This window comes from Felis catus, chromosome X, assembly GCF_018350175.1.
Source record: "Felis catus isolate Fca126 chromosome X, F.catus_Fca126_mat1.0, whole genome shotgun sequence".
NCBI lineage: Eukaryota > Metazoa > Chordata > Mammalia > Carnivora > Felidae > Felis > Felis catus.
This window is the reverse complement of record NC_058386.1, coordinates 106834222-107056484: the sequence shown is the minus strand read 5'-3', so window position 1 is coordinate 107056484 and position 222263 is coordinate 106834222. Positions and strand designations below refer to the sequence as shown.

At 43.0% G+C, this 222263-nt stretch overlaps 4 protein-coding genes and 1 pseudogene across 16 annotated transcripts; 3 read left to right on the top strand and 2 right to left on the bottom strand.

Annotated features, from left to right (window-relative positions):
* Positions 1–36029: 36029 nt before the first annotated feature.
* Positions 36030–120996, top strand: ZNF280C (zinc finger protein 280C). Of its 7 annotated transcripts, XR_006592905.1 has the most exons (25): positions 36030–36185; positions 43817–43862; positions 43982–44028; positions 50052–50198; positions 53096–53161; positions 53263–53399; positions 57933–58047; positions 60945–61115; positions 61261–61370; positions 67335–67555; positions 71232–71389; positions 72047–72147; positions 72911–73057; positions 79896–80027; positions 83439–83752; positions 84224–84364; positions 92137–92199; positions 94969–95087; positions 95236–95272; positions 99148–99293; positions 107318–107388; positions 109542–111019; positions 116564–116757; positions 117648–117725; positions 119223–120996. XR_006592905.1 is itself a non-coding variant. In XM_006943999.5 (20 exons), the coding sequence occupies exons 3-20, from the start codon at positions 43998–44000 to the stop codon at positions 95404–95406; spliced, it is 2220 nt and encodes a 739-aa protein (XP_006944061.1). In that variant the 5' UTR covers positions 36030–36185; positions 43817–43862; positions 43982–43997; the 3' UTR covers positions 95407–97061. The 7 variants fall into 7 exon arrangements, 1 of the variants encoding a protein (XP_006944061.1); XR_006592903.1 differs by having other exon boundaries at positions 117648–120996; XR_006592904.1 differs by having other exon boundaries at positions 116564–117725.
* Positions 112947–124516, bottom strand: RAB33A (RAB33A, member RAS oncogene family). Of its 2 annotated transcripts, none has more exons than XM_006943998.4 (2): positions 123504–124516; positions 112947–113536 (listed from the first exon to the last, which is right to left on the bottom strand). In XM_006943998.4, exons 1-2 carry the CDS (start codon positions 123771–123773, stop codon positions 113081–113083), a joined length of 726 nt encoding a protein of 241 aa, XP_006944060.1. In that variant the 5' UTR covers positions 123774–124516; the 3' UTR covers positions 112947–113080. The 2 variants fall into 2 exon arrangements, with proteins under 2 accessions (XP_006944060.1, XP_004000940.1); XM_004000891.5 differs by having other exon boundaries at positions 123516–124413.
* Positions 124517–128736: 4220 nt separating this feature from the next.
* On the top strand, positions 128737–161824 carry AIFM1 (apoptosis inducing factor mitochondria associated 1). 2 transcript variants are annotated; one of them, XM_004000889.5, is made up of 16 exons: positions 128737–129013; positions 137762–137892; positions 142279–142378; positions 143810–143934; positions 144060–144190; positions 145645–145735; positions 150456–150540; positions 151187–151263; positions 153011–153119; positions 153998–154105; positions 154443–154531; positions 155477–155617; positions 157319–157461; positions 159126–159250; positions 161033–161229; positions 161569–161824. In XM_004000889.5, the coding sequence occupies exons 1-16, from the start codon at positions 128908–128910 to the stop codon at positions 161638–161640; spliced, it is 1830 nt and encodes a 609-aa protein (XP_004000938.1). In that variant the 5' UTR covers positions 128737–128907; the 3' UTR covers positions 161641–161824. The 2 variants fall into 2 exon arrangements, with proteins under 2 accessions (XP_004000938.1, XP_004000937.1); XM_004000888.5 differs by lacking the exon at positions 137762–137892 and adding an exon at positions 136419–136561 and having other exon boundaries at positions 128739–129013.
* An 8021-nt stretch (positions 161825–169845) lies between these two features.
* ELF4 (E74 like ETS transcription factor 4) lies at positions 169846–219917 on the top strand. Of its 5 annotated transcripts, none has more exons than XM_045050604.1 (9): positions 169846–169979; positions 205004–205284; positions 209666–209837; positions 210271–210363; positions 211715–211921; positions 213219–213302; positions 213379–213571; positions 214174–214551; positions 215429–219917. In XM_045050604.1, the coding sequence occupies exons 2-9, from the start codon at positions 205213–205215 to the stop codon at positions 216219–216221; spliced, it is 1992 nt and encodes a 663-aa protein (XP_044906539.1). In that variant the 5' UTR covers positions 169846–169979; positions 205004–205212; the 3' UTR covers positions 216222–219917. The 5 variants fall into 5 exon arrangements, with proteins under 5 accessions (XP_044906539.1, XP_044906540.1, XP_044906537.1 ...); XM_045050602.1 differs by lacking the exon at positions 169846–169979 and adding an exon at positions 177811–178119; XM_004000887.5 differs by lacking the exon at positions 169846–169979 and adding an exon at positions 177814–178119 and having other exon boundaries at positions 211715–211906.
* LOC101081874 lies at positions 193333–193795 on the bottom strand (annotated as a pseudogene).
* Positions 219918–222263: the final 2346 nt, after the last annotated feature.

Genomic DNA, 222263 nt, shown 5'->3' with positions numbered 1-222263 from the left:
TTCATTTGTATTTGAAACTTAAGAAGTCTGGTCTGCCTTCTATTAAACACTTCCAGTAGCAAGGAACCCCCAATTCCATCCCCAACGAAGCCTGCCCCTTCTTTAAATGGTTGTAATTAGTAGAAAAACATTTCTTCTTTATTGAAGATTCCCCGTAAGCCTGGCATTGTGCTAAGAACTTCACATCAATTATCCATCTCATTTAAGCCCAACACTCTATGAGATAGTTGCCAATTTTGACTCCTTTTGTTGTGGTCCCTGTTTATTGTGATAAAATATACATAATCATAAAAATTTACCATTTAACCACTTTTAAGTGTACAATTCAGTGGCGTTAGCTACATTCGCAATATTGTGCAACCTTCACCTCTCCATTTCCAGAACTTTCATCATCTCAAACTGAAACCTATTAAACAATCACTTCCAAAAAAAAAAGAGGTTAGAGTGGGAGAGAGCCAAAGCATAAGAGACTCTTAAAAACTGAGAACAAACTGAGGGCCGATGGGGGGTGGGTGATGGGTATTGAGAGGGCACCTGTTGGGATGAGCACTGAGTGTTGTATGGAAACCAATTTGACGATAAATTTCATATATTTTTTTAAAATAAATAAATAAACAATCACTTCCACATCTCCTCTCCCCCCAACCCCTGATAACCATCATTCTTTCAGTCTCTAGGAGTTTGACTATTCTAGGTACCTCTTATCAATGAAATCATACAATATTTGTCTTTTTGTGTGATTTATTTTACTTAGCATGTTTTCAACATTCATCCATGTTATACACTGTATCAGAATTTCCTTCCTTCTTACAATAATTATTACATTGTATGTATGTACCACATTTTGTTTATCCATTCATCTACTGATGGACATTTCGGTTGTTTTCACCTTTAGGCTATTGTGAATAATGCTGCTATGAACAGTGGTGTACAAGAATCTGAGTCCTCGCTTTGAACTCTTTGGGGTAAATACCTAGGAATGGAATTGATGAATCATATGGTAATTCTATATATTTAACTTTTTAAGGAACCACCAAATTGTTTTCCACAGCAGCTGCACCATTTTATCATAGCCTTTAAAAAAACAGGAGTTATTGTGGCTATTTTTCAGATCAGAAAAAAATTTTTAACCCTTTTATGAAAACTGGAATACAGAGAGAAAAAAGATTTTTAAAAAAATTATAATAATCCCATTATCCAATGAAACTCTTCACATGTTCATACAGATTCTCCCAGGATTTATCTTTATGACAATTGTTCCTTAAAATAAAGGTTTTGAGGGTGACTGGGTGGCTCAGTCGGTTAAGTGTCTGACTCAATTTCGGCTCAGGTCATGATCCTGCAGTTCATGGGATCAAGCCCCACATCGGACTCTGCCCTGTCTTGGTGGAGCCGGCTTGGGATTCTGCCTCTCTCTCTGCCTCCCCCCGCACCCCCAACCTCTTTCTCAAAAGAAATATATAAACTTTTTAAAAGAGAAAGGTTTTGTTACCATGGAATTCTAAACATGCTTTCGAAGGAACATTTCAGAAGTGTACTTCCCTTAAAAATATACCATTTTTCAAATAATATGCAGCCATCAGAAATTATGCTTATGATGGGGCACCTGGGTGGCGCAGTCGGCTAAGCGTCCGACTTCAGCCAGGTCACGATCTCGCAGTCCGGGAGTTCGAGCCCCGCATCAGGCTCTGGGCTGATGGCTCGGAGCCTGGAGCCTGTTTCCGATTCTGTGTCTCCCTCTCTCTCTGCCCATTTCCCGTTCATGCTCTGTCTCTCTCTGTCCCAAAAATAAATAAACGTTGAAAAAAAAATTAAAAAAAAAAAGAAATTATGCTTCTGAGAAGTATGCAATCATAATGAACTTTATCTTCTATTGAATGCCTCCTTTTTTCCAGAAAGTCACCCACGCTGACTCTAATCCTCACTACAACCTTGTGTAGGCTTTACCACTGGATGGACCAGGTTTTGCCAGCTGTGTGGTCTTGAATAAGTACCCAACCTTCCCGTCCTTAAGTTTCCTCAGCTGTGAAAACAAAGAACCTACTAGCACCAACCTCTGGGGTTACTGAGCATTCAAATGAGACGATCCACATAAGGCATGTGGAACGGAGCCTGGCTCGTCACAAGCACTCAGGAGATGTCTATGTTCATCAAGTAAATTCTGGTTGCCCTGGCAATTTAAACATGAAAAATGAGGTGCAACCATGACAGTACTCGAAGAACGTGTAGCTGAACACTTTGATCATCCTGGGGGTGGAGGAGACCTTCTAAGCATGCTATCAGAGGCAGAGACATCAAACAAAGAATTATTGGAACCAGGGGCACCTGGGTGGCTCAGTCAGTTACGCATCCGACTTGGGCTCTGGTCATGATCTCGCAGTTTGTGAGTTCAAGCCCCGCATCAGGCTCTGTGCTGACCCACAGAAACCTGCTTCGGATTCTATGTCTCCCTCTCTCTCTACCCCTCTCCTGCTCACGCTCTCTTTCTCTCTCTCTCAAATATAAAGAAGCATTAAAAAAGAAGAATTATTGGGGGCACCTGGGTGGCTCAGTCGGTTGAGCCTCCGACTTCAGTTCAGGTCACGATCTCACAGTTTGTGGGTTTGAGCCCTGCATCAGGCTCTGTGCTGACAGCTTGGGGCCTGGAGCCTGCCTTGGATTCTGTGTCTCCCTCTCTCTCTGTCCCTCCCCCGCTCGTGCTCTGTCTCTCAAAAATAAATTAAAATGTTTTAAAAAAATTAAAAAGAATTATTGGGACCAACCACACAATAAAAATCATGGCTGAAAACACCAAGAAGTTAGAAGATAAGCAATAATTTGGGGGGGGGCGGAATGTAACTAATTTGACAGACAAAAAGGTCTTTAATATACAACAAGCTTTACAAATTAAATAAATACAAACACTTAAAGGTATTTTCGTAGAAAAACAGGCAAAGGATAGAAACAGTCAAGCAAGGGAGTCCAATGTGGCCAGTTTCTGCATGGGGACATTTTGATGAGCCCCACCGGCACAGCTGCTGTGACGCAGCCGCCCCGTTCCAGCTGTCTCCATCACAGTGCACTCCCCCACCCGCCCTCTCTCCCCAGCCTGCAGTCCAGAGGACTCTCACTTTGTATTTTAGTGCTTTCTGCACTATTTACATTTTCTTCTACAAAAGTGTTACTTCCAATCATAAAAAATAAAAATAAAAAATCTTTTGTACAGCGTAAACCTCCAAGGAGAAACTAAAATCATCTTTATAAAAGAAGTTTTATGGTATTAAATATAATGTTTGCATACTCTAATCCTGAGAGAAAAGTTGGGAATTCCATTGAGCATTTCCTCTACAGTCTGGAACTGAGACTAAGGAATCTTTTGTGCTTTAAATACTTTCCTTCCCCTCCATTCAGTGTCAGATAGATAGGTAGGTAGGTAGACAGACAGACAAACAGTTGCAATTTATTCACCCAGTCACTGGATAGGTACTTATGGAACACCTGTCGGGTGCCACGCATCGTGTTAGGCACGGGGACCTAGCAGTGAACTAGAAACAGTCCCTGCCCCCTTGAAATAGACAGTCTGGTTGGGGGAGGGGTGAACAGAAAGGAAGTCGATATTCAGGTGGATGACATATTGTCAGGTGTGATGAAAAATGAAGCAGGGAAAGGACACAGAGAATGGCAGGGGCTGCTGTTTTGGATTAGTCAGGAAGGCCACATTATCTAATGTGATATTTGTGGAGAGGTGTGAAGGAGGTGAGCGAGTGAGCTATGAGGATTTCATTCCAGGCAAAGAGAACAGTAACAGCAAAGGCCCCAAAGCAGGACTGAGCCTGTTTGATGAACCCTGAGGTCACCAGGGTGGCTGGAGCAGAGGGATGAAGGGGGACAGCAGTAGGAGATGAGGTCAGAGAGGTCATGAGTGGAAGGAGATCAGGTAGGGCTGTGTATATCATGGTAAAAACTTTGGATCTTCTTTTTAAGAGTCTGGGAAGGTTGACATAATCAGGAGAAAGCAAACCTACAAAACATAGAGGTGTCTATCCCTTATATTTTCAAATGAAAAAGAGAGTAATTCCCATTAAAACAAATGACTCCTAGTTATATGTGATTATAGACCAAATGGTGCCCAATCCCTAACCATCCTTTACTCCCCCATCTCTGAGGCCTTAACCTCAGATTGGCAGGGTTTATCAATAGGGATTTGGGTGTTATGAGGAAAGAGTTAACAGAGCAGGTCTGGTGGCTTACTCCTTGTCTGTCTCCAGGAGAACCATGAGAGACCCTTAGGCAACCCATGAGGATCTAAGTGTTGTTTTTTAACAACAACGGATTGATGATTTTGTTGTGTACACCTACAGTAATAGGCCATGGCCATGCTATCTTGTTATGATTACTTTGCACAAACATGAAGATTGATGATGTGAACCTGGTTTCATTGTTGGGGTCCTGAATCTCCTGGTCATGGCCACTCGTCAATAAGATGTACATATGTGACCAGTCTTCCCATCTGTGATCCAAAACCTGAGACTCAAAATGGTCTTTACCGGACACAGATATTACATGTGTATCCCTGAAATTCACTGCTACAAGACACTGAAAGAGAAATTAGAAAGTATTTTGAACTAAATGAAAATGAAAACACAACCTAACAAAAGCTGTGGGCTACAGCTCAAGCAGTATTTAGAAGGAAATTTATTGCACTGAATTCCTATATAAGAAAAGAAGAAACGGCCTCAAATCAATGACTCCAGCTTTGATCTTCAGGAACTAGAAAAATAAGAAGAAATGAAACTCAAAGTAAGCAGAAGAAAGGAATTATTAAAGCAGAGGCAGAAATCAATGAAATAGAAAACAGGAAAAAATAGAGAAAATCAATGAAACCAAAAGCTGGTTATTTCAAAAGATCAACAAAATTTATAAACCTGTATCCAGACTAATGAGGAAAAAAAAAGGGAAGTCACAAATTACCATTATCAGAAATAAGAGCAGGGATATCACCATAGATCTTCCAGGCAACAAAATAAGGAAATATTATAAACAACAAACAATATAGGAAATTTAGATAAATTAGACTTCTTCAAAATTTTTTAATTTTTGTGCCTCAAAAAAAATTAAGGAGTGTCAGGGTGGCTCAGTTGGTTAAGCACCTCTTGATTTCAGTTCAGGTCATGATTTCACAGTTCATGAGTTTAAGTCCCTCATCGGGTGCCACGCTAACAGCACAGAGCCTGCTTAGGATTCTCTCTCCCTCCCTGTCTCTCTCTGCCCCTCCCCTGTGCTCACTCTCTCGCTCTCTCTGTCTAATTAAATAAACTTAAAAAAGAAAAAAAACTAAAATAAATTAAAAAATAGAAATTTTTGAGCCTTAGAAGACACTACCAAGAAAGTAGAAAAACAATCCACAGAAAGGGAGAAAATATTTGCAAATCATATATCTGATAATAGTTTTAGTATCTAGAATAAAGAACTCTCATAATTCAACAGAAAGAGAAGCAATCCAATTAAAAATGAGTAGAGAGATGGGGTGCCTGGGTGGCTCAGTTGGTTAAGTGTCCAACTTTAGCTCAGGTCATGATCTCACAGCTTTTGAGTTCTAGGCCCACGACAGGCTCTGTGCTGATAGTTCAGAGCTTGGAGCCTGCTTCAGATTGTGTGTCTCCCTCTCTCTCTGTCTCTCCCCCGATCACGCTCTGTCTCTTTCTCTTTCTCTCAAAAATAAATAAACATTAAAAAAATAGAAAAACATGAGTAGAGAGAGGGAAGGACATTATATGATTATAAAGGGGGCGGGGGGAGTGCTTGGGTGGCTCAGTTGGTTAAGTGTCCAAGTCTTGATTTTGGCTCAGGTCATGATCTCACAGTTCATGAGATAGAGCCCCATGTTGGGCTCTGTGCTGACACCATGGAGCTGCTTGGGATTCTCTTTCCTTCTCTCTCTCTATCCTTCCCCCACTCACTCTCTCTCTCAAAATAATGAAATATTTTATTTTTTAAACATTTTTAAAAATTAAAAAATAAAAGGGTGGGTAAATCTTGCAAGAGGACACACAATTCTAAATATTTATACATCTAATAACAGCTTCAAAATATATGAAACAGAAACTGATAGAATAGAAATGAAAGGTGGCATCTGGGTGGCTCAGTCAGTTAAGTGTCCGACTTTGGCTCAGGTCATGAACTCGCGGTTGGTGAGTTGTGGGGCTCTGTGTTGACAGCTCAGAGCCTGGAGCCTGCTTCAGATTCTTTGCCTCCCTCTCTCTTTGTTCCTTCTCTGCTCTCTCCCTCTCTCTCTCTCTCTCTCTCTCTCTCAAAAATAAAGATTTAAAAAATTTTTAAAAAAGAAATGAAAAATAAACAAATACACTCTTAGAGATTTCAACATATCTTTCAATAATTGATAGTAAAAGTAGACAGAAAATCAGTAAGGGTATAGAAAACTTAACACTGTCTACCAACTTGACCTAATTGAAATTTATAAAACACTCCAATGAACAACAGAATATACATTCTTTTCACATGGCTAGAGAACGTTTACCAAAATAGACCATATTCTGGGCCACAAAACAATTCACAACACATTTAAAAGTATTAGAATTATAAAACTGTGTGTTCTCTGAACCCAATGAAATTAAATTAGATTTTACTAGATTAGATTAAATTATATCAATAAAACAAAGATTTCTAGAAAATGCCTAAATATTTGGAACCTGAGAAACAAACTTTTAAATAACACAGGGGTCAAGGAAGAAATCAAAAGAGAAATTATAAAGCATCTGAAACTGAATGAATATGAAAACAGCAAAAATTGTGGGATGGAGATAAAGCCATGGTTAGAAGAAATTTTATGGCAGTAAATACTTATATTAGAAAACATTAAGGATCTTGAAACAGTGACCTCAAATTTCACCTTGAGAAACTAGAAGACAAAGGACAAATTAAACCTAAAGTAAGCAAACTTAAACCTAAAGTAAAGACAGAAATCAAACACTGAAAATTAAAAACAACAACAACAACAAAGAAAAGCCGGTTCTTTGAGAATGTCAGTAAAATAGATAAACCTCTAGAAAGATTGACCAGGACCCAACTAACCAATATTAGGATTGAGAGAAAGAACAGAAGTTATAGATCCTATAGATACCACAATTAAAGACGTTATAAGAAAACAAAGACCAATACCGCTCATAAACTTAGATGCAAAAATTCTTGGGGTGCTGGGATGGCTCAGTTGGTTAAGCGTCCAACTCTTGATTTTGGCTCAGGTCATGATCCCATAGTTCATTAGTTCAAGCCCCAAGTTGGGCTCTGCACTGACAGTACAGAACCTACTTGGGGTTCTCTCTCTCCCTCTCTCTGCCCCTCCCCTGCTCGCTTTCTCTCTCTGTCTCAGAAAACAAACTTAAAAAATTCAAAAATTCTGAGCAAAATTTTAGCTAATTGAATCTATATGTATAAGAGCTACTTCATCATGACCAAATGAGGTTTATCTGAGGAATGCAAAGTAGGTTGAACAATCAAAATCACTGTAATTCACCATATTAACAAAAGAATAAAGAACATATCATCATCTCATTAGACATAGAGAAAGCAGTTGAAAAAATGCAACATCTTAGCATAAAATCTCTTAGCAAAGTAGGAATAAAAGGAATCTTCCTTAATCAGAAGAAAGGTAACTATAAAAGACCTACAGCTAAATCACATTTAATGATGACAGAGTGAATTGAATGCTTTCCCCCTAATATCGGGAACAAGGCAAGGCTATCCACTTTTACCATTTCCATTCAATATTATACTGGAGATTCTAGCCAAGCCAGTAAGTCAAGAAAAAAAAATGCATCTAAACTGGAAAACCTTAAGGAAAGGAAAACATTAACTTCTCATTAGTCATGGATGATAAGTTGTCAAAACATAAAATCTTCCAGAATGCATAAACAAACAACGACTAATTGAGTTCCACAAGGTTGCAGGAAGTCAATACACAGGAATCAACTGTATTTTTACACATTAGCCACGAACAACTGGAAATTAAATTTTTTAAAGCATCAAAAACATGAAATACTTCAGGATAATTGGGTTAAAAATGTCCAAGTCTTATACATTGAGAACTACAAAAACATTACTAAGAGAAATTAAATAAGAATTAAATAGAAAGATATACTCTACTCATGGATTGAAAGACTCAATATTAGTAAGTTGTCATTCCTCCACAAATTGATAAATAGATTCAACAAATACCAACCAAAATCCTAGGAGACTTTCTTGTAAAAATTGACAAGCTGATTCTAAAATTCATAATTGGTATGGAAAGAACCTAGAATAATAAGCAAAACATCTTTGAAAAATAATGACAAAGTTAAAAGACATACTACCTGGTTTTAAGATTTATTATAAAGGTACAGTAATCAAGACAGTAGTATTGCCAGGATAGAGACACAGACCAATAGAACGGAATAGAGGGTCCAGAATAGAAGGTACAGGTTGCATATATGGCCACCTGATTTTTGACCAAAGTGACAAGGATATTTTCAACAAATGATCCTGTCAAAATTGGATAACCTTATGCAAAAAAATAAAGTTTGACTCATTTTATGTCATATATAAAAATAAACTAACAATCAACTATAGACCTAAAGGTGTTAAAATATTTCTTGAAACTCTTATGTAGCAGTTAAACTTAATCTGATATAGAGGGATACAGAGGGATTCCATCATGTAAAAAAGATGTGAAGAATTATATTCCTTTCCTAAAGATTTGGAATTTAAAATAACCAATTAAAAACTGATAAATTCAACAATAAACAAATCTCTTTAATTTTGTTTAATCCAGTAACACACAAATGTATTTGATCATGGAACTCTTTATTTGCACATTAGTAATATTCTATGAAACACACTTTGGAAATCATGATTTTGTTCAACACTTTTGCTTTACTTGTGAGGAATCTGCTACCCAGAGACAGTAACTCACTTGACCAAGACCACTTGTCTCCAGGCATAAATTATCTGCTCTTTGCATTATGCAACAGATTATCATTTTCACTAGGTATGGGCTATGTCTTGAAGGTTTCATAAACAAGTACTGCTTCTGTTTCTGTGCTTCCACTACTCCAAGGGCTGTTCCTATTATATAGCACTTGTCATCATATAGTACAGTAATCTGTCTTCCCCATTAGACTGAGCACTCCCTCTGCCCAGAGAATGTGGACTGATCATTTTTGGTTTGCCCAGGTGGTTCCAGTGAGTAGAATATAGTGGAATCTCAGTAAATGTTCCATGAATGAAAGGACTTGGGATGGTTAAAGGACTTCCATGTGAATAGCCCCAAAACAAGAGTACAGACATCCAAGAGAAGAGTAGAGGACTCCAAGTTGGACAAAAAGATACTGAGGAAAAGTGAAGTATGGGAGAGAGGCAGGACTGGAGAAGTATTAGGAACAGTATTCGAACAACAAGGAATCAAGAAAGTGGACCCAATGAGAGGTAGTGGTATCACCAATGGAGAGAAGATATTTGGCTCAGGACAATTAGTACATTATTGCATCATCTCTAAATACTTATCTATACTAGATGCCAAGAAAATGCTCTGCTCCATGCAAAAAAAAAAAAAAATAGAAAGAAAAAGAAAGAAAGAGAAAAGAAAAGAAAAGAAAAGAAAAGAAAAGAAAAGAAAAAAGAAAAATAGCACATTATGACATAACCACATTAAAATACTTATTTCAGGGACACTTGCCTGACTCAGTAGAGCATGCAACTCTTAATCTCAGGGTTGTGAATTCAAGCCCCACTTTGGGGTGGAGCCTACTTTAAAAAAATAGTTATTTCAGGGCGCCTGGGTGGCTCAGTCAGTTAAGTGTCCACCTTCGGCTCAGGTCACGATCTCACAGTTTATGAGTATGAGCCCCGTGTCAGGCTCTGTGCTGACAGCTCAGAGCCTGGAGCCTGCTTCAGAGTCTGTGTCTCCCTCTCTATCTGCTCCTCCCCTGTTCCCACTCTGTTTCTCTATCTCTGTCAAAAATAAACATTAAAAAATTATTTCAGTTGGATAGCACTGAACATCTATCATAAGTATCAGTTCAATGTGTAGAGGGAAATCATTTCAAGCTGGTTATTCTCAAAATATAAATAGTAGAATACATGAAAACAAAATTACATCGCAAAAAGAACTAACATTGATCATGACAAGCTCTTGGTATACATAAGCTCATTTAGGTCTCACAACTACGTTGTGAGGTAAACATCTCCCCACTGGTTTCAAAAAGATTTGAGGAACTAAAGCATCTTCTAAGAACCTGCATTCTGTCATCAAAATCTGGGTTGCCCCAATTTTTCCAATAATTTCCAAAACCAAAGTTGTTTTAATGCGGCGAACTTCTCCAATGCCCCAATTTTTTTTAATGTTTCTTTATTTTTGAGAGATAAAGTGCAAGCAGGGGAGGGGCAGAGAGAGAGGGAGGCAGAGGATCTGAAGCGGGCTCTGTGCTGACAGCAGAGAGCTTGATGCAGGGCTTGAACTCATGAACCTTGAGATCATGACCTGAGCTGAAATCGGACGCTTAACTGAGCCACCTAGACGCCCCTCCAGTGACCCCAATTTTATAAAAAGAGTTTGATTTCCCTGACTTACATAATTTCTTGTTGAGCAGCTAAAAACGATAACACGTGCATCATCTTATTCAGGGCAAACTGTAGGATTTCAAAACAGCTGCCTCTCTAAGGAGCATCCAAGACTTCTTAAGAGTTACTAATATGGGTTTTGTATCAAAATCAATTTGTAACTTTTCATTGGAAGAGAAGAAAAAGAGGAATGAATGTTTATAGAGTGCTTAAGAAATTCCAGATATTGTGCTAAACACTTTAAAAAGTTTCCTGTATATAATTCTCATACCCTCCTTATGAGATCAAATGGACCTTGCTTCCGGAATGCTTATAAAAAACTATGAGTTTTAAAAGTTAGAAAAACAAAGGACAGGGGCATATGGGTGGCTCAGCCCGTTAAGCCTCCAACTCTTGGTTTCAGCTCAAGTCGCAATCATATATGGCTTTGATGGTTCGAGCCCCACATTGGGAGATGCTCTAGCAGTGCGAAGCCTGCTTGAGATTCTCTCTCTCTCCCTCTCTCTCTGCCCTCCCCCCACTCGCAATGTCTCTGTCTCTCTCAAAATAAATAAACTTTAAAACAATAAAAACAAAGTACACAAATAGGATAAAAATTTAATAATGGAAATTAGTCATAAATATGCAGAAAGTAAACTTAAAGACAGCACTACTGCAAAAATAAAATCTAACTTTACTTTTTATTTATTTTTATTTTTTTAATGTTTATTTTACTCTTGAGTGAGAGAGAGACAGAACACGAACAGGGGAGGGGCAGAGAGAGAGGGAGACACAGAATCTGAAGCAGGCTCCAGGCTCTGAGATGTCAGCACAAACTCATAAACCGTGAGATTGTGACCTGAGGCGAAGTCAGACGCTTAACCAACTGAGCCACCAGGCACCCCATAAAATCTAATTTTAAATCTAAATTTCTACTTATTTGTCTCACTTATTTCCTTAACATTTTAAATAACAGTCCACAAATATAAGGCAAATATATTAAGTGATACTATTACCAAACACCACTTGGAAATATTAGTTATGTTCTATTCTAGAAAACCACTTATATGAGAGATTCTAAGATTAAGTTTGAATTGTAAAGTTTTGCTTATGATCTCCACTTTGGAAAAAAGTAAATCTCATTACATTTACATTTACATGGATGCAGTCAAAATCGTGTCCAATAACTCTGCCGCAGGAAAGATTCATTATAACACAGTTCTATAGAGCAGGTATTGGTCCTGCCTCTTACCCAGCAGTCAACAACAAAATCCAACCCATTAAAAGTAAGGGCAGGCCCTCTGGTTTCAGCTGATATATTTTTTGTCATTAGTTATTACCCCCCTCCCCCATAAAATTCCAAAGCAGTCTTAAAATAAAAGTGCCCCGCTCAAATGGCTGGAAATTCTAGCTCTGTACTGGCTTTCCTATAACTGACACCTTTCAGGTTATCATCAACTATATTAATATGATCTTGGGAGGGGAATGGAAAGGGATGTTGAAAAAAATATTTTTTTCATATAAGACCCCTTCCCTAAATTCCTAACAAATATCAGGATCAGAGGCTGACATATGATTACACTGTTATCTTTTTAAGTGGTTAAATCGAATGACCCCTCTGGCATTCACATTTTAAATCTGCAAGGCTAGACATTACATCATTTAGATGTCAAACTTGGGGAAGCTGGACTCCAGGTCCCCGAACTACTACCCAAAGTAGATGGGAGTTCACGCTACCTAGTCTCCACATCGCCTTTTTTGTTTCTTTGTTTTGCTCCTTTTGTAAACTCCAAGATGCCGCGGAAAATTCTCCTGCGGCACTGAAGTCGAGCCGATCCCTATTAGCGGCCGTGCGCTGCTGCTGGGATTCATCTTTGGCCACTTCTGGGAGGTCCTAAAGCTGAGAAGAGGGGCTCCGTGGGAGACAGACCAAAGCCCAAAGTGGAGAGTGGGGAGATGGGGCAGGGCATCAGGAAGAGTTTGAAAGTTTGGGGCGCTGGGCTGGTTTCCAATGTCCCCCATTTGTTACCAAAACAGTGTGAGCAGGAGGGGGGAGAGCCCGGGACTGGGCGGCGAGGAAGGACGAGAAGGGACCGGCTTGCCAGGCAAGGACAGAATTGACAAGTTGCAGGGAACACGCCTTCAGCAGCGCTGAATTCGAGCTGTGGCCGTTAAGTCCCCAACCCAGTCTGGGGTCGGAAAGCTCCCCACTGCAGGTCCAAGGCGCGTTGTTAAAAAGGAAACAGAGACACTGACCCCTAATGTCACTCTCGCCGGGCTTCCTCCCGGTTTTGATGCCCGGTCCGCGAGTGACCAGCCCTGGACCTGCTGAGCCCACGAAGCTCGCTACGCGCCAAAGCCACGTGCTCTCCCACTTGCCCCAGAACCCCGGCACCCGCCCCAGCCGAGCGCGCCGCCCGCGGGCTCGTGACCGTGAGTCGCCGCCCCACTCAGCTGGTCCTCGTGGAGCCGACAGCGAGTTTGGCACCCTGCAGAGGAGCGCGGGCCAGGGGCGCCCCTCTCCCAGCCTGAAACTGCCTGCAGCCTTGTGGCCGCATCCAATCATCGGGACTAAAATTCGCTTTGGCCAGGAGAGCGCCCAGGCTTACTTTGCCCCAGGGGGCTCTGGGTCCCAGCGAGGATGGGGACCCCCTCCCGGGACGAAATGGCCGCCCCCCGCCCGGGAATTGAACTGGTGGGCCTCCTCGGGCGGGCAATTGTTCCCTGGGGTGGTCTGAGCCCTAGGGCTTGGCCTCAGCTCCCGCTCTGGCGCCCGCTGCGCCTGGAAAAGCCGCTAGTTAACCCCTTAGTCACCTGCGGAGGAAGCAGGGTGGGTGAGGGAAAGCGGAAGAGCCGGCGGGAATCGGGAGCGACCGCGGACCAGCTGGAGGACAAAGCCCTCAGTGGGGGGAGGCGGGGTGGGCGGGAGAGGCGCGCAGGCCCCCCCGGGGAGCGCAGCGCGGCGGGCGCCCGCACATCCTGCCTCCCGCTCTTCTCACTCCTTCCTCCGCCCTGAAGCGGAGCCACAAGGAGAAGCAGCTGCGGACGCATCTGGATCCATTGCCGGTTCCACGGCTGGCTGCCGTCCCCCAGCGAGCCGTGCTGCATGTTGGCGACTGAGGCCGGGCGAGGCTGCGCTGCTCTCAGCGCTGAAGATGCGCGCGTGGGGGAAGGGAGGCCAGGCCCCGTCGGCCCTCTCTTCGGAGTATCGTTTTGGTTGTTCAGATTCGGTGCGGAGCCCAATGCAGAATAAAGGGCAAAACCTCCCTCGAATTCTGCAAAGCAGTGTGGGCTTCAACACCTCCCCCTTCATGTTCACAATCATTTCCTCCCACCCGAATCCTGTTCGGGGCCACGGAATTGGGCAGTGGAGCCAGTCCTTGGAAATGGATCAGGACAATGCTTTTCGTTTTACAGAGGAGAACCAGACAGGTTTTGTCACATAGCCACTATCTGGCACAAGTTTTGAGCTTGGCTTGAGGAAGAAGCCTCAAAGGTGTAGAAAGAAAATATTACTAAACCTCTATTACGTTCAATTCAGGGATGGAAGTAAGGACTTCTCTTCTGACATCTTTTTGGATCAGTGAATGCAATAAAACCGGTAAGGCCCAAGCAGAAGAGACAGTGCAGAGAAAGAAGATATATTCAGAGTAATAAATTCAAGGAAATAGTCATAGCTGAGGGCAACAACATGGCAAGAAGGAGCCATAGGTACTCTGAGTTGGATGAAAACAGGGAGGTAGATTCAATGGAAAATATATGGATATAATTCCTTACGAAGGCAGGGAAGGCAATTTTGGGGGTGGGGATTTCCAAGGTATCAGTGGCCAAACCAAGACCCTGTGCCAGACAGACCCTGTGGTAACTTCGCCAATATCCACTCCTCCTTATTTTGGTGGCCACCTCCTGTTCCTTAATGTTACATCCCTGCCCTGACTGCCTTCTGATTCCAATTTTAGCAAATTAACATAATGCAAATCTAAATCAACATAATCCCATTCCCTGGCATTGACTGTCTAAAAACATGACCCAATTGGGGCTAGTGAGTGTAGCAATTTCCTGGGGGCTTTGAGAAAAGTTTTTCTTTCATGTTCTGGAAGAGTTTCAGAGGCAACCCCCTCTTCTGCATGTGCTCAAAGAAACAAGGAGCCCCTGATATTCTGAGCAGCCATATATCAACCATAACAAAGAGCCAAGTTTATTTTTTTTTCCAACGCTTATTTATTTTTGGGACAGAGAGAGACAGAGCATAAACGGGGGAGGGGCAGAGAGAGAGGGAGACACAGAATCAGAAACAGGCTCCAGGCTCTGAGCCATCAGCCCAGAGTCTGACGCGGGGCTCGAACTCACAGACGGCAAGATCGTGACCTGGCTGAAGTCGGACGCTTAACCGACTGCGCCACCCAGGCGCCCCTTAAAGAGCCAAGTTTAAATAATGCAGAAATCAAGAAAGTATAGGCGGAAAGAAATCTGACTTTGGTTCCATTTTTGATCTCCGAATAGTACAATTTTTCATATCTATTATGGCCCGTGATATTTTATTTTATACTTTCTTTTCCCCATTAGATTGCATATTCCATCAGGGTTGGAGCTGTCAGGCCTCTTTCCACAACATATACCTAATGCAATAGACACTTCAAAAATTGGGGCTGGAATCATATCTATCACTCACTTGACATTATAACAGAAATAATTTTTATGTTGCAATACAGTCTTTTCATGTGTCATTTTTAATGATTTTTAATGACACATTTTTTATTCCCACCAGTGGATTTCCTATAATAGCTCTGTCCACTTGGGAAAAAGGGAACAATGTGATATAAAAATTAATAACAAAATGGGGCACCTGGGTGGCTCAGTTGGTTAAGCATCTGCCTCTTGATTTCAGCTCAGGTCGTGATCTCGTGGTTCATGAGTTCGAGCCCTGCATCAGGCTCTGTGCTGACAGCCCAGAGTCTGGAGCCTGCTTTAGATTCTGGGTCTCCCTCGCCCTCTGCCCCTCCCCTACTGCACTGTGTTTCTCTCTCTCTCTCTCTCTCTCAAAAATAATTAAACATTAAAATAAATTTTAATCATATAGTATGTGAGTTTTTGTGTCTGGCCTCTCTCAATTAGCATTATGTTTTAGTTTTTTTTTTTAAGTTTATTTATGTAAGTAATCTCTACAGCCAATGTGGGGCTCGATCTCATGACTGAGAGAGCAAGAGTCACATGCTCCTCAGACTGGGCCTGCTAGGTGCCCCAGTTAGCATTATGTTTAAAAGGCCCATCAGTGGGGGCACCCGGGTGGCTCAGTCGGTTGAACATCCCGCCCTTGATTTTGGCTCAGGTCACGATCTCACTGTTCATGAGATAGAGCCCTGCACTGGGCCTACAGTGTGGAGCCGGCTTGAGATCCACTCTCTCCCTTTCTCTCTCTGTCCCTACCCCACCCCACCTTTATCTCAAAATAAATAAATAATCATTTAAAAATTTTTTAAAAAATAAAGGTCCATCAATGTTGTAGCATGCATCATTCCTTTTTAGGGCTGAATAATGTTCCATTTATGATTACACCATATTTTGTTTATCCTTTTACCCGCTGACGGACATTTGGTTTGTTTCCACCTTTTGGCTAATATGAAATTGCTGCTGTAAACATTCCTGTACAAATTTTTGTGTGAACATGTTTTGATTTCTCTTGGGAATATACCTAGAACTACTAGATCACATAGTAATTCTATGTTTAACTATTTGAGGAACTGCCAAACTGTTTTCCACAGCAGCTGCGACATTTTACGTTCCCACCAGGAATGTATGAGAATTCCTACCTCCGTATATCCTCACCAAGATGTTTATTATCCACTTTTTTTTTTTTACCCACCCTAGTGTGTACTAAGTGGTATCACAGTGTGGTTTTGAATTACATTTCCTTACGGACATCTCTTCATGTGTTTGTTGGCCTTTTGTAACATATCTTTGGAGAAAATTTTATTCAAGTCCTTTGCCAATTTTTCATTGGGTTGCTTGTCTTTCTGTTGTTGAATTGTGAAAGTCACTTACGTATTATGGATGTTAAAACCTTATCAGAAATATGATTCGCAAATATTTTCTACAATTTTCCAAGTCACCTTTTCACATTCTTTTTTTAATGTTTATTTATTTATTTTGAGAAAGAGAGACAGAGTATGTGCATGCACGTGCAAACAGGGGATGAGCAAAAAGAGAGGGAGAGAGAGAATCCCAAGCAGGCTCTGTGCTGATAGGGCTCAATCCCACCAACCTGGAGATCATGACTTGAGCCAAAATCCAGAGTCAGACGTTTAACCAACTGAGCCACCCAGGCCCCTGTCTTTTCACATTCTTGATAATGTACTTAGAAGCACAACAGTTTTTGATTTTCATGAAATCCAACTTATTTATTCTTTGGTTGCTTGTGCTTTTGGTGTCAATCGAAGAAACCATTACCAAACCCTTATATAATGCTGGTAAGAATGTAAAATGGTGCAGCCACTGTGGAAGACATTTTGGCCATACCTTACAAAGTTAAACATAGACTTAATGTATGATCTAGCAATTCCATTCCTAGGTATATACCCAAGAGAATTAAAAATATGTGTTCATAAAAAAACTTATACACCAAAGGTCCTAACAGTATTGTATATAATAGTAAAAAATGGAAACACCGAAATATTCATCAATTGATAGATACATAAACAAAATACTTTATATCCATACTGTGGCATATTATACAGCCATAAGAGAGAATAAAGTACTGATATGTGCTGAACCATGGATGAACCTTAAAACATATGTTAAGTGAAGAAGCCAGGCACAAAAGCCACATTTTGTATGGTTAAATTTTATGAAATGCCAAACATAAGCAAATATAGAGAGATAGCAAGTAGATTAAGGGTTTATTAGTGTTAAGGGGTATTAGTGTTAATATGGCAATACTCCCCCAGGGTGCCTGTGTGGCTCAGTCGGTTGAGCATCAGATTCTTGATTTTGGCTCAGGTCATGATCCTAGGGTTGTGGAATCGAGCCCTGTGTCAGGGTCCAAGCTAAGTGTGGAGCCTGCTTAAGATTTTCTCTCTCTCTCTCTCTCTCTCTCTCTCTCTCTTGCTCACTCACTCTCTCTCTCCCTCCCTCTATCTTCCCCTCTCCCCCACTCATGCTGTCTCTCTAAAAAAATTGGCAATGCTCCCCGAAATTGTACCTCCAGATTGAATGTAAGACTAGTCAAGACATCACCTCCTTTCTTTTTTATTTTTGCAGAAATGGATGAGCTGGTCATAAAATTCATATGAAATTGAAAAGGATCCCAAATAGCCAAAACAAATTTGAAAAAGAAGAACAATGTAGGATTAGTCCCATTTCTCCATTTCATAACATACTACAAAGCTACAGTAATCAAAAGAGTGTGGTTCTAATGTAAGGATAGAAATATAGAGGGGCGCCTGGGTGGCTCAGTTGGTTAAGCATCTGACTTCGGCTCAGGTCATGATCTCGCGGTTTGAGTTTGAGTCCCGCATCAGGCTCTGTGCTGACAGCTCTGAGCCTGGAGCTTGCTTTGGATTCTGTGTCTCCCTTTCTCTTTGCCCTTCCCCCACTTGTGCTCTGTCTCTCAGAAATAAATAAACATTTTTTTAATTAAAAAAAAGAAATGTAGACAAGTGGAAGAGAATGAGAGTCCTGAAGTAAGCCCATACAACTATGGCCAATTGATTTTGACAAGGGTGCCACAACCATTTAATGAGGAAAATTAGTCTTTTCAATGAATGCTTCTGGGACAAGTGATATCCACATACAAAAGAATGATTTTGTACCATGTTTCATACCATATTACAAAAATTAAAATGGGTCAAAAACCTAAAACTATGATATTCTTAGAGTGAACTATATGTATAAATCTTGACTTTGGATTATCCAACTTTCTTAAATATGACACCGAAAACACAATTAGCAAAAGGAAAAAAATAGATAAAGTGCACTTCATCAGAATTAAAAATGTTTGTGCCTCAAAGGAAACTAAGTGAGAAGGCAACCCACAGAATTGGAGAAAATATTTGCAAATCATATATCTCATACAGCTCTAGTTCAGAGTACAGAAATAACTTTCCAAACTCAACAACAAAAAGATAAACAATCAAGTTAAAAATTGGGCAAAGGATTTGAACAGACATTTCTCCCAAATGGCTAACAAACACATGAAAAGATGTTCAACATCATTCCAACGCAAATAAAAATTACAATGAGGGACGCTTGGGTGGCTCAGTCAGTTAAGCATCTGACTTCAGCTCAGTTCATGATCTCATGGTTCATGGATTTGAGCCCTACATTGGGCTCTTGGAGCCTGGAGCCTGCTTTGAAGTCTATGTCTCCCTCTCTCTCTGCCCCTCCCCCACTCGCTCACACACACTCTCTCTCTCAAAAAAAGAAAAACTACAGTGAGATACCATTTCAGACCCACCATTATAAGTATTCAAAAAAAGAGAAAGTAACAAATGTTGGTGAGAATATAGAGGAATTGGAACCCTTGTGTATTGCTGGTGGGAAAGTAAAGTGGTGCACCCCATAGAAAACAATTTGGCAGTTCCTCAAAAGTTAGACATATAATTATTGTCTCAGTCTGCGTGGGTGGCTTAAACAACAGATAATTATTTTTCATAGTTCTTGAGTCTGGGAAGCCCAAGATCAAGGTGCTGGCCAATTCTATTCCTAGTAAGAGCCCTCTTCCTGGCTTACACATGGCTGCCTTCCTGCTATATCTTCACATAGCTCTATTTCTCTCCTGTCTCTTCTTCTTCTTTTTTTTTTATAATAATACCCACTATTTTTTAAGTTTATTTATCTTGAAGGAGGAGGAGCAGAGAATGAGAGAGAGAGAGAGAGAGAGAGAGAGAGAGAGAGAGAGAGAGAGAATCCCAAGCAGGCTCCACACTCTTAGCATAGAAATTGACAGAGGGGCTCGATCTCACAAACCATGAGATCATGACATGAGCTGAAATCAATAGTAGGACGCTTAACCAACTGAGACACACAGGCGCTTCTCTCTCCTGTCTCTTCTTATAAGGACACCAATCCCATCGTGAGGATATACACTTATCACCTCATCTAAACATAATTACCTCTCAAAGGCCCCAACTTCTAATACCATCACATTGGGGGTTAGGACTTCCAAATATGAATTTAAGGGGGACACGCAAACATTTAGTCCATAACAATACCATATGACCTATCAATTCCACTTCTGGATATACACACAAAAGAATTGATAGCAGGGACTCAAATAGGTATTTGTACACCCATGTTCATAACAGCATTATTCACAATAGCTAAAAGGTGGAAGTAACCCTAGTGTCCATTGACAGATAAATAGATAAACAAAATGTGGTATATGTGTATAATGAAATATTATTTAGCTTTAAAAAGGAATGATTTGTGACACATGCCACAACATGGATGAAACTTGATAACATTATGCCAAGTGAAAGAAGCCAGACACAAAGGAGACATTATATTATTCCAATTATATTAAATGTTCAGAATAGGCAAATCTAAAGAGAGAGCAAGTAGATTACTTGTTTATTATGGTAAAGGTTTTGCAGGCTAGGGAAACGATTGCTAAAGACTATGAGATTTTTATTGAGGTGACAAAAATATGTTAATAATAATTGGCTGTGGTGATGTTGCACATATCTATGACTATACTATACTAAAAATCATTGAATTGTACAGTTTAAATGGGTGAATTGTATATTCACAAATTATATGTCAATAAAGCTGTTTTTTAAGATTTTATTTTTTATCCTAAATATTCTCCCTTTCTTTTTTCTTTTTTATTTTTATGAATATAATTTATTGTCGAATTGGCTTACATACAACACCCAGTGCTCATCCCAACAAGTGCCCTCCTCAATGCCCATCACCCATTTTTCCCTCTCCCCCACCCCCCCATCCACCCTCAGTTTGTTCTTTGTATTTAAGAGTCTCTTATGGTTTGCCTCCCTCCCTCTCTGTTTGTAACTACTTTTTCCCCTTCCCTTCCCCCATGGCCTTCTGTTAAATTTCTCGAGGTCCACATATGAGTGAAAACATATGATATCTGTCCTTCTCTGACTTATTTCACTCAGCATAATACCTTCCAGTTCTATACACGTTGCTGCAAATGGCAGGATTTCATTCTTTCTCATTTCCAAGTAGATGTGGTTTATATATACAATGGAGTAAAGATTTTATTTTGAAATAATCTCTACACCCAATGTGGAGTTCGAACTCACAACCCTGATGTCAAACGTCACACACTCCACCAACTGAGCGATCCAGATGCCCCTGGGTTTTTTAAAATTGTATTACTATATACTTGCATGGAACAATTGAAAGCAAATAAGAAAATAATTGCATTTAAAATAGAGTCAATACTGATTTAAAAAATACTTAGGAATATTATTAACTAAAGAAGTAAAAGACTTCTTATAAACTGAAAACTACAAAATATTGTCAAAATAAACTAAAGAAGACATAGATAATGGGAAAGTCATTCCAGTTTCATGGACTAAAGTACATAATATCGTTAAGATAGCAAATTCCCCAAATTGATTTAAAGATTGAATGAAAAGCCTACCAAAACCTGCCTTTTTGGGGCCCCTGGGTGGTTCAGTCAGTTAAGCATCTGACCTTGGCTCACGTCATGATCTCACAGTATGTGAGTTTAAGCCCCGCATCAGGCTCTGCGCTGACAGCTCGGAGCCTGGAGCCTGCTTCAGATTCTGTGTGTGTCTCTCTCTCTCTACCCTGCCCCCGCTCGCACTCTGCCCGTGTCTCTCAAAAAACGAATAAAATGTTTAAAAAAATTTTTTTTTAAAAACCTGCCTCTTTTTTGCAGTTATGGACAAATAAATCCTAGAATTCATATGGAATTGAAAAGTACCCTGAAGAACAAACATCATATTGAAAACATAGAGGAGTGAAATAAAATGAAAGTACAGAAGTAACCTCACACATCTATAATCAATTGATTTTCAATGAGGATGCCACAACCTTTCAATGAGAAAACAATAATCTTTTCAACCAATTGAAAAGATTAGATTGGAGAATTGGATATCCACATGCAAAAGGATTTTGTCACCTACCTCATACCATAATCCAAAATTATCTCAAAAGAGATCAAGACCTAAATGTAGGAGTTGAAAATCTAAAAGTCTTGCAAGGAAACATAGGTGCAGATCCTTGTGTTCCGGATTAGGTCATTTGCTCCCACTCCTAATTCTATACCTAATGAACTGAAAACATATGTTCATACAATAACTTGTCCATGAATGTTCATAGCAGCCTTACATTTTTAAACTTTTAATTTATACTCTGCTTTTTAGGGTGATGAAAATGTTCTGACATTAGATTGGTGATAATTGCACAATATTTTGAATATACTAAAAACACTGAATCGCACACTTTAAAATGTACATTTTAATTTTAATTTTTATACTTCAATTTTAATTTTATGGTATGTGAACTACTCAATTAAAACTATGCTTTCTATAAATGAACAACATAGAAACAAATTAAAAAATTATATTTCACTTCTAATCCTGCCAAACAGCTAATAAGAACTTTTTGGTATGTTTCTTTCTCTTCTAGTCTGTGTGTGTGTGTGTGTGTGTGTGTGTGTGTGTGTATGGGTGTGTACATATATAACATATATTTCAAAATTAAAAGTGAGATCATATTCAAATATAATTTTACAATCTAACTATATTTTATAAAAAATTCATACCCTTGGGGCGCCTGACTGGCTCAGTCGGGGGAGCACGGGACTCTTGATCTCAGGGTCGTGAGTTGGAGCCCCACATGGGGTGTAGAGATTACTTACATAAATAAAACTTAAACTTTTAAAAAAATTACTTTTTGGGGCGCCTGGATGGCTCAGTCGGTTGAGCATCCGACTTCGGCTCAGGTCATGATCTCGCGGTCCCGTCCGTGAGTTCAAGCCCCGCGTCAGGCTCTGTGCTGACCGCTCAGAGCCTGGAGCCTGTTTCGGATTCTGTGTCTCCCTCTCTCTCTGACCCTCCCCCGTTCATGCTCTGTCTCTCTCTGTCTCAAAAATAAATAAATGTTTAAAAAAATTACTTTTTATTTATTTATTTTTACTTAAAACCTTTAAATTAAAAAAAAACTAAGTTTATTTATTTATTTTGAGAGAGAGAGAGATCGCACGCATAAGCAGGGGAGGTCCAGAGAGAAGGAGAGACAGAATCCCAACAGGCTCCGCACCATCAGCACAGAGCCCAATGCGGGCTCGAACTCACGAATCGTGAGATCATGACCGACTGCACCACCCAGGCACCCCAATAAATAAAACTTTAAAAAAAATCATTTCCTTACAATATGAATAGAACAGTATAATTAACCCCCATGAATCTACTACCTGGATCAACAAATATTAAACTCATGGCCAATTTTCCTTCATCCTCACTTCCTGAGTAATTCAAAGCAAATCCCAGACATCAATTCATATTATCCATAAATATTTCAGCATACATATATAAAAGGTAAGGATACTTCTTTTTTTAAAATTCTTTTAAAGCTTATTCATTTTTGAGAGAGAGAGAGAGAGAGAGAGAGAGAGAATGTGAGCAGGGGAGGGGAAGAGAGAGAGAGGGAGACACAGAATCTGAAGGAAGCTCCAGACTCTGAGCTGTCAGCCCAGAGCCTGACGTGGGGCTTGAATTCACAAACCCGTGAGATCATGACCTGAGCTGAAGTCGGACACTTAACCTACTGAGCTACCCAGGCACCCCAAAGGTAAGGATACTTCTTAAAACCGTAACAAGAATGTCAATATTATAATTTTATAATTATTTTATTTTATTTATTTGAGAGAGAGAGAGAGAGAGAATGAGGCGGGGGGGGGGGGAGCGGCAGAGAGAGAGGAAGACAGAGGATCTGAAGCAGGTTTCATGACCTGAGATGAAATCAAGAGTCAGACACTTAGCTACCCAAGGACCCCTGGATTGTCTGTTCTGTACAGTTTTCCATAGTCTGGGTTTTTGCACTGTGTCATTTGGTGTGGTTTTTATCCTCCATATTTTCTGTGAACTATTATTTAGATTTAGAGGCTTAATAGACTTTAGTGTGATTTTTCTTTTTAAAAAAAATTTTTAACATTTATTCATTTTTGAGAGACAGAGTGCAAACAGAGGAGGAGCAGAGAGAGAGGGAGACACGGAATCTGAAGCAGGCTCCAGGCTCTGAGCTGTCAGCACAGAGCCCGACATGGGGCTTGAATTCAGAAAGGCAACATCATGACCTGAGCCAAAGTTGGACACTTAACAGACTGAGCCACCAAGGTGCCTAGTGTGATTTTTCACAAAAATACTTCATATGTGGTGCTGTATACATGCCATCAGGAGGCAAATAATGTCTGCTTGTCTGTTCTGGGGGAAGTTAACAGCCACTCAAGATCCTGTCCTAGCTGTAATTTTTCATTAAAGATAATAAAATTATGACATTCTATCATTTCTTCTCCATTTATTAACTGGAATACTTCTGTTAAAAAATATCCCCTTATTAACTCCATGGATACCCTTAGGTACCATATGGAAATGAAAGGCAAGATAAAATACTTCATTCTTTTTTATTTTCCAGTTTTTAAAATTATGAGTTGGTTCCCTAGCATTGTTTTTAGAGTATCAGTCAGATCTAATGCATTGAAATAGATTTGATATGTTTCAATCCATTAGAGTTATTCTTCTCATTGCTACTCTAATTGTCCCCTCTTTGAGCAGCAGGAGGATCTTCAAGGTGGCTCCTGAGTCCTTTTTAGCATGAGCCAGCATGAGCCAGCCATACTTCTTTTTTTTTAAATTTTTTTTTCAATGTTTTTTATTTATTTTTGGGACAGAGAGAGACAGAGCATGAATGGGGGAGGGGCAGAGAGAGAGGGAGACACAGAATCGGAAACAGGCTCCAGGCTCCGAGCCATCAGCCCAGAGCCTGACGCGGGGCTCGAACTCACGGACTGCGAGATCGTGACCTGGCTGAAGTCGGACGCTTAACCGACTGCGCCACCCAGGCACCCCTGAGCCAGCCATACTTCTGATATGACAACATGTTCCAGGATCATCTTGTAATTTTCTGCTCCAATCCTAAAGTCAGCTATATCTCCAAGGATGCCTGGACAAGATTGCTTTTAATGCCTGCAAGTTATGGATGTGCTATTATTTATTTAACCAGTCCACTATTTGCAGGGAAAGAGCTTTAGATAGTTTCTAACTGTTCTGCATTATGAATTAAACACTGAGCTATTTTATAGAAATAGTATATATAAGATGACTGATGGCGTGCTTATATTTTTCTTTATTATTTAATATTTAATGAAAGCCTAGTCAGTTGACTCATTTATGGCCTGACTCATAAACTAGTGTGCATCATTAACCTATTAAAAACACCTGCCCTCTAGAGCAGGGCTTGCAAACAATGAATTAAAATGTGGCAGCAAAAAAAAATTAATTAAAAAAATAAAAAGTGGCACTAAACATGAAATAAAATCTCCGGAGGGAAAAGTATATATATTTAGTCCCTAATACTCATTAGCCCTTAACGATACTCTGCTTCCTGGAACTATAATCCCTCTGACAGTTCCTAGACATTTCATCACCAGCCAGGAAGATAAGACTTGGTGGGAATAAGTTAACTGAAAGGTTTTTATTGTTAAGCTTCATTGGAGGTGGCTCACTTCTTGTGCACCTCTCCAAGAAGTTCCTAGAAAACTACTCACTTACTCCTAAGAATTATAAATGGAAAGTCACTGACTCCCAACCACCCAAAATTCCCTATTTGTTTGCTTGGCAATTTTTGTATTGGCTGAAATGTTAGAGTGAATTAAGCCATCTCATACTTTACACACACACACACACACACACACACACACACACACCAAGGCAATTGGTATATATTTTGGAGTACTAAAAGTTTTCTTCAATTTTTGAACATGATGCCTCTAATTCCTATTGATACATTATAGAATTTCTCTTTTTCTCAGACAGAATGTTTGAAAACTATTTTTCTAAGACTCCCAGACATGGGCAACAACCTTTAGGAAGAAAACAAAAGCATTCTCCAGAGATGCCAGTACATACTTTCACATTTTTTAATTTATTGCATATTTTCTTTTCTTTAAATTTTTAAAAAATGTTTATTTATTTTTGAGAGTGAGAGAGAGTGCAAGCAGAGGAGGGGGCAGAGAGAGAGGGAGACACAGAATCCGAAGCAGGCTGCAGGTTTGAGCTGTCAGCATAGAGCCCGCCACAGGGCTTGAACCCACGAAACATGAGGATTAACTGACTGAGCCACTCAGCTTCCCCTACTGTGTATTTTCTTTACTTTAAGACTCGTTTCATCTGTATTTTGAAAGAAATGTAAGTCAGGTTCTATGAGATAAAGGTGCTTTCGGTCAAATTTCATTAAGTAAAAGCAGTTGCAACTCATAGTGTACTTTGGTGTGGGGAAGACTTCATTCTATGGGATAGTTAATAGGAGAAGCCACTCTTCCTTCAAATTATAGAGACCCCAGATATGGAATGCTTACAACAGAACCCACTGCTCTTGAGACTGGGTGGAGTGTACATGTCCTGCTGTCATGCCGTCTATAATCTTGCCAAAACAACAACAACAACAAAACTGGTTTGCATGCATTCGCGTAGGCTATGTCAATTTTTACGTTTGTTCATTTTGTTAATTGTGGGGAAAGGGGTATATGGTTAAGCAGAGTCGTCAGATAAAATACAGGCCATACTTACACTAACAATTATTTCTTGTTTATCTTGAAATTCAAATTTAACTGGGAATCTTGTATTTTTATTAGCTAAATCTGACAAGCCTACTTATGAGTAGACAGTAATAGTGATTGATCTTTGGAAATTAAAAAGGACTACATATTGTATAATGCAGAGGGGCACTTCTAAAGTTTAATGTACATACAAAATTATCTGGTGTGCTTGTTAAAAACCAGATTCTGATTCTGCAGATCTGGAGGCGGGCCAGAGGTTCTGCATTTCTTTTGTTTCTTAATGTTCATTTATTTATCTTTGAGAGAGACACAGAGCAAGCAGGGGAGGGGCAGAGGGACAGAGATCATTACAGATCCTGCAGACACCAAAATTATAAAAAAAGGAATATTACAAATAATTCTACACACATGTATTTTAGAATTTAGATGAAGTAGACCAATTGCTTGAAAATCACAAACTAATAAAGCTCACTAAAGACAAAAGAGATACTTTGAATGCTCCTTCTTCTAACTATTAAATAATATTAATTCATAATTTAAAACCTTCTTAAAAATAAATCTCCAGGCTCATATAGTTTTACTGAATAATTATACCAAATATTTAAATAGAAATAACACAATTCTACCCAACTTCTTACAAAAATAGAATAAGAGGTAACACAGTGCAAAAAAAAAAAAAAAAAAAAAAAAAAAAAAAAAAAACAACAACTTCAGATCAATATCTGCCATGAACTTACACACAAAAGTCCTCAGCAAAATACCAGTTAACAGGATCTAGCAGTTTATTAAAAGGAATTATACACCATGACCATGCGGGATTGATTGCAGGTACGAAAAGCTGGTTCAACATTTAAAAATCACTCAAAGCGGAGCAGATTCTAGCTGAGTGGCGGCGGGCGCGCAGCTCACTACAGCCCCCCCCACCCCCATCCCGGCCTCGGCCAGGCCCCAAAGGCAAGGAAAAAGAGGCTGTCACAGAGGCTCCGCCCCGAGCCAGGCTTACCTGCGTTTTCGGGAACCGCCGGCTCCAAGATGGTGTGAGGGGGGCTTCTCGTGTTCCAAGAACTGCCTGTGCGGCGCTCAAGCTGCTGTACACAGGTCAGCTTTTAGAAAAGTTGGTCGGAACAATACAGCAAGTGCTCGAAATGAAATCCAGAGAAATTTAGATTGCTGTGGGTTTCGAACCTTTAACCCAAATGACACCTGTCTGGCTAGCTGTGTCAAAAGCAGCCACCCATGCTCACCATATGCTCCAATAATAGGAAAATATGAAAAAAAAAAAAAAAAAGGAAATTTGCCGGGGGGAGGTTTTGAGATTTGTCGGTGGCATTGGCCTCTTCTTCAGCTTTACAGAGATTCTGGGTGTTTGGCTGACCTACAGATACAGGAACCAGAAAGATCCTCGTGCTAATCCTAGTTCATTCCTTTGATGCAAAAACAAGGAACATCTTTCATATTCTGATCTTTTTCACTTTCTCTAACTTAAATTTCTGCTAATATCCTGTTTAAGAAAGCAGTGTCTGAAAAGTCACATTATTGACAGTGGAATTATATATTTTTACTCTTATGTTTCTCTAAATGTTTTCTTTTTTCCATTGCTAAAAAAAAAAATTAGAAACTTGTGGTCTCCTCTGAATCTCAGTGGTACCTGTAATCTACTGTATTCTCGGTGTCTGACACTGTCCACTGTGGCCTTTCTTAGCATTTTTACCTGCAGAAAAACTTTTTAATGGCACTATTGTGCTGATCATATTGTAAATCTAAATATACGTCTCACTGGAATAGTTGTTTGTAGTACTGTCCTGTGTAGATAGTTCCTACTGGAAAAAAGTTGAAGTTTATTAAAGCCAGAAAGTATCAGATTCTATTATGTTAAATTCAGTAAGGGAAATCCAAATTCTCAATTTTTTTGTCTTTTTAGGAAAGCTGTATTGTGAAAGTTGTTAACGTAAAAGTGATAATTTAGTTCCAGTAGTCTTTTCTGATTAAACTAATATAGCCTAGAAATAGCTATGTCTTTAGGAAAGTGTGGTTTCGTTTTTGATTTTTATAGTTAAGTACAAAAGAGAAATGAATGGTCTCATGAAGGTTCTGATACGTAACATTTGCCTTCAGCCTTTGAGATGGAATGAACTTGAGAAATTTAGAAAGTATCACTATATAATATCCATATTCTTTTATAATAATTTGAAGTCCAAAAAACTGCATTTTTAAAAAAGTTACTATTGGGGCGCCTGGGTGGCGCAGTCGGTTAAGCGTCCGACTTCAGCCAGGTCACGATCTCGCGGTCCGTGAGTTCGAGCCCCGCGTCAGGCTCTGGGCTGATGGCTCAGAGCCTGGAGCCTGTTTCTGATTCTGTGTCTCCCTCTCTCTGGCCCTCCCCCGTTCATGCTCTGTCTCTCTCTGTCTCAAAAATAAATAAATGTTGAAAAAAAAAAGTTACTATTAATGCATTCGCCCACATAGCAAAGAGATACTTGATTATCTTACAAACTGTTAAATACCTTTTTCATGAATTTTCCCAGTATTGTAATCCAAGCATATCTGAATGTGAGCTCCCATAATTTGAAATTGAAATAGTATTGTGGTTCTGTATATTATGTTAAAAAATTAAAGAATGGAAACCTTAAAAAAAGAAAAAAAAAGAAAAATCATTCAACACAACAAACCATATCAACAGCTTAAAGAAGAAAAATCCTCTGATTGTATCAATTGACACTGAAAAGTATTTGTCAAAATCCAAACTCCATTCAGAATAAAATCTCCCAGTAAACTAGAAATAGAGGGGAACATCCTTAACTTGATAATGTACATATATAAAACCCTACAGCTAACATTACACTCAACAATGATTGAGCATCAGACTTAACTATAGAAACTGAATGCTTTGCCCAGGGAAGTACAATCCATCCATGTGGCCCCAGGAGTGGAGCTGCAGTCCAGTCCACTCACCTCCCTCTGGCCCAGCCTCTGGGCAGTGGAGCAGCCAGAGAGAGAAATTTGTCCTTCTGCAGCAGGGGTCCAAGGATCTGAGGCCCCAGTGCCCTTGTCTGCTCGTCTGGCCAGTTGAGTGGCAGGAGATTAGCCTGAGGCTAATGAAGAATCTCTTCACTCTGGATAGAGCAGCCTCCACCCACAGCCTTGCTCCCCTTCGTCCTGGGCATTCTTTCTTCCACACCCACACCATTTCTCCTTTGAGCCTTCTCCAGGTCGGGACCCTGTCTTCTAAACACCTTGATATTTCTCTCTACAGTGAAAATGAATGATGAGTGAGCAAAGAGAGTGTTTGTTAGAATAGTAATTAGCATTTCTGTCAATGTTTATACCAAACGTTCCACTGCCATCCAGGCTTTCTTAACAGACTACATGTAAAGTTATGCAATGGAGACTTCTCAGTGAGGAGGAGTAAAGAATGCATCCCTTCTGATTCTTTAGTGACTCAGTGATGAACCCTTTCAACATTCTTGAGTGTTCTCTATTAAGAGAATCTTGAACTGGTGAATTTCTCACTTGGTTTTCAGCTGTGGTCCAATCAGAGCATTTGATATATCTTTTACTCATTACACCTGAGGGGGGAAAACAGCACCACTCCCTCCCGCACACATTTTCAGACTTATGGGCCACAATCGATACGTTTGAAAGAGGAAAATACTAATATTGTACCTTGTTTTCTCTCTTGCATTACATCCTCCTGAGACTGTGGCTTGACCTGTAGCCTATGGTGTTCCTGAATATGATTGGCATGGGTAATTAGCAAGCGACTAAGAAAGAACAAAGAAAGTGATATCAAACAAGTATATGCAGGGACATCGGAACAATGGCTTCAGAGCCTGAGGGCTTAGTGGATCACTCTAGCTCTGCACACAACTCCATGTACCTTCACTTCTTCTTGGTAAATTAAATTAAATTAAATTAAACTGTTCTTACCTTCCCTATATCATAAGTATGTTACAAAAATAAACTTAGCTAATTGAGGTGAAAATACTGAAGGTTTTGTTTGAGGAGGGAAGTAGTGGGTGAAAGGAGCTCTCTAAATGGAACATTCAGTAGAAGAAAGCCATTTGACCTTCAGTTTAGAAACCATTCATTTAATTAAATTCAATGCACATCTTTTGAGCACTAACTCTGTATATGTGGCATTCTGGGTTGTGTGCTATGTGGTCTTCATAGAAGTTATGACCCAGGGGAGCAATGCTAACTCCTATGTACTCTGACCTTCTCTTATACCTGTGCCATTTCCCAGCCCTGAGTCTGGTCCATTTTCATCTCTTTCTGTTTGTGCTCAAAGGCAGCACAGCATTCTAGATACAGGCCAAAACAATGGTGTTGAAGTTGGGGCCCCCCACTTGAGCCTAAGTTGTGGGTTGAGATTTAGACATGTCTGATTACCCCAGTGACTGAGGAGCCTCCTGGGAGAGAATGTGTCCTCAAGGAAGAAGAAACCAGACACAATAAGCTTGAACCAAAAACAAAGACTAGGTCATCAGAAGGGAGAGATTCTCTGAGCCCAGTTCTGTGTCTCCTGGCCCTTGTCCAAGTCAAAAGGGCGGTGGGGTGGGATGGAGTGAAGGGAAGAAGAGGGAGTGGGGCTATAGATAAAAGCTGAAATATCTGTTTCAAACCTTTCAAATCCCAAATTTTGTATGTATCACACATGCTCTTATTTCTTACTTTACTCCGAAAGGATGAAGGCATCAATACAAGTGCAAGCAATAGAATACCTGATTGGAGGTGACTTTTTAAAAATAAGAAATGTGTTGCCTCATAAAATAAGTTTGGAGGAAGATGATTCCAAGGTTAGTTAATTGAATAGCTCAAGTACGTCATCAAAGGCCCAAGTGGATTTCTTTCTGCTCTGCCATCTCCAGCATGATGGTAATATTTCCTGTCATCTGTCAGGGCTATACCATGGCTTCAGCATTCTTTGGCATCAGATGCAAATAGAGGCATCCAGCAAAGAGGGATGATGCCTCCCAGACCTGTGATTCATTCCCTACCCCCTCCCTCTAAACAAAGGAAGGAAAAATCTTTCAGGAGGCCTCTACCCGAATTTCCCTTGGGTCTCATTAGGCAAAACTGTGTCATGTACCCATCTTAAACTAACTCCTTATAAAGACAATGAGACTCATCATAATCCACTCCTCATACTGAGAAGAGAAATCACCTTTCCAGAACATTCAACAGAGTAGGCTCCAACAACAATCATATTTTTCCAGAAATAAGGATAGGTGGCTATGGCTTGGGCCTCAATGAGTTCCTTCACCTTCCCTCTCCACCACTTCAAAGGTTTGTACATACTCCTATCTACTGTAAAATGTTTCTATATCTATCCCTCTTCATCACCTCTAAATTGTCCTGTCTTTACCTAGATTCTGTACTATCTCAATCTGAGAAGTAATACCCCTCCACTTCAAGACCTGGCCCTCTATCTGTGTACTTGGTGTATCCTCGACATTGCTCTTGTCCTAGAACCTCACTCTATTCCTGAACCACACCTATAGGCTGCTCCAACTGGCACTCCATAACTGAGAATCAGAAGAGATCTGAAGCCCTTTTCTTTGTCCCAGGAGAATACAGATTTAAAGATTCGAGAACACTTTCAAACCCTATGAGATGGGGCAGGAGTGGTGGTGGAGAGGCAAAGACCAAGAACGTGCTTTATTGTGTCCTACCAGAATTCTATACCCAAAGATTATCTGTCCCACTCTGGTATGTAGGACTGCCATGTGGCATCCACAGCCACTTGACTGGGGTCTTTTGGGGGCCACTTCCATTCCCCACCAGCCACAATCCCTTGGAAATTGAGTTTCACTCTAATTTTCTAATTTATCCTGGAGGAAATCCGAGAATGACTGAGAATGACTTGGTTTGAACTCAAAACTTGTTCCCTTTTCTTACATGCCATTGAGGCATTTATTCATTCAACAAATATTAAACTCTGTTCCAAGAACAATATGCTAGGGAGACATTGGTGAATGAATCAGGGTTCCCAACCTTCATGGATCTTACATTCTGGTGAGAAAAACTATTTTTCCCACAAGACTTGGCTTGAAATTCATGTCTCTCTGGCAGGGACCAGAATGGAAACAAAAGCTGGCAGCAATGTAGAGTTATTAACTCTATACAGTACAACCCATGTTTTAATCCTTCACACACAACTACTATTATTAGTATAAAGTATTTTGATCTTTATACAACTCATCACATTTTCCACTGAGGGCATTGTTTCAGTCACTGTTTCCAATGAGATAAACACTGTAGGATATACTTGTGGTACAATATACCTTATTAACAGTATGTTTGTCATCTGAGTGGAATAGGCCAAGGATACAGATTACAGCAAACATGGAGCCAGTATCTGATCCAAATTTATGTACCATCAGCGTTGTTACCCTTTCTCTGCTCATAGTCAGGAATTGATCTGACTATTCAACAGAATAGCTTATAGATGTATTTTCAGGAGATAAAATATTTACTGTTACCTGCCCTCCTTTGGTTCTACTTACTAGGGAATATATGGTAAAATAGAATTTTATTTTCTATTTTAATGTTTCAAAATTCACCCAAGTTAATCATTCCTATATTTTCTCAGAAAAAAACAATTTTTCACAAAAAGTGCTACATTGTATGGAAATACAATACTGCTTTTTTTATATGCCTTATAAATGCCCTCTATTCATTTGAGGAAGTCCTTAATTGTTTCTAATTTTCTAAAAATTTTTACCAGGAATAGATATTGGATTTTGTCATATGTGCTCTGAATATATTGGAATGATTGTATGGGTATTCTCCTTTATCCTGCTATTATAGTGAGTTACATTGATTGATTTTTGGATGTTAAATTAACATTGAATTATCCCAGAGGGTAAACCCTCCTTAGTCTGGAAGCATAATTCTTTTTATATGCTGTTTATTTTATTTGGCAATGTTTTGATAAGGAAATTTGCCTCTATATTCATGAAGGATATTGATCTGCAATTTTTTAAATGTTTTTTTTTTATTTTTGAGGGAGAGACAGAGCGTGCAAGTGGGGGAGGTCCCCTACTATTATTATATCGCTACTATTATTGTATTATTATCAATGAGATTCTTTATGTTCATTATTAATTGATTTATATATTTGTGTGTCTCAAGTTGGGAGCATAAATATTTACAATTGTTAGATATTCTTGATGGATAAATCCCTCTACCAAACATTTAAAGAAAAATTGATACCAATGTTTCACAAATGCTTCCAGAAAATAGGATGAGATGCTTCTCAACGCATTCTATGAAGTCAGTGTTACCCTAATACCATGACTAGAGAGAGACATTACAAAAAAAGAAGAAAAAGAAATGAAAATTGTAGACCATTATCCCTATGGATATAGACTCAAAAAAATCCCCCAAATTTCCCACTTTCCAAAAGTGGAAACAACCCAAATATCCGTCACCTGAATAATGGATAAACAAAAATATGGTATAATCTATATAATGGAATATTATACAGCCATAAAAAGGAATGAACTACTGATACATGCTACCACATAGATGAACCTACCTCAAAAACATCATGATAGGTGAAAGAAGACAGACAAAAAAGCTTTATATTGTATGATTCCATTTATATGCAATGTCCAGAATAGGCAAATCTGTACAGACACAAAGGTGATTAAAGGTTTCCAGCGTATGTGGGTAGAAGGGAATTGGGAGTGGCTATTAACAAGTATGAGGTTTCTTTTTTGGGAAGAAGTAAATGTTCTGAAATAAGATAGTGATGGTTACACAGTATTGTGAATATATTAGAAGCTACTTTAAAACGGTGAGTTTTTTTATGCAAGTACCTCAATTTTAAAAATTGCCCCCCCAAAGGCTATATAGGAGTAAATCCTCATTTAATGGCAGTCCTGGGGGGAAAAAAAAACACCAGTGGCCAGTTCATCAAAAGTACTAACAGAATGGTTTTATAGAAGCTCAGGGAGGGGTTTTAAGCAGAGTCAATCATTCACATAATTTCCCATGTGTTAAGTACATTCTCACTTTGTATTATAGTTGGGCTTCTTGAGTACATTTCCTTTTGAGAGAAAATTTGCCAACCAGGTTTCTGGTCTTCTTGGTTGTTATATTTTCCACGAAAACAGAATAACTTGCATTGGAATTTTGATTTGGTTTATAAATGTTTTCTGATCATCCCATTGAGGAGAAATTGACCCTCCCCTCTACTAATTTTAGTTTGGATGTGGAGCCTCATGACACTTTATACACTAGGAGAATTAGAAAGAAATTTTATTACTCAAGGAAACTCCCTGGAGAGCAGGAGGGCCAAACAGGACTGGCATGGCTTGAGAGAGACAGAGAGAGTGCACTGGACCTTTATAGTGTCTAAGGTATGGAACTGGGGAAAAGCTTCCCCTCATGGGCTGTAGACTTACAAGTTTTAAATTTCACACCTGTGCCAAAGGATATGGCAGGCAAGCTGCAGTTAGTTGCCAGGTTTTTTTTTTTTTACGTTTATTTATTTATTTTGAGAGAGAAAGGGAGGAAGGGAGAAGGGAAGAGAGAGAGAGAGGGAGGGAGAGATTCCCAAGCAAGTTCCACACTGTCAGAGCCTGATGCGGGGCTCAATCCCACTAACCATGAGATCATGACCCGAGCTGAAACCAAGAGTCAGACACTTAACTGACTGAACCACCCAGGCGCCCCTAGTTGCCAGTTTTAAATGTTCCATCAGCACCAAAGGAAGAGGCTGGCTGGAGAGTTGCAAGTTTTAAATTCCCCACCAGCACCAAGGGCAGGGGTGCCAGGGCTGTAAATTTGCTAGTTTAAATTTCCCACTAACAACAAATGAGAAGGCACTGGGCTTTTCTATCAGCCTCTCTAGAAGTGGGGAGCAATCTCTGAATGCCTCAAGATTTTGGAACTTTTAACTTTCCATATTTGTTACTTTATTCTGTCCTTTTCTGTAAAGCTTATTTTCAGTACCAATAGCAAAGGACAGTATAGATGAGAAAGAAGAAACTAATTTAAATAGAAGAATTGGTAGGATTCAGTGACTGACTGAACTTATGTGTGTGTTAAGGAACTAGTGAAACAAGATTCTAAGTCTGGGTAACTCTTGAGAACAGTACCACTAGTGCCACAGACTTTCTTAAGTTCTATTGGTAGAGGAAACTTTCTTAACTGTTCAGAACACACATATTTAGAAAATGTTCAAGCAGTATCTTGGCAAATGTTTTTCTTGTAAATGTATATTTTTCTTAACATTTTAATAACTATTATAGATATCTATATGACAGGAATAACAAAGAGTTGAAAGCAAAGTTATATGGTTTAAAACAAATTTACTGGCAAAATTAACCAATAATTTAAATAATCTAACTTTTATTCCTTTTATACATCTGGTTTATGTCTTTGCCTCTAAGGCACAGTATTTTTTTTTTAATTGGTGTTCCTAACTCTTATACACAAGGAGCACATTTTCAGGGTGTGCAGTCCAAATTTCAAGAATGCAACTCAGGATGAAGAGTAGATTCCCTGAGGACGTTGGCATCAGCCTAGGACCCTCACCCTGTCCCTCTGCCTTCGAGAATGTGTAAGTCCGGGCACATGTCCGTGCCGCCCTCCCCGATCGGTTAGAAAAGAAACCCGGATGTGCATGGGCGGGGAGGAGCTGGCGTCTACCCATGAGGCAGTGCGCGTAGTTATACATTTCTGCCTTGGTCTGAGGCGCTCATTCCGCGCTGGGAGTCGTCGCGGCTGCCGCTGTTTCGGCGGCGGCCGCCTAGTGTTTTCGCGCTCCTCCCTTTCCTCCTCCTCTTTCTCCTCCTCCTTCCAGTCCCAGTCAGGGCGACCTGCACTGCTCGCGGTAAGTGTCCCCCGCCCCCGCCTGCTTAGGCAGCGGCTCTGCCACACGGCTGTGGCCGCATTTCTCCGAGGGTGGCCGCATTGCTCTGAGGGTGGCGGCAGCGGCCCGGCTCTGAGGAGAACAGGTTGAGGGTCCGGTTGCCGGCGTGTGTTGCTGGGATCGCCCAGGGAGCGGGGGAGGGGACGAATTTGGCGGCGCGGTGGCGGGTGGGCCACCATCTTGCCGCCAGCCCTGGCGGGGGAGGGATCGCGGAAAGGTAGCTGCTCGGCGGCCGGCCGGGTTCGGAGGCCCGCTCACGCCATGGCCGGCCGGCCGGCCGGCCGGCCGGGCCGCCGCCGCTGCCTCCTCACCGCCCAGGGCCTGTGCGTCTGTCAGCGCTCAGCCTGGTTTTCGCTTTTCTTTCTGGTGGCAACTCCCTTTGGTCTTTTGTATATTTGATACAAATGTTTGGCGAAACCACAGAAGGTTCCGAACTTTCTGGCTTCAGGGCCCCTCGGGCTCCTCCTTTCACCCCTTATTCCCCCCATCCAGGTTACCGTTCATTCAGTGCTGATACCCTTGTTCTTGCCAAAGGAACTGTGCTCCTCGTCATAGAAATCGTGCTCCATTCAGTTATTGTCTAGAAGAGCCCTAAGGAGAAACGTGGAGTTAGGTACCTAGTTTTTAACAGTACAGTTTGTACCTTTTGCTGAGAAGAAAACAAATGTTTCATTTTGCGGTCTTATCCTTCTCTAGACACAGAGGGAATACCTCTTAACTTCTCTCAAGTTTTAATGCTTTTTAAAAGGAGAAATCAGAGAAGAAAATGTCAAGTGAACCAGCTTCTGCAAGAACGGGGGATGTTCATCCAGGGGATTCTCTTTGTTTGCAAAGATTTTTTAGTTTTTTAAAAAAAATCTGTGAACTTAAAATTTGCTTTTATTGTCTTCAGATTTGAACTGTGAATTTAAATATCTTTTAGTGTCATTAGACATAAAATGTAAACCAAGAAATAGAATTTCAAACTACAAAAGTCTTCTAGCATTTGTGAGATGCCCTGTTTGGGGGGTTACTGTAAAAACTCAAGCTGCCTCCTTAAGCAGAAACTTTACTGAGCTTATGAGGGAACTGGTTTGCTTATAAAATTAAGTTAGGGCTGTGTGCCCTTGGTGCTTTAACATCTGTACAAGTTCTGTCATTGCATCTTGCATTTGTATATTTCATTGACAGTCCTTTTAAGATGAGCTGTGGAGTGTTGGTAGAACTGTTTAGAAAGTGAGAAAATAGCCTCAAGGAGAGGACTTTCCCTGAGGTCACTTTGGATAGGAAGTGATAGAACCTAGGTCTTCTGACTCCTCCAATGCTCAATTCACTATAACATGCCCCACTTTTCATGGGAATGAGGTGGTCAAGGAGAATAAGCAAGGACAGTCACTTAAAAAAATATAGGAGACATTTTTCAATTCCCCTTTCCTTTATATTTTCATTTTAAGACTTCGTATCATTTCAACTTTGTAGTATTTAAATAATAAATAATATCATTGTTTCCAAGCATGTTGAAAAGTTGAAAAACAGCTCATTCTTCCAATAACCCATTTTTCCATCAGAAAAAGTTCTGATGTTGAAGGGCTCCAAATTTCAGCTTCTCTGTTCAACCCATTTTCCTCACTTGTTTTCTAGTCCAATGTGATTTCTTCAGCCCAGTGTTTTACTACCCAGCACCAGCTTTTTAAATAGAAAAGCAGAGTAAGCAGAAAGAGTATATAATTCTGTACCCCTGCTTCTCTCCAATTTGTTTTCTTTATTCAAGAGGACATTTAGAACCATACCAAAGAATTTTTTGTTATATTAATTGGACAGGAAAATTACTTAAATGAAAAGCAATTGTTATAAATAGAAAGTAATCCATAGTTTTAGTGACCGGATATAGGAACTTATATTGAGAAAACATGTTTTGTTATTCCAAAAGTAAATTTTCAAAGAACAGAAATATTTATGATACATTCAGTAATTAATATAGCCCTGAATATTTTTTTCTGTACTCCTGCTTCAGAGAAGGACTTAAAAATGTTTGGTTTTCAGTCAGGTTTTAAATAATGACTCAGGGAGATGTGGTTTACTCATTTGTATCAAAAATGTGTTTTTGATTCATTCTCTGCAAAGCAGTTTTCTTTTAAGGAGTGGTTTTATTAACCCTCAGTATGTCAAGAAAAATAGTTATCACTGTGTATCATCTGGATAAAATGGACCATTTTTATTTTATTTTTTATGTTTTCTTTTTAGTGCTTATATGCATCAACATGTAGTATGACTTTCAGTACAGAAGGAAAAGTTTAGTAAAATAATGTGAAGTACTGTACAATAATTTTTCACATGCTTTATTTAGTCTTCCCAATAGTGCTGCAAGGAAGGTATTACTGTTTTTTATTTTACAGGTAGAATAACTAAGCTCAGAGAGGTTGATTAAAAATCCTATAGGTTTGGGGTGCCTGGGTGGCTCAGTTGGTTAAGTGTCCAACTTCAGCTCAGGTCATGATCTCGTGGTTTGTGAGTTCGAGCCCTGCGTTGGGCTCTGTGCTGACAGCTCAGAGCCTGGGGCCTGCTTTGGATTCTGTGTCTCCCTCTCTCTCTGTCCCTCCCATGCTCATGATCTGTCTCTGTCTGTCTCTCAATAATAAATAAACATTAAAAAACTCCTATAGGTTTGGTGATCATAAAGTGGTAGATTCAAAAATCCCAGTTATTCAACCCCTATTTCAAGTTTTTTCATCATTGTACTCTACTTTTTTTCTTGATATTTTCCCTAGTGGATAAGTTTTACTCCTATAAAATGTGCATTAATTAATAAGCATACTTCCTGAGGTTACTTTAGTAATTAGTGATTATAGAATATTTTATGAAGCTTATATAAAATATTTATCATATACTTTGGCTTTGAAAAGCCAATTAGTCTTTTTCTAGGTTATGCCTTTTACATATGCACTACAATAAAAACACATTCTTATAGGTAAAATATTTACCCTGAGTATGATATACAAATTACTTTGCAGAAAGTAAATTTTATTCTTGTGTCCCATCCCAAAAACTAACATAAAAGAAAATGTTTTAAAATATAAGCAATCTTTGCAAAGTATTATGTTAATGAACTTTAATCTTAGTGTCAACTAGGTGTTTTCTACAAATAGCTGAAATATGAAAATCAACAGACAGAAAAATTTAAAACCTAAATAAAATTAGGGAGAAAATAGTAAAGTTATTAAAGAAATGTCTTCTCAAAATGTGCCTGGACTAAATGGGTTCAGACTTTCAAAAAATAATTCCCATAATATGAAAATTTCTTAAATAAGAAAAAAGGTGAGCCTATGTTTTTCTTCTAAATAATATGTTATTTGTTCCCCAAACCTGGTTTGAGAGTTTGAATTGTTTAGATGCCAATGAAATTGTCTAAGGAACTAAGGTATAATCCATTGTTTCTTGCATGTGAGTACTTTACCAATTAATTTCTATTATAAGAAAACATTTTCACAGACCTCTTCCTACTAAAAATGTTTAAAATATCTCTAGAGCTCTTACAGGATCATAAAATAGTCCTATAAAACTACAAAATCAATACTATTTGAGTCAACTTTAATACATTGAATGGATAATACATTTTGATGAAACAGAGTCACTGCCTGCTTATTATTGAGTTTTTCATACCTATCTTAAACAATAGCAAGATTTTTCTATTTGAATCTTTTCAATACCATCATTTCTGTAGCTAACTATACTGTCATTTGCCCTTCATTTGGTGCAAATTCGTCACTTAGATATTTTCTTCCTATGTTCTTGAGTTTGTTACTAGCCAGCAGCATTAAAAGTGGTAGTACTTGATGAACATGCTGTAGTAAAGACAGACAAAAACATGAGTATTAATATGCTCCAACAATTCCACTTCTGGGTGTTTATCCGAAGGAAATGAAAACAATAACTCAAAATGATATTTGCATCCCCATGTTCACTGCGGCTTTATTTACAATAGCCAAGACATAGAAACAACCTAAGTGTTAATCCATTGGGTGAATGGATAAAGAAAATATGGTGTATAAATATAAAATGGACTATTAAAAAGGAAAGAAATCCTACCATTTGTGACGTGGATGGACCTTGAGGGTTTTAATCTAAGTGAAAAATCAGAGAAAGACAAATACTGTATGATCTCACTTATATGTGGAATTTTAAAACAAAGGAACTTATAGAGAGCAGATTGGTGGTTGGGGGTGTGGGATGGGCAAATTGGATGAAGATGGCCAAAAAACCTTGGGGGTGTAACGTATAGTATTGTGACTACAGTAATAAGACTATGTTGTATATTTGAAAGTTTTTAGATAGAACAAAAATTTATTTTATTTTATTTTTTTAATGTTCATTTATTTTTGAGAGAGAGAGAAACAAGCACTAGCGGGGGATGGGCAGAGAGAGAGGGAGACACAGAATCCGAAGCAGGCTCCAGGCTCTGAGCTGTCAGCACAGAGCTGGACATGGGGCTTGAACTCATGAACCACAAGATCATGACCTGAGCTGAAGTCGGATGCCTAACCAACGGAACGACCCAGGTGCCCCAGAACAATATATTGTTTTAGAGCTCTCTTGCACCATCTTCTATATATCTATTTTCCCCAGAGGTCTATTAGTTTGAAAAATATTGGGGTATAAGCCATTGGTAAGTGTATTATTACTCTTGAATGCAAGTACCAGAAACCTAGCTCAAAGTAGATTAAACCATAAGTGAACAATTATTCCCTTTTTTAACTGAAAAGGCTTAATAATTTACTTCAAGCATGGCTAGCTTCAGGTGTTTAAATGGTGTCATCAGAACTTGAATATCTCCCTACCCTACCCTCTTTCTCTACCGCCAGAATCTTAAGGCTTTGCTATTTTTTTTCTTGGTTTCTTTCTTAGACATTCTCTCTCCACACAGTGACTCCATTACTCCCAGGCTTATATCCTTCCAGCTTATTTTCTTAACAGCTTTATTGAGATAAAATTAATATAACATACACTTCACCCATTTGAAGTGTATAATTCAATGGTTTTAGTATATTTACAGTGTCACGTAACCATCACCACAATCAATTTAGAACATTTTCATCACCCCTGAAAGAAAACCCATATCCATTGGGAGTCACTCCCCATTTCCCTCCAATCCTTCCAGCCCTAAGCTGTACTTTCTCTCCTTATGACTTTGCCATTTCTGGACATTTCATATAATGAAGTCATACAATACATGGTCTTTTTGCTGTCTTCTTTCACTTAATATGTTCCCAAGGTTCATCCATATCATAGTATGTGTCAGTGTTTAATTTCTTTTATGACTGAATATTATTCCATTGTATAGGTATATCACATTTTATTTATTGGTTGGGCATATGGGTTGTTTCTACTTTTGGGCTATTATAAATAATGCCGCTACACACATTCCCATGTATAAGTTTTTGCATGGGCATATGCTTTCAATTCTCTCTCACTTGGAGTGGAATTGCTGTGTCATATGGTAACTATTTTTAACTTTGTGAGTGACTGCCAAGTATTTTCCATAGTGTCTGCACCATTTCATATTCCCACCAGCAGTGTATGAGGGTTCCAATTTCTCCATATCCTTGCCAACACTTGTTATTATCTGTCTTTTTGATTACAGCCATCCTACTAGGCGTGAAATGCACATAACATACAGTTTACCATTTTAACTAATCTATTAATGTTTTTTTTTGAAAATATCATAGACTTGAACTCTTAAAAGTGAATCTTAAATATGTAGAAGCTGAAACCATAAAATATCTAAATAGTAAGTATTTATACAGGCAGTCTCCAAAAACGATCGTATTCCAAGAGGTCTTTCATTAGTTACTTGGAATTCACTTTTGCCCCATAGGAACAGTGTATTATGGGCATCGTAACTCTGAGTTAATAGCTGAAGTGGAGACTTCTGTTCTGCCTGTTTTGGTGCCAGTTCTGAGTTGCAGAACGTAGAGACCCTCTGGAGTTGCTATTATGGGAGCTCTAAGATCCTCATTGCATGTTTTGCTGGGTATTTCATTTCTCTAACAGATTAATCTCCCACAGAATTCCCCGCCAAAACTCTGATGAGAATTTTTTGTGGTGATAGTTTTGGAGGGCTTGATTACCTTACTGTATAGCACAACTTTAGATGAAGTTATGATTCTAATGGCATCTGGGGATTTTTGACTTGTTTTGAGTGTTTATGAATGTACCAATTGAAGCTCCTTGGTGATGGTTATGGGCCTCAAAATTCATCTCTGTAGATATAGGCAGTGTATATGACTTGTTTATATAAACTACTTGTACATTTAGTACTAATTTTAGGCTATTTGTGCCAATAGACATTTTATTTGAGCATTTAATAAAAGTGTTATACATGAGTCTCCATAGGCTATGTGGTTATGACTCTTAAAAAAAATCCGTATTCCTGGTAGCCATAGGTCTGTAATGCTGAGCAAGAATTGACATGGATTTATCTACGTGACATATGCATTACCTTAATTCTAGTTTAGGGAGAAATGGTAACTATTCAAGTAATTGAGTTAAAGAGATTTCGGTAGTCAAACTTCAACAAGGGAAATTTACTTAAGTTCAGAATTCACTTGAGATCTTTGTGATAGTAATTCAAACATTTATACCAATAACAACTTCTGGAGTGAAAGTAGGGTTTTTTTCCCTTTGGTCTAATTCAGTGTAAATAATTTGGAATTGGAAAAAAGCAGGAAAGTTTGCTTTTGCCAGTCTGAAAATAAAGACGCATGTGAAGACTCAGCTCTGTTCATCCTAATACTTTAGGTATCTGATGACTATTTTTTAACTTTTTTTGTTTTATAACTGAAATTTTTTACAACATTTATTTTGTCTGCAAAAAAAAAAGTGTGTGTGTGTGAATTCAGAACACAAATACCTGCTTTAAAGAAAACAATTCAAAAATTTTTGATAATGTTTACTATAACAGCTTTTTTTTAAAATCTCAAAGAACTGTAGATATATTAAATTGTAATCTTCTGAAGGTAAGGACTATGCCTTATTCATCTTAACTTTTTCCCGAGAATTGAGCACATCATTTTGAACACAGAAGGCAATGAATAATTAATTATTTTTAATGAGTTTATCTATGATGAAGTATATACAACTAATTTTTTGTTTCTTGTAGTTAGTGTGAATAAGAAATAAAAATATATAAACTAAACATTTTTTAATGTGTTTTGTAATAATTACATTTATTTCTGAAATATGAAGAATAAGTAATGGTTAAAGATTGTCACTTAGCATTTCAAAATTCGGATTTACTAAAGCATATATATTACATGTATTAACTAAAATATGTATTTACTAAAACATGTGTTAGTCATATTTACAAAAAGGTATCTTTCACAATTTATTTGCAACTTAACAATTGTCAGATTTCTTCAAGTAATAAATGCTTAATACATTCAGCATTTTATTTATTAAATTTTCATTCATTCAGGAATGAGCCAATCATGGAAAGTGAGTAGCATATGTATATCAAACATAATAAATTCAAAAGGTAAACTTTTTGTAGAACAAGATTAAATGTGTGTACATTTAACAAATCCACCCTAATAGTAGTTATCCTTATTTTTTTATAGGGCAGAAAACTAAGACCTAACTTGCTATCTTGTCTGGAGTCATATGGTGAGTTTGCTGGAGATCAAGATTAGACCCAAAAATTTCTGAATCCCAAGTCTCATGTTTCAATATTTGGTGTTAAAGTAACTCATAAAATTGATTGATGTCATGTGTTGGTGTCTTAGGTGACTCTGCAACTTGATGGATGACGACAACCCTTTTCCATCAAAAAGTAAGTATTGCTGTTGCAAGTGATACCAATGTGCACGGCTTTTATACTGATAACTTTGCTTTATAATAAAAGGTGAGAGAAGCAGTGATAGGCACGTTTTTTAAAAAAATACCAAAACACTTAAATTGATTGAAGTAATACATGTGCATAGTGAAAAAGAACAATATACAATAAGAATGTCAGTAAAGTAGAAATGAAGTGTGTCTTCTTCATCTCCAGAAATAATTACTATTACTGGTTTGGTATACATTATCACAAACTTTTTTCTATGCATAGACAAAAAATAAATTATTTCTAAATAAGATCATACTATTTATGCTATTATGTGGCTTTACATTTTTTTTACTTGGGGCGCCTGGGTGGCTCTGTTGGTTGAGTGTCTGACTCTTGATTTCAGCTCAGGTCATGATCCCAGGGTCGTGGGATCAAGCCCCATGTCAGCGTCTGTGCTGAGCATTGATCCTGCTTAAGATTCTCTCTCCTTCTGCCCCTCTTCCCCACTCACACTCACACTCTCTCTCTCTCTCTCTTTCTCTAAAATTAAAAATAATAATTTTTTTTTTACTTTTTTACTCTACAATCTATCTTGAATATATTGACAACGGTAGTACCCAGTTAAAAAGAATGAGGAAGATCTATGTGTTAGACATGGTATCAAGACCATGGTATCAACATAGATATAAATGATTTTTTAATTATCTGCATACATGAGTGTCCCTCATTTTTTTTTTAATTTGGCATTGCCTGATTGCCTAGTTTCTTAGCTTGTTGATTATCATGTTAAGTGTCAGTGCTTATTCAGTAGACTTCTGTGTATAGGAGGAGATACAAAGGAAGAAGAAAATATGTTTTTCATTCTCACTTTGGATCTTTGGAGTTAGATGCATACAGTTAAGAAATCCACATTAAGGGGCACCTGGGTGGCTCAGTTGGTTAAGTGTCCAACTCTTGGTTTTGGCTCAGGTCATGATCTCACAGTTTGTGGGTTTGAGCCCCACATCAGGCTCTGTGCTGACAGTGCAGAGCCTACTTGGGATTCTCTCTCTCCTTATCTCTGCCCCTCCCCTGCTCACTCTTTCCCTTTCTCTCAAAATAAATACACATTTTTTTTTATTTTTTTAGATAAAGAAATATTAAGAAATAGTGAGCAGTTTGAGATCATATATAGTAAGTCTGGAACTGCATGGCATAGAATGTCAATGTAGTAAAAGATGGAAGAAAAACAGGTCTACTGGTTTACTAAGGAGGTTGTAACTGAACCAAGAGTTGGGAATTAAGGTACTGTTGAGTATCTGCTTGAGGTTAGGTTAGGTACTTTATATGGCATTTTCCTCAGTCTACATTACCACTTCCATTAGGTAGATATTGTACACATATTAGAGGTAAGAAAACAGATTCAAGTAATTTCTCCAGAGTCACATCATTAGAAATGGTACAATGAAGATTTGAACTATTCAATTTTATGTGAAGTCCATGCTCCTACTATACTCAACGTGGACAGTATAAGGTAAGGAGGGAAGATATTTTAGGTAGAAGAAACAATACAAATGAGAGGTCCAGGAGACACAATGAAGATGGTGTTTTCAAGTATTCAGGATATGTAAATGATAAACTATGAATTATTCTTTATTTGACTTAGAGCATTCTGTACATATGTTTTTCAAGTAAAGTTAGAAAAGACAGTTTGTAAAATTGGTTACATTTGGAAGGGTGGGACGGTTTTTGTTTTGTTTTGTTTTATAGTAAGTAAATCACCAAACATTAAACATTATGCAAGAAATGATTTTGGCATACCTATATAGAAGAGCAAATTAAGTTTAAATAATTTTAAAAGAATAGTGCCAATTGATTTGTTAAGGTGTGTCTTTTGTATGCCATCCCCACATCATTGTTTTCACACACTAATTCTGAGTCAAAATTAGAAATGACATTTAATCTAGCAAAATTATGTTTAGAAATTATTGCATTTAAAAGGTAAAGATATCATTGTCTTAAAAAAAACAGATGATCATTGTCTAAGCCAGATCCTGGAGTTATTGTTTTGTTACTTTTTAGTTGTCCCCCCATCGGCAGGCATCTCACTCCACATATCTAGTACCACTTATATCCATCCTCCTTGCTATTATATTAAATTAGGTGCTTCCTCAATACCTTTTTAAAACCATAACAATACATGCATAGTTTTAAGAAACAAATAATCTGAAAGTTATAAATTGCATAACCACAGTTTTTGAAGGGTAAGAATGAGAGGTGTGTGTGTGATCTGGATGTATGTATTCCCTATTTTTTCAGGCATTCCCTTTCAATAGGTTAGCTTTTTTCTCATAATTATTTCCATATTTCCAAATTTTTAACACATATGTGTACTGCTGTCTCTTCAATCGATTTTTTTGCCATTATCTAATATTTTTTTTTTATCTAACATGAGGATTTTAGTTTTCTTACACTTAGCCCTCCCTCCAAGCATCTTTCACTGCAGTTATAGCTCAAAGTTTGGTTAAATCATTAAATGTTTTTATTACGATGACCGTAATATTGTTCACTGATGAGCATAGTACTATGGTATTAATATGCTATGCATACATTGCCTTTTTCTCTTTTTTATATACTCAGAAATTCAAATATTTCATTTTTTAAAATTTGCTAAAAGTTATATTGTTTATTATAGTTGACTAAATTTGCGAAATTTCATGAAAGTCTATAGCCAAGTCTTCTCACACCCTTCTGTAGCTTCTTAATTCAATTTTCTATATGGTAAAACTCATCAGGTAATCTAACACTTTGTGTGTGTGTGTGTGTGTGTGTGTGTGTGTGTGTGTGTGTGTGGTCTCCTGGAGACATTCCTCCTGGGAGTAATGTTCTCTTGTTCTACTCTGGCTGGTTGTTATCTAGACCCATTGAACAGTATTATCCTGGGACTTTCCTTTGTCTTGGTATTGTGCTGAATGCTACGATTTCTGCATTCTGTATCTTCCTCCTTCCTAAGTCCCATATTTTGGTGGATTCTTCCTAAGAAAGGAAGAGTGAATAGGGGGTAATTTTCTGTGATCTTGGTGATCTTTATTTTTGATGAAAGAATATGTACCTCATGCTTGATGAAAATCTTGGCAGGGCACAGAATTCTAAATTGAAAATTATTTTTACTAATACTCCTGAAAACATTATTCTAACTTTCTTTCTGATTATAGGATAGTTTCTATGTCTAGCATTCACAAATCTCGTGATATATTCCTATAGTATAGATTTTTTTCTTTTCAATCTGGACATTTATGTCCTTTAGAACTAAGAATTTCTTTTGTATTTTTCCTTTGATTACATCCCCTCCCCTTTTTTTCTATTAATTTTTTTGAAACTTCTTTTAGGTGACATTGATTAGTATATATATATATTTTATCTTTTAAGTTCACTTATGGGACATTTATTCAACTTTGGCATTTGGGTTTTGGGGCTTTTCTTTTACTGAATTTTGGCTGTCTTTTTAATCTTTTTGTTTTCTGCATGTTATTTTTTATAATCTTATTTCTCTGAAAATGCTAATTACATTCTAATAACTTTTTTTGGAATTCTGTACTATCTCTTTTTTTTTTTTTTTAAGATCTTTTAACCTGCGGGGCACCTGGGTGGCTCAGGAGATTAAGTGTCCGATTTCAGCTAAGATCAAGATCTCACGGTTCATTAGTTCAAGGCCCACATCAGGCTCTCTGCTGTCAGCGTGAAGCCTGTTTCAGACCCTCTGTCCCGCTCTCTCTCTCTCTCTCAAAAAGATTTTAAAACATCTTTTAATCTGTTTTATTGTTTTGGTTTTTCACGTTGGAGGTTTAGTCCTATTTCTGGTGCTCATTGGCGTGTCCATATTTAACAATGAGGCACTAAAATGTTTCCTCGGAACTCTGAGTGCTTGGTCAGCACTTGTAGGCTGGTGGTACTAACAGTATGTTCTTTGGTTAGTTTCTCCAGGTGAGAAATGTCTAATCTTTCCTGGGATGGAATAAACCTCACCTTAAGTCCCCTGTTTTCATTCTAGCACCTCATTGCTGCTTTGCTGTGTGCCTAGTGTTTCTGAAGCTGGTTCGGTTTTTCTGGTAAAAATCTAACCTATTGCCTCTTGTTTTTAGTTTATCTCCGTTTTGTTAATGTAAAAGTTTATGAGTTTTTTTTTTTCAGATATAGTTAGGTAGCTAATAGGTATAATCATATTTTGTTAATAAAACTGAAACTTATTTTGATTGGTTTTGACTATTCTTTAAGTTTTTATTTAAATTCTAGTTAGTTAACATACAGTGTAATATTAGTTTCTGGTATACAACTTAGTGATTCAATACTTGAATACAACACCTAGTGCTCATCACAAGTGCCTTCCTTAATTCCCATTTCTTATTTCACCCATGTCCCCACCCACTTTCCCTCTGGTAGCTGTTTGTTTTCTATAGTTGAGAATCTGTTTCTTGGTTTGCGTCTCTCTCATTTTTTCCCTATGTTCATTGCTTTTGTTTCTGAAATTCCACATCTAATTGAATCATATGGCATTTGTCTTTCTCTGACTTATTTTGTTTAGCATAATACTCTCTAGCTCCATCCATGCCATTGAAAATGGCAAGATTTCATTCATTTCATAGCTGAGTAATATTCCATTGTATCTATATATACCACCTCTTTTTTATCCATTCATCAGTCGATGGACATTTGGGCTGTTTCCCATAATTTTGTTATTGTAGAAAATGCTGCTATAAGCATAGGGGTGTATGTATCCCTTTGAATTAGTATTTTTGTATTCTTTAAATAAATACCTAGTAATGCAATTGCTGGCTCATTGGGTAGTTCTGTTTCCAACTTTCTGAGGAACCTCCATACTGTTTTCCAGAGTGGCTGCACCAGTTTGCATTCCCACCAGCAGTGCAAGAAGGTTCCCGTTTCTCCACATCCTCATCAACACCTATTGTTTCTTATTGTTGATTTTAGCCATTCTGACAAGTGTGATATCCCTTTGTAGTTTTCATTTGTATTTCCCTGATGATGAGGGATGTTGAGCATTTTTTCATGTGTCTGTTAGCCATCTGTAGATCTTCTTTGGAAAAATGTCTATTCATGTCTTCTGCCCATTTTTTAATTGGATTGTTTTTTGGGTGTCGAGTTTGATAAGTTCTTTATAGATTTCTGATACTAACCCTTTATCAGTTATGTCGTTTGCAAATATCTTCTCTCATTCCATAGGTTGCCTCTTAGTTTTGTTGTTTCCTTCACACTACAGAAGCTTTTATTTTGGTGAAGTCCCATTGTTTATTTTTGCTTTTGTGTCCCTTGCCTCAGGAGACATACCTAGTAAGAAGTCGCAACAGCTGATGTCAGAGAGGTTAATGCCTGTGTTCTCCTCTAGGATATTGATGGTTTCCTGTCTTACATTTAGGTCTTTAATCCATTTTGAACTTGTTTCTGTGTATGGTGTAAGAAAGTGGTCCAATTTCATTCCTTTGCATATTGCTGTCCAGTTTTCTCAACACCACTTGTTGAAGAGACTCTTTCATTGGATATTCTTCCCTGGATTTGATTACTGAAACTTTGATGTTTCAAGTTTTTCTTGGATTTGATTATTCTTTTTAAAAATATTTATTTATTTTTGAGAGAGAGAGAGAGAGATCAGGAGAGGGGCAGAGAGAGAGAGACAGAGGATCCAAACTAGGCTCTGTGCTGTCAGCACAGTGCCTGATGCGGGGCTTGAACTCACAAACCTGAGCCAAAGTCTGACACTTAACCCACTGAGCCATCCAGGCAACCCTTGTATTTGATTATTCTTAACATTTATTGGCCACTACTGATGACTAATGTTACCTGTTACTTAGCCAGCTAGCTTAATTTTACTACTATAGATCTTAGAGATTGAACTGAGTTTCTTTTGCTATCATGTACTGACTGCAAATATCAATTCAGTAACTGATATTAGGATTACTAAAGTAGATCTTAAATATCATGCTATGCGTTGCAAAAAAAGTTACTCAAAAATATGTTTCTCTCCTTTTGACATTTAGATAATTCAAAAATGGCAGAACTCTTTATGGAATGTGAAGAAGAAGAGCTAGAACCATGGCAGAAGAAAGTAGAAGAAATTCTGGATGAAGACGATGATGAGCTGATCTTTGTTGGAGAGATATCAAGTTCAAAACCAGCCATTTCAAGTAAGCATTTATTTCAGTGAAGTAAAGTTTTATAGAAGATGCAATTTCTATTAGAAAAACCTGTGGGCTGTCTTATCTGTCCTTGTTATTCTGTAAGGAGTTGGAGCACACAGGTCAGTAAGAATTGGTAAGAATCAGAGGGAAGATGTGGTTGAGGACTTGAGTAAGGAGGAGAGAGGTTAAAATATCATTTGAAAAAAATGAAATGTTAACTAAGTTAACTAAAGGTTAAGATTACCTAACAGCATTGTAAGCCTTCTAAAGTTGGAAATCATAAGTTTTAGTGGAGCTGAGTAGCCTATTCACCGGTTTTCTTTTTCTCCCTTAAGCCCAAATACACCTAGAAAAGAAAGCATTGGAATGTTTTGCTTGAAATATCAGAATACTGGGTGGCTGGGTGGCTCAGTTGGTTAAGCATCCAACTTCAGCTCAGGTCATGACCTCATGGTTCATGAGTTTGAGCCTTGCATCGAGCTCTCTGCCGTCAGCACAGAGCCCTCTTTGGCCTCTGTCCCCTCTCTGCCCCTTCTCTCCTCGTGCACTTTGTCTCTCAAAAATAAGTAAAACATTAAAAAATAAGGGTGCATGAGTGGCTCAGCTGGTTAAGCATCTGACTTTGGCTCAGGTCATGATCTCGTAGCTTGTGAGTTCAAGCTCTGCGATGGACTCTGTGCTGACAGCTCAGAGCCTGGAGCCTGCTATGGATTCTGTGTTTTTTGTCTCTCTCTGCCCCTCCCTGGCTCATGCTGTCTGTCTGTCTCTGTCTGTCTGTCTGTCTGTCTCTCTCTCTCTCTTTCAAAATAAATAAATAAATAAATAACATTTAATAAAATATCAGAATGTTAAATACGTTTGTGTTAGTCTCTGGGATGCTCACATACAGGCAACTGCCTTAACACAGTGTCATCTTGATTCACAGCTACAAAATGAACAGGCACTGCATGATTCTCCAGTCTCTTGTTTGTGTACCAACATGGGCTATAGTTTTTGGCCACACCCATCTTCCAGCAACTCTTGATTATATTCATGAAGGAAGGAGGGTCTGGTCTTTAGCCACTGTGCTTGGACAATGCAGGCAGTTAGCTTACTTAATTATCATGGCTTTTTAGTAGAACGTGTCCAGTAATTTTGTGGATTGTTAGGTTTCAGTTAGAGTAATTTGTCTTGACGCTGTGATAATGTTATAGTGAAGTTGTTGATCACACTTGTTAAAATGTCCAGTCAACAATGTGTAAAGTGCAGAGGAGCAACATAGAGAATTTCAAGGGAGAAAGAGGAAATAGATTCTTTTCCTTTATATTTACTTTTTTTAAGCCAGGAGAATTTTGCAAAGAATATAGCCAGCATACCAGTGTTCTCTTATTTACCATGGCAGTACATTATATTGTGGTTAAGACATGAGTTTTTAATTTTTTTTAAAGCCCAGTTCTTGCTTTTCTTGACTCCAAACTTGGTATAGCACTTCTATTCAGTTTTATCAGAGATAGAATAATTTAATTTAATTCTCAATATAATTTCCTGTAGCAAATTGAGAAGTGCCAAGTGGAATGCCACTTCAGTTATAAACTGAAGTAAGTATGTTGGCATGTTGGTTGCTGACAGTGGAACAGAATATTATAATTATTTCCTAGTTGTTGTGATTATTTTTATCCTGAACTATTACGATATTTCAAAATTATTATTCAAATAATTCTATTGAAATCATGGTAGTTCAAGTCGGATTTATATCAATTGTAGATAACTTAACAGTACTCAACTAAAATAGTATGTATTAGTTTTAAGTAATTCTATCTAGAATAATGTGTATTAGTTTTAAGTAATTCTATCAAAAAGAAAGTTGACCTCAGTGAAATTTCTCTTCTAAATGAACTCGGAATTTAAATGAATTTATTGATGGTTGATTTTTGAGCCAAAAAATATTTTTGGCATATGGACCATGAGCTAAATATTGATATAGAACCGTCATAAAGTTAGGGGTAGCGGTAGAAAGTTGTGTTTGATAGATTACAGTCACCAAAAAGTACTGTAGGATTGACTCTTTAATGGTTTGAGTAAATACCTACCTTAATTTATGAATGAAAACAGTATCAAGTTGTTTGAGCAGATTTTTCTCCCAGAAGACTTCTGTGGTGCCTAGTCTTAGAGAACTGAATTTCCGTTTTCTTAAAACAACCCTACTTTTGTGTGACCCTTTACTTTACAGAATTATTCTATGAAATCTAGCTCTTTTCCCCTAGGAGGGGAAAAAGGAAATATTTTGAGGTTTTATGTGATTTTTAAAATTTTTTGTATCTTTTCCTGATTAGCAATTTTAAGCAAATGTCTGCTCTTCCAAAATTGTATTTGATTCAATCACCTAGAAGTTATGAGTTTGCACGGGTATAGGAGTGAACGATCTTTAAAAAAAAATTTTTTTTACCTTTTATTTATTTTTGAGAGAGAGAGAGAGAGCAAGTAGGGAAGAGGCAGAGAGAGAGGGAGACACAGAATCCGAAGCAGGCTCCAGGCTCTGAGCTGTCAGCACAGAGCCCAATGCGGGGCTTGAACCCACAAACTGTGAGATCATGACCTGAGCCAAAGTCAGACACTTAACCCACTGAGCCACCCAGGCGCCCCAGGAGTGAACAGTCTTAAACTGATTCAGAGCGTCATGTCAGGCTCAGATTGACTTTTGGTATAATAGTAGGTTTAAGACACTCTGGTAAATTCTAGGTTTAGTCTGTGGTCTTCAGTAGTGTCCCCTTCAGAACTCAAGAGCAGTGGCACAGATAATCTAATCAGCTTGCCCATAATGAAACTTTCAGGCTTTGGGGTATATACTTAAATTATTAGTTGTATATGGATATATTGGGAAATTTTTTTCTATTATCTTAATATATATTTAATTCTACTTGTAGATATTTTGAACAGAGGTAACCCCGGCTCATCTTCAAAGGGAATAAAGAATGAGACACTCACTCAAGGTATGGTATTATTGTACTGATTTTAACTCTAAAGTGAAATATTTTGATAAAATTGGTTGTGTGGAACAATATTCAATATACTGTGTAATTTTAAAATGCAGGTGTTACTGATACATTCAAGCCTACAAGTCAACACTACAAAGATCCAACATCAAATCCAGTGGCTGCCTTGCCTAGATTTCATCCTGAATCTAAATCTTCACAAAGCTCTGTTATTGCTCAGAACGTGTCTAAACCTGTAAGTGTTTCTGAAACTACACAATTAGCTCAGGGACACATTGGATAGTATAATATCCAGTTAGAATTGTGGACTATCATAGCTAGTCACCATTCCATTAGAAGCATAATCGCAATCAGAGAATGTCAATATCTTTATGATAGCTCAATCAGTACCCAAAGTAATAACTGTAGGAACTAGCCAACTTGTCAGTATCAGGTAATATGCTTAAATAGGTAGAATATTGAAAACTATGCTATCTAAAGGTGAGTAAAAAAGATCAGTAATGATTGTTGCATACTGGCAAAATTCTTAAGACTAATTGAACCAAGTATTCTTATTTGGGAAATTGTTCTGAGGTCATTGTTCCTGTTTATTCTGAAAACATACTTTCATGGCTTAGCTTTTATTTTTTTAAAGTTTATTTATTTTGAGAGAGAGCGCATGTGTAAGCAGGGAAGGGAGAGGGAGAGGGAGAATCCCAAGCAGGCTCCACACTCAGCGGAGAGCCTGACATGGGGCTCAATCTCAAGACCACGAGCTGATATCAAGAGTTGGATGCTTAACAGACTGAACCACCCAGGTGCCCCTTTGTGGCTTAGCTTTTAAAACTTTTAACAGATATAATAGTTAATGGTAATATTTAAGGTTTGTTATTATGGGTCCTTATTCTAAATGCTGTATGTAAATTAATTTCATTTAATTCTTATGATTTCTCTATGAAGTAGGCATGATTATTATCCCCATGTTATACTTGAGGAAACTGAGACTCAGGCTAAATAATTCACTCAAAGCCATATAGCTGGTAAATAGATTATGGATATGGGATTTCAATCCAGGTTAACCCAGAGGTGTTTTGGTTTTGTTTCTTGTTTTTTGGGGTTTTTTCTTTTTAAAGCTTAAAAAAAATTTTTTTTCATGTTTATTTATTTTGAGAGAGAGAGAGAGAGAGAGAGAGAGAGAGAGAGAGAGAGAGAGAGAGAGAATCCCAAGCAGGTTCTGTGCCATCAGCACAGGACCTAATGCGGTGCTCGATCCCACAAACCATGAGATCATGACCTGAGCTGACATCAAGAGTCGGATGCTTAGCCTACTCAGCCACCCGGGATCCCCTAGCCCAGAGGTTTTAAAATATGCACGTACACACATCCATCCATACATTTAGCATTGCTATACATAGAAACATTGCTTTAGAGCAGTGTTATAGTCCGCATACCATTGGCATTCCCCGAGACCCTTTCAGGGGTTTGTGAAGTTAAAACTGTTGTGATAATTACACTGAGACGTTTCCTCTTTTCACTGTCAGCGTTTGTACTGATGATGCAAAAGCAATGGAGGATAAAACTGTTGGTGCCTTACTATGAGTCAAGGCAGTGGCACCAATTGGGTGCTAGTAGTTTTTGTATTAGTGACCACCAAACACTCACAGAAAAATTTCACTTTCACTTAAGAATAACCTTGAAGATGTAATAAATTACTAATTTTATTTTTTTAATTAAAAAAAAGTTTTTAACGCTTATTTATTTTTTTGAGACAGAGAGAGACAGACCATGAATGGGGGAGGGTCAGAGAGAGAGGGAGACACAGAATCCAAAACAGGCTCCAGGCTCCGAGCTGTTGGCACAGAGCCTGATGCGGGGCTCAAACTCACAGACTGTGAGATCACAACCTGAGCCGGAGTTGGACGCTCAACTGACTGAACCACCCAGGTGCCCCTTAAATTACTAATTTTATTAACTCTCAGTCCTTGAATACACTTCTTTTGAAATACTGTGTGTGATGAAATAGGTAGTATGCATAAATGATTTCTGTATCTACAGTATAAAGGTTTTCTTGAGGAAAACCACTTGAATTGTAAGTTGAACTAGCTGCTTTTTTTTTTTTAATCCAAAGACGTTTTTGTTTGAAAGGATGATCGGCAAAGCACCATGTATTAATTATTGCTGCATAACAATAGGATCACAAACTTAGCAGTTTAAAGCAATATGCAGTTATTATCTCATGGTTTCTGTTAGGAGTCAAGGCATGGCTTTGCTGGGTCCTCTGCTTCAAGGTCTCACAAGGCTGCAGTCAAGGTGTCAGCCAGAGCTACCATACCATTTAATATTGCTTCCAAACTCACATGGTCATTGGCAGTATCCAGTTCTTTGTGGGTCATCAGACTGAAGGCATCTGTTTCTTGCTGCTGTTGGCCAGAGACTGCCCTCAGTTCCTTGCTATGTAAGCCTTCCTAACATGATTGGTTGCTACCTCAAAGACAGCAAGGGAAAGTGAGTCCTTAGCAAGACGAGCTATATACCATAATCATGTACATTCTATCACATTTGCCATACTCTGTTGGTTAGAAACAATCACAGGCCCAATCCACACTCAAGGGGAGATAACACAGGGTGTAAATATTAGGAGGGAGTCATGGGGGCCACCTTTAGAATCGCCGACACAGTTTTTCAGTCCTCAAAAATGTACAAAGTGTGCCTGTCACAGGAAAAAAAAAAAAAAAACCTGATAGTATTCTTGCCAATGATAAGATTTGAGCTTTCAAGCAAAAATTAGATTTTTGTGGGGGCATCTGGCTAACTCAGTCAGAGGAGCATCTGACTCTTGATTTCAGAGTTGTGAGTTCAAGACCCATGTTGGGGGCTTTAAATAAAACTTCTTTAAAAAATAGATTTTGGGGGCATCTGAGTGGCTCGGTTGGTTAAGGGTCCGACTCTTGATTTCGGCTCAGGTCATGATCTCACAGTTAGTGAGATTGAGCCCCGTGTTGGGCTTCGTGCTGACAGCGCAGGGTCTGCTTGGGATTTTCTCTCTCCCTCTTTCTCTCTCTCCTTCTTTCTCTGCCCCTCCCCTGCTTGTGTGCACACATACACACTCTCTCTCTTAAAAAATTAAATTTTAAAAGATAGATTTTTGGAAAACTTGTCTCTGCATTCTGAAACAATTATCAATAATAATATGAGTTCTGGAGTAGTAGTTCAAAAAACCTGAATTGAAAATGAGAGAGACTTGGGGCGCCTGGCTGGCTTAGTCAGGGTAGTGAATTTTAGCCCCACTTGGGGTATAGAGCTTACTTAAATCAAACTGTATAAGAAAAACAAAGAAAAGAAAATGAGGGGCTTGAGTGCTAATTCTAGCTAGAGCATTGTCACAACCTCAGTGGCCCTCATTTTCTTCATTTCTAAAATAAGAATATTTACCCAAACTACTGGCTCTCAAACTTGGATCCTCTAAGCATCCACAGGATGTTTTTCTTTTTAATTAAAAAATTTTTTTTTAAATTTACATCCAAATTAGGTAGCATATAGTGCAACAATGATTTCAGGAGTAGATTTCTTTTTTTTTTTTTAATTTTTTTTTCAATGTTTATTTATTTTTGGGACAGAGAGAGACAGAGCATGAACGGGGGAGGGGCAGAGAGAGAGGGAGACACAGAATCGGAAACAGGCTCCAGGCTCTGAGCCATCAGCCCAGAGCCTGACGCGGGGCTCGAACTCACGGACCGTGAGATCGTGACCTGGCTAAAGTCGGACGCTTAACCGACTGCACCACCCAGGCGCCCCCAGGAGTAGATTTCTTAATGCCCCTTACCCATTTAGCCCATACCCCCTCCCACCAACCCCTCCAGTAACCCTCTGTTTGTTCTCCATATTTAAGAGTCTCTTATGTTTTGTCCCCCTCCCTGTTTTAATATTATTTTGCTTCCCTTCCCTTATGTTCATCTGTTCTGTGTCTTAAAGTCCTCATATGAGTGAAGTCATGATATTTGTCTTTCTCTGACTAATTTCGCTTAGCATAACACCGTCTAGTTCCATCCACATAGTTGCAAATGGCAAGATTTCATTCATTTTGATTGCCGAGTAACACTCCATTGTATATATATACCACATCTTTTTTATCACAGGCTGTTTTTAATAAAAAGTTAATAGGTGTTCTTGATAATGGTAGGCTGCCAAAAATGTAAAAATTATTTTAGCTGGAATCAGGCTAATTCAGTGGTTTCTCATGCTATCATAAGCTGTTTGGCATTTAGGGGAAAAAAAAGCAAAAAGGAATATAATCATTTACATGGAGATAGATGAAAATCATTCCTACCTTTGACCTAGGGAAAAAGAATAATGGAGTGGGTGGTATCTTTCATATTAAAAAAATTAGAAACTAGAGCTTATTCAGACTCAGAATTTTTTTGTTTCTGTGGGTATGGTTGTTTAATCAAAGTTCCTCAGTTTCCCAATCCTAGGGAGCTTTTAGAAAACAGTTTTTTTTTTTTTTTTTTTTTTTTGTCATTTGATCTGGGGTGAGGCCTGGGCATGATAGATTTTTTTTTTTTTTAACTCTCCAGGTGATTCTAATGTGAGCAAGGATCGAGAATGACAGATATATATTTTCAAATCAATTGAGAATCCTATGTAAGGGAATTTTCTCTGAAAATGTTAAGCTTCATTCTTCTCTTACCACAACAGCTCTTTAGGGCAGTCTAGAAGATAATTTTATGTGTGTGTGTGTGTGTGTGTTTCATAAAAGTTTATGAAACAAAATAATTATAACTTTTTACAGGATTTTACAAAGAATTTATCACAAGTTGAATCGGATGATTCTTCAGATTTACTGTTTGACTTGACCCAGGATACAATTCCACTGTCCCAGGAGGGATCAACAATTTATATAGAAGGTTTGGCTTAGCACATTTTATGAATATAATAAAAAGAAACTTCGTGAATATACATGTGGATTGAATTTCTATTTTGAAACCCATACCTTCGTGTTAAGTTTTTCATATACCATAAGATAGAAGCTAATAATCCCTGACTGCCTTTCTTGTGTGATTTCTTGTGTATAAATTTGAATTTAATAGTAGAATATTGTATTTCTTTCTATTAAGTTAGCTAACATGTATTTTTTTTAGCTCATTCTCACTTGGAACCAGCCATGGCCTGAAAAATCTTAATATAATTTCTGTGAGTCAAGAAAGTCCCCTGATGTCCTAATACTATCATTTAAAAAAAAAAAGTATTAATCATTTGGAAGGCCATTAGTATGAGAAAAAGCACATGGTTATAGTTGATTTTTTAAATAGGCTAGTGTCTTTCTTTCCAAATAAATCATGTTGATGTGATAGTTAAATATGATTATAGAGTATTATTATAAAAAGGCAGTCTTTAAAAAAATGGTTATTTGCACATAGTAAGTACCTAGTAAATATCCATTGAAGGAATAATGAAAATTTTCAACTGAAGTGTTACAATTCTTTGATTGTGTACCATAACAAAGTTCTTCATTAACTTGAAATAAATTAGTATGCCATGAATTTTATTTAGTTAAAAATTCCCTTATAATCATAGCAATTGCTATTTGTATATTAGTAAATTTGTTATATTTCACTAAATGGAGGTATGTAAAGATTTTTTTAATATTTAAATTGTTTCCTAACAAATTCATGCACATTTATCAAACCAAAATAGAAAAAAACTTCTATAGTAATATGTGTGCAAAAATATTTTTCCCATTTTGATAATACTTGGTTTATTTACCAATCTAGGGTCACTTATCTAAGTTAGTAAAATAACCAAGAACCAAAATAAATGAGAAGGTAAAATAGTTGTCTGAAGTCTGATTTTATAAAGCACATGGTCTTTATTCATAGAAAATGTCTGAAATCTTGAAGCTTCTAGGGGGTAACAACAGTGACACCTAATCCTCTTGTAAATTGTTATACTATAGGGAGTGGAACTTTGCCTTGATGGTAAATGGGGTTATAGTTGATTAGCAAAGTATAGGTTTGAGCCTGTATTCTAAAGGTTTTTGTGGCCTTTATCATGTCACATCTTTATGTTTCAGATTTCTCATTTCATTGAAATACATACTTTTATTTTTGTCAGATAATACATTCATTCTCCAGACCTGAAGTCAGCCATTTGGAGATATAATTTTAATTCTTGCTCTACTTATCTCAGAGCTTTTTTGAGGCTCAAATGAGATAAGTGAGAAATGATAAATGCATTAAAGCTTTAAAGGACTTGACAGTAAACAGTTGTTAGAATGATAATTGCGAATGATAATATGTATTATGTGTTCAGAAGCCTGATTAATGGACTCCTGTCTAGAATAATCATAGAAAGTCCTTGGAGAAGGTTGGATTTAACTTGATTTTGGAAGAATAAGAATAGGATTTTTATTGGCACTGTTGAAGATAGTGAATGGCACAAGCCAAAGACAGTAGAAATAAACAGGTTAAGGGGTTAGAATTTAAAACTATTGAGCTCAGAGTGATTTTATTTAACTTGGGAATTTACTCATGCTTTAAAAAATTATATATGAAACAGTCTATATTTATTGTACAGCCTGCTAGATAATCAGTTGCCAAAATAACAGCCATCGTTGGTTGTTCAAGTAACCTAAGTATCTGAGAAGAATGTTAGTGATTACACAGAAATTGATCCCAAGTGCCTGCAGTATAGCTGTCAGTAAGCATGTGCTTGAAGATGGGAAAAATCATTTCTATGTTATCTTAAAGAATGAAGCACGTATTTGACAGTGGAGCCCACTAATACAATACTCTCATTTTCCTGTTATTTGTCTGTTCTACTGCTTCTCCTATTACTGTACAGTTGGGAGCATTAAAATAGGATGTGCAGTTTTAGAATCTTTATCACAAAGTACAATTGTGTGTTATTTTCTAGAGGACTTCTGCTGGGTCTGGTTATAGCCTAAATAGCCCCACTTCTCTTGAAAATACCCTGAATTACATGATTCTTTGGCCTTTAAGGTGATGGTTTTCAAACTCAAAACTGTCTTTAGTAATGAAATCTCTCAAACAAAATTTTATGTAAAAGTCTAATTTCTTTAAAAAGGTAAAAGGAGAGTTTTTCTAAATGATTTGCCTACTATATTCCCTAAGACAAAACCATTAGCCTCAGGGGAATACAGTTTGAAAGCCATCATACTTTTTTAAGTTTTTCCATATGAATGTGTGAGGTATTATCATTCAGGATTAGTTGTTCGCACTTTGTTCATGGGTTTAAATTACTTGCTTATTCCCTATCAGGTTGTTAATAAGTAGAAAAAGAACTTTTTATGAGTATCTTAAAGGTTTTCTCTAAATTTTTAAAATAAAAGTTGTTTTTGTTTACAAGCCCAAAGGTATTTAAGCATCTGAAGGTAAATCTGTTTATGGGAACTGAGCTTAGAACGTTCCCTGTGCTTCAACTTTTTTTTTTTTTTTTTGCTGGGGATTTTTTTTTGGTCTGCCTTCTTTTATGTTACCTATTTATATATATTTCTTTATGTGGAAGTATTTTTAGGATTTTCTTGCATACAAAGTTTATTTCATGAATTGTTCAAATGTATGTAGTTCATAATAACTATTTGTACAATTTCTATCTTGATCATATAAGTTTTGATCATTCTGTATTGTCATTTGTATGCTATAATTCATTTATATTATCTTTAATTTAGCTTCAAAGTATTTTTACTTAAATTTAAATGTAAAGCCATTTTAGTAACATTTGTAAGCAATGGTCTATATTAAAGTATTTACACATATTTTCCCCACTATTTAAATCATTGTAGGTATAGATGAAACTCTGCCTATAATAAAACGTTCTTCTACTTCTAAAGTAAACAGTGTTAATCCAAAAAAGCCAAAGACCAGTGAAAGTGGTTCTGACATAAGTCCTTGTGCTTCGTTGTCCTTAACTAACTCTCCTTCGGTGGCATCTTCCCATGTTATGATATCAAAAGGTAAATATGAATCTAGCATGTGAAATAGAAATTATATTACTTATACATAAATTTTAGACATTCTAATGAATTTTTAAACTTTTATTACTGGTTGTTTCACGTTTAAAAAAGAATTTGAGTCACGAAAGTCCTTAATCTATTTTAGGTACAAATACCTCATCACCTCACTATAAAACTGGAGCGCCTTTTCTAAGATCTTGTCCGAGGTGCAATGTAAAGTTTAATCTTTTGGATCCCTTGAAATATCACATGAAGGTAAAATTTTTTCAAAATTTGAATTTTAAAAATACTGGCAAGTCTCTAAAAACATTAAGGATCAGTCCATTGTAAATGCTCATTTGTCCGGGTATTTAGATAAGGAATCTTCTCATTGATATTTTCATATAACTTAAGTAAAAATTGATATTCATGATGATTGTCTTTGTACAAGATTTAAGAATCTTTCGCAATCATGAAATTTTAAATTTAGCTTATGTGTACTATAATATATGCATATTGTATTTTACAGGGGGCATTAGAGGATACCAAGTAATCCTTCATTAATTTTTTTAAATGTGATAATAGCTTTATCAGCCATAAAATTATCAATAAAAATATCCATTTTCTGGAGCTGGATGATGAAGTAAGGTGAAATTGACAGTGTTTGGGAATTGCTTTAAAACTAAGGATGCTAGACCAAAGCTTTAGATGTTGCTTTTTCTAAGAGATGTGATTGTCATTGATCTCTCTCGGAGGCTTTAGAATATATGAATACATTAAACACAGTGTGTAGTACTTTAAGAAATAGAATAGTCCCAAGTGAGGAGGAGATCTTCCCTACCTCTGACCCCTTTATTATTTTTTTAATGTTTATTTTTGAGAGAGAGAGAGAGAGCTGGGGAGGGGCAGAGAGTGAGATAGAGGATCTGAAGCAGGCTCTGCAGTGTCAACGCAGAGCTGGATGTGGGTGGGACTTGAAATCATGAACCGTGAGATCATGACCTGAGCTGAAGTCGGATGCTTAACCAACTGAGCCATCCAGGCACCCCCCTCCAATCTTTTTAAAGTATTATATCTAGAAGACTGTAAAAAGTCCAGTGTTTCTTTTAGCGACAGCCCTTAGAATGTTTGCAGGTATTGGAGCTTTCCCAGGTGAATCATTTATTTCTCAGATCTTAACATTTCTTTCTCTTCATTTCTGGCATTTTTTTTAATTTAAAAGTTTTTTAAGATTTATTTGTTTTTGAGGGAGTGCAAGCGGGACAGAGACAGGGGGACAGACGATCTGAAGTGGGCTCTGAGCTGACAGCAGCAAGCTCAACGCAGGGCTCGAACTCACGAGCTGTGAGATCATGACCTAAGCCAAAGTTGGATGCACAACTGACTGAGCAACCCAGGTGCCCCTCGTTTCTAGCATTTTACCACTTGCAGGACAAATGTCTATGGCAAATCTCATTTGCAAAACCATTTGCCCCTACCTATGAAATGGTTCATGGGTGGAGGAATCCTCTCCTGCTCCTGGATGGCCTCCAATCGAATTGCTTTATTCAATCCCATTGCTTTATTCAATCCCAAATGGTTCCCAGATAAGTTAGTCCCATGCGCCACAGCTACCAAGTCACGCAGGGGCTGCAGCCTTTGTCTGATAGGGCCCGCCGGGCCCTGGGCCGAGGCACCCTTAGCCAGCACTCACACACAGTGCTTGAATCTCTGTATATACTGTATTTTAACTTCTAATGAAAATAATGTATTGATCAGAATATTTTATTGACTAGATCATGCCATTCTTCAAACCTCTTGTAAAGCAGACATTTTGTTAGGTGCTTAATCTTTCATGGTACTTGAAAATTCTTTTCTTTAACGTTATTTTCTTTGTCTGGTGATATATGTGTGTCACGTTACTCAATGAAAATCTTAGTCTTGCATTTTAGTGTTTATTCATCAGGCAGAAACTAATGGTAGAACATTTCATAAGTAATGCATGTTACTAATTATTACAGGTTAATTCTAGCTTTATGTTGGTGTAGGAAGCTCTTGAAATTAGGTTTTAGGTAATTTTCTTTTTAAAAAAATGTTCATGTATTTTGAGAGGGAGAAAGAGAGAGTGGAGGAGGGGCAGAGAGATGGGGTGGGGGTGGGGAGAAAGAATCCCAAGTAGGCTCTATGCCCAATGTGAAGCCCGTCCCAGGGCTTAATCTCATGACCATGAGACCATGACCTGAGCTGAAATCAAGAGTCAGATGCTTAACCGACTGAGCCACCTATATTGCAGTGTTCTGTGTTGTCTGTGGAAAGAGAGTCTGTAGTCTTGTATGCCCAATATAAATGGCAGGCAGGGGGAAAGGAGGCAAGAAAAAAGGCCATGTAGATTATATTTAGGAAAGACGGGATGAGAAGAGTGCAAGGCAAAGAAGCAACTTAGGAAAAGTTATTGCTTGCTGTTTCAAAGATTGGCAAATTTTTCACTGAAATTCAACATTTTATAAAAAATGTAGGAAGAAGTGTCCTAAAATTCCAAGTACAATCTTTTTTTTAATTTTTTAACGTTTATTTATTTTTGAGAGACAGAGAGTAGGGGAGGGGCAGAGAGAGAGGGAGACACAGAATCTGAAACAGGTTCTAGGCTCTGAGCTGTCAGCAGAGCCCAGTGCAGGGCTTGAACTCATGAACCATGAGTCATGACCTGAGCCGAAGTCAGATGCTCAACCTACTGAGCCACCCAGGTGCCACTCCAAGTGCAATCTTTATTCTTGGGCAAAACTGTATTTGAATATTGAATATTTGAATATTGAAAATATGATTATTTCCACCTCCCTGAGTGTGATTCCCGTTAACTGAACTTTGGGTTTTGGTTTTATATAAGAATTAGCTTTTACCAGCATTTTCAATTTTCCTGTCTATGTAATATAGAGATACACTTTTTTAGTTATCCTTGGTTTATTTAATTGGGGATGGGTGGGTAATATAGTCACGTGATTCAAAAAGTGTAAGAAGGTAGATAGTCATCATCCCTTACCATCAAGGAAATGCAAATTAGAACTAGAGTGAGATATAACCTCACACCTGCCAGAATGGCTAAAGTCAGCAACAGGTGTTGGCAAGGATGTGGAGAAAAGGGAACTCTCTTGCACTGTTGGTAGGAATGAAAACTGATGCAGCCTCTGTGGTAAATAGTATGGAGGTTCCTCAGAAAGTTAAAAATAGAAGTACCCTATGATCCAGCAATCACACTGCTGGGTATTTACCCAAAGAATACAAAAATACTAATTCAGAGAGGCACATGCACCTCTATGTTTATAACAGTATTATTTACAGTAGCCAAGGTATGGAAGCAGCCCAAGTGTCTATCAATAGATGAATGGGTAAAGAAGATGTGGTATATATACACAATGGAATATTATTCAGTCATAAAAAATGAAATCTTGCCATTTGCAGTGACATGGATGGAGCTAGAGAGTATAATGCTAAGCAAAATAAGTCAGAGAAAGACAAATTCCATACAGTTTCACTTATATGTGGTATTTAAAAAACAAAACAAATGAGCAAAGGGAAAAAAAGAGAGAGGCAAACCAAGAAACAGACTCTTAATTATAGAGAACAAACTGATACCTACCAGAGGTGAGGATGGGTGAAATAGGTGATGGAGATTAAGGAATGCACTTGTTCTGAGGAGTACCAGGTGTTGTATGTAAGTGTTGAATCACTGTATTTTACCCTGAAACTAATATAACACTATATGTTAACTAACTTGGATTAAAATAAAAACTTAAATAAAAAAGAATCCCATCCTGTCTCCTATTTGCCTGGTTCCCAGTATGAGTTGCAAACGAAATAATTTTTGTAATGTTTTGTTTACTTTTGAGGGGTGGGAGGGGCAGAGAGAGAGAGAGAGAGAGAGAGAGAGAGAGAGAGAGAGGGAGGGAGGGAGGGAGGGAGGGAGACCAACAATCCGAAGCAGATCTGAGCTGAGAGCTCGGAGTCCCATGAGGAGCTCAAACTCAGAACCTTGAGATTATGACCTGAGCCCAAGTCGGACGCTTAACCAACTGAGCCACCCAGGAGCCCCAAAATATTTTTTTATTAATTTTTTTACATCTTTGACATTCTTTCTGAATGTATAGGCACACGTGAATGTTCTTATTTTTCATATTTTTTATATATTTTATACACAAATCATAGCATATTACATATATTTCTTCACTTGAAGAAAGTGGCACACACGTTCTCTAAAATGTAGCTTTTATTCATTGTAGTATTGTTTGTGATTAAAACTATGTGAGGGTTTTACATTTTAGCTTTATATTTTTATATATCAGTTAAATTTTTATAATATTACAACAAGGATTTCCATTTTGAAAAAATGTGAATTTTAGATTATTTGTGGATAATCTTTTGCTGTTATTATACATATGTAGATTGGAATACCACAAAGATAATATTTTCTTCCAAAGGAAGTATTTTAGAGTGTAAATGAAACATCCTATTTATCTAAGGCACATTACTAAGCTTTAAAGTATTATTTCATTTCATCCATAGAAAATTCTTCAGGCTAGATCTTTTTCTCCTTGTTTTATAGCCAATTAATTGGTATAGCTGGGATTCAAACCTCAGTCTCTTTGATGGCAAAGTCCAGGTTCCCACACTTTTCTCTCCGTTTTGAAAATTGTATGGGCTCTTTTCTTGGATGTTACATGGAAACTTGAAAATAAGGGTTATTATTTGTTTTTAAGAGTATGGAATTTGATAGTTATCAGTCAGTTCTAACATACAAATATGTTATTTAGATTCCTGTATCTTCATTTATATTCATCTACCTGCTCTGTCATTTTTTTAAGTTTCAAATTAACACTATTTTCTTTGATGTCTTCCAATTCTGTTTTATGGCTGCTGCTATTTAGGATATAGATGGATCTATCTCTTTTAACTTCATTGTGAATGTATCCTATATCATTTTTATAAAGTGTTCCCATTTTGGCCTGGATTCTATTTTGTTTGACATTTATATTCTTTATCTTTTTATTTTCACCCCTTCCAAATCACTTTGTTTTTGGTACGTTTCTTGCTTCCACAGAGTTGTTTTTTCTTTTGTGATCCTGTGTGAAATTTCTTTTTTCAGTAGTTGAATTAAACCCACCCATTTGTATTAACTGACAGGATAGATTTAATTGATCTGGTAGGTTTAATTGGTCTTGATTCTGTCACAGTTTTTTTGTTGTGTTTTATTTTTCTAAGCTTTTCATTTTGTGGTTGCATTGTGAGTATGTAGTTTGAGTTTTTAGAAAAGTTTATATTTTTGATCTCTAGTTATTCTTAAAGAATTCTTCTAGAGAAACTCCACAACTGCAAATTGTGTATAATAAATGAATTAGTTTTATCTAATTGAAAATTAAAAGTTTATGTATGTAAGTATTCCACATTAGGGTCAGTTTATATGAGGTCTTGGGTTGTTTTTTTTTTAAGTTTATTTATTTATTTTGAGGGACGCCTGGGTGGCTCAGTTGGTTGAGCGTCCAACTTCTGCTCAGGTCATGATCTTACAGTTTGTAAGTTCCAGCCCCACATCAGGCTCTGTGCTGACAGCTCAGAGCCTGGAGCTTGCTTCAGATTCTGTGTCTCCCTCTCTCTCTGCCCCTCCCCCGCTCACACTCTTTCTCTCAAAAATAAAATAAACATTAAAAAATTTTTTTAACTTTATTTACTTATTTTTGAGAGAGAGAGAGACAGAGAGAGAAAGAGCATGCACACTAGTAGGGGAGGGGCAGAGAGAATCCCAAGCAGGCAGTGCAGAGCCCGTTGTGGAGCTCAAACCCACAAACTGTGAGATCATGACCTGACTCGAAATCAAGGGTCAGACACTTAACCCACTGAGCCACCCAGGCACTTCTAAGCTATATCATGACAAATATGAAATGAATGACTTTAGGCCAAGGATCAAATTATTATTAAATATCTATATCTGAAAATTTTACTTACAAGGAAAATGGTATTAGATATAAAGCTATCCCTGGTCTTAAGGTTTTTAATTTGTTTTTGAAATTATTAAGATATGAGTGTTTATTGTTTGAATTTTTTAGATTATATAAAGAAAGAAGCAAACATTTTGGTGACTCTCTCTCCAGATATATTGCCAAGCATATTTTTACCTAAGCTGGCCCTAGTTATAAACACAGAATCATTTTATGGCACCTAACTTTTTAGAGAGATGTAAATAAAACATACATATATTTTTTTCTCTTTCAGCGTTGTTGTCCAGACATGGTAAATAAATTCTTGGAAATGATTAAAGCAGAACTTATAAATACTGAAAATAAAAATAAGACTGGTGCAGAAAAAGGAAAATTAATTATGTTAGTTAGTGACTTTTACTATGGAAGACACGAGGGAGCTGTTGATGATGAACAGAAGACTTACACAACTTTTAAATGCTTCAGTTGCTTGAAAGTTCTTAAAAATAATATTAGGTATGTAAATATTTGTTGCTGTTTCTGTTTGAAAATTGGTATGCTACTGATGTAAATATCATATCTTTATTTTCCTGTGCTATCCTAGGTAAGCAATTTTAACACTTTCTACTAAGAATAAAGGCAGATAATTGTGTCAAAAATCTTTTGTTTCTTATTGTATTTTAGGTGTTTGACACTTAGATCCACTTTGTTGTATTTTTTTAATAAAGCTTAAGAAAGGAAAAAAATTTGTTTTAACTTAGAGAAAAATCACATTTGTCTGTTTTTATCATTGAACTAGGAATTTTCAAGAAGATATTTTTATCATTTAGCTACTTTTGAATCTACTTTTCCTATCACAAGAACTTCATCCAGTTTGACCTCCTCAATATTAGTCTTATTTAATGCTCTAGTTTTCAATTCATATGTATCATTTTTACCACATTTACCTTGCAGAGAAAGTGATATTTTAAAAATACTTTTTAATTTTTTTTTTTTATTTTTGAGAGAGAGAGTGCACAAGAGGGGAAGGTGCAGAGAGAGGGGGGGACAGAGGTTCCAAAATGGGCTCCACACTGACAGCAGAGAGCCCGATGCGAGCCCAAACTCACGATCTGTGAGACCATGACCTGAGCTGAAGTCAGACACTCAACCGCCCCTAGAAAGTGATATTTTTTGATGATCTTTTTTTTTTTATTTAAAAAAACTTTTTTTAACGTTTATTTATTTTTGAGACAGAGAGAGACAGAGCATGAACAGGGGAGGGTCAGAGAGAGGGAGACACAGAATCTGAAACAGGCTCCAGGCTCTGAGCTGTAGCACAGAGCCCAACGCGGGGTTCGAACTCACGGACCGCGAGATCATGACCTGAGCCGAAGTCGGCCGCTTAACCAACTGAGCCACCCAGGTGCTCCTGATGATCTTCTTTAGAGAAGTTCCAGTTTATGAAACTTGTCTGCTTTTATTTTATAATTTAACATATTTTAAAAGTAGAGATATAATTCTTGATTTTGAAGATTTATACGTGTATGGTTTAAATTTTAGGAACTTATACTTTGCAGTCTTTGAGTAATATGGCATATTACTGTCATCCTAAGTAAGATAGTAATGAACAAAGTAACAGGCAAGACACACTGACTGGTATTTTTCATTGGGTATATAGTCTGACATTGTTTTTTTCAACATTTTATTATAAAACTTTTCAAATACTCAGCAAAGTTGAAAGTATTTTACAGTGGACATCTGTATATTTACCTCCTCGATTCTACCATTAGCATTTTACCTCACTTGTGTTGCCACGTACCTATTCATCCATAGGCTCCATTTGATGTTTTGGTTTTTTTTGTTTTTTTGTTTTTTTGCTTTTCAGAGTAAATTGCAGGTATCAGTGCACTTCCTTTAGATGTGATACTGATATATATATATGTGTATATTGTCACACACACGTATTTGTAAACTTTTAAAAATATTTACCCTTGATAGCTATGCTTTGTAATTAGCATTCTTAGTATCCTGCAGGTCATTTCTAAGCCTAGTATTTATTTTATTTTCTGATGCATTCTTGGGTCCAAAATGAAGTACCTGGAAAACCCCTGAAATGCACTGTAATTTAAACCTAAAACAATTATGAATGCTACATTTGTGGCAGTGCTTTCTATTCAAAGACCTTTCACATATATGATTCATATGAGTTTTTACATTTCTTTACCTCCTTTTATTAAGCCCTAACAGCCATCAATAGCTAATGGCCAGTAGCTTAACAGAAGAGAATTGTGCTTTGAGATGTAACACTGAAACAATGTTATGATGAGAATTCTGTGACTTCCTTCCATATCTTTACCATTTTTACAATAAAATACATCAGAAAATAATAGTAAGTTTGGTCAAATGCATAGGAAAGCGGTTCACTGTTTAAGTATTTAACTTATTATAGTTAAATGTTAGGCATGTGATACTGGAAGTTCTTTCAGCTATAGCCTTTTGGTTTTTCCTTTAAGATTGGCCTGTTTAATATTAAACATGAAATTTCCTTTTTTGTTTCATTTCAAAAGACTGGTTATAGATTTCTAGATTATCAGAATATCTAGAAATTTTAAGCTAACCATATTTTATAACACTTAGAAATCTTGTAGGATTTTTGTCATATTGTTTAGTAAATAAAACCTGAACAGTTAACCAAAGATGTTGTAGATGTTAAATAACATTTTACCTTAACGGTAAATCTAGGATGGCAAATTGATGGTTTTAGAGGGTGATAGAAGTGAATAGGTCAAGATTTCTACTCTCTGCCCTGTCAAGATATTGTAGGATTTTTTTTCTACATTAAGTGTTACCAAAACCAGTTAGGGCTATTTTATTCTGAGAATGGCTTTGTGAGGTGGTTATTTTTTTCCACATCTCCATCTCCTGCCTTGAGAAATGTGCACTGCAGATGGGGGCAGTATAATAATTGAGAGATAGCTAGTTAACAGATCACTTTATACAGGTAGATTGTATTACTTAAAAGTTATGAGCTGAAAGTTTAATGGCTCATGACCTTTATATGTAAATATTTAGGCAAAACTTGGATTTTTAAAAATAGATTTTAATAAAGATGATGTTAAAATTAAAGAAGGGGGGAGAGGGGCTGCTGGCTGGCTCAGTTGGCAGAGTATGTGATTCTTGATCTCAGGGTCGTGAGTTCAAGCCTCACATTGGGCATAGAGCCTACTTAAAAAAAGGAGGAAAAAATATGTCAAGGTGTACTGTAAGCAGGACGTGTCAGAAGATAAATGTTAAAACCTCCATATTATGGTTGCTATCTAGGCTGATGACATCATCACTTCAAGATTGTATCCTTTGGGGACTCATAATGTGTAACTGTTAATATTTGACTTTGTATTAAAATTGTTAATGTGATTGAATAGCTTTACTTTGAAATTCAGTAAAAAGTTTCAGTGAGCCTTCTGAAATAGATCTGCCTTTTTATATTGTACTCTCTGCCATCGAAGGTCATAGTTTCCTTCTCATAAGAAACCTATTAGGGAACCTGACATAGCAGAATGTAAAAAATGAACTGCGCTACAGGGGGTATGGCCTGCGGGTCAAAATGAAGTGTTTGTGCTAATAGTAAACCACTATCATGAAATAAAACAAGATGTTCTTGTAATTAAGAAAAGCTCTTGTAATTATAGGTATTAAAATTGCTACTACATGCATTTACAAACCAAAACACAAATAAAAATACTAATTTGTCTTTTAAGCAGCTGAAACCTATTGTATGTCTTTAAGACCTTTAAAAGACTTCTCTCTGGCTCCGTAGCTGCTTTTGGTGATAGGGTTTTCTCTCTTTATGTATTTAATGTATTTAAAGTGGAAATAGTATTTCATGTGTGGAAAAGAAGCCTGTTGTTTTTCTTTACAAACTTTTTAAAATCTGAATGAACGATGAAGGCTTGTAGCAAATTAGTGGTATTTCATATGAACTACATTAATGGATGATTCTCAAACAAAGATGCAGAGAGAAATGTTTACTGGGCCACCTAATGAAAGTGATTATTTAAAGTGCACACTTTTCTAGAAGACTTTAAGGCTTTGGAGATACTATTTTGAGTAACATAACTATATTTTTAACATTTAAGTTCAAATACTTATCTGTGAATTTTTTCCTTGGTTATAAATCTGAATATTTGCATCTATTGACAATCATTTATAGGTTTATGAACCACATGAAACACCATCTGGAACTTGAGAAGCAGAACAGCGAAAGCTGGGAAAACCATACTACCTGCCAGCACTGCTACCGTCAGTATCCCACACCGTTCCAGTTGCAGTGTCACATCGAGAGCACACACACTCCGCATGAGTTTTCTAGTAAGTCACCATTTTGCCGAAGTCGTGAACATCCATGACTTTGGTTATCTAAGCTCTGAGGACTCCTTACGATTTCTGATGAGAAACGTAAGAAAAAGAAATAGACTTTGGATTGTGGGCACAGTTGAAAATCAAGTTTTAACATGTATAAACTCTTCGCTAGAATTGCTTTCTAAAACTGAAGTCTTGTAAATAGAAACTTCCTTTGCATAATTCGTGCATCGTACATAGGGGGCTAATGTTAGAAAACTCGGATGCCCCAGTTTGCAATTATGGAATCAATGGCCTTGATTTACACCCTAATAAGAAAAGTAACTGCGATGATAGTTAAAAATCATGGAGTCTGGAGTTAGCTAGGATTTAAATTCCAGTTCTGCATCTTAGTATAGCTATTAAGACCTCCAGCAAGTTATTTAATCTTTCTGTGCCTCAGGTTCCTCATCTGGAAAATGGGGATAAAAATAGCAGTACCTCTCTCAGTGATGGCATATAAGTCAAGTCCATAGAACAGTGTTACAGAGTTAACAACTCTAGAACCGTTGGAACCACCATCACTATTACTATTACTGTTATTATTGCCATTGTTATGGGTATACAAAATGCATCTTTTATTTCTATACATCCTTAAAATGGTGTAATTGTTTTTTCCACTTTCAGCTATTTGCAAAATCTGTGAATTATCATTTGAAACCGAACATGCTCTTTTGCAACATATGAAGGACACTCATAAACCCGGTGAAATGCCATATATTTGCCAGGTACACATTTTATCATGTACTTAGGTTTTTGTTTTACTTTCACATGCCACAAAATCATATTCTGTTGCTCTTTTTAACTGTTTGAATAAAACGAGTTACTAAAATTGAAGACACTCTTCAATAATGGAAACTCCATTGATGTAACTCATATACATGGGCAATGGTGGCTTGGACTTTATAGGCCATAGTTTATTGATCCCTGGACTAGACAAACAAAATGCCCTGCTGCAGAAAGACACATGTATGGATTTTCTTACCATGTAGAGAAGAATATAGATATGACAGAGAAATAAGAAATGCTATTAGTTATGGGGAACTCAACTAAATGCTTTGAGACCAGTATTTTTCCAGAATTTGAAATGGTTCCCAATCAGATAGCAAGGTAAATTGCCTCTGTCATAGCCTGGGTGCCATTTAAAATCCAAAGAAGAGAATACTCTATTTTATGTAGCAGGAAAAACTTTCTAGGACAAGAGGTGTCAAAATTTGGAAATTCAAACAAGATGGGGGGCAGTAGGTCTGAAAAAAAAGAAGAAAATCTGGTTATATTTAGGAATATATCCCTAAACTTTGAAAGATAATTTTTGTTTCAAAGATTATACTTATTATTTTCAGTAATAGAATTCTTGGTTGTATACGCAGCAGAGCTGAATTAGCGTTACATAATATTCCTCTAAATAAATGACTCATCATTACTACTTTGATGTAATTGCATGTCTGTTATAAACTTTCAAGTTAAATTAAACCTTCTTTATATTTCTAGGTTTGCCAGTTTAGATCTTCAACATTTTCTGATGTAGAGAATCATTTTAGAGCATCCCATGAAAACACTAAGAACTTGCTGTGTCCATTTTGCCTCAAAGTTAGTAAAATGGCAACTCCCTACATGAATCATTACATGAAGCATCAGGTGAGATTTAGCAGTTATTTGTTCATTTTGTCTTAGTACAAAGGCGTGTGTGTGTATATATGTATGTATGTGCACATATACGTATGCATATGTGTATATACGTATATATGTACACACACACACACACACACACACACACACCTTAGAGCATTGGTTAGATTTGTTCTAAAAGGAAAGTTAAGTGGTTACAAATGACATGATTAATTTACAATTTATGCTGAATTACTTGTGAAATTTCCACTCCTTATCTTTGTCCACTTCCTATTGGTGGTGCGGCTCTTGAATAGAGAGAGTTCTGAGGTAGAAATGGGAGGCCTAGAGCAGAGGGGAAGAGGGAAGATGAGGGAAATATTGAAGTTGAATATTTCAGGGGTCTACAAGTGGTGAAAACAGGAATGATTTTAAAGGTAGTGAATCAAGAGCAGGGAAAAGGGTATTTTTGAACTGAGAAAGATAAGCTTGAGGACTCCATCTTTTTTTCTCCTTCTCCAAACTTCATTTCTACTTTCTAGCTCAGTTTTTATTATGAAAAGACATGTGGTTGTCTTAGCAACCTAGAATGGTCTTTTGTAGCAGCCAGTGACAAAGGAAATAGCAATGACACTTGTTTCTAGATATGTGAACTCTTCCAGAGGACTATATTTAGGTTAGAACTTGTTTCCTAGATGACTTTTGCCAGTTTAGCTATGTCACTTCTGGGATACCAGTGTTAGTGCTGGCACCTTTCCCTTGAATTCTCAGTTTATTCTTGCTGGGTCTTTTCCTGACACAATTAGACCATCCTTTATTTAGGCTGAAAACTTTGATGAGACAGTAAACCTATTCTTTTTTTTTTAATGTTTATTGATTTATTTTTGAGAGTGGGGGGAGGGGCAGAGAGAGGGAATGAGAATCCCAAGCACGCTTTGTCAGCTGTCAGCCCAGAGCCCAGTGCGGGTCCTGAACTCATGAACTACGAGATCATGACCTGAGCCGAAATTAAGAGTCAGACACTTAACTCGACTGAGCCACCCAGTCACCTTTAAACAGTAAGTCTATTCTTGAGTGTTTGAAAGAGCAGTGGTACCTTTGCCAAAATTAGAAGTCAACGAGTTTACCAAATGCAATTATGTAATCGAGTTTTGTCTCCTCACTCATAAGCTCATTACATTGTCTTATTATTGATTGCGTTGTCATGGCCAATTTGCTCAGCACTGGTTTTCTCAGCATTGTTTACTCAATATTGTTTTCAGTTCCACTCATTAAATGACCATGAAATCAACTTGTACTTGTTAATTGAAAAAAATTATAAAAAGTAGAATACCCAAATACCTTCAGGATCACCTGTGTCATGACTGGGATGGTTCCAACATGCTGGGTATGCCATCTCACCCTTAAGAACCTCTGGCAAAATCTTTCTTTTTTAAAAAAAAATTTACATTTTTTAAACTTATTTTTGACAGAGACAGAGACAGAGCACAAGTAGAGGAGGGGCAGAGAGAGAGGGAGACACAGAATCCAAAGCAGGCTCCAGGCTCTGAGCCCGATGTGGGGCTCAAACTCACAAACTGTGAGATCATGACCTGAGCTGAAGTCAGACGCTTAACCGACTAAGCCACCCAGGTGCCCCCCTGGCAAAATCTTTCTATTCTAGAGTTTCCCAGGAGTGTTCCATCAGATGTTAATAGATGTTCCACTCTAAAATTGCTCCTGGAAAAAGAAGTTCCATAATTGGCTGGATTTACAAAATTAACAATTTTTTGTTTATGTTTAAAAATAGAGCTTTTAATATGCTAGAAAACCTTATAAATCTCCAAGGAAGGGATATTGTCTATATTGTTCCCAAAGTTTATTTAATCCTTTGTTTGCACAATGCCTACTAACATTTCTTGAGGAATAGTTTGGAAAACACTGGTCTTGGTGCTTTATTTCATGTTTTGACCTTTGATTTTGAAAGGAAGAATGAGATGTAAAACAGTAGCTTTAACTATTTCATTATGAAGCTTTTAACATAATTCTTCCTACCATGCTTTACTAATCTCCAGAGTGAGGTACAGATGCAGAGGGAGTAACAATGTCCTTAGAAAGGTAAAGAGATGGATGGGCCTGCCATGTGGACCGTGTCTCTTAAGTGGTTTACCTGGTCTACAGTCACTCTTCATACCCTAAATTGTATGCCTTATCTTGCCATGTATATAGGAAAGAGTTGACCCAGCAGGTCTGCGTTGTTCAAATCATGTACATTTTCAGAAGGGTCTGTTTGCATATTGGCATAATTAGCCCTTGGCTAACTCCTGGAAATTGAGCCTTTGTTATTAATTGATGAGTGTTTTACATGCCTAGGACCTTGAGCCACATTGTGCCAGCTTTTCTAGATCATTTGTACAAAGATATGATTATGGTAAACACCTGCTTTTCTTCTGGGAGCCTGAAGATTTGGTGACTGAACCCTTTAAAAAAAAATAAACCTGGCTTCTGGTGACTGAACCCTGTGAAAAGAACAAACCTAGCTTCTTAGACTCAAGAGAACTTTCCTCGTAAAAAGCACTTCATACGTATTGCTGCAGTTAGTTGCCGGGGGATTGATTAAACGTGTCCTATGCAGCTTGTTGGTAGAGTGCACTTGGAAACTGGTGCCAATATCCTCCAAACTCCACCCAATGCATTTTTCTTCCTTTATTAATCCTGTTCTGTGTCCTTTCACTGTAATAATTGTGTCTATGAGTATAACAATTTCTAAATCCTGTAAGTTCTTCTGCATCATCAAGCCTGGGAGTAGTCTTAAGGACTTGGTGCCCAATATTTGTGAGTTTGGAGTACCTAAGAGGTAGCCAGTGAGCAGTCAACAGAGGAAAGAGTCTAATAATAGGATCATCAAGAGTTTTTCAAAGTACTTTCAGTTTATGCAATTGTCCACAAAAGACTCAAAAACCATAGCTGAGCAGGATTATAAACTTGTAATTGAGCTAACAGTGTGATTTTAGGTAATAGGAATTATTGAATCTGTGGCTCATTTTATTCTTTTTGAAGACTTTGGTTGTAACCTTTTCCTAAAGAGAATATATTAGTATGTCTTAAGTGATTTTAAGAGCTATCGATATGGTTTGTACAACTTTTAAGAAAGGATGAAGGATTTTATATGTTAGATATTCTTATTAAATCTTTATAGAAATAACAAGTAGCTAATATATACTAATCACTTGTTGTATGACAGTCACAGTGTTTTTACTTGCATTATTTTGTTTAATCCTCACAAACATCCTACAAAGCAGGTATGATCATTTTCATTTCATAAATGAGGAAATAAAGCTTTATAGACAGTAAGTTACTTTGCCCAGTGCCACATTCCCTAATAAATGGCAGAGCCAAAAATTGACTTAGAGCCCAAGGTTTTACCATAGAGTCATATCCTTTACCAACATTAGGTCTAAAAGCAGATATTACAGGTAGTCAGAATTAGCCTTGAAAATTCCTCAAATCACCCAAACAATATAGTATGTTTGTCAGAAAGTTCAACGCAGACGGGTAATTCTCTATCCTTGGAATAGATCACCAATTTTTTGGTTGAACATCATATTATTTAAAACTGTACTGTATTATCCTTTTTTTTTTTTTTTAAGTAGGCTTCATGCCCAGCGCGGAGCCCAATGTGGGGCTTGAACTCACGACCCTGAGATCAAGACCTGAGCTGAGATCAAGAGTCAGACGGTTAACCGACTGAGCCACCCAGGCGTCCCTCTGTATTATTCTCCTTACCACATCTCAAGCATATATGCATAAGAGAGATATGCAAGACTCGAGTCCAACTAAGGGAATAGTAGATTAATGTCTCCCATCCCAGGGCTCTGGGCAAATGCTCATTGAATGGCATGGCAGACATTTTGAACTAGTTAAATTGTGCCTGCTTCTCATATGCATGCTCCTTCAGTCTCTTGCTGTCTTCCTCGTTATTTATTTAACAAATACTTATTGAGTGCTTAATATATGCCAGGGACTGTTTAACAGAAGTGAACAAAACAGTTTGTGCTCTCTGGAATTTGCATGGTAGTGGAGAAAGTGTATGTGTATTATGTCTGAATGTAAATGTATGCCAGCTGGTGATAAGTACCATGGGAAGAAAACGTGAGGTTAGGGAGTGCCAGGGCTTAGGAGGTGAAAGAAGCCATTTCTGTTTTTATATGGGATGGTCAAAGAGGGCCTCTCCAAAGGAAATAAGAGAGTTAGCTATGTGGATATCTGAGAGAGGATATTTCAAGGAGAGAGAATAGTAAGTAGGCAGTGAGGTGAGCACCTATCTAGATGTCCAAGGAACAGCAAGGGGCCCGTGTGGCTGGAGCATGGCAAACAAGTGGGAGGGAGAGTAGGTTGAAATGAGACTGTAGCAACAGAATGCAGAGTAAATGGCGTAGGGTCTTGTGAGCCAGAGTTAGGATTTTGATGTGGTGTGGAAAACCATTGGAAGCTTTAAGCATGTGAGAGATCAGTCTGGCAGCTATAGAGAGAATAGACTGTTAGGAGGAAAGGGTGGGAACAAGGAGAAGGTAGGAGGCTATTGGAAAAGTCCAGGTGAGTGGCTTGGACTGACATGGTGGCTGAACAGGTGATAAAAAGTGGAAAGATTGTTTTTGAAGGTAGAGCTGACAGGTTTTATTAATGGGTTGGTGGATGTGGGGTGTGAAAGAAAGGCATGAATTAAGTGTAACTGAGTTCTTTTGTCCTGAGCCACTGCAAGAATGGTGTTCCCATACACTGAGATATTGGGAAGACTAGGGAAGGAACAGATTTTTTTTTTTTCTTGCAGGGTGGATGGGGGAAAATCTAGAGTTCAGTTTTGTTTATGTTGATTTGAAATGACTGTTAAATATCAAGTAGTGATGTCAAGTAGGCAGTTGGATGGATGCTATTTAAAATCATGAAACTGGATGAGGTATATGCACAGGTAGAGAAAAGATTTCTAGGAATTGTACTCTGGGGAATTTTCTACCTGCCCTGTAACCTTGCTATCTGCTTCTTGACTGGGATCTTTTTCCCTCTTTCCTTCTTTCTCTTGAACACATGTTAGGTGAATCTGTTTACATTGCCTATACCTAGGATATGATCCAATGCACCATACTTCTAAAATTGTCTTAAAAATGAAACTCAAATAGTAATACAAACATTATATTTGTATATTGCTTTGAAGTTTTTTCAGAACTTTTATTTATCAAATGCCTGCTGTACACCAGTAACCACTAGCTACTTACACATGTTAACTCATTTGCTTTTCCTAAATAATTATGCTTTACATGAAAATAGTGATGGGCCTGTGGAGATACAGCTTTGGAGAAAACATTCTTTTGCATTTGTATGTTGTTCTAAATTTACCTATAAATATAGAATATATTTTTTAATTAATGAAAGCATATACATAAAGATTGCAGTTGATAATGTGTAATAGAAAGAACATCACCTAGCTATGAGCAAATGACTTAGATCTCTCTTGGGTCCTATTTCCCATTGATAAAAAAATAATAGGCTTAACTTTGAGAAGGGATGTAGTCAAGGGGTTCTCTGACAATAGATTGGGATCAGTTGTTCTCATTTGTACTTCTGTAGCCATACTGGCCAGTATCACAGCCACTAGCCATCTGTGCCTGCTTAAATTAATTAAAATCAAGTAAAATTGAAAAATCAGTTCCTGTGTTGAACTTTTTACAGTTCAGGTGGTCAATAACAACATGTGGCTGGTGAATACCATATTGGACAGTGCAACTATGTAATGTTATCAGACACTGTAGAAAGTTCTGCTGGACAACACTGCTTTATACAATCATTTCTGTAACAGAACTTTTGGAGGGGATGTCTGGTTAAATTTGTTTTGGTTTTAGGAAGTTCAAATCTTTTAAAATGTTTACTTATTTTGAGAGAGAGAGAGAGAGAAAAAACATGAGTGGGGGAGGGGCACAGAGAGAGGGAGACAGAATCCCAAACAGGCTCCTCCACACTGTCAGCACAGAACCCGATGCAGGGCTTGATCTCACAAACCACGAGATCGTGACCTGAGCTGAAATCAAGAGTCGGACCCTTAACTGACTGAGTCACCCAGGTGCTCATAGAAAGCTCAATTGTTTTTGTGAAACAAATAGAAATTTAAAAAATTGGGACGCCTGAGGGGTTCAACTGGTTAAGTGTCTGACTCTTGATTTCGGCTCAGGTCTTGATCTCGAGGTTCGTGAGATCAAACCCCACATTGGGCTCTGCACTGACAGCATGGAGCCTGCTTGGGATTCCCTGACCACCCCACCCCCCATCCCCACCTTCTGTCTCTCAAAAAAATAAATGACATTAAAAAAAGAAATTTTAAAAATTAAAAATAACTTCACCTTTTCTAGGATAAAAATATAGTATAACTCATTTTCACTGTAACGTGTGCTTGAATGGTTTATACTTAAATTTATAATTAAAAAAGCTTTCACACTACAAAGGTATAGGACTTGTCACATTTGAACCTAACTGATATAACTTTTGTTTTGATTGCCTATATGGCAATAAATACTTACTTTAAAGATTTCATTTTTAAGTAATCTCTACACACAGTGTGGGGCTCAAACTTTTAAACCCTGAAATCAAGAGTTGCCATGTGTTACCAACTGAGCAGCCAGGTGCCCCACAAATATTTTTGAAATACAAATACTAATGCAAGCAGTGTTCTTGAAAAAAAATGAAAGAATATTCTGGCATTGTTTATGATGGGATATAGTAAAATACTGGTTTTTTAAAATTATTTAGCTATTACAATTAAGAGCAATTTCAGATTCCAGGATTTGTGGTGATAGAAGTTGTTATTTCTCATAGTATTTTTAATGTTTCTTATAAACAGAAAAAAGGAGTTCATCGTTGTACCAAGTGCAGACTACAATTTTTGACCTGCAAAGAGAAACTGGATCACAAGACCCAGCATCGGACATTTATAAAGCCTAAAGAGCTAGAAGGATTGCCTCCTGGTACAAAAGTGAGTTTTAAATATGTTTTATTTTAACATTTTGTGTGATAGTAGAAGTAAATTCCTGCCTGGTTTTGTTTTAAATGTCTATTTATTTTGAGAGAGAGAGCACAAGCAGGGGAGAGGGGCAGAGAGAGGGGGAGAGAAAGAGAATCCCAAGCAGGCTCCACGCAGCATGGAGCCCAACGCGGGGCTTGATCTCACAACCACGAGATCACGACGTGAGCCGATATTGAGTCAGTGACTGAGCCACCTGGGCACCCCAGATTTTATTTTCAAGTAATCTCTATACCCAATGTGGGGCTCAAACTTACAACCCTGAGATCAAGAGTCACATGCTCTACTGACTGAGCCAACCAGGTGCCCCCTGCCTGGGTTTATCTATTGACTATAATATTAAAAATTAACTTCTGCTTGTCATTAAGATTTAAGTTTAGGTTTTACCATTGTTTTGCTTAGAAAGAAACCTATCCTTTTTTTTTTTTTTTTTTTTTTTTTTTTTTTTTTTTTTTTTTTTACTTAATTGACATGTGCTATGTTGGAGCATATTCCTATGGAGTGAGTGCAACTAGATTAACCATAGGCTGTGTCAGTGAGTTGTTTCAATATTTTATAGGCTGTTTCTGAGTTCTTCCAGTTGGCAGCGTATGTCTGCTTCAGCTGCTAGACTGTAAGCAGTACAGTCCTTTCCCATATCTTCTCTTATTAATAATAATAATAATAAGTGTATCATCATCATCATCATCATAGTAATAGGTGTCTTGTAACACTTTAGAATTAAGCTTTCTGTGTGATTTTTCATACATTCTATTATTTAATAACAATTTAGTGAGGTAGACAAGACAGGTATTATTTCCATTTTATAAATGAGGAGGCTTAAAGAGGATAAATTATTTACTCAAGGTCAAATGGCTAGCAAGAGGTAGTATTGAGATTTAACCTGGGTCTTTTGACCCCTAATTCAGTGCTTTTTGTATGATACCAGGTCACATGTATTTCAAAGGACTTCCTCATTGGCTGGTCCTCAAGTACATGGGAGTAGTATAGTCAAGTGATTAAAGAGAATGTTAATAGGCAACTGTGTTTTCCATTATTAATCAGTGGGTATAACCGAACATCACCTTTTTTGAATACTAAATGATAAATGTTATGTTAGTTCCCTTTAGGGAAATTCTGAATATTTTCAAACTCTTCATTCTGTATAATTAATTGATGTAACCTCCACAATAACCTTTGGAATTATAAATCCTGACCAATGAGCCTCCAGATAGAGCAGGTCACATTTACTGGAGATCTGTTTTATAGTTACCAAAGAGTAATGCAGGACTTTCCAAGGTTACTATTTCTGGTTTTGAGATTTAAATTTTGACTTCTGTGTTTGTGAAAGCTACTTAGTTATATCAGAGAATAAAATAGACATGGAATGTGCTTTTTTTGATATTCATATAATTTGCACTAACTCCTAATTATCCATTAATATCTGTTAACATAGAAACGCTATCAATACAAAACTGCAATTTACAACAGTAAATAAATAATGAGGTAAATGTCATTTAATTGGTATGACCATTTAGAATAAATGGGATACTTAACTGATTGTAGTTTATATTTACCATTTTCAAAATAATGATATTTAAATTTTGAACTGCAGTGATTTTTTGGTAAAACAGCTTTATTGAGATATAATTCAGTGGTTTTTAGCATATTCACAAAGTTGTGCAAACATCACTACAACCCATTTTTGAACATTTTTGTCACCCCCAAAAGAAACCCTATACCTGTTAGGAGTCACTCCCTATTTCCCCTCCACCAGCCCTAGGCAAACTTTACTTTCTGTTCCTATGGATTTTCCTATTCTGGACATTTCATAAAAATGGAATCATATAGGGGCCTCTGGGTGGCTCAGTCAGTTTAAGCATCCGACCTTGGCTTAGGTCATGATCTCATGATTTGTGGGTTCAAGCCTTGCCTCGGGCTCTGTGCTGACAGCTCAGACCCTTGAGCCTGCTTCGGATTCTGTGTCTCCCTCTCTCTCTGCCCCTCCCCTACTCGTGCTCTGTCTCTCTCTCAAAAATAAACATGGAAACAAAAATTTTTAATGGAATCCTACAATATGTGGTCTTTTATGATTGGCTTCCTTCACTTAGCGTAACATTTGTGAGATCCATCAATATTAAAGCTTGTATCAGTAATTCATTCTTTTTTATTTGATTTATCCATTCATTATTTGATGAGCATTTGGGTTGTTTGCACTTTTTAGCTGTTGTAAATAATGCTCTTATGAAAGCTCACGTACAAGTTTTTGTGTGGACTTACTTTTTCATGTCTCTTAGGTGGAATTGCTTAGGAGTGGAACACTAAGGAGTGGAATTGCTGGGTTATATGAGAACTCTCTTTTTTTAAGTTTTTATTTTTATATTTTTGAGGGAGAGAGAATCCCCAGGCAGGCTCCATGCTGTCAGTGTGGGGCCAAATGTGGGGCTTGAACCCACAAACCATGAAATGATGACCTGAGCTGAAATCGAGTCAGACACTTAACCAGCTGAGCCACCCAGGCGCCTCATATGATAACTCTTAAGTTTAACATTTTGAAGAACTACCAACTGTTTTCCAAAGCCACTGCACCCTTGTACATTCCTACCAGAAATATATGAGCTGAGCATTGCAGTTTCTCTACATCTTGTTAATACTTGTTATTAATCTGTTTTTTACTGTAGCCATTTTAGTTGGTCTAAAGTGATACCTCACTGGAGTTTTGATTTGCATTTTCTTGATGACTAATGATTGTTGAGTATGTTTTCAAGTGTTTATTGGCCGTTTGTATATCTTTAAAGAAATGCTTGTTCATTCAGATAATTTGCCCATATTTAAATTCAGTTATTTGTCTTTTTGCTGAGTTGTAAGCGTTCTTTATATATTGTGTACACAAGTCCCTTATTAGAAATATGATTTGCAAATATTTTCTCTGATTCTGTGGGGTGTCTTGTCACTTTCTTAACAGTGTCCTTTGAAGCACAAAAGTTTAAAATTTTTATGAAGTCCAGTTAATGTTTTTCTTTGGTTGCTTGTGCTTTTGTTGTCATATTTAAAAAGTCATCATCTAACCCCAAATCATGGAGATTTACTCCTATGCTTTTTTCTAAGAGTTTTCCAGTTTTAGCTCTTACAATTTGATTCTTGATACATTTTGAGTTAATTTTTGCATCTAGTATGAGATAAGGATCCAGGTTCGTTCTTTGCATCTATTTATCCTGTGTTCCAACACCATTTGTTTGATGACTATTGTTTCCTCCACTGAGTTGTTTTGGTACCCTTTTCAAAAACCAATTGACCATAATGTCAAGGTATGAAGTAATCTTTTTAATATTAATGTGATGATTAATTTTCTAAAATATGTATATATTGTCTTCATTATTATAGGTTACTATTCGAGCCTCAGTTGGACCTCTTCATTCAAAACCAGTAACTACATCTCCCAGTAGCAGTGTTCCAAGCACTTCTTCTTTTCAAATCTCACCTCCAAGGTCTAAAAGTACAACTGGTAAAAATATAAAATCTACTACAAGTAAATCTAAGACAAGTAAGCCTCATGCAGCTGTATCCAGTGCAAGTAAACCTCATGCCAAAAGGCAAGGTAGAGTTGCATCTAAATATAAGACCAAAAAAACCTCTTGTAAACAAAAGAAACAACGCAACAGAAAGAATAAAATCAGCATAGCTTTGAAGAACTTAAGGTAATATCTTTTATTCCTGATACGTAATATGTATTGAATATTAAATATTAAAGGTTTATTTTAATATAATTTACCATATCACAGAGCTCCCTTGTACATTGACATGATGATCATTTGTCTGGCCTAAAGGCCTAGAAGATAATAAAAAGGTACTTTTTACAACTGCGGAGCAGAACTAGAATTAGCGTTCATTGTACAGTTGTCATCATTTACACTAGTCTTCTATTTTGTGCTTATATCTTGTAATAATTGAATTGATTAATGCAGTCGTTTTATTCCAGGGAACATTAACTGGTGTTTGATTTTTGACACTTATTCTAGCTTATTGTTTCCAATCAAATTTTCAAATTATGTCTCTATTTAAAGATGCCAATTTAAACATCTTAGCTTTGATTAATAAAATGTTAAGGCTTTACCTTATTATTTTTGTTTTATGAGAAATGTTCATTATTTTTTTTCTGTCTCCATAAGGTGCCGTCGGGGAATTCACAAGTGCATTGAGTGTCATTCCAAAATAAAAGATTTTGCAAGCCACTTTTCAATATATATCCACTGTAATTTTTGCAAATACAACACTAACTGTAACAAAGCCTTTATAAATCATATGGTGAGGTAAGTTAAACATGTACACCACCAATCAAAATTGCTATTTAACAATTTTGTTTTTTAAAAATTTTTTTTTAACGTTTATTTATTTTTGAGACAGAGAGAGACAGAGCATGAATGGGGGAGGGTCAGAGAGAGAGGGAGACACAGAATCTGAAACAGGCTCCAGGCTCTGAGCAGTCAGCACAGAGCCCGACGCGGGGCTCGAACTCACATACCGTGAGATCGTGACCTGAGCCGAAGTCGGACGCTCAACCAACTGAGCCACCCAGGCGCCCCACAATTTTGTTTTTTAAAAATAAAGTTGTTTTTTTAGAAGCCAGTTTGTCACATAAGGGGCTAAAAGGATCTAGCAATAGGGAACATCTAGGATATTACTTAATATTATTTTCCAATGTAATACCTAATGAAATTAAGGGGACAAAAGTTTTAAGAGCAGTTAGACCAATGAAATTAGAATAGGTTTGTTAGGAAATTTGTTTTTCTAAGTCTTTTAAGAAGTGGTATTTTCAAACATAAAATTTTTAATGTTTTTAAAATAATTGTCAAATAAATACATGTAACCACAAGAGTGTTAGCCTCTTCAAAGGAGTCACTTTGAGAGACTCCAGGTTTGTCAAAGATGCTAAGAACAATATTGGCACTCTCATGAATGGACTCTCTTCCTCCCTTCTCCCTCCCTTCTGCCCCTTCCCTTTCATCCATCTTTCTGTCCATTAGCCTTTCAAGCCATTTATCTTTGTATTCATTCAATGAAATGTGAAGTGAGAGACTATAGGTATATTTTAGTCATGATGCTGCTGTTAGAATTCCTTTTCAGACAAAAGTTCAGTTTGAGCACCTACCATGTACTCTGTGCTAGAGAAAAACTTCAGAGACCACACTACTTCACTACTTTCATTTGAACCTCATTAGTAGTAGCTTACTTTATTCTTTCAGGAAGGATTTTTTAAAAATATGTAAGAATTGTTCAGATATAAATACGCTAAGTTGATTTTTCAAACTGAGGTCGTTCCATGTATTTTCAGTCAGAAATAAAGTGGTTTTCTTGCAGATCATAACAAGACCTCTGTTACCTGTTATCCCCCTTCCTTACCACTGTCCCAATGTACTTCATCATATACAATATTTATTCATTTTGAGTTCTCATTACCTGATGATTTTGAGTCTTGACCCTTCTTTCCAGTGCAGCAGCACCAAACTTGATATCAACCTCACCCTTAAGGTCATCTGTTTTGAATGTTGCTTGCTTTTTGTCCTAGAATCTTTTATATCTTCAGTCATGTTTAACCTTACTATCCTTGAATCTCTTACCCTTTTTGATCTTTCTCTCTGCTGCTTTCCAAACTACCAAACTGTGTTTGATTTAATTATCTCTGAATCCATGATTTTTAAAAAAAAAATGTTTATTTTTGAGAGAGAGTGAGAGAGTGCAAGCAGGGGAGGGAGGGGGCGTGGGGGACGTTTCAGGGTATCCGAAGCAGGCCCTGAGCTGACAGCAGAGAGCCCAATGCAGGGCTCGAGCCCGGGAACCACAAGATCATGACCTGAGCTGAAGTCTAACACTTAACCAACTGAACCACTCAGGCAACCCTCTGAATTCATGATTTTTAACTTTAATTTGGTTGTGCGTTTTTAAAAAGACCTCTTTATTTTTTTCTGTAGCACCTGTTTAAATCCTTTTCAATACCCTCAAGGTTTTATTTTAGTCTCTTAGTTGTTAGTCTCTTTCCTAGTAACTACCCAGAGGTCATCCTTCTCATTTTTCCCAAGATTAACTTTTTTCTATCGCAAGTTTTTCCCCCTTTATCCAGGTATCTCAGAAAAAGACATTTCTCACTTTTCGAAAGCTAATCCTGCTTTCATTTGCATTCATCTCTTCCATTTGCTCCACAACCTTACTCCTTTATTTTGTGCCTTCATTTCATCTCTTTCTACCACATTCCTTCTGCCTGCTAATATTTTCAGGTATTTTTCTAGAATGAAGGAGATTTGCGTTTTCTTTGTGTATTTTCTTGTCTTCCTTTTATTGTCAACATTTTCAAGAGTTTCTTTACTATCTTATTTGCTATTTCTTTACCCTTTGTAATTTGAGTATCGCCCCCACCTATCAGTTAAAGCTTCCCCTTTAAAGGTTATCAGTCATATCCTAATCATTAAACGTATTCATTATTTTTTATTCTTACTTTTCCGTGACTTCTTTAGAATATTTGATACTTTTCATCACTCACTTTTGAAAATCTTCTTGTCAACTTAAACTGTTACCATCACTTTTTTTCTTCCCTTTTGGCTACTTCTCTATTTCATTACCTTTTCTTTTTTTTGCCTCAGACTATTTTTTAGTTTTTAAGTTTTTAATTTTAGTTCCAGTATAGTTAACATACAGTGTTATATTAGTTTCAGGTGTACAAGATGATGATTCAGCAATTCCATATATTACTGGGTCCTCATCATGACAAGTGCACTTCTTAATCCACATCACCTATTTCACCTATCCCTTCCACCTCCCCTCTGGTAACCATCAATTTGTTCTCTGCAGCTAAGCATCTGTTTCTTGGTTTCTCTCTCTCTCTCTCTCTCTCTCTCTCTCTCTCTCTGCTGATTTGTTTTGTTTCTTAAATTACACATACGAGTGAGATTATCTGGTATCTATCTTTTCTGATTGACTTATTTCGCTTAGCATAATACTCTCTAGCTCTACCACATTGTTGTGAATGGCAAGATTTCATACTTTTTTGTGGCTGAATAATATTCCATTTGTGTGTGTGTGTGTGTGTGTGTGTGTGTGTGTGTGTACGTACATATATATACCACATCTTCTCTATCTGTTCATCTGTTAATGGATACTTGGGCTGCTTCCATAGTTTGGCTATTTTAAATAATGCTACAATAAACATAGGGATGCATGTATGTATCCCTTTGAGTTTTTGCATTTGCGGGGGGGGGGGGGGGTAGAAAACCAGTAGTGTGGTTACTGGATCCTAGGGTAATTCTATTTTTAACTTTTTGAGGGATCTCCATACTGTTTTCCACAGTGGCTGCATCAGTTTGCATTCCCACTAACAGTGCATGAGGGTTCCTTTTCCTGCACATCCTTGCCAACACCTGTTGTTTCTTGTGTTTTTGATCTTAGCCATTTTGACAGGTGTAAGGTGACACCTCATTGTGGTTTTGATTTGTATTTCCCTGATGATGAGTGATGTTGAGCATCTTTTCATGTGTCTGTTGGCCATCTGGATATCTTCTTTGGAGAAATGTCTGTTTATGTCTTCTGCCCATTTTTAATTAGATTGTTTGGTTTTTTTGGTGTGACTTGTATCAGTTCCTTATATATTTTAGATGCTAACCCTTTATTGGATATGTCATTTACAAATATCTTCTTCCATCCAGTAGGTTACCTTTATTTCATTACCTTTTCTTTTTTTCAATCCTTCTTGCCTCTTTACTTTCCCTTTCTTGGTACCTTAATCACTCTCAGAATGTTATTTTACTTTTCTACTGTAAATCCTCCAATTTCAGTGCTGAGTTTTCCTCAGATCCATCTCTTCATCAGCTTGACAGATACTTTTATCTTTGACCCACTGGCATCTATGAAGAACAAAAATAAGTCAAACATTATTGTCTGTCTAGGATCCAAACTACTATCACCCCCAATACTCTTTAAGCTCAGTTTGTCTCAAGGTATCATTTGCAGAAGTGTGGAGCATCAGCAAAATATAATACCCTTTAAGTTTCTGAAGCCTGTGGTGCTCTCTTGATCTGCCACCATTCATAATGACTTCCTGAATGTCTACCTGCTGCAGTTTACCACTCTGCCTCCCATCTACTGCAGGGGTTTCCGTTCCGTGGTTGCCCTAAACCAGGCCCCAGCCAGTCTCTCTCAGTATACTGCTGGGAGGAATGCTGGTGTTTTCATTAATTGAAGTATAATTAACATAGATTAGTTTCAGGCATACAATATAATGATTCTACAGTTCTGTATATTGCTCAGTGCTCGTCAAGATAAGTGTGCTCTTAATCCACTTTATTTTGCCCATCCCCCTCCCTCCTCCTCTCTATCAACCACCAGTTTATTCTCTGTATTTAAGAGTTTAGGGGTTTTTTTGCCTCTTTTTTTGTTTCTTTATTTGTTTTGTTTCTTAATTTGCACATATCAGTGAAATCATAATGGTATATTTCTTTCTCTGGCTGACTTATTCTGCTTAGGATTATACCCTCTAGGTCTGTCCATGTTGTTGCGAATGGCAAGATTTCATTCTCTTTTATGGCTGAGTAATATTCCATTTTATATAGATAGATAGACACACCACATCTTTATCCATTCATCTGTCAGTGGACATAAGTTGAGTTGCTTCCGTATCTTGGCTATTATAAATATAATGGTGCAGTAAACATAGGGGTCGTTATCTTGGCGTAAATACTCAGTAATGGAATTACTGGATTATATGGTAATTCTATTTTTGTTTTTTTGAGGAACCTTCATACTTTTTTCCACAGTGGCTGCACCAGTTTGCATTCCCACCAATAGTACATGAGGGTTCCTTTTTCTCCACATCCTTGCCAACACTTATTTCTCATGGTTTTTATTTTAGCCATTCTGACAGATGTTAATGTGATATCTCACTGAGGTTTTAATTTGCATTTCCCCAGGCGTGCCTGGTTGGCTTAGATTGATTCCAGGGTCTTGAGTTCAAGCCCCATATTGGGCATAGAGCTTTTTAAAAAAATTAATTTGCATTTCCTTGATGATTAGTGATATTAAGCATCTTTTCATGTTATCGGTCATCTGCATGTCTTCTTTGGAAAAATGTCTCTGGACTATTTTGTTGTAGTCCCAGTAGTTTAATTTTGCTTTGGTTTCCCTTACCTGAGGAGACATACCTAGAAAAATGTTTCTACAGCTGGTGTCAAAGAAATTACTGCCTATGTTGTCTTCTAGGATTTTTATTGTTTCAGGTGTCACATTTAGGTCTTTAATCCATTTGGAGTTTATTTTTGTGTGTGGTGTAGAAAAGTGGTCCGGTTTCATTTCTTTGCATGTGGCTGTGCAGCTTTCCCAGCACCATTCATCAAAGATACTGTCTTTGTCAGTATCTTGCATCCTTTGTCATAGATTAATTGACCATGTAAGTGTGGGTTGATTTCTGGGTTCTCTGTTCTGTTCCATTGATCTATGTGTCTGTTTTTGTGCCAGTACTATACTGTTCTGAACACTACAGCTTTGTAGTATATCTTGAAATCTGGAATTGTGATGCCTCCAGTTTTTTTCTTCTAATTCAAGATTGCTTTCGCTATTCGGGGCCTTTTGTGGTTCCATGCATATTTTAGGATTATTTTTTCTAGTTCTGTGAAAAATGTTGTTGGTATTTTGAAAGCGATTAAGAATGCTGGTCTTTTATTCTGTGCCAAACACACGACTGCCCCAGTGGAGCTTTAATTCTACCATAATTTATAGGAGATTAAATTGGAAAATATTTTTAGTGTTTCTTAAACCCATGGTCATTCCGTCCTCCTGTCTCCCATTTTCCATAGGTTCCTTGGCTGTCTTGTAGGACCTCCCATATCAGTTCTGTCCCCACATATTTCCAGTTGGCCTCAGGCTTCCTTTGTAACCTTCTCCTATTTTCCAGTGAGCCCCAACCCTACATTGCATTGTCATCACACACACAGAGCACTTATTATTAGCCTCATATAGAACCAAAAGCTTCCACTTCTACTTTTCTAAGGGCCTTTGCATTTCCCCTAATTCAGCGATGCCTTGCTTCCTTTGTTGCCTCAGGTACCCTCCCCCTGAATGGTACACCCTGACCCAGTATGGACTTTTGTCATAGATTTGAGCTCTGCATCCACAGAAGCCTCATTTTCTTAGAGGTTGAGTACCTTTATTCCCAGCCCATACTAACTCTATAACCACAAATCAGGCCCCCCAAATTAATTAATCTTCCCCAACATATAGTTTGTTTCATATTCAGTATCTAAAGTGTCTTTCCTTATTTGTTATTCCTTGGAATCCCCCTCTCCTTCCCTTTCAGTTTACCTTCTTTTGTGAGGAATCTGATCGCCACAGCCACTTAATAGGAATCATTCCTTCCTTTGAGTTCTGTACCATTCAGCTGTTCTGCCTCGTATTAAATATGTGCCTGTCTTATCTACTTGAGAAACAGTTCTTTGCATTCATCATGGTACCTATTCTGCAGCTGTTTTCACAGGATTATAACTAGCCAGAATCTTCCTTTTCCCATGCATAGGTGGTATGCTGGTGATAGTTACCTTGTGTCTCAGGATAATCATTGATCTGGTGTGTTGGCTGGTTTGGGTCTGTCAGTGCAAGCTAGGGCCAGTGTTTCTCAAACTGTAGCTTGCATAAGAATCACCTGAAAAACTTGAACTGATTTCTGGGCCTCACTGCCAGCGATGAATTCAGTAGGTCTAGAATGGGACCTGAGACTTTGTATTTCTGATGATTTCCCAGGGGGTATGGATGCTGCTGGTCCATGAACCACACTTTTGGATACTGTTGTATGCTAGTCCTTGTTAATCCTGCCTGGTTTTCTAATACAGGAAAGCTTTCCTTCTCAGTTTAGAAGGGGATATAAAAGCTATTACCATTTGTTGCAAAATTTGGTTAGTGTTTTTTTTTGTTCTGTGCATAGAGCTCTGTTTTCTTTAATTCGCTTTCCCTAGAGGCTCTCCTAATAATTGCAAAAGATTCTTTAAATGTTTCATTTTACTGATGGCAAGTAATGTAATTTATCCCAAGTAGCATTTACCTCGAGGATCATTCAGATTCTCTCCCCTTGCTAACAAGTATAAGAAAGTGATAATTATTATTCATAACAATTTATATTATAGCAAAATACGTTATTAGCAAATACCTTTTAAATTGTTTTCAACTCTTAGGGCACCTGGGTGGCTCAGTCGGTTGAGCGTCTGACTCTTGGTTTTGGCTTCGCTCATGATTTCATGGTTTGTGGGTTTGAGCCCCACATTAGGCTCCATGCTGACAGTGCAGAGTCTGCTTGGAATTCTCTCTCTAAAAATGAATAAATAAATAGTTTTCAACTCTTAATAGTTGAAAAAATTTAATTTTATGCTCTTTGAATTTTTAACTTTGAGGGTTTTTTAAATAATGGTGAGGGTACTGATCATTTAAGAATATTCTCAGGAAGGGGCACCTGGGTGGCTCAGTCAGTTTAGCATCCAACTGTTGATTTCAGCTCTGGTCGTGATCCCAAGGTTGTAGGATCGAGCCTCGCATTGGGTTCTGTGCTAAGCATTGAGCCTCCTTGAGAATATCTCTCTTCTTCTGCCCCTCTCTCCTGCTCATGCATGCACACACTCTCTCTCAATATAATTAATTAATTAATTAATTAACATTAAAAAAGAAAATACAAAATAAAAGTCTTGAATTAGGGACACTTATGTAGCTCGGTCAGTTAAGCATCTGACTCTTGGTTTCGGCTTGGGCCATGATCTCATGGTTCGTAGGTTCAAGCCCCGCATCAGACTCTGCACTGCCAGCGCTGAGCCTGCTTAGGATTCTCTCTCCCTCTCTCTCTGCCCTTCCCTCGCTTGTACACTGTCTCTCTCTCTCTCTCAAAATAAATAAATAAACATTTTTTTAATCTTGAATTAAACAGATGAATAATAGAATTTTAATAATTTAGCTCATGATCTTTTATTCAAAGCTAAGAAACTAAACATGTACTTGAAATATGTTCATAAAATTAATATGAATTACTGTATAATAACATCTCATCTGTCTGTTCTTTTTCCAGCTCTCATAGCAACCATCCAAGTAAACGGTTTTATATTTTTAAGAAGCATTCCGGAATTCTCAGGTAACTAGTTGATCTTTTTCCATTTTCTCTATTGAAAAATTCTAGTAACTTTTTTAACCTGATTCTTGAGTACCTTGTTTGGAAAATGAAGTGATTACTACCAGACATAATACAGTTCTCTTCATTATAGCATAGAACAAAGCAGAAATAGCCTATATTCTCTGGCTAAACTTTGTTTCAGTGGTGTTAGGCAATAAGGCGAAACTTTCATGGATTTACATTATAAAATAAAAAATATTTGAAGACTAAAAAGAGGTTTAAAATAATCTAGTAAATTGACTAACACATTTTGATTTTGAGCAATACTTCATAATTCTTGGGATTTTTTTTTTCATTTTTAAATAAAGTACACAACCTGTTTACTCTACAAAAGGAATTGCTGATGAACATTTCGAAAGGCACTGATAATTAACCCTAATTATACCACACACGCTTAGCTCAGAATCCACTATGCATCATTTTTCCACATTCTTCTGCTTTCTTTTTACTTCATCTTCTTTTGTTTATTTTGTTCATGTTGTCATTGCTATTTGAAATATCAGTGCCAAGATTTTGGTAGCATCAAGATGTCTTATGGCTAAGACGTAGACTTAAGTTTAGCCAGTACTTGTTTTGATGCTTTGGATTAATGAAAAGCGGAATGGGAGATGATACATCTCAGGACCTTTGTATTCATTATTCCTTCTGCCTTGTTCACTCTTCCCCAGATATCTGCATGGCCAGTTCCTTCCTTTAAATCTCTAGTCTAGTGAGTGAGACCTTCTTTGACCACTCCATTTAAAATAGCATCCTTTCCCCTAGGCCCCATCCCCACCACTACCTATCTCCATTTATTTTATTTTTCTTCACTTTTTGCTTTCCACCATATTGTATACTTCACTCTTTTGTTTATTGTCTGTGTCTTCTCACTAGAATGTGTGTGGTTTGGATATTTGTCTATGCCATATGTTTACTGAGCATTGAATAGTGCCTGACACATGGTAGGCATTCTGTAAATATTTGAGTAAATTAATGTACATGTTGAAAATTACATATGTGGATGATGTTGGACCAACAGTTCATAGGCAGAGGAAAGTTTGATTCTATTTTAAAAATATATTCATGCTATTATAAAAGTATTACTAAATTTAAGGAAATAGAATTTTTAAGAATGAAAAAGGACTTTTTAATTCTAAAGATGAGCGTTTATTTTATTTTTACATCATTGTTATCAAGCTCAGTTGTGTGGTTGATTCTTAAATTGATTCTATGACTTTAAAGATCTGAGACTTTTTTTCTCAATTTGGATGGGCCTCAGATTTAAATATAAAATTGATTAGTTTCTGTGTATGAGACTTAGCATATTTATAATTCTATAGAAAAATAAATTTTGTAATTATTATTTTGTTAAAATGCAATGTTCATTTTTTTAATTTATTGTGTACCTATTATGTATAACACATCGTAGCAGTTCCCATAAAGATGACAGTGATGAAGAAGGCTTGTCCAACCTTCAAGGAATGTACAATATATGTTAAGGTGTGAATATAAGTAACTACAGTAACATAAGAAGGTTTGCAGGGGCGCGTGGGTGGCTCAGTTGAGCATCTGACTTCAGCTCAGGTCATGATCTCGCAGTTCGCAATTGCAGGAGGCACATGGACTGTTTAAGATTATTATGGTAGTTAACATTGACTTAATAAGAATCTGGGTTAAGGTGGTGAAGTGATATTACACTGTTTAAGAACATGGGCTCTGAAATCAAAGGGCTCACTTTCAAATCTAATTTTGGCCTTGATAGGTTTTTAAACCTGACCCTGTCCTCTATAAAAAAGTAATAATTATAACACCTACGTCTTTGGTTTGTTATAGGATTCAGATAAGATAATATATCTAAAACCCTCAGCATGGCACAGAGTTAAGTGTTCAATAAATTGTTAATAATATAAAATATTTGAAATATTGACTATTTTAAGAAAAAAGAGAGTCAGAGATAATTTTGAGCCATTGTGTTGGGAGCATGACATCATAAGAGAGATTGGTTAGGGGGAATGGTTTTTGGCACTGGGGAGGAAAGCACAATTTCAGTGTATGAAGATCATTTTTGATGTTCCGGTGTGACACCCAGGTATAAATATATAGCGGGCTGTTAAGACTAGAACCACAGGGGAGCGGTCAGTCTAAGGTATGCTACTGGTTTTTATTCCTTGACACATCGAAGTACTTAAATTTAAAGCATCCAGTGAACTATAAAACTATGTTTACGCTCGTTAATTGGTAATAACAATAATTAAATTATATGATTTACTTTTAAAGCCTTCCCATTTCTTTTCTAATTTTATCACCTCTAAAATAAGATACTAGATTATAGGCTCCACAGAGTTTGCCCTCTTTTGTTCACTCTTGTATCCATCACATCTAGCAGTAGAGTGTGTGGAAAGAAGGTCCTCAGAAATGGGCCAAAGCACGGAAAGAATGTGACTTGCACAAGCTACACAAATTGTTAGTGGAGCCACGATTAGGCTTTAGGTCTCTTGACTCTTGTCCTTTAGCAACCAGTATGAGAGGAAGTGGTTTATAAAGCAGTAAATGTTAGCATAACTTAAATGTGGCTATGTCATTTTCTAGGTACCATTTCAGATAAATCAGGCTTATAGAACAAAATTGGCAATTGATGGTCATAACACATAAAAAGCAAATCAAGAGTTATTACATGGAAAAATAATTATTGAACGTGCCTATGGACTTGGATAAAAGATGAAAACCTTTGCTTTCCTTTCTTCTTCATAGGGGCATTACTCTAGTGTGCCTTAAATGTGACTTCCTAACTGATTCTTCTGGCTTAGATCGTATGGCTAAACACCTAAGTCAGCGTAAAACTCATACTTGCCAAGTTGTAATAGAGAATGGTATGTATTTATAATTGTGTTACTTTGAATTTCTGATACTTATTCCAGTACTTTTGATCAGCCACAATATGGGCTCTTACGTACTAAACTGATGGTGTCACTCATCACCTATACTACTGTAAATGTAAACCTCTTCTTCTAATTTCAGTTCCTGAAAGTACCTCAACTTCTGAACCCTCGTCTGAGTAAGTTTAATTTCCATTTCGTGCATTTTTCTTTGATGGATTTTAGCACTGTTGCATTTTTAAATGTACCATTAATAGAAATGAAAAATATTAAAGTATTTTGTTTTTGTTTTTGTTTTTAAAGCGCTTGTTGAAATAGATTCCTGCTCTATGGAGCTCGTGCAACCTGGTGCAAGACAAGTTGGAATTTCCTAAGTTCAAAGTTCTGAAGTGTTTTCTTACACAAAGGCAGTTTCCTAAGTTCAAACTTCTGAAGTGTTTTCTCACACGAAGGCGGTTAAGCAGTTCATGACACTAGTTCTGATTCAGCTCTTTTCAGCTTTCAGATGGCACTAGATTCTTATTCCACCTTATCTTTGTGTCAGGTTAACATATCTTAACATAAGCTTTTTTCTCCAGTTGGCTCTCTCCAAAAATAGCTTTTGTTGCCATGGTCGTTTTTGCTTTGCTTAAAATAGTTTGTGTTTTTCTCTGCTGTACTTGCCTTCAGAATATTGCATTCCAAATGATATGGCTATTCATTTTCTTTGTCTGTTTTGTCTGGTTTCTTAGTTAATTTCTTATAAGTCTTACATTTTTAGGTCAGATAGCTGTCTTTTTCCTCTTTCCTTGTCTGTCATTGTTCTATTTTTCATATTTTTCAGATGCAGAAGCAACACAGAAATTTCAAAAAATGTCCAGGATACTCCTGGTCAGTGTCCCCCTTCGATGGACACAACTGATGCCTGTTCTCTCTTTCCAAGGAATGTGAATTATTTGACTGTGAGACCTCCTCTAGATTGTGGCCTTAAGAAATCAGATCTTGGGGAGAGTCCCTTCCTTCATGACTGGCCTCCCATAAGGCTGATGCTAATTTGGCCAGAGATGACCTCAAGGCCCACCAAATTGAGCACAACTTCCCACTGGGGGCTTTGGTTCTTGATCTTACGCTTATGGGTTCATTCTGACCAAGAAAGGCCCATCAAATCAATGCTTCAACGTCCAAGTTGGAGTTTAATCATTTTGGCTGCTGCCCTTTAATCTTCGTCTAGTATGCATGCAGTCCAAGGAATATAAAAACTGGTTGTGTAGGGAACCAAGGTTACTTTCATGTTCTTGGAAAATAAGTTTCTAAAATTACAGTTCCAAAGTTATAGTTATTTGTACTGTCATTTAAAGTTTTATCCAGTATTAATCCTAGGAGTTTTCAGCAATACTAATATTCAATTTTTTTAAGTTTAATTTTGTCTTGATTTTATGTTGTTCTTCACCAAATTTATTGATGTGTGTTTGTTATGTCCACTTTTATCTCTTTTCTTTAAAACTTTTGTTTTGTGTTTGTTTTGTTTTGTTAAGAACTCCAAGAAATTCTTTAGAATTCTCTACAAATTTCACGTAGCTACCTATTGATAGCTTCTAGATTTGGTAGTTGTTCAGACCACTAGACAGGATTACATCTTCTGTCTGTCTTGGGACTATCATTAACATTATCTTAGTGATTAGGAGCTCAAAGACATAAAGAATTGGCAAAAAACACTTCCTACAGCCCTTAAAACAAATTTTAAAGTTATGTTTCTGTACATCTAATACATAATATCTTCTTAGCCATTAATGTAATTCCTTTGGATAAAGATAATATATTCAGAAAATATTGGGACCAAAAAATGCACTTGTTTCTTGCCCATATATATATAGATGTATATTTTTTTTAATTTGGTGTTTGTTTATTTTGGTTACATTGAATATAGATTTGCTGAACAGTTTTGATGTTATTACTTATTTTTTTAATAAAATTTGTATTGGTAAAGTGCCTCAGGAATTATTTTCTCATAAATAACGTCATATAAAAGCTGTAGATTTTACCGTGTAACTAGGAGCATTGCTTTGCTTCTTACATGGAAGCCTGATTCCTTGGCCTACAGACTGAGAGCTTCACCAAATGCATCTTGCAGTTTTTCCTCCAGCACAGTTAAAAGTTCACTATTTATACTTTACTAATTTCTTGGACTTTGGAGGCTGACAAAGCCCCTTTGTGATCTTAATAACTATTAAGGTGGTCAGGCTTTGAAGTTGTTTGACTCCATCATGAGTGGTTTTTTCATCTTAACATCAGAACTTCTTGTACTTTTTACTTGCACTTTGAAACTGTCTTAGTCCCTTTGGGCTGCCATAACAGTATCATTGACTAGGTAACTTATGAGCAACAGAGATGTATTTCTCATAGTTCTGGAGGCTGGAAAGTCCATGATCAAGGCACGGGCAGATTGAGTATCTGGCGAGGACCCACTTCCTGGTGCATAGAAGGTCATGTTATTGCTGCATCCTCCTGGCAGAAGTGGGGAGAAAGTTCTGTTGTGTCTAATTTATAGGGACATTGGGGCGCCTGGGTGGCTCAGTCGGTGAGGCGTCCAACTCTTGAGTTTGGCTCAGGTCATGATATCGTGGTTCGTGAGGTCAAGTCCCGTGTCAGGCTCCGTGCTGTCAGAGCTTGGGATTCTCTCTTTGCCTCTGTCTCTGCCCCTCCCCTCTGCGCAGCTGGCTTGCAGGTGCCCTCTCTCTCTTTCAAAGTAAATTAACATTTTAATTTATAAGGTTACTAATCCCATTCATGAGGGCTCCACCCTCATGATGCAGTCATCTCCCAAAGGCACACCTCCTAATGCCATCACATTCAAACATTCAGCTTATAGCAGAGACATATTGAAAGCCAATTTCAATGACCACCTGTTAGGTAATCTATTTGTAATTCAGTCAAAAATGTGGAATCTATTAGTTTTAATTTTCCAGACATTTTTTTTTATTTTAATGTTTATTTATTTATTTATTTTGAGAGAGGGAACGTGAGCAGGAGAGGGGCAGAGAGAGGGGGAGAGAGAGAATCCCAAGCAGGCTCAGCATTGCCAGTGCAGAGCCCAGCGGGAGGCTCAAACTCATGAACCATGAGATCATGACCTGAGCCAAAATCAAGAGTCAGACGTTTAACCGACTGAGCCACCCAGGCACCCCCAGACTGATTTCTGCTGTAAATGATTTTCCAAAATCTCTAAAAGTGTGGTTTGTTAGTAGTGTTTCTACTACTACTTGTTTCTTAGTAGTAGACGTGACAATATTCGAGTCTTTATTTCCATATCTGTCCCTCTAGAATGTTTTTTCATTCACCATCTTTTTTTTTACTTTTCAAAAATTGTAATGAAAACATATTTTCATAATTTTTGCCATGTTAACCATCTTCAAGTGAAAAATTAAGCACCAATTACACCAAGTTTTAAGCTTTTACCCAGAAATAACTTCTTTGTGGTTTCAACATAGATTCTCTTTTTATATACAGATATTTTCTCTGGATCTGTTATAGTTCAAGAATATGATAAACCAAAACACATTGTTGCTATAGCAATATTTTAGATAGAGTACAGCTTTTTGTTCTTCCAATAAGATTCTGTTTCTTACAGTTTGTATTAGGTTCATTTTCTCAAAGTATAATACTCTTAAAGTTCTGTATCCTGTAGCACCATTTTTTTTTTGCTTTGTTTCAATAAAACATTTCAGTCACTACTAAGCTTCTTATTACAGGCAGTTAGTTGAGTGTTAATTGGTGCAAATGAGTATTAGCTCTACATTTTGATCCCATTACCCTCAGGGTATTCTAAATAGTTCTTTCACTTGATTTAGAAATAGCCATCTCTCACATGTGTGCTTTTTAAAAGGTTACAGCTGAATAAAGGTGTGATTGGCTCAGTTTCAGTCCATCACCATTATTAGAAAAATAACCTCTGAACTACAGAAACTTAGCTTCTTGTCCTTTTTTGTCACACTTTGCCAAAACATCTCTTTGGGCTTCACTTCCTTGTTCAGCAAGTACTTATTGAGCACTTACTATGTGCCTAACACTATTCCAGGTTCTGGAAAAGCAGACTGAAATCTCTTCCCTGGTGGAGCTTATATTTCAGTGGCGGAAGACAAGACAATAAAAAATAAGAAATTTATATAGTATGTTAGATGATGATCAATGCAACGGAGCAAAATAAAGTGGGCAAGGAGGATGGTAAGTATGGGCTGGGGTTGGGAGGTTGCCATTTTAAATCTGGTGGTCAGGATAGGACTCTGTGGGAAGAGGACCTTGAGTAAGGACCTGAAGGAAGTGAGGAAGTAGGCCACTTGATTATCTATTGGAAGAGCATTCCACAGAGAGAATAGCAAATGCAAAAGCCCTGAAGAGAAAATTGGAACCCCTACACATTGCTGGTGGGAATGTAAAATGGTTCAGCAACTGTGGAAAACAGTTCAGCAGTGCCTCAAGAAATTAAAACGTGGAATTACCATATAACCCAGCAGTTCTGCTCCTAGGTATATATCCAAAAGAATCAAAAAGCAGGGACTCAGATACTTGTACATGCATGTTCATAGCAGCATTCCTCCCAATGGCTAAAAGATGGAAACAGCTCAAGTGCCATCAATAGATGAAGGAATTAATTAATTGTGGTATATTCATACAATGGGATAATATTTAGCCATAAAAAAAGGAATGAAGTACTGATTCATGCTACAATGTGGATGGACCTCAAAAACATGCTATGTGAGAGAAGCCCGTCACAAGAGATCACATATTGTATAATTTCATTTATGTGCAATATCCAGAATAGATACATCCATAGAGATAGCAGATTGATGGTTGCCAGGGCCTGAGAGGGGAAGTGGGAATGGGCAGTGACTACTTAATGGGTACACGGTTTACTTTGGGGTATGATGGAAATGTTTAGGAAAGAAATATAGGTGGTTGTACAACATTGTAAATGAACTAAATGCCACTGAATTGTTCAAGATGGTTGAGTTCTTAAATTTTGATTTTAAATTATGTGAATCTCACCTCTACAAAAACAAACTTAAGTTTAGCAAATTAGGAATTTGAAGAAAACCTTTTTAACCTAACCTAATAAAAATCAGCTAACATAATGTGATCCAAGGTAGAAATAATGAGTCCTGAAGTAAGGTCATGCTTGGCTCATGGAACAGCAACAAGACCGATGGGGCTGCAGTGGAGGGGGTGTTGGACAGGGGAGCTTGTAGTAGGAGATGGGGCCTATGAGATGATGTGGGCCATGTAGTATAGGGACTTCTAGGCAATTGTAAGGATTTGGCTTTCACTCAGGGATAGGAAGCCATTAGTGGATTTTGAATGGAGAAGTCTTTTATACCTCAATGAAAAACAAAAATTCTGAGGTGCCTAGGTGGCTCTGTCGGTTAAGCAGCAGACTCTTGGTTTCAGTTCAGGTCATGATCTCAAGTTTCGTGAGTTTGAGCCCCGCATCGGGCTCTGCGCTGACAGTGCAGAGCCTGCTTGGAATTCTCTCTCTCTCTCTCTCTCTCTCTCTCTCTCTCTCTCTCTTTCTCTCTCTCTTTCTCTCTACCCCTCCTCCACACACACGCACAGGCACTCTCTCAAAATAAATAAATATACTTAAAGGGAGAGGTCCCTCAAAAAAATTGAAAAAAGAAAAACAAACATTCTTAATTACAGTCTTAACAGGATCACTAGTTGCTGTCTTGAAAATAAGCTGTAGGGGACCAAGGGCAGAATCAGGGAGGTCAGCTAGGAAGCTGTTTTAACAATCCAGATGGAAGATAGTAGAGGTTTAACTAGGATAGGTGAAAGTGTAGGTGATAAGTGGCTCAACTGGGGGACTATCTTGAAGGTTGAGCCAACAGAATTTGTTGGTGGTTTGGGTATGAGGTATGAGAGGAAAAGTGTTGTGGAGGACAGCACAGCCATTAGTCTAAGCAACTGGAAAGGTGATGTTCTTAACTGAGATGGAGAAGACTAAAGGAGGAGTAGATTTGGAAGGGAAGATGAGGACTTTGATTTGGGACATGTTTGAATTTGAGATGCCTATTAGATATGCTGGTGTGGATGTCATGGACATCCTGATGTGTGAGTTTGGGGTTTAGAGGAGAAGTCCAGGCTGTCAGTAACATTTAAATTTATTAAAGAGTTACAAGGCTATGAAATCACCAGGGGATAGACTAGGGATAGAGTAAGGACAGGGTTCACAGATTGAGCTCCAGGGCATTCCAACAACAAGAAGTTAGAGAGATGAGAGGGAATCAGCAGAGGAGAGAGTAAGGAGTTGCAGGTAATGTGAGAGGAACTCCAGGGTAGTGACCGTGTCCTTGATCTCAGAGGTCCCATTTGTACACCATGGGTACTAAATTGTCCTAGAGTTCTTGGATTCTATGATGCTATTTTGGTTATACCTAAACATCAGTTATAAATTGTTCTTAGAAGAAAGTGAATTCAGAATGCCACATACCACTATCCCCAAATAGCAGAAACAGGCACTCTTTCAAAATTAATAGAATGAAATGCCCCAGTTAGTTAGTCCTAGGCATGGTTAACTCCCCACCATGGACTTTCGTAAAAATAACACTCTTCCACTTCTGCAAAAGAAAGTATCTATATTGGGGCGCCTGGGTGGCTCAGATGGTTAAGCATCCGACTTCGGTTCAGGTCATGATCTCACAGTTCATGAGTTCAAGCCCCGTGTCAGGGGGCTCTGTGCTGACACTTAGAGCCTGGAGTCTGCTTCGGATTCTGTGTCTCCCTCTCTCTCTGCCTCTCCGCTGCTCACACTCTGTCTCTCTCTCTCTCAAAAATAAATAAACATTAAAAAATTTTTAAAAAAGAAATCATCTAGATCTAGAGTGAATGTCCATAATTTATAAATGGTCTGCAACATAAAGGTGCCATGGTCAAATAAACTTAAGAAATACTGGGTTATACTTGTATAGATTATTATTGGATTGTTCATGCTACATGCGTTTGGTTCTCTAAGAGAACTCAGCACTTATTTTGACCCTGGAATTTCTGCACCTCCCCATACTTAATAACTTCTAAACATTAATCTCCACAAGATACAGTGGAGAATGCTGACCTAGATTAGTTATTAGTCAGATTTTCTGAACTGGAAAATAAAAAATAGTTGAATGAGGTTGTTGACTAAGATGAACTTCTAGACATTTCATTCATGTTCATGAATCATTTGTCAGGTGGAGTATGTAACAGGTTAGCAGTATCCATTTTCATAGTCTTAGAAATTATATCAGGAAAAAAAATTGTATGTTCATTATGATGTATGTAAAATCTAAGAAATGAATAACTGGAACAGACCAGTAATTTGTGTTGGAGGGTATGGTCATCTTAAATTATTTCAAACTCAAGAAGCTTCAGGCTCTTATCGTAATAATGTCTAGCTTCTCTCTATAACTTGTTATGCTTAGCTTATCAGTCTACCCACTTGCCTACTTTTCTTGCAACTGTTACTATTTTTAGCCTGTTATTATCTATTAAGGGGTTTCTTTGTGAAGTTTACTTCCTGCTTACACAGCTTCAAGAGATCTTCCTTGATATGAGCTTTGATACCTGACCCGAGAGTAAACCCTCCCTGTACCATAAAGGGGCAGTGTGGGTGAGTGGCTAAGAGCCCAGGCTCTGCAGCAGACTGCCGAGGTTGGATGGAGTTCGTGGCCCTACCAATGTCCAAATGTGTGTGACTTTGAGCTCCGTGCCTCAGTTTCCTCATTTTTAAAATGCAGACACCAGTACCTATTCATAAGGCTGAAGGAATTAAATGACTTCACACTTATGTATACACACTTAGAACAGTGGTTGGCACACAGGAATGTAAGTCCCCATTGTTACTATTATTGTTAGTTTATTACCACCCTTCCTGATTTTATTTTTGTTTTCATTTTATTCAGATAGATCTTCAGCCTATTTTTCATTATGACCTTTCTACAATCATTTCTGATAAGCTTCTTTTCCTAACCCATTGTGTCTTTCTTGAGAGTCATTGTTGAAGCACATAGTACTGGGTGGGCATGCCATTAGATTTGTGGTGTCGCAAGCACACCAGACTTTTATTTTTATGGAAGTTATATGAGTGCTCCTAGGTTCATCTGAGTCATAACTGCCTTTTTAAATAATATTAAGGTATTTTCCCTAAATTATACTGCCTTACTCTTGACCACACCATGGTTTGTCTCACACTCAAACTCACACACCTCACTTCTCTGATTCTGAGATCCTTCTGCAGCCTCACCCCTGTCACTTTGTTATTCGACCACCTGAAAAGCTTGCTGTCATTAACAAACTCAGGCTAGTGTGTATCTCTTCTGTTTTTAATCTCTCATGCTGAAACATGCGTGTTTATCCATACCACTGTAACGTATGGTACATACACTGTAATGTGTAAACAGAGCTAAGCCTTGAAATAAGACAGTCCTAGGTGTAAATCCTGGTTTTGTGTCTAACCAGTTGTGGAGCCTCAAAGAAACTACCTCAAGACTCAGTTTCTCATCAGTGAAAGGTATGTAATGATAATTTCCTCACAAATTTGCTATAAGGATTGTGTGTGTGTAAGATTTGGCACTGTCTTTTAAAGATTTTTTTAATGTTTATTTATATTTGAGAGAAAGGGACAGTGTGCAAGGGGGGGCGGTGCAGAGAGAGAGGGAGACACAGAATCTGAAGCAGGCTCCAGGCTCCAAGCTGTCAGCACAGAGCCCGATGTGGGACTCGAACCCACGAGCCGTGCGATCATGACTTGAGCTGAAGTTGGATGCTTAACCGACTGAGCCACCCAAGCGCCCCTGATTTGGCACTGTCTTGACAAAAAGTAGGCATTCAATAACTGCTGCTGCTTACACTACTACCCCTAATGTTAGTGCTATTCCTGCTGCTGCTGCTGCTGTTATTGCTTTCATTGCTGTTGCTACTATTACCACTGCTGAGAGAAGACCCTGGAAGCTGCTCGTGTGGAATCTTCTCATTGACAGTTTTAATGGCAATCCATCAGGACTGTGGTTATCTGTAACTTTGTCTTATAGTGCCCAGGTCTTGTAATACATTCCTCCAAACTGCTGGGTGGGTGATGTGTTCTCACAGTGCTTCAATTACGTGTGGTATAATTCTCTAACATTGAAAATGAATGTAGTTCTGTCTAAAGGCTATGAAATGACACTGTCTTGTTGAAAACTAGTATAGAATCCAGTCTACTGTGGAGGAAAACATTTCTCTTGTGCTTAGAGAGTCCTTTCCTTACAGGAAACTTTTAAGTAATTGTTACCAGGAATTCATTTCCAGGAATTTCAGCTACTTATCCAATACTATTAATTTTGTGGAAAAGTGTAATTGTAAATACCAGCAGTAAAGTGGCACATTGGACTCGCTGCTGTCGACACAGAGCCCACTTTGGGTCCTCTGTCCCCCTCTCTGCCCCTTCCCCACTTGTGCTCTGTCAAATATAAACATTAAAAAAAAGAAGTACCCTTGTTTTCAGAGGTAAAGGATATTGTCACTCAATCTTGGAATTGCTGTTTGCCCCTTATCATCTTCTCCCTTCTCCAATTCTCCAACATATCTACCTGACTACATTCATTATAGAAGGAACATTTTAAGTTGTACAAGTTTCTTTTCTTGATAAAATGTTGACAATAAAATGAGGTAATTCTGTTTCGCAAACCTTTGGAGCCTCAGAGCATAAGAATTCTTGAGTGAATCAGTAAATATCTTAAGCTTAGAAAATTAGGCTATTTAATCAGTTGTCTGATATTGATTGGATCAAATGTCCTAAAGACCACAGTGTGAAGTGATTTTCAAAGTTTATTTAGTTCTTTTGGTGACTTTCAAGTGGCTTTGTGGTCAAATTATCTCAGTTCTGAATAATTTAAAACCAGAATATATTCAATGCAGATTCATTTTCAAAACTGAAGGATCAGGAAAAACCTGAATGTCTTCCATTTTCATTTCTTCCCTGTGCCCTTTGTATCAGAGAAATTGAATAAGTATAATATATGAATTTTTTCTATAAACTACATTTCACATATGTTATCTTAGTTAAACTTTCAAAAAAGTCTTGTAAAGATGATTTTCAATCCCATTTTACAGATAAACAAACTGAGTTCACTTGTCATTCTGAAAATAAAATGGTATCAGAAAGTACTGACTTGTTCATGTTACGGAAACATCATCCTCCCTGCCCTGGTTTTAGTCAAATCTGAGCATTTTAATTAATGAAAACAAGCACAATTTCAAAGCTGACTCCTTTTTATTTTTTAATTTTTTAATGTTTATTTTTGAGAGAGAGAGAGTGCGCACAAACAGGGAAGGGGTAGAGAAAGGGAGACAGAATCTGAAGCAGGCTCTGGGCTGTCAGTGCAAAGCCCAACGTGGGGCTCAAAGCCACGAACTATGCCATCATTACCTGAGCTGAAGTCGAATGCTCAACCGACTGAGCCACTCAAGCACCCCAGCACTGACTTACAATCTGTAGACAAATAAGCAATCCTTATTCAGAGGCCTAAAACTGCATTGTCTTCATAGGGGGCTTAAAATACATGTGGACCTTGAAAAAAACCTAATGCATGATCACACTGTACATTGGAATGGAAAACTGGAAAGAATCTTAGAGGTCATTTCTTCCCATCTCAAATGGTGCAAAGAAGCTCTTCTAAAATACCCCTTTTGAAAATAGTTCCAGGGGCGCCTGGGTGGCTCAGTCGGTTAAGCGTCCGACTTCGTCTCAGGTCATGATCTCACAGTTTGTGAGTTCAAGCCCCACGTCAGGCTCTGTACTGACAGCTCAGAGCCTGGACCCTGCTTCGGATTCTGTGTCTCCCTCTCCCTTTGCGTCTCCCTCACTTGTGCTCTGTCTTTCTCTCTCAAAAATAAATAAAATTAAAAAAAAATTTTTTTAATGAAAAAAAAAAAAGAAAACAGTTCCAATTGTTAAAGCCAGCCCATTCCTAGACTTTCCATCTCCTTATCCTGCCCTCACTCCTAGGAGGACAGTTTGATCCCTGGCTGCCTACTCAGTCCCTGCCCCCAGGTTCTGGGCCTATACCTGAGCTAATAGTGACTTCACTAGCTCAAGACCCAGTGCCTAGCATCCACTCCCATTTCATCTATTACTTGGTGTAAGTGCAGCAGGGGTGGAGTCCTTAGTCTCAGGCCCAGGAGTGCATCTTTCTCTCAGGCTTACGAGAAATAGAGACGAATAAGAGAAGTTAGCATTGTGGCTCTAGCTGTGCAGTTAGACGGACCTGGGCTATACCCTGCTCTAACACCGGGCAGCATTGTGACCCTGAACAAGCTACTGTGATCATTCTGTGCCTCAGAGGTGGTTGTGAGGATTACACACGATAGTTCCTGTTAGGCACATAACAGAGTACTTAGCAGTGCATCGTAAACAATGTTAGCTGCCACTAATAATTGTCGTTATTTCAGTTGGAGGTATAGAGGTTGGAAACTAGGCTAGGTCTGATATTCTTCCCATCTAATGATCTCCCTGGAAGGATAGGCGAGACCACAATAGCTGGGGTCCATCCTCTTTATCTGAAGCATTGAGATTTCCACCTGGGATTGGTGGGTAAGGATCAGGTAGGCCAGATTTCTTACCTATGCTTTTACCTGGCACTTCCTCCAGTACTTTAAGATTAAATGCAAAGGGTCACATACTTAGTCACTAGGGAAGGGATTAAGTACCAACTGGAGAGCTCAGGTCATGAGGTCTGTTTCCCAGTCTATTTCAAGACTGTCATGGTGTAGAGGAGCATCCTTGTGCCCTCAATGGTGTCTCTTAAGGCTCTCAGGCCTCCTTACCTACCCAGCTTCAAAACTTCTCTCCCTGAGCAGATGAGCTGCTTCTCAATGTCTCCTCTCCCTCCCTGCTGCCACGCTAGTAGTTCCTACCAGGGTTCACAGATTTCCCTTAGGAGAGTTGAACCCCAGTGATTTGATAGAGGTAGCTTACTTAGAAGAGTAAGCTTAACATGAGCTCTCCCCTCTTAACAAATTTTAAGTGTTCTTAAACAAAAAAAAAAGTACACACAAAAAAAGCACAAAGAAACTTTTGGAGGTGATGGATATGTTTATTACCTTGATTATGGTAATGATTTTATGGGCATATGCCTATGTCCAAACTCATTAAGTTGTATAAATTAAATAAGCTCAGTTTTATATATATGAATTATACCTTCATAAAGCTTTTTTTTTTTAATTAGTAACCCTTCTAGTTTCAGGTGTCTAAGTGCCGAGACTGGGACCAGGATTAGCTCCTTCAGATGGGCTTCCAACCCAGGAAATGGTCAGTACCAGTCAGAAAAACTCCTACTGGTAAACACTTTCCAACCTTCATTCATTTTAACCAGCAGAGGGCACACAACAGACATGCAATTTCTCTACTGAATTAATCTGTGCCTTGCATCCAGCATGGTCCTCACAGCATAGAGGTGTTTATACTCCGGATTAGTTCTTCAGTTGTCTCTAAGGGTTAAAAGGCACTTGCCTAGTAATTTCAGACAAACAGTGCAAGGACATTTGATATGACTGAAACACTTTCATTTATCTTAAGAAAAGACACTGAAAGGATCCACCTTACCAGGCTGGGTTCCATGAAGCTCTGGCTTGGGAAAAGTAGTTTCTGATTTTAGAGTTCATCAGGAAGCCTGAGGATACCCACTTAGCCACAGAGAAGGAGAGAGAGCCAGAGAGAGGAGGCCTGGAGGCACATGAGAATCAACTATAGACATTTTAAAAATACAAATTCCAGGGTGCCTGGGTGGCTCAGTCAGTTTAGCGTCCAACTCTTGATTTAGGCTCAGATCATGATCTCACAATTCATGGGTTCAAGCCCCGTGTAGCAAGGAGCCTACTTGGGATTCTCTCTCTCCCTCTCGGTCCCTGCCCCATGCTCTCTCTCTAAATAAATTAATTAAATAAAACTTTAAAGAAACAACAAATTCCTGAGCCCTGCTCCCAGATGTAGTAAATCAGAGTGGCGTTAGTGTCCCAGGAAATCTGTATTTTAACAGGTTGCCAACAGTTTTCATGCAGTTGTCTACGAGCCAGCATTTGGAAGCCTGTAATCTAGGGAAATTTCTGGGATCCTGGCTCAGTACTACTGCCCCACTGCCAGTTGTTAGGGTCGTGGACAAAACAAGATTTGAAGGCCCCCTGGGTGGCTCAGTCGGTTAAGCATCCAACTCCTGATTTTGGTTCAGGTCATGATCTTGCAGTTAATGAGCTCGAGCCCCATACCAGGTTCTGCACTGACAGTGTGGAGCCTGCTTGGGATTCTCTCTCTCTGCCCCCCCTCCCCCCCCCCCCCCCCCCCGGTCATGTTCACTTGCTCTCTCGCTCTCTCTCTCAAAATAAATAAATAAAACTTTAAAAATAAAAAATAAAAAAGATTTGAAACCAGTGGAGCCTGGGCCAGCCCTCCAGAGAGCAAGGCCTCTCCTAGTGGGGAGGATGAGGGATGGTGAGTGGAGAAGAGCCTCTAGAAGTTAAGGCAGCAACCCTGTCCCCTCAGGGGTTACAAGAGAATGATCGTTGACCTCTTTCTGCATCTGCCATTGTTGCTAGAGAAGCTGAGCCGTGCTATCCAGGGAGCTCTCGGCACACCTCCACGCCCTCCATCCCACCCCGTACTCAGGGTGGTCTGAAGTCAGCTTCACGTGGCGGGTGGGCTTCTCCAGCTCTTCTGGGCTAGGTGTCCCTCCCGGGCACTGCTCTCGGTGGTGTGCTCAGAGCAGCATCTGGTCCTGGGCTGATTGACCGAAGGATCCTGCTGAGAGAGTCCTCTGCCTCATGAACTTGGCCAGAGCCAGTCGTCAGGCTGAATGTGGGGGCCTGAGCAAATGCACAGATGCTGGGGGACGGGTAGTTCTGGGGGGCCCAGTGACAAATCCTGTAAGCCCTAAAGGCTGAGCAGCAGAGTCCACCTGGCTGTGTGGTTCCCAGCTTATTGTCTAGGGCAAGGACATCTTAGGGGGTCCTTTGTCCCAGAGCTGACACTTCTGTCAGCCACTTGGGCTTCTTGGAAGAATCTGGCCAGGGACATCCCATTCAAGGAGGAATGTCCCAGGCTGGCCACCTGGTTATTGAACGGCCTGCTTGCCAAACCCCTGTGGATCAGGGGGACCGGCTAGAGTGAACCTGAAATCCCTGCAAAGGTTCTGGAGCTTGGAACTACCTGGAATGACAGTATAATATCATAGAAAGAGCCCAGACTTGAAGTGAGACAGATCTTGCCTCACCACTTACTATATTGGACAAGTCACTAAATCAGTACATGTATATTCATATATGTAAAATGGAAATTGTTATCCGCACCTCACGGGGAAGGAGCACTAGATGAGCTAATGAAGGAATGTGGTGTGTTAGCACAGAGCCTGGCATATAATAGGCATTCAACTGTTGGTAGTTATTTCTCTTGGTCCTGTCTCTGTTACACAGGGGAAGACTCAAGGGTGTAGCTCTGAAAAGTGAAGACGATCTGTAGAGGAGACATACTGGCTATCATGGATCATTCCAGAGACATAGTGAGACTGCATGAGAGGCCTGGAAGCACCTCACTTCACTTGATTCTCCCTGCTCCTCACCACCCTCAACAGCAACAAGGATGTCATGATTCTCTGGCCTCCTTAGTCCCCTTCCTCTGGTGGCATTCTGGGATCAGCCCATTCCCAAATCCTTTTGCTCCTTCTGATGGAGGCTTGAGTGCCATTGAGTGCCCTGCTGATGCCAGCAGCAAGCTCTAGGGCTAGGAGACTGGGTGGAGCCTGGAGGTTCTCAGGATTCCCAGGGTCACAGTGGGAAGTCCCAGGACTTCTTGGCTGTTCCCAGGCACCTGAGGGAGAACAGTGTCATTACTGCAGGAAAGGACAGGATCACGCAGGTGAGGCTCAGAGGACAGAGGCAGGTAGGATTGGTGAGCACCTTCTATTCAGAGCAAAATTACCAGAGCCTTGGCAGGACCAAAAGATGATAGTCTTGTGGAAGTTCAGAGTCTGATTTTTAAGGTGGGGGGCAGTCAGTATGGAAATGACAGTCCTAAGGCCCACATTCAGGAGTCATCCAGGAAAGGTGTCTATTCTTCTCAGAAGAGCTAAGGAAAGTAGAGGCTTTTTGCTCTTGCTGGTCACCAAGCCTGCTGAATCTTACCAAAGGCTATTGAGTCTAGGTAATGATAAAACCTTCCACTCACTTCCCACTGCACTTAAATAAAACTCCAACCCAACAGACCGGGCCTCACCTACTTCTCAACCTCATCGCCCACATGCTCTCCCTTGCTCCCACTAGCCTCCTTTCTGTTTCTCAAGCACACCAACCTCACTTCTGCCTCAGGGCCTTGGCATTTGCTGTTTCTTCAGCCTGGGGTTCTTGTTCTGACCTCATACCTGGTTGCTCCTCTCCATTCAGGTCTCAGCTCAAATGTTACCTCTTCAAAGATACCTGTTGTGATCACTGTATCTAATATGTTGCCCTTCCCCCACCTCCCTCACTTTCCATCCATTTACCCTGTTTTATGACCCTGAGAGTCCTTATTGCTCTCAAATTCTCTCATTATGTATCTCACTTCTTGTATAGTGTCTATCTCCTTTGTGAAAGCAGGATTTAAATTGTTCGCCTGCATTACCCCCAGGGCTTAGCACAGTGGCTCATAGTAGATGGTCAGTAAATATTTGTTGAATGACTGAAAGGTGTCAGAGGCAATTCCGGTCTAGAAGAGGCAATCCTGATTAGAGGACTCAGAATGTTGTTATCTTGACCCTGTTACGGCACAGAAGGACCCTGAACAAGACAAGCCAAGACCCAGACTGAAATGTAACCATCAGAATGGATAAGTGTACCTGCAGCGACTGAGAGATGGCCCAGCCCTGCAGCCAAGTCAAGAGCCAAAAGACACCACACAACAGCAGGTCGTGTCCTGGGTAAGGACTCAGCATCTGAAGTCTGAGACAAGGCCCAAGGCCCAAGTCAGTTGGGGAGAAGTATAGCAACAGGGGGTTCAGCAAGCAGTTCACCAACAGACAACAGGCTCCTAGCCCCTTGGGTGAGATTCAGGGGCAGGGTGTTGGGTGGGGACAACTAGTAAAAAAAAAAACCAAAACCTAGCCCTAACTGGGGTACTAGGCAGGCTTCAAAGACGGGTCAAGGCAGAAGCCAAGTAATGAAAACCAAACCGGTGACTGGGACTCAGCCTGAGGCCAGGTGGGGGTGGGATGGGGATAGGGTGGGGAGTTAGCCAGTTCTGGAGGAAGAGGGCTCTAAGGACAACTAGGCAGGACCAGACAGGCTATTTGTTTGGGTGGGAGGTGCTTCTGGAATATATGATCTTTTGCTGGGGTGGGGGTGGGGAGGAGGATAGGGGACAGACCTGGGTTCACCTACCAGAGGAAAGTGCTCAGGGGTTGTCTGCCTGGGACCCTCTCTCCATGGGCTTCTGACAAGAGAGCAGCCTTAAAGAGTACCCCTGAAACACCTGCTTCTGATTCTGTGTCTCCCTCTCTCTCTGCCCCTCCCCCACTCATGCTCTGTCTCTCTCTGTCCCAGAAATAAATAAACATTAAAAAAAATTGGGGCTCCTGGGTGGCTCAGTCGGTTGAGTGACCGACTTTGGCTCAGGTCATGATCTCACAGTCCATAAGTTCAAGCCCCGCGTCGGGCTCTGTGCTGACAGCTCAGAGCCTGGAGCCTCCTTCTGATTCTGTGTCTCCCTCTCTCTCTGCGCCCCCCCCCCCACTCATGGTCTGTCTCTCTCTGTCTCAGAAATAAACATTTTAAAAAAAAGAGTACCCCTGAAATAAATCTTTCTGAGGCTGTTATAGCTATGCCTTTATAGCCACTCTTAATTACTTTAACAATTGGACAAGGGACTTTCACATCCATAGGACCAGACATTTAACAAATACCTACAGGATTCCTGCTAGAAAACCACAAAAACTCCCACTGCCTCAAAGAGCAACAAACTGTCCTGCCTCTTTTTGTACGCCTCCCTATCCTCAGCTCCCCCACTAGGGCTGCTCAGCTTTTGTCTTTTCATTCAACCCCCAAGGTCATTCCTGCCTCCCTACTTTGGCCACTCCCCCCCGCCACCAAACCAGATCGAACACTTTATTCAACATACAAAATAAGTTATTTTTCAGTGGCTCCTCCCTATCATTGAGTACATAATGCTCTCAATTCCCATAGCACAGCCTCAAACTTGGTGATATTGTTTAATTTTTGTTCTCAAGTAGTTTCAGTATGGGCATTGTTTCCACAACCAGATCAGAGCGTCTTTGGAAACAGGGGACAAATCCTCCCCTTGTTATGTTTCCTCCATAGCACCTAGCAAGGATCTGGGGGCATAACAGATATTTGTTAGCTTGAGCCCTGCCCTCTTCAAGAAAGGGTAGGGGGAAAATACCACTCTGGCTGTCACAGACTGCTTGGTAAAAAAAAAAAAAAAAAAAAAATGGGAGGCAGGATTTAACTACTCTGGAAGCAACTGGGCCCCTTGGGCAACCTATACTTTTTATTTTTAAACTTTGGGAAATGAGGAGAGAGCAGCCTACTCTCAACATCCAGGGAACCTAGGAAATATTTATAAGTTAGCATCTCCTTTCAAGACTTCTCTATCCTTCCACATATCTGGTCTATATCCCACCCTCTCTGGGTGTTTCTGCCCACTGATGACACTGAGTGACAGAATGAATTAGTCCTGAAGAAGTGACTCAAATGATTCAGGTGGCATAGAAGTCTAGTAGGGTGTGTGCCTTGGCAAAGCATTATTGTTCTAGTAGGGCGAGCTGCCTCTTCTACTCCTCACAATCAGAAATGTCTTCTTGGCGGAAAGCAAGACATCAAGGCATGTGATAATCTATACAAATTTTATTTTAATATCAATTTGTATGGAAACAAGCAGATGTCAGCATTTTTGCAGGCACAGGAAAAAAAAGGGAAAGAAAAAACTCCAGTAATAATTGATCTTGTATTTACACCATTTGGTTTCAACAAGGACAGGAAGCTTTGCTGTTAGCTTCCTGTGGGGACTCCAGTTTCTGCACCTTCCCCTGCTGCCTCTCAGCATCACGATAGAGCAGGGATTTCTGAGCCTTTAATCGGCAAGCCAGGCACATGAAAATTGACTCCACATTCTGGCTCTCTTTGGGGTCCTTGGCCGAAGTCTCAAACAAGAGCATGTTGTGGGCATCGGCAAATTTCAGGGCTAAGTTGGAGGGCACCTGGATCTGTTCCCTCAAGTCACACTTGTTGCCCACAAGCACTTTGGGGACTAGTGGGGGCACAGCATGCCCGTTGCATTCTTGGATCCACATTTTGAGGTTGGTGAAGGATGTCATCTTGGTGACGTCATAGACGAAGACCACTGCATGCACATTGCGGTAGTAATGCTCGACCATGCTTTTGCGGAAGCGTTCCTGACCTGCTGTGTCCCATACTTGAACCTGGAAGATACAAAAACCCATATCTGGAGTCAGAAAAGGAAACATGAATGGATAGGAGAAAATATGGTTCTGTGATCTTATAAAAATGAGGTGAAAAGCCCTGACACAGGAAGGGGTTCTTTGAAAGACTGGAAGAATGGACTTTTCGAAGTATACAGAGAAGTTTCTCTCCAGGTTTTAACATTTTTCTCAAAAATTTGAGTTGAAAATCTTGAGTTGAAAAATATTAAGGCTTTTAGTTGAAAAACTGGGATGTAAATTGGTCAGCTTTTCTGGAGGAGTATTTGGCAATATTATCAAGAACCTTGAAAATGTTCAAAACTCTTCAAGCCTATAATATCACTTCCAGAAATCCATACAAAGTAGCAGAGATGCGGTCAAATTTCTGTACAAAGATTTTTTTTTTAATTTTTTAAAAGCTTTTTTATTTTGAGAGAGAGAGAGCGTGCACACCCACGAATGGAGTTGGGGCAGAGAGAGAGAGAGAAAGGGAGAATCTCAAGCAGGCTCTGCACTGTCAATGTGGAGACTGATATGGGGCTCAAACCCACAAATTGCAAGATCATGACCTGAGCTGAAATCAAGAGTTGGATGTTTAACTGACTGAGCCACCCAGGCTCCCCCTGTACAAGGATCTTAATAGCAGTGTTTATACTTTTTTAAAAACAGCAAACAACCTAAATGATCACTAAGAATAGCAGAGGTGTATGTACATATCTATACAGTGGGCTATTATGCAGCCATTAAAAATAATGTTTTCAAAGAATAAATGGTGGAGGAAATTCTCATAAAATATCAGGAAGTGAAAAAAGCAGTATACAAAATTTTTTATATGCTATGGCCTTAATATTTTTAATATTAAAAATAGACATATGCCAGGGTGCCTGGATGGCTCAGTCGGTCAAGGGTCCGACTCTTGATCTCGGTTCAGGTCATGATCTCATGGTTCATGAGTTCGAGCCCTGTGTCGGGCTCTGTGCTGACAGTGTGGAGCCTGTTTGGGATTCCCTCTCTCTCCCTTGCTGTCTGCCCCTCCCCCACTCATGTGCACACACGCGTCCTCCCTCCCTCTCTCTGTCTCTCAAAATAAATAAACTTAAAAAAATAGACATATGCCTAGGATAAACTGGAAGTGTACACACCAGGACATTAATGGTATTTATCTGCAGTGGGACTATAGGTGTTATTTATTTCCTTTTTTTTTTTTTTTTTTTTTTTTTTTTTGGTATATTCCAAATTTTCTAAACACTTTGTCTTGTATTTTTACCTGACTTTTTTTTTTAATTTTTTTAGACAAATCATTTTTTAAATGTTTGTTTATTATTTTTAAAAGAGAGGGGGACAGGGGATCTGAAGCAGGCTCCGCACTGACAGTAGCGAGCCCAATGCCTGGGTCGAACTCACGAACTGTGAGATCATAACCTGAGCCAAAGTCAGACGCTCAACTGACTAAGCCATCCAGGTGCCCTTTGCATGACTTTTTATTTTATTTATTTATTTATTTATTTATTTATTTATTTATTTATTTATTTATTTAAGTTTATTTTTGAGACAGAGAGAAACAGAGCATGAACGGGGGAGGGTCAGAGAGAGAGGGAGACACAGAATGGGAAGCAGGCTCCAGGCTCTGAGCCATCAGCCCAGAGCCCGACGCGGGGCTCGAACCCACGGACCGCGAGATCGTGACCTGAGCCGAAGTCGGACGCTTAACCGACTGAGCCACCCAGGCGCCCCTGCATGACTTTTTAAATAAAACAAAGTGTTAAAATCTCACCTTTTAGGGGCACCTGGGTGGCTCAGTCGGTTGAGCGTCCAACTTCAGCTCGGGTCATGATCTCATAGATCTTGAGTTCGAGCCCCACATCCAGCTTGCTGCTGTCAGCAGGGGCCCACTTCAGATCCTCTGTCCCCCTCTCTCTCTGCTCCCCCCCCCCTGCTCTCTAGCTCCCTCTCTCTCTCAAAAAAAAAAAAATCTCACCTTTTAGCTCCATTTATTCTAAGTTCACTTTTTTGATGTGAAAAAGGCAATTTAGCTCACTGGATTTTTCTTCTGCATCTCAGCTTTGGGGATAAAGGCCAAATTATGAAGGAAAAAATGCTGATTATCAGTAACACATACAAAGACACAATTCCCAAGGGATACTCTGGAGTAGAAGACACACAATCACCCCATCTATTTCCCTTTATACATCCAAAGTCTTGGACAAGAGAAATTTATTCTCAGAACGATGGCCCAAGGCCCTATGCAATTCTCAGTTATCAAAGAAAATTTGATTATGGTCACTAATTGACTACTATGGCTCTTAAAACCAAGTATAGCCTTTATTTGCAGTTAGCAGTCAGTAAGTGTAATCTGGTAAATATAATTGAATCTCTTTGCTGAGTGAAGATCTTACAGGGCCCCAGAGTCATCATCATTCTGAACATCAATTTTCATTGTCTAGGCTCTCCTTCATCTCCTCTATTGACATGACTGCCACGTTCCTTTGGCACAACTGTCAGATTCACTCCTTCTGTTTTGATTTTCATGTCCCTAGGCCAGACCCTCCTTTCCTCACTCCTGGACTACAGCAAAGTCTTTTGTATTCTTGATGTCTCCACTCCAGTGCTTCCTGCATGCTGCTTTCAAACTAGGCTTCCTAAATCCCTGCTTGTATCAGCGTGACACCCTCCTCTTTAGGAAATTATGACAGCCCTCTTCTGCATGTAGCCTCAAATGGAAAAGTGTCTGACATCATTCGGCCCAGCCCAGCCTGGTTTCAAACTACTCAGCTATACCCGGTTCATTCCCTCCTCTGTACCTTTGGTCCTGCTAGTCCATCCTTCCCCAGCAGAACAGGTCGCCCCCTTGTTGCCCTCTCCAAATCTCACCCATCCTTCAAGGTTCGGCTCATGCCCACATTCTTCCTAAAACTCCATTCTTCTCCCCCTTCTCTTCAATTCTCTGTTCTTCTAACTTTCTATTGTACTTTGAGTCTGTACCACACCATTTAGAATATATTATTTGTTGTCTACTTGTTTCATCAGTGCTCTTGACATTTCTCCAGCCAAACTTGTAAGCAGCCTTTTTCTGCATCAGATCACTTGTCACCATGGTCGTTGTCGTCATCATCATCATCATCAAAAGGCAGTATTGAGCCACCAAAACTACAGTCTGGCATCCTACGTATCTCCCAAGGCGATTTCAGAAAGAACATTCGACTTTGGTTACACAGAAAAATGTAAGTCCTTGAACACTGATTTGCTTCTGAAAGCAGAGAGAGAAAAGATTTTCACTTCTTCCACCTCTCCAGTGCTCTGAGCAGAAAGAAAGAGCAGGCCAGGAAAGGTATGGAGGTCAATGGGAAGAGAGCAGGTATAGCACAAGAATATCATTACCACTTGGCTCCTGATCCCCACCTCCACCCTCCAGTAGTCCTAACTCTTGCCTCTGAGTAAGGCTGAATCCCTACCAGCCCTCAGGCATGTGGCAGATGCTTTAACACCATGAGCTCAGAACTCTAAAAATACCTGCCACAAGCAGGAACACGGGTGGGAGTGTGTGAGGTGTTTGGGGCTGAGTGGGTTGGCTGTTTGGCTTTTCTTTGCCTTCAGAATTGTATACACCATCCAAACTGCCAGAGCTGCAGGGAGGATCCTTCCTGCTGTAGACCTCCTTGCCTTTCCAGTGCCACGGGGAGCCTTGAAGCTTTTATTTGGAGGCTCAGAATTTAAAGTGTAGCACTGCTCCCATTGCAGCTTTTTATAAACCCCACTCTAAGTTCTTTGCACCCCCGTCAATGGCAAGCGGTGAGTCCGGAAGCAGGCTGCTCATAGCACAAAGTCAGAATGGATGGTGTGGCCTCAGAGCCATCACAAAGGGAGAGCGCAGCAGTCAGTTCACTGCACACAAATGACCTCATTCTGTTTGGGAGTTTGGTGTCCTTGTTCTTAGCATCCTCACAAACCCCTGATCCCTGCCAGACAGCGAAAGCATCTCCTCCCGCTTTCCAGCTGGCACTCCTCTCATCCATTCTTCCCTTCCTGTGGGCACCACATCCACATGGTAGCCAGGTGTGCTGGCTGCTCCCTAGCCACATACATGCTCCCCAGATCCTCTTTTCTCTCCCAGGGCTAGTGAGGGCATCACGGAGTCAACCAGCCTGGGTGCAAACCTCAACAGGATCATGTACTAATCAGGTGTTCTTAGGTGAGTTACTTACTCTGTCTTCAGTGTCCTCCCCTGGAAGCTAAAGATAACCTCAGCCATCTCCGTGGGGATGCTGTGAGGATTAGCATTCCTCATGAGTACATGACACAGTGCCTAATACATACTCTCCCTTCCTCCCTGGCCCCAAACTTCCACCATCAAGTCTGGTCCAACAGCTAATTGAGCGGGTGCTATCAGAGATGCAGCAGCAGTAGGCATGGCATTGAGAGACCTGGGTTCCAGCTCCTCTACTTAGTAGCAGAGTAAATGACGAGGCAGATTAACACACGAGAAAGAGCTTTTGCAAAATAGAAGTACTCTGTAAGTGCTGGCTGTTGCCATTATTTCAGAGGGCCCATCGGCTGTCCTGGTAGCACTGTTCCCTGGATGCACTGGTTCTCCTCCTGGAAAGCACAGAAAGCCTGGCTTCTTGATGATGGCATGGAGCCAAGGCCAAGGCAGTCAGTGGGGAGGGGGAAAGAAAGCAATGCCAGCAACGTGCCACAGGCGGCTGGGGGCAGGCCCAGAGTGACAGGGGTGTTGGAGGAGGCTCCAGGGGCACAGTGTGGAGAGCTGCCGAAGAGAAATCTAGGCTTTTAAACCATTATCCTGGGGCTGCCGCTGCCTGAGCAAGCTTCAGCAAGTCCCCCACCCCTGCACGTGCTTCTAGCTCACACGGGTATTTCTTTTCCCTCTGGAACATATCTGGCATCTTTCTATAGATGAGGAGTGAATGTCCTTTTGTTGGAGGCCGGCGGGGGAGGGTAGAAGTAGAAAAAGGGAGACAGATACATCTGTAACCTTTGGAGGATGCCCAAGTGGATGATGGGAAAAGTCGAAAACAAATCTTTTTTCATTTAGCTGGACTGTCCCATCTGCACCTAAGATACACACACAGTCACACACAAGGCTGACACAGAGAATGGCAAAGGAGGACAGAGACAAAGAGAAACTCACACACAGAAAGAGAGGCAGCAAGGCAGGCAGAGAAACACACACTGATGGATAATTAGCCATTAAGTGAACTGGCATAAGATGGAAGTTCAGAAGCCCTAAGGAAGACATGATGTCATTCTGACTGCAGGCAGCTTCTGAGGGAACACTGAGCTCAGCCTCTGTCCCCTCAGTAATATAACACAGGAAGGTGTCTGTCCAAGTGCTCAGCAGAGGAAGAGAGTCCACAGTCCTGGGTGGCACCTGCCCACAGCCGCAGCTGACCTGCAGTTTGCCTAGTCGGGAGGGCTGGGGCAGAGGGGTACCAGCTGTTGGGGGAGCTAAACGAGACAGGAGCAGGGGTGCTTCCATGAGAATTTACAAAGAATGGCTCAAAAATTAGTTCTGAGCCTCTCCTCTCTTACCTCCCCCATCTCACCCCTCACACACTCCTATTTGGCACTTTCCAGTGCTTTTAGACTGAGGCAGGCTTAATATGATTTAGCTAAACCTGTAGGAGATGGACATATCGTGTCATTAAGGAAAGCTCCACCCTTCGTTTAGGATCAAGAAGGCCTCCACACTTCCTAGGCTGATGTCATGAAGGGCCGTCAGCTTTCCCATATGATGCCCCTCTGTATCCCTGTCACAGGTAACTGCGTGGGTTGGGCGCACCATGGGACCAGCCCAAATTGCTAGGGAAGAGCACCCACAAGGGAATTGGGAAACCTGAGTGGAAGGCCTGTCCCTGTGTGATCTTGTCACTTTCCCTCTCCAAGCCTCGGTTTCCTATCTGTTAAATGAGCACATTGGTTTAGAGATTCTTTAAGGTCTCTTCCATCTCTGAACATTCTCGGGTTCTCACATCCAAAGGGAGACAGTCAAGATGCAAAAAGTAAAACCTAGGTTCTCAGCTCAGTGTCTGGGGTGCAGTTGAAGGAGACATCTTGCAGGCTCCTAAGTTCCAGGGCTCTAACCCTGGACCCTTGGCCTAGAAGAGACCACAAGGCCAGCTGTCCAGCCTGCCATCTCCCGCTGAGCACACTCCCCACCTCCCCACACCCCAGGCTAGAAATTGCCCCCTAGAGCAGAGAGTGGTGTTAAACAGCTTGGGCTTTGAATCCACATTGAAGTTCTGACCCTGTCACAGAGAACGCAGGATAGTGAGAGAGACAAGTGCTTGGGCTCAAGGCTCAAAGACTGAAACTCAGATCCATGTGCCTCTGGGCAAGTTATTTAATCTCTCTAACTTTGGTCTCCTTATCTGTTGAATAGGAATGATAATAATAGTCCAAATTGCATAGAGCTGCTGTGAAGATCAGATAAGATAGTGCCTGTAAAGCACCTAACCCAGGCTCTTGGTCAATATGTAGAAGCTGATGTTGTTGTTGTTGTTGTTGTTGTTGTTGTTGTTGTTATTGCCTACTCATTGGAAGCTTTTCTTGATGTTCATGTGAACCAGGAAACACTGGATTATAAATGTTGTGATGGAGAGGGGGTGGGACACATTGATTGGAAACACCAAATGGGGCTTCGAAGCCCTAGAGATGGCCCTTGTAATTAAGAGAGTAGCCCTAAATTTGAGAACTCAGTCACCCCCCTGCAGGGGTTGATGTATGTACCACCCTGGGACACAGGGAGGCTGCCCAGGAGAGGCCACACCCTACCCCTGGACTGAGAGAAGGGCTTGCAGAGACCTCTCTGCCATCCTCCTGTGAGGGCTGGCATTTGTAGCCTGATGGCCTTCTATTGCTGGCTGTGGCCTAGGGCCACTTCAGCCTGTCACATTGGACTTCTCTCCCTCCCCCAAAGGGCGAAGCCTTTGGCAGTCACCTCCTAGCATGGATTTGGCATTTGCTCCTTGAAAAACTCCAGGCCAGCCGGAGTGTGGGGCAAAATCTCCTCCCATCTAGATCATGTGCTAGCTGCCTTGCTCTGCCATCTTCCCACAGACATGCTGGTCTCGCCTGCTGCCTTTGGCCCTGAAGTTGCAGCAGCTCTACAAGAGGCAGGGTCACTATCTCCCCACTCCCACACCCCACCCTGGGCTCCTTCGGAATCTGCACGCAGAGGGCTCCTCTATGAACAGTGTCACAAGGCTTTGCCCTCTCAAAAATATCATCTTCCCAAAAAAGCCTGTATTAAGCACTTATCGGCACATGGTGTTGTGCTGAGCTCTGTTTCTAGTGAGTCACACTGTCACAGGCTCTGCCCTCTGGGAAAAAGTCTGGAATCTTTGGCAAAGACTGTAAACTCCAGTTTAGCTAAGTACTTGGTTGTTAGGAAGGAAGGAGTCTTTTAAAAATGTCCCCAAGGCCATTGGGCAGTGACCCTCTTCTACTTGTTTTCACCTCCCTTTTCCCACTTCTGGCTTTCTCCTCTCCTCTCCTCTCCTCCTGTTCTCTCTTCTTCCTCTTGCCCCAAACTCCCAAACACTTTCTTTCTCCTCCATCTGAATTTCAGGTGGACTTATTCTCCCTCTTTTAAATCCAGAGAATTCTTTGGCTCAATGTGACACTTGATTTTAAGCAAGCAATAACATTAAATTTTAAGGTCTTTGAGGGTTTAAGAACACATCCATAAGTATATTTCTACTTTGGATATAAAAAGGCATGTTTCAGGGTGCGCCTGGGTGGCTCAGTCGGTTAAGCGCCTGACTTCAGCTCAGGTCATGATCTCATGGGTTCATGAGTTTGAGCCCCACATTGGTATCTGCTGACGGTATGGAGCCTGCTTGGGATTTTCTCTCTCTGCCTCTCTCTCTCTCTCTCTCTCTCTCTCTCTCTCTCCCTCTCTCTCTCTCTCTCTCTCTCTCCCTCTCTCTCTCTGTATCTCAAAATAAATAAACTTAAAAAAAAATAGGGGTGCCTGTGTGGCTCAGTTGGTTGAGCATCCAACTTCGGCTCAAGTCATGATCTTGCGGTTTGTGGGTGGGTTCGAGCCCCACATCAGGCTCACTGTTGTCACCACATAGCCCACTTCGGATCCTCTGTCCCGCTCTCTCTCTGTCCCTCCCTCTCCCTCTCTCTCAAAAATAAATACACAGTTTTTTAAAAAAATGAAAATAATAAATTAAAAAGCCATGTTTCAGAAATTCCAGAATCTTTTTTTTTAGTTTTTTTTAATGTTTATTTATTTTTGAGAGAGAACTCAAGCAGGAGAGGGGCAAAGAGAGAGAGGGACACAGAATCTGAAGCAGGCTCCAGGCTCTGAGCTGTCAGCACAGAGCCTGACATGGGGCTCGAACCCACGAACTGCAAGATCATGACCTGAACCAAAGTCAGACACCCAACTGATTGAGCCACCCTGGCACCCAGAAATTCCAGAATCTTACAACCTTACATTAAAGAAGTTAGACACACTAGAGAAAGTCCTAACCAAGCAAACGTCAATATACGAGCCCTAGAAAAAGATACAGACAGCTACTTTGACTTTAAAAAAGAAATGTAGCAATTCCCCCCAAAATGCAAGGGACAAACAAGGTCTCTATTTCAAAACAGTGCCCCATCTTCCTGACCCTGGGGCTCAGTTGCTCTCCAGAGCTCTCCCTTACCAGTACCTAGCTGCCCATCTTCCTGGCATCCAGTGCCTTGGCCCAGTTTCCGAAGCCATTTTAAAACACATTCATTTTAATAATCAAGGAATCTGGAGTTGTGCACAGTTTAGTGTTTCATCATTCTCCCCCGTTACTCAGCCCTTCTCTCCACATCACTCAGAAGAGGCACCTTGGGGTCATTTGGGCTCCTGACCAGCAAGAGGGAAATTGACCTCCACCCAACAGCCAGCGTCAGACCATAGGCTCAAGGAAAACCCAGCTGTGGATCCAGTAGAGTTGGTATTTAGTGCACAGGGCCTTTTGAGGTGCATTCCTTCCCATAATCCTGCCCCCTCTGACCCCTGACACATGAAGCTGCCCTTGCCATGTCCTCCCTCTGCACCTAGAAATGTATCTGTCCTGTCGAGTTTCTACCTTTTCTGAACCAGCGTGAACACAAATGGTCAGATGAGAATATCTGTACTTAGCCAATTTGATAAATAAGCTAATGGGGGTGGGGGTGGGGGTGGGAAGGAGCAAGACACTTTCCTTGGCCCTCAGATAAGTTGCTCTGCATTTTTACAAGGGCCTGCTGAAGACAATACCAACAGAATGAGTAATGAGGTAGTTCATTCATTAGGTATCCCAGACAAATAAACAAGATACCATTTGAGAGGAGACTGTTCCAAAAGAACAAGTTTGTTATGAAGGGCTGGCGGGTGACCCTGCCTCAGTTGCTTTAAAAGGGCTCATGGCTTTGTGCCGGAACCACCCCACTTCACCCCTGTTCCACCTCAGTCCTGATCCTAACCATAAACTGTAGTTTAAAATAAAACGGTTTTCATTCACTGTGGATTTTCATGTTTTCCCCTTCTCTAATGCCTCAGGGCTTAGCCAAAGTGGGTTTTTGCAGCCCACCAGCACCCAAGAAGTAGAAGAGACCTCAGGATGTGCAAAGTGCTTTGGGATCCATCCCACAGACTGGGAGCAAGAGATGCCTTAGCCTTATACCTCCCTCTGCCCACAGGTGCCACTGCTCACGGCTCAGGGTCAAGGATGGGATCAAACATGCTTTTCCTATGGCAGGTGGCAGGCATGGGCAAAGGGCAGGAGTGTAACCACTCCCGCCAGCCCTAACAAAACGGGTGAGGTGGGGACCATGCCACTGAGAGAAACGAAAGGGAATGAGGAGATGCCGAGGGTCTTCGGCTCGGCACGCGGCGACACGGCCACGCGCTGGACGTTTACAACCACTAGAGCGATGCCTCAAGCGAGGCCCCCTTCCAGATCCCTCCCTTCCCGGACCTGACCGTCTGGATCACCTTGATCTTCTCGCCCTCGATTTCCACGGTCTTCTCCCTGAAGTCCACGCCAATGGTGGCCTCAGTCTTGTCCGGGAAGGTCCCCCCGCAGAAGCGGAAGGTCAGGCAGGTCTTGCCCACGTTGGAGTCCCCAATCACGATGATTTTGAAGATGCGAATCTGCACGTACTGGTCCAGCGAAGAGTCGAGCTCCAGGGACGCCAGGCCCGCGGCCGAGGCGGGCTGCAGGCTCCCATGGCCCAGGATGGGCTGCGCCATCTCCCCCGGACCGGACCGGGGCCCCAACCCCGCTCGAGGGCTCCACACAAAGAGAGCGGGCACGTTAGTGCGCTCGAGGCGAGCGAGCTTTGTGCGTGTGTGTGCGTGTCTGTAAGTGTATGTCCGCGCGTGTGTGCGTGCGCCGGCGGCGTGTGCGCGCGCGCGTGAAGGGGGTGCCTCTCACCCCAGGCCCCCCTCCTCCGCCAGCGCACCCTCCTTGCAGCTCCGAGGCACCGGCACAAAAGCCGGCGAGTGCGCGAGAGACGGAAGGGGCCGGCCGCGAGCCTCCTCCTCCTGCCCGTGCCCCGGACCGGACGCTCGCGCGGGCGGCCCCACGGCGCTCTCCAGGCGGCAGCCGCCTAGGCCCTCCCCTGCCTGGACCCCTGGGACACACCGGAGGGCGGAAGCCTGAGGAAAGGGAGGGGATGTGGAGAGCGGCGCACGCCGACCGGGGAAGGTCTTCCGTTCTCCTCGCCCCCATTGATTTTATAGGTTGCGGGCTCCCCACCCCCGCGTTCTCAGAGCGCGCGGGGTCGGTGGGCAGGGGGCACAGCTGGGGAGGACAAAGACAGCTGCACCCTAAGGCTTCTCGGGAGCACTTCGGCCTCGGAGCAACAGTACCCGGAGGGGGGGCGGGGAGGGGCAGAGACACCTCTTTCACCTCCTGAGCACGCCTCCTCGGCTCCCTCCCAAGCCTGGGGATAAAGAGATGCTCTGTCTTTTTGAGTAAGCAGGTGCACTCGCGCGCCCAGAGGAGCCGGGGAGGGTGCTGCCAAGACACGCCTTGGGTTGTGGGGGCCGGCGCAGCTGACAGGAGGGAGCCGGGGGCGCGGGGTGTGCGTGTGTAGGGGGAGTTACTGTTTCTGTCACCGACTTGCCAGATGTAGGGGGGGGGGGGTGGCGCGTGCCAGGCGCCAACCTCCCTTCATCACACCATGAGCACCCATCCTCTGAATGTTCAGGAGAGCGGCTTCCATTGGCTGTCGCGGTCGGTTGTGTTTGGCTGGCCAATGGGGAAGGCCCGCCGCCGGAGAGGGCCATACAGGGTAGGAGAAGGGGGGAAGCTAGTGGTGGCAGCTCCAGCAAAAGGGAACCTTGTTTCTTGGACTAACCCTTACAGACCTAGGAGGAGGGATCTTGGGACATAGCATAAACCTTACAGTGTCTTCCATCTGAAATAATGTCCATATAATCATAAGTCCTTTCAGAATGGTGCAGTTTCGAAAGGAATTGGAAACCCCAAGGAGGGTTCACCCCTCTGCAACTGAATGTAGAACAAAGTGGTTGGGTCTACTTTGTCCGAAGTCTAGATTATGCTTGGAAGATGATAAATGAACAGAACTTTCTTACGGTATTAGGGGGCAGCTTCCCAAAGCTTACTAAGCATCACACATCTTGGTGGAGACCTATATTCCGTCTCCCAAGAGTGATTTGCAGGTTCAGAGTTTGCTTGTTTGAAACCAATTTTACTGAGGTACAACTTACATACAATAAAATGCACCCATTTTGTTTGCTTTTAAAACTTTCTCCCTCCTCTCACACATTTCATAGGCTAAGGCAATTTTGACATATGTCGATTGCACCGACATATGAGTTATTCACTAATGCCTTCAAAGTCAGGGATACCAGCAGCACACAAGAGCTGCCATCTCATTTGTGTGTGAGGCTGAGCTGCAGAAGAGACAAACGTGACTAAATCCATTCCCACTATGAGAAGAACAATTCAGTGCATCAGTAATAGATCTATATGCAAATTGGAATGTGACTGCTCAGCCAAATTCAAGTTACTCAAAATGGCTGTGAAAACTTGGGTCTTCTAGTTAATAACCTTTCTTAGATGAGTTAGCAGATATATTTATAGCTAACTCTTCTCATACATATGAGTCACTCACTAAACCCTAGAGTCACTCTAAAATCCTAGATTATACTATTCAATATTAAAACCATTTCGAGAAGGATTTAATCTTAGTTGGCTAATCCAAGGTCATCATTATGAATACCAATTATTATTGTACAGTGTGAATAGCAATCTTCATGTGCAGTATTTTGTTTTTTTGATTGGCTGATATAGAAATAATAGTTTCCTGCATTATTCTCTTCTGCATTTGTAATGCTCTTGGTGAACATTATCTACAGAAGAGTAGCTATAAAGCAGGGGGTTAGGGGAGTAAGTATTAATTAGTCATACCCCAGTAGGTAGAGTGGAAAGGAGCTCTGCCAACTCACAGCCAGAATCAGTGCTCACTTTCTGAGGGATATAAAAACGTTACATCCTCCTAAGACTATTTACATGTGTGCTTCCACCAAAAACTTGTCACTATGTCTGAGAGTTTATATATTTGTAAGGTAGAAACACTGATTTCTGGCATTATGGTATCTCAAAATGGGCTCCATACCCTAATAAAGAGCGTTTGTTACCTCTGTGGGGTGAGATTTGGGGGGAAATTCCACTTATGTTTTGGAAGTAAGGTTGTTGTGTGTGTCTTGCTTTTGCAAAAAAAAATGATGAAATATAATTTTTCATCAAAGAGATTTTTTAAGTACCTCATTGCATCTATTGCAAAAATAAATGTGCTATACAGCACCTTTTCTTTGTGTTAGTTGTGCATTATTAAATGATTGACTTTCAAATACACCCAGCTGTTTTCATAGGTACCTGATCATCAGTTTGACACTGTTTTCCAAAGCCTCTGTCACCAACAGATATGATTTTGTATTCCATATTTATTATTGTTATTGGCTTTTAGAAATAGCAATAAATATCAATGTTAGGCATTTAATGTATTAAATAAATATAAACAATTTTAACGACCTATTGTGTAATTGGTATTTTCAATATTTATCCCCCAAAGCAGTCCTAGGTAAAAAGTCACCCATTGCCTGCACTTCTGAAAATTATTTTTAATGAATAAGGGAACCCTGGATTATTTTCCCCCAATTAAGCCTGCTTCCTTGGTTAAACTTCCAAAAACGAGGCCTTTGTAATTTCATTCTCTATCCCTATTCCAATAAAAACAATAGGGGCATCTAGGTGGTTCAGTTGGTTGAGCATCTGACTCTTGATTTCAGTTCAGATCATGATCCCAGAGTTGTGGGATTGAGCCGTGCATCAGGCTCTGAGCTGAGTGTGGAACCTGCTTAAGATTCTCTCAGGGCGCCTGGATGGCTCAGTTGGTTAAGTGTCGACTTTGGCTCAGGTCATCATCTCATGGTTTGTGAGTTCGAGCCCTGCACTGGGCTCTGTGCTGACAGCTCTGAGCCTGGAGCCTGCTTCAGATTCTGTGTCTCCCTCTCTCTCCCACTCCTCACTCACGCTGTCTCTCAAAAATGAATACACATCTTAAAAAAAAAAATACTCTCTCTCTCTCTCTCTAGGGGCGCCTGGGTGGCTCAGTTGGTTGAAGCATCAGACTCTTGCTTTCGGCTTAGGTCATGATCCTAAGGTTGTGGAATCAAGTGCCCATGTCGGGCTCCACACTGAGCGTGGAGCCTGGTTAAGATTCTCTTTCTCTCTCTCTCAAATACAAAATAATAATAATAACTTCATCACCTACAAGATTAGCGCCAAACTCTTGCCAGGTCACATCTGGTCCCACCATGTTAGCCTGTCCTTATCTACTTCCTAGTAGGTATTTGAGGCAGTTGTCCCCTGAAAATATGCTGGGGTTTGTTTGTTTTATACCTCTAAGCCTTTTAAACAGCATGGTGCTTCCTTTAAAATACTTTACAAATATTAGTTCATTTAATCTTCAAAACAACAACCCTATGAGATTGGTAGGTGAGGAAAGTGAGGCATAATTAAGTGATTTGCCCAAGTGGTAGAGGCAGGATTCAACCTTTAGGAAGACTGGATCCAAAGTCAAGGAGTGCTTAACCACTAAAAATATTACCTTTGGTCCCAATGTATTAACCCTTTGAAATATCATTCCTCCTCCTCCACTATTTGAATTTTACTACTCATCCTTCCAGACACACTTCAAGAACCACTTGCATGAAGTCCTTCCGTAGCTACTCCATCCCATACAGTTTCTCTTGCTCTGGCTCTGAATTAGTCATTCTTATTACCTAAGTGAGAATTAAATGATAGTATATGTCATCTCCCTAACTAGTGACCACTTTATACTTTTCCACATGCCCCAGAGCCCCTTTGGTAGTACAGTCCAAGTGGCAAGTATTCATTAAATCCTTGCTAAATGAGTAAGTAACCCCAAACCTCGGAAAAGGCACGTTTATATTTTGCATAAAGTCAAATATTATTTCCAATTCAGCTTACATTTCGGAGAGTCAAAACACCTATTTACACTCCACCCCTCACCCTACTATTCCTCCCACAACTCTAAAGTCCTGCTGAGGATTTCTGGGTGAAACACGAACTCTTTTTGCTAGCATCCTTGCTCTCAAGCACAGAAGTCCTAACAGGAAACTATCCGCAGTACCTGGTACAGCATCTAGGACATAAAATTCCACAATATAAAAAAAACGATATGGGGAAAGAGAGCACGGAAGGATTACTTGCAGAAAAAGGGATTGGGTGGGAAAGTGCCAGCAATTTGTAAAAGACGGAAGTTCACTCCGAATCTGGGAAGCCAGGTGCTCTGGCTCAGACCTATGGAAAAACTGGAAGTGGAATACAGCCAGAGAATCCGGAAGGCTTAGTACCTAGTAGTTAGCAGCCTAAAACAGAACAAAATGCGGTGCTATGGCCACGGCAGCAGCACAGGCCACAACTGCCAGGCAAAGTGGCTCCACGGCTCCCTCCTTGGACAGTTTTCCAAACTCGATCAGCGGAACACTTTACCACCAACCCGTTGAAACTTGCAAAAACCTCAGGCCGGGGTCTTTGCAATAGTGCGGGCAGCAAGGTGCATGCGCAAATCTCTCACCGTGCGAGCCAATCGCAATGCGGCGCTGAGAACTACGCCTGCGCAGTAGGCCGACAGTCGCTCTTCCCCCTTCTTCTGCTCTAGCTGGCCTGGGTAACCGTCCAATACTCTCCCGGAGCTGGGAGGAGGAGTCAGCGTGGAGTGCGTGTGAAGGGAGCTGGGGGGAGCGGGCCGGGGCCCACGGTGTTTGACCCGTCGGTCGGTCCGCGAGAAGAAAGGAAAGGAGGAGGTGCAGAGTAGCGGTTGCCGAAATGTTCCGGTGTGGAAGCCTGGCAGCGGGTGCCTTCAAGCAGAAGCTGGCGCCCTTGGTGCGGACAGTGTGCGTCCGAGGCCCGAGGCAGCGGAACCGGCTCCCAGGTGACTGACCCATCCCGGGCAACCCCGACCTCGCAGACCAAGGGCCAGGGTTCCATAAGCTCCCTGTGCCTCGCAGCCCTCCCCCTGCCTTCTCCCCGGGAAAAACTTAACCCACTCACAGCCGCGTGAATTCTGAATGGCGGGATCCAAACCCTGAGTTTCACAAGCCGTGCCGACCTGACCTTCAAGGGCTTTGAACCAAGTAGTCGGGTTGAGGCCTTTTCCTAGGAGGGTTTGCCATTCAGGGATGACAGAACAGCTAGCTGTCTCGTATTGTCCAGTGCCACCTCCCGGCCACCCCTAGTCCGCCTTTTTAGAGCAATGAGGTCAAGTAGACTTTGTCATTTACTGATTGTGAGACTTGAAACAAGACATTTAAGCCCGATGCCTTAGTTCCTTCTGTAAATGAGGATATTACCTGCTCTACTTTCCAAACTCCAGATGAGATCCATAGATTTGAGCGCCCTGTGAAACAGAAGCAGCGCAGTTCAAGTAAGGAGTCGTTCGGTTGTGCGCCAGACACCAGGAGAGTCCTCTCAGAATTAATTTGAGATGTCTGGTCCGTGTAATTCTTGGTGGTCTTTAATTCTTGAAAGAAACAGTTTGCAGGGCACATTGTGTTTGTCCTCCGTGAAGTTGTTTCCCCAAATTTTAGAGCTGGAAGGGATTTTGTGGTAAAGTTCAACCCACTCATTTTATAGATAATAAACCGAGACACAGAAAGGTGAAATTATTTTTCCAAGGTCACATACCTAATTAATAGGTAGAGCAAAGGATAGTTTGCTGGTCTCTAGGCCCCTAATCCACTTGCCACAACTCCACACTGCTTCCTAAATTTGACCTCAAAAGATTAAGAATTCATCTGATTCTCCTTTAGCCCACCTTGCATGAGATATCCATGTACTTATCTGAGCATGTCTTGAGCTTGCTCATTTTCAACCTGCACAACTTAGTGGGGGTAATGAATTATCCACCTGTAAGAGGTGCTGGGTTTTTTAAAATCTGTTTTTGAATGATCACCTGGTGACATTCACATTTGCAATGTAAGGAGTTATCCTCGAGGCCTTTCCAGTGCAGAACCACCTTCTGGGTGCTTTAAAAATAAGATGTGGAAAATATTTCCCTTAGATGGTTAGTCTTTGCAAATGTGCATTTGAAAAGTTTTTCCAGTTGCTATGCCTCAAGAAAACGTTTCCTAATGGGTGTATCTGAGGGCACATCCTAAAACATATTGCTCTTGGAACTTAAAAACCTCTGCTTTAGGTTTTAAACTAATATGCCATCTATGGTGTTATCTGTATGGGTTTTATGCATTGAAATGATAGTGCTCTATGTAAGCTGTACATAAATTTACACAGAAACTTAGGTAAGCTGAAGATTTTCATCCACACTAGCCTTTCAAACTCTGTGTACTTATTTTGTTTAAAACTCACAATTTTTACCAGTACTCTGAAGTTTGACCAAAAGTTCTCATTAAATAAATATGGATTTGTAATGTTAAATTGATTTATTAGATATTTGAAGGTGGTTGGTGATGTTAAAACTACTGAGAAATACAGACGTTTTTCCATTGCATGATTTTGTTTGAAAGCAGTGTGCTGTAGAATATGTTCTGACTTCTTGACATATCCATCCACGTCTTTGTATACACTTATTCTTTGTCCTTTGGCCAAGCACCAGAGTACAACATCATATGCCTTTAGAAATGGGTGGGGTGGGGTTACAATTTCAAAAAGAAATCATATAATTTTAGGAATTAACCCTGTTTCGTTAGCTTTATTATTAATTGTTTATAATCTGGTTTCTTTTTCAAGTAGTAGCATCTGCCGTATGTCTTTGCATAGGTGGAGAAGAGGCGCTCTTTATTTATATGGCAATTTCCCTTCGTTTTTTCCTTTTCTCCTCCCACCCCCATTTCTTTGTCAAGATGTTACCAAACTTTAAACCCACCTTGAAAGATCTCATCCACATCTGTCGCCATTGTCAGATTCATTTTCATTATATGTTACCTTTTGCCTTAAAACCATAATTGCTGTTATTTATTTACTTTATTTGGATGCTCTGCCTCTTTCCAGAAATAATTGAAGGCAGTTAATGGTGACTACTTTATGTCTGCATTCAGCACTGAGGAGCAGATAGGTTAGGTAATGGATATTTTCTGTTCTGTAGTATTTTATTAGGTTACCAAACATTGTGTTGCCCATGTGATCAAACTGATCACCAACCCTTGACCTGAGGGTCAAATGTTTGAACCATTTTTCTCTAATCAGAAGAATTCTCACCTCCTTAAGAAGGAAACTGGACTCCTTGTGGGCAAGGATCTAGAATTACTGGGAACTGCCAAATGACACTTTTTTTTTTTTTTTTGAAGCCCAGAAGATGAGCCGTTCCCCACTCTTTTCTGCTGAGGCAAAGCTTTCCAGAAGAAAAATTTTGGCAAGTCAGCCTTTTCTGCATCCAGTTAATAAGTTATATTGTCTAGGCATTTTCTAACATTTTAAGGGAGTTGCAGCATATTGTAACTTTTTTCTAGATCATGTTTCCAAAAGCTGCCTGGTCTTGTAAATCAAAGAGGGCTGACCCCACGCCTACTGAATGAGAATGTCCTGGAGAAACCCCTGGGGATTTATATTTTAACAGACCCCTTGATGTAATTCTTATGATCAGGCAAATTTGGGAAATACTGTTTTAAGGTTTAAAGAAAACAGACTGAGCAACTTTGAGTCTCTTGTGATTTGTGTTAATCCCATTTTCTGGTACTCAGAATAGTGGCAGCCATTGTCCCTCCTATACTACTGCACTACCTGAGGCCAGGGATTATGTCCTATTTATTTTTGTGTCCTCAGTGCTTTGTACAGTCTCTGGCACGTGGTAAATTCTCAGTGGCAGAGCCCTAGTACTGTGAAGGACTTAACTTTGTAGAACAGAGTTAGATTTCTTTTTTTTGTCCTCTAAATCATTTTTCCTCTGTTGCCTTTCTTCAGAGTGGTTCACACTGCACTGTAGTTATTATTACTATGATTCGTCTAAAATAACAGCAAGGGTTTATGCTAAAGAAAGGGGGGGAGTTGATAAAGGGAAATAGTTGTCGCATTCCTTATAAAGAGATACCTGGCTACAGTGGACAGACCGCGTAGCTTGTCCTGTCTTGTGTTTTATCCATGTCAGAAAAATCAGTTTAACATTCAGAAAATAAGACTCAAGAGCATATAGACCTCTTAATTATTTGAGATTCCAGGTGCCTCAATTATGTGGATGTGTTTCTAGAAAACACTTTCTGGGAGTATGGAAAATGAGATTATGAAATCTACAGAAATGAACTTGCCAATTTAGGTACTATTCTAATGCTAGCCTGTAGGTGTAGTTACTAAGAGCTTACTAATTTATTATTATTATTATTTATTTAAATTAAAGTCAGTAAACATACAGTGTAGTATTGGTTTCAGGAGTAGAACCCAGTTATTCATCACTTACATACAAGACCCAGTGCTCAGGGTCACCTGGGTGGCTCAGTTGGTTAAGCCTATGACTTTGGTGCAGGTCATGATCTCATGGTTCGTGAGTTTGAGCCCCACAACTGGCTCTGTGCTGACAGCTCGGACCCTGGAACCTGCTTCACATTCTGTGTCTCCCTCTCTCTGACCCTTCTCCTCATGTTCGCGCTCTCTCTCTCTCTCTCTCTCTCTCTCTCTCTCTCAAATAAATAAACATTAAAAAAATTAAAAATAATAAAAATAAAAATTGTTTAAAAAAAAAGACCCAGTGCTCATCTCAACAAGTGCCCTCCTTAATGCCCATCACCCACTTAGCCAACCCCCCCCCAGCCACTTCCCCTTCAGCAATCCTCAGTTTGTTCTCTGAATTAAAAGTCTCTCATGGTTTTCCTCCCTCTCTGTTTTTATCTGATTTTTCCTTCCCTTTCCCTATGTTCAGATCTGGCTAAAACTTATTTGCAAAGACTTCTTCAAATTGTTCATTCATTACCATAGAATTGGAAAGAATTTGTGTTTCCTTCCTTCCTTCATTAATACAACAAATATTTATTGAGCAAACACCTACTATGTGTTAGGCACTAAATACAATTGTAACAACAATTCAAGAATTGGGTCCTTGTTTTTAATGTTTATTTTTATTATTATTTTTTTAAATCAACGTTTATTTATTTTTGGGACAGAGAGAGACAGAGCATGAACGGGGGAGGGGCAGAGAGAGAGGGAGACACAGAATCGGAAACAGGCTCCAGGCTCTGAGCCATCAGCCCAGAGCCCGACGCGGGGCTCAAACTCACGGACCGCGAGATCGTGACCTGGCTGAAGTCGGACGCCTAACTGACTGCGCCACCCAGGCGCCCCTTTAATGTTTATTTTTGAGAGAGAGAGAGAGAGAGAGAGAGAGAAAATGAATGAAAGGGGGAGGGGCAGAGAGAGGGAGACATCGAATCTGAAGCAGGCTCCAGGCTCTGACCTGTCAGCACAGAGCCCAACGTGAGACTCGAACTCAGGAACCATGAGATCATGACCTGAGCTGGAGTTGGATTCTTAACCAACTAAACTACCCAGGCGCCCCCAAGAATTGAATCCTTGAACAATATAGTGAATATAGACAACAATATTATAATCAAACTTGCTAAGAGACTAGATCTTAATTATTCCAACCACTAAAAAGAAATGATAATTATGTGATAGAGGTGCTAATTACTGCTACAATGGCAATCATAATATAAATGTATCAAGTAAAAAAATTGAATCCCAAGTATGAGGAAGGAAGTGCTACCTCTCTGTGTGGTCTGATTGCAGAAAATCTCAGACTGGTGTTGTAATGAAAAGGCAAGGAGTAAGTTGGCTTCCCACTTTGGCAGGACAAGTGAAAAGACATGTTTAGTCATGATGTAAAATGTCCTAAAATTTTGAAGCTATGGGGGAGAGGTGTGGGAGTGATTTTATGGGTAAAAGAAGACTGGGGGTGGGAGAATATAAACATCCATCCAATACTTAACACCTCTTACAAAATTAAAATCAGTTGGTAGGTATGTAAAAATGGTTTATTAATAATAGTGTATTACATTTATTTTCAGGCAGTAGTTTAAATGTTAACCAATTGACTTTTTAAAAACTCAATTTACTTCTAAGTGTCTTTTTTTTGGCAAATCAAGGCAAAAACTGCTGAACTTTACCAAATCTACACTCTTAGTTTTATCAGTTTGTGAAAAGCTAGCAAAAACAGAATAAACACTAGTATCATTACCTTAAAACAAACTTGTTATATCTGGATTTAGGATCTTCTAGAGGGATAATCAGCGGAATTTTTTAAAAAGCCACTTATTTTCAATAAATAAACTTATGGTGGAAGTGGGGAACACAACTAAATTCATTGAACTAAACCGCGTGGAACTCTTTCTACCCAGTTTCATTTTCTAAGCTCTGAGAGTTGTCAGTTTCTGCTTCTGGTGCTTAATCATTCTATGGGTTTCTTAAATTCAAAAGCTTGCCCAGATTGAGATAAGCTTCTCCACCCCTGCATGTTTTTATTTTCATGATTTGTTATTTCCAAATATAAACCATTTTATTTCATGTGGCAATGAAGGATTCTAAAGCAGGTAAGAAATAAAAACAGTAAAGAAAAATACATTTTCACTTCTATGGGTGTGGATTTATAGTCTCTTATCTGTAATTCAGAAATCAAAATAGGACTCAAAAAATCAGGTTTTTGTAACTCATTTGCCAGTGAAACCTGACCTGAACTGGAGAGAAAGGCTACTTATTAAATCTTTTGTTCATCCCACTCAGTCAGCTTTGTCAGGGAAACATTAATGTGTGTGACTGTGGGTTGCTGCCCCTCACTGTGCTGAGTGTTATTTACGGTATGGTATCTGTATTATATACTTACAACCAAACAATTCTGAGCTCTGGAATACAGTTTCCCGAGGATTTCAGGTAAGAGACTACAGACTCTGTTTTTACTTTTCTGTGCCCTGAAATTGTGGAAGCAAGGAGGAAAGCTCCATATTTCTACTATGAAGTGCTACAACCAGTGCCCATTCTGTTTGTCTTTCAAAGCCTGGTCAGACCAGGAATCTATCTGCCTCTAGACCATTGGTTCTCAAAGTGCAGGCCAGCAGCATAAGCATCACCTAAGAACCTGTTAGAAATGCAAATTCTTGAGTCCCCATTCCAGATCTCCAGACTCAGAAACTGGGGGTAGGTCTGGCCATCTGTGTTTTAACAAGCCCTCCAATGGATTCTGATGCACATTCAAGCTTTAGAACCACTGCCCTAGATCGGGATCAGCATCGGCAAATGGCAGCCCACGGGCCAAACCCACATGCTTTTGTAGGTATGCCCCTTGAGCTAAGATTGATTTTTGCATTTTTTAAATAGCTGAAAAAAATTAAAAATATACTATTTTGTGACATACAAAAATTATTTAAAATTCACATTTTAGTGCCCATAAAGTTTTATTACAAAACAGCCATACCCATTCATTTATATCTTGCCTGTGGCTGCTTTTGTGCAACATCAGCAGAGACTGTATGGCCTGCAAAGCTGAAAATATTTGCTATCTGGTCCTTTACAGAAAAAGTTTCCAAACCCCTGCTCTAGGTCGGTAGTCAACATGAGGAGTATCAGAAGCAGAGAAGGTTCTGACACCTTCCTTCATTTCCGTGTATGAGAGTTGTTATATTCCTCAGCTAATTACATGGATATACAGAGTTTTACATCAACATAATATTTATATTATTTTGGAGGACTAACAGCCAAGTAGTTGATGGATATTTAAAATTTTGTCATTCTAGAAAATATTTTATAATCTGAAATTATTTAGTTCTTTGGAGAAGATAAATCCACTTAATTTTTTTTCTTATTTTGTGCTTTAGCATTTCCATCTTCCAGGACACATTACCTTTCATGAAAGACTGAACTGTGTCCAGGTTCGATTATGTTGTGGGGTTTTCTTATTTTGTGCAGGATTCGAGCCAGCCATTTAGATTATTCCTTAAGTGGTGGTTCCAGTGAATGTCCCAGGTAGCCTGTAGTTCACTTTTTGTATCTATTCAGTCACCTCTCTGTGTTTACTTCATTTGTGATGAGGATGTGAAGAGAGTAGTAGTAGTGTTTGATGAACTGCCTGTTGGTTTTTCATTATCTTTTCTGTAAGCTGTAAATTTCTTCCCTGGGCAGCATTCAGTTATACTCCTAAAGTCTGCAACAATTTAAGTTTGAGGATTCAGTATCTATAGTATTCGTACAGTTTTAATTATTTTTTTCTTGGTCATTGAACAGTAACATCATGCAGCCCAGTGGGCAGTAAGTCTTGACTTCTACAGTGCATTGACCTGTAGTCATAAACGTGTATTAACTATTTTATTTTTGTATGTGTGTGTGTCTTAATGAATTGTGTTCCTCAGGCAACTTGTTCCAGCGATGGCATGTTCCTCTAGAACTCCAGATGACAAGACAAATGGCTAGCTCTGGTGCATCAGGGGGCAAAATCGATAATTCTGTGTTAGTCCTTATGGTGGGCTTATCAACAATAGGAGCTGGTGCATATGTAAGTAGAAAAGCAGCGTGTGTAAAGAAGCTGCCAGACAGCTCCCATTAGTAGACTCAGTACTCCCCTGCTTTAACACTTCTGCAACTAACTCCCCTTTCTCCTTTTGCAAAAATTTCCAAAAAGCCTTCTTTAAAGTGCCTACTATCTAACATCCTGTGAAAGCCAACATGGGAATGACTGAAATTTAATCTCATGTTGATTAGCTTTGCTCTTTTCACTTGTCTTTTTACTCATTACTTGAAAGCCACTGCGTTTTCTTAGATTTGACTAATCCACAAAATTGTACCTTTTCTCTTAGATATGACACACTAACCTGTGAATAGGTCAGAACTCATTGCAGCTCCTTAGCACAATATTTGATTTTGACTCATTTGTCAAATATTCAGTGTTTTCCTCAGCTTTGGATAGACATTAAAAAACAACAACAGCTTTCAATCCAAACTATTAAATGTTCCTAAAAGGAAAACTATCCCTGAATCTCACCCAAAGACTCAATTATAGAAGTAGGCCTAGTATCTCCACTTTTAGAATGGAATTTGTGTGAGGTGAGAAATATGGTTTTAAATGCTATGTAGTATTAACACAATTCTATCTCCTTAAATGAACTCTGATCAGCTTTGTTGGTCACAGAGGAATTATTCCATAGGTGTTTTTTCTTTTTTTTAACTTGGCAGGGTTTACTGTGACTCAGCAGATCAGTCTAAAGTTGGATCACGTAAGGTTGAGTGAACCAACTTAGATAACACCTACTATCACCCTTGATTGAAGGAAGCTGTTTCACTCCCCAAGAGCAAATTTTGGATGCCATTACGGTGTATGGCACATACATACGGTGTATGGTTCTTTCCACACTGGTAAGACAGTGAAATTATCTTTGTTCCTTGGTCACTAGGTTATAAAAAAGGGGTGTGAAAATTACTTGAAGTTACCTAGATTGACTGACCTGACTCCCAAATGCACCAATAGGCAGTTTTTGCAGTTGTGAATCGACTCAGAATAAGAAATAGGTGAACTCTGATAACAGACTTTGAGGAAGGACACATTCTCCTCCAGTCCTGGAGCAGCATGTTTTTTTTCTTTTTTAGCACAGGGTTACCAAAAATCCTTCCCTGCCTTTGTGTTGAATGCTTCTTCATTAATACTTAGTGCTTTTTCTATTTCCTTTTGTTTCTTTCTTGGCCCTATCTTTACCTACAGTTGTGCAGTGTCATCACCTAGGATCCCCTTCTAGATCACTAGCGTCTACAGGTGCTCCCGTGAAAGATGGCAGCAGCCTAGTATACTTCTTAATTGTAGGAGCGACAGTCACTGGGGCAGGAGTTTATTATGTAAGATGCTTACACTAAAATATATTTCGGGGTAGGGTGGGTGAGACCATGGCACTAATGAAAACTTGATCCATTAGAATAATACAGTGAAGTATTCACAGCATGTGCTTTCTAGGTATTCATCAAAGGGACATTGTCAGTCACTAGGGAGCCCTCAGATCTCATCTTTCAAACTGTTGAAGCCCTACCAGATGTATCTAAAGCTATCATACATTTAATTATTATAGATCCTTCTCATTAACCCTTTCTTTGAAACTTTTGCCAAGTTCATAATTCTTTTTTAAGATGCTAAATTATATTGTGCTTCAGTGCTGCAGACCTAACAAGATAGTCTCAAACAGTAAACATTGAATAAGCAAGCAAAAGGAACTTGAATACCATCCATTTTAGATCATTTTAGGTAAAACATAATTTTTGTGTTTTGTCAGAAATGATCAACCTGAATTTTATTGTGAAAAGGCATTTTATTGAATGCTTCTGAGGAGGTCCAGAAAAGCCACAGAATTACAGTATTCGCCCCACCCACCCCCAGCCTCTATTTCAAAGTAAATTCATTTGGCAGTGTCCCTTTTGTAATCTCTAATTTGGTCAAACTAGTGGCTGAAGTGGTACAAGCTAACACATTTGTGTAGACTGCTTTCATAAATGCCTCTCATTCATAATTGAGATACTACCCTCTGAGCCTTACCTTTTCCATTTCCTAGCTCTCAGCATTTGCCATCAGTTCTACCTCATTCATTCAAAACTGGATTTAAAGTGTTTGCATCTGATATGTTTGTAACAACTGAAACCTTATAAGCCTCTGGTTTATGTTGCTGTACCAGAGTTGGATGGCCTTCACAGAGCTGGCCAGGCAAACCTCTTGATGCCAGGCCACAAGACAGGGGCCATTCACTGTTGCTTTCTCTTGCCCTGGAAATATCTATGAAGCACAAGTTCCTCTCAAGCCATTCACTCAAATGCCTCATTGCCCTCTGTGTTTATCCAACACTGGTAATAGTAAAGCTAATTATAGTGCTTTCAGGTTAAATGATAAGCTTTTGTCTACCTGCAACTGTTATTGAACTATTCTGTAAGGTTTTATATTAGGTTTTAAATAATTTAAAATGTGATTTCAGGCAGCTTAGATTTTTATCCTCTGAAACTGGTCTTAGTCTCACAAGAACTGTTAACTTAAAATCGGAATTCAGATTTGATGAGATATAGCTGTAAGTTATTTAGATTTGATGAGATATAGCTATAAGTTATTTAGTGTTTGTATGAGTCTGCTCTGGCTGCTGTAACAAAATAGCACAGAGAGAGAGTGAGAGAGAGAGAGAGAGCGCGCGCGGGCATGAGCTCTGGAGTCTCTTATTCTTATAAGGGTACTAGCCCTGTCGGATTAAGGCCCTACCCTTATTTCACCTTTATCACTTCCCAAATGTGTCTTCTCCAAATACCATCACATTGGGAGTTAGGGCTTCAACATAGGAATTTGAGAGGGACACAGACATTCAGTCCACAATGGCGTTCCTTCATAATTTTTTTTTCTCGCACATGAGGAAATGTTCCTGATTTAGGTACAGATACTACTTTAGTGACTCCTGAGTTGGGAGCTCTTTCTCTTCCCCCGACTCCAGCCTCCAAAAGTAAGGGAGCAGAAGTGAGAACAAGGAAAACTTTTCTGAAATGTTTGTTTGGGGTCTGTACTTTAAACCAGTTGTTTTTACATTTTTTACCACCATCCACAGAAAGAAATGTATTTTATCTTGCAACCCATTATGTTACTATACGTACATAAAATTCAAACAAAGTTCAAAATAATACCTAGTAGGTGTGATATACTCTGATAGTTTTATTCTCTTCTATTTGTTTCTGTAATGCTGATTAGAACCTTACCGAACTGATTATACAGCCCACTAATGGGCTGCAACCTCAGTTTGAAAAGTACTGATTTGAACAGTGCTTCCTCAACTTAGATTGCAAATAGGAACTCCTAATGGGCGTGGATGTGGGCATTCCTCCTCCTGCTCTAGTGACTTTGTCTAGGATAACAGGCAGATCTCCTAATCTCAGTCCTGTTACTTATCAGTGAGGCCTTTAGAATATTTAATGAGATTTAGTATTGGGGCCCTTTGCCCAACTTGTTCAACTGGTAAAATCATATTACCGTAGAAAATGATCTTTTTCCTTTCAAATTTCTTTAAGGAAAATAAACATATTAATCTGTTTAGAAAAGTTGTCTCCAGAGGCGCCTGGGTATTTCAGTCAGTTAAGCATCTGACTTAATTTCGACCCAGGTCATGATCTCGTGGTTTATGGGATCAAGCCCCATGTTGAGCTCCATAATAACACCATAGAGCCTGCTTGGGATTCTCTCTCTCTCCCTTTATCTCTGCCCCTTCTCCACTCATGCTCGCTCTCTCTCAAAGTAAGTAAATAAACCTTAAAAAAAAAGTTGTCTCCAGTGATATTTTTCACAAATCTGTAGTTTTTTAAAATTTTTTTAATGTTTATTTATTTTTGAGAGAGAGAGAGAGAGAGAGAGTGAGTGGGGGAGGGCACAAAGAGAGGGAGACACAGAATCCAAAGCAGGCTCCAGGCTCTGAGCCCTCAGCACAGAGCCCGATGCGGGGCTCGAACTGATGAGCCACGAGATCATGACCTGAGTGGAAGTCGGATGCTCAACCAGCTGAGCCACCCAGGCGCCCCAAATCTGTAGTTTTTCTTAACCTGACATGTATTCATGTCGATAATTGCAAATTTGTGGAAACTAGGAATACAGCAGTACTTGGGGGAAAAGTAAATTTTTATTTAGAATGTCTGTACACATTTTTATATCAGGATATTTACTTAAAAGCTAGATCCATAAATATATGTGTACATAAATATATGACAAACCCCACTAAACCTCAAGATATTTCTTGGTCTGCTCTACCCCTCATGTGTGAAACCATTAGGAGGTGTAAGAGAGCCTAGGCTATTTTTGGATGTTCCTCTCTGTCTGAGCATGACGCATTTCTATTCACTCATGTTGACCAGCTTAAGCCATCTTTTTGGTAAAATTCCCTTTCTTAAAAGAAATAACTTTTTAGGTGCGGGTAAGGTAAAAACTTTCTTCCTGAAATTAATGTTAGTTGAATTCAGTGTATTAATTTGATGAATTTAGTGGTAAATTCAAGGACTAGCCATTTTCTTTTAACATACAGTACTTAATTTTCTAACCCATTCATATCATATGTTAGATGTTCCCAGGCTAATGAATGTTAAGCCCAGATCTCAGAGTATAGGTTCCTCATTACAGCCCATTGCCTAATGGGCTGCTCTATAAAGGGGCTCATAGAAATATTCTTAGGACATGTCTTATGACACTTCTTCTGATTGCCCTTACTTTCTCCTCCAATTAATTAATAACCTAGGATTTCAGTTGACATAAATCACTTAAATTTCTGTCTTGTTGAGCCTGTGGAGTACAAAAGAGCAAAAGTGTGTTGTAATTAAAATAAATCATTCTTGCCAATTTAAAAAAACATCTCCAACAAACTCTGATGCTGTATTAAAAAAAAATCTAGTCATAATGTTAAGGGACTCTTTTTCAGGTTGAACAGCTAGAAAAGATAGTATATTTGAAATAGGTGATTAAGCAGGGTGTTTCACCCTTGGTAAATATCTGAGTGTCAAAAAAAGGAGAGACCATTGAGGGAAAGATTAGTTACTCTAGAAGACTAGGATACAGGGAGTCCTGTTTCAGGGCATTATCTGAGTACCCAGAAAAACTTGGGACATCTACCTGGAAAACTTAATGTCCCAACTTCGTACCCAAAACTGTATAGCTTGGTTTCACAACTAGTATCCAGCATGGTCCAAAACCCCTTTTATAAAGTTTAGCATTTTATTCTTCTAGTATAAAATGATTTTCTTTTTTTCTTTAGCTGTACCTTCAGACTTAAATATAAGGAAAATTCTTTACATAGAGCCTAAGGAAATTTTTTAAAGTTTATTTTGAGAGAGAGAGAGAGAGAGAGAGAGAGAGAATATCCCAAGCAGGCTCAACACTGCCAGTGTAGAGCCTGATGTAGGGCTTGAACCCATGAACTGTGAGATCATGACATGAGCTGAGGTCAAAAGCCAGATGCTCAACAAACTGAGCCACCCAGGCACCCCAGAGCCTAAGGAAATTTGAAAATGGAACATTTTCATCTGCTTACCTGTAGCCTTTCTAGGCCAGTGTGTACATACTCAGTATTTTTTTTTATTGAGAAAGTAATTTTGCCTTAATGATTTTAACATAGAAGAACTTACTTCATGTAGACAAAAGCTTCTCATTTAATTGAAAAATACTGATATTACTTACGGTGTGAGCTGACTTTATGATAAAATAAATTTTCTCCATGTTTGGATCTGCAGGCCTACAAGACTATAAAAGATGACCAAAAAAGATATAATGAAAGAATGTCAGGGTTAGGGCTAACACCAGAAGAGAAACAGAAAATGGCCACGTCACCTGGTGAGTATCATTTGAGGCTCAGTATGTGAATGCCAAGTTAAAAACAGTTTGGGTGTTGTGCTTTGCAGATGTCTTATCACAGGACGATGCTATGAGTTGGTAAGATTCTAAAAACTATGGAATTATCCCAGACATGGGAGTAATTTATTAAAGTATTTGACTGGAATTTGGGTTTGAGAATAGTTATTAATGATGATTATGTTGGTTGGTTATTTTTCTTTATATTGGACTCTTAAAAGGCAAGCTTTAAATTACAAAGGCAAGCTTGGTGAGGAAAATTTTTGGAAAAGACATGAAAGCCTTTTTTTTGATGAGGAAATTCTTTTGGTCTGTTTTGTTCCCCGTTAGAGTCTTTGGAGTTTTCTATGTGTTAAAAGATACATTTGTTTCCCTATAACATATAGCCCTAGCAATCAGTTCCATCCCCATGACTGGCTTGAGTTTTCACAGAGGAATGTTTTAATCCTTTAATAAGTCCTACAACTCTGGGTGGGCGATTTACATCACTTTCTTCAGCAACACCTCCTTATTTCTGAACACTGTATAATAATTCCCAATTGGCCTGCTGAGTTCCCCCCCCCCTTTATTGCTAACAAAAGCTGTAACTGAACTTGATATTTCTTCTTTTTAAAATTTTTTTTACATTTATTTATTTTTGAGAAACAGAGTGAGACAAAGCGTGCGCGGGGGAGGGGCAGAGAGAGAAGGAGACACAGGATCTGAAGCAGGCTCCAGGTTCTGAGCAAGCGGTCAGCACAGAGCCTGATGCGGGGCTCGAACCCACGAACTGTGAGATCATGACCTGAGCCGAAGTCAGATGCTCAACTGACTGAGCCACCCAGGCGCCCCTGAACTTGATATTTCTTGTTGGTCAGTAGGAAGTGAATGGAAAGAGCAGAAGCTTTCTTTTTTTAAAAATGTTTTAAATGTATTGATTTTTGGGAGACAGAACACGAGCAGGGGCGGAGCAGAGAGAAAGGGAGACAGAATCCGAAGCAGGCTGCAGGCACTGAGCTGTCAGCACAGCTGACAGTGCGGAGCTTGAACTCACGAGCCATGAGATCATGACCTGAGCCAAAGTCAGACGCCCAACCAACGGAGCCATCCAGGTGCCCCAGAAGCTTTCTAACATGTTTCCAATAGCTAGACATTAAGCTAGGTTCTAGTTCCGACAGACTTAATGAATGAACAACATTGGCCAAATCAGTCACCTCTTCAGGGGCTATTTTTCACTTATGAAATGAAAGAGATACTTGTTTTTCCTGTCCCATCAGGTGGCTGTGATGTTTGTCAAGATTAACGTAGGTACAGCATTTTGCTAGCCTCACGTAAAGGGTTGAGACAAGTGCAAGCTGATTTTCTTTTTTAATAGTGGCAAGGACTCATCTGAGATTTCCAGAAAATTAACCCTGTCTGGTCTGTTGCCTGCAGCTCCAGAAGGAGAACCAGTTCCTCAAGTCAGGGTACCAAGTCATGTTCCGTTCCTTCTCATCGGAGGAGGCACTGCTGCCTTTGCTGCGGCCAGATCCATCCGGGCTCGGGATCCAGGGGCCAGGGTGAGGTGCACAGTCTTGCTTGGCATGGAGGGTGTGGTCTGCAGGCCCTTAGCCCGTGTGAACACGTTGACATCTGCCTCTTAAATGACCTGGCTCTGATAAGTATTATTATTTTATACCTAAAGGTACTGATTGTGTCTGAAGATCCAGAGCTGCCATACATGCGACCTCCTCTTTCAAAAGAGCTGTGGTTTTCAGATGATCCAAATGTCACAAAGACGCTGCGATTCAGACAGTGGAATGGAAAAGAGAGAAGGTGTGTTCACTTATGTAAAATGGGCCTGACTAGCAACTTCAGCTAAGCATAAGGAATGGGTCAGGATTTTGCACAGAGCCTTGTGCAGCACATAGGAGAGACGACGTGGCTGCACAGCGGAGTCTGATGTGGTACACCCTTGGCACAGCTCAGAGGCAACAGGATACAGTGGCAGGAGGCCTGGATTCTGTCATGAGATCTGCCAACAAGTAAAGCTGTAGTGTTGGCCTCTGAAGTACTACTGCTCCTATCTCCGGGACCTTTCTGTTAGACTTCTACAGTGAAGATCGGCCTGGCCACTGTTGTCCCTCCTTACATGACACTTCCCTAGGTGTCTCCCAGAAAAGTAAAAGAAAGCCACTGTTCTCTGGCATTTTCTTTGATGCCCTAGCAGGGTTTCAGAATTGTGGGAATGCCGTAAGGAAGAACCTCTTTATTAAAATGTTTGCATGAAAGACTTGGAAATACAGGTCCTGAAGCCTTTTCCTTCTAAGGGACTCCATGGACTTCTTGATTCCAGTACTGCTTTGGGGTTCCAATGTTTTTCTCATTAGTGTTTGTGTTGATACTAGACTAAATTTTACAAATCTACCTACCTCCCTCACCCCCATTATCATGTTCTGTTCTCACGCAGTATGCATGCTGTCAGTTATGTTAGCCACCCGTTAATTAATATCTCATAGCTAATGTCTGCTATTTGAGGCAAAATCCTCTCAGGAGCTAGATGTAGCTGTCCATTGACCAGCCGTTCTAGACAACTTATTTGCGTGGATGTGTGAATACCAGCTCCTTGGGTGGTCTTCCTGTTCTAATTTTGAAATGAGCCTAAATCCAGAGCAGGGTTTCTCAGCCTATTGGCTAAGGTCTGGATAATTGGCATTTAGGTCTGGATAATTCTTTGCTGTGGGGGCTGGTGCATTATAAGATGTTTAATAGTATCCCTGGCATCTCCCACTAGATACCAAAAGCATCCCTCCCCCTAAGCTGTTACAGCCAAAAATGCCTCTAGACATTGCCAAGTGTCCTTGAGGGGGCAGAATTGCACCCAGTTGAGAACTGCTGTCCTAAAATACATCTGTGTACTGGGCGCTTGGGTGGCTCAGTTGGTTAAGCGTCTGACTCTTGATTTTGGCTCAGGTCGTAATCTCATGGTTTGTGAGTTCGAGTCCTGTGTCCAGCTCTGTGCTGACAGCGCAGAGCCTGTTTGGGATTCTCTCTCCCTCTCTCTCTGCTCCTTCCCCGCTCGTGCTCTCTAAATAAATAAACACACAAACAAACTTAAAAAATAAAATATCTCTGTATAAGACACAACTAAGATTTAGTGGTCTTGGAAACTTACTCTGGAAAATGTTCCTGAAAGTTTTTCATGATGAGAACAATTTTACTAAGGCTATGGGGGAAGTTGATAGCGGTTCCGGATGCTTATAACATTTTCTCCCTTCCTCTTTGTACAGCATTTATTTCCAGCCACCTTCTTTCTATGTCTCTGCTCAGGACCTGCCTCACATTGAGAATGGTGGCGTGGCTGTCCTCACTGGGAAGAAGGTGAGCTAACACGCTGCTTCCCTTGTCAAGTTCTATGTGGGCGGCAAGTATGGTGACCTGTATTCCCACGACCATTTACGTCTCTCCTGCCATTGTAGTTCATCAAAAAATGATCAAGTCATTTTAGGTTTAATATTGCCAGTCTTCACTGCTTAGTGTTTCTTCCTGGGGAAAACACTTATCTCAAAGCCTAGAGTAGCATCCCAACTAAACATAGAAACTAAACATAGTTTTTCCACACTAACATTTCCTTGGGATTACTGATGACAAGAGACTGACAAATGTATATTATTCAAGATAGTAAGATAATTTAGAGATTACATCCACATGGGAAATATTGTTAGACTTTACAAAGGTGAGTGCCTAAGTAATGGGAGCAGTTATTGGAGGGCATTTGTGGGGTCCAGGGAGGGTTTGGGGGGTTTTTTGTGCTATGTTGCATTTTTGTTAATGTGGGGGTACTAGGGTATGTTTGTAAACTAATGACAGTGTTACAGTAGAGAGGAAACGGTTATCAGAAGGAGCAAAGCCCAGAGTAGATGGGATCCAGAGCACAGGTGGTGGCATTGACCTTTGATAGGGATAAGCCCACTTTTCTATAAGGAGCCATAGGCAGCGGAGGTGGAAATAGGTTTATGGATAAGCTATTAACGAGATGTATGTATTAAGTACCCTCTGTGTGTAAATAACACACAGGCCCTGACCTCCAGGGGCTAACAGTATTTAGGCAGAAACATGAACAGATGATTGTAACACATAGATGTGGACTAAGAAAGATAGGCATAATGTGTTTTGGGAATTACTAGGAAGCATGCCCTGTATAGTGATGGTTTCAGGGAAGGCTTCCTGGAGGAGGAGCTCTTATAGAATGGGAGAATTTATGGAATGAAGAGGGATACACTAGATTAGTGGTAAGTGAAGAGAATTCAAGTAAAACACAGCATAAGCAAAGACACAAGGGTATGAAACAGCACGTTTGGTGCAGTGAAACAAGCAGCCAGCTACTGATAGAGCAGAAAGTATAAGTTAAAGAACAGCAGGAGATGACACTGAGAAGTCACACAGGGGCCCAATCATGGACGGCTCTGTTGTATAAAAACTTGAGCTTTTTCCCGTGGGCATTGGGGGGCTGTTAAGTTTTAGACAAGGGCATAAAACAGATTGAATTTTAAGTAATCACTGTATTGGCTATGAGAAGGATGGATTTCAGAGGGACAAGACTAGAAGTAGAGCATTTTGAAGACTATTGCAATAATCCAGGCAAGAGATGATAGGAACCCAAATTAAGGCAGTAATGGTAGTGATGGTGTAGTGGTGATGATGAAGAAGCAGCAGCAGCAGCAGTAAGCACAATTTTAAAATGCTTTACAGGTATTGTCTCATTTTGTCATAATAATCTTCTCAGGTAGGTAGTATTGTTGGCCATTTTATAGAGAAAGAAATTGAGATTAAAAAGAGGTCAACCAACTTGCCCAAGATCATACAGCTAATAAGTAGTGGATTACAGAATTTGAACCCAGATCAGTCTGACTACAGAGCCCATGCTCTTAATAATACCATTTTAGAGCTTGCCTTTTTTTTTTTTTTTTGCTATAGCTTCCTGATAGAGAGGTGATAGGGAGTGGGAGGCAGACTGAGACCTGCTTAGAAGGCAGCCTTGATAGGGCGTGGCGATAGACTGAAGGTGGGCCGTGAGGGAGAGGGAAGAGGCAGAGATGACTTTCTGATTTCCAGCTTGTGTGGTAGGTGATGGTTACCCCCAGCTGAGAGAGATGTTACAAAAGGAAGACCTAGTTTAAGGGGGAAGGAAAATTTAGTTTTGGACTGTTACGGATGAAATGGCGTATAAGTGTAGAGATGTCCATGGGCAGTTGGATATGTGACTGTGACACTCAGAAGAGGGGTCTGGGCTTGGATAGGGATTCGGGTATCATCCACTTATGTGTAGGGGTTGAAACCATGAGAGTGGGTGAGGCCTCCTGTGGAGAACTTTGCAGTCAGAAGGGGAATGCGGCAGGGATGGAACCCTGGGGAATCCAGCTTTGAGGAGGCAGACTGAAGAAGAGCCCCCAAAGGAAAGTAGGAAAGAAGTTAAAGGAGGAGAGCCCAGGACAGGTGCTAAGTGAGACTGGAGAGAGTTTCAAGAAGGAGGATGTGGGGGTGCCTGGGTGGGTCATTCAGTTAAGCATCCAACTCTTTGGATTTTGGCTCAGGTTGTAATCTCACATTTTGTGGGTTCAAGCCCAATATCAGGCTCTTCACTGACAGCATGGAGCCTGCTTGGGATCCTCTCTCTCCGCCCCTCCCCAGCAGGTGCTCTCTAGCTCTCAAATAAATAAACTTTAAAAAAAAAAGGAGGAGGATGTTATTGACCTTCCTCCTTACAGCAGAGGGATCTGGTAGGAAAAGAACTGTAAGATGAGCCACAGACTCAGTGGTTCAGATGTCATCGTGAAGTTCGAAAAGAGGATACAGTACTCCTTCAAAATGTAAATGAGAAAATGGAGACTGCAATTGGACAGGCCCTGGAGAAGGACATAGAGTCAGAGGTGGGGCTCTGAGGATGGGACAGACCTAAGCGTGTGAATGGGCCAAAGGCCTAAGATGTCAGCAGAGAAGGACAGGAGTACGTGGTAACTAACAGGGGATGGGGGTCAGGCACAGAAACATCTCAGAAAGGACACCTCATCCCAGAAGCTAGAAGGAAGGAAGTAAAGTTTTTATTTGGGGGTTGGGAGGTGAGAAGCCTTATGGGAACCTGAGCAAGATCATATCCTATAGCTTCACTTGTTTTTGCAGTAAACTAGGATACCAGGTGGTTGGTTATCTGAGACTGAGCAGTGTGCCAGTTGAGTCACTGACTTACTGGGGCTGTATTGAAGAGAGAGCTTACCCAAGGACAAACTGGAAGTGTCTAAAGCAGCTACTCACCCAACCAGTCACAGTTTACATCATTGCCTCCAGAAAGCTCGACTGAGGGCATGTGTCACATGTCTCTAGAGCTACCTGTACAACCTTTATCAGAGCATTTCTCACTCTTGAATGTAGTGTTTGTTAAATTGTGTGCCTTGGCTACTGGACTCTGGAGGCAGGGAGGTAACTTTTTCTCACCATTGTGTCCTGAACACTTAGCATGGTCCCTGACATAGTAGGTGCTTAGTAAATGTGTCTTGAATGAATGGCCTCACAGCTAGTAAGGAGGGGAGCAGAGACTGGGTCTCTAGTCTCTCTGACTACAGATCTCAAGCTCTTCACCATAAGGATTAGGGTGCAAGGAAATTAGACGTGGTAGCAAGAGAACAGTTTGGGTGATCTACCATGAGCCCAGATTAGTTGGAATGGATTAGCCCACTGGGTAAGCAGAGAAAATTAAAAGCATATATAGATGACAGTGGGCCTGAGAAAAAGCTGGAAGAATGGAAATTTGTGACCAAAAAGTAGGATATTCGAGGTAGAAGTAGAGCTTTAAGATATACGATTCTGGATGTGGCTCACAGGAAAAGTATGAGCCAGATTCCAACAACTTCAGTGAATGAGGAGTGACCGGGAGGTGGCTGGATAGCAGTGATTGGTAGGATACAGGCTGGTGCTTCTCAGAGCAGCATGAGGGTACAAGAATCTGGAAGCAGCTGCAGCAGCAGCAGCAGCAGCCAATACCTGCCCTGGGTGTGATGAGGAGTGTGGGTGAATAAGCAGTCTCTACGTGTGAGGTGTCCTTGGCGGGAGAGCTGAGTTTTAGTGAAGGATAGAAGTTAGACAGAGAATCTTGTAAAAATGTTGAGAATGTAGGAGCATTGTTAACGAAGAAGGTTTCCAAAAAGCCAAATAGAAAAGTCTGTCTCTGTTCTCCATTTCCACAAATTGTGCAGGGACTGTGGGGACTGTAAGGATTTGTTTTAATGTTAGTTGCTTAAGACTATGACCACTCGGGGCGCCTGGGTGGTTCAGTCAGTTAAGCATCTGACTTCGATGCAAGTCATGATCTCATGGTCCGTGGGTTCAAGCCCCCGCATTGGGCCCTCTGTTATCAGTGTGTAGCCCACTTTGGATTCTCTCACCCTTTTCCCTCTTTCTCTCTCCCCCAACCCCCGCGTGCACACACACACACAGACACACACTTTCTCTCTATTAAAAATAAACAGTAAATTAAAAAATCTTAAAAAAAAAAAAAAAAAGCAACTGTGACCACTTGAAGAGGCTGGGTACCAGAAACCGTGGTGCCAGTGATTACTTAGAAATGGTTTCTTGGGGCACCTGGATGGCTCAGTCGGTTGAGTGTCTGACTTCGGCCCAGGTCATGATCCTGCGCTTTGTGGGTTCGAGTCCTGTGTCGGGCTCTGTGCTGACAGCTCAGAGCCTGGAGCCTGCTTCAGATTCTGTGTCTGCCTCTCTCTATGCCCCTCTCCCGCTCTATCTCCCAAAAATAAATAAACATTAAAAAAATTATAAAAATATATAAATAAATGGTTTCTTAAGCATCACCTTAGGTCAAGAACTAATTCTTCTCACTAGACTGATGGCTAAAAGGTACAGGGTTCCTTTTTGGGGTAATGGAAATGAGCTATAATTATAGTGGTGATGGCTGCACAACCTTGTGAATATACTAAAAAGCACCGAATTGTACACTTTAAAGTGGTAAATTTTATGTTGTGTGAATTATGTCTCAATAAAAAACTGTTTTAAGCTAATGCATTTCTCCCTCTTTCTGTGTATGTACCAGGTAGTGCAGCTGGATGTGAGAGGCAACATGGTGAAACTTAATGATGGCTCTCAAATAACCTATGAAAAGTGCTTGCTTGCAACAGGTGAGTGTTTCTGGACAGGGAGTTTGTCCCTGGTACAGCTCATTCGAGTTTTAGTCTAGAAGACATGACTTAATCCTAAGAAAACCAAACCCAGTATCTCTGAAGTGGTCCTCTTCTCTTGGTGCAAAGCACAGCTAACTACAGGCATCTGATCAATAGCCCTTCCAAATTATCCTTGCTGTCACTTCCAGTAAGGGCACGGATGGGTATTGAAGAGAGTGGCCTTTTTTTTCCCCATTCTCCCTGTTAACCCTTGCCCTCTGCTCTCTGCCCTGTGCCCTGAAAATGATACAGCCTCATGGCCACTACCAATCAGAAATCAAAAGGGGAGATCAAAGCTGTCCCTTAAACAAAGCATGCTTTCTGGTGAACCCCCTAGAAGGGATTGGAGAAGCAAAAACTGAGGCCTTGTGGCCATCACTGGAGAGGGCAGGCCCTTTGTAGAGAGACTCTCAAATTCAAATGGCTTGTCGAAGAAAATTGACAGAAGCCTGCCAGGAGAGAGGTGAGGTGAAGGGAAACAGCCTTCATGCCCTGTGAATGCTGAGGTGGCCCTGGCAGAGAACACCACAGCGCCACCTTTGTGAGGGGATTTTCTGGGCTAGCTCCAGCTTGTTGGGCTAAAGGGTTTTCCTTCTATTTCTAGGAGGCACTCCAAGAAGTCTGTCTGCTATTGATAGGGCTGGAGCAGAGGTGAAGAGTAGAACAACACTTTTCAGAAAGGTAATTGCTGTAGTGCTTTGGTTGTGTTGGTTTTTGAAGAGCTTGTGGTCCCCAAGCAACCATCCAGGAATCAGGGGACGTGAGTTCTATTTATCGCTCTTCTACAGACTTGTTATCTGGCCTTGGACAAGTCACTTCCTCTCTCTGCACCTCAAATACCTCACTCAAGGGTTTTCTACTCCTAGGTGAAGAATACATTTACTGTTTTTGATTACTTGCTATGGTTCCTTCTGATTGCCCTTCCATAGTTTTTTTTTTTTTCCTGATGCACTGGAACTCCTTATAGCCTCTTGGCATTTTGCATTATAAATGCTATCGTGGAGACTTTGAGGAGAAAACTTAAGAATACCTAAGTGAAGGGGCGCCTGGGTGGCTCTGTCAGTTAGGCGTCCGACTTCGGCTCAGGTCATGATCTCATTGTTTGAGAGTTCGAGCCCCGCATCGGGCTCTGTGCTGATAGCTTGGAGCCTGGAGCCTACCTCAGATTCTGTGACTTACTAACTCTCTCTCTCTCTCTCTCTCTCTCTCTCTCTCTCTCTCTCTGCCCCTCCCCCACTCACACTCTGTCTCTGTCTCTCTCAAAAATAAACAAAACGTTTAAAAAAAAAGAATACCTAAGTGAAAAAGGAAGTGGGGGCTTTTCTTCTTAACACTGCTTTACTCATGAAAACAGCTGAAATTTTCCAGCCACTCTTACGGGTATTTGAAAAGATTTGTATCATCCTTTAAATTCTTGATAGAATAAGGTTAATCAGTCTTTGGCACTATGGACATTTGGGGCTGGATAATTGTTTGTTGTGAGGGGCTGGCCTGTGCATGTAGGATATGTAGCAGCATCCCTGGCCTCTCCCCACTAGCTGCAAGTAGCACCTCTTCACACCAAGTTTTGACACCCAAAAATGTCTCCAGAAATTTCCAAATGTCCACAGAGGGGGAGAGGGCAAGACTGCCCCCAGCTGAAAACCACTGACACTAGAAGGAATGTTACAATGGAGAAAGAAATTTACATCAATATCAGAGGCTTGGGCCACCTGAGTGGCTCAGTTGGTTAAGAGACTAACTCTTGGGTTTCGGCTCAGGTAATAATCTCACAGTTCGTGTGTTCACACCCTATGTGGGGCTCAGTTCTGATGGCAAAGAGCCTGCTTGGGATTTTCTCTCTCCTCTGTCTCTGCTCCTCCCCTGCTAATGTGCGTGCATTCTCTAAATAGATAGGTAGATAGATAGATAGATAGATAGATAGAGAAAGAAAGAAATAGATAGATAGGCAAAAGCCTGCTTGGGATTTTCTCTCTCCTCTCTCTCTGCTCCTCCCCCACTAGCGTGCGTGCGTTCTCTAAATAAACAAACAAACAAAACAAACAAAAAAATAACAGAGGTGGGGTGCCTGGGTGGCTTAGTCAGTTAACCATCCAACTTTGGCTCAGATCATGATCTAATGGTTTGTGGGTTCGAGCCTTGCGTCAGGCTCTGTACTGACAGCTCAGAACCTGGAGCCTGCTTTGGTTTCTGTGTCTCCCTCTCTCTCTGCCCCTCCCCTGCTCGTGTTCTGTCTCTCTCTGTCTCTCAAAAATAAAATAAAACAGTAAAAAAATAAAAATAACAGAGGCTATAATTGAGCCACTTTATACAAGAAGATTTTATATGCAAATTACTATTGTCAAAGATTTAGCAGAAAATTCTTATCAGTATTATCATCCTATACATCTTTGGAAAATCAGTGGACTAAACTGGTATGATCCTGCAGATTGGAGACTTTAGAACTTTAGAGAAGATTTCCCGGGAAGTCAACTCAATAACAATAATCGGTGGAGGCTTCCTTGGTAGCGAACTAGCCTGCGCTCTTGGCAGAAAGGGTGAGTACTAGGCAGTGACCTCGATTTTCTCTCTCTGGTCTTATATCCTATGCTTTTTGGGGCTCTCACAAATTCCAGGGATGCATTTGCCAGGATCAGTAGAAAGAGTTTGATTAAGATTTATATGGTAAGGGGCACCTGGCTGCCTTAGTCAGTAGAGCATGCACCTCTTGATCTTGGGGTATGAGTTCAAGCCCCATGTTGGGGGTAAGGTTTACTTAAAAAAATGATTTATATGGTGTTAAGCTAAGCACTGAGCTTAGTTCTCATGAGGAATCCCTTAGTGAACAAAAAGCTGTCATTTGAGCAACTGAGCAGAACTGCTTTCCTTCCCTTCCTCTAGACTCTAAGCCAGGACTCTTTTGAAACAAAATATTAAGGAAAGTGAGTTATTAAGATGGTAAGTGCAATGTAGACTACAGAATCGTATGTATATTTGAACTGCTATTCCCTGTAAAAGTCAGTCTTCAGACACACAATGGTTCCCAGTTGGATAGATCTGTGTGTTCCAGTTTGAATGTTTCATTGCAGCCGTTTTTCTTAATGTTAGTTTTCAGCTCTGTGAAATCAGGGCATCTTCTCAGGAGGGTGCTTACTGTTGAGAGGTCGTAAGGCACCTGTGTAAGTCTGAGGTGATGCCTGGGTGTAAGTGCACTTAATTCGCTTATAGATGAATCCAGGGATGGCAGTTCTGGCGCCTGTTATATTTGCCTTGTCAGTGCCCTCGTGCCCCAGTGACCCACAGATAGGAGCTCTGGCCTGGGTCGCAGCATCGCCCGGCATATAGTGAATGGCTACCTGCTGCTCCTTTACTTCTCTTCCAGTCTTTCCAGGATTGGCTTTCACCTCCCACTGTACACTCTGTTTCTTCTTCCCAGCTCGAGCTTTGGGTACAGAAGTAATTCAACTCTTCCCCGAGAAAGGAAACATGGGAAAGATCCTCCCTGAATACCTCAGCAACTGGACCATGGAAAAAGTCAGACGAGGTAGGGAGACTCCTTCCATATGCTGCTACTCTTTCCTTTGAGTTAGGCCTAAAGCAAAGTTAGCTTCTTTGGGAACCCCCTTGACATACGCCATATCACCTGACAGATGAAGTATTTCCACCATTCTCCAGTCATCCAAGTTCACGTAGGTGTTCTGAATCTGATGCACCAAATTTCTGGAAGTACTGAAAGTGAACTGTGGGTGTGGGGTCTCCAAGGCTGCCTGCATACTGATGATTACCGGTTTTATGATAGCAGATGCTTTAGTCATCTTCTCTACTTGTCGTGAAGGTGGTACGCTCACAGACTCAGCCTCAGGTCTCATTTGCCTTCACAGAGGGGGTTAAGGTGCTTCCCAATGCTATTGTGCAGTCAGTTGGAGTCAGCGGTGGCAAGTTACTCATCAAGTTGAAAGACGGCAGGAAGGTAAGGAGGGGAAGATGGGCTGCCAGATCTTCCAGCTCTGCCCCCTGCCTTACCTTATTCTTACTCCTTCATTTGATAGCAGTAGTTTTCGGGGCAGCCACCATTCACCTGTCATAGTTTTCTGAATGAACTTTCCATCCATTAACATAAGAATGATGAGGGATGCCTGGGTGGCTCAGTTCGTTAAGCCTCCCAACTCTTGATCATGGCTCTGCTCATGATAACATACTTTGTGAGTTCAAATCCCATGTTGAGCTCTGTGCTGACAATGTGGAGCCTGCTTGGGATTCTGTCTCTCCCTCTCTCTGCCCCTCCCCTGCTTGCATGCACACACAATCTCTCTCAAAATAAATAAATAAACTTTAAAAAAGAGGCCTTTTTAAAAATAAAAAAAGAAATAGGGCGCCTGGGTGGCTCAGTCGGTTAAGCGTCCGACTTCGGCTCAGGTCACGATCTCGCGGTCCGTGAGTTGGAGCCCCGCGTCGGGCTCTGTGCTGACTGCTCAGAGCCTGGAGCCTGTTTCAGATTCTGTGTCTCCCTCTCTCTCTGACCCTCCCCAGTTCATGCTCTGTCTCTCTCTGTCTCAAAAATAAATAAATGTTAAAAAAATTTTTTTTTAATAAAAAAAATAAAAAATAAATAAGAATGATGAGAGCCAGAGTAGACACCTGTGAGCCATTTTCCCATAGCCCCCTCCTGTCTGTAACAGATTTTTGAGACCTCACAAGGGTGGCAGATTTCTGTTCTGATAATGTGGGGTTTATTTGTGTTTGAGGGAACTTTATGAAGTAGAAGTTTAAATCTATTTACCAGAGTTACCTAAGTTAACCAGTGATTTTTTTTTTTAAGTCTCCAGTTCTGAGTAGAACAATGTGCAGTTGCTATGTCCATAGGCATACATGGAAACCGTGGTAATTGGCTGAAGTATTTCTTTTTTTCCCTCAGGTAGAAACTGACCACATAGTGGCAGCTGTGGGCCTGGAGCCCAATGTTGAGTTGGCCAAGACTGGTGGACTAGAGATAGACTCTGATTTTGGTGGCTTCCGGGTAAATGCAGAGCTCCAAGCACGCTCTAACATCTGGGTGGTAAGTGTGCTACAGCACGAGCAGGCATGGTTCCTTGTCCCCAGCCTGTGAGCAGGTCTGCCTGGCAGTGTGCAGAAGCTCACCGAACTTTCTTACCTGAACAGAGCCGGGGTGTAAAGCCCAGGGTAAAGAACAGGAATGTAACTACTTGACTTAGGAGATCAGGTATGGCCTCACGCCACAAGCCGGTAGAAAAAGAAATGAACAGTGTACATGCCTGCAGAAAGACAGTTCTTCCCATTCTCCAGTTGGCTGCAGCCTCCGGCATTACCCGGATGTGCTCATGCCCAGCTTTCACATTGATCTTCTGTTCCCTTTGCCCCAACGTGAGTCCAGAGAATGGAGGATGAGGCAGCTTTAAAACATTCTGGAAAGGAAAATTACTCCATTTTCATTATCCTTGAGCACTATTTTTAGCTGTCTTAAAAAAATCTGTTATGACACAAACAAGACTATAGTGTGTAGGAACCATGAGGTAATTTCCCCATTGTTAGATCATTACGAGTGTATTGTGTTTGATTATGGACTCTGCAACTAAGGCCATAGGAACTTTGAAGGGTGTTTTTCCCTTAAAGCTTTTTTTTCTTAAAGATAAAGTGTACTGGATTTTTAAAAACTTGTTATAAAAGCAATCTGCACTCAATATGGAAGACACAGACAAGAAGGGGGAAGGTGGGAAAATCACCTATAGCAAGCACCAGTATTTTGGTGTATTTCCTTCCCTTCGTTTTCTTGTGCATCAGATTTTTTTCCTTTGTTGTAGATGGTCATGGTGAGTGTGCTTTATATGAACACTTGTATTCTCCTCTTTTTCACTTTCCCTTCTAACGTATTTTCCACGTTGCTTCAGAATCTGAAGTCTAATGACTATATAATAGTCCACCAAGTGGATTTCATCATCCACTTCACCATTGCTCACATGTTGGATTTTTAGGTTGCTTTGGGGGAGTCTGAATAGCCACAAAGATGAACAAAGGGTTAGAGCACTCACGTGCCACATGTTGAGTGAAGGTGGCCTTGTTCACTTCCAGCCGGAGGCCCTCTCTCTGCTTGGAACACTGAGCTCACTCAGTCTGTACCTCTCACCTGGCACCACACTCATTTGCACCGTGCTGTGGTGAGGGGCGATGCTGCATCTTCCTCAACTAGGTGACACCCTCCTTGTGAGCAAAGTGTGGCTCGGGTCTGTCTCAGCCACCCAGACAGGATAATGCTTTGTACAGGAATAAGTTCTCCGGAAACATTTGGTGAATGAAGGAACTGAGGCCGCATGACCAAAATAAAATCTTACCTTGGAAAAGATTTCTAGGTAAGAGGCAGTCACACCTAAAAACTGGTTTCCAGGCATAGGAAAGCATAGTCTGCAAACCATGGCTATTAAATATTTGGTCTCTGCTAAGGGCAGAATAAGAAAAGAAATCAGTGTGAGCTGGAGCATAGAAGATTTAGGTTAGCTTTGTGGAAGCACAGATTCGTTTTTTGATTCGTTTTTTTGTTTTTTTTTTTTTTTTTTTTTAGCCTAGAATACTTTTTTAAAAATGGAATCTCAACTGTTTTTTTTTTAATAGTGTAGGTGTGATTCTGGCCTATAAATGGAAAACATTAGGTAACAGCACAAGGTTTTATTGAGCCCCCAAAAGTATGTTCTGTCTTCAATTTGCTTTTTTATCGTGTCCTCATGTAATGTATTTGTCTCCAAAGGCAGGAGATGCCGCATGCTTCTACGATATAAAGTTGGGTAGGAGGCGGGTAGAGCACCATGATCATGCTGTTGTGAGTGGAAGATTGGCCGGAGAAAATATGACTGGAGCTGCTAAGCCATACTGGCATCAGTCAATGTTCTGGTAATAGTTTTTTGTACCTTGTGGATTCAACTTATTAGAACACAGAATTACTGAAACCACAGTTACAGTTTGGTTTCCATGTGGGCCAGTTAGCTTAATACAGAGGGGGAAAATTTTCCATCTCATTTCCGTGTATTTTACACCCAAGCAGTGTTCCAGTAAAAGGCCCCACCTGGCATAAGTTAGACTAGGAGAATGAGTGGAGATGGCATCAGCACTTCCGGTAAAATAGGTCAGAGTTTGAGCTCTTAGCTATAGATGGCAGTATATTTTTATTTGTTCTTTGCTGAGCCCAGTGTACTGACAAAAAAGGCAGCCCAGGGGCACCTGGCTGGCTCAGTCAGTGGAACATGCGACTCTTGATCTCAGGGCTGTGAGTTGGAGCCCTACACTGGGTGTAGAGATTACTTTAAGAAAAAAAAAAAAAAAGGCAGCCCACTCATATGTAACCCTTAAGATCAGCAATTCAAAGTCAGACATAGGTAGGCAGTTCTCTGGATAGCAAAAAGTTAGCAGTGGACATTCCTGAGTACTGGGACTGGCCTTACTTGGCACAGTCTCATCTTGTTCCTTTGAAAGATGGAATACATAAAAAACTTCAAGGTTTCCAGAACCTCTAAACAATTTCTGTTGGGGAAATTCTCAGCTGAGAGTACATTTTAGGACAATCACACACAGTTTTGTGAGTGGGCAGTGAAAACATAACAGATGGATTTCAGGGTCAACACATATAAGATAATGCGGTTAAGAAAAAAAATAGTCCATAGCTATACAAGTATCAATTAGGTCTCAGGAACAGAATCCAGGAGGTCATTGTGGACCAATCCCCGAAGACACCAGTTCATTGAGCCTCTATGGTCAGGAAGATGACAACATGGGAATAAAAAGCAGAACAAAGGGAATATAGTCAATGATATTCTAATAGTGTTGTGTGGGGACAGGTATAGCTCTGCTTGTGGTGAGCGTGGCATAATCACTAAGTTGTACACCTGAAACTAACATAACATGGGTGTCAGCTATACTCAAACATTAATTAATTAAATGATGGCAAACTGTAGAGCACCAGAAACAAAACCATGAGTAGCCTCCATGATTTACAAAACCATGGTGTGTCTGTGCCTCAAACACTCTCTGAAGTTCCTGACATACTAAGAGCAGGGTATGATAATGATAGAAAAAGTTTCCAAGAGGAACAATTAAAATGACCCAAGTGGAGGGAGGCATTGCAGCCTTGATAAAATGAAGGCTCAGAGGAAATACTGTGAGTTGATGAAGCTGTAAAATATCTCAGATTCTGAATTCTAGAAATACGGAGTACTCCTTAAACCTTCAAAAAGGCAGTTTTAGGATGAGTAAACTCAAACTCAAAGAACCCATCACTCGTCAAGTATGGTAAGGGGTAAAAGCATAGATAAATTTAGCAAAGTGTAGATCATTGTATGGGTATGTGATATGTATAATGGCTTCCTAAGGGAAATAAAAACTGCTTTGGGATAACCCCAGATGCTCTAGCAAGTGGACAGATCAGTTTGGCGTTTCTCTTGTTGCACCTACCAAGTTCTCTGGTTGGCATGAACCAAAGTGCGGTGTCTTAGAAAAAATACGCCGTTGTGTCATTCTTTGCAGCCCCTTGACAAAATACCCTCTTGTCTCTCTTTCCTTAGGAGTGATTTGGGCCCCGATGTTGGCTACGAAGCTATTGGTCTTGTGGACAGTAGTTTGCCCACAGTTGGTGTGTTTGCAAAAGCAACTGCACAAGACAACCCAAAATCTGCCACAGAGCAGTCAGGTAAGGAAGCCCAACTACTTCTCTTGCAAGAGTGTTGAGCAGCAGTGGTCCAAATTCTCCTGAATAAGGAGTTTCTGTATTGACCAGAGGGAACTGTCAGTGAAAGCCTTTCTTCATGTTGTGCTTTAAAATAAACCATACCCGAAGTTCTCACACTTTTGTGGTCTGAGAGCTGGCAAAATCAGGTCTCCTGGTCAAAGCGTAGACTCAGATGTTGTGGGTGTCTGTCCTGGACTCTGGACAGTGGCTGGCTCAGCAACTCTTGTTTAGTTTGCCTCTAGGGGATAGGAAGCCCTGTGTGATGAAGAAAACCTGAACTTTTTAAAGATATTATTATTATTATTATTATTATTATTATTATTATTATTATTAGCTTCCTACTAATCCAGAGAACCTTAATTTAGGCCTGAGAACCGTAGTTTAGGACCTACTATCCTCCACAGACCCTGGGTGGTGAAGAACTGGGCTGAGTAATTCTTGAGCTGCCTGTAATTCCATCCGTCAGGTCTTACTGCCAGGTTTTCTTTAGATGGGAGGCATCTCTCGTGGAATGAACTTCTCTCCCACACACAACTCTCATTAACTCTTAGACCTATTCTCTCTGCCTTCCATGACCCTGGCTTAAGTTATTTAACCTTTGTGTCCTCTTGTTAGAGGCATTTCAAAAACAGGTTGCTCTTTAAGGAGAGAGCAAGACATCATAGGGACACGTAGGTCCTTTTTCTGTACAATCCAAGTGATAATATCCACCCACTCCTTCATTCAGCCCTCCAGGGAAGTGGATCCAGGAGAGGGACTCAGGGACTTATAAACTTCAGATCACCACTCTGTGCACTGGGCAGTATTATTTGGAAACTGGTTGTTCTCAGAGGACAACACACCTCCTCCCCAGAAGGAAGCACCTCCACTGTGGTTTTTCCATATTAAAGTGTCCTTTCCTGCTTTGGCCAGAGTGCCTCTAGCAGTACTGCCCAATAGACCTTTCTGCTATAATGGCAGTGTTCTATTTCTGCTGTGTCCAGTACATTAGGCACTAGCTGCATTTGGCTATTTAGCACTTGAAATTTGACTAGTGCAAATGAGGAACTCAATTTCACATTTTATTTCATTTTGGTTAGGGGCACCTGGGTGACTCAGTTGGTTCAGTGTGTGACTTTGGCTCAGGTCATGATCTCCCAGTTCGTGAGTTTGAGCCCCACGTTGGGCTCTATGCTGACAGCTCAGAGCCTGGAGCCTGCTTCAGATTCTGTGTCTCCCCCCCCCCCCTCGCTCGCTCTCTCTCTCTCAAAAGTAAATAAACATCAAAAAAATAAAATTAATTTTGGTTAAAATAAATTAAGCTTTAATTAACTTTTATTTATTTAATTAATTTTATCTAATTAATTTTAATTAGAATAGCTGTTTGTGGCTAGTGGCTACAATACTGGACCGTGCAGCTCTAGAATGTTTCTCAGAGGACAAGGGCAAGTCTTCTGCAGTGTGAAGAAATCTAGATACCAGGAAATATCCATAGCATAAATTTAAAATGAGATAGTAAGGGAGGGAAGTTTGGGGTTAGACTGACCCAGTGCCCTGGAGCTGGCAAGGAAGACCTTTTGTTAGCTTTGTCAATGGAGAGGATCTGGAGAAGTCAGTGTTCACTAAGGGGGCATAGAAAAACAAATCATCTAGAAGCAGCTTGAATGAAGCAGGTGTCAAAAGATGCTTGCCTTCTAGAATTTCCTAAGTTCATAACTGACTTTGTTTTATTTTGATTTTGTCTGTCGTGTGGGTTGGCCACAGGGACTGGTATCCGATCGGAGAGTGAGACAGAGTCTGAGGCCTCAGAAATCGCTGTTCCTGCCAGCAGTCCCACAGTCCCCCAGGCCCCAGCTGAAGGGGAGGACTACGGCAAAGGTGTCATCTTCTACCTCAGGGACAAAGTAGTGGTGGGGATCGTGCTGTGGAACATCTTCAACCGAATGCCAATAGCAAGGAAGGTAGGTACCTGTCAGAGCTCCTAGAGGAAGATGGGCAGTGTGGACCAGAAAACGCACTTGGGACTTCATCAAGGTGCCTTGCTGTGCATTGTCCACCTGGGTCAGACTGAGCCTGAGCAGAACAAAGGTGTAGCCTTTCCTCAGGAGCGTTTCTTTTTCACTCAGGACTTGGCTGGGTGGCCTGGGAGCTGTTACCCGCTCATTTGGGGTTAACAGAAAGCTGTTCCCACAGCCCTCTCTCAGTGTGATGTGGGGGCTGGCCTGGGCTGCCCCCATTGTGCGGGCCCACCTGAGTGCACATGAAGTGAGTTAGTGACCCATTGTTACTCTCTCCCTCAGATCATTAAGGACGGTGAGCAACACGAAGATCTCAATGAAGTAGCCAAACTGTTCAACATTCATGAAGACTGAAGCCCCCCACAGTGGAATAGGCAAGCAGTTTGCTGTCCCTGACAGCAGTTTGGATGAGCATTTTTTATTCAGCAGACTTCCTCTGTGTGTATGAGTGTGAATGGTAAAATCTTTTGTGAATATTTCAGCCATGTAGACAAATTCTTAATGTTCACATCGCTAAATAAAACCTGATTCTTCTAAATTCAATTCTTTTCTCTTTGAAAGGAGGCAGGTGGGTGAGGGGAGGAAAGCTGTGCATGTTAGCGAGCAAGCGCACTGGAGCTATGACCAAGTGCGCGATTTTCCTCAGCCTCCTGTTCCCTGCTCCACGCTCTCAGCTTTTTTCAGTTCCCTGAATGTCTCTCTTGCCCCATCCATTGTTGCGTGAGCGAACACATAAACATGTGGAATAGACTCTGATTTACCCAGAATGATTCCTGTTGTCCTGCTCAGAATTGGATTGGTCCTGCGAGGGGCCAGCAAGGTCACTTACTGCAAAAGAAACGGGTTCAGAGACCTGGCGCTTCATGGCTAAACCTGGAGACTGACTCCTTGAGGGATCGTGATCTCTGAACTCCATCTCTCAACTCCTCCGTGCACTGTCCCCCAAACTAGAACTCTGCTCTCTCCTAACCCTTTTTACCTAAAACAGGCTTATAGACAACACCTCACTTTCCTGGGGACATAAGTCAGAGTTTCATAAATCAACTCATTTTTTTACATTTCAAATTAGTTAACTTTTAAAAATCAAATCTTGGGGTGCCTGGCTGGCTCAGTGGGTGAAGCATGTGACTCCTGACCTCGGGATCATGAGTTCAAGCCCTATGTTGGGCATAGAGGTTACTTATAAAAATAAAAAAAAAAAAAACAAATCTTGGGGCGCCTGGGTGGCTCAGTCGGTTGAGCAACCGACTTCAGCTCAGGTCATGATCTCGCAGTTTGTGAGTTCAAGCCCCACGTTGGGTTCTGTGCTGACAGCTCAGAGCCTGGAGCCTGCTTCAGATTCTGTGTCTCCCCCTCTCTCTGCCCCTCCCCTGCTCATGCTCTGTGTCTTTCTCTCAATAATAAATAAACGTTAAAAAAAATTTTTTTAATCAAATCTTATTTTTTTTAATGTTTATTTATTTTTGTAGGAGAGGGAGACAGAGCGTGAGCAAGGGAGGAGCAGAGAGAAAGGGAGACACAGAATCCGAAGCAGGCTCAAGGCTCTGAGCTGTCAGCACAGAGCCTGATGCGGGGCTTAAACTCACGAGCCATGAGATCATGACCTGAGCCGAACTCGGACAGCTGAGCCACCCAGGTGCCCCAAATATTATTTTAATTAAGAAGAAATTTTTACTACTTATAAGAGTCCTGTTATGAATATTTTTGTAAAGAGAAAATTATTACCAACCTGGATTTTTTTCAATATTGGGTTTGCTTAAAGAGATTTGCAGCTACAACAAATTCCTTTCCAAACACTAGAACAGGATGAATGTCCACTTTAAGAATTAGCTGCACTACTGGGGCACCTGGCTGGCTCATTTGGTGGAGTGTGCAACTCTTGATCTCAGGGCTGTGAGTTCGAGCCCCACGTTGGGTGTAGAGATGACTTAAAATCTTTAAAAAAAAAGAATTAGCTGCACTAAGACAGGTTCTTACCATATGTATACAGGTTTAGTGAAATACTATGTGATTGATGCACAGCATATCCAAATCTATATGTAGAAAACTTATCTAGCATCCTATGAAATAGGACTTATTATACAGTAATAATTGCTACTACAAAGATGGTGGTAGTTCTAAGATCCTAAAGCATTTCACAAATCATTTTTAAAAAATTTTTTTTTTCAATGTTTATTTTGGGGACAGAGAGAGACAGAGCATGAATGGGGGAGGGGGAGAGAGAGAGGGAGACACAGAATCGGAAACAGGCTCCAGGCTCTGAGCCATCAGCCCAGAGCCTGACGCGGGGCTCGAACTCACGGACCGCGAGATCGTGACCTGGCTGAAGTCGGACGCTTAACCGACTGCGCCACCCAGGCGCCCCAACACAAATCATTTTTAAAAGGATCAAATTGTGGGGCTCCTGGGTGGCTCAGTCGGTTGGGCGTCCGACTTCAGCTCAGGTCATGATCTCACAGTCTGTGAGTTCGAGCCCCGCGTCGGGCTCTGTGCTGACAGCTCAGAGCCTAGAGCCTGCTTCAGATTCTGTATCTCCCTGTCTCTTTGCTCCTCCCCTGCTCATGCTCTGTCTCTCTCTGTCTCAAAAATAAATAAAAACATTAAAAAATATTTTTTTAAGATCAAATTGTGATGTATCTTTTTTTAGTGTTCTGTGCGGTTTAGTCTTAATTTTTTTTGACAGTTGTTATCCTTATATGGAATGTCATTGTAATTCAGTTAAGTAAAATGAAATGATTTATTCATCTAGCCAGGCAGTAGTTGAGTGCCTACTGTGAGTCAGGTACATGTCAGAATAGGAAGATGGAAAAAACCTGGCTACTTCAGGAACTCCTGGTGTCAGTGAGGAAGGCAGGCACATGAGCACAGAAGTATAATACGGGGAGATGTGTCCATAGAAAGACACAAAAGTATATGGACACACCAAGAAGGGAGGTCACTCAGAGCAACCATCCTTAGTCAACTACTGCTGCTAGATCACTTCCTAAAGCGTAACTTGGTCCTCCTAGCCCCACCTCCACCCCCCAGTTGAAGAATAAAATGACTCCTTGTCACTAATCGGATCAAGTCCAAAGTCTTCCATAGTGTTCCTGAAGCTCAGCCCACAGTGCCCCATCCAGCCTCCTCTTCTGCGGCATACACATGTATGCGGGCACACGTACACGTCTGGTTTCTTGCGACCTTTAAACTTTTTTTCATGCTTTTCACATCTGGAATGTCATCCCCATTCCCTTTTACTTATCCAATCCTGCTCACCTCTCAAGGCCCAAATGAAATCGCACCTTGGTAACGTGGTATAAGTTGGATTAGTGCCCATGCATGATTTCATCTCTGAACTCCAATTGCACCTTCTACCTTTGAACTTGATTGTTAAGTCATTCTCTGCATTATTAGTTCATTCCCTGAATTGATAGTAAGCTGTCCCAGAACAGAGACTTTTTTTTTCTCAAAATGAGGACAGCGTGCCCCATCCCCCAAAACCCTGGCAGAGTCTTGAACAAGTTTTTGGTTGCTTGGTTGGATGACACTAGATAACAGGGCTTCCTGCAAAAATGACCCTCTGCCTTGTAACCCCTGTTCTCTGTGATCCAGGTTATCAGACACCCATCACTTCACCTGCTGCCGAGACTTGCCACATAACCTGGGATGCATTTGATCTGTTCAGGCCCCCAAGGATTGAAGAGATCTATTTCTAACCATATAGATGAGCAGTACCAGTGGAGTTCTGGCCCTGGACAGCTGGCCTGTGAGTCGCTGGGCCACAACACCATTTGGTACAGGGCTAGTCATGCCCCACAAAGAAGGGTTGGGGCTCTGCACAACCCTGGACATTTGGAGCCCATCCTCTTGGCTTCAGTTTCACTTTGCCATTTTGCAATGCTATCCGATGGCGCCTCGGCATCACATAGTGGTGGCACTGGCCTTTGCCTGGCCACCTGTAAGGCCCTCAGGAGGTGTCCTCATACTTCAGGTGGAGAGATGGACCTGAGTGAAGGAAGAGCGTCTAACTGGAAAGGGGTCAGAGTAGGCCTCTTGGTGGAGGATGAGGTCAGCATATGTGACTTTTTTGTCGTTCTAATCAGCAGGGCCCGTTTTGGAGACAAGAGGCTTAAAGCAGAAAGGGATGGGTGTGGGGATCCACAGTGACCTACTGCAGGCTGCTTCCTCGAAGGAAAATCAGCAGCTTCTCTAGAGACCCATTTATACAAAAGAACTCTCCCCTCCCTTCCACCACTACCCCCGCTCCTCTAAAGTTTGGCTGCTGCATTATCCCCTCTGTCCCTCCCTGACCCTACCTAAAGCTGGGCACCCTCACTTCCCTGGAGATTGTTGAGACTCAATCCCAGCAACTCGCTCCCTGGGCAGAGGGGAAGTCCTGCTGGTCCCAGAGGTGAAGTAGAACCGCCTCTGGCCTCTTTTCCAACTTATCAGGGAATTTCTGGCGGGCACAGACACATGTACACAAAACCACACACATCGACACACAGCCCAAGCCAGTGATGACGTTCTCTTGCCTGGCTGGTTCTACAGATGGGTGTGACTGGGTCAGAGTACAGGGAGGGTCTAAATATTTAGATACCGGACTGCCAAGCTCTTGTTGGAAAACAGGGATCATCTCAAAATGGACATTTTGAGAAAGAAATGCAGCCCCTGACAATCCGGGGCCAGCCTGGGACTGTGCGCTGGGCGGTGGTGTTACAACCTGTTAAAACTGGCCTGGCTCTCACCATTAGGCCTCTGTATTCTGTTAAATGTAAATAGATTCACAAGACGTTAGCATCATACAAGGCCACTCTGAGCATGGTGGATGGAGACAAAAACAAGAGCACTTCATAATCATGTGTGAATTCAGACAAAAACATGAACGTTGCCCAAACCACAGAAATGACCAACACCCACCCACCCCCACACTGGCTAATGCAAGTGATTGCTGCTTCCTTGCCAATTACAGCTTTAGCCTCACTCTAGTCTGCCCTCCTATAGGATAAAATTTATTTAGGAGGCGCCTGGGTGGCTCAGTCGGTTAAGTGTCCAACTCTCGATCTCGACTCAGGTCACAATCTCACAGTTCATGAGTTTGAGTCTCACATCAGGCTCTGTGCTGATGGTGCGAAGCCTGCTTGGGATTGTCTGTCCTCCTCTCTGCCCCTTCACCACTTGTGCTCTTTCTCTCTCTCTCTCTCTCTCTCAAAATAAATAAACTTTAAAAAAAAGTATTTGTTGGGGCGCATGAGTGGCTCAGTTGAGTGTTTAACTTTGGCTGAGGTCATGATCTCACGGTTTGTGAGTTCGAGCCCTGCATCGGGCTCACTGCTGTCAGCGCAAGGCCTGCTTCAGATCCTGTCCCCCTCTCTCTCTGCCCCCCCCACTTGTACTTCCTCTCAAAAATAAAAATAAACATTAAAAACATTTTTAAGTATTTGTTTAGGATAAAATTTATTTAGTAAGGTACCTGATCCTCGGGTTAGCCATGCTTCTTGACAGCATCCAATCCAGAGTAAAGCCCTGCTTCTTTCAACCCTCCCCCAAATCACCCAGCCTGGCCCACGTCCTCTAATAAATCCTTTCTAGTACATTTTTCCTGAGATACCCCATGGTTCCCCATGGTATGCATTCCCTGTCACTACAGTGAGCAGTATAAACCCAACTTGCCCAACCACAGGAATGTCTTGGTGGTCTCTGGCTGGTGGGCGTTAGCAATTTGGAGACAAAAAGCCAAAATACGTGCCAGAAGCCCACTACCAGGCAGAGACCCTCATGGATTCTGCCTCATATTGTACCTTCCCCAAGATGTCTCAGTGAAGCCTCCCAAGGTCTCTGTCTCACAGGGGAAAAGCCCACAAGTTGTACCTGATGTCTGTGGACAGAGGTGCCTGGTTCCCACATACTGCAATGCCTTGGCATTTGCCGTGCAGCACAGAGATGCTTCTGGAGGAGCACCGAACATGGGCATTGAATTTATAAATACATAGACTCATAAATGTATTTACTGGTTGGCTAGCAAACTTGTGCTGCACAGTTACTGCAGGCCATGGTACGGGTACAATAGGCCCTGGAGATAAGACGATGAGTAATAGTCCCTGCCCTCAATGGCCATATAACCTAGTGGTGGACACAGGTCAACAGGAACGATCTGTGCAACACAAGTGCTGGGAGTACCATGTGGGAGTTCAGATCAGAACTTCATGATTCCTCACGTCGCTTTATTGCTCTGCTTCTATCTTGGTTAAGCCTTTCTTTCACTGACCAAATTATGGTTCTGCCTCCATCCTATGGTTGTATCTTCTCTGTCACGAAACATGAATATGGGGGCACCTGGTTGGTTCAGTCGGTTGAGCATCTGACTTCGGCTCAGGTCATGATCTCACGGTTCATGGGTTCGAGCCCCACATTGGGCTCTGTGCTGTCAGGATGGAGCCTGCTTTGGATCCTCTGTCCCCCTCTGTCTCTCTGCACCTACCCCCCTCGCACGCTCTCTCTCTCTCCCTCTCTCAAAAATAAATAATAAAACATTTTTAAAAGGATGAATATATTTACTGTGCTTAAATGAATATGTGTAATATACTTCATGCAGAGGACAGAGCTGATGTTCTTCTTGCCCAAAGAAATGACACCTCTTTGTCTCCACTTTCCCTCGGCCCCATCATTTTCCTTCCTTCCTCTCAGAATCTCTGCAGTCTCCCCTGCTTGTTTTCCTTCTCCGTTTCTTCCTCAGCTTCCAGTAAGTGCTCCCTGCCCATGTGTTTTTCTCCCAAAGCAGTGGAGCACAGTGTAAAGAGCACTCCTGGATTTGAGTCTCAGCTCTGCTATTCACTCCTGGATGACCCAGAGCAGCTACTTACCTAGGTCTCAGTAGGTTCATCTGTAAAATGGGGAGAACAGACTAGATTATACCTCCACCCTCAGTTCTAACCTCCTGTGTATGGAAAAGTCTCTCAGGTGCTTACACAGGACTTTGTTCACCTTGCCATGGACTCAGTTGCCTTTCGTCTCTAAGATCTAGAGCAGATGCTAATGGGACTCAAATCTCTTGGTAAATGTCTCTCCACATTGCCTCTGCTGTCCCTTTGACTCAACTAGATTTACAGGTTTGGGGGTGGGGTTTTTTCTGGTGGTTTTTTTTGTTTGTTTTGCTTTATAGTTAATGGCTTGTGATTCTTCTTTGACCTAGCAAGTTACAGCCAGAACCCCCTAGGACCCCTAAAAATTGCAACTTGCCTTATTTACTCTCCATGGAGAGGTTGACAGCCTCAAAACTGGGATCCATGAAAGGTGGCATCCTTCAGCCCCTAAAAAATGTTGACTTCAAGCCCAGAATTTCCCCAGGAAGGCTTTATGGTGAGACTATTCTTAGCTATGCTCCTAGCAGGTACATCCCTACCCAACCATTTCATGGCTCCCAGTCCCCAACAAACACACCCTGCAGAGCTAGCAGGTGGATAGCCACCATAACCCAGGGCGGTCAACTTGATGCTGACATGAGAGCTCACAACACTCCCCCCGCCCCATGCAATATAAGCACTGAGCCTCAAGATCAGCCTGTACACCCACTTTGTTCTTGGTCCATGGCCATCTTCACATTGGTTATGGCCTTGGCAAAGCCCTGTCCTGAAGTGCAGTATCAAGTGAGCCAGGAAGCTTGCAAGCTTTACCACCCAGCTTTTACCATAGAGACAGCTGGAAACTACACAGGGAAAGAAAGAAAATCCAGTACCATGATTTGCTGGGTGAACAAGAATGCTTAAGGATCACTGCTCCTCCAGAGGGGAAGTGGAGCTTCAGGTGTTTCACAGGAGGCCAGCAGAGCCCCTCCAGCTTGAAGCCTACTCCCACCAGGCCCTGAGGCCCTCAGCCACCTTGTTGAGACTAATATCCCAAGCAACAGGTGTAGAATTCTGGTCTTCTACTCCAGTGGGAGACCTCAAACTAGCAGTACAGTGGGGGTAGGGAGAGGAGGGGAGTGCTGCAAACAGGGAATCCTTGGCCTCAAGTCACCCCCTCAACCTGGACTTGGGCCAATACCAAGTCCTAGGAAGAAGGGCCACAGCAACCTTTCAGGTGATCAGCTCGACTTCATGCAGGGGTGGAGGGCAGCTCAAGGTTCAGAGCACTCTACATCTGTCACCTTTGGTGGCGCAAGCCCTGGTGCCAGTCTATTCGTCCGAACAGGATGTCCCAAAGAGACCTCAGCTACTAGGTGAACTCCCGGCCCGACCCCCGACCCGAGGAGGCGAGGAGGTCCCCAGACGCCCTCCTCTCCGCAGGCACGCACTGTATGAGGTGGATAATTGCAAAAGAATACTTCAGTGGGAGTTTTGCCCAGGGTAACAAGCACGCAACTCCCCGAGGGCATTCCATGTGCGCCCCAGAAAAGCGCCGAGTGGCCGGTCTGGGATAGCAGCGCAGAGGCCTCCCGGGGACTCTCGCCCGCCACCCTTTCACAGCTGACCCACTGAGTGCTCCCCGGGAGTCCTCCCGGAGCCGCCCTCGCTCGCCTGACGGGACAGGAGGAAGGGGGGGAGGCGGGGAGGGAACAGGAAAGAAGAGATTGAGGGGGAAGTTTCAAGGGGTGTGCCCGGGAGCGGGGAGGATTCTCGTGAGTCAGCCGAGCTGCTCGAGTGTGACTTCATTGCTTCCCGAGAAGAGGCGCCCGGGGCAGGAGGCCGCTCAGAGTGCAACAGCAGGAGTAGAAGGTCGGAGTCCCTGGCCCCCTGCGCGGGGCAGGACACGGGACAGAGCTCGGGGCTGGCCAGGTTGCTTGGGGCTGGGGCGGCGAGGGAGGCCGCGCGCGGGCCAGGAAAGCTCAGGGCAGAGGAGCCGACCTCTCCTCTTCTCTTCTTCCTCCCGCTGGGACGCCAGTTCCCGCCGCCCGAGACGCCGCGCGGCGCGCGTTCCGCCTGCAGGTGGCGCTGCAGAGGCGCCCTGGGCGCACTGCTGGGGGTTGGGGGTGGAGCTCTGCCCCAGTGGAGAATCTGGGGTTTGGAAGGCGCGCGTGCCCAGAAGGGGCGGGGGCGGGGTGGGGGGGAGCAAGGGAAAGGCGGGAGGGGCCGCCAGAACCTCCACGCCGCTTCCCGCCCCGCTCTCCCACCCGAGTGGCGGGAGAGGCAGATTTGACCTGCTGCGGTAGCGCCACAGCGTGGGGCTGGCTCCTGCGTGCTTCTTAATCCCTTGGGCCACTTCCCGGGCCCCGCAGAGCTTCGGGCGGCTCACCTTCAGCAAAGGGATTGTGGTTTACGGGCCGGCTTTCCTCTCCGGGGATGGCGCTCTTGACCCGCGGGCAGTAGAATGGAAACTTTGAGTCGCGTCTCGCGCGCTGGGGGTGGGTTTCCCTGAACAGCCACTCTCTAGCTTGGCTCCCCTGAGACCCAGAATGCTTCGACTGCACAGGGATAGACCCGGGCTAGGGTTGGGGCGCAATCTGGGACCTGGGCTCAGCCTAGGTGAGGGGCAGGAGCTGAGCTTTGGGCTGGATGTAGGGCGACGGTTAGGGATTCTGCGCTCCACAATCCGGTTTTTGGCAGCTGTATAAGAAACAAACAAACAAAAAACTAAGAGGCCCATCTGGGGCTCAAACTTGCAACCTTATTTTCAGGAGATAAAGCCCTGTATTCTACTTTCTTGCAAGGCCCTGAGCTCTAGAAGTCATGATGCTGCTAACCTTCCCATGTTGGTTCATGGTTATGTGGTGGCTCTTTAGTTAACATATTGAGAGTATCAAAGCACAAAAATAACCTGTGGCCAGACACCTTTAGGCTGACAAAAAAAAAAAAAAAAAAAAAAAAAAGCTGTTGGGGGCTCCAGCCTGATCCTTTCCAGAGGCTCCAGTGGCTATTCCCATAATACAACTTTACATATAACTATATGGCTACATTGTGTCTCCCGTGCTTGAGCATAAAAGCTATGCTCTGGGGGGCTAGTGTTTTGGGGGGGCCTCTTCTCCTCTATCAGTCAGTCCAGCTCCCCTGCTTTCAGGATGTCCAAAGCCATCTGAGAAAGTTATCCTTAGGATTTTCCATAAAGAAGAGGAAAGGGGTTTAAAAGAAAAAAAAAAAACAAAAAAAACGAAGGATCCTAAACGTTTCACTGTGTTTCACTGTGTGCCAGGAGAAATACCGTCTGTCTCCCGCCCAGACCTCAGAGCCCGGGCCTCCTTCCTACAGGGCGGTGCCCAGCTATTCCTGGAAACCCCCTCCTTTCTACTAACCCCTTCCCCAAGGTGTCTCCTCCCAGAGCACGACCTAGGAAAAGTATCCTACTGTCAAACCTGATGTCTCCGTCCTCTTTCTGTCCCTAACCTGACCTGCCACAGTCCTCAGCCTCCCCTTTTTCCCTTGATGCCCTCGTGCTGGCTTCTCCTCCCAGAACAGGGCCCGAGCTGTGACCTCTCCCTCAAGCCTGGCTCTGCGCCCCACTAGGTGACTGGGAGAGGATCTGATATACTAATTAGTGTTAATGTGATAATGGGAGTTAATGGGGTCACGTGGTAACCACAGGCCAATTTCTAGCCCGGCCTCACTGCCTCAACCCCAAGTCGAGGCAGTGGGGATGGGAATTTCAGGCTGACTAATCTCCACAGCCCGCTGGAGGGGGCGGGGGAATGGGAGGAACCGAAGCCCCAGGACGATCCCAGAGTGCTGGTGCCTCGGTTTCAGTTTCATCCTTGGCTAACACTTTCCTCCGACGAGTGGAATTGCTTTGGTTTTCCTCCAGCCCCTCTCCCCTCCCTGGCTACCCCCCTTTTGGATTGCTAGCTTCCCTCGGCCAGCCCTTCACTTCGTGAGGGGAGAGATGGGAAGATAATTTGGCAGTGACGAAGAAAAAAATGTACACGTAGACACCCTCAGACGCACAGGCTCGCATACCATGCTGCCTTGCAGACACACACACATGCGCATGCCCTCCACAAACACACTCGCACGCATGAGGGGACTCGCTACTCACATCTGGGAGTCAAGCTCACACGCATGCACACACAAACACACATACACACACACAATCCTCCTTCCCGCCAGGGTTACACCCTCACTCACATCTGAGACACCCTCACGGACACACACAAGGCCCTACACAGAGGCCCATCCCACACACAGACCCACACACACACTCTCACACACAAACCAGCAGCAGCAGCCGAGCTGGATGCCTTCCTCAAAAGAGGGCTGGAAAGTTTGTTTGCTGCCAGCAAAGGGGCCTAGACATTCCGTGAAATGACTCATACTGCACCTTTACAGACATTAAATGTTGTATTTTTCTGGATGAAACAACAACCCTCGACCCCTGTTGTGATGGCAGAGTGGGGAAACTGAGTGGCTGCACTCCTTTTGGGTCTCTGTCTAGTGCACATCTCTGGCTTGTCCTTGCCTCCCTGTGGGATGGGGCAATCCTGAAAGAGCAGAATCATCTACCTCCTGACACAGACCTCAGCCCAGCACCACGCCTTGGCAGGATGTGAAGTGGGTGAAAGTCAGGCTAACAAGCCCCCCTCACAGTCTTTCCTCACTACTCCATCCCCAGACTCGAGGATCTGGAGTCAGGCCTGGTACCCCCACGCTGGTGACCCAGCCTGAGCCCTTCCTGATCTCTCCTTTCATTCCAGCACCCCTCCGCACCTCTCCTGGGTCTGTCCTTACTGCCACCTCTGAACACAACTCCAGGGGGTGCCATTCACCGTGTAGGTACGTAGCGCCCCATGCAATGTGACTGGAGCCTCCTCCACTGCCCTGAGCCTCCTCTCCACCTCTCCACCTGAGAAGGGAACACCTAGCTTGGTGGCTTCATGCTCCCTGTCCCCCAGCACATTCAAGGGGGGGCCCAGAAATCACTTGGCACCTCCTCCAGGAAGACCTCTATATGTTGACATCTCTCTGCCCCCCCATCCCAGTCTCTGCCCCCAAACAGCAGCCCCTTGGGCCAAGGCCCCCTTAGACCCACTCGTTTTTTCCTGCAGGCCATGAGGGGAGGTGCCTTTGGGGTGTTGTTGGGCATCTGCGCAGGGCCTCAGGGCACAGTGAGGCTGCCAGCCACACAAGATGACACATCAGAGGTTGAGGAGTTAACTCTAGTTCCACTGGATCGTGGCCTCAACACTCTGCATGCTGCGCTGCCTCTGATAGGTGCCCCAGAGTAGGCGCCTGCCCTTGGCCCTGGTCCCAGGGACTTTTCCATGGCTCCAAGATAGGGGCTAAGGGCCAGTAGGATTAGACTTCAGCGGACTTGCTCTCATTTGCTGAACTCTGCTTGAAGCCACTTCTTCCTTCTTTTTGGCAAATGAACCAAAGGATTGAGTCTCTCCTCCTCCTCCCACCTCAGAAAGCTCCCACCAACCCAGAGGCCTGGCCTGAAGGGCACTAAATCTGTTTCCCAAACACTAGGCCCACTCCCGGCAGTGTATATGGTGGGGACAGCGCCTCCCAGGAGCCACTGCACTGAGTATGGACATAAGGAGCAGTGACTCAAGGCTGTAGCACTTGCTATGTGAGGCTGTCATCTCACTCCACCGGACCCTTGAACTGCTCACCAGCCCTCCAAGAGGTGAAGCCCAGAGGTCCTCTGAAGTTTTGTAGGAGACATTCTGGTGCCCGAGCCTGTCACAGCAAAGGCCTAGAGTGGAACTGTGTAACTCTCCATTTTAATGAGAGCAACTTGGGGTGGGGGGACCAAGTGGCTTTCCAAGATCCCCAGCCAAGGAAGGTGGCTGGCCAGATGAAAGTCATGATCTGAGAAGTTGTTCCCAATGAAATCTTCCCATCTGCATGCCTTTTCTTTGGCCTGGGCACACACACACCCCCCCCCCACCCGTAGTCCCCAGTATGGACATGGCCAAGAGACCACCATCTGGGTAAGGAGCACTTTGGTATATAACCTACCTCAAGGAATTCTTATATTGCAGCTACCCAACAATCTTTTTTGAAGTTTATTTATTTATTTTGAGAGACAGACAGACAGAGAGAAGGGAGGGAGGGACAGAGAGAGAGGGAGAGAGAATTCCAAGCAGGTTCCACACTGTCAACGCAGGCTGGATCGCACAAACTGAACTGTGAGACCATGACCTGAGCTGAAACCAAGAGTCAGGTGCTCAACCAACTGAGCCTCTCAGGCGTCCCCTGAATAATCTTTTTATTTAAAATTTTGTTTAAATGTTAGCTTCCTTCTGTTTTTTTTTTTAAGTTTATTTATTTATTTTGAGAGAGAGAGAATGAGCATGAGCGAGGGGAGGGGCAGAGAGAGAGAGGGAGAAAGAGAATCCCAAGCAGACTCCACTTGGTCAGCACAGAGCCCAACGTAGGGCTCAATCTGACAAACCTTGGGATCATGACCTGAGTCAAAACCAGCAGTTGGACACTTAATGGATGGAGCCACCCAAGACCCCCCTCCCACAATCTTTTTAGAATACTCATTATGATGGCCAGCCACAACCTGGGATGTAGAAATTACTGTCTGTCATTTGGAGCTTTCTAGGGCCTCATCACATAAACCCAATGGAGGCAAATCTGGTGTTATTGAACATATCAACAGAGGAATGATTGCTGGCTGTTCAGAAAGGATTATAGGGGGCTTCTCAGCTTTACAGGTGGGAGGATTTCTTTTAAACTATAACTTCTCTCCTGGCTTTTGAGTATGCTTCTTATTCTGAAAGTCCGATTGATGGGTGACTTTTCTAGCTTGTATCTGTGGTGGAAAGTAAGGGCCATGGATGGCTACAGTAAGTGTGGCACTGTGGTATTTTGTTCTAGCCACAGGTTTGAATAGAATTTATTGAGGCCAAGGGGTTAAGAGGGGGGGAAGCAACCAGTCACTTTGTCTCTAAAGAACCTGGGCTATTTGCAGGAGAACATAGGCACTGCTTGAAAGAGGGGAGAAAGAGAACCTGAGAAAGTTGCCAAGGTGGGAAGGCAAGTTGAATACTGGAATGGCGAGCTGGCCCTGCACAGGCTGTGGGCAGCCAGGAGGCCCTCCACTCTTGGAAGGATCCATGTTCTGAGGCTTGAGAGGACTGAATCGGAGTTGGAGGGGTGGGGGGGGGGGACGGGCTGGAAGGAGAAAGACTGAGAGTGCACACTGGATGGTGCAGTCTGGGCATCCATGGGCAACTCGAGAAGGGGAATTCCTGCCAAGTCAGGGAATGAGCCACTGGCAGAGACAGCATGGCTGTCATCAGGAGTAGTGATCTCAGTCGGCTGGTCCCTCCTGGCTGGGGCTCACCCAATGGGTAAATGGAAGAGTGGGGAGCCAGGTGGGGAAGGGCTGGCAGTCTGGGGAGCAGCAAAGTCATTGGGAAGGGCAGCCTGGTTGACCTGGAGCCATGGAGCCAGGAAAGTCACTCGAGTGGCCCATGGCTCCCCAAGGCGAGGTCAGCACAAGATATTCATCAAGGGGGGGGGGGGTGGGGTTTGCTTTGGCTGCAACTCCCAGATTACGGTGCTGTGGTTAGTTCCGAGTGGCTGAGGAAGGTGGGAACTTACGGGATTCCCACAAATGGGCTCCAGGTCACTGGCAGGTATTAGGACCAGTCACTGTTAGTTGGTTGGCACAGTGCTTGACCTCTTTCCCAGCCCTTCCCAAGAGGAAGACCTCTCCTCTGGCTTTGCCATGCCTTGAAGCTTCAGATTTGGTTTAAACCACAAACATTTATAGGAGGGATCTCACCATTCGTCCTCAGCAGCTTCTGGCCTGGACCGATCAGTCTCTCCTGAGAGCTGGGTTAGAAAAGTGCAGTGAGGATGAGGATGATGCTGAAGGTAGCTAACATTTATTGAGGGGTTACTAGACACCAGGCACTGCCATAGACGTGGGTTATGTTATTCAGTCGTCACTACAGCCTTTTGATGTAGGTTCTTATTATTCCCAACTTAAAAATAAGGAAAGTGAAGCTCAGAGAGTTTAAGTGACTTGCCCAAAGACACATAGCTGATAAATGGTGCAGTTGGAATAGGAACTCAGGCCTGTCTGATGTTAGAGACCACTGAACTCTTAGCAAAATGGAAAGGTATGTGTGTTTGTGTCCACTGGTGAGTTTCAAAGTCAAGATAAAGGGGGTTTAGGGATAGGTGGGACCTACCACGACTTTGACCTCGAGAAGGGGGCCTCACAGACCAGAGACCAGCAGACAATGATGTGGCTCCAGGATCCGGAATCCCCCCGGGGAAAGCATGCCCACTTAGAAAAGAAAAAAAGTGGGAATCTGCTCTTGGTGTTTATTTCAGGGACTTGGCTATATAGGTAGCCAAGAGATCTCGAGGGCCAGTGCCCCAGTCCAGTCCCTAGGTTTTTCCCTGGAAACCTGTAATCTGCAGCTGCCTTCACCACCATCATCCACCACCACTCATGTCCCCAAGTCCTGTGCCAGGGACCATCCTTTCCCAAGGCTGGGGAAGCAGGCAGATGCTGGTGGTTGAGCAGGTCCCTGAACTTCAGGCCCTTTGGCCACCCCTGCCCCACAGAAAGCCGTCGTCCTCTGGGGCCCCTTCAGCTTTCCTGCTTTCTGTCAAGGAACTTCAAAGGCTGAGGCTTGGGTGCACCCGTCCTCCAGACCATGTAGAGCCATAAGAAGTGACAATTTCCAGCCATTTCCCTCCTAGAGCCTCTTAGTTGTGGGACCAGATGGGGGGGTGGGGGCTTTTATGGTTGCTGAGGCAGGTCAGAGGAGAGGGTAAGGGGGATATAGAATGGGAGCCTGGGGTACAAGTGGATGCCTCAAACAGGGCAGCTTGGCTTTGGAGAGAAGGGGAGCCTGAACTTTTCCCCAGCACCTCAGCACTGCCTGCCTTTGCACCTGCTGTGTCAGCCCTACTCTCCCTACTCAGCCCTTCCCCTGATTCATGTCTGCCTGGTCTCCCCCACCAGGAGCCCTAGGCTCGACTTCCTTAAGAAGTCCCCCAAACTCTCCAGTCACCCGAAGCGCACGATGATGCATTTGGCCCGGGATCCTGCGGTGTTTGGCATATAGCTCTCAAATTGTATCCTCTGGGCATCTCCTTGTCTCACCCACGCGCTCCTCCCGCCCTCCCGCCAGGTCCGCACACAGCAGGCGCTCAATAATCTGGAGTGCAAGCGTATGGGCCAAAGGCGTCAAGCGAGCGGTGTGTGCAGGCCGCGAGGGGCCTGAACATAAACACCCGGGGTCCCCTGAGAATAGATTTCTCTCCCGGGCATTGTGTGGGGGCCTCTCACCGGGAAGAGCCCCGACAGGGATAGGAGAGCCCCGCACCCGCCACGCGCTAGCCGACTTAGGGGCACTGGCCAAGGCAGGGGCGGGCAATACGGGCTCTGCAGGGGCCCTGCTCTCGCGGTCCCCGGGGGCGAGCGAGCCGCTAGGGGAAGGAGAGGCCGCGCGGGCCCCTGGCACGGCTCCCCCTGCCGTGCTGGCGACCGCGGCGGGCCGGGGGTGGAGGGGCGCTGTTTCCACCAAGACGCCTCGTCCCTCCCTCGCTCCCTCACCCACCCCGCCCGCCCGCGGTCCCTCCCGTCGGTCCCTCCCTCCGGCTCTTCCCTCCCTCCCGCCCTGCCTCCTCCGCGCCCGCCCCAGCCGCCGCCTGCGGGGACGTGTGTGTTTCTAGTGCAATTTCCCCTTTCGCTCGGGTGTCTCAGTGCAGGTCTCCGCCGGCTCGCGCCCCCTCCCCGGGCGCCCCCGCTGCCCCCTCCCTTGGCCTGGCCCTCCCCGGCGGCCACCCAGCTCCCCCCCCGCACTCCACCCCGCCCCCCGGAGTCGTTTTATCAGGGGCGCCGGCGTCTCACCTGGTATTTGCATCTCGCCCTCCAACTTGCCATTGGCGGCGCGACGTGTGGGAGAGCCCTGTGCCTCGCCCGCCCGGACCAGCCTGCCCCGGCGCCGAGGTGAGTCACGGGCGCGGGGCCGCGGGGGCAGGCGGGCAGGGAGGAAAGAGGGAGGGAAGGAGGGAGGGGGACGGTGGCCCCGGCGGCCGCGGGGACCGACCGGGCGCCGCGCTCAACTTCCACTTCTCCTTTCGCCGGCGCCGAAGTCCCGGCGCCACCGGCCCGGCTGGCTTCTGAGAGGAGAAGGCGAGCTGGCGGGGGTGGGGACCCTCCTCTGGGCCCCCGGAGCGGGGAGGGGACCATAGCGACCGATCCCTGCCCGGCGACCGAGCCCACTCGGCCTCAGGTACGTCGATGGCGCCAGTTCTTCGAGCCATCGGGAACCTGGAAAAGTTTGCCCGAGGGGGCGGGATCGGGGGCGCTGGGGCCCCTGCGTGTAGAGTTGGGGGCCCAGGGAATGGTGGGAGAGCCCTGGCGTGTTGAGTCCCGCCCTTGCCTCGCCCCACCGCGTGTGTGTTGGGGAACCCGGGCTTCTGAGCCGGGGTTAGAAACGGAATCGAATTCCCCAGTCAGGGCGGGGGGCCAGTTTTCCCGCGACCCGGGCAGCCCTGGTTCCCTGACAAGGCCGATCGAGACAGCAGCCCCCCAAACACTCGAGGCTCGAGGGCGGGAGGTCAGACCGCACAGTGGCTAGGCTGCCAGATTAATCGGCAGCCGGCCCCTGGGGCCTCTGGGGCCAGGCGCCTTAGAGTAACACACACACACACACACACACACACACACACACACACACACACACACCTATGACTTGGATAATTGGATCGCCAAAATAGAGACCTCTTGGCAGAGACCAGAGTTTCCGTGTGAGCAAGCCGCCAGCCCTCTCGCTCCCGCGTTCCCGCTCTCCCGGTTTCTCCCGCCTCTCTGTTCCTTCCTCTTCTGCCGGCAAGGGGATTGAGCAGATACACAGCGCGGGGTGCCATACCGGCAAGCGCCTTGCTTTGGGGAACTAATGAGGCGGTAGCCGCTTTATGAATTTCTGGTCCCTCCACCGCACCATAACTCTGCTGCCCTTTCCTCATGACTGCGTGTAGGGGCATGGCCTTTCTCACCAGAGTCACCTTCTGACCCCTTGGTACCTCAGCTCAGCCAGGTTCTCCCTGGCTCCCCCCACCCAACACCCCAGCCATGGGATTTGATGGCAGTTTGAGTCCTGCCCCTCATCCCTGTACCCCAGATAGAGGCCTGTCTGGTCCTGCAGCTTCTTCTGGTTAATGTTTGACAGTTCATTGTAGCTAATCATTTTAATTAGCTCTTAAAGTGGGGAGGAACAGTTAACCTTGGACTTCTTGATTTTGGCCTGGTGGGGCCTCAAATGGGAGGAGTGCTAGGGAGGTGGGGAGGTAGGAGCGGAAGTGAGGTCACCACCCCAGGGCCTGAGCCACCACTGCTTGGCCCCAGCAGCTGGTGGGCACGCCCATCGGGCACTCACCCCCTGCAAGCTGACCCCTAGCCTGAGTGCCAGGTTGGACGGGGTTGAAGGGAACAGATCTAGGTCTCCCCTTTGGGGAGACAGGACACTTTGGCACTAAAAATGCCTAGGGAACACGTATGCCTGGCAAGAATGCAAATCCCTCCACGCAGTTACATGGTTATAGCAGTTAGTTACATGGTTATAAGGTGCTTTCTCAACCATTGATTCAGTGGACCCAGAGCAGGAACAGCCTAGTGGGGGAGCTGTCTTGAGTTAAGTGAAGGACTTAACTATCTTGGAGGACTTGTATGGGGAAGAGGCTGCCTTGCATGTGGGTTATTTCTGGGGCTGGGTTCGATTCAAAACCTGGGATGTTTGGGGGGGGGGTGGTGTTGAGCAGGCTCCATGTTGCCACCCTCACCCAGCCTCTAGCTGTGAGCCGAAGGAGTGGCTTGTTTGCAACTATGTCTGGCATTCCTCCCACTGCTACACTGTTTGCTCGGTGGTTGCTCAGGAACTGGCGCCCACCCCTGGACAAGCTGGGGGCCTGAAATCCACTCTCCCCCTGCCTAGTGCTAAGTGGTGGCTCAGTGGCTTCTGTCTTCTCTAAATTGGGATCTAAACATGAGGGTGCTGTGGTCTGTCATTCATAGGCCTGATTGATAGAATATCCAATATGTCCCAAGCCTGCAAAATTCAGGGCTTTTGTCTCTGAAGAGGCCCAGCCAGGCACAGGCTGATGGGATTGCTTTCCCAGGGAAATCCCTGCTCCTAAGCTTGGCCTTGGGCCTTGCCACTCCCCACCCCGCAGCCCCCAACTTTCTCATTTTATCTTCCATCCCTAGAGCCAGACTGTCTGGGTCTAAAACCCAGCTTTGGGGGCGCCTGGGTGGCTCTGTTGGTTAAGTGTCTGACTTTAGCTCAGGTCATGATCTCGTGGTTTTCATGAGTTAAAGCCCTTGTGTTGGGCTCTATTCTGCACTGGTGGTGCGGAGCCTGCTTGGGACTCTCTTTCTCTCTGTCCCTTCCACACTTGCGCGCTCTCTCTCTCTCTCTCTCTCTCAAAATAAGTAAATAAATTTAAAATAAATAAATAAATAAATAAATAAATAAATAAAACCAGCTTTGTTATTTACTAGCTATGCGATCCCAATCAATTGTATGCCTCTGTTTCCTCATCTTTCAAATGAGCCCTACTTCATAAGGATGCTCTGAAGATCAAGTACATCAATACACATAAGCTGCTTATTAGAACAGCATATGGCACATAGTGAGCATGAATAAGCATTATGGTGTTTTCTAATACAGTGCCTAAAACTGAGACTCCACTCAGCAAACATTTGCGGAGAGCCAGTCATGGTAGCAGGCATCAATGAAGTGGCAGTGAGGAAAATAATGGAGGTGAAGACGACACCACCTGCCTTCCAGGATTGTGTATACCTTCTGTTGCAGGCCAGAGTTGGGATGTGGGGTGTGGGGTGTGAGAGGGAGCCAGGGAGAGTGGCTACTCATCTATATAAATACGCATAATCCAAAGCCAGCCTCGAATATCTGAGCTAGTGTGAGGAGCCAGGCGCCCCAGACTTGGAGGCTTCTCCTTGCCAGGGAACCCTGGCTGGGTTCTGGTCTGGATGCATCACCTGAATTGCCTTGGGATTTGGATGAATGATGGGGAAGGGAGACCTGCTTCCTTCATGGGCTGCAGGTGGTGAGCATTCAGTGGCCTGATTTGTTGGGTTCCATGGCAGGATGGCATTACTTAGGGCCACCCCCAAACACCCCTCTAGCCCCCTGCCATGCACCCCCCAGAGATCTCCTGCTGAACTGGGAAGGGCCTCCGGCAGCCTTCTGTCCTCAAGCTTGGGCCTGACCCCAACCTGGGCTTGGTTATCTCTCCAGGATTTCTAAGCTGCAAAGAGGTTTCTGGCTTCGCTGCCAATTTATTTCCTTTGTGGTTCTCAGACTGAAAACTAGTTCTGCAGGGGAGAAAGGAAACTCATCCGAGGTACCCAGAATCCTATGGGCGCTTTCCTAGAGGTCAGAGGCTTTTCTCATCAACACCAACCCGCCTGCAAATCTCTGGCCGCTGAGCCTCACATGGTCTGTAATAGTGGCCACACCAGTAATGCCCTATAGCTCAGGCCCCGGCGCTGGTTGCCAAGGAACTGCTGGTCGGGGTGCTCGTGAGGGTTCTGACCTCATAGGGGCTGCCGAGTTTCAATTCAACAGCCATTTATTAACACATACTGTGTGCCCAACCTGTGCTAGGCACTGTGGAGGAGACAGCAGAGGAGGTGGTGGTGTAAAGATGACTAAGACCCTGAAATGATAAGAGGCGAGGACAAGTAGCCTGGACCGCGACTGGCCAGGTGCTAATTGTGCTCCTCAGAGCAGGGGCCAGAGCCAGAGCTCTGAGGTAGGCAGTTGGAGGAGGGAGGGAAGGCTTTGTGAGGTCCCCGGCTCAAAATCAGCTTAGACCTTGAAGTGGGAGGGGTCGGCGTGGGGGAGATTTGGCTGGGCAGAAAAGGGAGAAAAGATGCCTTTCTCTGTCTCCCCTGGCTGCAGGCTGACCTTCGAAGTCTGGATAATTGTTTGGCAAATGCATGTCACATAAAAGACCAGGTCAGGGGGTGTGGGTGGCTCGGAGCAAACCCCTGATCTCCCCTCCAAGGAGAGATAGAAAGTGGCCGACCCAGACTGGGAGCCCAGCGGGTACTGATAAGACACAAAGGGTAGGCAGGCTTCCTCGCCACCCAACCTGAAGGGATTTTGTTTTGAGCTACCCCACCCCCACCAACACACACACACACACACACACACACACACACACTCACTCACATACACACACCCTGGGGAAAAGAGGGGAAGAGAGGTAGAAGGCACCAAATGCACGGGAAGATTGACACACCAGTAGTGTTCACAGCAGGCTTGGCCTGGTTGGGTCCCACCTTTCCCAGGAGTTCTGGGATTTCTCTGGAAGCCTGGAAGTTCAGGTGGAAGACAGAGATTTTCATTTCCTCAGCCAGCTTGGGAACCGAAGAGTCTAGAGAGTCCCACAGGTTTCTGCCCAGACCATGCAGACAAGGGCAAGGACTAGCCATTTATTTGTTCTGCTGCTTCTGTGTCTCCCATTGCTGAGTGTAGAGAGGAACTTGGCTCTTGTTGGGTTTAACTGGAGAAAAACACCCAGACACACACATCCCCCCTCCCCCGCATCATTTTTTTCTCTCTCACTGCCCTCTTTCCCTGCCCCCTCCCCAGCACATGGCAACACCACAGGGACACACCAGAGTGCCCTGACTTCTTGGCTGGGAAATCATGTTCTAAGGTGAGTTTCTTGGCAGAGACTCCAGCCTTATATCAGAGGAGAAGGAGGCTCAGGGAAAGGTGTTTCATGCAGGAGGGTCTGTAAGGGAAAGTACTGGAACGTTTCTTGAACCAACAAGAAGAAAGAGGCTAAGCAGCCTGCCTGGGTTGAGCAAGCTTTGCCTTAGGTTCCCACCTTCTTGATGGACCATTTTATTGTCCCAGTGCTGGTACTTCCTGCTTCTCAGTTCACCTGCCCTTCCAGAAGCTTCCTTTCTTCTTCCAGGCTAACCCAATATGCTTCCAGTGAAGCGTGTTGTCTAGAAGGGGGAAGAGCACAGGCTCTCTGTGTCCATATTCCAGACCTGCCACTTACTGACTGTGTGAGTTTGGGCTAGTCACTTAACCACTCTGGGTCCCGGTGCCCACCTGCCAGGGTTAGAATGTGGATTAAATGAGATAAGGTATGTGAAGCGCTCAGCATGGTGCCTGGCCCATAGTTCCTGCCCAATAGGATAGGTGTTAGCGGCTATTATTCCTGTGGCTGATGCTGTGCTTGTTGTCACCCCTTCACACACCCTTGACTCTGCCAACTCCAGGGATCCATCACTTCTCTGGCAGTACTGGCAGGGCCTGCCATACCCATTCCTAAAACTGAGATGGAGATTTCCCGTATCTTTCTGCTAACCCTTTGTTAGCTCTGCCATCACACTGGAGAAGGAGGGGATACGGAAGAAGACGTGTGTGTGCAACACACAGTCTTTCCATGTGGCAGGCGGTGGTGCTGTGAAGAGCAAAAAGCAAGTCTTTAGTGTCTTTATTCACATTGCCATCTTTATCTCTTTGCCACTTTCATCTTGAGTATCATTGGCTGTGGGAATAAGAGTTAAGTTAGTTCCTCTGAGAGAAGGCCTCATGTTCCATCCCTGGCAAGTATTTAGCAACCATCAGTTTGTTATTATTACCCTGCTGAGTGTTGAATTCTGGGAGCCAACTGGCCAACCGCTGCTCACTTTCTCCCTCCTTTTACTAGAATTAGATTATGCATCCATTCAGGGCTAATGCCCAGAGGCCTTGGGTTGGAGCTGGGGCACTGCCTTTGCCCAGAAGAATTCCCAGGGTGCTGAGTGCCATCTCCATTCCAGAGGCCTCCCAGAAAGTACCTTGGAGGTTCCATCTGCTATTAAGTGGATCGTGTTTGCCCAGGATAAATTAGACCACCCATGGACCACTCCTGAGCCACTTAGTGCCTTTGTCTCCACCCCTCAGGTTTAGAACTGCTAGGCCTTGGGGGATGGGAGAATGGGCAATTAGTCTTAACCTCCCCAAATTCCTGATGACCTGATAGCAAGGAGGTACTTAGACATAGATTTAGGAGATAATCAGTCTTTTTTCCCATGTTGCCCCCAGAGGATAAAACAGGCTAGTTCAGCTGTGCTGATTCTGTGAGAATCCATGCCCAGAAAACACCTGTCTGTTACATTAGGTGACCAGTTTCTTGGCGCCACTCTGATCCTAAAAAAAAAAAAACAAAAAAACAAAAAACAAAAAACAAAAAACAAACCCGGGGCGCCTGGGTGGCTCAGTGGGTTAAGCGTCTGACTTCAGCTCAGGTCATGATCTCACGGTCGGGCTCTGTGCTGACAGCTCAGAGCCTGGAGCCTGCTTTGGATTCTGTGTCTTCCTCTCTCTCTCTCTCTCTCTCTCTCTCTGCCCCTATCCCTGCTCATGCTCTGTCTCTTTCTCTCTCAAAAATAAATAAATGTTAAAAAAAAAAAAATAACCCAACCACAGCAGACCCAGCCCCCTGCTCTGAAGGATCTAAACCCAATTCTAGAACTTTAGTAATACACATGCACTTAGCCCCATAGTGGGCTATTTGCATATTGTAATATGGTTGCCATTGTAATGATAATTAGCACTTCTATCGTTACATCATTACCCTTTTTTTTTTTTTTAGTGATTAAAGAGCAATTCAAGACTGTGTAGGAGTAAGAGACTTTAGTCTCCCAGCAAGTTTGATAATTACAATACAATATTGTTACCTATATTCACTATACTGTGCATTAGAGCTCCAGGGCTTATTTATGACTCATTGTAACAGTTTGCATCTTCTAGAGTTCTATATAAATGGAATCATGTAGCATGTTCTCTCCTTTTGTATGGCTTCTTTCAGTCAGCATGTCCATGTTGTTATATACATAAGTATTTCATTCCTTTTTATTGCTAAATAACGTCACATTGTATGGACATATGATACATCGTTTATCTATTCATTGGTCAACAGACATTTGGTGGCTTCCCTCCCTCCCCACTCCTCGTGTTGGGCTATTACAAACAAAGCTGCTATGAACATCTGTGTACAAATCTTTGTATAGCTATATATATGTCCTTTTCTCTTGGTTGAATACCTAGGACTGGAATGGCTAGATCATGCAATAGTTGTAGGTTCAACTTCTTAAGAAACTGTCTAACTGTTTTCCAAAGTGGTTGCACCATTTTATACGCCCACCAGCAGTGTATGAGTTCTGGTTGCTCCGCACCCTCACCAACACTTGGCGAGTCTTTTTAATTTTAGCCATTCTAATAGATGTGCAGTGGTATCTCATTGTGGTTTTAATTTGTATTTCCCTAATGATGGATGAGGTTGAACATCTTTTTATATACTTATGCGTCACCAATGTATTTTCTGTTTGAATCTTTTGCCCATTTGAAAATTGATTTGTTTTTCGTGTTAGAGTTTTGACAGTTCTTTATACATTCTAGATACAAGACCTTTATCAGATGATGCATGCTTAGTAAAGATTCCCACCCCACCCCACCCCACCCCCAGTCCCTGGCTTGCCTTTTCATTCTCTTCACAGCGTCTTTTGAAGAGCAGAAGTTTTTTCTTTTTAATTTTTATAAAATCTTTTTAATGTTTATTTACTTTTGAAGGAGAGAGATACAGAGTGTGAGCAGGGAGGGGCAGAGAGAGAGAGAGAGAAGGAGGCACAGAATCCAAAGCAGGCTCCAGGCTCCAAGCTATCAGCACAGAGCCCGACATGGGTCTTGAACTCACAAACTGCAAGATCATGACCTGAGCCGAAGTCGGATGCTTAACCGACTGAGCCACCCACACTCCCCAAGAGCAGAAGGTTTTAATATCGATGAAGTCCTACTAATCAATTTTTATTTTTATGGATCATGCTATTGGTGTTGTATCTAAGAACTCTTCACCTAGCTGTAGGTCACATATTTTGTCTTATGTTTTCTTCTATAAGTTTTATAGTTTTAGGTTTTACATTTTGGTCTTTCGATCCATTTTGAGTGAATTTTTCTCTGTGGCAAGAGGTTTGAATCCAAATTTATTTTTTCTCTTTTTACATATAGATATCCAATCACTCTAGTACCATTTGTTGAAAAAGCTATGGTTAGGCTACTGCAGCTGTCATTATATATGTAGGCTTATTTCTGGACTCTGTATTCTGTTCCACTGATTGATCTATTTATTTATCTTTACACCAATGCCAATTTTTTTATTAATTTAACTTTGTAATAATTTTTGACATCACGTAGTGTTAGCCTTCCAACTTTGTTCTTTTTCAAAGTTGTGTTTGCTTATTTTAATTATTTTGCAATTCCACATGAAGTTTAGAATGAGATTGTCAATATCGTTTTCTTTTAACACTTGAATTTACCCTATTTACAGTAATTGTTATAACAGATATGTTTGGTTGTGCTTTTGTGATCTTGTTTTATAACCATGGATGACCCTGATGTAACTGTCATTTAGAAGATGCTTAGGGGTGCCTGGGTGGCTCAGTTGGTTAAGTGTACAACTCTTGATTTCGGCTCAGGTCATGATCTCGTGGCTTGTGAGTTCGAGGCCCATGTTGGGCTCTGCACTGACAGTGCAGAGCCTGCTTGGGATTGTCTCTCTCTGCCCCTCCCTCTCTCTCTCCCTGTCTCCCTCTCAAAATAAGTAAATAAATTAAAAAAAAAAGAAGATGTTTGATCTTTTCATTGATATTCTTCAACTAAAGAGTTCCAAAGTTCACAAACTTATGTATTTGCAAAATAGGACTATTTATTATTTGCCCTTCATTTACAAACCATTTTTGGTGACTGGGCCCATGATTATCTGCTCCATACATCATTTTGTAGATGCCAATCATATCCCTTCTCAACCTTTTCTGTCTGGACAACATAAGGCCTCTTCTAAAAAAAACCTTGTCTTCAGGGCATGTGGATGGCTCAGTTGGTTAAGCGTCCAACTTCAGCTTAGGTCATGATCTCACAGTTCGTGAGTTCAAGCCCCACATTGGGCTTGCTGCTGTCAGCAAGAGCCTGCTTCAGATCCTCTGTCCCCTTCTCTCTCTGCCCCTCACCACCCTCTCTCTCAAAAATAAATAAACATTTTTTAAGAAAAGCTTGTCTTGGGGCGCCTGGGTGGCTCAGTCAGTTGAGCATCCGACTTTGGCTCCAGTCATGATCTCAGGGTTCATGAGTTGAGCCCCACGTCGGGCTGTGTGCTGACAGCTCAGAGCCTGGAGCCTGCTTCGGATTCTGCGTCTCCATCTTTCTCTGCCCCTCCCCTACTCGCACTCTGTTTCTCTTTCTCTCTCAAAAATAAATAAGCATTAAAAAAATTACAAAAAAAAAGCCCTGTTTAAAAACAACAACAACACAGAAAAGCTTGTCTTCATATAGTTATCCTCACTCCCTGTTCTTCTGAATCATTTTAGGTCTTAGACCTGATCCAGAATCATGAAATCTTTCCAGAGGGTCCAGTGATCAGATCAGCACCCAATATGCCCAGGGTGGAAACACTGTGGTTTTGTACAAAGAGAGAATGCTTTGGTGATGATCTGATTGATCACCAACCGCCTTCTTGATGCAGCTTGGAATAAATGACTCTAGCTAGCGTGTGTTTCCCTAAACAGACTCATGGAGCAAGAGGGGACAAGTAATGTTTGAGACTGGAGACCTTTGTCCCCCAACTCTATTCCTAATGCCACCCATAGATCGTGGCTCTCAGATCAGTCAGGACCCGGGATCTCTATTTTAGAGATCTCACTTGAAGAGACTTCACATGAACTTAATTCACGAATGCCCAGGCCTGTGCTAGAATCAGGAGAAGATGAGCTAGGCCTTGGTTCCATGGATTTGACTGCCTATTGGGGAAACAAGATACACACATGAAATAATTAAAGAGTAGTTCAAGCCTGTGTGGCGTTAAGAGCTCCTGTGGTCGAATTTGGGCTAGCATCTAGAAAAGGGGGCTCCATAGGTGTGCAGCCTAGTTATCAGGGTATCAACAGCTCCATGTGTTTGGGGAGCTTGGATGGGACCTTGCTGGATGGGCATTATTAACCAAAACAGAGCAGCAAGGGCATAGCAAGCCTGAGAAACTCCGTGAATGAGCCTGGAATGTTCCCTCAGGGGACCATGAGGAGACCACTGGGCTTGAAGCCCAGGCTTGAGTTGGGAAATCATGGGAAACAAGGCTGAGTAGGTAGGGTGGAGTCAGACTGTGAAGGACCTTTGGAAACCAAGCAGATGATTTTGGACTGTAAAGCTTTGTGGAGTACAGCTGGTATGGCCACAGCCATTGATCTAAATGTGTGCCCTGGAGTAGGAGTTGGTGCTGGCTCAAAGGCTGAGGGAGGAGCTAGGCAGAGGCAGAGCCGTGACTAGGACTTACTCTTCCTCAGTCCCAGTCAAGTGGGCTTTCTGTTGCACCAGGCCTGGTTGTTAGTCTTTCTAAGGCTTTCGCATCCACTCTATACAGCTTCCTCACGTGGACCACAGGTGGGGGGAGTAGATGGTGAAGGCCGGATTGCTCCACGGCTAATGGTGTGAGAGGAGGCAGCGCCATCAAGAAATACCTGCCTGGCTCCCCTGCCCCCACTATTGCCCCAGAGCCACTCTTTAGGTTAGGGTAGGGTAACTCCAGATGGCCTTTTAAAGGGAAATGTGTTAAGGAGAGAGGTGACACATTAACCTAATGTCACCCATTAACACATTGACACGAAATAGTTTGTGATTTTTCAGAGTGGTGGGGAAGTCATTCCTGGGGAGATGGGATGGTGGTTTATGGAGTCTTGACTGCTACCATGGTCAGTCAGAAGAGTGCTGGGCAGCATGAGATCTATAGTGCAGAGCAGGGTAGGAGGCCCAAGTCTGTGAGAGCCACATGACTTGACATGCCTGTGGTTACATAGTCCATTAATGGCAAAATTGCCTTAGCAGAGTCTTTCCAAACTTTCCCACCCAAGCGCCCCAAACTATTGAATTCTATCCCAGGGGCCTAGGAGGACACAGTCGCATAAATCTCTTTGAAGTATGGCATTTTATCTTAAGTGAGAATGTTGCAATCTACTGCCTAAATCTATTTTTTTACTGTTTATTTATTTACTTTTGAGAGAGAGAGAGAGAGAGCAAATGAGGGAGAGGCAGAGAGAGAGGTAGAGAGAAAATCCCAAGCAGGCTCTGCGCTTAGTACAGAGCCAGACACGGGGTTCGAACTGATGAACTGTGAGATCATGACCTGAGCCGAAACCAGGAGTCAGACGCTTAACCCACTGAACCACCCAAGTGCCCCTGCCTAAGTATATTTTAATAGATTTATCAGCAAACAACATGAAAGCTCCTGAAAGATGAGCTGGGTTTGGACTGTGGCTTTGATTCTTACTGTGGGGCTTGGTCAGCTTTACCAAGCAGGCTGTGTCCCTGTGAGACCTGCTTATGGACAGGTCAGAACTTGAACTTTCAGGATCTTAGCCCAAAGTTCTGGAAGGCATATCCATCACCTGCAGCTTGTTCATTTGCCTGCTGTCCCCATCCCTGTCCCCCTCCTTGGTTCAAACTTATTTGATGGAAGGATCTAAGCCCTTATGTTCCCAGGGAAAGCTGTTGGGCTTACTCAGTGCTTAGTTAGCCCTGGCCTTATCTTAGCCTTTAGTGGGTGAGCAGATCCCAGGGTAGGATGGAGACAGTGTGGGCCTTATGAAACTCTGATGTCAGCATGGATTGGCTAAGGCCATACCTACAGATTCCCCAGCCTTCCTTCCTCCACCGGGTTCAGCCTATGACCCCTCATTCTGTCCCACCTTTAGCTTGGAGTGTTTACAGTTCTCCTCAGTTAGAAAAAAGAAAACATGCGGGTACTCTCAGACCCTGGTGTTGCCCGTGCTCATCTCTTCTTGGTGGAGAACAGAAGAGCCGTCAAGGCCTCCAGGCCAAAGTTGTCCTTCTCAGTGACCCAAGCACCTCATTCCTGTCCCCATAGCCTGCAGATAGAGATGATGACAATATACAAAGAATGCTTGCCCTCCCCCAGCTTGGGCAAGGTGGATAAAGCACTATGAATATTCAGGTTTCACTCTGGCAGGCAGCAAGACTTCATCCACACCCCCTGCCTGCCAGGGGTGTAAGGGGGTTCCAGACTCGTGTGCCTGCAATGGCGAAACCACGGGCAGGTAGGGCCCTGGGCAGACTGTCTGGGCTGGGCGGGGCGGGGCAGCCGACTGGGTGAGGCACAGATTCCCCAGGCTGATAAGACAGCCTGTAAACACCCAGCAAGGGGAGGGGGCAGAGGGCAGGCGACCAGATGGCAGGAGAAGGGGGGAACCGGAGCCCAGGCCTAGCTGCAGGAAGTGGGGTTTGATGTGGAAACATCCTGTCCAGCAGGGGCTAGACCATCAGCAATCACTCCCTCCACCAAGGAGGCAAGCTCAGCACAAGGTGGGGCTGCCTGGGCACCAGGCCAAGAACCTGGTGCCTGATATCTCCAAAGGACATGATCATTGGGTCTCTAGGATGGCTTATTCTCCCACCTAACACTGCTGGTGGGGGGAAATCAGGACCAAGTTACCCACCTCCCATGCAGAAACTCAGCAGTGGAATTGTCTGAGACAATCTGACTCTCACAGGAACGTCTTGGTCATCACTATCAGTGAAGGGCATCACTTGGAACACCTGATTGTGTCCAAGACCTCCTGCAGCTCTTGGAGAAGAAGCACATATCTGACACGCCATTCTGTTGCATCTTGCAGTACTTTATAATTAGAACCTCGGAGGGTAACGGGCGCCTGGGTGGCTCAGTCAGTTAAGCGTCCGACTTCAGCTCAGGTCATGATCTCGCGGTCTGTGAGTTCGAGCCCCGCATTGGGCTCTGTGCTGACAGCTCGGAGCCTGGAGCCTGCTTCAGATTCTGTGTCTCCCTCTTTCTGTCCCTCCCCACTTGCACTCTGTCTCTCTCCCTCTCTCTCTCTCAAAAATAAGTAAACATTAAAAAGTTAAATAAAAAAAAAAAAAGATCCTGAGAGGGTCAGAGCTGGTATAACCTTTTGCAAGGGACCACCAAACTCATTCACTTCACTTCACAGATGGGGACAGTGGGGTCCAGAGAGCGGCAGGCACTTGGTGATGCTCATGGCAGACCTAAATGAAAGTCCCTGGCCTACAGCATTTTCTACTGCCTACCTTATTGCTTAAGGTCCAGCCACCAGCCCTCCTGCATGAGGCTGGCCCAGCTTTGCACAATCACTGAACCTCAGCATTTATCCTTGATTAGGGTTGTGAGGACTCTGATAGAAGGCAAGAGCCTCAAAATCAGAAATCAGAAGACCTGGAGTCTGGCCTGAGCTGCTCTGGCAACTTGCACATGGTCTTGAGTGAACTGCTGCCCCTCTCTGGGCCTCATTTTTGTTTGCTTGTTTGTTTTAAATAACGGTTTAATTTGATTTAGTTCAATGCCATACAGTTCTCTCAATTATACACTCAAAGTATACAGTTCGGTGGCTTTTGGTATACTCACAGGGTTGTATCCATCACCACAATCCATTATAGAAGATTTTCATCATAAAGAGACTCTATACCCATTAGCAATCACTTCCCATTTGCTGCCAACCTCTGGGCCTCAGTTATGGAGAGATATTTGTTATAGATGTATTTTTTTTAATTTTTTTAACGTTTATTTATTTTTGAGACAGAGAGAGACAGAGCATGAACAGGGGAGGGTCAGAGAGAGGGAGACACAGAATCCGAAACAGGCTCCAGGCTCTGAGCTGTCAGCACAGAGCCCGATGCGGGGCTCGAACCCACTGACCGTGAGATCATGACCTGAGCCGAAGTCGGCCGCCCAACCGACTGAGCCACCCAGGCGCCCTGTTATAGATGTATTTTGGGGAGAAAAACCCAGCAATATTATTTAGGCATATGGGCTAACCCAGCTTACTGGGAACTTAGAGATGAAGAGACCGTACCAGGTGCACCTGGGTGGCTCAGTTGGTGGAGCATCTGACTCTTGATTTCGGCTCAGGGTATGATCCCAGGGTTATGGGATTGAGCCCTGCATCGGGCTCAGGGCTGACGGCCCAGAGCCTGCTTGGGAGTCTCTGTTTCCCTCTCTTTCTCTGCCCCTCCCCTGCTCATGTGTGTGTGTGTGTGTGTGCGCACACACACACACACACACACAACACACATACTCTCTCTCTCTTTTTCTCTTTCTCTCTGTCTCTCTCTCTCTCTCTCTCTCAAATAAAATTAAAAAAAATGAACAGACCCTACCATAGAAAAGAATAGGGTGGGCCTGGTGTTAAGTCCCTGGCCATGGGCCTGCCGTCTATGAGGTACTCAGGATTGACTTCCCATAAATGTTTGAATAAACATGTGAATGAATCAACACCCTGAGATAGGAACCCAGACTTACATTATGTGTAAGCTGAGAGCAAGTGTATATTTATGGGGCAGGGACCATGACATGATCACTACAGGTCTGGATCCAGGAACTCTCTGACAACAGTAGGCCCTTTGAGGTACAGGAATAGAGACAGCCTCCTTCATCAACAGAGCTGGAAGCCTCCTATTCCATGTACCCTTCCTCCATATCTGGCCACAGGAGCTCAAGTTGTAACTATTTTGGTGCAGACTTGGCCCAGAAAGTTAGAATTCACTTGTTAGATGGAGCTTTGCTTCAGATTGAGACCCTGAGGGGGATGGGTCACAGACCTGGGAAGCTTTTGTTGAAGGGGCATCACAGAGGTTCTGAACATTCAAAGTTGGGTGTTGTGAGCAAACCTTGGGCTAAGGATCTGAGCAAATGATCACCAGCATGGGACAGTGGGAAAGGCGCAGGCTTTGAGATCAAGGGCACACAGGCCTGGGTTTGAGTTCTGCCTCTCTTCTTCTTTTTTATTTATTTTTTATTTTTTTTTTTAACATTTATTCATTTTTAAGAGAGAGAGAGAGAGAGAGAGACAGAGCATGAGCGGGGGAGGGGCAGAGAGAAAGGGAGACACAGAATCCGAGGCAGGCTCCAGGCTCTGAGCTGTCAGCACAGAGCCCGACGCAGGGCTTGAACTCACGGACTGTGAGATCATGACCTGAGCCGAAGTCAGACGCTTAACCGACTGAGCCACCCAGGCGCCCCTTCTTTTCTTTTCTTTTTTTAATCTGCTTAGGAAAATCACTTTATTTCGTTTAGAGGTATGAGCAGATATCTAGTCTCAGAATTTCTGGAGTTGCTTTTTGCTGGCAGCCTTGCTGACCTTAAGCATTTGAAGCGCTCAGTCTTACTCAAGGGCTGGCAGCCACCCACTGTGACACTGTTACCAATCTGGAGGTCCCTGAAATGGGATAGGTGTACAGACATGTTCTTGTGGCATTTCTCGAAGCAGTTGTATTTTCAGATGTAGTGGAAGTAGTCTTGGTGGATGACAGTGGTCTTCTGCGTCTTCATCTTGGCCACCACACCAGATACAATCTGCCCTCAGAGACATTACCAGTGAAGGGTAACTTCTTGTCCGTATAGGTGCCCTTAAAGGCCTTGAGCGTCTTGAAACCCAGACCAGTGTGTTTGTCATATTGTGGGAGCTTCTTTTTTCCAGAGTCTCCAAGCAGGACCCTCTTCCTATTTTGAAAGATGGTCAGCTGCTTTTGATAGGCACTCTCTGTCTGAATGTCCGCCATCATCCCTGCTGCCTGAAAAAAGGTCTGCCTCCATTTTTGATGGGAAGTGTGACCTTGGTCATGTTACCTAGTCCTTTCTGAGCCTCACTTTTGCTGTTTTTAAAACTGAACTATTAAGGGACACTGGGGTGGCTCAGTGGGTTAAGCGTCTGACTTCGGCTCAGGTCATGGTTCTGCGGTTGGTGAGTTCAGCCCTGTGCTGGGCTCAGAACTGACAATGTGGAGTCTGCTTGGGATTCTCTCTCCCCTGCCCCCACCCCTCTCACAGCTCCTCCCCCACTTGCACACATGCTCACGCTTTCTCTCTCAAAATAAATTTAAAAAATAAAATAAAATAAAACTATTAAAATACTATTATTACCAAAAAAGAGTTCACTGAAAACAATGTTAAGAGAGTGTAGTAGTTGGAAGTCAACCTAGGTTCAAACCTCAGCTCTGCCACTGACTAGCTACATTGTAAGGATGTTGTTAAGAATGAAAGGAGATAGGCTATGTAAAGTGCCTGGCACAACACCAACCCTACAGCTCGTACCCAATAAATGTAAATCCCTGCCACCTTCCCTACGCTCCACCCTGTCACCCTGTAAGTTTTACTGTTTGGCCCCTTTCCCCAGATGCAGACGGAACAACTTCAAGTGATATCAGAGGGCAAAAAAGAAAATCTTACCCACGTTTAAACAAGTACCACACCCCTCTGCTCCTCCCGCAACGGGCCCATGGTGAGACCACAGTGGCCACACCCGCCATCCCAGCCGGCGATAGTTCAGATCTGTGCCAGCCCCGCAAGCATTTGCCCTGAGTTGGCATTGCTCTCAAGTGCTTCCACCCCCTCCTTCCAGTCTAGATGTGCTTTCCAAACACGTGCCACCAGCTTTGAGTTGGGCTTGTAACCAAGCCCTGGCCCTGGGTTTGCACTGCAGACGTAGGGAGGGGCTGGCAGAAGCCCAGGTGCTCATCCAGATGTTGTCTCCAAGGCTTCCTTGGTGTCCCCCATACCAGCTGTGCAGCTGGAGGTGGAGAAGCAAGTTTGTGTGGGGCCCTATCACTGGGGGCACTGGGGCCTATTTGCCCTGGGGTGTGTGGAGGGAGAAGGAAAAGAGAGACTTTGTTCTCTTGACAGGCGGCCTGGCTGGGCAGGGATCTTGGCCAAAGTCGCAAGAGCTGAGAAAAAAATCTCAGAACTGAGAGAGGTGTCAAGACCATCTTCCCATCCATTTTTTGTCAGCTCACCCAGTACCATCAGGTGTAGGAGTCCCCTTAACTTCTCTTACCTCGGACCTCATGGAACAATATTAACATGGGGGGACCAAAGTGATTGTATCTATCCACTATGAGCCCCCCATCCCAGGCGTCAAGGCTTCTAGAACCATCATCACGTACTTCTAACCTGTCCCCAGGAGCACTGGCAACTGGGCAGAGGTCCAGGGCCTCAGGCTTCCACTGCTTCTCTGACCCACTGCTTTGGAAGGGCCTGGCAGAGCTGGTCACATGCCTGCAGGATACCTCACAGGCACATCACCCCAGTTCTGGAAGCCCCACCTTGCAAGGGCAACTGGGAGGTATTTACAAGTGGAAGTCACCGCAGCAAATCAGTAGCAGGTATGGGGCGCCTGGGTGGCTCAGTTGGTTTAGCATCCAACTCTTAATTCAGCTCAGGTCGTGATCTCACAGATCATGAGATCAAGCCCTGCATCAGGCTCTGTGCTGACAATGCGGAGCCTGCTTGGAATTCTCTCTCTCCCTCTCTCAGCCTCTCTCTCTCTCTCAAAATAAATAAACTTAAAAAAAAGAAAAAAACCAAGTCAGTAGCAGGTATGGAATGTGATAGCTTCCTGTTCTATCACCCAGAAAATGCTGCTACCCTTGGCCCACATGTTACTGTACTTTGCTCTCCATTGTTGTCTCTGTCCACTGGTGCTAGGGACAAAATTATGCAAAGTTGTGAAGTGGCATTGATTTCCCTGTCACCTGCCCCTCCCAATTAACCCCTGTTGTCGGCCTGTTTTCCCCAGGCTCTTGCTTCAGCCCATAGCTCCATCCCAAGCCACCTGGGGCTGAGGATCAGCTCCAGGTGGACATTGACCTGAGCATACAGTCAGGTCTTTTATCCAATCCTCCAAGGCCTGGCTCATTCTGCACCCGCCCCCTCAAGGTGATAGCTAGGTAAAGTGATAAACTCACTTCTACTCATCCACTAACCGGAGAGGGTGTGCAGAGACAGCTCCTACTCCCTCCCAGTCCCCATGCCCCCAGCTCTAGCAGGCTGGCAGTGGAGCTGCTGGGGTGTCCCCTTGTGTAGACAGCTGTCTCCTCAGCCTTCCTGTGAGGGATCCTCCCCCCTCACCCGCAGGGCCCCTCCCCTCTCTGCACTTTCTGACCTGTGTGGGGCAGGGGCGGGGCCGGGAGGGCCCCGCAGGCCCTGAAGGGGAAACTGCTCAAACCCCTGGGACAGGAAGTGGCAGAGAGGGGCTGTTTCCTCTGGCAGAGTAGGGGTGCGGTGAGAGCTGGCCCTATCCCCTGCTTCACTGCCTGTCTGCTGTGGGCCCTGAGAGGCTGGGGAGAGCTGAGAGCCCTTCTTTCCCTGCCTCTCCCCCCACAAAAAATGGATACTCCTGGCCCACCGGATTGGAGGGGTGGGGGGCTCTCAGAGGAAGCCATTTCTATTTTGATGGGAGAGGAATTCAGGGAGAAGGGCAGTCAGGTCAGCTAGAAGGGAAGGGTGGGGCGGGGCAGGTGAATATGGGGTGAGGGGGGCCCACAGTGGCAGCGGAAAACCACAGCTGGGCAGGGGAACCTTCTGTAAGCTCTTATTCTGAGAGAAAATGATCAAGACTGCCTGCACAAAACTGCATGAGTTGGAAATGCAACAGATTGCTGACTCTAAATCATAGGGCTAGAAAGGGCTTTGACTTTCCAGTCCAACCCCCTCATTGTGCAGCTGAGGAAACAGGCCCACAAAGCAGAAGTGACTTGCCCAAGGTCACACCATGGGCAGAGACAGGGCCAGGATTTTCTTTCTGATGACAACCTGCCGAGTTTGTATTTGGTGTTCCACACCTCCCTCCTGGTGCCTTCTGAGTGCTCTGTGACATTCTTCTCAGAAATGAACTTAACCTCTTCACACTGAAGGGGAGTGAAGCCTTTAGTCCAGGAGCCAGTAAACTTTTCCTGCAAAGGATAGATAGTAAATATTTTAGGCTTTGTGGCCTATATGAACTCTTGTCACAACTCAACTTACAATGCAAAAGCAGCCACAGACAACACGTAAACGAGTGAGCATAGCTGCATTCCAATAAAACTTTATTTGTGGACACTGAAATTTGACCTTTGTGTAATTCTCACATGGCATGAAATATTATTCTTCTGTTTATTTTTGTCCAAATCATTAAAACATGTAAAAGCCATTCTTAGCTCATGGGCCATACCAAACAGATGATAGGCTGGACTTGGCACATGGGCCATAGTTTGCCAACCCATACTTTGGTCTAAGAAGTCAAGCTCAGGTGTTGGGAGGAGGAAGAGGAGGAGGAGGAGGAGGAGGAGGAGGAGGAGGAGGAGGAGGAGAGAATGTACTTGGTGGGGAGGAAGCAGGTGAGGCTATGAAAAGGAGGTGACATTTGCTTCAGATCTTGAATACTATGTGGGAATTAGGGCTGCAGAAATTGGGGAAGGGCCTATCAAACCCAGGGCACAGTGTGAGCAAAGGCCTGAAGGTGGGGAAGTTGCTGCAAAAGTTAAATGTGTTCTGCACACGTGTGGCCTCATTGTTATTTGCCAGCCCTGGGGCTCTGGCCGCTGTCTGGTCTCACCAGAGGAAAGGGTTGGCTTTACTGAGGATGCTGAGAGACAATGAGGAGGAGAGGAAGAAAGGTCACCTGGGAGCCATAATGACTGGCTGTGTGACCTTGAGCAAGTCATTTCTCTTCCCTCGGGAACTTGTTGTCTCTAGTTGGATGACACGAGGGATAGATGCCATGATCTTTCAGGCCCCTTTTTACTTTGATATCGTGGGACTCTGAGTCATGAAGAGGTTTTGAGTAGTGTAGGTGAGGGGGAAGGAGGAACCCCAGGGTTTCACGGTGACATCAGAACTGAAGCTGCCCTCCCTATTTGCCTGCACCCCAATAGGCTGTCTTTCTACCTCAGCCTTGCACCCTCCCCTCTGTGCAGGCAACACCGGACTTCCCCTTGCTTTTGCTGGCCTGGGAAGTGGCCTGTGGGGGAATGGGGCACTTGAAAGGGACCCCCTCCCCCTGCCAAACAGGCAGCGAACCCAGCCCAGCCCCTCCTGCCTGGGGTAGTCCCAGATCTGAGCAAGGAGCCTCCACTTTAGTTTCTAGGGCACGTGCTGGCAGGGGCTTTGAGAAAGAACACTGTCCCTTCAATAAAAGTTATCTGACTTAATATCCTGTTGGTGCCGAACCACAGATTGCCCCAGCTTCTAGAAAACCCACTAATAAATTTAATTAGTTTCTGGTCAGTGTTTCTGTTACCCCACCTATGGAAATAAGCAGGCCTTCCTAGGCAGAGGTGGGGTGTGTGCCGTTTGAAGCCGCCTTTCATTCATCGCAGGCCACTTTCTGCCATGGGACTGTGTCTGGCTTGCCAGCCTCACCAGGCCAGGCCTGCTCCTTTGGCCACTGAAGGCCTGTAGCGGTCCCTCCTGCTGATGCTGTGTGTGTGTGTGTGTGCGCGCGCAAAATGTCCACGTCCTCTTTTTTTCCATCTGGGTTTTTTTTCAAGATGATCCCAATTTCAAACTGCCCAAGTTGAGTTCATTCTCCTGCCATCTTTCCTGTCCCAATCACTTCATATCTTTTAACATTCTTTACCGCAGGCTCCACATCTTGGGGTCCCCACAACTACTGTCTTACCCCACAATCTGTCATTTTATTCCCTTGGAGTGGCCTTGGGCTTCGCCTCCTGGGTTCCAGCTGCCCCACCAGATCTCCTTCCATCCACTCCACTCCTACACTCATACCAAAGGGACCTACCTAAAGAACTGCTTGCTTTATGCCCTGCCTTGCTCAAGAATCTCCAGGAACTCCCAGTCGCTGTGTATATCAAGTTCAAATCCCAATCCCACCACCTGGTGGATCTTGGGCCTATGCCCTTATCCAACTGATATCCCTGATCCCCCAGCCAACCCCCCTCCCGCACAGTCAAGCTAGTTTCCTCCCTTTCCCATGAGTTTCATGGCTGTGGTTATGTCCTCCCTTGCCTTCATCTCATCCCACCACCTCCATGTCCTGTCTTCCTGTCCATCCAGGCAAAGATATGCCAAATGTTTGATGAGTGACTGTAGCCAAAAAGACACCGATCACACCAGGAAATTGAAAAACACGTTTGGGACATAACAAAGTTTTCACCCACATGAACTCACTGGCCTTGCATGACAACTCTTTGAGCTAGGGACGGTGCCCCCATTTCACAGAGGAGGAAGATCACCTGACTAAACCCCAAGGCAAAGCTGGATCTTCTCCCTTATGATCTGCAGGGACTTCTGGGGTCCCCTCCTAGGCTGTGGCTGGCAGCCCACCGAACTGGGGTTCATTCAGTAGCTGCTCTGGACTCGACTTTGCCTTCTTTCCTTTTGTGTGTTCTCCTTGTTGTTGGCCTGTCCCTCATTTCCCAGAAGAGCTTAGTGACTCTCTTGGTGAGGCCCCTGGAGTGGTAGAGATGAGGGTGTGGTGGCCGCAGGCACCTCCAGGGGGTGCTCTTTTGGCTTTCTCAGGCAAGACCCCTGGGAGTCAGCGCTGCTGGGGAAATAGGTTCCGTCAGTAACCCTTCCCCCTGACCCTGCTCCCCTACTGGGGCTTCTGTAGAGCCTTTCTTGCCACATAACCACAACCGAAAGTGTTGGGGTGGGGTGAAGGCAGCTAGGACAGGGGCCTGGGAGCACTGCTTCAACCAGAGCAACCTGCCTCTGCCTGCGGGGACCCCCAACCCCAGTGAGGGGCCTGTCCCTTCAAGCCAACAACTGGAAGTCTCCAGTTTTCTATGTTCTTGAGCCAATGGGGGACTTCTGGGGCCTTAATGGGGCCCCAAGCCCCATTTGCTCTCTGGGGGTCACCTGAAACTCATCATCTGGATGAGTGTTTTTTAATTTCCAAAGTGCTTTCCCACCACCAGCTTCATTCACCCGAGACTCCCTAGTGAGCATCTGCTAAACCTGGATTACCCTTAGCCCTCACCCTCAATAAGGATGACAGAAGCCACAGCCCAGAAAGATGGCTGCCTTTTCCGGGGTCTCAGGTCGGGTTGGGATACAGCCAGATGAGGGCTTCCCTCCTCCTCCTCGAAACCTGGGCGGCACACACCATGGGTGAGCTTATGGGTCTTCTGGAGAAAGAGGGGACCTACCATCTCCTGCAGCCCTAATCGCCCCTCCACTGGGACAGCTCAGGGCCTGGGAAGGTAGAATCAAAAGTAGAGCAGATAAAGGATAAGGGCAGTTGGAGATGAGCTCTGGGCCTCCCTCACCATCGGAGTTGTGGCAAGCCCTATGCTGGAAGCAAGCAGTGACCGTGGGCCAAGGAAGGAAACTGGGTTTCTTGTAAATAAGCAAAGAGAAACCCCAACCAACAGAGCTTGCAAAACCTTTATGTTTTTCCTCCTCTTCCTGATTTCATCTCATAAGAGGGTGGTGAAAAGAAAGGAATAGAGGAGAAGGAGCTGACAAAATAGTTGTGGCTGGGGCCCCTTCACTGCGCATTTGCTCAAGGAGGAGGGTTTGGCTTGAAGATCAGGGTCAAGGTTGTAGGGGGTATCCCACAGACCAGTTACTTCGGCTCTGTCCAAGGCTACAGACTGGACCCCTGGCTCTGGCCCTTTGTCTCTTAAGTACACACCATTGGTCACATGGTGCAGCATGCAAATTTGCTTCTGGATGACTATTAGCCAGAGGAGGGGCTGTTTTTAAGTAGAGGGTACAGCTGTTCCTGGGGTAGTTTCCATTTTGTTTGTGGTTGTGGGGGAGGGGCGCTGAGGGAGTGGGAAATGGCATGAAGGAAATTGTCACTTCCTTTCCAGAGAATTCCAGAAAGGTTTCATGGAGGGCTGGGTATTTCAGGAGTGAGGGCTGGCTCCGAGAGGATGAGGAACTGGAGAAGGAGAACTCTGCTTTGTGGCCTGGCTGACCATCTGGCCCCCATGTTTCCTGGCCTGCGTGAAAATGCCACGGGTGTTACTAGCGATTTTGTGAGAGCCAGTGGCTGAACCGGTGTAGATTTAAACTCACTCCACAGAGACTGTGAATGTAGCTTTTACATAGGGGCTGCTTCCTGTATGCCGAGGAGGCCCAGATGGGTGGGTGCTGGACACTGCTTGACTGCGCTCCAGTGACAGCCCCAGAAAGGGTCTGTACTTCTGAAGGGGGCCCAGCTGTGATGACGCAGGAGCAGCCCAAACCACTTCTATTTTGCTATTTTGGTTTTGAAATGCAGTCAGAACCACAGTGAGCCAGAGGTGTGCATTTGCAGGCTGGAGATGTAGGCGCCCTCGCTTGCTTGCTCCCTCCTGTGGCACAGGCTCACTCGCTTCCTCACACACGGTGTCCGGAGCCATATGCTCTCCAGACGCTTTGCTTTCAGTGCAAGTAGGACAAGGTCCTGGGAGCCAGGGATCCTGCAGTGGCCTCCAGGGGAGTGAAGGGAGTGGAGCTCTTGCCACCCTGGGAGCAGACTCTGACTGGAGCCAGCTGTGATCTGTATGATGACAGGGTGGGTGGAAAACTTCCCAGGCCCATCTCTTACTCAAGCTGGGTGTCTGTGCTGCATACCCACCTAGCGCCCCACTCACCGTAAAGGCAGTGTCCAGGGCTCTAGGCCCTGGAAGAGCTGAAAGGACACCAGGGAGGAGAGCCCCCTGGTGTGGGCCTCTCAGGCCTCCCTGGCCTCCAGCCGGGCGGGCCTTCTGTGGTGGTGGTTTTTTTTTTTTTTTTTTTTTTTTGGTTTCAGGTTCCTGGGAGAGGGAGGTTATTTTGAGGGACGGGGGGGGGGGGGGGGGGGGTCACTCCTCTGCTGGGGAGAGTGAGTGAGCATGCAAATGAGCTTCTCCCCACCTCTCACTTTCAAATCCTCAAACATCTGACGGGGGAGGGGCAAAGGGCAAAACTTTATGGTGGAGAAGGTTCCATGGTGGGGCTGGGAAGGGAGTTTTCTTAGCCTTGACCAAAAAAGTAGGACAGCTACTTCCTCCCTCCACCCCGCCCACACTCCTTCACCTTACTAGCTTTAGGCTGGAGCTTAGGCAGAACAAGACACCAGGATCGGCCTTGGGTGCTGGGTCCTGCAGCCTTGAAATTCTCACAGTCCTGGGTCAGCAGAACCTGCACCAACCCAGTCCTGAATTTAGATCCTTAGACGTGTGGACACTTAAAGAGTGCACTTACATTAGCCTCTTCTTTCAAACCTCTCTTTGCACAGATGGCTAAGGATCCCATCCAGTACAGTGCGGTGCTGTCTTCCCTCTCCCACCACCTCCTTAGCACAGTGGACCTTGGTGGACTCACCCCAAGAACCCATGAGCCACATACATATTCTGCTGCTAGCTCTCTTCCTGGGAAGCGGCAGGAGGGAGCAGCGGCGGTGGCCATAGCTCGGTCTGTCATTTTCATTCTGCGAAGGAGGGACTGGAGGAGGGGGGACCCACCACTGAGTTTGTGGCTCTGAGTTTGTGGTCCACAGAGCGTCTCATGCACACATCCCCATACTTGGGACATGTGCGCGCACCCTGCACACAAGTAAGTCCATGGTGTGCGTGCACACCCACAGTGAGAACTCCCATTGTAAATTACAGTGCACAAACACCCAGATGTAACACAGACCAGAGCACACATCTCTCTCTTACCCCAAAAACAATGGACACACGGATATACTTCTTGCCCAGAAAACACACCTCACTGGTACTGACTGACCAGTATCATTCATTCGTTCGTTGGTTCGTTAATTCATTCATGTGTTTGTTCTGCAAACATAAATTGAGTGTCTGCCACATGCCAAGCACAGTGCAGCTTGGTAACGTTTCACTGATGACCAACACAGTTGCCCCTGCCCTCAAGGAAGCCACTGCCTAATGGGGGAGGTGAGAAAGGTACAGGGAAGGTCTGCAGGCAGCGAGCAGCAGTGAACTCGCAAACAAGAAGTGCTGATCTGTCAAGAGAGGCCAAAGCAATGAGCAAACCTGAAGGGAAGGGCTGCCGCGGAATGACCTTGTTGCGGGGAGAGGGAGCAGACACCAGAGTTTCGTGTTTAGACAAAGTGGGATTAGGTGAAAGTGATCCCTTTCATTTGATTAGTATGAGAATGCTTCCTGGGGGCAGACAGCCGGCCTGAGGGAGGGCGGGGAGCTGCGGAATGCGAGCCTTGGGGCGCTTTGGCTACAGGAGACAGACCTTCCAAGCATAAATGGCCCTGGGAGGCTTCTCGGGCAGGCCACTGGAGACAGGGTCACAGGCAGGGCCCGGTGGGGGTAGGGTGAGGGCGGGAGGGGTGGAACTGTGTTTTCCCCAGGGCCTCCTCTTCGTCCTCGCAGGGCTGTCTCCTTAGCCAAAGGGAAACTCAGACCTGCCAGGTTGAGTTGAGTGACTTCTCGAAGTTTTTTGTTAAGGGTGGGTGGAAAGGTGCGGGGGTGGGGGGTGGGGTGAGGGCTGGGGTGGAGAGTGGGCGGAGCCAACCCTGTGGGCTAACGGAAAGGAAGTGGGAGAGGCCTGGGTGTCTTCTGTGGGGGAGAGCGGTCATCAGAGAGGTCACCCATGGTCCTCCTCCCTTTCCTCCCCTTTGCCCCTCTCCGAAGTTCCTCATTTCTTTCTGGGCCAGGAGAAGGTTCTGCCACCCCGACACTACCAAAGGTGTGTCAAGGAGGTAGGAGTCAAATGTGTCTCTCGGACTATGGTGCATGGACCCAGTTCTTCAGGCGCTGGTGGTTGAACCGGGCTGTTTGTACACCCATCGCGCGCACGCACACGCAAGGGTACCATTAAAATCAACGCGCGCACGCACACGCAAGGGTACCATTAAAATCAACCCTAAGGGTCAAAGATGTGGTACCTGGAGGTGTAAAAGCCCACGTGCTCGAGAGCAGAGGAGCAGAGCAGGCTGGCAGGAGGGCCATGGCAGCAGGAGCTAGGCTTTGGGAGGTAAGCCTGGGTGCCGCCACAGACCACACGTAGAAGAGCAGCAAGCATGGCCCTGGGTGGCGTGTGTGCGCCTGAGGTTGCATACTGTGAGCTCCAGAGGCACCGGGCACCCGGGAGAGGAGAGACATGCGGGCTGCAGCAGACAGGTTTCCTGGAAAAGGGGGGGGAGGTCCTGAGCCGGCCCTGCAGGATGGGGAAGGTTCTGTGGGCCCCTCCGCAAGCTGGGGCTCTCCTCACAAGTTCCCAGGGTGAGAGTTCAGTCTTGAAACTGAAAGCAAAGCTGAAGCAAGAGCAGGGACACCCCCCACCCCTCCCCGAGGCTCAGAAGCCATCCTCTCCAGTGGGCGGCAGCGGTGTCAGGGCAGCGATAAGTGCACAGGGCATGTGCCCCGCCTGTCTCGGGCGGTCGGGGCGTGGCTGAGACCAAGACTCCCCTCCTGGAGAGCTGCTGGCTCTGACAACACAACCCCCACCGAGAGACATTTCTTCCTCTCTAGACTCTGCCCTTCAGAGCTAAGTGCCCCCACTTTTGAGGTAGACCGAACCAGGCAGAGTCTGGAAGAGCACCTGGTACAGCCATGTGTCGCTTCCCACACCCCTGAACACACGATTCTTTCCAAGTCAAGGGGCTTTTAAGGATTCTTCATGCTGCTGCGCCATCTATAAGGCCAGATGGGGTGCCCTGATTTCCCTTGTGGCCACACCCTGGGGATTAATCTTTGGGGTGGAGAGAGCCCAAAGTCCCTCTATCTGTCACCTTCTCCAGAGGAGGCAGGAGAGAAGGGAGGGAGGCTGTGTGTCTTTAGGGCCAGCTCAGGTGCAGATGCTGGTGACCTAGACTGACACTGAGGCTCAGCCACTTCCCACTGGAGGTAACTCAGTTAACTTCATCTTTTTCCTTCATTTTTTACTTGCCTCTTTTCTTCTTCCCCTTTCTTCTCCCATTGTCCTCCCCTTTTGGCAAGCCTCCTTGGTCCCTCTGGTTCGACTGGCTGTCGGCTGTCCTGTCGTGGGGACAAAGCTCAAGGAAGGTGACCGATTCACTGACCCTGTGATTCCCTTCTCCACAGGTCACTCCTGCGGTTGGCCCAACCCAGCATGCAGCCTTGAACCTGGCTTAGGCCACCACCTACTCCAGCTCTCTACACCCCCTATCTCCCTGTGGTTCGGGCTGTAGGCTCTAAGCTCCAAAGTACCTGAACAGCATCTGTTCGTCAAGAAACCCCCACAGCTCCAGAGGGCCCAGTGAACCCTGCTTTCGGCTCTCTGAGAAGACAGCATGGCTATTACCCTGCAGCCCAGTGACCTGATCTTTGAGTTTGCAAGCAACGGGATGGATGATATTCACCAGGTATGGCCCCAGAGAACAGAGCCTGGTCACCCAGGCGGACGATCAGAGAGACACACACTGGCAGGCAGACGGCAAGTCAGCTAGCCATCTGGCTAGCCAGTCAGCAAATGTTGATCAAGCACCTACTAGGTCCAGGCCACTGGCCCTGCATACCAGCCAGACTGTGCACCAGCTTGTCACTCATATGGCCGTCAGTAGTCTTTGGGTGGTCATTTCGTGAGCCAGGTGCCCGTGTGCAGTTCTGGGGCACGTGCAGTCACCAAGTCAGCCATGCGGTCAGCATGGTGTCAGCCAGTCAGCAATGTGGCCTGAATGCACAGGTATACCTGGGCCCTCACGTGCATTCCTGTCCCCTTCCCTTCTCCCGCAGTGTCACAATGAGAAAGCTGCTGGGACAGACACATAGCGAGGGTGAGCACTGCCAGCTGGACCCATGGGCAAAGACCAGCCCCCCACCCCCTTCAGACACCTGTCTCTAGTATAGCCGATGGGCCCTTCCATAATCATCTTTTCAGCCTTAGTCTGAGGATTCAGCTCTGGAAATGGGGCTTTCTGGTGGGGGAAAGTTGAAAACTAGGACAGAATTCTGGCACTTAGGTCCCCACTGCTCCATATCTTGCTCTGTACTGGGGTCAAGGGAGCACTTTTTCCGTGCACTTAGCTGTACTCATTGGAGGGTGTCCTGGCACACCCATTGCTACCTACTCCTCTCCTTCCAGAAACTGGAGAAGAGGCAGCCAGGTACAGTAGAAGGAACAGAAGATTAAGTCAGGGGTCCTGGGTTCCAATCCCAGTTTGGCCACAGTTACACATGGGCAAGTCCTGTCCTCTACCCTATCTGGCTGCCCTCTCCCCATCTTCACCAAGAGGAGATCCAGTTGGATTATCTCTAAGGGCACCGCAGCCTAATACTGATGCTCTACGCTAAATCCTTGTGAGGACAGAAAACTTTGTCGGACTTCTGGCGGCTTACCAAAGGCTGCCCCCTAGTGGACTTTGAGCACATTGTCCTTTCTGTCCCGCTGGGTCTTAACCTAAAGTTGCTCAGTTTTATGCAACACCTGTGGTGTGCCTAGCCTTGTGGAAGGCATCATGGGAAGAGAAGGGAAGAAAAATCTAACCAAACATGAGTTCTCAATACTACTGGTCATTTTTTTCTTGTTTCTGATCTGCTCAGCAACTGTTATTGTTCTTTTTTAAAATGTTTATTTATTTATTTTGAGAGAGAGAGAGCGCGCGCATGAGCTGGGGAGGGACAGAGAGAGAGAGAGAGAGAGAGAGAGAGAATCCCAAGCAGGCTCCGAACTGTTAGTGCAGAACCTGATGGGGGGCTCGAACTCACGAACTATGAGATCATGACCTGAGCCGAAATGAAGAGCTGGATGCTTAACCAACTGAGTCACTCAATCCAAATCCCACACCTGCTCCTCCACCCTCAGCAGACAGCTTCTCCTCCAATCTACAGAGAAGCTCAAAACCAAGGACACCCTCAGTTTCCCTCCTTTCCCCCTTTTATTGATAACATCACCATTCTTGTTTCCTTCCTGCTGGCCCAGGAGAAAGAAGTGTCCCTCTTCTTTCCAGGGCTATCTCGTACCCATCCTTCATCTCTTCTCTCCTGCCTCCAAGACCTCAAACCATTGGCCACGCTTCTTAGCTCCTTTCTGCTCATTAGTATAGTCTCCACCCTCTGTGCTTAGGTTCTCACCTCCTTTCTTTCCTTCTTGTTAGGAAACAATTTTTATTAAAAATGTATCATTAATACAAAAGAGTACATAAATCATATATATATATATATATACACACACATATATATATGGAATAACTATAAAAAGAACACTCATGAACTCACCACCCATGTGAAGAAATAAAGCATTACTAGTCTCCTAGAAGTCCCTGATACCTAAAACATTTAATGAGAGCCTACTCTACACCAGGCCCTGATGTACATGCTTTATGCACATTGATCTGTTTAAACCACCCAGTGGGGTTGTTTAATATGACCACCCCAATTTTATAAAGTAAGGAAGCCGATGTACAGCAAGATTAGGTACCTTGCCCGAGGTCCCACTGTTACTAAGTAGCTGAGCTTGGTTTCAAACCCAGGAAGTCTGGCTCTAGATCAGGACAATCCAATGGAATTTTTAAAATTTATTTATTTTTGAGAGAGAGACAGAGAGAGCAAGTCAGGGAGGGGCAGAGAGAGAGGGAGAGAGAGAATCCCAAGCAGGCTCCGCACTGTCAGCACAGAGCCCGATGTGGGGCTCGAACTCACAAACCGTGAGATCATGACCTGAGCCAAAACCAAGAGTCAGACGCTTAACCCACTGAGCCACCCAGGTGCCCCTCCAATGGAATTTTTTGAGGTACTAGAAGTGTTCTGTATTTGCCTTGTCCAGTACGGGGCCACTAATCACATATGGTTATGGAGCACTTGAGCTATGACTAATGCAACTAAAGGACTGAACTTTTTTTCAAGGTGATATTCTTTTTTTTTAATGTTTATTTCTTGAGAGAGAGAGACAGAGACAGAGATAGAGACAGGGTGCACACAGGAGAGGAGCAGAGGAAGACAGAGGATTCGAACCAAAGTAGGCTCAGTGCTGACAGCAGAGGGTCCAATGCAGGGCTCAAACTCATGAACCCTGTGAGAGCATGACCTGAGCCAAAGTTGAAGTCGGACACTTAACCGACTGAGCCACCCAGGCGCCCCTGAACTTTTACTTTTGAACACATTTCACATTTACATTTAAATAGTCACCCATGGCTAGTGAGTACCATTATTGGACAGACGGCTCTCAACTCATGGCCTTCATCCTGACACCCAACTGCCTGCCTCAGTCCGTCCTCTCTGAGATCTGTTGTAATGTGCCTTGGGGCCCCAGCACCCCCCTGAGAGTGCTCTAGCCACGGTGACTGCCCAGTGGCCAAACCCAAAGTCGTTTTATCAATTTTTATTTTTCTGGATCCTTCAGGAACATTAGGCATAACTGAGCATTCTCATTCTTTTTTCATGAAGAAAGAATTAAGTCCCATGAAAATTTGGAAAATACAGAAAATTTGAAAGAAAAGGAAAAGAGTCACCCAAAGTCCTACAATAAAAACATAATTATTATAATTATTCTGGTATAATTCCTTCTATACGTAAGTTTTAATGTTTATTTATTTTTGAGACAGAGACAGAGTGTGAGCAGGAAAGGGGCAGAGAGAGAGGGAGACACAGAATCTGAAGCAGGCTCCAGGTTCTGAGCTATCAGCAAAGAGCCTGACGTGGGGCTCGAACTCACAAACTGTGAGATCATGACCTAAGCTGAAGTTGGACACTTAACGACTGAGCCACCCAGGCGCCCCTATACATAAATTTTAAAAAGACAGTTGCAATCACACTCCTTTTTCATTTAGCTTTGTTTGATTTTAGAACAACTATGTCCTCCAGTGGTCAAATTCTCATCCTGATGATTATAGCCACTCTAAGGGATTTAGCGACCACTCTTTTGAACCCTTGGTCACATATTTTTCACTCCCTGATAGGTAGCTCCATGTTAAATATTTCAAAGTACCATATCCAGACACTATTCCCCTTATCTTTCTCCAAAAAACTGTTTCTCCTCCTTCTGGGTCCCCCTTTCAATGAACAGTGTCCTCATGCACCCAACAAATCAAGCTGGAAATCAGAACCTTCTCTCCCACCCTAACAGGGACTGGGCCCTAACCTCCTACCTATATAATGCCTCTGTTCTTCTGTCTTCATTGCCAGAGACTGAGCCCTAAGATGTCCACAGTCTGAGCCACTAATCCTGGATACCCAACCCTATGGGCTGAGTCCTTCACCCTTGCCATTGACTAATGCTTTCCCACTGGCCTGAGAATGAGCCTAACCCTTCTCACAGACCAAGCATAACCCTGGCCAAGGATTAACCCAGAACTACAACCAATTAAAATTGCGTGATCTTGGGGGCTCCTGGGTGGCTCAGTCGGTTGAGTGTCCAACTCTTGATTTCAGCTTAAGTCATGATCTCACAGTTCATGGGATCGAGCCCCGTGTTGGGCTCTGCACTGGAAGTGCAGAGCCTGCTTGAGATTCTCTCTCTCTGCTCCTCCCCAGCTCTGTCTCTCTCAAAATAAACATTTAAAAAAATTTAAAAAAAAAACCTGTTTGCCCTTGATTGAATGCAGGTGGTACAGAGCTAACCCATCTCTGTTAATTAAGAATCCACTCAAAGCATCACCTAGTGAGGTTGGACCCAGAACAATGTCATCCTACAAAGGACAGCCCTGAGGGGTCCAAGAATTAGGAATTGCAAGACGGGCCAGATTCTGTTGGCAGGGCTTCCTGGTAGAGGCAGGTGAGCCTTAAACCAGATTCCTATCTTGTCCATAGCTGGAAGACCCCTCGGTGTTCCCAGCTGTGATCGTGGAACAGGTACCCTACCCTGAATTACTGCATCTGTACTCAGGACTGGAACTGGACGACGTTCACAATGGTATCATAACAGACGGGACGTTGTGCATGGCACAGGATCAGATCCTGGAGGGCAGTATTTTGCTGGCAGGTTTGTTTCCTTCCTGGGCAGGGAAGATGTGGAAGAGAAAGTGGTTCTGTCTTCAGGGAATCGTAGCCTACAATGGCTCCTAGTGACCTTACGCAGCAAGGGCAAGGCCCGCAAGAGTTGGAAATTAGATGGGGCGGTTAGGACAAGCAAAAGGTAGTACCACTTCATAGAGGAGGAAACCACCTAAATGGATCCATGATCTCTCAAGATGGAATGGGACAAGGAAGAGTGGAGACCAGCTGAGGTGAGTGTAGAGAAAAGGTGGAGAGTTACAGTAGGTGGCACACCATCCCCTTCCCGCTATCCCTTGGCCTCTTAGCACCATTCTCTGGGCTGGCCCTGATGACTGCTCTATCCCTGCCCTGTGCCCTGAGGGAACTTTTTTTCTGCCCCATGCCCTCTGTCAACCCCACACCATGGAACCTGGAACCAGATGACAATGAAGCAACCTCACAAACCATGTCAACCACTGAAGTCTTACTCAACGTCGAGTCTCCCAATGACATCCTGGATGAGAAGCAGATCTGTAAGTTTGAACCCTGGTGCCTTAACCCAAGGCGACGAAAAATGCCATCGAAAACTACCACATCCACATACTGGATTGCCAGGCACATGTGCATGCCAGCACACATACCCACAGCCACTGCCACACGTGTAAATGTGCTCTTAAATTGTGGCTGGAACAGAGGGTGCCAGAGGGCACCGTAGGCAAGGAAAAGTTGGCCAAGGTGACTTCCTTTCTCCAATGTTTAAATCATGCTAAAATACTCATAACGTAAAATTGACCACCTTAACCATTTCTCAGCATACAGGTCAGTGGTATGAAGTACATTTGTATTTTGCATTCTCACCACCATCATCTCCAGAACCTCCATCCTGCAAACCTGAAACTCTGTGCCCATTAAACAGTAACTCCTCATTGCCCCTCTCCCCTCAGCCCCTGGCAGTTTGCGCTCTACTTTCTGTCACTATGAATTGCATGACTCTAGGGACCTCACATGAGTGTAGTCACACAGTCGTGGTCTTTGAGGACTGGCTTATTTCACTTAACATAATGACCTCAAGGTCTGTCCATGTTATGGCATATGTCAGAATTTCCTTCCTTTTTAAGGGTGACTCTTCGGTCCCCTCTGCTCTCTTGCCCGGCTCCCAGGAAGACTGTGCAGGGTGTGGCTTATTTAGAAATGCGCCAGGCTTGAAATCCCCTCCTCTCTTCCCTGTTCTTGGAGGCTGGCCCCTACCTCCCCAGAAGGCCCCCAAGGTAGGCTCCTCCCCCAGCTCCCCCTCAGGCCTTTGCTTGACTCCTGGACAGGAGGACTCCCAGCCCTAACTGCCCCTTCCCAAGGGGATGCTGAGATCCAGTGGGGGAAAGAAAGCCTGAAGGTGTAAGTTAAGAGTACTAGTATTTCTGTTGACCACCCTGTCACTAATATACACTCAGGCTTCAGCAGATAATTACCGAATGCCCACATGTACCAGGCACCAGCTTGCTGTGTGACCTTGGACACATGCCCTGCCATCTCTAGATCTCAGTTTCCTTACCAGGAAAGCAGAGGAGTTGGGCTAATTGATACTTTCCAGTTGTAAAACAAGTGAATGACTAAATCATGGTGGCCCTTTACCCTGGGTGTTGCCTGGAACTTCCCCACCACCAGCAGTGGCTGCAAATGTGGCAGCCGTGATTGGGACCAGCTCATGCCCACAGCCCTGCAGGTGTTTCCTCTCCTCATGGTGCAAGACACATGAGGCATTTTCAGGTGTATCCTGAATCTGGGGCTGTGGGGAACGGCTCCCACCGCCCTCCCCGGGAGCCCACCATTTTTTTCAGTGCCCTCCCTGCCCCAGGCCACTGGAACTTCAGGCCTCTCTCCTTGCAGTCAGCACCTCCGAAATGCTTCCCGACTCAGACCCTGCTCCAGCTGCCACTCTGCCCAACTACCTGTTTCCTGTCTCTGAGCCTGATGCCCTGAATGGGGCAGGTGACACTGATGACCAGGAGGGACACTGTCTGGAGGAGAAGGTCCCCAGAGAGGAAAGTGCCAAGAAGACTGGAAAATCAAAGAAGAGAAGTAAGAGAGACAGAGGTGGGGGATGGGGAGAAGAAGTGTGTGTATGTGTTCAAGGGGGCGCAGTAGGCAGGGGGCAGGTCAGGGACACCATAAGGGGTGAGTGGGTCGAGGCTCTTAGACAAATTAAGAGGACAGCTCTCATGACAGGGGTGGATGAAACATCCTCCCTTCTGTAAAACCTGGCCTCATCAGTTGGCCTGACATCTCCCATGCCATTGCTGTCGGCCCAGCATATATGTAAACTCTTCCAGAAATGCCAATGATCCCAGATGGGTTGAACCCTCGTCTTGGTGTTTGGACACCATCCTTGGCCTCCTGGCAAGTCCCTGGCCCTCTGGGGGCCTCTGCCTATAAAAGAGGCCTCATCCAGGGGTGCCTGGGTGGCTCCGTCGGTTGGGCGTCCGACTTCGGCCCAGGTCATGATCACACAGTTTGTGAGTTCGAGCCCCCACGTCAGGCTCTGTGCTGACAGCTTGGAGCCTGGAGCCTGCTTCGGATTCTGTGTCTCCCTCTCTCTCTCTGCACCTCCCCAGCTCATGCTTGCACTCTGTCTCTGTCAAAAATAAATAAACTTAAAAAAAATTTTTTTTAATAAATTAAAAAAAAAAAAGAGGCCTCATCCTGTGTGCTTATCTTCCTTCTCCAAGCTTGTGGTGCTTGGGCCATATGTGGGAGAGGACTTTGGGCTTTCCCAAGCCCCGGTGTTATTGATTTCCTTAGGTAATGACTGGTTGCCACTGCCTTGTCAGCGAGGGAACCAAAGCCTCAGTGTCACACTTACCTGCACAACAGCTGCCCCATTAGGCTGCCTTCTCTCTCTCTCTCTTTTAATGTTTATTTATTTTCAGAGAGAGAGAGAGAGAGAGAGAGAGAGAGAGCATGAGCAGGGGAGGGGCAGAGAGAGAATTACAAGTGCAGATGAGATCATGACCTGATCTGAAATCAAGAGTCCCGACGCTGAACCAACTGAGCCACCCAGGTGCCCTGAGGCTACCTTTCCATCTCAAACATTAGGCTAGGTGGATTGTGTTCTTCTAAAGGGGACTCATTTGTAACCACTACTGCATTGCAGTCGTGTTCTGGTGTACCTTGGGGCCTGAAAATGAGGGCGGGCCATTGGGCAAGTGCAGGAACCTGAGGGCTGTGGTTGTGGAGGGTGATCGTGGGCCTCTGGTCTTGTTGACCCGGCTCTTCCTTGTCTGCCTTGGCACCCTACTCGAGGAGCTCCGGGTCCTCCCTCTCGGGAGTCCACCCTGGAGCACTCACTGCCGTCTCGTCTCCGCCTCATCCTCCTCCCTGCTTCCCCTCACAGTCCGGAAGACCAAGGGCAACCGCAGTACCTCACCAGTCACTGACCCCAGCATCCCCATTCGGAAGAAATCTAAGGATGGCAAAGGTGCGGCTGGGAGTCAGGTGAGGTGGGAGGGGGACTGGAGGGCCTAGGCAGCCCCTCATCACGTGCCCTTCTGCAGGCAGCACCATCTATCTGTGGGAGTTCCTCCTCGCACTGCTGCAAGACAGGAACACCTGCCCCAAGTACATCAAGTGGACCCAGAGAGAGAAAGGCATCTTCAAGCTGGTGGACTCCAAAGCCGTGTCCAAGCTGTGGGGGAAGCAGAAAAATAAGCCCGACATGAACTATGAGACAATGGGGCGGGCGCTAAGGTAGGAGCTGCTGGGGCACCGAGTCCCTGCCCGGGGGTGGGGGTGGGGGGTTACCGAACTCTTCTCCTTGTCCAAGACGTCCCTCCTGCCTTAGGATCTCCCAGCTCTCCCACGTGCTTGCCCTAAGCCTGTTCCCGGACCCCTGGGAGGAACAGCCCCCTCCCTCGTGTATCTCTGTCCTGGCTTTTTCTCTTTTTATAACAGAAGAGCCCTTAAGGACCCCGCATCCCCAGGAAGGGCCTTCTGCCAGCCAGAGACCCAGGGAGACAGGCCCAAGTTACCCACCGTTGACCTTTCAGGCCGGGGGACAGCTGAGCTTCCCAATGTCCATCCCCTCCCATCCTTTACTCACCCCTTGTCCTTAGCCTCAAAGCAGGGCAGGGCTAACATTTAGAACCCCTTTTCGTGGCCCTTTGTGTCCTCAGGGGGAGATCTCAGGAATTTCATAAAAGCCTTCCAAGTCCAAGAGTTGGCCTTGGCTGGGCTCCCTTGCCCTGGGCTCCCATCTGGCTGCCTGGCTGCCACCCTCCTCCTGCCGGACCTGCCCTGGAGGGTGGCGTGTCCCGGCCTAACTCCCCACATCCCCGGCCCTCGTCCCCCAGATACTACTACCAAAGAGGCATCCTTGCCAAAGTGGAAGGGCAGAGGCTGGTGTACCAGTTTAAGGAGATGCCCAAGGACCTGGTGGTGATCGAAGACGAGGATGAGAGAAGTGAAGTCACGGCGGCCTCCCCTCGGGCCTCCACTCCCTGCACCTCCTCTGCCAGCACCACCAGGCGAGCCAGCTCCAGGGTCTCGGCCAGAGCTGCTCCCCAGGGCAAGGCAGGCCCTTCCTGGGAAAAGCCAAAGGTTCAGAGCGTTGGCTTACAGCCGTCTGCAAATCTGGAAGTGGGACTGTGTGCAGATGAGGAGATCCCCACTACCTCCGCCGTGCTCATCCCTCCCCCGGAGAGCCAGGCCAAATTCCCCAAAGCCATGAGGTAAGGGCCCCGGAGTCATTACAGGTCTTCTACTAGGACCGTGTTTGGAGAGAGTGTTCAACTTCTTGTGGAGTTCTGCTGTGTCTCCAGTCTCACGGGATACTCCCAGAATCCCTGGGAAGCCCGTAGGGCACCTGTTGGTCAAGAGGGGAAAAGTGATTTGCCCAAGGTCGCACGCTAAAATAATGGCAATGCCAGCACTTGACCTGGGCAGCTTCTGTCACCAGCTGGGGCTGTTCTGGTTATTTCAGAGTGCTCCCCAAGTAGCCACCAGGTACCTCCACATCTGGGCCCATCTCCCCAAGCCTCCTCCATTCCAGAAAAGAGACAATGGAGGATGGTACAGAGACACCCATTCTGCTTCCCTCAGGCCCTCCAGGGCCACCTGGAAAGCTCTCGCTACTTCTTGTCCATGCTCAGTGCCTCCAAATTTTCCCTGAGAAGGTTGGGCTTTGAGTTATGTGTATGTTACTCTCACTACACTGGCGTGGATAAGGTACTCTCCTGAGGAGGGAAGGCAATAGAGCGGAGTGGTGAGCAACATGAGCTTGGGGGTCAGAAAGCCTAGATGTGGGTCCCTGTGACTCGCTGTGTGGTCTAAGGCAAGTTACATAACCTCTCCGTGCTTCCGTTTCCTCAAGCTGTAAAATCACATTATTAATCTTATTCAATTTGTGGGTTGTTTGGGAGATTGAGTGAAATACCACACGCCAGGCATGTAGAACGGTTCCTGACCTATACTAAGTACTCAGTAGGTGTTGGCTGGTACAACAGCAAAGAAACCACACCTTCAGCTCTGTTCCTCCTGTGCCCTGCTCCCTAGCCAGTTGGGAGATGCCTTCTGCCTTAACCAAATCTGTTTTCTGTTTCTTCTCAGTACTTCTTCAGTGCCCAGCAACATCCACCTAGGAGTGACCCCTGTGGGGTCAGGCTCGGCCCTGACCCTGCAGACAATCCCACTGACCACAGTGCTGACCAACGGGCCTCCTGCCAGTACTACTGCTTCAACCCAGCTTGTTCTCCAGAGTGTTCCGCCTGCTTCGACCTTCAAGGACACCTTCACTTTGCAGGCCTCCTTCCCCCTGAACACCAGTTTCCAAGAAAGTCAGGTGGCAGCACCAGGGGCTCCGCTTATTCTTAGTGGTCTCCCACAACTTCTGGCTGGGGCCAACCGTCCGACCAATCCAGCGCCATCCTCCGTCACAGGGGCTGGAGCAGCAGGGCCCAGCTCTCAGGCCCCTGGGACTGTCATCGCTGCCTTCATCAGGACTTCGGGTGCCACAGCAGCCCCTGGGGTCAAGGAGGGGCCACTGAGGCCCTCCTCATATGTGCAGGGCATGGTGACTGGGGCCCCCATGGAGGGGCTGCTGGTTCCTGAAGAGACCCTGAGGGAGCTCCTGAGGGATCGGGCTCACCTTCAGCCACTTCCAACCCAGGTGGTTTCAAGGGGTTCCCTTCCGGGGAACCAGACTTTCTCTTCTCCCAGCTGCCCCACTGTTGGGCTGACCCCAGTGGCTGAACTTGAGCTCTCCTCAGGCTCAGGGTCCCTGTTTATGGCTGAGCCTAATGTGACCACATCTGGGAGCCTGCTTGCCAGATCCCCAACCCCAGCCCCCTTCTCCCCATTCAATCCCACTTCGCTTATAAAGATGGAGCCCCATGACATGTAAATGAAGGGGGTCGGGGGAGGTGTGTCCCAACAGGCAAAGTTGAACAGCATTTTTATATGGACTTCCTGTAGCAGAGACTGACTGAAACAGCACACCTGCCCTTTTCAGTGGGATGTCAATACACCAGATCCCCTGTCCCCGACCCCTGCCCGGTGTCACCACGGCCAAGCCATGCCCAGTTTGAGCATCCGTGGCGTCAGACCGTGGCCTTCAAGAGCACTAGGGGATATGCTCTTGTCAGGGTAATGGGCTGACTTGGTGATGGAGCGAAAACCTCCTGAGAAGTTTGTGGCCAGGGCTGAGGCAGGGGCTCTGGGGGAAGAGTCCTGTCGTGGGGCTATATTTCACCGTCTACGTTCCCTCCACAGGGAATTTCCTATCCCGTATGTGAATATCTCTGTATGTATTTGTGTGTACTCGTGGGTCTGTATCTCTGTTTCTTTGGGGAGGATGGGCGTGTAGCTGTGAGGTCTTCAAGGGTGTGTGTGTCTTTGCGGGTCAGCTGCAGAGATGGGGAGTGTTTTTTAAAAGAAAGCATTCTCTAGTGCCCTCTGTACAAACCGAGATTCAGTTGCTCTGAGGCTGTGGGGTACATGCTGGATCCCCCAAATTGAGAGAGATGTCACAGAGCTGGAGCAGGTCCAGGGTACGAGGATTTCAGTGGGCACGTGTGCTGGGGAAGATGCGGTTAGAAGGGCCAAGGTCAGACCCAGATAGAAAGTCCCCAGGCAGGGGCTGAAATTAATTGAATGTTTGTGCCGAGGGTGTGGACTCCCTCTTGATGAGTGTCATCCCGATACCTCCCTGCTGTCAGGCATTGCTGGGACAGCTGTGTCGCCGTGCATGCTGGCTCTGCCTCCATCCTCACCCGTGTGTGCCTGCTGCTCAGCGTGCCTTCTACTCACCTTGTAGGCTTGCCAACCCACTCACCCCCACAATGGCTATCACAGTCCTCGAGTGGACTGTTGACACTCATCGCCAACTTTCAGTTGCACCTGGCCCTGATTCCTCCTGCAGCAAGAAGACAGGAGCCAGCAGATGTGAGCCCCCATGGCACTTCTCCCATCTCTACATGGTTCCTTGCTTCCCTCTTTCTTTCTGAGGAAGTTTCAACTGATCCTCTATTAGGTCAAACCCTTGGCCTAACTCCTCCTTCCCCTTTGAATTAGCTTGCCTCTCTCCTGCGAAAATTGGGGGGCAAGGCTAAGAGTTAAAACACGTTGACAGCCTCAGAAACAATGATATGATCTGGTGAATTTGGTTAATGTGAATCAGTGCCTCAGGACCTTTTCTGTGTCCGCAGTATAAAACCATCCATTAGACCTAACTACCTCCCCAGGTTGTTCTCTCTTTCCTTCTGGTCACTGCCAAGCCTCCTATCATTCTCTCCCACTCTCTTCTTGTGCTTCCCCCTTCTCTCCCTGGAAAGGAAACATATATGGATGTGCAGATGTATTTATTACATATCTCCAACACTCGGCATTAAAATGCCTTTTTCTAATATGATCAGTTTATTATGACAAATTCCCAATGATGGAAAGTGAAACATCCCAAGAAAGAGTCACCTTTCAAACAAAATTTGCACAAAGTCGCTGCATGGATTAGGGGTGGCCCTGCCCCCCGCCCCAAATCCATAGAACTCATCATCCGAAGGTCACTGATACCCTCATGGTGACATGAAGTGTCTTCTTCACAGTTCTCAGTCCCTGTGAGCCCTCATGGCTCGTGACACTACTTTCTTCCCCCTCCTGCAGTAGCCAGGTTCTTGGGCTACCCTCTGTACCTGTGCTGGCCCCACATCTGCCACTTTAAATGTGGGTGCCCACCAAGGGTCTCAGCCGCTCTCCTGGCTCTGCCTTGGCTCTTTGGGGATGGGGCTGAAATTGAGAGAGTCAGCCCCCACTTTTCTCCTCAGCTCCTGCTTGCATTTCCAGCAGCCTGCTGGACATTTCCATCCAGATGCCTGTCATGCCTCAAACACAGCCCTTCTATCAAAAATGGATTTGAAAGTCTTCACACACACACACACACACACACACACACACAAACCTTTCCCTCCCCCAAAACAAAAAGCTGTCATGACTTGCCTATTTCTGTGAAAGGTGCCACCATTTTCCTGACCTTCTAAGCTTGACATTTCAGAGCCATCTGACGGCTGCCTTCATTTGACCCTAACCCTCCCCCATCTCTTGAAGTCCAGGCCGTTTGCCATGTCTCCGAAATCTAGCCTTTCTTCCACATTCTCAGAGCCTCCAGCCTAGCTCAGACTTACTCGACTATATCCCTTTCCCGACACACCAACACACCGCAGTGTGACCTGTCCCCCTCTCTGATCTGCCTGCTGGGGCACCAGTCCTGTTCTTTCTCTGCTAAAAAGCCTTCAATGGCTCTTCATTGCCTATAGGTAGGGGTGATACTCAAAATACTTTAGCCTCCCATCTGTTCTGGCAGCCGGGCATTAACTCTTAATTTGCTGAACCACAAAGCAGTCCAGGGGTCCTGGAGGAGAGGGGAGGGAATACTTGAAGACTCAGGGCAGTAATTCCAAAAGGAAGGTACCAAGTCCTTGGACCTTCTGGCAAAGGCCCTTCACCATCAAGCCCCAACCGACTTCCCTAGTCATCTCTCACATTGCTTCCCTGACCCCCGGGGTCTTGCTCCAAACAGGGATCCCCTGGCCTTTGAGTTTGCCTCTGTTTGAAGTCTCCCACCTCTGCGATTTTGCTTTACTTGGTTCTGCTCAACCAGGATGCTCCTCCCACCCTGTTAGTACCAATTAAATCGTATCCATCCTTTAAGACTCTGTTCACGGAAGCTGCCTCCCCAGACCAGACTACCCCTGAGTTCTTCATTTGAAATTCGCACCAATTGCCACTCTTTTGGCAACTGCTCATGAATAGTGACATCTCTTCTGTTATAATCACAAACTGTTACTTAAATCTTCAATGACCTGGGCCTATTTAGTCTCCCCACTTAGTGTGCCACCTTTCGAGGGGCGGGGGGCTGTACCACCCACAGAGCGGGGCAAGCTATGAACCATCTAGTGAGCATCAGTGAACCCATTGAGCTGCTGAGAGATGGGGATGAAAGTCTGAGGCTGGTGACCTCTGACCTCCCCTCTGCACAGGCACTCACCCTAGGTGCTCCACTGCCCAGGGCCGGACCTCTCTGGCTCAGTGCCCTCATGGTGCCCCCACTCCCACCCCCCAGCCTTATCACCCAAGAGTTGTTACTACTTTGAACACCCTTGCCCCTAAAGAAACTTCCCTGTCCAGTTTCTTTCCTAATTCAAAGTGTTAAAGTAGCTAATCTGGTCAACTAACCTGTGCTGATCTAGTTATGGGAGAGGGCCGGAGGAGACCCTCAGGAGACTGGTTCATTTTTGCCAGGGTCATGTGGCAACAACATCCTTGCCTTTGCGAAGACGGTGTAATGGGGTCAGGAGACCCGCTCCTCACCCCCTAGCAGCTGATGTATCCCTCCTTCCTCTAGGCTCCCGCAGCACTTTGTGTATACCTCTTACTGTAGCACTTAGCACATGGTAGCTCCTTAGCTATGTGTTTATGTATGTTGCCCCTCTAATAGACTGTGAGCTCCTCAAGGACAGGGACTGTGTGTTAGTCACTGATGTATCCCCAGCGCCTAGCACAGTGCCTGGCACACAGTAGGTGCTCAATAAATGTTTATTGAAAGAAACAATGAGTCATGTTTCTAATCATGGGGATTTCAGCCATATACTGTAGCAGGCAAAAGGGGGAGGGGAAGGACAACCCATACTTGGGGGCTCTCACAGCTTTTTGGCCCCTCATATGACTGCAGGCAGCTGCTTCCTTGCCCAGGTCTACCTGCCTCCCTCCTAACAGGGTCCAGAGGAGCCTGAGGCTGCTTCTAGCTGTGCCTTACTGTCACCAGGAGCCACTGGGGACTCCTGAACTCCCCACCCCTTTGCCCTGCCCTTTTCAGCTTCAGCACTGGTTCCTCACCTCTGGCTGGAAAGGAGTGGCAGAAAGGTCAGGACCCATGGAAAAGGCGAGGCAAGAAGTTATTCTTACCATCATAGGTTTTTCTGACTCCATATTTGTTTTTATTTGAGAGAGAAAGAGATACAGAGAGCAGGGGAGGGGCGGGGGGGGGTGGAGAGACAGAGAGAGAGAGAGAGAGAATCTGAAGAATCCATGCTGAGCATGAAGCCTGGAGCCGGGCTAGATCCCACACCCTGGGATCACGACCTGCCCCAAAATCAAGACTCAGATGCTCAACGGACTGAGCCCCCAGGCGTCCTCAGTAATGTATTTTTATTATTTTATTTTATTTTTAAAGGTTTAAAAATGTTTTTTAATTTATTTTTGACAGAGAGAGAGGGACAGAGACAGAGAGCATGAGCAGGGGAGGGGCAGATAGAGACGGAAACACAGAAACCGAAGCAGGCTCCAGGCTCTGGACAGTCAGCACAGAGCTCCACGGGGCGGGGCTCGAACTCAGAACCGGGAGATCATGACCTGAGCCGAAGTCGGCCGCTTAACTGACTGAGCCATCCAGGCGCCCCTGTTTTTATTTTTAAAGTTTATTTTGAGAGAGAGAGAGAAAAAGAGAAAAAAGTGCGGGAGGGGCAAGGGGAGAGATAATCACAAGCAGGCTCTGCACTGTCAGTACGGAGCCTGAGGCGGGGCTCGAACCCACGCACCACGAGAGCATGACCTGAGCCACCCAGGCGTTCCCCCCATAACGTATTTTTAAAGAGGTCTCTGCTTCCAAAGCTGCTGGACCCGAGGTGAGTGAGCTCATCTCCCTCCCACCGCTCGCTCCGAGGGCTGAGAAGCCAAGACGATCTCAGCCTTCGAGAGTCTCAGCCCCTGGCGTGCCGGATGTGGGGACCAACGTCCAGTAGGTGGAGCTCTCGAGCTGGCGATGGCGGGCTGAGGACCCGGGAGAGCCCGGGAAGGGGGAGGCGGCCAGGGTGGGGCCGGCGCCCTCCCGTCCCTCTGTCCTCTGAGCCCCCAACTGTCCCTGAGCGGCTCCGGGCCCCACCAAGGCCTTCCATTGCTCGGGAACTTAGAATTCCCCCCTGCACTCCACCCCTCTACTTTCCGGGGAGAATTTAGCGGTGGCCTGAATGCCCTCTCCCCATTGGCCTGTCGCGCCCTGGCCCCGCCCCCCCCGGCCCCCCTCACCCAGCCTCCCGGACCAGCAGGTGAGCATGCGGCGGACCCGGCCCGGCGCGCGGGCTGCCGCTCTTCCCCGGCTTAGGGAGGGAGCCTCCGCCTCCGCTCTTCGCCGCGGGGGCGTCCGGCCTGGCCCGCCTCCCCACCGCGGCCTGCCTATAGCTGCACGTCCACGAGGCGCCGCTTTCCACCTTGAAATGGGAGAGCGATCGAGGCGCCTGCGGCATCCGTTTGCCTGTGGAGGGCCCCCGACCGCCCGCTGTGGTGTGAGCCTGGGCTCCCTCAGGCCGGTGCGGGGCCGGGGAGGCGTCCGCACCCAGCTGCCCGACGCTGCGGTGCGCTCGCTCCCCTCGCGGTGTAAACCTGGAGTCTAGGGGAACACATGGAGTCCTGGGCTGCCCATTGCGGGGTCCAGGAGGCCCGAGCTCGGCACCTCCCCATGGTAGCTAAGCAGGCTGCCCTTGGGGCAGACCCCATTCTCCCTAAAACACACACACACACACACACACACACACACACACACGTCTTGGCAGGCTGGACACAATAAAACACTCAACAAGCTTCCCTGTTAAAGGTTAGAATGTGGAAGGGGCAGTTTACTGCCCAAGTGGCCCCCCTCCGACCCAAATAGGGATGCGCGGATAGCGGATGGCCCTTTCTCCGGAAATACGGAGACTTGAACAGGGCCTCCCTTTAACCCTGCACCCCAAAGAGGAACATTCTGGTAAAACCATCATTAACTGTTGGCCCACGACACATAGGAGGAACTAACTTCAGCTAAACAGCCGTGTTTACTCAGTATGATTCTCTTCCTTCGTGGGTAAATTGAGCCCTATTTGGCAGACGGAGCAATGAAGAGTCAGAACGATTAGGTTCTCAC

Coding starts and splice junctions, on each gene's coding strand:
- ZNF280C (XM_006943999.5), top strand. CDS start 43,998: ATGGATGACGACAACCCTTTTCCATCAAAAA. Junction 61,116..61,260: donor CCATGTTATGATATCAAAAG/GTAAATATGAAT, acceptor AATCTATTTTAG/GTACAAATACCTCATCACCT. Junction 95,088..95,235: donor CCAAGTTGTAATAGAGAATG/GTATGTATTTAT, acceptor TTCTAATTTCAG/TTCCTGAAAGTACCTCAACT.
- RAB33A (XM_006943998.4), bottom strand. CDS start 123,773: ATGGCGCAGCCCATCCTGGGCCATGGGAGCCTGCAGCCCGCCTCGGCC. Junction 113,537..123,503: donor AGATCAAGGTGATCCAGACG/GTCAGGTCCGGG, acceptor TGTATCTTCCAG/GTTCAAGTATGGGACACAGC.
- AIFM1 (XM_004000888.5), top strand. CDS start 128,908: ATGTTCCGGTGTGGAAGCCTGGCAGCGGGTGCCTTCAAGCAGAAGCTG. Junction 154,532..155,476: donor AGTTGAAAGACGGCAGGAAG/GTAAGGAGGGGA, acceptor TTTTTCCCTCAG/GTAGAAACTGACCACATAGT. Junction 155,618..157,318: donor CACGCTCTAACATCTGGGTG/GTAAGTGTGCTA, acceptor TTGTCTCCAAAG/GCAGGAGATGCCGCATGCTT.
- ELF4 (XM_045050604.1), top strand. CDS start 205,213: ATGGCTATTACCCTGCAGCCCAGTGACCTGATCTTTGAGTTTGCAAGC. Junction 205,285..209,665: donor GGATGGATGATATTCACCAG/GTATGGCCCCAG, acceptor TCTTGTCCATAG/CTGGAAGACCCCTCGGTGTT. Junction 214,552..215,428: donor AAATTCCCCAAAGCCATGAG/GTAAGGGCCCCG, acceptor GTTTCTTCTCAG/TACTTCTTCAGTGCCCAGCA.